This window comes from Haemorhous mexicanus, chromosome 19 (assembly GCF_027477595.1).
Source record: "Haemorhous mexicanus isolate bHaeMex1 chromosome 19, bHaeMex1.pri, whole genome shotgun sequence".
In the NCBI taxonomy this organism is placed as follows: domain Eukaryota; kingdom Metazoa; phylum Chordata; class Aves; order Passeriformes; family Fringillidae; genus Haemorhous; species Haemorhous mexicanus.
In genome coordinates this window covers 2,309,803-2,550,809 of record NC_082359.1, presented here as the reverse complement: position 1 = coordinate 2,550,809, position 241,007 = coordinate 2,309,803, and the positions used below count along the sequence as shown (strand labels likewise).

Genomic DNA, 241,007 nt, shown 5'->3' with positions numbered 1-241,007 from the left:
TAACTCAGTGCAGTGCATTTTCCACTTTAACCAGCACCTCTAGACAGACCAGTGATGCCCTGTGTCATACCAAGATGTAGGGTTATTTTTGTTATTTAGATGAAACCTTATGTAGCCTCTTTAATAGTGAAAAAAGAATTAATCATTCTTTGTCTAGCTCCTTTTCCTATGTGTACCACTAGAGGGTATTACTCACTGTTACAAATAACCAACCTGAGAGGCTAATTCTTAGATTACAGAGGAGAATAGAAGACATTCATGAGTAATTAATGAGCCAAAGAAACATCCTGAGAAAACTTTGGGGGGGAGAGGGTTTCCACCTTCTACCCTGTCACTCCTTCTGTGTGTGAATACTGATTTCTAGAGAGCCCATCCATTATTCCATTTATCAGCATATGCTATTTTGTGATTGCATTACTCACTAAATGTTGCAGTTGGATGCTCTGCAAAGCTAATGAATATAGGGCTCAGAATGCAGTTGCAAGGAAAATACTTAAAGCAGATGCTCATCTACCTTAGCACTGCATTATTTTTCTCTTATTTTTACTTACTGGTGTAATAACCCTAAGTTACAGGAACTAACCCTAAGAACAGGTAATATTTGATAAAAACAAAACTTTTTGCTTTCAGGCCCAAAATTTTTTTACATCTGAGCAAAATGTGACTGCTGAAAGTTAAGTATGCACTATCTTACTTGCATGTATTTCATTTAGGTAAAAAACCACAGAGTTTAGCTCAAACTATCCTAATAATTTTTTTAGCAGTAGCTCATTTTAGGCCAGCATGTCTTTTTTTCAAACTCACACACAGGCTAAATAATAATGAAATTGCTTTGCTTTAAAAATGTCAATTTTCTCTTAGTCAGCAGACATAAAGCACTTCTTGTTTACTACCATTACCTATGTAAACAAAATAGGAATGATTTCAGGTTTGATAGCAGGATTTTTCAGGTTTCTGCAGGAAAAATTACAGGTTGGTACAAGAGCTGTAATTATTATTGATTGGTTTTCCTTTCAGGAACTGAACTTTCATGAGCCCACTTAAGCTTTCTGTTACCTCAAGAAATACATGTTCTCATAGGGATTTCCAGCTGATTCTGTATTTTTTTTTTTTTAATTTATAAATTCTCTGGTGTCCTAAATATGTCAATCTTGTATCTGAGTGTAAAAGACTTTTTTTTTTTTTTTTTTTACAGTAAGCTCTCTGAGCCAGTATAAAACAAGACATTGTGGACGGATGGACAATGAGCTAAGAAAGCTTTAAGTCTAAGTTATTTCTGGTCTGTGAGAGAACAATCAAACAGCTCTTCCAGAACTGAGTGATCAAAATACCAACACTTAAACTGCTGATACATTAGGAAGTCCAGAAGAATAGTAATTAGCTTCCTTGATGATCTATTTTCCTATTTCCTGCCAGCACAGAGGTAAAGCTGTACAGGCATATTTGCCAGATTTGTAATTAGTGGACTTGTATCCTGAAGTATTTCAGGCTTCCACATTTGCAGAAGTGATTGTGATTGCTTCAGTTTTGTTTCACAACTGCTTTCACTACTGTATTTCTTCTCCAGCTGTCTACTTCCAAATCCAACACATCCTTTCCCATTTTCCTCCTCGTTTAAATTAGGGTCGTTAATTTTGCATTGGAAGCATACCCAGTACTTGATTTGAAACAAAATAAAGATTCTTGTTCTGTACCCTTGACAGAAATTTACTTCTCCTTACTTAGGGATGAGCCACATGCACAATTTATTTGGCACTCAGCCCAAGTGATGGGATCAAAAGCTTCTGGTGAAAGGAAGAAGGAACAGCTGGGCACAGGGAAAGAGGTACAGGGCCTTCTCAAGGGAATATTCTGCCAACTGAGGTTCATTTCATGGGCAGCTGATGCACTTTTGAGCTCCCCATCTCCCCCACTGCATTAAAGCTGGCCCTACTCAGCTGCCAACAGGTGAAGTCAAAGAGCATAAAGGTATTTGTATGTACTAAAAAGGTAAAGTGGTACCAGACATGCATCCGTTCTTCCTAAACCAAATGCATTTGTAGGGATGTAATACACCTGAGATGACTGGCTGTAGTCTAGGGAGTTGAAGCCCAGAAAATATCAGAAAATATTAATGATGAACAAGTCACCTTTTTCCCATGTGGAAGTAGAATGTGGGATCTCTCACCTAGAATATCTGGTTTAGTTTAACCACAGTTGCTAGAACTGAGGAGGGAATTACTTGAAGGATGCACACAACCTGCATACATAGAAGTTCAGAACATCTAATTTGAAAGTTCCTTCCAACACCTCTCCATGCCTTAGAATCCTCTCTGGATGGGAAGGTGGTAGTGTTGGTTCTCCAGCAGCAGTCCAGCCCCACGCAGTACTGCACAAAAACTGGTTTATAATTAATGCTAGTTATTTCTGACATGTCCCAACTATTTTGAGATTCTAGTATTATCTCTACAAAATGGAGGCAAAATCACTATGTATTTTTGGGTTTTATTTTAACAAAAATTGTAATTCAATCAAATGAAGCAGCAGGAATATTTCTTTCCTTTTTATGTACTATGAGTAATTAAATCTGTTGCTAACTTACAGCTTTTGTAATTATTTTTAAACATTATTTAGCATATTATTGCAAGACAATTGCTATCTTTTAATCTGTATTTTGGCCATGGTCAAACAGAAAGCAAGCCATATCTGTTCAAATGACACAAGAAAACATCATAACCTTCATATTCTATTGTAGCCTGTCTACAGGTGTTTAAAACTGACTTACTGGCAGATACAAGCACTTAAACCAGGAGGAATGGATCGGAGGTATAGCTACTAAGTAGTATTTCCTAGTAATGGATGACATTTTTTGCATAGGTGTGACTTTTCAGATGCAATTATTCATCTCTAGGTCACTGTTGTGCTGTACATGACCAACAGCTGTTGTTTTCCACCCAGGAGATGGCTGTATGTCAGCGCCTGGTAAAATGATACCTGCACATGGATTCAGGGGCTGCTTTAAGATCCTTTCATCTTAATGATGAGACTTTTCCTGGATGGTTTTGTCTAAAACATGACACTGGAGAAGTCTTCCATTTTAGATGATTTGAACTCTGCTAAATGTCTGCAGAGACAGAGCCCATATGTTCCAATGCAGACACCTCAGCTGGCACTGCTTGCCAACGTAGGATGAGGAACAAAGAGGAAAAAAATGACTGTGGAATGACTGAACTTTTGGAAAAGGCAGAGCATGAAAAATAACACTGCACAACAGTCCAGTTAAGAGCTTCAAGACCGACATCTTAAATCTATTTCTCATTTTAACCGGCTTTTTTTTTTTTTTTCCCTTTCAAGTGCTGCTTCATTTCACGTTGCCAGCCCTGAAGCAAAGCGAATACCAAAAGCACAAATTAAACCAAGTCACAAGACTGAGCTAAAATCACACCATTCGCAGAGGTTTCCACACCTCCGGGGAGCAGTGCCGATATTCCGTGGCGCCCTTGCCCACTGCGGCTGGACAGGCCGAGCGGCGCTGCCGGCCCCGGGGCTGAGTCAGAGCCCGGTGCCTGTCCGGGCTCACGGCGCCAACCTCCCTCTCAAATTCAAACAGCTCATCCGCACCATGTGCCAAGCGCTGCCCCCGAGCCCTGCTGAGTCCTTTCCGGGGCTTCCTTCCTCTTCAGCGGCTGCGACACCATCTTCCCTCCCGCCTGGGCCACGCCGGGCTCTGACCCCGTTATCTGGGAACAAGGCTATGAAGAGGCAGGAAACGGCCCCTTAGAGCACGTAGGAAATTATCTCGAGATCAGAGATGATTATCACAGCGGGCCGTTTTGTTCCTTAAAAGAAAATTAATTAACTAGTAAAAACCAGCAAAACCTCAAGGGAGGCGGTGTCTGTCTGCACACCGCCTGGGGTCAGGGTGCTGGCACCCCTCAGCTCCAGGAGCAGGGAGAGCGGCCCGAGGCAGTCCCGGGGCACCGGGGAGCAAACCCGGGGCTGGGCGGCACCGAGCAGGGAGAACGTGCCGAGAGGGATGGGGAGGTGATGGAGGGTTCCCCTCAGATGCCTTAAGGCCAAGGGATTTTCTGGGGGTGACCCGAGTCAAAGCGCGCCTGCTGCATCCCCTCACAAGGGAGGGCTCCCTCAATGCTGCAGGCGCGCGGTCACCCCCGCCTCACTCACCGCACCGACCGCGGGTGCGCCGCGGACGGCCTGCGTGACTCGCGCGGGGAAATGGGGAAGGGGCGGCTCTCCCGCTCCCCTGGACTCCGAGGAGAGGCACCGGAGCACGAACCCCCCGCCCAGCCCCGCCGCCTGCCTCCGCCCGGCCCCTGAGGCGGGCGCGGCCCCGCGCTGCCGCCGCCGCCATGGCGCGTGCGCGGGGCGGTGTCTGGGAGCGTTCGCGCGGCCCGGCGCAGCCGCCATTTTGGAGCTCGGCTCGCGAGGGGAGGAACCCGCGGGAGGACGCGGCGCCCGGCGCTTCTGCCTCCCCGTCCCGCCCCGAGCCGAGCCGGCTCCGCTCGCCGCCTTCTCGGGCCTCCTGGCCGTGTCAGCCGCCGCTGCTCTTCGTCACCCGCCTGGCCGGGCCCGCCGCAGGCCTGAGAGAGGCGGGAAGGATGCCCTGCACACCCCGCCGCTGAGGGAGACTCGGGGGCCCTGCGCGCCGCGTCTGGCCAGCCCCACCCCAGCCGCTCCTCGGCCCTCCGCCTCCGGCGCCGCGGAGCTTCCTTCTCCCTGATCCCCCTTTCCCTGGGTTTCCTTTCTCCTGGACTAGGCACGAGCAGCTTCCCCCTCGCCCCCAGCCCGTTCCACCTCCCAGGCCTCTCTGCCCAGGCCTCCTCCGGGTCTCTTCCTCCGCCTGGGCCTTCGGGCTCCTCACCTTCCTTCCTCCCTTTCCTTCCCCTTCCCCGCCCGGAGCCATGTCCTCCGCCGCTCGTTTCGATTCGTCGGACCGCTCCAGCTGGTACGTGGGCCCGGTGTCCCGGGCGGAGGCGCAGACGCGGCTGCAAGGGCAGCGGCACGGCATGTTCTTGGTGCGGGACTCGTCCACCTGCCCGGGGGACTACGTCCTCTCGGTGTCCGAGAACTCCCGCGTTTCCCACTACATCATCAACTCCCTGCCCAACCGCCGCTTTAAGATCGGCGACCAGGAGTTCGAGCACCTGCCCGCCCTGCTGGAGTTCTATAAGATCCACTACCTGGACACCACCACCCTCATCGAGCCCGCGCCCAGGTGAGTGTCCCCCGCCCCCGCCACACCCACCGCCACCTTTGCCCCGAGTGGCGCCAGGAGGTGCGACCTGGAAAGGTATCATGGTCCAGCCCAGTAGCTCCGGGAGCCTGGCACTGGATGTAGATGCTATGAATAAATACTAATAAATTCGTTTCTAACACCGGGTCTTCTTAACTCTCTGGACCTCGCCGACAATTAAAAGTGTTGCTCTTTCAGTCAAATCATCCACGGGGCCTGTGCTGACCTTGTGTTTGAAGGTACCATGTACCTCTGCCACGGGCTGTAATTGCTTGGAAAGAGGGTGTGGTCGCACGTCACCCTTTTTGTGTTACCCTTTTCTTCTAGCATTGTCTCTGTTCCAAGGATGGTTGAGAAGCTGGTTCGCCAGTCCTCTCCCTGATGGAAGTACAGCCTCTGAGCTTAGTTTGCTGTCTACCCCTGCACCCACAGTGATTACAATAGAGCTGGCTTTTATGTGATTAGACTGCTTCGCCCTGTTAAGTCAGCATTAATACATTCTAGGGCAGCATTTCCCAAACTTCTAGAGTGGCATTTCTGCACCAACAAAAGAAAGTGAAACACTTATTTCTCACAGTTTGCTTATGGCACTGTTCATCTATATCTGCATATACCATACACTTCGCTGAGAAATGCTGTTCTAGGAGGATGGGAAAATGTGACTTGGCCATGAGCTCCTTCTTTGTCCTGGTCCCAGCATGGGACATACCTGCAACATGCATCAGTAAACTGCTTATGAGGAACCCTAGAACATATTCCTTACTTTTAATTAATAAAACCTTTCTCAGTATCCTCAGTATCTTTTGTCAAAACTTTTGGGCTTCCTGGATAGAATGAAATTAAATTAAATAAGAGAAAAGTAGTCACATATTAAAAAAATAAATCCAAATTGGTTCACTTCTGAATTCTGCATTTTAATATCTTACTATGTTTTGCAGATTAGCAAGTTCTTAGGAGGGAAGAATAACTTTGAGGTTTACAATCACAATTGAACCTTGGCATGGACCAGTCCTTAATGACAGTCACTTGTCAAAGATTGACAATAGCTCGTCAGGTTGAAAAACTCAAGTGTTCAAAAGTCATTCTGAAAGCTGTCAAGTGATGGGCAGGATGTGACAGAAAGCACAACCTTCAGGAGCCCTTCAAGCTGCTGGCAGCCTTTTGGTAGTGATTGTGACTAGAGAGATGGGTAGATGAAAAAAAAGATCATTTCCACCATTGCAGGAATGGAGCTGCCCAGTATTACATGCATGCTTAAACTTGTGGAGAGTTGGGAAGGAAAAAAGTCTTAGGCTGAAGCAATCTTCATGCTTATATCTGTTCTTCAGCCTGGACATTCTTGAACCTTTCTGGATGCAAAAATTTGTTCTTAATCATTTATGGCCATGACTGGCTTGGCTTTCTCAAAACACTTGAGAACTTAAGAGCTGATTGCACTTGCACACTTGGTATTTGTGAGGAGTCCTGTGTGAAATGCTCTGTGAACATTTTAGTACCACCTTATTTTCAAGGTTTTGGTTGCATATTGTTCTCTCAGCACAGAGACAAATGGGACCTAACCTGCAGTGAATTGACTTTTTTATAGAGCTACAAATGGGATCAGCTAGGTGTTTTTACTTAGCATGACTTTGAAAAATCAGAAATCTTAGAAAAGTCAGTTATGTGGTTGATGATTTTAAATGCTGTGCAAAGGAGACTTCCTGCTGCAAGAGGGAGGATGAAAGGTAGCATTTGCAGATTTTTGGGTTTTTTATTTTTAATGGACTAGATTTAGAACAGGGGTGTGTGCTTCAGAACTGTTATGCTAATTCTTATTTCGCTGGCATTTTCCTGGGCACAGATGCTTGTGCTTTTGAAAGCTGTTCATTCTTTTGATTTCATGAAGTACAGTCTGAAAGGTGGTTTCTATGTAGAGCTCTTCAGTACTTCTAGATCTTGGAGATGACGTCTCAAACTTTTAAAACAGTTCTAAATGGACCATTTAAAACTTTCTGTTTGTTTTGCATCTCTAGTAGTAAGCTCTGACCATCCTTGCTGATGTTCCTGAGCTCTTCCTTATGCAGAGCAGTGCTCCTGAAGGGTTCCCTCTGTCCCCCTGCTTTGGCTGCAGCAGGGTGTCTGAAAGATGGAATATCTTTATCTTCAGGGCTTCTGGCATATCTTGCAAAAATCACAGGGATTTGACTTCCATCGTATTTTGCAAGTAGCAGAAGAGAATTGAAGTAGGCTAATGACATGCATTCTTGCTCTCATAGCTTAGATAATAAGTGTCTACTGTGGCCTATATCCACTGAGGTTTTTTGACAGCTGCTCTGAATAAAAAGTATAACATTTATGATGAAAATAGTGAAAGCATTCTCATTTGATGGACAGTCATATATTAACACAGACAACAAAGTGACTGTATTTGACAAATGATGGACATAGTAATAAACAATTATGTAAATAAATTATAGATAATATGGTTAACAGGCAAAGGAATATTTATAGAAGGCTTGCTTTCTTTTTTCCCTTGGTTCCTTCCTATCAGTGTATGCAAGTATTTCATAGAGTCTATATGAAGATGTCATACCATCTTACTTTTCTTCCCTTTTTCCTCTGTGGTGCTTCAAGTCTAGCATTTGCTTACTGAATTCTTTAGAAGTGGGTGCTGAAGTTAAAAACCAAATAAAATTATTTGGATGACTTTGGAGGTGGCAGGGGACTCTAGGAGAGATTCACAGCTGCATTTTTATGAATTGCCTTTCCACCTCAATCACCCAACCAGTCTTGATTTGGTTTTCTGTATCATTACTCTCATAACTTAAGCTATAGAATAAATTTGACTCTAAGATCTTCACAACAATCCAGAACAGGTGGATAAAGATTTTGCATTATTTCTCTCAGTTTTCTGCATCCCATGATAGATTATATTGGGCTTCTGGGGAAGCTACTTTGGGTATTTCAGTCATTACTTGAGAAGTGTGAGTTGCTCATTAAACGCCTCACAGTGCTACCCAGCCAATGATTTTGTTACAAATCCAAGTAAGTAACTCTTCTCTAACTGATGATCCTACTGCAGACCTGGTACTTAGCTTTGTTCCTGGAAATGCAAACCAATAGCTGTTCCTTTTACCAAACCTTCAGGTTTCCAAGCCCACCAATGGGATCTGGATCTGCCCCTGCCATGTCCACGGCAGAAGAAAACATGGAGTACGTTCGGACTCTCTATGACTTCCATGGCAACGACGCCGAGGACCTGCCCTTCAAAAAGGGCGAGTTACTGGCAATTGTGGAGAAGCCAGAAGAACAGTGGTGGAGTGCCAGAAACAAGGAGGGTCGGATTGGGATGATTCCTGTTCCTTATGTAGAAAAGCTAGGCAGACCTGCTGTTGGGAAGCATGGAAACAGGAATTCCAACAGTTACGGTATTCCAGAACCTGCCCACGCCTACGCTCAGCCTCAGACGGCCACTCCCCTTCCCTCAGTATCCAGCACACCTGGAGCAGTGATCAATCCTCTGCCATCCACACAGAATGGACCAGTCTATGCCAAAGCTGTCCAAAAGAGAGTTCCCTGTGCTTATGACAAGACTGCGCTGGCATTAGAGGTAAGTTTTTCCTCCAGTCTCTGAGTTTTCAATTGCCTTGTGAAAGAAGAAGCTAAAAATTGTTATGGTGAAGTTGGTGTGGATGACTTCATGTGGAGTCTGCTTATTTATGTCAGGGGACTGAGAAGTTAGGTTACGTTCTGAAGAAACATCCACAAGAATTGCTTCATCTATACCACTTCCTTTGAGAAAAGTGACCTAGTAGATAACTTTGGGAGCTGTATTTTGCCTCCCTGCTTGCTTGTTCAGCTGTGCAGATGTTACAAGGGTAACATGCTGAAGAGTGTACCCCTGCTGAAGAAGTGCTAGTGAGAGAATGGCTTTGCTTCTCCACCTAAGCTTGGGGAAGGGAAGAGATGTTTCCTTAATCATTGTAGAGTTCCAGGCTAAGAACTGACAGTGGCATCCTGCAGAGAAAGGTAAAGGTTGCTGGCTGATACACTTGGTGTTTCTGATCCTCAGCTGTGAGGTGCAATTGAAGATCTTGTGCTGAGAGCTGAAATATGGGCAGAATATATCAGACATATTCTAGTCCCTTTTGCTTTGGTTTTCAAAAGTGGAATTTAAGAAACCTTAACACCTCAGCTGGGGGTGAGGAGTGTAGTGTAACCTCTAAAGGGCTGCAAGGTTTTGTGCTTGCTATTGCATTTTAAATTTTATTTTTATTAGAGATATCTTGTAAAACTTTAGAGTGCTGTTCTGTAAATAGTAAAGAATTTGTATCATACTTCTAGTTTAACTGAAATAAATTATTTTTTGGAAGTTGTTTTTCAAAGCTATATCCAGAATACTGATACTTTGACATTTAGATGATACTGAAGGCTAATTAACCTGTAATTCAAAAATGTCTCACCTGGAAAAAGTGAAATTTAAACATGCTGCAATACTTCCAGGCACAAATGGGAGCAAGCAAGCATAGAAAGCAGCAACATTTTAGCAAGTAAAATAATAATGGTTTTTAAAATACTTTTGAACTTTTCATGTTGTGTTTGCTCAGTTACTTTGCAAGTTAAAGTTGTTACCTATGGCTGCTACTTTTAACTGAAATTTGGAAGGTTATATGTGTGACTTCCCATTATTCAGAGTGCTCACCCCAATGGCTTTACTCCTGTATTTGTAAGACTTCTAAGGTTACTCTTGTGGGGTTAAAAGTTAAATATGAATCACTGGGATTTCTTTGTCTTGTGAAATCTAGCAGCTCGTTATTTGTGAACAGTGTGTGAAAATTATCATAGAACAAAGTGTAAATTCACTGCCAACTGCACTGTACAGAAAATTCCTGCCAAAACTACTCATGCTTCTGAAAGCAAAGCAAGGCAAGAGCTTGATTTTGTTATGCTATCAATGTGTCATGGAATTACTTCAGGGAACTTGCACTGCTGCAGGGAGCAGAACCACTTGGAAGGCTGGACCTTACATACAGCCTTTTCTGACTTGCCCTTTAAGTGACCTAGTTAGCCCCATCAGTTTGGCTCCTCTAAGACACCAGTAGGATTCATTCTCTGGTCAACAAATAGGTTTGACTTGGTTTGAACCTTCAAATTACTGAAGTTTTGTTTGAGAGATTCTTCTGGTGCTCTGATCACTTACTGCCTCATGTTTTTGTGTCTCTGGACACTGGCATGTTTTGTCTTCCCATGCAGTCTGTTTTCTTTGCAAGTGTACCTCATCCACACTGTGGCTTCTCAAGAGGCTCCAGAAGCAGAATTCTGGGAACTGCTCTACATTTTCTGTGAAATCAGTGATTTCAGCTTCTCCATGTCTGTCCATGCACAGGGAACTTCAGCAGCTTCATTACAGCAGTATTTCTTTGTCACACGAGCTATTCTTAAAGAAAAAAAAAAAATTAGCTTCTTTTCATTATTTTCCTTTAGTTTGCCAAACCCTTGCAGGACCCTGATAAAATATTTAATCCCAGCCTTGTGAGGGCTCTACACATTACTAAATAAACTGAACCATTTGAAACTTCTGTTTTTAAGACCACTGAAAGTACTGTTAGACAAAAAACAGGTTATGGGACTGTTTTGGGGAAGAAAGTGAATGGTGTTCTTTCATAAAAATATTATTTGACAGTTCTCCCCCTCAGAATAGGTGTAGCCTAAGTGGCTGTTCAGGTAGAACACCTTGTGAGTGCAATTACATGGTTACTGATTGTGCAACCTCATTTCAACTGCTAAAGCAATGTGAAAGCAAAATATCTGTTTGCTGGCTGTAGCCTTGTGTGGTCAGCACGCAGACAGTACTTAAAAGGAAGAGAATAGCATCTGGAGTAAATAAAGCCATGGCTCAGTAATCTGCTCAGCTTCCTTTTAAGTGGAGCAGTGTCATTCTTCTTGGTTCAGCTTGAAAATGGGACAAGCTCCCTGCCTGCAAGTCCAGTGTTTCCATTGTACACTATTGTTTACAGAAGCTGACAGAATTTTTCTTTAAGGAAAGGTAAGAATTTATAGCCTGTTACAGAGAAGTTTGTTTCGTAAGCAAGTTTTTTTGGGGATTTTTTAAATTTCTTACATGAAAAATGTAAGTGACCAAGTGACTATTCTACAGAAAATCTGAAATGAGATCTGATAGATTGGATAAAGATGAATTCAACTGGTGAATTTAAAAGTGTGACTATTTAAGAGCAACTACAATTTTATTTCTGTAGAATAGTCAATAGGGCATTTATTTTTGCTGGGCTAAGTTTATTTAACAGTATATAGAATCAAAGAGTGGTTTGGGTTGGATGGGACCTTAGAGTTCATTTCATCCACCCCCTGCCATGGGCAGGGACACCTTCCACTCTCCCAGGTGGATCCAAACCCCATCCAAGGTGGCCTTGGGCACTTCCAGGAAGGTTGTTGTCACAGCCTCTCTGGGTAACAATATTGCTGTTGTTGGAGTTACTGTTGCATAAGTGTTGACTCGATCCTATTGTGTTACATCCTCCACTGTTACTCTCCAAAATGAAAATTAAATTGTAATCTGTTGATAGGCTAAAATGGTAGTTGTAAGTATAGACATTATCTCAAAGCTTACAGCTGGTGGTACATGGAATTTTGTGCATCTCCCTGCACCAGGGAGCAGTTAGTAAAGCCTACAATAAATTACATGTATTTCTAAGATTTACACATGCTCTTGTCTGTTAAGTTACTTTGGCAGTTCAGATTTAATGCTTTTAATGAACATTAAATTCTACAGATTGAAGTTTGTAGCTTGTCACTACAACTAACTTTATTACTAATATGTGTAGAATTTGATGGATACTGCATTAAAAACACCCAAACCACTAAACAAGCAAGCTACAAAATAAAAATAGAAACCACCAAACCCAACCCCTAACCGAAAAGCTCAACAGCCAGGAGCCAGGTCTGTTTCTTTACTTGTGTATTTCTGGCCAAGAAGCTATTTCCTTCCTTTCTGGTGCTCTGGAGGAAGGGGTATGATGCACAGGGTTACAGTGTCCTGTGCTTTTTGGAACCAAAACTCTGCACCACGGGGTTATGCATTGCTGTTCTTCCATCCTGCTGATTACTGTGGGAAAACCAGGAGGGCAATCCCATGTTCAAAGGACTTACACTTTAGGAAGGTGATGGATTTGACTCTTTGGCACTGTTACTGTGATACAGAACAGCAAAGTCTACCTGAAAGTTTCCCAGCCTTTAAAAACTTGCAGTAATTCCATAGCCAGCCTATTAGAAATAGTGTGCTAATGAAGCCTTGTTTCAAACTGACAAGCTCTAAGCAGGACATGAACAACACATTCTGTATTCACTTATCAAATGTAATTAAATAGGGTAAGGAGCCAGACAGTGGGAGACCAGCAGCAGCCACCAGGTTTATACCTGTTTTGTTTAGAAAATGATTCTTAAATGCTCTGTTCAGTGTCCTAGTTAATTCTGAAGGCAGCAGCAGTGGTTCTAGAGTTCATCTCCAGACTTAACAGTGTTACTGAATCAAAGATTTATTCTTTTTTTTTAAACAAGAGTTGCACTATATTTTTAAAAGTTTTTATACTAGTGTTGGCACTTCATAGACTTGTGCCAGCCTTCTAGTGTTAAGTAGTTTGCCTTTTTGTGGTGCAGCAATCATACATGTGTATGTTTGCTAGTACAGAGTTAACCTGCCACTGAAATGTTTTGGTGAAATAAATATCCATACACCATAATTATATAACTGACTTACAATATTTCTCCTGAGCTTGTTACAATTAGGTTACAGTTAACTTTTTCCTTTTTCAAAGGAAAGTTGAGACAAGTAGGCCAAAATGTGCTAGCAGTAGAACTTTCTTAATTAGGAAATTAGGCTACTTCTTTCAGTAGACAACAAGCATTGTGTTTTTCTTAAGCCAAGGAAACTGAGCCTTGCTGTGTTAGACATTAAAATGCAGCTAACCCACAAAGTCTGGATTTTAAGCAAAGTATTGATCCTACATTTGGGTAGTGTGAATTGTTGATCAGGGAGCTTTAGTTGCAGTAACTGTTGAACTGTTGAACTGAAAGTGAACTCTCCAAATTCTGTACAGTCACCCCAGTGGCTTCACCTGAAGGAGACAGGCTACTACCACCTGTAATGAACAGCAGCACTTTTTTGATCCTGCAGCCCCTGCTCTGACAATTTTCCTGGCTCTTGGTGAAATGGAAAATTCCTTTGTTTTAACCTGTTGCTAGGTGAGGCCAGATTAATTGCATCCAGCATTTGCACATGTCTCTGTTGCCCTTGAACCTCCTTTCATGCCTCAAGAATGGATGAAGCTTTTCCTCTGAACTGGTTGATTCTCCAGTTTGGGCATCAGCTGTGTTCTGGCCCAGAGCATCAGAAGTGAAGGATAATTAAGTCATTAAGCTGTGGTTTTAGCCTGGTGCTTTCTTGGCTCTCCCAATACAGCAGCAGCTCCTTTTGCCTGCTTGCAGAGTGGCTGAACTCTGCCTCTCTTGTGTACTTCCTCCCTTTGGGGACAATGGGGTGTCAGGTATTTTCTGTGTTGGACCATGTCTGTTCTTCTCCAGACAGACAGCTGGCCTGAGGAACTGTTCTGGTTTTGGTATTAATGTTAGTGTTACCAGAGAAGGTGAGCTGTGACACTAATTAGGATAATGACTGAGATTTAACACCCTGTAGATTCCAGAGAGCAATGTTTTCTGCAGCACTGACCCGGTGGGCTAAAATGATGATTTAGAATTTTAATGCATTTTTATCACCTTAAACTTACACTACAGAACTTTATCAGCCATAGAACTATTAACATAGAATTGTTGGAATATCTGTAAAACTCATTGAATTGGTTGACTAAAATGGCTTGCAGGAAGCTTTTGCAGAGTATGAATCAGCTTCAAATGGAAGGCAGGTATGGAAGAGTCTAGAGGGAGTGAAGTAACCTTTCTGACTGGCATGTTCCACAGCTTGTGTTTCCCCAGGGCTTTGAATTCATGCTCTAACAAGGACATAATGAAAGATGCTATCTAAAACACATTTTGATTTTTATCACTTGGGTGTAACCAAGTGGCTGCATTTCAGATGTATTACTCATTGGAGCAGTGATGCTTTATTCCAGTGATGCTGGTGTGCTTCACAGCTGAATTAACTGATCTGGGAGATGCTGAGTCTAAGGAAGTGTTCTCCTCATCTGTAGAGAAGGGCTGTTAGCTGTCCAGAGTCATACAGGAAGTTTGTGGCAGAGATGAGAATAGAACCAGGTCTCCTGACTCTGTCCTGTGCCTAATCATAAGACAATTCTTCTAACTGGCTTAAAACATTCTCTGAAAAAAAAATAGTGTGTTAAATAATTTAGTGGGAGATTGCACCTCAGCTGACCATGTTAAAGGCATTAACATGCCTTAAAAGGCATTTACAAAATAATGCTTTTACTTGGGGGAAAAATAAAAGGAGGGACTACTTGACCAGATTTATCTAGACATTTTTGAAATTAAGGTCTTTAAGGTAAGATCCATGAGTAAGTCTAGCATGAAATCAAGGTTCCTGTACCAAAAATCTTATTTCAACATGCTGTTTAATTTAGTCTTCTCAGGGAAACTACATTTTAAAAATAATATAGCCCAAGAGGATATTCAGCAGCTGTCATTTAAAAAAAAAAGCCCTCTCAAAAATAGTAGAAAGTTATTGCAAATTAATTTACTATTCCAGTGGCTCTCAGCATATGGGATATGTTTTGAGCAGCTTTTGTCAGCCAGCTCTCTTCAGTGGCAGATGCTTTTGTGCAGCAGCTTTGCCCACCCAGCAGCATGAAGGACATTTTACATCATTAATCTACAGGGCAGGTTGTGCCATGCAAGAGGAGACATGTTTAAATACTCTTTTCACTCAGCTGAAGCAAAGATTTCCAAACCTATTCACACTGTGAAGCCCTTCAGAACCAAGCTGAAGAATATCTGTTCTAGAGCTTCAGACAGAATAATGGATTGATCTCTACAGCACATGAACAGAATTACATTGTCAGACTCTCAGAAAATGCAGCTCCTCATTTCTGTTTCAAAAGATTATTTTTAAGATTAAAGGGTTTGAGGTTGGGTTTGGTTTGTGGTGTAGTGAAAACACAACTCATTAGCTTTAAACTGTTGTGATATTGGCTGTATCTTCCTCAGGCTGGGTCTAGAATTTGGAACTTAGATCTGTCTTCAAGGGTTATTTAAATGTAGCAAATGTAACACTGAGTATTTATAGATCTTATCAGCATTTTCCTAAAGAAACATTTGCTAGGTTCCTGTTTAGGTCATCTTGTTGCTATTTAAAGCTTTCTTGAGTGAGGAGTCTGACAAATTGTGCTTTTTAGCAAATGTACAATCAGAGCATGCTGCAGCAGGCCCTGGAGAGAAGAAAGGCAGCTGGGTGAATTCTGTGTGCACATGCAGTGTTTAACTGCTCAGTTCTGTGTGCTGGCTTCATGTTTGAGTTTAGGAGCAGCATATATAAAAATGTACATTTAAGAAAGTAAAATGGCCTCAGTTACATCCTAAGAACTTAAGGGAGTCCAAAGGGTTTTCTCCTCTCTCAAAAGCACAATATTACAATTGTTCCAAGTGAGTTGGTCTCAGGTATGGGGGCAGACAGGACACAGACAACCAAAGCAGTGGAGAAGAAGTAGGGAAGGCAGAGCAACACACAGAGCTTAAATCTCTGAGAATAGTTTCAAAGTTCAGTGAATTTTATTTTAAGAGACATAACAGTGAGTGACTGCCAATGAGTTTATTATAGTATCTTAAATTTCACTTAAGGGTTCTTGCTTCTGTGTGATCTTCAAAAATACCTGTTAAGGTAATGGTAACTGGGTTGAATGGGCTTCAGATCATCTAGTGACATGCACATTGTTTTGTAAACTCAGGGCTTTTTCATTAACATAAAATACACAGGTCTCACCTGAAAAGTTTAAGGATGTTGGCAAGGGCCTATCTACATCTGGTCTGAACTCCAGTACTATTTAGAAAATGCAGACCAATTGCTTTACATACTGTATCAATGTCTGTGTTTTCCTTAAATAAGATTAAAGTTTGTTTCCTTTGAATTTCACAACAGTAGTTTGATAACTGAGACTCAGTTACAAAGAGCTTGGACCTAGTTTGGGAAAGAAACTTAGCAACTGTTGGGCCTTGGTCATAGGCTGGTTCTACTTTTTGTGAAATTAGTTTCTAGGTGCTAATGTCACTTTTCTAATATTTACTGTAGTTACCACATAGAGTCAAATAAGTAAACAGGAAGGGAGGGGGAGAGTCAGAGAGCTGCTGTAACAGACCACGTGTTCAGGTCTCCAGAAGCATCTCAGAAGAGTGAGGATTTAGCTTATCTTAAATGCTTCTTGTCAGTTTGGATATTTCACCTTGTAAATTGTCCTGATCCAGATTAAATACAGCTGTTAAACAGTAAGAGTATAATTTATCATCATTTGGGCTGTTGTTTCTTGCTTGATCATAGCTTAGACTGCTCTCCTTTTCCACTGCCAGATAGGAAGAGAATAGTTATGGTAGGAAAGGCCTGACATGTCATCATTCCTGCTTCAAATGCTTTGACAGGAGTAGATGTGAAAACCACAAATAAAGTTAGAATCTACACCTACTGCTACTAAAAAAATAAAAAGTTTGAGATTGCTTTTCCCCACCTTGGAAGTGTACCATTATTTCAGAAATTACAGAAGGTTCTTAAGACTGTGGTCATCAGAATTAGAGCTTCAAGTAATGGTTTCTTTGCCTTAGGAACCTTTCTTTGAAAAACTACATTTCTTTTAAGTCGGCTGCTGCTAAAACCAGTCCCAGTACTGTGCTCTTTTGAAAGGATGTTGTGACTCATCGCTGATGGTAGCTTTACTGATGTGAATTTATATCTAAGCTAAAGATACTGTTGCACGAAGCTGTAAGCTCTCCTATAAAAAGAGGTGTAGTTCAGTAATCTTTATAAATACACATGTAATTAAGAGTCTCAGAAAGAGCACAGACAACATTATTATGTGTAGCAACAAAGTGTTGGTATTGTAATCCAGTAAAAGTAACTTTTCAGTTGATCCTCCTGCCAAGAAGAGGGCAAGATGTGTTGTTCTTGGTGTGATTTGTATCAGAGGTGAGAAGCCATGTACCATAGGGGTGTTTTTGTTTCTGATTCTGCAGGTTGGAGACATTGTGAAGGTGACGAGGATGAACATCAACGGGCAGTGGGAAGGAGAAGTCAACGGGCGGAAAGGGCTCTTCCCCTTCACGCACGTGCAGCTGTTCGACCCTCAGAACCCCGAGGAGAACGAGTGACTCCCCTGCCCACTTACTGCTGCTTCATTCTCCTGGCTACCACGAGCATTGTTTGAGGTGGGATGATGACTTAATGGCACATTGCTAGCATTGCCCATTTTCCAGCTTGCTGCAGTTTGACAGTTCTTTTAATATACATTTGGATTACATACAACTGAAGGCACTGCCTGACCTTCAGATCGTAGTTACATCATCCAGAATTTAGTTTCACTTTTAAAACTTTTTTGGGCCTTAAGCTGGACAAGACTGAACCGGAATATAGCAGAGAGCTATGGGAAGAAAACCTTTCCTGTTGAGACTTCCATGGACTTTCTCTGGTTTGCTCAGTAGGAAGAGCCCTAATCTTAGATCAAACACGCAACTTCGTGCATTACTGTCCAACAAAAAGCAACAACAAAAATGCAATTTTAGAACTGAAGAAGATTTAGTTTTGAAACGACCTGTCCTAAGGTAGTACATATAAAATGATGGTTTCTTTAAAGGACAATAATTGGAGCTTATGTGTTCTAAGCAGTTGTATTAGACACTGCTCTTTTCTGTTAACTCTTAAGCTTGTTGTTGACCTTCCTGAAACAGTGTGTGTTAAATGCAAATAACCGTTGGTTGAGCTGCATTGAAGCGGAGGCATTTATTTATAAGGAAACCTAGGAGGGGGTTGATACTTGGTTTTGACATATTTAATGCATTTCTGTTGCTTTTTGCAAGCACTAACTGTAGAAAGTGAGCTTTAAGGGGAAACACGTTGGCCTGGTCTACGTACAGCTCTTCTGCAGTGTTGAAAGTGTAGTTTTACTAGTACAGAAGTGCTTGTCATCAAGCTGTTACTTGGTAGACAGATCAGATTGCCATGAGGAGAGGTAGGAGTGGGACAGAAGAACTTCTTATTAGGACAGAAATCCTCTTATTTAAACATTTAAAAACCTTTTATATCCATTTCTCTGCAGGCTCCCTGCTCTCTCCAAAGTTTCCTAGCTATACCAGCCCCAGCTCATCAAAAGCTCCTTTTCCAACACAGTACGTTTTTTACCAGGGTGTCTGTGTTGCTGTGCTTCTCTTCCAGAGCTGCTTTCATCTTCTTTTTCCCCTTCCTTCTTTTTCCTTGCTTGTATCCCAGCTCTTCTGCATGCTGACATCTTTCTTTTACCCTCCCTAAGGCATTGGCTCTGTTTTATCTATGACCCAGGTCCCTCTCCCTCCCTGCATCCTCTAGAAAATGGTCAATTGGAGCCAGCTGCCTGGCTTCTCCATGTGATAGTGCTCGGGCTGGAGGAGGCCACAGAGGTGTCTGTTACTGGTGTAGCTCCTGCCCTCTTCGTGTAGCTTTTCCCCTCCTGAGCTCTCCTGCTGTGATGGTTCTGCAGCTGGGTGCTCAGCCTGAGCCTGTGTGCAGGGTGTGAAAGCGTAGGCACAGGGGAATCCTGTGCCACCTTCCTCAAATGCGTGTTGGAGGTGAACTGGAATGCTCTTTTCAAAATGATGGAACACTGAATTAACAGAATACATGTCTGCAAAGATACAGCTACAAAAGCTCCCTTTTCAGACAGCCTGGTTAAGGCAGATGTCCAGTGTGGAAGCTGGCAGGAAAACAGCAGCTCCCATTTTTCAGCTTTGGTAGGCTGTTTGTAGCAAAATGAGAAACTTCAAACACCTGCAGAATGTCATCAGATCTTACAAATGTCTAATGATATAAACATTGTCTTAAGTTCCAGCATGTTTTCTTGTTGATTTGTGTTGCTTGATCCTAATAAAAGCATGTTGTTGGTAGTTCATGTGGGAGTGCCATGAGATCCTCCGTTGGAAGGCACTGAAGAACTGCAGAAATGGCATTCACAAGCAGACATTCAAAATGCCAGGTTTTAAAGAAGCCTCTCCATTCATCTATTAACTGTTTTCTGTAGTATTGATCATCAAGTGGCTGACAGTCTGGAAGTTCCTGTAGAGCATTTTACTACCAAATTAACTGTGAAGTAGAGTAGCATTGACTGAAGCGTTTGGTGCTGTAATTCTTGACAATAGGCATTGACATTTTGTCTTGCAAAGAAAAGCTATGCAGTTCTCCTAGCTAAAGAAGGTCATGTTTTTCCTGTGCCCCAACAGTACCTGCACGTTTACTACACAGATTGTACTACTGAAAGTCATCTTCTGAATACAAACTGCACTAAACTCAGTCTGCTGCAGAGAAATCTTGTTTCAGGCCTGACCTAGTTACAGGCAGCTCTTCAGAAGACTGATTGTAGAATTCTTCCTTTGCGTGGTAAATAAATACTGTGAGATTTGAGATCTTGAACATAACTTTTAACCTGATTTTTTTTCACTGAAATAAACGTCTTGACTCATCCCCTCACTGAATAAGGTGTAAGTTTTGAACACAAACATTGTTTTAGGTTTAATTATGTTCCAATACTGCAGAAAAGCAAAGTACTTTACCTTCAAAACTATGCAAAATTTGTGTGTAGTGGTATCTGATGCAAAGACAAGAATTCTTGAATTTCTGTGAACCTGGTTTTAGGCCATGAATGAAGAGTGTTTCTCCAAGTAGCAGCGGTGTGGTTCAGGTATGTAAAATGTGGTTTCAATGTAGCATACTGACCAGCCTAAGCTGATTGTAACCTCGCTTCAAAATGTGTCTTGGCTATTTTACAATGAGACAAGTATTTTCATATAAAGACTGCATTGGATCAGTGTGTGTTTCTCTTTGAAGGACTCTGGAATCTCAATTGCTTGTCGCTTGCTTACACATGTGCTGTCATTTTATGAAACCTCTTAAATCTGAGTGATAATCTTATCAGTGTAAATGTTCTTGGGCGTGTAAGGTAACCTTGATATGAAGCATGAAAGCCTACAAGTGATGGCTTCAATCTATGCACCATTAAAGTTGTCCTTGCTTTGGAACTAGGAGCTGGTGTAATGACCTGTTGCCACAGTAGCCAACTAAGGCTTGGCTTCCTCCTGCTGTGTACATGTGTATATAAACATTGAAGCCTCTGACCAGTCTGAAAGTTTAAATGAAAACTGTTTTAATCAGTGTCCGTCACTGGATAAGCGCTTATTTAATTCATGATTGTTTACAAATTGGGAAAGAATAAACAAAAGGGAATATCCTGTTTGGGTTGAGGCTCTGAAGAGCCCGAGCATTATTTTTGTAAAGGGAAAAACAGCATTCTTTGTGCCATTTCATGTGCCTGTAAAGTAATTTTTTATATTGTATTAACATCCTGGGAATGAGTGGGCTGCCTTTGTTTTCTAGTCCAGTTTTCAAGCATTTTCCTCAATACCTGCATTTGAAAGTGAGACCTGCCTAAAAGACTGCCTTTTGGGACCAGTGAAAGCGTTCCTGTATAGTTGTCATTTTCTGTTTATTTGTGTTAAAGTGTATTTTGGGACAAGGATACAATTATTGCAGTGGGAAAGGTGGCCTTGTATTTGAGACAGTCTTCACTGTGTAAACTTTTAAACACAATATGTAATTTAAAGACCATGATCTTCAGGCAATAATATTAAGTGTAAGCTTTTAAATTTTATTTTGGGGATCATAGCTTGTTTTATTTTTTGTGCTACAAGATTAACAGTATTAAATGAATTATATTCTTAGAATATACGGAGTGTCTTTTCTTAAGATTAGTGCCTTTTTAATTTCTTACTCCACTTAATTCATAGAACTGGTCCCAACATCAAGCCACTGTGTTTTTTCCCCAAGGCCCTGTTTGTACAGTCTAAATAAAACTTGCCTCAACTTACAGTATTATTTGTTGTCTTTAGTCTGAAACCCTCGACAGTAACAGCAGAGTGTTGAAGCCCTTACTCTGTCCTCACAGTGCCCTGCTCTGTGGGTGAACAGAGCGTGCCAACTGAAGTTTTCCACAATCAAGAAGAATTAAGCAGGAGAAAATGCTGTTGCCAGGCTGAATGATACTCTCCTGTTCCATCCTCGTGCCTCTTCTCAGACAATACTGCTGGGCTCTGGAGGTTCAGATGAAAAAGCTGCATCTCTGGTGACACAGATTCCCACTACCCCGGCGCCCGACCCGACCCGGCCGTGCTGCTCCTGCTCCTCCACCACTGTATTCATTGTGCTCCTTGGCCCAGGCGTTCCAGGGTCTCTGGAAACCATAACCTTGGTTTACTGTGATGCCCGTGACTGTGCTTGTAAGAATGACTGGTTTATGCAATGGTTTGAATTTCACTTATTATTGGTTGAGTAATTATGGTGTAACCTGTGCAGGCACTGGAGAGTAGGGACTGCAGCTCTGGCCCCTGCCATGAGGTGCTGGTGCAGAACATCAGAACCGTGTTTGGAAGTCAGAACCCACATCCTGGTCATCTACTGCCTTTTCAGTGAATCCAGATCAATAGTAACTAAACTTAAAGGGGTTTTCCAGTTAAATCATTAACAGAGTGTTGATACTTGAGCTGATCCTGTATAGGAGGAAAACTTAAGAAGAACATCAACCACGCAACTGCCGCGAAGGAGAAGCCTACAAAGCTTGTATTGGTTCCCTGGACTCTGTAGGTATGGTGACAGCCTCATGTTTGTCTTCTCTGGAGTACAGATTTCCATGTGATGTTAATAAACATTCATAGCCAACTCTGCATAGTGTCTTATCATCAAATAGTCACATTTGGCAAGTTATGTTTTGGAGAAAATCAGTTGTGTTTTAAAGATAAGAATGGGTCAGATACAGTCAGTGGGCTTGGTAATCCTGTTTCAGGCTAAAAGGCAAAAAGTAAAAGGTAACAGGAAGCAAGCAGTAACTCAGGGTGGGTTTATTTGTCTTACCTGCATTCAGGCTTCCACAAGTGCAAATCTGAAGTAGTTCAGTTACTTCAACAACAGGCAGCAGAAGCCTCCATTTTTTAGTGCAAGCTGGCATCAGCTGGGTTCATCATTTTGTCACTGATTTATTTAAAAGGTTTTATTTCTAAACTGGTATGATGTCAAACACCCTTTTAGACATACCCAGAGGTATCTGTTGGAGCTTACACCAGTAGTAAATACACCTAAATAGACCAAATAAACTGCAGCCACAGCAGAACACAGTTCCATTCCTACATGATTCTCCAGAGTGGAATGTGCACAGATGAAAAGCTCCTGAGGTCCACACTCACCTTAGAGCAGCCGTACTGATTTTTGCCCCCCACATCATCCCCTCTGCCTTGTTTTCTAGAGGACAGGTCAGCTGCTCCTGTAGCAGCTGTTGAACCTCAGCAGGGAAAGGTAAAGCAGTTCTGATTTCTGGAACCCTCCGTCCCCCGAGCTGTAAACCGGCAGTCGCTGTGCGAACGGCTGAGCCCCGCTGCAGCAGGGGGACAGGCCGGCAGCCCGGCTAGAAACCATCCCAGCTGTCCCAGGGTGAGCCTCCTGCTCTGAACTGCAAGCCCTGAGAGCTTGCCGGGAGCCACGGCGGCACCGACTGTTGTGACTCACCGACACCGAGTGCTGTGTGCCCACCCTGAGTCAGGCTATCCACGCACTGCTCCAGCCGGCCGCCCTCCCCGGGAGCAGCCTGGGAGCCCCGCGCCCAGCACCGTGACTCAGCCCATCTGCTTCACGGGGGCTCCTGCTCCAGACTGCCACAACCTTGGGAGCCACAAGCTGAGCTACCCCTGCTCTGCGGTGTGACGGTGCTCGCCGGGGATGGCAGCTCCTCGGTGCAGCTCTCACCTGCGGGAGATCCGTCCCGCTGCTCCCGAGGCAGGCGGGGCAGCCAGAGGGGATGGGGAATTAACGCAGCGCTCCCCTCAGTTAACCTTCCCGGCACCTGCTTGCTTCATTCCAGGCATTTTGTAACCAGAACCCTCCCTGCACGCGTTACTAGTCGAACCCGCCGCTGGCACACCAGACAATTGGGATCAGAGCTAAATCTGGGCTATCCACAGGGAACTGGCTCCTGCTTTGTACGTCCTGGCTGGTCGAACAAGGGCAGCTGAAAGTCAGCGCTGAGAAATCCGTTACCAGCATTTGGTCTAGAAATGAATCACTAAAGCTGCAGTGAAAGCGTGGATCCAAAGGACTGTTAATCCCCCTCCACTGCACTGATTCCCAGTCTGTGCTATCCAGTGAATCCTCTCCAGACCCTCAGGCAGGAGCAGCTCTCGCTGGGCTGTCAGAGGGCAGCAGGGATAGAAGAGCAGTGCTGGACATGCTGCTTTGCCTTCCCCCAGCTGCCCCTGTGCCCAAAATCCAACTGATTTGGGGGGAGTGGCAAGTCCAAGGAGAGGATGCTGTTTTGAACAGACAGAAGGGACTGACATAAGTGAACAACAGGAGTTGGTTTGAAACTCTTGGCACTCGACTCCTGTTCAGCCCACCACCAGTCAGCAGCCAAGCTGGAGACCCCCAGAGATGCTCCTGACAGAAATGACAAACACAGCCAGGCCTTAGAGTGCACTGTTGCTATCCTTGTCATAAAATATACAAAAATCAAACTTGCCCATTTTTCATTACTGGGAAGTGATGACCCCCTGTATTTCTAGACTCGATTTCCACATATTTTAATGTATTCTGTTACTTTACTACTTTGATCTGGATTATGTGGTTCAGGGGCTCTCATGGGGACTTCTAGCTGCTGAATCCATTTCTGTTACGTTAGACCACCTCTTCTTTCCCCCTCTTCTTGTGACCAGTGATACAATTAATCCATAGACCTTGAAGAGAAAGAGCGAAAGAGCTTTTCTCTTTCCAGGTATCACAGCTGGTGCTCTGGCTCCGAGTCTGCAGTGAGGACAGATACACAGCTCAGGGCTGGATTCCTGCTGAGCACCAGCCTCATGCTCTGCAGGGCACAAAGGAAATGTAATTCATCAGGCTTGGCCTCCGTTGTGTGAGGAAGAGCCACATCCCACAAAGATCGAACACCCCCCGCTGTGCCCGACTACCTGGAATGGCTGTGCCTGCTCGGCACTTTGGAGAACTAGATCTAAAATTAACAAAGATCATTTCCCTGCAAGAAATAGCACCTTGGCCTGGACACGAGACACATCAGCAGGAGTCTGAAACAGAAAGGCTAAAATTAACTCAGGTCTGGCATTCTGCTGAATGCGCTAACACAGGTCTGACCACCACATGCAGGATAAGCAGCACCACTGGAAATCTCTGGCCAAAATCATCCCTAACTGCAGGATATACCCCAGCAGTGACAAAAAGGTTACTAAAACTACTCAGTAGCAGCTCCTGCCTGTTTGAGGCTCAGTGACCCACCCTCACCACCATTAGTGACCATCTGATTGAGGCAGAGGGGGGTGATGGCATGGGAATGGCTCTCTCATGGTGCTGGATTTCTAGCAAGGCTTTGTGCTGTACCGCAGCAGAAGCCCTCAGACCTCCACAGGGTGTTTGTGAGATCAACACCAGCAAATTTAAACAGACAAAAATAAAGACACATTGGAGAGCAGCCTAGGAACAGAACGTGTGCACTGTCCCTAACAGGGCAGTAAAGATGTGGGACTTGCATCCATCAGCCGTGCAGGCTCACGCCTGCCTCACTGCAGTGCCCTGATTTCAGCCTGTGCTGCAGCCCTGCAGCCCCAAGGCAGCACTGCATTGGAACAGCTGTGGAACATGGAGGGGGCAGGAGATGATGTACCTGGAGAAGGACTGGCTGATTTAACACCTCTCCCTGCTGCCAAATGCTCTGTGGGCTCTGCAGTCATCACCCAAAATAGAGGCACAGTCTGTGCCTCCTCCAAGAGACAGTCCCTGGAAATATATCAGGGCATTGCTTGGGGCAGTGATTTCCTGCAGGAGCCACCTCGGGAGATGCCAGCACCATGTCCCACTGTACCTGGCTCCTTTCCCTCTCCCCCACTATTCAAGCTGCCTGTTGATGCTTGTAACAGCCTGGAAGCACAAAACACAGGGCTTGACCTAGCAAGGAATGTAGGCAGAAGGAAAGAAAGGTCCTGCATTGACCTCAAAAATCCACCACATGTGGCTATCACCTACTGTTCAAGACACAAGGTGTCCCTTCCTGGCAGAGGAGAGGGGCTCCAAGGCAGCCCCTGTGACAGCCTTGTCTCTCTGGGACCAGACACACTGCCCTGGAGCCACCTGCACTTCTCAAGCAGAGACACATCTTCCCCATGGAGAGCAGCTCGTCCCAGGTAACCACCTTCTCCTCCCCTGGTTTTGCTGCCAGCTCCCTCCTAAAACGTGAGCTGCTTCAGCCCCAACTTGCCCAACACAGGCTCCTGTCAGCACCTGAGCGAATCGTGCAAAGCCCTGGCTCCAGACGCAGCACAACAGCCCCAGAGCTTTACCCTTTGTGCACTGTAACCACAAAGCAACAGCATAGACGGTTTCTTGGCTTTGTGTTCTCCACACTGCTCTGGGATACCCTTGTTGCAGCTTCCAAGCCTCAGCACCGTTGCAGCAACCCCCCTGCAGGCTGCCCCAGCTGTCCCCTCGCAGGTCACACGCAGTCACTGGGTGGCACTGTGCCCCTGCCTGTGCATGCCCGGCTCCAGCCTCCTGCGCTCGGGGGTGCCCGGAGGAGCCCCCGGCTGAGCCAAGGGGCAAAGGCTCTCCTTGCCGAAATGCACCCACGGTGGCACCGACAGAAACCCGGGGACCCCAGGAGCCCACAGCGTTGTGACCCCAACTCCCAGGCCTCCCGCTGCCTCCCTGCCAGGGTCTCTCTCTCCCCACCGTGGTTATATTTTCATTACTGTGGCAAAAGGAGACCAACTGCACCCTTACAATAGGCCCCTCCATAAAACTAATAGGCCAGGCAATTGGGACAGGCCTGTGAAGTACTTTATAGTCTGGATGGAGGAGTTCGTGCCACAGCTCACAAGCTGTCCCAGCCCAGGAATCCCAGCGTTATTTCTCCCTATCACCCCCACTTTCAGCCTGGGAGCAGCATGAGGATGAGCATGGTGCCCCCACACCTGCTTGTCTCCTGCCACCCAGAGCCTCACCTGATTCCAGCAGCACAAGGCTCTTAGGAGCACCCATAAGAATCAGTTTCCTTTTTCCAAGGCACCATGCCACAGTTCTGGCCTGATTCCAGGAGATTTGACACCATCAGCACGTGTCCAGGGTCAGGAGGCTGGACCCAGCACTGGGCCAGGGCAGAGGCCAGGGAGGTCCTTTGTCAATGCTTTGCCATTTGCTTCATTTGCAGTTGAAAGCCAGAGGAGCAGAGAGCCCTTCTAACACTGTGATGGCAAAACCAGCTCAGGTCTGCAGAAGATCCTTCCCTCTACACTGACTGACAGCCCATGTTTGTTTGGGAAGCTGGGTGACACATTTGGTGTGACCCAGAGCCCCATTTCAGAGGGTACCTGATGAGGTTTGAGGGACTGCTTTGCCTTGCTGGGATCTGGCCAGTCTCATTCCTAGAGCAGGGAGCTGGGCTCTGGCTCCAGCAGGGGCTGGCTGGATAACCCTGGGGACAGCAATAACCAAACAGAGCAGCCACTGCCACCTTCCCTCTTCCTGCTGTGTAAAAACCTGCCCGAGAAAAGCCTCCTTTAATCGCTCTCCCTACATTAGACCTTCCAGGGGAAATTAGCACAAATACAACACCAGTGGCACCAAGGGAACAGACCCTGAATGACTTGGAGGGAGGTTAATTAGTTTGTTAAAATCCTTCTCCCTTTAGTTGCCACCTAAAGCTCCAAGCCTTGACAAACTGTTGGGAAAAAGGGTCTCTGCAGAAAATCAATGCTCTTTAGAGGTAAGTTAAAGATCCTCCAAGGAGCATACAGCTGGGAAATAAAGTGGAGAAGAATGTTTCTCCACCATTAGGGTAGAAGATGAATGTTAGATGGGAAAGCAAAATGTTTCCAGGTCTCCATAAAAGTCAGAAGGGAGACAAAGAGCCTGTTTCTTCCCCTGTGGTTTACTGTCTTTAATCTCTTTGCCTTAGTGTCCCCACCTACCCTGCAACAGAAATGCTGAAAAGCTTTAACTGGCTTTTGCAGAACTGATTCAGGATCCCAGATCCTGAGTGCCAGAGATGTGCCAGGTGTTACTGCCTGTCCCTTCAGAGGACAATGCCCTCAGTGCTGGAGCTGCTGGCACATGAGTGTGCTGGGGGCAGGAAGAAAGCCCCACAGCCCCTTGTAGACAGATGCCCCCTTAGATTAATTTAATAGATGACTGCATTGACCCCAAAGAATTTTGTACAGCCCCCAGCCCACCATAGCTGCCCCGAGCATGGTGGTGCCAGGAACCTGTCACAGAGCTGGTGTGTGCCCATGGCAAGACGTGGCCCTGCCAGTGCTTCTGCTACTTCCACTGCCACTGTGGGCTGTGGTGGGATGGCTAAAGCACAATGGTGCAGCTCAGTGACTGCCACAGGCAGCACTTTGGGACTAAAATTTCCTTGAAAATCTGTTTTAAAGACTAACTTCATTCAGTCTCCCCACCAGAGCTCTGTGCTGCCCTGTGGAGGATTGAAGGGCAGACAGTTCGAGCTCCAGAACCAAGTCTTCTTTAATCTAAGGACATGATTTCTTTGCTAGACATGATGAGTTGTGTGCCCTGCCTTCTATTCTGTTCATTGATGTTTGTGTTTCAAAAGCCACTACATCATCTGATTCTGCCCAGCTGTCTAAAAAAACCCCAAAACAGACAACATCCTGTATACCGCTGGGACCTCTTTGTCAGAGGCTGTGAACTCATCTGCATCCAGCACCAGGATGGATTGAACAAACTGAAGCAGTATTTTATTGCTGAAGCATAAAACACGAGAATAAACAAGCACCAAAGTGCTACTGATCATTAAAACCAGATGGGAGCCCATTTACTGCCTCCAGCAGTGAGGTGCCACGGCTGCTCCACTGGGGCCCCCTTGAAATAGGAAACCCAGAGCACCATCTGGGAGGTGCTGGATGGCAGTGGCTACAGCAGCCCCTGCAATTCCAGCCTGGAGTTATCTGCTCTGTGCCCCCACCACCACCTCAGGGATGACCAAGGAGTGTCAGAGCTCTGAGTCCTAGCTCCAGGAATGCAATCACCCCTGTAAGGTTGTGCCGACAGGAAAATGCCCTGGGAGGGACAAGCAGCCCATCCAGGGCCAGTCCCATTGTCCAGGGGGGCGGGATGGAGACAATCACAGGCTGAATTCCCTCACACAGACCAGGGACTGGCAACATTTCAGTAGCATTTGTTCAGATGCACATCAGAGAACCGTCAAGGGTTCTGGTCATTCCTGTGCAACTCAGCTCCCACATGGTGGATAATCCAAGGTAGTCCAGGTCTGACCCTCTTCCTCACCAACCAGTGCTGTCTGGCTTGGGAAGTGAAGTGCTAAGGTTGGAAGAAGCCAGAGGCTATTTCCTCTCCTTCTTGATTAACACACCCACGACAGATAAGGACCCAAAAAGAACACTCCCAGTCTGTCGACTGGAAACTGTCCTCCAGGAACAGCTCCATCCTGAGTACCCCCAGCTGCAAGCTGAGCTCAATCCCCTCCCCAGACTGAAGCTTTGCACCTTTGTCTCCAAGTCCCATCTTCCCGTGGCAGGGAGCCCTCTCAGCAGCCAAAACCGGAGCACGGCATGGGGCCAGGGACGGATTCCTGGGCAGCCCGAGAGGAGATGCAAATGGAGCGGGAGACTGCTCGAGAAGCAGAGACAGACAGATGCTTTTGCACTTCAAAGGGAACAGGGCCCTGTGAGGCTTTCAGGAATACGCACAAATCGATAGACTCCTTTCAAACACCGAGCACATTTGCTCAAGTGTGAGGCAATTATTCCCTGAGGATGGAGGCAGGACAAGGCCATTAACAGCCATACGGGCAGGACGGGGAGCATGCGGAACATGCGGCGGCTCCAGGAGGAGCGCCAGCCCAGCCTGGGGGGCAGAACGCCGCTCTCCTGGCCGAGCTTTCTCATCCAGGATTTACAAAATGCTCTCGTGTCCCCAGGGGCTCTATACGGAGCACATTAGTGTCATTCAACCTATGTCAGTGCAATGCTCAGCACATCCTTTTGGTGAACAGCGGGTTTGATCACATCCCCTCCACTGCTCTAGTTCACTGCCTTTATCCCTGGAGGGCTGACTTTAGCTTACTGAAGCAATTCCCATTTCCCCCTCACCGTATGCTGCTGGGCAGAGCCTGAGTTGCTCTAGAGAGCTCTGTCTCCACTGAGCTCCTTCTAGATGGCAAAGCAGAGCCCAAACCAGATTGTGGGGGAGCAGAGGGCTGGCTGCTCAGCATGGGGACAGACCTCGTGGAGTGACAGGAATCACGCCTGACTCATCCCTGTCTGCTCCACACCAGCACTTCCATGCAGATCACCCTTAATGCACCATCTCCCGACAAGGACCTACAGTTACAGAGACCACAGGTGCCCCTGCTTTGCGACCCCACAGATGGGAGCTGGAGTGACAGTGCCAGCACACAGGAAGTCTCTCCTGTGAACAGCTGCTGTTTTACATGTACAGTCATACTTGTACAACGAGAGGCAGCGATACTGAAAGTGAGCAGTGCTTTATGCCTGGTGCATGACTGATGGGAGTGCCCATCCTGTATCACTGGCTGCCCACTCTGCTTTATGGAGGCACATAATTTACCCTCTTCAGTAAAAATAGAGGAGGAAGAAATAAAAATCTCAGCATGTCCCCAAAGAACTGTAGGAGATGAAAATTAAATCTATCCATTACACTCACCAAGCAGGGCGCTGTCTGGGCAGAAACACTGTAGCTGTACACCTGCATGTTCAAAGAAAAGAAATTGAGTATTAGAGAAGTGTCAGAGGCAATCCAGCATCCCACAGCAAAGTGCTTCAGGTCATAAAACAAACTCACACGACTTGGAAAAACAAAAAAGAAATAACACTAAACTAAGCTGAACAGCAGCACTGCTGAGCACAGCTGCAGCACCTCTTCTCAACCCTGCATCAAAGGTTTGCTTCACCCTCCGTTAAAATTTTGTCTGACACTTCTGCTCAGGCCCAGGTTTCAAGAACGCTTCTGGGTTTGTTCTGGGACGTGCTTATTGTGTGCTGTGGGGGAGAAACACCTTTCCTATTCCCTTCATTGTGTCCTGTAAGCCTCTCCCTGTGTTCCTCCTGTTGTAAAGTCCAGAAAGCACATTTAGCTCTCGCTCACTACAGCTCTGCAAGGCAGGACAGTAAAAAGCATTTTACCTGGAGGAGCAGGGGCCCAGGCCAGCAGCAGAGGGCTGGGAGCAGAGCCCCAGAGGCAGGACAGGCCTCCCTCTCAGCCACTGACACTGCAGCAAGGCCGTGGCTCTGAGAGCGGCTGTGCCCAGAACAGCTGAGGGACACAGAGCAGCCCACCCCCACCAGGATCCACACAAGTGCCTCCATTCCCCAGCCGGCCCTGCACAGTTTTATCCCTCTCTCTTTGCTTTTGGCACTCAGTGAGTACCTGGAGGCCAAGGGCAGGCAGGTACACGAAGCTGCATGGGGGCAGCTCCAGCAGCAGGGATGAGGCCCAGAGCTGCTCCAGCTGCCCACAGCAGGTGACCAGCACCGCTTGTTGCTCCAGCCAAATGCTGCCTCCCCCCTGCATGGATCCCACCCTAGGGCTTGGGAATTAAGTGGATTTTAAGCTCTGCAATAAAAACCCATTTGACTTGAAAGAATGTTGTTATTCCTGGGAGGGGGTTTGTGCTGCTTTGCCTTAAAGTGAGCCGGTGCTTGGGCTACCCAAGGAAATGCGCATGGCAGTCTCCAGGCAAGCTCAAGGAGCACCAGGACAGACAGCCCATCCCGGCACTGGGGTCAGCCCAAAGCAAGCCAGGAATCCTGCCCAGCCTGGCTGCCCAGCACCAGGTGTTCCAAGAGCCCCAGCCCAGCATGGAAATGCTGCTCCCCCTATCTCCTCAGGCCCCTCTGCAGACCGGGAGCCTTCTTGGCCCGCTCGGAGCCGCACGGGCCGGGCAGGCCCTGCCGTGCCCCACACGCGTGAGGGCTCGCCCCCGCCGGGCGCCGGCCCCGGGGCGGAGCTCGGCCAGCGGCACCGTCCCAGAGCTTGGCTCGCACCAAGCACGTCCTTCTCCCTGCAGCACCTGGACATTAGAAAAGCTCTTAGTGAAACCAGCTGGAAGTTGTTTCTGAAGAGCCAGCGCAGGTCCAAGTGCAGAGGCCACCGCCTGCGGGCCGGGCGGCCTCGCCGTGTCCCCACAGGGCTGTGGGCAGAGCTGGGAGCTCGCTGTGCCAGGGAACTGCCGAGCCTGCAGCTGCCTGGTCAAGAACCGCAGCATCGGCAAGAAAGCGTTTTTCTGCCATTCCCATCTGCATTGAAACAGTGTCCGACAAGGCTTAAGGCTGCAAAAACCAGTAGGAGAAACCAAAATAAATCAAGATCTTTATTTTCCCATAGGAAATTTACCTAGATCCCATTTATAGTCCATTTGCCCTCCTCCTTATGTAACTTCTCTGCAGGAGAGGAGCAGAAAACACAGAGAAAATAAACAATTTGCTGCAAAGAACTGGTGCAAGAGCCTGACTCACATCTAGCAGTGTGAGCAGATAACCTGAGGCTCGCTGAACACACTGTGGAGAACAATGAATGCTGAATTCAACAGCGTGTCATGCAAGTACAAACTGGCCCCAGGTAACATGACTAAAGCACAGCACGTTGTGCTTAAGAAAGATGCACAAAACCTACACTTTTGAGTTTATTTTATTAGTCTTAATGGCCTGACTTCCACATGTCTTATTTCCTTTTCAGAGGCATTACATTATCTCACATGCGTGCAAAACCAGCATTTCAGTCGAGCTCATACAGGCTTGAAATGCCACAGCTGAAGAAAACAAGCCAGTGGGAGCTGCACAGGGAGGGGGCGGGAGCAGAGTCCAGAGCACACCTACAGGCAAAATCTCCCAAGGCTTCCCGAACAAGCCGAGCGCAGTCTCTAATCAGAGAGAAAGGATAGGTACTTCTGCAAGCCGGATGATTCACTGGAGAAGGGCGAGCAGTCCTGTTGCAACAGAAGGCTGATGAGTAATTGATGGCTCGTCCTAGGCACAAAGCCGAGTCTTTTACCCCAGCGCAGAGCCGTCTGCCAAACCAGCTCTACCGACAGGCCCAGGGGGCAGCAGCACCTGCACTGCTACTGCAGAGGTTTGAAAGAAACGGCACTGCACTCGTATTTTCACAGGAATTCCCCAGTGCTGCCCAGCTGTCCTCAGTTACTCATGCAAACTGCAGCTTTTCATCCTCATTAGCGCTCTGTGACAGGGAAACACATCCCAGCTACCAAGATAAAGAAACAGATCCAACCAGGTAGCCTGTGGGGGATTCATTCTTTCTCACTCTCTCTCTCTCTCTCCCCCTCTCTCCCGCTCTCTCTCAAGTGGGCATGCTGCTGGCAGCGATCCCATGCACAAAGTACCCCCTCGGTGTCCCTGCACATGGTGCTCAAGGCACTCACTCACCTCCCCGGCCATTCTGTTCCTCTCATTTCCAAGATAGGAAGGACAGTAGCAAAATTAACTACTAATGGCCAGAGACAGCCTTTTACAGCTGACCTGCCTTCACACAGCTGGCATTTGGACAGCAGGAAATCATGATATTTTAGCATTAACAAAGGCCTGCTCCACATTTTGTTTCCCCAGCCGGATTTCTTTTTAAGAGAGTTGCTCACATCCACGTGTGTCACGCACAGCAGGTACAAATCACTACTGGCCAGGGTGCCATCAGAAAGGAGGCTCACAGGGCATTATGTACATGTACTGTGGCAAAGTCTGACCTTTATTTCAATGCTGTACCTCCTCAAATCCTGGGAAGCCCAGGAGAAGTAATCAGCTGCTCTGTACATATCATAATTGTGGTACAAAAGCAGTTTGCAATATACAATTTAAATAAGAAAACAGTCATTGTAGCTGAGCCCACGAATTTACAGGGCTGCTTTTCACAGTAATTTTAACAATAACAACATGGCTCAACATCCCTACGCTATGCAAATGCACAGTGAGGAGCTGGTGCCCCAAAAACCTGGTGCACAGCCTTTCCTAGTGTCCCTGCACAGGTCTGCTCCGAGATAACATCTTGCTACACACACACACTCACCCTCTCACACGTGTGTGCACACAGAGAACCACCTGGCACACAGGCTAAGTGACACACCTCGGTGCCTGCTGACGGCTGCAGGTCACACAGCAGCTATTAGTGTGACAGGAAAACATTCCCTAAATAACACCTAGGAGCATGTCTATCCTCCCTGAGAAGCAATGATTCTGTGTCACCAAGTCCCCAGTGCCAGGGCCATCTGCACTTGGGCAAACAGGGAGGGCCTCCCCCTTCTAAGAGGAAGATGAAAAGGATCCCTGATTGCATGGCAGTGCACAGACTGCTCCTGCCCAGGATGGGACCACAGAGGAGGGAGGTGGAACCACTCTGATAACTCAATATGGACAGATCCCTGCAGACTCCCAAACAGGTGAGATAACTTCACACTCACAGAGCAGTGCAGGAACCACAGCTATAAATGATAATCTCCAGGGGTGGCAGGGAGCGGGAGGAGTAAGTTCACAGTGGAAAATTTCCTTTCCCTCTAAAGGAAGAGGCTGGAGTGACACAGAGCACTGCTGTTCATGGCCCTGCTTCTGACAACCTTGGAAAGCCCCAGAGGAGCCCCCCACATTCCGTGAACCACGTCCCTCCACCTCCACAGAATGAAGAGTGTTTCACTGACCTCGAATCTAGGGCTGGCAGAGGAGGGATGGACACGGGGACAGGAAGACACCACACACAGCCTCGCTGCTACTTCTCCTGCATGGAACAAACTCTCCCCCTGCTGTGCTCCAGATACACCTTGTTGTGCATTTTACTCTCATCTGCTACTGAAAGAAAGGCAAGACTCTAGCTTTACTTTGACTACACTGACTGAGGAAGCTGCTCAGAGTTCACCAGGATTGCTTGCTTTGCTTGCCTTTGCAATGTTTTCTACAGCTTTCTGGCCACGTGGATGGCTTACTGGAATTCCTCAGCCCCTATCTCCTTGTACCAAGTCCCAGGAGGAAGGGATGTTGGAAAACGCCAAATGCAAGGTGCCAACACTGACTGCAAGTTCAGCAGCTCTTTAAATTCTGTTCTTGCAGACCTGTGGTTTCCTGCTCCTGCTGGGAAAAAAACCACTGCACAACACATTGAGCCTGATCCACAATGACATGGCTCTGGCAGCCACCAGTTCAACCACTGCTTGTGAAATATGGTGAGGGTTGTTGTGCAAGGACACAAGGAAGTGAAGGTGTCCCATGCTACTGCTTGCAGCAATACCTCTGCCTAGTGTAGGCAAAGCTTCACAAGTCCAACAGTAAATTCAATCTCATTTACAATTTTCTTTCAGTTTTTTCACTGGGAAGGGTCCTCTCAATTCACCAGCAAGCGTAGGGGAACAGAGGGTACTGGCTCCACTCTGCCATGGTGCCATGGGCATGTCCTGGAGTTCCTTGTGTGTTGTACTCCGTGGAGAAGGCCGAGTAGCTCATTGCCCTGTACTGGCTGTGGGAAGGCACCACCCACTGCCCCAGGCCCTGCTCGGTGCCATAGGGACTGTACATGGGGGCCCGCGCCCCGGCTTTCCCCACAGAGTCCAGAGCCATGTTCACCACTCCTGTGTAGTCCTGGGGAGGAGGCAGAGGTGGGGGCAGTGGGGGCAGGTTGGTGAAGCCCTCTGGGAGCTGTTTGGAGTCGTGCTCAGGCACCATGGCGAGATCCAAGGCGTGGCACCTTGCCCGGAAATCGTTCAAGGTTGCGGTGTCACGGCTGGGAAGCTGCTGGCTGTCCCCAGCTTCGTGGAACCTGGGCCCAAGGGCAGAGAGAAGAGCAAGTCAGACCTACCAGAGTGGAAAACCATGGAAAACCCACAAATATCCTCTGGGGAAAAGCAGGGCAAGCTCTTCCCCTTGCCTATTGCTTCATCTTACTGTTACTGTGGATTTTAGCCCAGGCCTCACTGTCACACAGAAAAATGAAATGCCAGAGAAGGTGAGTCCAGACAACCTTAGTTCAGGCTAAGTTCTAGTCTGGACTCACACCAATTTTGCAATGAGGAAGGAAAAATGACTGGAGTCCTCCAACACTTCCTCCAAAGGACAGGCAAGCTCTGTAGTACTCAGAGCTGGCTGGGAGAGCATTTTGGGACAGAGATGAGCATGCCCAGAACCACTGGGTTTGAACTAGAAGAGAAAGGCTATCTTTGGACCTATGTCCATGCTAATCTCCCATCTCTCAACCACATGTGCTCTCCAACAGAAAGGGATCCTCCCCCTATTCCCAGCTGGCAGTTTTTCTTAGGGAATGCCCAGCAGAAGAAGAGGAATCCCATCAGCTGAAGTGTGGCTTTGGAGCAGAAGGCAGCACTCACCGATATGTGTGGTAGGATGGTGTTGGCACCTGCTGCTCTCTGGCCAGAGCCTCCCTCTGGTCAGCAGGCACTGGCGAGGCTGCAGGGAAGGCCTGGCTGCTGTTCTGCTCCGAGCCCCAGAAGGGATATCCACTGCTCACCACCACAGGGTTACTCTCTTCCTTCACGTCTACATTCTCATCCTTCTCAAAATCTGACTCAAAGCAGGGAAAAGAAAGAATGGGAAAGAATGAGAAAGGGGAAGAGGGAGGCAAAGCTCACAATGGTCTGTTGGCAGTTGCAGTAATCACAGGGTGGTGGAAGGAAACACACAACCACCTGCTGCAGTCCTTCTGCCTTAAGGGAATATCCCCTTCCAGCTCCTTTCTGCCCAGATACTGTGGTGGTCAGTCCTGCCTGCCCTCTCTCCTTAGCTGTGCTACTGCAGCAGCATGAGCTGGAGCAAGGAATGATTTAGCTTGAATAACTTCCTGAATATCATTCTCTGGGTTTGCTGTGATCAATATTACCACGTTCCTCAGCAGCAGGCTCCTTTTCCTCAGGCAGCTTCCTCTTCTGGCTCTTGGCTGGACTGGGCTTCTGGCATTTGGCTCGTCCTTCCCTGGAAAGAAACAAGATGTGGGGGTAGCTTGGATGTAAGCTTTTTGCTTAGATATATAGGCAGGGATGCTATTAGGAGGAGAAAGAAAATCCATAGCATTTTTAGAATTTAAGTAAAAAAGAGTCAGTTTTGGCCTTTTTTCATCAGGAAATTTTTTTTTGAGGAGATTTTTTTTCAGGCATAAAATAACACAAAACAAAATCTCAGATATTTTTGTAACATTTTCTGCTTGAAAAAAAACTCCATTTTTTTCCTTCTCTATTGCCAGTCTGGGGTTGCAATTTAAGCTGGTTTTTTCAACTCATCCACTGGCTGCCCTCAGACCAAGCAGAAGATCTCACTGGTATTGGATCCATCTTCCCTCCTGCAGACAAAATCTCCCCCTGGAAGAGACATTTTTCCACCCACAGGAAAAGGAGTCAAGGGAGCCTCCAAATGTCACAATCAAGCTGATCTCCAAGAGACCAAATGGTCTGCTGTGGACTCCTGTTATCACTGCTATTCACATGTCAGACTCCAGTCTAGCTCCAATGTGCAAGAGAGTGCAGGTCTCAAATTTGTCACACCTCCCACATTTCTGTAGGAATCGTCACCTCCCACTCCCCAAGTCTCTTGAGAAGAGGCTGCACAGAGGGACATCACTCCCAGATACAGGGAAATGCAGTGTGCACAATGCAGCAGGCTCAGCAGAGCCGGCTGGTAGAGTTTTGTTCAAAGACCTTGGGTAAAATTCACAAGTGAACTCCAGCTAGAAACAAACTGAAATGAAAAGACAGTTTACCTTCGAGTGTTCTTCCCATGTTCACGGAAACCTTTAGCAAATGGATTGTTGTCAATCTTGAGCTTTGTAATCTTTAAATGAAAAGAACAAGACTCAACATCACAGTGACTGTTCCAAGACCTTCACCTTTATCACAAGATATTTATCACAAGAGATAAACTGTGTGAGGGTTTTGGACATAGCCTTGCCACAGTATCTCAGCTCTCCCAGCAACTCCCATCATGGATCAGGAACTGACCCACAGAGAGAAGTGACCCTGCCAGGGTCAGCAGGGATTTGGGTGGGATTCATCTGACTAGAGACATATACAGGGTAAGGATCTGTATCTGGACCTGCAGCCATACTTTTTACTGCATTTGGAGTTCTGTGTCACTGACAGTGCAGTCAGTACCATCAAAGTGCATGACTCATCACAGAGGAGATGTTTTCCACAGGAACCACAATGTTCCTATTTCTTCCCACTGTTCACCACAGGTGCCCAGGATGAGCAGACAGGAAGGAGCCACCTTCCTCTACAGGAATTTTACAGCCAGCATTTCACAGCGTGCTCAGAAGCAGAGCCTGCACACCATACCTGCTCATTCTGGTAGGCAGTGACAGAGGTGAAGACAGTCTCAGGGAAGCTGAACACCTGGAAGATGCTCCAGCGGACACTGAAGAGGTCGTCGGCCTGCACGATGTGGAAGCGTGGCTTGTAACGGTGCATGGAGTGCAGGATGATCTAGGACACACAAGGGACAAGGTTTCCATGTGCCACCACTGCAGATCCCCTGTGCAGACTCCCAGGACACCCATTTCCAAGCAGGGACTCCTGCTGGGATTGGTGTCTCCAGCAAGCCCCTGCAGTGGCAGCACAGACCTGTGCCTTCCCTGGCAGGGAGCTAAGGGGGCACAAGGGCTAAGCTGAGGGAGGAAGAGAGGGCACTTGGATACATTGTAACTTCTACATCATCTAATTTCTCGAAAATCCTGCTTTTTCCCACAAAGTTCATCTACAATGAATTCCAAGAGAGCACAGCACAACATACATGCCCATGTTGATCCAGAGTGTTGTTAGTGAGCTTCAGTTTTTGGAAGGAGACAGGTTCTTTCATCCAATGGCTGCCAGGAGCTGGGGAATCTGGGTGGACATAGGTGCGACAAGGGAGCTGGGGCTCTGCTTTTCCAGCAACTTCCCACTGATCTTTATTCCACTGTGAAGGGAAAGACAGAAATCTGGAGCTCAAAACAAATGGTTTCAGTACAGAAAAGGCCCAGCAAGTTTGCTTCACTGTCAATTCAGTGCACTCCTCCGAAGCACAAGTAGCAGACTCTCTCTTATGAGCCATGATCATGTTACCAAATCAGCTCCAAGTTTAGGCCTCATTTTTCCTTCCTTTCTCCCTATGGCTGCCAGAAAAGTCTGACATTAATCATGATTAAAACTGTACTGCTTACAATGAAAATTAGGTACCTTTCCAGCTGCTCCCCAAGCAAAACTGACAAATAACTCCAGAGAGACATAAAATCCATCAATTACTTCTGAACTTTGTCCAAAGAGAATTTATTTATCAGTGTGACAAGTGAAGCATAAAGATTAATCTATTTCAAACAAAGATGAAAGAACAGAATAAATTCTGTTATTTAAAGTACTTACCTTGTACCTGAAGTTATCCATTGGCACAAAATCTACCAGCATGAGGTACTTGGCATACGGGATTAAGCCAGAGACTTTGATTTTGCATTGAGGAAACATTCGTCTGAGAGAGAAATGAAAAATAGAGTATAATGGTTTCTCTGAATAGTGGCTGTTAATGATCAAGAAGCATATCACATTTACTCACTACTGTGCAAAGCCCTGTGAGGAGTATTCCTCCAGCCAGCCACTGACCATTTGTCCATCTCATTGATGGACTCTTTAGTCCTCTGGGTTTAGATGGGATAGACACTAAAAGGGCAGCAGTCACTGAGGGCCTGACACTGTTTCAGCTTTTGTTCTTCCAATTCCTCTAACACACCAGTGGGAAACTTGAAAGGAACTATTTGGAGGCTGTACGTAGTTCCTGGCCTGCTGCAGCCCTCACAGCCCCGGAGGATGGATTAAACCTGAGCGTGGGCAGAAGACGTGCTCTCATCTAAGAGCACACCCAGCTTTCTATTCCCATACTCCCTGCCACTACTTTTAACTTCTGACTCTGCAAAAAGGCTTTGACAGCTACCTCCCTACCCAAAGGGATTATTCTAGCTCACAGCAGCTTTGACACAATACTTTACAGCTTCACAATTCCATCTTCTTTCACTGCAAGCTCCATAATACATGACTCATTTATACTTCAGTGGAGTCTGCACACACAGATCTTTAAGAGTCTGGGCCATATTCTTGTCTGCAAACACAGACTCAAACCCAAACATTTACTGCTCAACTGCTGCTGCCTGTGACCCAGGCAAAGGGAGCCCAGGGCACTTCCAGAGCAACCTCAAAGTGACAGGAAGAACACCAGTGTTAAGTGGTGAGATAAGGCTACAGGAGTTTTCTCAGCACATCAGCCCCACAAGTGACCTTTTGCACTTCACAGTTTGGACTTCTATGACATCCTGAAAGTGCAATTCTTCTGCCAGGATCAGGAGCATCTGCATTACTGGCTACAAAAGCAGTTTAAGGGCCACCATTCAAAAAACTATCACGATCACCCTGCGACTTTGCCAACAGCTTGGAGGGGTGTGGTGTGTGTGGTCAGCTGTCTTGTGCCCCTTACCTGCCAGATTTGGTGATGATCATCTCAGTTCCTATCTGGTGAAACTTCATCCAGAGCCCCATGTCCTCGAGGGTGACCACGATGGAGCTCTGCGGGAAGGGCTCCAGGCTGGGGGAAGGAAGGGCCTCACACGGCGCTTTCACGTCTGGAGGGAGAAAAGAGACAGTGATTGCAGACAGACAGGAGGGGAACTGACCCTGCTCTGGGCAGTCTGTGCCACTACAAACCTCCTAAAAACTGTTCCTTTCCTTCAAAGGATTTCTGTTACTTAGTAGGCTCAGAGGTAGGGAGCCTTTCCCAACAGGTTTGGTTTTAGCTGGTAGGTCCTTTTGTAAGATCTATGTGTTGTACCAAACCAGCCTAAATTCCAGTGTTACAAAACCCATGCTGGCAGGGAGCCACAATCCCCTGTGCTGGTATGATCAGGGTTACACAAAACACTTCATCAAGAGAATACAGTGAAAGCTGAAAGGACTGGAAGGATTTTAAGTGCACCAGTGGCTAATAGGGCAAAATGACAAGGAGATGGTAGCAGAGGTGAAAAATGCCCCCAGAAGACAAAGATGAGACAGACAGGAGCCCTAAATGTAAGTGAAGGCAAGAAAAGGAGGTGACAGGGAAAGAAAGACCATGAACAGACTATATTCTGAGAGGAGAATGGCTGCTCTGAACTGGAAGTGGAGCTGGGCACCACTGAGGAGCCTCTGAGAGGGGTGGAAGGTTTTCTTCAGTAACACACCATGGCAGTGCTGCAATCTGCCTGCTCTTCCTCTTGGAGGCACTGGACCAACTGTGGGCCTGGGGAAGAGGAAAGGGAAACCATTCTGCAGGAACTGCCTCTGGTGTCAATGGCACCAATCACCTCTGCACAGCTATTTGGATTAAAAACCTCCTTAAAACCCCCAGCAGGAGCTCTCAGCAATATTGTAAGGCAGGCAAGATTGCTGCTGCCCTGCTGAAAAGCCCGGTTCCATTTTAGGTCAGAATGCGACCCAGTACAGCTCTGGTGGGCTGAGCTCAGACCCAGCAGGGTTTAAGGACACTGCCCTGAGGAGGGGTGAGGAGCCTGCTCAGCAGGGCAGCACAGGAGCTGGGCTGTCCCCTCTGAGTGGTGCATTAGCAGCCAGGCACAGCTATTTGTTTAAAGAGCAGATTTTTCTGCCTCTCAGCCTGATCAGATCTTATTTAGAGCATAGCAGAAAAAAAGGAATTTTTACCTTGTTACAGCTTTCCTGAGTAATGCATTCAAAAGAGTATTCACAAAAAGTAGACAACTATTTTCAGAGAAATTAGCTTTTTTCACAAAGGGACATCTTTCCACCAAAACAACCCAATACTACTCTAAGTAGTTCTTCCCTCAGGATTAAGAAGTAGAAAACATTAAAATGTAATTTTGTCTGTTTGTAGAGGTCTTTAGGCATTTAAAAAAAAAATCCTCTACTCTTTTTTCTGCTTTGATCCAACATTAATGAACTGGCCAAGAAGTGACACCTAGTTTGCTCACCAAGATTAGCCTGTTAACATCTTCTTACGAAAGCTTCCCCCATATCCTCTTGCAAAGACATGAAAGCTGCCATGAGACGATGCATTTGGTAGCTCAGTGCAGCACATGTATCAAAAGGAGTTACAATAAAATTGGGCTGATTTCCCACAGGAGCCATCCAGTCACAAATAAATGCAAACAGGTTTTGATTAGCTAGACAGATGCTCACTCCTTCCCCAAATGAATTTTCAAATTAACATTTCTTTAAGCAAATTCCAGTGCCATTAAAAGAGACTACAAGAAAGCAGATCTCAGGAGTCTTTAGTGAGGGGAGATTTCCAATGAAGTCGAGAGGAACTGAAGTGAAAGGAGTTCAACACTGAATTAAAAATCAAAGGCGGATGTTCTAATCTGGTTTTTACCATGAGTCCACAATGCACCTGTAGGAGCACAATGCTGCAGGAGACAGGGACAATAAATGCTGCAGCTGAGGTTTGAAAATGCAGTTAATGCCTTTCACCGTGCAGGTTTGTGTGCACAGGCTGAGGCTGAAAAGCAGGACAGGATCAGTCTGCATGAGGACTGGAGCCCAGCAATGGTGTGAGCTGGGGAATGGATCCACTCAGCTGCTGTCAGCTTGGGCAGGACCCTGCAGTGATGGGTCTGTTTGTAGGATTCTGCTTGGATTTTTGTTCCCCTCCTAGTTTGTGCCTGTGTAACTGATGGCAGGGCTCATGCACTCACCCTCCCACAAAAATGCCTGAGTGTTGGAACTATGGCACAGAGAGGTTGGGGCAGAGTGTCCAAGCACTGAGTGGAACTTGTGAGAGCTGGACTTCTATGGTTTCCTCTTCTGTGCAACTTGGTTTTCAAACCATTATTATCTGAAAGAGATTTAAACCTTTTCCAGCAGTTCTAGTTTTACTTTTTAAAAAATATTCCTACTATCTTTGTGTTGCTAACAGCATATGTTGCCTGTTCAAAAACATGTTCTTTATGTCCAGATGAGGTTGAAAGGGAGGAAGCTGCTATGGTGAAGGAACTGAAAATAAAGAGATCTCTAATCTATTCTGTGCTTGATTTCAAGGTCCTTATACCAATAGGAGTAGCTTGTGCTACAGTTTCTGTATCTAGAATGAGCAGTACGTATCTTTTTGTCATCTTGGGGACAGAAAGGAAAGAAGGAGAAATGTGAGACAATTTAGTAGTTTTAGGAGGAAGATCTCTGGATAGAAGATGCTGGAGTGCAATTGCTTCACCTAAAGCAGTTCCTCAGTTAACTTTCCCTTTCTGAGACAATGTTAAAATGTCAGAAAATTTGTTGCAGCCTTCCCAAAAATGTATAGGATAGGGTTTGCAATACTGGGAAAACTCCAATAAGGGAAAAAGCTACACTAAAATCAGTTATTACATTTGTTGCTGTTACCTTCCAAGTGAAGCCCAACACTCTCAGCTATCCAGCCTCCACCAGGGAGGGACACACATCAATATACAAAGCTTTCTAATAAATTCATCTTGCAAACAAGCAAAAAAACCCTCCCATGTTCTCTGATCTTCTCAATGTCAGCAGAAACACCCCAACCCTCTGGAGGGAGCCTCATTTCTCAGACCCCGAGAGTTTTTTAGCAATAACAAAAGTATGATGTTTTACAAATGCAACAGCTTCATCTCCCAGATGCATCCAGTCCTCACCTGGAACATTTCTGCGGTAGGGGGTCATACACAGAAGCAACCCAGTAAGAAAATGAGCTGAATACTGCAATATTTGGGATCTTTGACATGAAAAATCCATAATTCAGTCTGCTTATCTTTTCATTGCTGTTCTTTTGTTTTTCAGCTTAAAATTCAAGTGGCAGAAATCATGATGAATCAGATCAACACAGCAGGGACTGAAAAAACCCCAAACAGCAGCAAAGGTGGAAATCATCTAAATCACTGCACATGTATTTTGCTCATGAATGAGACAACATCTTGCAGGGGAAGAACAAGGAAGCTGAGATTGCACAGTCACTTCTGATGTGCCTCTGATAAACTGGGCCAGGTTTTCTTTCTGATGTAGAGTAAAACCCCAGAGTAAATGTAGGGTTCAGCTGCACTGATAAATACAGCACCTCTTGGCTGGCCCTTAGTGTCCCAAGGCGTCTCTGTCCTTGTGCGCAATCCAATCGTGCTCCACTGAGGAGAGATTAACAGCATGCTAAGAGATGGACTGAAGGAAAACATAATGAAACCCCAAGGAAATCACAAAAATCCTGTGCTGGGCGTGAACCTGGAATGAGTCAGCTATGCCTGCTTGGGGTTCATGCTTTCAAAGGACACAGGAAATTGGAAAAAAAAACCCAAAACCAGAGAGTTTGTATCAGAATTGTTATTAAAAATATTACAAGTATTTCCAAACTTTCTGAGGCCTTCAAACTGAAGAACCCAGTGCTTTGCAGACAATACACAAACACCTCCAGCCTTCAGCTGAAGGGTCACACTGCACAGGGTGATGTGGGTAAAGGAATTTTGGGGACAATTGTGAGCAAACCCTTTAAAAAGATCTTCTAAGGCTCTCAAAAAAACACTCAAATGCACAATTTTCCATCTACTCCCATGAAAAAAACCCAGTTTTTAAATCCTCTCCAGCCCTGTGCACTCTTCTAAGACGCTGGTAAGGCCTTCAGGAGCACTTGCTCCCTTTCTGGCCTGAGTCTAGGATCTTTCCATGCAGTAGAAAGGGAAGGAGTCCTGCACTTACCTGGTAAAGCTTGCATTTTTCCATGTACTGTGATGTCGAGGAGCTTGCAGGGCCAAGAGAGCCACCAGAGTTCTTACAAGGGGAGCCAAAATAGTCCAGTTCCAAAGCAGGTCTGATTTCCTGAAGCAAGCACAAGCCCTTCCTTCCGAGATCCAGTGTCAAGAGTGAGCGGGGTGAGGATGGGACTCCAAACACAGCTAGCCAAGGTGAGTTCCTGTTTTATGGAGGCTAATGAGCAGGGAGGAGCTTCCCGCCAGGGTTGTCCCCTTGCGAGCCTTTGATGTCCAAAGGGACAAAGAGAGGAAGGATCTGCAGCAATGGCTGGGGCTAGGGGAAGAAAATCAAAGAGAATTAACATGGCTTTGACATACAGGAAACCCTACAGGGGAAATGCACCTTGATTTACTGCTAACGCACTTTTAAACAAATAGAGACAAGACTGAAAACATCAGTTCAGGACTTGGCTACAAAATATAAAAACAAATCCCTTAAACAGCAAGCAGGGATAATTTCTCTTTGGCTATTCCATGGGCTTGTGATGATTCTCATCTTCAGCACACAGAATCATTCTACTCCTGATTTCTGGTATCAGAATCAGGGTGGCATCCAGCTCCTTCCTTCCCAAGGGGGTGATTACCAGTCTGTGTAAAGTTTGCTCTCCCCACTGGAATGCTGCAGCAACACATCCCTTCAGCCACTGATCCCTTCTCCAACAACGTGAATGTGAACAGCAATGAACACATTCGATGGTATAACCTCACTCATCTGCCCAGTTTCTGCATTCCCAGCCTTCAGCTGCACTTCCTTTCCAGGAGGATCAGGCACTGAGGTTATGCCTTGCTCAAGGCACTGCTCTTACCCAGGGAAGGCTGAGCAGAAATCGAAGGGCTTGAGCATTTTCCCTTAATTAGTTTATTCTGCAAGTGTGACCATTAGCTTTTGTGCTTATAAGTGCTTACAAGTGCTAAGAGACAGCAATCAAGGCTCAAGCTCCAGGGCCCAAGACAGGCACTGCACCTCCTGAGGAAGGGGGTTCTGTGCACTCACACACACAAATGGCTGTACTAACATTTACAGGACTAACACGGTCAAAAAGTGGAGGTCAAAAGCAGGATATCACTCTGAACAGGCCAGGGCTGGGTCCTGCACAGCAAATTTAAGAGCTCTGTTCATTACAAAGAACTTGCTATAAGGCTGCATCTCTTTCACTGCCTAGACTTATTCCAAATAAAACAAATGTTTTTTTTGTATTTTGTCAGTGATGTTACTGGGACATTTGATCTGACATACAAAAAACAAATTTTGAATTTATCTAGTGAGTTTCGACACCCAAACAACAAGCCTTCAGTTCTGTTTTTACTGCCTTTTGGAGCAGGCAATGCAAGGCCATGCCGAGAGGACAAAAGAGCTTAATCAGAGCAGGGACTGACTCTCTTCCAGGGGTATACTGAATTTTAGGCATCCCAGTGCTAGCCAGGGAAAAAAAAAGCCATTGCTTAGTGTGGCAAGGAAGAATGTTTTAAAGAAAATGGTTGGAGAATTTGGGAAGTCCTCAGGAGGATTTTATAGCAGGAGATGGTGGCTCCTGGCACCTCTGCAGAACCACATCCAGCCTTGCTGGCATCCCTTTTAAACCACTGGCTAACACAGAAGACTACAGGCCTTTCTCCCTCAGGGGACCTGGAGACATCCAGAGCTGTGGAGTCTCAGCATACTGAGGAGAGGAATACCATGTGGTAGAGAAATGTCAACTTGTGGCTCAAATGGAAATTATTTATTAAATATGGGGAGGAATAAATCAGAAGGGAAAAGGTCAGCTGAAATGGTATGAAGGTCAGATCTCTGCTTGGGCTTGCACAGCCACTACCAGACACAAACAAAATAGGATGCAGAAATGCTTTTTTGTTCTGCTACAGAAGGAAAGCCAGCATTGCATCTGCTCCCCCCTCCATGTCCTGCTTTCCTAATGCTAGTATTTTAATTGTAGAAAGCGGAAAAAGACAACCATAATCAGAATCTGAAAAGGAAAAATAGAACAAAAATTGGGTCAGATTCAAGCTAGCAGCGAGATGAATCAACATCCCACACAGTCAGAAACTGCACAACAGCAGCAGCAGCTCTGGGAATTTCAGACTTCACCTGACAGGAGCGTGGGATGTGTATCATGACTTACTGCTGCTTCCACAAAGGCTAGGAGCTGGTCTCCTGCTGCCACTTCATTTGCACACTGTGTATCAGCATGTCTGGGGAACGGCACATTTGCTGCAAGCACTCAAATCCTTTTGGCTTCTCCCAGCTGATTGATGGGGAAGGTGGAGCCATTAATTACCCATGACTAGTTAACAATCAGCTTTCTCCCAGCCATTCTGGTTGCACTGGAAATGTTTTAAAAGTGAAAAAAAAAAAGTGAGTTTGTTACTATTGCTGGAAAGCATGGCTAATAGGAGCAATCCCCAGGAAATTCATCCGTAGCAAAGGGGGAATTTAGCACATTACCCTCATCTGTCCATCCATGGAGAGCCCTCAGGCAGTTTGATGGGAAGTCGGAGGTGACTGTGCTGGTGCCTAACAATTCACCGGCAAATTGAAGGCTGAGGGTATGGAAAGGGATGGGAGAGAGTGGATGTGACACGTGTCAGTGACATACAGGGCTCTGCTCTGAGCCCATTTCAGCAGCTGAGCCCAGCTCTAACAGCAGGCTCTGCCCAGTGCTGAAGGGATGAGCTAGGGCAGAGGGAGGGCATGTGTGATGACAAAAGCACAGGCCAGGAGTTTTGCTTTGCATCTCTTTGAGAAGCTGATTAGAAAGAAACATTCCCCTCTGGCTTTTGTAGTAAGGCAAATGTTTTCTGGCATTTCTCCCACCTTCGGTGAAGGTTTAACCCTTCGTGCTCAGCAGGACCCTGCAGGGAGCTGCTTTGTACACAAGCTCTCCAGCACAGTGATATCCTGCCACTGCAGCCTGGGGCTCCCAGGCTGCTGGAGAACAGAGAAGGGGTGAGGCTTTGGCTAAGGGGGCTGGAGTGGCACTGCCACTTCTGCCCAGGCAGAGTTCCCAAGGGAGTATTCTGCCCTGAGAGCAAGCTCCAAGTTACTGCCTGGGAGCCAGCTGAAATGTAAAAGCCATCTTCCAAAAGAACCTGCCTTGGATTATTGCTCGTGGCTGCAGTAGGCAGTAGCCAGCCCCCAGCTATCCCTCTGTGAGGAAGTGCTGCCATGTCAGCTTGAACAAACTGGGCTAGAGCAAGGCTGCCTTGTCTGCCTGGACCTGCACAAGCAGGGAAGGACAACATGCAGCAGTACAAGCTGCATCTAAGAGATCCTTCCCTCTGAAGGGTGAGGAAAGCCTTCCTGCCATTTAAATGGGACTCACTCAGCCCATTCCCACCTGGCACTCAGAGGCTACAGCCCCAGAGCATCTTGGCAACTCTTTGTGAAGGATCCTGTGCCATCTGCATGGAATGAGTACTGGAAAGTGAAAAGACAGCATGTCATCAACAGGGCTCAAAATAAAACAGATAGCTCTACACTGATACCTACTTACTTTCATGCTTCATTAAAAACATGAAGTGGTCTCTGATTCTCCAGAATCCACAAACTCCCTCCTTAAATCCAGGCTCAGCTCACTATGAAGCAAATGCAGCCTGATTTATGTACACGGAGCCATGGGGAAAAGCTGAGTTTTTCCAGAGAAAAAGCCTGATGAAACTCTTGCTCCTACAGCTGTGCCAGCATGTGACTCCTTGTCCTTGTTAGTGCCTGACACCTCACCCAGAAAATAGGAAATACAAATGCAGAGCTGGCCAGGACAGAGCTGCTGAGCTCTGGCAGCACAAGCACAGCCTGAACTTGGGCAGCTCTCTGAGCAAGTCTCTGTGGGCGGCTACAGGAATGGTAAAAGCCTGCAGAGTGTTTTGAGAGCCTCTGAAGAAGTGGTACATATCTCCTATCATGCTGCAGCACAAGAAACAGTTCCTACCCAGCTCCTTACAGCAGCTGACATAGCACAGCATTTTCTTCTGATGCAGGGAAATGGCACCTTTTCCCCTTCTTTTTATGGTTTTGATTATTTTTTCCCTGACAAAAGCTATCTGGTGTCCTCAGGTACATTACAGGTGTCATGCAGACCTTCCTACCCAGGGACAATGCAGGGCACCCCACAGAAGGCAGATCTCTGTGGGGCTGCAAACCCCATACTGAGCCCCAAACTGCACCACCCCCAGATTCTCCCCGTGCTCTCAAGAGTGCAAAAATGACATTTGGCAAAGCAAAGCAGATGGGTTTGGAGAGGGCCTGTTGGTAACATCTCCACGCTAATTCACCACAGGCTCCCAGGACAGAGGCTCGGAGAGCTGTGGGGACGGGTCACAGGCCACAGGGCAGCTGTGACACGATCTTCTCTGGAGGGGAACCTGGGAAAGCAGCTCAGGTAGACAAAAAGTCGTACATTACAAGCTTGAAAGAAGACTTTTCCTTTTGCGGTTTGTGGATTGAGGTTCTCGGGCCGCAGAGCTGAAGCGGCTCCCTCCCTCACACGCCGGGCCCGCTCCCAGCGCCCCCTCAGCGCGGCACCAGAAGGGAAACGCTTAGCGGCCACTTAACACTGCGGCCCGGGGCTGGCCTCAAAGGCCGCACTCCAGAGTCAAATGCAAAATATGTCTGTCTAGAGCCCTTTCAAGTTCTCACAGAGCCCTGATGTCGGGTGCACTGTTTTCCTGTCAGCCCATTGTGTGTCCCAGACAGAGCTCAGCGCTCTGTCCCGCTCAAATCCACAAAAAGAACCCGCAGAAAGGAGCCGCAGGCGCAGGAGAGCTCTGCGGGCAGCTCGGCAAAGGGAGCGAGCACACGGGCAAGCACTGCCCTGACAGCCAGCCCTGCACCCTTCACACCCCACCTGCCCTCACAGCCAGCCCTGCACCCTTCAGCCCACACCTGCCCTCACAGCCAGCCCTGCACCCTTCACCCCACACCTGCCCTCACTGCTGCCTCCATCCTTCTCCCCACATCTGCCCTCACAGCCCTGCATCCTTCCCTCCACACTCCCAGCCCTGCCTGCACACGGGCAAGCACTGCCCTCACAGCCCTGCATCCTTCCTCCTACACCTGCACTCCCAGCACTGCCCCCCCCCCATCCCTGCATCCTTTTAAACAAATAGAGACAAGACTGAAAACATCAGTTCAGGACTTGGCTACAAAATATAAAAACAAATCCCTTAAACAGCAAGCAGGGATAATTTCTCTTTGGCTATTCCATGGGCTTGTGATGATTCTCATCTTCAGCACACAGAATCATTCTACTCCTGATTTCTGGTATCAGAATCAGGGTGGCATCCAGCTCCTTCCTTCCCAAGGGGGTGATTACCAGTCTGTGTAAAGTTTGCTCTCCCCACTGGAATGCTGCAGCAACACATCCCTTCAGCCACTGATCCCTTCTCCAACAACGTGAATGTGAACAGCAATGAACACATTCGATGGTATAACCTCACTCATCTGCCCAGTTTCTGCATTCCCAGCCTTCAGCTGCACTTCCTTTCCAGGAGGATCAGGCATTGCTCTTACCCAGGGAAGGCTGAGCAGAAATCGAAGGGCTTGAGCATTTTCCCTTAATTAGTTTATTTTAATAATGCACTGCATGCATTATTAGAATGAACTAATTAAGGGAAGATTACTGCCCTCCCAGCCCTGCATCCTTCTCCCCACACCTGCCCTCCCAGCCCTGCTCTCAGCCACAAGGAGCAGCCTGACTAAACAGGCAGCAAGTAACTCCAGCTTAACAGCCATCTATGAACACTTCTATGTTTGCACACATGTGCACACACTCATATGCAAAGAGAAGCATCATGCAGACCTTAAAAACTGCTGGCAGTTGAATTGAGACCAGACAAAAGCCCTGAGCAGAATGGACTCTGCTGAGCAGAAGCCCAGCAGGCAGCTCTGCAGCAATCTGTTAAAAAGCTGATGTTTCCAGAAAAAAAAGCAGCAGCTCAAACCCAGAAGATTTTATCTAAACTTCATGGATTTTCAAGACTACCTTGGTTTCCACAAAAGATTATTTTTGTTGTGATCAGGCATTGGTAAAGCCATGAAACCAACAGGTAAAAAAACCAGACTTCAGTCATGCACGTTACTTTGTTGGGCAAAGACAGGTCTCTTCTGTCATGTGGAAGTTTCCACAAACTGTTCGTCACAGTCAGGTTCTAATCAAACCAGGAATCAACAAACATGTATAATTCCTCATCAGAGGATCTACCTTAAGAGCAAATTAATATTGTTAAGATTGAAAGTGTTTGGAATTTAAAAAGAAAAACTGCAGTGAGCTCTACAGAGCTGTGTAGAGCTCAGTTCCTCCAACATCACTACTGACTCTAAAGAACTTTCTGGGGAAGTTAATTATCATTACCAGAAATCATGACAAGAGAACAATTAAACCATACACAGCAGATTTTGATTCAGAGCAATTACAATAAATCACATTTCATTTTACTCAGATTTTATTACTGCGTATTTATTTTCCTTTTGTAGTATTAGTTATAATTTCTTCAAAAAAGAACTATAAACACTTATACAGCCATAGGATACATACAACTGCACATCCAGCAGCAAGGGAACTAAGACACAGGATGTCTAACTGACCTGTAGAGTCTGAGCTGAGCTTTACAGGACCTCCCAAAAATAAAATGAACAGACAGACTCATGCAGCACATGCTGCAAGATGCTTCTGAAAACTGATATAGGGCATTATGGTGGGACATACATCATCTGCAGCCAGGTCTGAAGTCAGTAACAAAGAGCTGAAAATACACATGGATTTTAAGCAGAAAGCCCTTGGATAAACTCTGAGCTGTACTTTTTCTCACCCAACTTGTTCTTCACCTCACAGAAAAATGATATTTGGGTCCATAATAACAATACTCAGGTAAGACCCCTTCAACACCACTGATATAGAAAAAAGCACCTGTCAGATTTCATGGATTCCTCAAGTCAGCACTGGGATGTGGCTGCCATAGGTGGACATGAACTGACACAATCAAACACAGCTGCCACCTCTCCTTGCACTCCCTCATCTCTCCAGATTTTTTTCCTTCATTCTTCCCATGGTGAAATTCCTCATGCTCACTCTTTGTGGCAGGCAGGGGCTGGGTACAGACTGCGGGCAGATCACAGCCCAGCTCCCTCCCCCTCCCCAGCAGATTGTGAAGTGTTTATGGCCTGGCTCTTATGGCTCTAGAGGTGCTGAATGGCCTTTTCCCCCCTCGAGTCTCAGCTCCTGATGGGCAGCTACAGACCAACTTTTAGCGGGTTTGGTCCGTAGTTGTGGATTTTATTGCCCAGTTTGTCTCTTCAGCTCACATTTGTAAGCTCCAGAGTAGATTTTTCCCTGGGTAACACTCTGCAGCTCAAAGAACTCCTCTTGTTTTTATTACATCCTTAGTGATTAAAGGGATATTTAAACCTCACAATGTTCCCTGCTGTGAATATAAAAGCCTAGCATCATTTCAGATAGATGTGCTTAGAAAAATAAATTAAAAATTAGCCCTACTATATGGAACAAATGCTTCTAAGTGGTTAAGAACATCAGACACCTGAATGGTTTAAATATATGGGATGCAATTCCTTGAGAATCCAAGGGATGACACATGGCTTTGTCCTGTCAGAACAGTTACACAGAGAAGCTTTCCTTGGAAGCAGGATAACAGAGGTGAGCAATGAGTGTGAGTGAGGTGTGCAATGAGTGCATTAGGCTGAAAATACTGGATTTTATCTACTTAGGCATAAATGACTTAGATTTCTTCTCCTCTCTAACCCTGCAAACATCAATACATTTAATAGGTGCCACTCTTAAAAACACAAACTTTGCATTTGGGAGGCAAAACTGTTTTTAAATGGCTGCCACTTCACAGCCTGGCCTGTGCCTGCCAACCAAACAGATACAAACAATGCAATGTAAATTCAACAGAAATATTTATAAATTCTGCTCAGAAAAGTGCTGGGGAGCGTGCAGGAGGAAATCAAAGTCAGGTTTGGGAGCAAGCATTCCTGTGAGCACAGATCAGATGGTTATCAATACTGAGGTCACTGCTTCTGCCACCCTCCAATACTGGAGTTACTGCTTTAAGTTTTAAGCTACTGCTGGGCTCAGGCTTGGTGAGCTGAGCCTGCCTGAGATGGAGATTTGGATTCACCACCAAGGGCCTTCAATTCCAAATAACTGCTGACAGTGTAGAGAGAACTTACCAGACTTGGAGGGTTTGTGCTCTGCAGGACAGGAGTTACAAGTCACAGCAGCAGTCAGGGAGGCCTGGCTTAGATTATCAGAAACCTGAAGCAAATATTTGAAATCCAAGTCCATACATGGTCCCCCAGAATGTCTTTCTGACTTTTTTGCCTTGTATTTCCTCTCCAAGATGGGGCTACTCCTTCTCTTCCCTTTGCACCCTACTCTGAAGAAGCTGTCCAAAGGAGGAATTGCTGTTCTGGAATTCCTCACCCGAGTCCCAGATTTTCCCTCAAGAGAAGATCACTTAACCTCCTGTTTGAACAGCCATGTTCAGCCATACCCACCAATAAAGACATGGTAATACTAAGGAGGTTCCATTACAGAGGTAATTTCTGGGGTTTTCTGCACTAGGTGTGATTTCATTTCCTTGCTGAAAATGAAACCACAAATATAACCAGAGGATACAAATGTGAAAATAGCATATAGCTGAGCAGGAAAAGTGGCAAGGCCTCTTTCTGTGAGCCTGCTGTCAAACAAACTGGCAAAACCACATGTAACTCTTATCACCTCATTATCAAAGCTACTGGGAACTGGAGGGAGACTGGATGAGGTGAACACCAGAAAAGATTAGAAGAGTTGAAGGAAAGCTTCCATGATTGATGGCCCTGTTCACAAGGAAGAAATGAACATGTCTGCAGGGTGTAAACATACAGATGACAGAGGAATTAATATTCTACAAAGGGATATAATTATCTTCATTAGTTGGGATGAAAATGAGAGAGAAGCAATTTGACTATCCAGGGAAAAGCACTGTGGCTGTGCAAGGGCAGCCTGTTTGCAGAGGAACAGACAAAGTCCTTCCTGTGTCAGGCTTTTAAAGGCTTTTTGCACACACCAGTGGCATTGCAGAGAGCAGTCCTGCCTTCATGTGAGCAGCAAAGGAGGCTCTGATGAATCTGCTCCTCTCTTATTCCTGTCATTCCTCAAATGAATCCAGGGGCCACATGGAAGAGTGGATGTTCTGCTGGCACATGACCAGGCTGCTTCCCAGTGGGATGGGACCTGGCTCACTGCCACACTGTGGTCACAGCACTGCACATGTCCTGTGGTTCTGCACACCATAATTCACAACAGGCCAGCCATGGACTCCCAAAGGAGGTGAGACTGCAACAAACACCACTGCCCTGGGAGGGCACTCCTCTTTGCACTCCAGGGCTTAGGGCAGAGTGAGGGGACAGGTGACAGCTTATTGAGCCACTGGTTACATCTCCCACAAAGTGCCTTGGGGTGACAGTGGAGATACACTAAAGCCACCAGCCATTGTGTTAGAGCTGGCAAAAGATTGATCCACTGATGAGAGAAGCATTTTCTCTGCAATTCTGAAGCACAACATTTATGAGCTGTTCTCTGGGCTTTCAGAGGGCCCTCAGGGGAGAGAAAAGAACTTCAGGTTACACAACCGTGCCCACTCTGTGCACTGAACTCCTGCACAGCAGTCATGGTTCACCAGGTCATTTTTGTGTGCTAACAAACTCCTGCCACAGGCAGCTCCTCCCCTTTTCCATCACAACTTTCTTTTCCATCCCTTGATAACCAAGAGCGGGCCATAAACAGAACATTCCCTGTGCTGAGAAGTCCTTTCCTTTGAGGAATCCAACCTAGGGCTGTTCTTGGAACAGACTGGGATGGACAATGCCTCCCTCTCCTCTGTCTCAGCCCTAATGCTCAGAGTGTCAGATGCAGCTCTGCAAACTGAAGTCCTTTTAACCAGAATTGAAATAATTCTGGTTGAGGCAGTGGGTATTTCTCATGGATTCTGGAGAGGAATATGCCCATCTTTGTCCAGTAAGGTCAGCCTTGAGACTGACTCCCCACCCTTCAATACCTGGGTTATGGTGTCTGATGAGTAGAAATACAGCAAACCCAACTCATTGTTTAAAGATGGCTTTAACCTTGCAGAGAAGTAAAACTCTCTGCCAACTAAAAGAAAGTTTTACTTTACTCTGCCAAGTAAAACTCTCAAGCCATCTTCACTGACTCTGTGACCCAGGGAGGCCCAAACTGCTTCTGTGCCACATCCCCCCATTAGTCAGCCCTGTCTTGCAGTAGGTGAGACAGTGCCAACAAATCTGCAGTGGGATTAGCACCATGAAAAGGTTTTCTAACAAGCCTGGCCTTACAACTTGTTTGCCATCCCCAAAGTTAAAACTGAAGCATGCATCTTATTCAGCAACACACCAAGGACATTCAAGACTCAGTCTGCTCCTGTTTGCAGAGACAAAAATTATGTCAATGGATGGAGATAGTGTGGGAGACAGTTATTCTTGAGCAACCTCTGCCCAAGCTGAAGGATCCTGGGTTTCCTGACAGCATTCTGCCCCAGCTCTTCCAGAAGGTTTCCTTCAGAAATGGAATTAGGCCCTTAAGAGAGCCAAAATGCTCTTTTAATTTAAATGAATTTACCAATCAGAGTTAATCTTAAATAAACCTCAATGTACTTATGCCAAACACTGTAAGATATTTTCTTCAGCAAACAAACCAGAATTCAGCAAAAATAAAAGCAGCAGAATCACTGCTCCCCACTCCAACATCATTCTCATCATAGCAGGCAAAATGCTAAATCTACATCAGTGTTTTGGCAGTGAGGAAATATTCTCTAAACAACAGTATCACAGCAGTAATGTCTTCTGCTTTGGAAATGTGTTACCTTGATGTTTATACAGCCACAGGAGCCCATTCAACAATGGCAATGTGTTAATTCCATTGACATTATCGCTCAAATTCAGTCACAGGGGCTGGAGAATTCTTTTTTTTACATGGCTCTTTCATCTAAAAGAGAATAAAGCAGGACATAATGGATGGTTAGTAACATATTGTTAAATGGTTACAAGACACAGGAAATTTCAGCCAGGGAATGGGAAAAACTGAAAAATCCAAGTAAGTCCTAATTAGAGCAGAGCCTTGGTTTTGCTACACTGCACTATGCCAATTTCTCAGCATTCAGAGCTAAGGACTCTCCAAAAAACTGAGCATGTTCTACTCTTACATGAGCAGACACTTTTTAGTCCTCTCCAGAACTCTGCTCATGGGAAGCTCTGAGTTATTTGGAGTTATTCACCATCACAAAAACTCAGTAACTTTGTGTTGCTCTCATTTAACTTAATTATGGGAGTGGTTCCTAGTGGATACTCATATTCAATCACTCAAGATTAAAAACCCCAGAGTTTTACCCTAAATTGGCTAGAAGATAAAATTATAAACAATTTATGACATATAAAAATGACCTAGATGTGAATTCATTTAGGGGAGGGGGACAGTTTTGGACAAGTATTTGATGGAGACAGAAAATGGAAGATAAACTGAAATCTCACCAGCCAGTGGGAAAGTTTTAAGGCAAAACTGAGTTCTTTTGACTCATGATTTAACCAATAAATCAATGGTGTTACCATAAATAGAAGCAGAAAGTGAATACTGACAAAACTCAGATACAGAACCCAGGAAGGATGAGCCAGCTTCAAGTCCATCTAATTCCAAACCTGTCTCCAGTTCTGCTGCTGCTGTTCTGAAAGCCACCAGGATCTCCTTGCTGGAGCAGTATCAGCCACTGGGGGATGATGGAGGAGAAAAGCTGTTAAAGAACATTATATTCCTAATAAACACTGCCTCAGGGATCACATGAAGGCAGGTGTCACTGAACAGAACTTCCACTAGTTGTTCTGCAGAGTTCCTCTATAGGCCATAGCCACCCTAATTTCAGAGAGAAGTAATTAGGGCTGAATTTTCTACCAGCAGAGATATTTCCACCTGTCCTCGGCCTTTTGCATTTTTCAGTGGTTAACTGTGAACTTTTGAGTTTGCATGAATTAAGGAAGTTAAGTCTATTTATTTTAAAGCAGCTATTTTCCATGGAAATTTTAGTTGTAGAAATACTTCATATCATTGAAGAAACTGTACCCATCAAAGGCCTGGGGTGACACAACCTGAGGCTGCCCTTTGCTGTCTCCACAGAAGTCAAGAGGAGCTGTTTATGTTTTGGTACCTTGTTGAATCAGGCACATCTTTAAGAGGAATCATTGTCCTCCTCCTCTCTCTCTTCCCAGGGGACATTCTGCACTTGGAAATAATATTTCTGTATTTTCATATTCTTTCCAGATGCTTTTCCACACGTGTTGCTAGTAGTGTTGTGTCTGTGCCTGAGCTGTAACTGGAACATGACCACACACCCAGCCTGGCCATTACCACTCTGTGTATTTCTGAGTTTCACTGACATTGCACCAAGCTCACCTTATTCAAAAGTAAAATGCAGCAGGAGTGCATTTAAGCACAGACTATTTATTCTCACACTTTGATGGAATTCTCAGTTACCTGAAGGTGAGCTCCCCAGTTTGAGGGTGACACCTTCAGACAGCAGCTGAGTTTTGCCCAGGGGTTGAGGCCCTGGTGTCTGGCTCTCAGCAGCTGCCCATGCACCTCCAGGGGCCCGGCCAGGCAGCTGCACAGGGACACCTCTGTGCCAAGGGGGGGGGCAGTGCAGCACATCCAGCATTCAAACAACTCCCACCCTGGCTTTCCAGCAGTCCTGCACTGCTTTCTCATCTTCCTTGCACTGAGAAAACCAGCTCTATTAACAACTTCCAAGGGAAAGTACAGGCCTGGCAAAATGTGCCATTGTGGGAGGCTCCTTGTGCAGTTCACTGGAATGCCCATTTCGAGGCAGGGCAAAGCCTCCCGTGCAGGCAGGCATGCAGCAGGAAATGCACCTGGCTTGTCTGGCTCCTGCAGATCCCCACTGTCTGCCCAGCACACTGCAACAGGAGCTGACAGCTCTGCCTGGCCACCAGCAGCTGCTTCTGGCTGCATCCAAAGGCTTCCTCAGCTTGCAGAGCAATGGGATCACAGACCAGGAATCCTCCCAGTTCTCTTTGCAGAAATGTTTCACAATGTGCAGTCCCAAGCTGTTATTACATTCCAAGCAAGCCAAACTGAAAAATCACCTTGTGCCACGGATGCTTGCTGGGAGGGAACACTCAGCTCTTTGTTTTGCTCCCAGGAAAGCCCATTTACTTATTAAGTGTAGGAAGCACTTCCAGCAGGGCGTCTATTGGGAGAGCCATGGCAGAAGTTATTTGTTGGGACTTGGGCTGCTGACTTGAGGGCACAGCATTGCAAATTGATGTTGTAAGCTCAGAACTTCCACTAGAGATTTCTAAAGTTTAATTTTTTTCCCCCTAACCCACTCAAACCTAATGGAGATCAAAATTACAGCCAACATATTCCTAAGTGACAAGCTTCTATATTCAAACTGCTTCCTGACATCCACACAGCATGGTGAGTTCCTTGGTGAGTGTATGTTGGCTCAATTAACAAGTTAAGCAATTCTTTGAGCATCTAGTGCCATCTCTTAAAGGGAAAATTATCACTGCAATCTTACTGAAAGAGTTGCATTTTATATATATATCCATGCATTTAGAAGAGAAAATGTGACTGTTCATACACATTAGGGTGTAATTTAAGGAAATGAAATCTCTGGTGTGACTTAAATTACAAGGAATCAAAGAACACTTCTGAGTATGAAGCTTTTCAGCTCATACAACATCCTTTACTAATTATTACTGAACAGTATGTGTTCAGTGCTATATTAGATCATAGTTCATGCAATGCATATTGCAGATAACACTCAGTTGCATATTATTCCTTGTGAACAGCCCTCTGTATCTGTCAGACACCTCAGAGGAGAAAATGAGAGGAATGTGTCTATAGAGGCTAACTGTGGATATCTCTAATAAATGTGATAATTCAGCATTCTCACAGGAAGCACTGCTTCTGAAATACCTTTGCCCTGCTACATGGCCTTTCACTTGTAGTTATTATATCACTCAACTAAAATTAAATTAATACCATTCCAGTGTGGTTCTCATATGCTTATACCATATATGAACTTTGTTTATATTCCATTTATGCTGGAATTCACTGTTGTTTGCAAGGTCTCTGAAAGAGATGGGAAAGAAAAAAAATAGGCTGAGAAATAAAACTCGAGAGGGGGATATCTGTGTCTAATCTGAGAGCAAAAACCACTTTTTACCATATATGTTGACTTGGCTTCAGATAGGCAGTTTCCCTCAGTAAGACAATGCACTCAGAGAGACATTGCAGAGTTCCTCCCACTGGGATTATATAATGGCATGTTTTTCTACCAGCTACAGACACAACCATTTAATTGTGCAGATAAATCTTACACGCAGGCAGAAGTGTGATTTCACTCTTCCTCTTGGTAGAAGTGATTTGGGTTTTGATTCTGCAGTCAGTGGCCTCAGCTCCACATCCCTGCTCACTTTCCTGGGCTGCCAGATGGCTGCAGGACCTGATCTCACCTCGGGGCAGCTCCACATAACACAGACTGCCTGACAAGATTTTATCCAGGCTTGAACACCACATCTTTCTTCCATCATTCTCAAACACATTTTCATCCCTGATTAGAATCTGACTTGAACAGAACTACCTCAAAGCCCTGCTCAGATCCACGAGTTGCAGGTTTGTCACTGACTCCTGGGCTCAGTTGTGCTGGCACAAGCCCCACACCACTGCCATGAACCAGGCTTGAACTAATCAGGATTCCCCCTGACGAGGCTGAACACATTATTTGAGCCATTTCACACAAGACTGACTGGCAGGAGATTCCCATGACACTCCAGTGTAACACACTGCACATGATGAAAATGGAAACACCCAGGGGGCTTCTTATGGGGGCACTGAGGAGAAAAAAGGGGAAAAACAGTCATGGGGCAGATTTTGTATGAAAAGCAAGTATATGGTGGATCTGTTTTCCTGCCAGTGTCAATATTAATGGTGACAAAGCAAGCTCTTGTTTTTTGTTGCCATGGCCAGGGACACAATCCTGTGAGCAGCCTGTGAGGATTCTCATCCCCTCTGCCTTCACCCAGAGCATACATTATGCAAAGGACATATGGCACAGCAGCAGAAAGCCCTCAGAACTCAACGGGGGCAAACCCAGCAGTGCACTGCAGTCTCAGTAGTTTCAAGATAGGTCTTGGACATCCATTTGGGGTGGGGGTTGGTCCCCCTCCCCTTTTTCCCCTCCCTCCCCTGCTCTGTCCTAGGGCCCCCTCTAGTGCTCCCGGAGCAGGCAGTGACACTCCAGGTGACACGGGGAGCCCTGGGCAGGCTGGAGCTGCAGCCACAGCCTGCAGCCACCTGCACAAGGCTGCTCCAGAGGCCAGGGAGCTCAAAGGCAGCTTTGAGGGCTGCACCAGACCTCTGGAGTTGGCTAAACAAGCACTTGCTGATGGGTGTCATCATTACAGATGAAGGAAACAACAGCAGGAACAGAAATGTCAGTGCAGGGAGATGCACCTTTTGATCTCTGCTGAGATTTGCCTGGGGTTCTGTGGGTACCAAAGTGAAAGAGCCATTTCAGTGAAGGCAAGTCCTCCTCCAGAAGCCAACAAACCCAGATGCTGGTGCTGTCCTCTGCAATCCTACCTGTGCCACCATGCCCTGCAAGGACCCCTGACAGTCCCACAAAGGCATGACTTGGGCTAGCACAGCCTGTGGCACAGCACCCAAAATCCATAAATAACACCACAGCTAAGCATTACTGAATCCCTGGTCATTAACTGGAAGGGAAAGATGGTAATTACACTCAGCCTACAGTGAACCTCCTACCATCATCTTCAAATGGAAGCACAAAGCCTCTTCATCCCAGCTTTCCATGACTAAGAGGCCACAAAAGTGATGTCTGCTGTGCTTTTTTTGTTATCTCATTCACCTGCCACTCAGTCCCCTAAAATATTCAAGCACCTGCAGGAGCAGAAATGAGCTGTGCTCAGTGTGTAACTACACACAGGCTACTCCACAGAGGTTTCAGCCTCACTGGAATTTCCAGTTCAAAACTGTGCTTTTCACAGTGGTGTTAACAGTGCTGTGATCCCACCCTCAATGGCAGGACTCTCACCTGGCCCCTCTGCTTCCTTCAGTCCATTTTGTCTCCTTTCAGCCTCAGCTGCTGCTGTGCCTTCCTCATCTTTTCCTGGTCCCTTTCTCCCTGACCATATGCTGTTTATTTTGGCTGCAAAAGACATTAATTTCATTATTCATGAGAAATCTCACTCCAATTAAGGAAAAAAAAGCAAAAAACCAAACCAAGAGACAACAACTGACAAACCCTAGCACATAATAAAATTAAGGAGGTACTTGGTATCTTCCTTGATCTGCTATTTTGGTTGTGGAAGGGAACATTATTAGCTTTTGAAAAAAATGCTACAGCATTTGTCAGACAGTGGGCAGAAGCCACTAATGACAGCTGTGCTCAACAAAATTAATTCTTAGTAAAACACTAGTCCTTGCCTAGAAATTCTCAATGGTCTTAACTACACATGGATTATATAATCCCTGTGCCAGGAAGTGAAACTCCAAACAGCCAAACCCCAATAAGAAATATCCTAACAATACTTTCACCTTAACAGTGAAAGATACCTGTGTGCAAGAGCCCAGCAGCAGCACAGCAAGGATATCAACTCTCCACAAATTACTCTCCACAGCCAATCCAAAATAATTCCTTTTTCCATCTCCTTTGGAACAAAAATGGTTTTGCTATTTGCCTGGAAGTCTTAAGAGTTTGGCTTTTCAGTATCCAAAAAGAATTTGGTTTTTAATCAATTACTGTCAAGGAAAAATGATTAAAGAGAGAGAAAGCCCCACCCCACTTGGTCACAGACCTCACCCTAAAGTTTGCTTTAGGCACCAGACATTCCTGTCCCTACAGCTTCCCAGGGAAAACCCACACCAGAACCATACCAGCACCACACCTCAGCAGCTGCCATTTCTTTGTCTGGCACATCAGAAAGGCATCTGGGAACAGAGATTTCAGAAGCAATGGGTACCCAGTAAATCCTGCAGGCAGATGCAGTGTTCACACCTGATCTGTGACTTGCTAAGCTGGATCTTGCCTAGGCTTGAATTTCAAGCTCTTACCACCAGGACTGGACCTAAATAAAGGAATCTGCTCCAAGCCATGGCTAACTGCAGTTTGACTGCAATACTTTGCAATACTTTCTCTTGCTAATTCCACAAGCTTCACAAGGTGCATTCACTACTCAGTGAGTACCTCTGTCTGTGAGGATTTGAAGCTGTTGCTCTGAGCACCTTTAGGGATGGTTCTTCAGACAAACATCCTTATCTCAGTGCATCCAGGGACCGTGGCTCCTTCCTTGACCTGAAGAACTCCATCAGCTGTACTTACAGAGAGGAGGTTTCACACATGGAGAAGAACAAAGGCTCCTTCAGTGAGCAGGAACACCCTTGTGGGAAAAGGGCCACAGCTGAGAAACATTTAGTCAACAGCAGAAGGGCAGGATTGGAGGGAGGTGGCTGTATAGTTCAGTCTCAGTAATTTCTTGAGCTTGAGAAAAAGTCCTTGAGCTACTCAAGAGCATAATGGGAATAAAAAAAAAATTAAAAAAAAAAAGGAAAACCAAGTAAGAGAATTCAGTATAGGATAAAACAAGTTGCACAGCTGAGAAGTTTGAAGGTTAAAATGAGCTTAGAGCAGTCCAGCAAATGAAGCTCTCGTTGCTGGCAGGAACAGTTACACTTACTGTTCTAGCTTTCCCAAACCAGCAAAATTTTAAATCCTTCTCAAAAAGCAGGACTAGAATTCAAAAGAGAGCTCAAGACCAGCATTTTAGGAAGTCTGGAGGAAAAGACCCAGAAAGCCTAATGCCAAGGAATCCTTAAGAATAATAAAGGAAAACCAACAATTTTCAGTGGTCACATGCAATTAGAAAATCAAATGCTTTATACATCAAACCCAAGCTCAAGTGTGGACCTAAAAATTAAAATGTGATCTTTAAGTTGGCAATACGTTTAAGAATACACATTAGCCACACAGTCTGTGCAGCCTATTCCATCTGGGTGAAAAAGCCCTACTGAGAACTCCACCCTCCCCTTTCAATTTCTCACAGGCAGCTGATTTATTTCATTCTGTGCTTTCTTCTAAAAAACCTAAACATCATCCTTATCTGAAACTTCCTCAGCCTTTTACCCGGCAGTGACTACACAGCATGCCATACACTGCATTTATATTAACCTACAGCAAATCAGAGTGAACACTGACAACATTTGACTGAAAACACTTGTTTGATTTGCCATCATTTCCCTCATCTTTTCTGTATCAACTGCACTCACTTCACCTATCACTTGTAGTAAGTGAACAAGTTACACCAATAGTTGCTAACACATCCAAAATGGACATGCTCACTGCCTTGTAAACCACATTTTCTCCAAAACAAAACCCCCAGAATTTGAGAATAACCTTTCAATACAAAGTTTGCTGCGGCTTCTTTGTTATCCACAGTCCATTTATCATTCTTATCAGTGAGATCAATCAATTAATAATGGATCAAGTGCAAACTTGTGCAGCCAATATTCTGTGTGACCCTGTTCCCATGTGGTGTCCTCCTCCTTGTGTTGCTCAGCAGCTTTCAAAGACACCAAGATGGGTGAAAAAGAATTCACATCTCAGTGGGGAACTGAACCCACTGCAGCAACCTTGGCAACACTGGGTTCAGGGTCACACACACCAAACCCACCCCAAGAGCTCTGGCAGTCTTCTGAAAATAAAGGGGCTCCCGTCAAGTCCCCCCAGCCCCTTTTTTGTTACCCAAAAACCAAAAGGAAAGAGGAGCAGTGCTCTTCCAGAACCACAGCACCTTGTGCCCTCTCAAACAAACAGAGACAACAGTGCATTTCAACTTTATTAGAAAAGAAACCCAAAAGTTTATACAAAGCTCTGCATTTTACAGAAAACCAACCCCCCAAACACAAAGAAACCCGACATTGCAAGCTGTATGCAGTTGCTGTTTTCATGTACAGACATATATATATGTACATACACATATATATATGTGTGTGGGAGCACGCAGTGTATATATAGTGTGTGACGTCTTTTTTTTGCATGGTTTGCATTCATTATTTTACAAAGTTAACATTCAGTAGAAAAAAAAAAAAAAGGATTTTTGTTACCATTATTTTCTCATATAAATAACTGTGAGCAGTCCCTCTGCAGATAGATAAAAAACACCTTTTCGTGTCATTCTGTAAAAAACAGACATTACTGAAATGGTACTGAAATCTTTCAAGTTTTTTTTTTTTCAATACCACCATAAAAATATCATCTAGCCCCCAATTCAAAATGCTTGTCCAAGGCATTAGAAGAGAAAGGACTGTAAGACAATTCTGGAAAGATCAGTTCTTTAAGCCAACATTCAGGTAGATAAATTTTGCTGGACCTCATACATTGGTGTGAAATGAGCACAAACAGGAGACCACCCTCTCTGTCTGCCTGGAAAATCTGGCTCTTTTGTCTATTTGAAAGAGTCAAGTTCCAGCCAAGCCCCCAGCAGTGTGAAGGAGCTGACAGACCCTCAGCTCACCCTCCTTGCCCTATAACAAAGCCACAGATTTTCTAGATGCAATTAAAATCTCTACCAGCTCAGCAAATTTTTCCTACTCCATTCACCTTAGAAGGAGCTGTTGGATTAATCATGGCATGGTTAGACAGACATCAGGTTGCTGAATTACTGGGAGAAAAACTTAGCTAGAGGGGGAAGATACAAGACAACTAAAAGGAGGAACACACTGAAGGAAAGAGCTACTGGAGCAACTCCCAAGGCTCTGGTTTGGAGAAGCAGGAACAGTAGAGAGAGAAGAACTGCAGCTCAAAACATCCTTGTGTTTACTGAAGTTCCTGGTGAGAGTGTGATCCAGATTTACCAACTGCCTGGTGAACAACCAATCATTCTTTCTGTCAAGCACCATGATGGGGAGAATGGCCAAGAGTCTGAAGGCAATACAAGTGGCTGTGGTGATAACAAAGGGAATGAAAGTGAAGAACACAATGATGCCAATTAAATGGAGAGTAATGCCAATGAAGATGTTTCAACTTCCAGAGATGCTGGCAACAAGAAGAATGGTTATGTGGTTGGTGTTGATGATGGCCAGAATTCATTCATATGTCCATGTAGTCATCATCTTCATCAGTATCACTTTCCAGTGAGGACTCCTGGCTTGAGGTCTCTAAGATTTCCAAAGCTGGCTGACAAAGGCTCTCCTTCTTTACATTCGCTGCAGACTGAGCAGACAAAATAGCAGACTGATCCCAAAAAGAGAGAGAGAGAATATATTGCTAAATAGTCAGGATAAACCCATGATCACAGGGACAAAAGCCCACTGGTTGCTATTCCTTCACATTCAATAACTGCCTTGTGTTGATAAAAGATGTCAAACCACATAACATTTACCAGCAGGCTTCCCCACAATTAAAGTTCTGGCAGCTTCCACTCATCTAAGAACTGCAATGGCTGCACCAGGTCACTCAGCCATTCTGTAATTTTTTTCCCAAATCCCTCAGAAAAGGGACAGGGACTAGAATAGCTCTCATTTCACCCAGAGCCAGTACTTCAGCAGTCCTTTAAGAACTGGCTCCTGCTGGTAAGAGCTAGCACCTCCTTCCACTACTTATCTACCTCTGGTTATGAACTGGGGACATGAACTGTTGCTTCTTTCATACAAGTATTTTATTGAGGGGAGAATTAAGATAAAAACAATAATCTAAAAAAATTACTGTTTCCCTTTTATTACCTTTAATTTTTGCTTGGTCTCTTCTGAAATGCTGCCCTTTGGAGAAAGGAGGGTGGGAGTGGGTGGAGTGACAGTGATCTCAGGTGGAAATTTGGTGACAGATGAAGGTATGAAAAGCTTTGGCATGTTGGGCAGAATGCGAGTTTTTACTCGGGTGCCATCTGTCTTGTTCTGCTGACTTCCCAAAGTCTGTGAACTGGAGCTGAGTTCAGGCTTGGAACTGGAGGCTAAACAGAAAACAGCAAGGAAAAAATATGTTAGGAAGTTATCTAGGATTTCAGATGTCAAAGAAGAGGGAAGAGTTCACTGTTAGATGTAAGGCTGGCTCAAAAGGCCTTTCTTCAAGCCTTGCAATAACCAAAGCTTAGAACCAGAAAAAAGATTGTACAATGACAACTGGAAACCAATAGCAATTAAGAAATATCTTCCTGCATGTCAGAAACTCAACCTGCCTGAGCACAACAAATGGTAGTGCAGCACTGGCCATCTACATCCACTGCAAACACCATCTTCCCACTGGGTCAGATGCAATCAGCTCCTGTCTCTCCATCCTGCAATGCAACAAACAAAGCTCTCCAGCTTTACTCAGGAGTCCTCATTTCCTCCACCACAGCACTGTCTCTTCAATTACTGAGAGAGCACCTCTTCAACAATTAGAGAAAAATCTATGGTAGCACTTGTCAAAATTTCCCCATTACAATTCCTGCCATAATCCTGCCTCCTTGGTGTGCTCATGCACTGGCTCCCACACTGGTGAGCATCATTCCCACATCCCTCCCCAGTGCCTCAGCTTGGGGTCTCTACAGTGCAAGCTTTCTCAGTGTTTATTGAGTACATCTCACCAGAAGGATCCAGCCCTTCCCCAAGCACTACCACATTACAAAATTATCTGTACACAACAATAACCAGTAGATGACAATGCTGCAATGTTATAAACTGAGAATTTGTTCAAAGAGATTTCTTACTAATAATGCTGCTTCACATGGAGTCCAAATTATTTTTTAGAAACTATATAAATGGAAAGACCAGAGCCTTTCTCAGTCTGGTAATAATGACAGATGCTCATATACATTTTTTCAGATCCAGTACTGTCAAATCCATCTCTGGCAGATACTGGGAGTGGACATGGCCACTTACAGCAAAATGAAAAGCCAATTTCCTAATGCTAGCCTAGAAACAGGCAGCAGCAGAGCAAACTACTAAGGGATGTAAAATTGAATTGCATGTTCTCAACAGCACACAGGAATGTAAGAGCTGCCACAACAGGAGAGGCATGGCTTTCCATCAAGGTCAGTGACCCATCTCCATGGGCAGCCAATCTTTGCAGACAGTAATCAGACACAGGATAATCTGCTCTCACAAATAAGGAAAAACAAGATACCCCAAACATGAAAATCTAGATTATGCTTGCCTGAAATACCAGGTTTTAAATTTTTTTCAATTAAAACACCAACTTCTTCTCTTGGGAAGAGGGCAGAGGAGGGATAGAACACACTAACTGCTGTAATGCTGGTTTTTATGTTTACTTAGACTGAGTCAGTTTTGTGAAAAACCATTTCCTGCTGCTAAATATCCCAATAGTGCAATCCAAGCTGTTATCATACTGCCCCATATAAGACTGCAATTAAAAGAAAAATTCTGCTTTAAAGGATGCACAAACTATATTGCAGAAAGCTGGTACTGGAGGTTTTGTATTTGGCTTTGCTGCCACGGTATTTAGCATGCCAGACATGCAGCAAGCAGAATCCCCTCCAAGGGATGAGAGGGCTCCTGCCCAGGAGGCTCAGGCCCTGCCAGGAATGCAGCATCCAAACTCTGCCGTACTTGACTGCAAGGCAGGCAGGGAAACTGAGGCATGCCAATCCCAGCTGTCCAACCAATCAGTGCCTAGAGATGCTGCACAGCTCACCACCCCATTTCAGAATTGCCTGAGGCACAGGAAGCTCCTACCTGGGGTACAAACATGTCCTGAATTAGTGCTGGGCACGGGCTCCACGTGCCAGCACACAGGCTCTGGCGGTGGCGCGACCGTTGCCATTTTCATCTGCTGACAGAGCCGGGACTCCTGCTGCTGAAATCCAAGCCCCTCCAAAGGCACTTCAAGCTCTTCTTCCTCTTTAGTAATGAAATATAATTCACAGATTAAGAGACATCCTGATCTCTCTCCTAAGCCTCAATCCTTTGCTGTCTAACCAACAGGTAGAAAAATCCTTTTAACCCTTGCTCTGTTTCTAAACCATAACATGATTGAGTGAAATTAAATATTGGCAAGTTAAGATGGCAAAGGCAACTTTTCCATATTAGAGCCATCAATTCAAACTCTTAAAAAAAGGTAAACGTCATTTAAAAAGCGAAGGAAAAAAAATTTTGAGGTTGACATTTTGTCATCTCTGCACATCTGCAGAAACACAGAGAGCTGAGCAGGAGCTGAGCTGAGCTTTCTTTGGAGCTGGGAGGGCTGGGGGGAAGAGCTGCCACGTGCAGAGCAAAATCCATCACCCTTCATGAAGGAGCAGCTGTGATCAATGGGGCCCTCTCTGATCTCCAGCCACAGGTACCTGCTACACTGATGAGCACAGCTCAGTGCTAAGGAAGGCTCCTTACTGTGAGCATCCACTGCCAGGGCCAAACCCATTCCTCATGAAACCAATACCCAGTGATCCTGAGTGCCCACTCTTCACTGATCCATCCACTGGACCTCTAGAAATACATCAGCCCAAAATTGCCACCTTCAGCTATTCTAGAACCTGGGATGTTTGCAGCTCAGACTCCATGTGTGTGTACAGCCCTGTTGTTATGTACCAGCTGTAGCTGCTTTTAAATGAGTGCAGTGTCAAACCAGCTTTCTGACCCACTGGGCTGCACCTTGAACATAGCAGGGCTCATTTTCACTGAACTGCTGAGACCTGCCAGTGCCCTTGTGGGGCAGGGCAGTGACCACTTCAAGGCTATGGACACAAAACAAGCTCTTATTCTCTCTCAAAAATGAAGACATTCCTCAAAAACAAAGGGCTGCCTAGTCTAATTTGAGTCACCTCCTGCTTCCACAGGCTAAGGCTGCACAGGCAGCTTTCATGGACCAGCACATGCAGTGGATAATCACAGTCTCACTTGCTCTAAAATTCTTTGTATGGCAATGCTCTAAATTAATTTGGGATTTTGACCATGCAACGTCTTAAAAAGGAATACATATTTTAACTTTTCTTCATTGGAAAACTGCTCCCACCCCCTCAAGTGTTGAAAACACTTCTCCATCTCTACCAATATAGAGAAGATCTCGGAATTTACCATGGTAATATTCTCCTGTACAAGAGTTCCCCTTGCAGAAACTGCTTCAGAAAACATCACAGCTTAACAGTCTGATCTATGCAGTTTGAAAGATGCAACTTTTTAAAAGAGTTATCATTTCTATGGTTCTTGAAAAACCTGTATGAAAAAAAGCTCAGGAAAGCAGGCTGTTCTTTCACCCACTGATTTTCATAGGTAAAGAAAAAGCCCCATCATCTAGACTTGTAGCTGAAAGCTCACGTAACCCTTAAGATAAATGAGATTGCTTGTAGAGAAGTGTCCAATAGCTCCCAAAAAGGAAAGGTCACCCACTACAGCACAGTTCACAGGCAGCTCCTGTTGTGAGATGTTCCACTCACTATCCAGCACAAAATGGAACAGTCTAATGCAGATGAATGTGCTTCTCATTCTCAGCACTCTCCTGCACATTCCTCTCTGGATACTTCAAAATACAGCACTGGAAGTAGGAAAATAATCCTTGCATCTGTACATGTATTAATAGACCAAATCAGCTGAGAACAAGGCAGAAGGAAGTGCTTAACTGTAGGAAGCTCGAGTAGGAAAATCCCAAAGCATTGTTTCCCTTCTGAAGAAGCAGAGGCCAGCTGAAGGATCCCTGGGTCTTGCCTGCCCTTTCCAGCAGCACACAGGGATTTAATCCCATGCTGCCAAAGGAGCAGCCCCAGGCCAGCACATACACATCCCACCCCAGGGATCCCATCCCCAGTGCTGACCACAGGCTGCAGTCTGAACCCAGAGCACTCCCACACTGACATGGCTACAACAACATCTGAAGAAAAGCAGGATGAAAATGATGATGATTTCAGATTACTCCACAACACAGAGGAGAAGTCAACTCATTCTTAACTTACTGCAGCCCTCCAGAATCACCATCTTAAGTGGGGTAAGTACTAACAGAATCTTTCTTATCCACTTATTAACCCAGAATACAAACCAGTAATTAACTTAGCAGGTACAGAAATACACAAACAAACTGCAAATCCTACAGCCTCAACTCTACTGCTAACTGAGAGCAGTTTTCTATCTACTCTACTACTTAACTACATTAGGGACTTATTAGTTCACAATACAGAGTAAGAGCTCTGATTTGCATTATTATTTAATGACAAAACTCTACTTCTTCTGCTGATTACAATATTTGTTTGATTATAAGATATATCATTGCTTAAACTGATTTGCTGTGCTTTATTTTAACTAAATTATGGCCCACTGACAAAAGCTCTTTTGAGCAGTCTAATTCTAGGAAGATGCTACTAGACTGGTATCAGTCTGTGCTCTCTCAAGAGCTAGCAGCATCATCATACACATCTCCATCTTCCAGAATATATTTTTCAAGTTTTGAAGATGCAGTTCTACAGTGCAGTAAAATTAGAGTTATATTTGAATAAAATATCTGGCAGCGATTTTTAATGTAGAAGTGAATGGAAATGAAAGGGCAGGAGTCCAGCACACTGTGCATTTCTATCACTGCACTTCTGGAAACAATATTTGTTAATATTCTATTAGAATGTGCCTCTCAGTACAATAGAAATCAAGAAGCACTGTTAATCAATCCCTTGCTGTCAGAGACGTCCAATACAGTCACAGAATTCTATTCCCTGGCTGGGTCATACACTTTATTCTTTCAGGACCGTGAAATTTTAGGGTTTTTTTTTTTTGTTTAAATAGAAACAATGCCATTCAAGTTAAAAATAAAGTTAATAAACAAAATATTTCTTATACTTCTTGAAAATCGCAAGAATTGGTTGTTTTGGTGTGCATATTATAATTTATACTTTAATATATTGCATAGATATTTGTTCTTTTTTCATTATAGACAAGAAGGACAGTCAAGAACATACAGCTGGATCTCCTCATTATTTGTCTAAAACAGGTTTCTGAAGAGAATATTTTAATATTTGTTTTGAGGAAGATGCTGTTAAAGCCCTGAACATAATGTCCTAGTTCTTCTAATAAAAACTTTCCCCAGGGAGGTAAAGACTCCACTAACTCGTGAGCCACAATATTCTGCACAAGTGTGAGAACGCCAGAATACAAGTGCAGCACATTCTGAGGGTATTCAGAAGCTCAGATTTAATATCAGTTAATAAATCTTTTGGTATTACCCTGTACTTGCACTGTCTTGGCAGGTTTTCAAACGTTAGCTCTACAAACCCAGTTTAAAATCAAACCAGTTTCTGAAGATATAATATGCAAGAGACACTCGTCCCCAGGCTGAGGATGGGGCAGGTGCTGTACTCTGGAGACCCATTTAGCACTCTCACAACACAAGACACAGAAATTAAGCACACAGAGAAAAGCACAGATTTGCAATGCACGTCACTATTGATACTGAAAAGTTCCTCTCCAATCGAGCTGCATTACAAGAATTTTTTTTTTAGCCTTCCCTTTCCCAACAACTGCCTAAATCCATATAAAATAGTACACGACATAGAAAGAGGGACATCATACCTTTCAACATCTCCCTGCTTTAGTGAGGAAGAAACAATTCAATGCAACAACCTACTCCAGCTTTCCTCTCCAACCTCTTCCCACTTGTTGCCAGGGTAACCAGTGTTTGCAGATGCCTATAGCGGGCGCCTGGGTTCATGACTTCATCACAGTTAATATCCTCTCCCAGCTCCTCACCACAGAATGCACACATGCATTCATCCACACACTATCAACACACTGATTACACAACCCTGCCACTGCTCCTGTACCCACACCGCTCACTCTGCTATTCTGCTGCACAGAGAAATCAAAAATAACGCCGGCAAAAATAATCCCTTGGCAATTTGAAGATGTGCAGAAAGTTTAAAAGCAGCACTAGTGTAAGCAGTAAGCAGCTGCTCTGGTCCCTCTGCACTGAACACTGATTCCATGGCATCGTGCTGTCAGCTATGAGGCATGAACATCAGTGTTATAAAACATTTTGTATGGAGTTTGAAAAAATTCTTTAGTCATGCACTAAACCTCTAACATTACAACTGGAAGACGAGCCCAGAAAATGTGACTAGCACCTGGAAAAAACATTTTCCAGTTTCTAACAGCAGCAGTTTGAAGTATTACAGCACAGGTATGTTAAAGAATACAGGCAACACAGAGTCCATGCACAAAGCACCATTTCATTATAGAAAAGAAGAAGGAGCTGAGCTTTGAACTCCAGGACAAAATATTAACATCATTTCAAAAGAAAATACAGGAGAAGTGAACAGAAAACGACCTCAAGTGCTTAAATAAAGCACTTGCACCACTTGCCTTCATCCCGCTGCAAAACCCCTTCCCCAGCAGCTCCCTGTGTCAAGACAAAAACCTGGAAACATGTCAGTAGGACTGAGCTGGTTTGTACTACCTTGCCTTCCAACTGCTTCAAAAGAGTAAGGACTGAATTCTGTGTGCCTCCAGACTCCAGGAAACACTTGCCTTCCTAGTCCCAGTAACAACTGGTTTACTCTGCACTGGGGGCCACCCACAGCACACACACTCCCTGCTGCACAAGGGAGGGAATATTTTATTTTTTTTTCCCTCTGATGGAAACACGTCTGATCCTTTGCTCCCTGACATAGTGGAGGAAGTATCTTACCACATTTCCAAGGAATAATACTAATGTGAAAACAATTCACTTTCTCTACTCCATCTGCCTTGCTCTCCAGTGTGCTGGGAATTAATACAGCTTTTTTCCCCACACAGCAGTTGCAAAGGCCATGGAAAGCCTGAATTTGAAGGAGCTCAGAGTTTCCTTATGAGCTGTGCTACTAAGTCAGCAGAAAGACTGCACTGGAACAGGGGTTGGCTCAGCTGAACACAGCTAGGATGCAGAAACACAGAAACAACAGAGCCTTTAGCCATGAGGTACCAGAGCACAGCAGACAGCCAGGCTACCTAGCTCAGCACAGCATGTGGCAGGTCCACTTGGTAGCCTTGCTTTCTCTAAATTCATTCCAAATATCCTGCTATTAAATTTATTTCTAAGAAAGCACTGCCAAGTGCCTTTAGTGCATGTAGCTGTAGAAAGAAGTATTTGACTTGAAATGCCAAATGCAGGAAATTACATTCAAAGCTGACACACAAAGTCGTATGTTAAAAATTAAGCATTGGAGTAATTTTGGAGGCAAAAAGCTGCAGAACACAAGTTCTATTGGCCCTGAAAGAAAAGAAATTCAAGCAGTCTGGTGAACAGAAGTTTGCAGTGCAATAGCACAGCACAGGGCTATATTTATCACTAGGTCCTGAGCAGGGAGAATGCACTGCACAATCAAATGAGACATACCCCAAAACTCTTCCTAATGCTGAGGTCAGCTGTCACAGACCATTAACAGACTAAAATTTAAAATGGGTGGCTGCTTTGAAAGTGCTTCCTGGAAACAGTCCCTGGCCCATGCTAACTCCCAGATCCCTCTGACAGCCATGCAGGGCCAGTGTGACAGCAGAGACAGCAGAATTCCTCTGTCCAAAACCATTTCCTGCCCCCACCAGCTCTCCTAGAGCTGCAGAAACCTGCCATGCATGTAGGTAAAGAAAAACCCTGAAGTTCAATCCTTTATCTTTTTTTTTTTTTAAACAAAACTCCAATTTAAAAGAGCAAACAACGGGCCTAGATCAAAAAGACAATTTGATATTCAACTACATGAGCATTGGAATGGCTTTATCAAAACACAGCTAATTGATATTTGTTTAATATCTGGCTCAGCAAGGGCACATCATCTGGAGAGCATCACAGCAGCACCTGTGGACAGGAACAGTCATTTGCAGTCTCCTGCTTCTGGAATTTCTCTGAGTTGCCTAACAAAAGCTGTAAGAGCTTCCCCTTACCACCAGGATTTCACCCTCCTCTGCCCTGACAGCCAGCTAAGCACAAGGAAATTAGCAAAAGCAGCTGGCAGAAAAATCTCTGAAGTGAATGTAATGACACCCCACAATTTTCAAAGTACTTTGTAAGCAACACAATACCTGTGCAGAGGACTTGTAACTACATCTCTCTTCAGTCTGCCTTTGTGCAGGAATAGATGTAAATTTTATGCTGCTGACAGCAATCTAAAACTAGTGAAACTGAACCATATTGCAACCATAAAGCATTGCTACCAGGCTCCTTTACAAAAATCTCCCAAAAATGTGTTCCAGTAGTGCAAGACATCCACAGGGCAGTGGCTCTCCAGGATTTTCAGGGAGATTTAAGAGTGCACAGGGCTACAGAGGCTCCTGGAGCACAGACCTGCCCTGAGTGCTAAACCCTGCCTTCCAACCATCACCTCACCTGCCTCTGCTGGCCCCTGCCCTATTTGTTCTTACTGATCCAACATAGGCACAGAAAAATTATGACAGTTTTAATGTCAAAAGATTTTCTGCACTACCCTGGATTGAGTAAATAAAACTTCAGGAATCTGAAGTGTAGATATCAGAAATAGACATTAAGTGCACTGAAAAATTCCTGTGGAGTGAGTTTGTTTCAACAGGAGGTAAATCAGCACACTTTTCCAAAGGGAAGAGGAAGAGCCATGACTGCCTGGTACTGTCTGAGCACTGCAAAAAGGAATTAAGAAGTCATTCACAAACAGGAAACCCCTGCTGACATTCAGCAGTCAAGTTGTTTTCAGAGTGCACCCATTGTGAAAAATAAAAAGCTTCACAAAAAGCATGGATGAGACAAGGGGAAGTGAGAATACCAGAGCCAAGGAGGCTGAAGCAGCAAGAGATCAGAGAGTGGTGCAGAGCTCACTGGGGGAAGCCTGGCTGATTCCCACTGCTGACTCCTCAGTCACTCACAAGTGGGCAGGAGCTTCTACCCCAGCATTTAAAGAAGAGCTTTTGAAGCCTAGGAGAAATCCAGCCTTGGGAACTGAGGAAGAGAGCTGTCAAAAACCAGAACAAGTCAACAAGTCAACACTCTCCTCAAGAAAGAGGAGAAAGTAGTGAAAGTAAGATGCACACAAGTGCCACAAGAGAACAGAGTAGAACACATGCATTTAAGAGAGAAGCTCCATGCCAGGTAATGCAATCTGAAGGTAGCTCACATGAGGCCACAGGTCCTTGGCCTGCCTAACTTTTTTCTGTTTCATCTTTTTTTGAGTCATTTGTTGAGAAAACTCTGTGCTCTACAGCACAATTTTGAATTCAACAGAAAAAACAAGGTAAGACACTGACTGCAATTAAGAGGGTTGAATGTTACTACTTCCAGTCATTTAAAAAGTACCTGAAAATCTGAACTGAAATGCATAGTTAAAATAAGGTATGGACAAATACTTTTGTGTAAGAGGAAAAGTTGTCAAAACACTGAACTACAGGCTCCTAAAATCTGTTTGTCTTTGGAAATCCATGATAAGCAAACTCAGGAGCCACGGAGACCAGCATGAGGTTCAGCTCAGCTTCTGATGGCAAAGTGCAAGCTCCACTATTTCACCCAGGAACAGGAATTCTTCCACCATCATTTCACCCAGGAACAGGAATTCTTCCACCATTATTTCACCCAGGAACAGGAATTCTTCCACCATCATTTCACCCAGGAACAGGAATTCTTTCACCATCATTTCACCCAGGAACAGGAATTTTTCCACCATTATTTCACCCAGGAACAGGAATTCTTTCACCATCATTTCACCCAGGAACAGGAATTCTTCCACCATCATTTCACCCAGGAACAGGAATTGTGGATGTCCACTGATGTCTGGTATCCAGAAACTGTAAGGAATTGAGGTGTTCCCTTGTGCCATGCACTGTTTTAATACAAGAGATGCTGCCAGTGCAGAATGTGCCTTACATTCTCTGCAGTGATGCCTTAGGAAAACATTCCATCTCCTCAGTCTTCTGAGAACCTAAAGTCATGCCTCAGTTGCTAAAATAAACTAAGTTGCAGAGTTCAGGAAAAAGATGCTCCTTTCACCTCAAAGCTCTCCTGTGACTCCAGCCCCCAGTTATCCTACAGGGTGAAATGTCACATCCCAACACTACTGAGTGTTATTGAATTCTTAGGGTTTCCCACTTCAAATCCCTCTTTACTTGGAACCTTTCAAGGATTCTGCAGCTACCTGCACATACTAAAACAATTTAACTTCATTGCTCTCTGTGCAAGAGTCTGCTCATCTTTCCATGCAACTGTCCTCTCTTGTATTTATTTCTTGTGCTTCTGAACTTTTAAGGTTCTACAGGCTGAACTATTTTTACACCTCTGCTTCCCCTGTTGTGCCCATTTCACAAACATCTGAAATTACAGCAGGATATTCCCATGGCTTATGGAGTGCCACCTCCCTGCACAACACAAAGAATTGTCTTCCCCAGCTGTGAGTTTGTACCTTTGCACAGCTTTATCACAACCTTGCTTTCATATTGAACTGCTTAGGCCTTAAATGGACAAAAAATTAATACTGGGAAGTTTTCTACTTGGATTTTATATTCCAACTTGGCAAATAGCTGGCTTTAAGCAAAACACAGAACTTTAAATAATTCCAGGTATAAAAACCTTCTCTTGGTATTCAGAACTCAAATGTGAATGTCTTCCTGCTCATTCCTCATAAAAATCATTATTGCAATAAGGACAGCCAAGAAGAAAATGTCAAGATTTTTCAGCAATTTAGAACCATGTAATACTGGAACAGTGTGACAGGGTGCAGGGAGCTTACCTTAATTGTCCTGTTTTAGCTTCCCCAGAGAAATGTTAGGCTGAGCTAGGAAGGCTCAGAGTCCCAAGCACATTTTTACCCAAATGCAGGAAGGTGTTTTGCTGAAACTGCCACCATCACCCCTCTGCTGCTGGAGTCCATCATCTGTGCTCTGCACCATTAGCCATGCACCAGACAGAGTCTCAGGAAAACATTTACATCAGAAATGAGTGGCACAGCATCAACAATGCTTGGAAAAACAACTCCTTTTCCTGGGTGAAATCAGGGAAAACGAGAGCAGCTAATACCCTCTGATGTGTGATACTTCCACATAAATAAGTAGGTACAGGTAGAGGTTATGAGACAAAAAAGCTGGAAACAGTTTACTCTAAAAATGGGAGGAGTTTTTACCCAAACAGAACTAGAGGAAGGCAGGTGAAAAAGGGTTGTAACATAATTATAACTAGTTCTTTTTAGAGCAGGTGGATGCAAAGGTAGGAGAATTAAAAAGAAAAGAGGAAGAAAGTAATTGGTGTCTCTCTCAGCTAGAGAAATGACCCGTCAGGTAGGGCTGAGAGCCAGATACAACTCATGCATTCAGCACTGAGCTTTGGAGACAGAGCCTCTTGATGTTCAGTTTCAGGGGTGTAATTCTGGCAGCTAACCCTTCCATCTCCCTCCACCAAAATGATGTATAGAAAACATCAAAGAAGAATGAACAATATCTAACTCTGCAACCTTAACAAAGCCCAGAAAGTCAAAAGATTACAATAAATGTTCCAATCACTGCAAGGTGGCCTGGGGAGTTGCAGAGAGGAAAGCACATCAGAAATGCTCCTGAGTTCTGTTTGAAAAGCAGAAGAAAGCAAGAGTTCTTACCAGCATTGTCATTCCTACACCAAGCTCCTTAGCAAGTCCATAACAGCTTCACAGAGGATTCAGTTTTTCCTCCCCTGTTGTCTAGGCACAAACCCAAATTACTCCCTGCTGAGCAAGCCAGACAAGACATCTTATGACACCAGGCAACTCCATTCCTTTGCTTCCCAAGGACAGTAACAGATGTAATTTACACACAGACTAAGCCATTCCTTCCTCATCACTCCCCTTTTCTCTTTTCCTTTCCTGAGACAATCTCTCCCTGGAACTGTGAAATAGGAAAATTAGACAATACAACTGCTGATACTAGATATTAAATTTCAGTTTTGTTCTGTACTCAGAGATTAGCAAGTTGGGAAAACCTGTTTCTCCCTAACTTGCTTTTCACTGCTGATGAATTCAGGCTATGTGCATTCAAGTAACAAGGCTGCTTACATAAGGAAAGAAATGACATACCAGGAGTGTAAAGACAAAAACTTGACAAAGTCACAATTCCAAACTAAGAAACCAGCCTGTCTCACAAATCTGGACACTAGCTCCACTGGCTCTTCATGCATCATTTTCCACAATACCTGTTCTATGTGTGGCTCATTCATAACTTTATCTGGGCTCCCCTGACTTGTCTAAGGCATTTTGTGAGTAGTGCTGGGCCCAGGTTTGTAAACAGATGGAGTGAGCACAGGCAGCAGCAGATGCTTTTTCAGACAGTGCTTCTGCTAGAGCTGCAATAAAATACAGCCCATGGCAGGTGCTGTGCCACCTTACCATGCACAGGGTCCCACAAATATTGTCAACCACCTCTTTGGGCACCCAACAAAGTCTGAAATTGGATCTAATCTTACTTCACTCCCCACAGTGGATCAGTAGTGCCCAGCACAGAGATTCTTTTGTCTGCTGACGAGCCAGCCTGCCATGACAGCACTAAAGCAAGTGACAGCATTCTCATTTATTCTTTCCTCATCTAGAAAACTGTATAGGACCAATTACATAATACAGTCATCAACAAATCACACAATCATGCTATAGAATAAATAACATTTGTTTGGCTTCTTCAATCCTTTCCTGTGCTCTAACCTGGCACATAACCACACCAGGGCTATAAATAACATATTCCAACATTCTGGTCCTGTCAGATGCTTTTTTTCTGCAATGTGAAACATAATAGTGATGATAAGCTAACTTTCTAGACCATGCAGAATCTTTTCATCAGTGTTATGTATCTCCACACTCACATATGCTGGGCAGTAAGAGCTGCACAGCTAATTATGTTAATCAAGCACTTCTAAGACAGATTTAGGCTGCTCACCAGTTTATTTTAATTGTAATCATTTTACCTTAAATCTTTTTAAACGTTAAAAGAAATGGATCCTCAACTCATTGAAGAAAGCAAAATAATTTTCATTTTAATGCTGCTAGAGGCTTCAATTCTCTAAAAAGAGATGACTATTTTCAGGCTGCTATTTCATTTCACACACAAGTTACATGGAGTGGTCACTCTTTTAATCTATCCCAGAAATTCAAGTGTGTATTGATGATACAGATCCACTTCAGACCGTGACAAAAAGCTGAGTAGCCTTTTGAACGTGGTGTAGTGATGAGAAAAGGGGACAGACTCACAAGTCAGGCACTACCTCAGCACGTGGGATCTGAGCAGAGGGGGCCAGAAGGAGCTCCCTGGCTGAGACTTACCAGGAGCAGCATCCCCCATGCTGGGGGCAGCCTCTGTGCCCTGGCCCCGGGGCTGCTCCGGCTCCCGCTGCGGCTCCGGCGCGGGCGGCACCGAGCTCGCCGAGGACGAGGAGGATGAAGAGGAAGAGGCTGGCTTGGATTTGGAATGCAGGTCGTTCAGTCTCAGGAGGTTTTCAGGAGTCACAGTGTCTGGATTCACTGGGGTGGGATGCAGTGTGGCTGGGGCTACTGGGAAGAAGCTCTCTCGGGTGTCCTTCGGGTGCTTTGGGGTTGTGGGTGCTTCTCCTGGGGCCTGCACAGAAAAGGCAGCAGTGAGAAAAAGCCTGCAGGTCACCGACTGTGCTACCTGCAGGCAGCACATTTTATGGACAGAAAACACTCTCCTTAAAGTGAATATAACAGAACAATGACTCAATCCCTATTCTAAAGAAATCTTTTCTCCTTTATGGATTATTTTTCTGTTCTTTATGGTCTGTTTATCAAACTAGCACTTGAACACTTATTCACATTTACAAAGTTTAATTTAACACATCCCTCACAACATAACATACTTCCCTGAACTCTGTAATTAGGCATGAGTTACAATCTCCTGTAAACAGAAACATATTTCTTTCATTTAAAAATACATTGACAAGTGCTTGACCTGAAAAAACAGATCTGCACTGCTCTAAGAGACTTTGCAAATTATCACAAGAAATAATTCTTAGTGAATGATGTGAGAAGAAATGGAGAAAATAGAAAAACGCATTCGCTTGTGAAATAGGAGATGAGCATAACTCCAAATCATGAATTCCTGACAAGTGCAGAACTGATAACACTGAGGCCCAGCTGAAGCAGGCTCAGGAAGGTCTGCTGCCTGTGCACAGTAAGAGAGGCACCAAGAGCAGTGCTCTTCTCCAAAGCCAGTGCTAAAAATTGAATGCAGTGTCATTTGTTATACAGACAGAAGGTAGAAGTGGGACATAAATTCACCAAAGAAGGGAATAGAAGTACCCATAAAATGAATATCTTCTCTGTAACTTTTATCAGTAATCAAATAAAGTATTCTTGCTTGTGAGGCCACAGAAAGCATTTATTTTACACTCTCTACAGCCTTCATTTAATGGAGATTTATTGGACCATAAAAGATGCAGTCAGATAGAATTCTCAGATGTTTAATTGTTTGCCTCATACCTCTACCAAGAAAAAACCCCTCATTTTAACCATGGTGATAAGAGTAAGAATGTCTGAAACAGAAGCAGGATTCAGCTGTCAAATGTAAAATCAAACTGGACCCTAATGTCCTAGGTGACCAAAGATTTATTACAAAGCCAGAAAAGTCAGTAGAATTTCACTGAGAGAACAGAGGAGCTTTCAGGCAGAGAAAATGCATACTTAAAATTCAAAGGTAGAGAGCACACAAGTACATTTAAAAAAAAATAATTGGCAGAATGTATTTTTGAAGTTCCTGAACTTGATTAATCAATCTCTAAAAAGCATACAATTAAAACCTGCCAGATTCTATGTGTACACAAAAAAAAAGCCCCAAAAACAAACCCACAAAAAAACCCAGCAGCTATATTCACAACAATTACCACACTGGATCAAAAAAAGGTCTGTTCTGCTCTGAAAGCAGCAAGTTTCTGATGCTTAAAGCATCAGTTCCAAAACTAAAGGTCTCAACACACAAATGGGATCACACAAACCTGAGGGAAATGAAAGTGCAGAAGCAAGCCTTAAGCTAGAAGTGAGATCACTCGAGGAAATGTTTTCAGCTGTGATTTAAAGGGAAAGCCCTTCACACCCATGCACTTCATTAACTTGCACAATGGGTGATGTAGAACCTGACATTTCTGGGCTTGTATTGTATCCAGATTTTTTTCTGAGAAACACAGGAAGGTACTACACTTAGGTACAGAGATGTTAAAAAGGGATCTGCACCTCAGATTTCTACAGAAATGCACTGCTATTTGCAGAGCCAGGAAAAGGACATTTGGAAAGTAACTCAGCAGTACTGGATGGTATTCAGATGAAAAATTATTAGAGAGAGTGCAGCCCCTGCAACAACTGCTGCTGGAAGGGACTCTGGAGGTCTCCAGTCCAACTTCCCAGTTCCATCAGCTTAGGGGCCAGGGCCAGCCCAGCCCAGCCACTGCCAAGGAAGGAGACTGAACAGCCTCTCCAGGCCCCTTGCTAGTGTTTTACCACCTTCCCAGTGAACATTTGTTTCCAATCATTTCATCCAAATTTCTCTTGCTGCAACTTTAAATGGTGCCTCTTGTCTGGTTCCTTCCTTTCTGCTAAAGACCACAATTCCATAACCTTATCCTCCAGTATTCTTCTCCTCACCAGGATGAAGCATCCCAGGTCTTCTTCCAGAGAACTGAAACATTTTATTTACAAAAAAAATAATAAAAGTGAAACAAATGTGATGTTTCTGATTCAGGAAAACCATGACCAAAAATTCTAAAGTGTAGTCAAAAAGTGCAGCCTTATACAAAAGAAAGCAACACCAAAATTATTGTGTTTATACTTTAAAGGGAATTTTCCAGATGTGACCTGGTGAAGAGTAGTGTCAGGCTGCTGTGAACAGACAGGTTCTTTTCAACCCAATGAAACAATGACTTTGGGAGGAAAAACAAAAAAAAAAATCTCACACTGATTTTTTTTTTTCTCCAAAAAGGGGGTGGGAGTGGAAGAAAAAGGAGAAACCTCTCTTTAAAATCAGAGCAAAGCACTAAAAACCCCATTGTTGGTTACTGTGCACTCTGCAACTCACAGAGCCTTAAGAAAAGGGATTTAAACCTGCTTTGTGTGTCTTTACTGCACTCAGGAACTGAAGACCATCCAAAAGCTGGAAGCACAAAGCCCAGATGAGCACCACAGTGAGGCACATGTTCTTTAAAAGATTTTGGGTTTAGTGCAGGGGCAAGAATCCCAGCACCTCTGCTAGCAGCTGATGCTACTCACAGCAGGCAGCTCAGGGAATGTCACCAACTACACTGCTCAGGACTTAAGGGGCCACATTTCATCACCCTGCAGAGCTCCAGCAAAACAGGACCTCATAACACCCAGCTAAGGAATAAACCCAGAAAAACTCACCACAGCAGCCCTGGATTTACCAGAAGCCTTTTGTTCATCTGTCTCTACTGCTAACCCCCAGTAAGGCACAATAAAGATTATTTTCCACAGACAGACAGAAGGAAATGGAGAGGCAGTGACAAACCCTACCAGTGTTTTATGTGGTTTCTCATCAGAAGATTATTGTTTAGTTCTTACTTTGCTGTGGTACTAAGCAAAATTCTCAGTCAGTTGTGACTCAGAACTTCTCCTTTTCCCCTCTCCACTCCATGTCACCACACTCAGTGCCTCTGCTACCACCACTAGTACAGAGTGCCTTTAGTCACCAAGAAGAAATGAATATTTTCTAATTTTAGTGCTACTTACAGAACAAATGAATATAACTGAATTAAGATAAAAACTCTTATCTGATTTCTTCCTGTCTTTCATTGTAATTTCAGGTTCCTCTAGTCAAGACTGGACTTCCTTCTGAATTTTTTAAAGAACATGAGGTACTGAAGGGTGTGCAGCACTACTTGTGTATTGACTACTATATCAAAGTGGATAGAAGAAATATTTAAGGCTTATTATGAATATCCAAATGAGGTGTCATGGATGATCCACTGCTGCCATGAAGAGCCCACTATCTTCATTCTCTTTAAAAAACCCAGCAAAAACTGTTTTCATTTTGAAGAATGCAGAAAGCAGAAATGTAAATGAGTAACTAGGATGGATGCCTGGGTGAATATTGTGACTATTTCTGACTTAGGTTACAAAATCAGTCTCTTTATTTATTAGAGCCTTGACTATTTCAGCACACTCCTCAAAGAGTTCATTCAGCTTCACAGAGGTGGTGGACAAACCCTTCCCATGTCGAAAGCTGATGTAAAAACAAGTAAGGAAAATGCTGGAAATCCAGCACTGGGACAGCCTTGCACCAATAAAATTATCAGCAAAAGTGCAGAATTTTTTCACAGATGTTACTGGAAAAAATAGCTCCCTACATTTTCCCAGAGAGGCACTTCAGCAGCAGCTAAAAGAAATCCAGCATTAAGATAAAACATGAGAAAAAATTTACTTTGTAGCCTGTGAAGTCATAAACCAGAGAACCTGAACAAGGGTCTGTTTTCACCATACTTACTGTTTTTAAAAAACACATTTTGAAAAACAAAGAAATCCTCCAGCAACCTTCCCACTCTGCTTTTGGGAGAGCTCACTGCTCTGTGGCTGTGGGAAAAATTAACAAGCAAATGTTCCAGAAAGGGAAAGTGACAGCTTTCCCAACAAAAGTTTCCTAATGAAAGATGCTGGAACTGCAACTGTTACATAACATTTTCTTGTGATTTCTTTCTTCCAATTACTCCCATACCTGAGTTTAGCACTCTGGTGGGACTGAAGTCAGAACCCACCTCACACAAAGGTGTTTCTTTTTAAAAGGACACCAGAACATCCCCTGCACACAAACTGCCTGAACAATATGCTGGCCACATCCCACAGTGTTACCACTCCAACTCCTGCTCAATATTGTGTTTTAATTAAATTATGCCTGTCCATTCTTTTTTTTTTTTTCCCCTCAATCTCTCTACAGCAGCATTTGAAAGAAATAACATTTGGAAGTTTTCTTCCAGCTGCATCACAACTACCAGCACTATCCATGATCAGGATTCTGTAGAACCTTGTATTTCCCAAGACCACTTTACAGACAGAAAATAACAAAGGTTTACACACATGAGATTGAACTCTGGCCTAATTAAACCCCCCATTAACACCAATGCAAGCAGGGGCTCAATGTCCTGCTCTGCACAGGCAGCCATATTACAGCAACACTTCCACACACAAAACCATCATGACTGGACCAAGAGAGACCAGGTAGCAGGATGAAAAACATTAATACACAAAGTAAAAGATAAAAAGTGTCTTTTCTTTCCTTCATGTTCACTTAATGATTGCTTTCTGCAGGAGACAGAAGGAGGAGAGCTGTTAATTATATCAAGAATACACCTCCAGGATAGAGTGAGAGGGGGATGCCATGGCAACTGGCAAATGCAACAGTGAGCAAAATGGTCACCCTTTGGTAGGAGACCATGAAAGAGCTCGTCCTTTTGTCCCCCCCATCCCCACCTCCTCCTTCCCCCTCCTTTCTTGTCATCTTTGCTGCATTAATAAAGCATACAGACAACTCAGGAAAAACAACTTTTTCTGTAAGCAGTCTCTGACGTCTTGATGTGCAGGGAGAAAAGATGAAAATTAGCAGCATGTGGGTGGAACAAAAAGGGGGAGAAAACACATGAGGTAGAAGATGATTATTTTCTAATTATTTAATATTCTCCTAATCTCCTCCCATCCCCAGCAAAGTGCCTTTACAGAAGGCTTTTAGCTGTTTCCTGAAGAGAGCAGCTTGGTGGTTTGTTCCTTTGTGAGTTTTTTTTTAACGTGAGAATTTGAGAAGAAAACGCTCTAGACACCCAAGGCAGTTCAAAGAAGTCACTCTCAAGTTTTCTCCTTGAAGAAAAATGCCTGAGAGCCCATGTCACTGCAGTGCTGACTGCATTCCACAGCAGAAGGGGAAAAATCCATGGGAGTGCCCTCTAGCTTCACTCACAGCAGAAAATGCTTTCCTGTTCCAAGTGAAATATCACATTCCCTGTAAGGTCCCATCACCAGACCCAAGCTCCAGAGTCCATCTGAGCTTCTTGGGTGTGGGTTCAGCACAGCCCTCACAGATCAAACCCACCAAGGAGCCCAGAACATTCTTCAGTATGAGGCTGTGGATTCAGACTACTGATCACCAGCCCTGGGAAGGGGCAAACACGGGTGGAAAGAGAAAACAAGACCTGTTCTGGATCTAGAGAAGGGCAGGAAGAGCACTAAACCAGCACCTTTCTATTACAACACTTCTACACAAAACAACACTTTGCTATTACAGCAGCAGCAAAACTTGCTAAAATCAGGGATCACCCTGGCAGCCTGCCAGGAGCCTGAAAGGCTCATTTGCATAACCTGATTGTGTTTGTAATAAAAGTCATTGTTTTGATTCTGGTGGTAGCTTCATGAAGCATCACTTTTAATTAGAGCTGACACTGAAATCTGCTGCTGTGTTTTGACTGTAGGTTGAGAGAGGGAAATGGGGAAAGCACCTGGAGTTTGGCAGCAGCCAGGGGGGGAAGGTGGCCCTGGTTGTGCTCCTGAGGAGGAGGTGAGGGAAGCAAAAGGTGAAAGGCAGGATTTGGGCAGCCAGAACCAAGCAGGGAGAGCTCGAGGCCTGGCAGATGGAGCAGGAAAGAGCAGTTGAAAATTTCCTTTCTCTCCCTGACGCTTCAGGGATGGAGCTGGTCCCAGAGCAAGGATTTTTTGGCTAAGGCAGCAGTGAGTCTTAAATAACTCAGCAATGTTGAAATAGCCCCTTCTCATGACATTTGGATGATATACTATACCTTGAAGAGCCAATAGAAATTTCAGCTCCTACCACACTACCCATTACCAGGGCTTTCTACACTGAGTCCCAAATTCTCAGGGGTCACAACCCAGGGCCAGAGACTCAGTGGCATTTTGGAACTTTGCCTCTGAACACTCTTGTATTTTTAGAGATGTTAAATCCAGCCCTGTGTGCAATGTTGATTTTTACCGTGTTTTAAAGTATTTGTTTTATCTAAATTCAGTTCTCAGGATTAGTGATACATTAGATCCCAACACACAACCACAGAGTTTTAACTGCCTTGACTTTCAGCACTGGTGAAAGGTGTACTTTTAGTATTAGGGAATTTAATATCAAGTCCACAGTAATAAAAATACCTTTTCAGATTGCAGGAAAAGAGAAGACAGATGGGTTCTTAAATTAAAGTATCTCCACATGCATTAGAGAATATTCTGTGCAATACAAAGCTTCATCCTTAGCTGGTACTGCAATAACTTTCCCATGTCAGTATGTCCTTAACAGCATAAAATGAAGAATTTCCCAAGAGCAATTTCAGGCAGTCAATGGAAAGGCTAATTAGGAATTCTCTAATTATCTGGAATCCTCAGCACTGCTTTCTGCCAGCATGTCCCCCTCCTTGGTCCTCAGGAGCAGATATTAAGTACAATGCTACTTCAAAATCAAACCTGTCTGCCTCAATCTTTCCTCCTCCCTCAACAAGGACTCCATTTCCAGGGACCATTAATTTCATATGAAAATCACAGTTGGCAAGACTAAAAATATAACTCAGAGCAACTGAGATGACTGCATTCAGGATCCCTGCAAATCTTTTAGATAACATTCTCAGACAGAAAAATCAAAGAAAAGAACAAGAAACCTTCAAAATGCTGCTTGCTCAGAAGGTCAGTTAATCTCCAGGGTAACTTTAGTTACTTGATTGCTAAAGATCCAGCCACCACCACTGGATTTCAGCCCATTTGAGAGGTGTATATCAGAAGTCTTACTCACACTTAAGAATTTAAAGGGAAAAGGACAAAACCTGGAGGAATTCCTTTTGGCCACACCTTTCTCCACAACTGCCTTAATATCAGCACTTAAAAATTTTGCATCACCACTCTGTAAATTGTGAACCAAAATGTGCTAGGGTTGATTAATATATCACTAAAAAAAAATATTAATACTGAATACTGAAAGAAATGTCCCAGCAACACAGAACACAATTTTATATCAATTTCTGGAATCTCCCAATGGAAAACACTCAAATTTCTCCAGTCCTCCAGGAGCACTGGAACTTATCATGGCAAGGTTCTGTACCACTGACTTCTTCTGCCTTCTTCAAAGGTTCTTCCTCAGCCACTTGCCATGTTTTCAGCTGACTGTGCAGGTGATGTGACCCTCACAGGCTCAAAACACTCATAAGAACTGGAGAGGATTTCTGAAAGCAAGTCAAAGGGTCACAGCCTTGCCAAGCCATTAAAAAGATTAGATCTGCTCACAGAAGTGTAAGGACCCACTTTGTCCAGCTCCTCTCATGGCTGCTCTGTTGTTTCCTGCTTGTGCCTGGAGAGGCAGAGAAGGAGCTTTGAACACAGTTGTTAAATATTTAGGTTAGAAACTCTGACTGGTCTGGAAGAAAGTTGAAAAGCCAGAATTTAAGTAATGCCTAATTTTAGTAGCAAGTGAAAACTTCCATAAAGAAACCATATTACCCCAGCAACTTTAAAATACAACAGCCAGCTGAGAAAGACATATACCAAGGTGGATTTTGTGCTTTTTTTTTTTAATTTTCACTGTCAATTTCTTGGGCTAAGTGACTGAAGAACCACAGGCCCTGTAAACCCACTCAAACCATCCAGGAACAAAGCATTTCCCCCTGCTGCAGCAGCTCTGTACATGACATCATTTGCTTATAGAAGGCAAATACTTGCCAATTTTAAATAAAACAGGATTCAGTCTGCTGAAAACAGACAGATGTCTACAAGAGTGGCTATTCCTGTGTCTCCACACTAATTCACAGTGCTGTAGGAGCAGCTTCACACAGCTTGCAGGATCCTGCTAGAAGCAGAGCAAAATGAGAGTGCAGGATGTAATAACCTCGTTAGCTGGGACTGCTTCCTAAAAGGGAAAGCTTCCAAGTGCAGCATGTGAAGGGGCATGTTTTATTTCAAGTGACTTAACAGGAAATCTTATTGCTTCCAGTGCTGTTAAATACTAGCTCACCTATTGTGTCTACTCTCAGGATGAGTTTGTGTGCAGGTTTTTCACCATTCTCATGTTTTGCACATGCCTGAGTACCTGGTGACTCTGCTGGAAGAACTGGAATGGCAGTGACATTCCCAGAACCTTCAAGAAAGCCCAGCAAGGAATGGGGTTGATGAAAGGGGAATTTGGTGAGTGTTTTTTAAAAAGGTGAACACATCCAAAAAAGCAACAGTGACATTACTTTTTAAAGAAGATTTCTAGCAAATTCTTTTTATTTTGAAGTCATAAATCACAGTGTGATGATGTCTATTTTTTCCCCAAAATAAACTGAAAAATGCTTACCATGCTGAGCTAACATTTATTTATTTAAAAAATTTAAAACCTGAAATACCAGACTACAAGCAAGCCAACACTTCTACTAAATACCTCTCTTGACATTGCTGTTCATTTCTATAATTCAATGGAACAATGTTACTGACTTCCTGAGGGGCACAAATTGGAGAAAGTTACTTCCATGAAAACCTAATAAAGAAAAAAACCTGCCTTTCCTCTTACATCCTCTCCTACTCCTCTGCTAAGAGATGCACTACACAAAAGCACACTTTAACTGAACAAAAATTATGGAAAATACAAATCTAGTAAACACTTTGGGGCTGCAAAATGAACACCAATAAATATATCCATTCATCCAGTTTTCTTCATGGCTTTGATTTCACATCAAGAACTGAGAAATAATGATCCATTTAAAGCTCTTAATTGTTTGCTGGGTAAACCCCAGAAACTACAAGCTAAAAACAAACTGAGTAACAATTTGTTTTTAACAGAGTTAAAGAAAATCTTTTATCTCTGGAGCAGAGTGCAGTGCCAGCAAGGCAAGAGCTGATGAGGCTGGAGCCCTTAGGGAGCAGAGAGAAGTAATTACCATCCATGAAATGCTGGGCTATGATGTGGACATTAGGGAAATTGTAGTATGCCATAAATATTTCAATTTGAAGATTGTCTGGGGTTTCCCCAAAAGCTTTTGGGCAAGCCTGCCATAAACAGCAGCACTGACACTAATACAGAGGGTGATCTTTCTACTAATGTGGCACCAACACAAGGCAAGGAGGCATTTCTAGGTGCTGCAGACACTCAGCAACAGATTTGCCTGGTACAGACTCATAAAAGCAGCACTCAAAGGCTTCAGAGCTTACCTGTTTCTGTGCTGATGCTCCCATATGCACCTGGCAAAACTTGACTGCCTGTTCAAGTGCTGCTTCTTCATCCACCTGAACACAGAACCACAACTAATGAAGTCATAATTACTTAGCTCATCTATAAATCTAATTAAATTGAGATGAAATGGGGATGTAGAGCATGGAAGCAGCAGTTCTACAGCAAAATGCTGATCTTAAATTATTCAGGAGCACATCCCCAAAGATAAATACTCAGCTCTCTCAATTCAAACTAACATTTAGCTGAACAAACACCATGTAAGTGGTACTACAGCTCTTAACTCATTTCAGAAATTTAGTTTCAAAACATGGAGAATCCCCAGCAATGGCCTTGTCAGGAGAATGGTTCTTTGGGAGGTGTTTATCTCTCCAGGTTTCAAACAGATATAGGGCTAGTTTAGCAATTCCTGTTAGATCCTAAAACCATGTCTGAGGCCACAAGGAGAAATGACAATTAATCATACAATACCTGTTTAATCAGCATGTATGTTTCAGACATGATCTTCTCGATTTTGCCCAGGTCATAGGCCATGACCTTCTGGCCTTGCTGCCACACTCGATAAGCATCGAGCAGAAGTGTTTTTCCAGACTCCACATCCTCAAGTAATTTCCTCTTCCTGCTTGACCTCTGGACAGGTTCTTCTGTAGGTGCTGCCTGAACTGTTCCTTTAGCTGCCTGCTGCTGGTGTTTTGAGCTGATGCTGAGCTCCTCCAAGGAAAGTTCTGGAGTCCTGCTCTCGGGAGCCCTGTCCTTGGAGCTCCTGCCGGGCTGCAGCCGCTCCGGCTCACCGCGCTTACAGGAAGAATCAATTTTTTCAGGGTCATTGGAAAAGCCATCAAGATCCATAGGCTCAGCTGAACCAGGGCCAGGAAGCTCTTTAATCTCCTTGGCACTCCTGTCCTCTTGTTCCAATATGTCCATGGCATTGGGGATTTGTCCCTGGGTCGCTTCCTTCACTCCGTTCTCAGTACCATGCACTGCTCCATCTGACAGAACTGCCTTCTTGGGAAGCACATCCTTCCCCTCTTCAGCACTACTTTTATTGGACACGTCTGTTGTCATCCTTCCTGAAGCAAGGCTAGAAGACTTGGAACCCTGATCTTCTGAAACCTTAATAAAAGAAATCATTCTTCTCTGTTATCATTAAAATCAAAAAGCATTTGAGCACAGCTGTGACTATCATGAATATTGACCAGTACCTTTTATTTCTGCTTCTGCTGAAGAAAATGCATTTCTTCTATGTTAATTCTTTTTTGTTCCTCAATATCAATTAATCCAGGCCACAAATCTTATAATTAGAAGTATTTTAATAAGTGAAAACACCACAGAGAAGTGTCAACAGCTCAGGCTGAACCAAAGGCACGTTTATTTTCCCTCACTACTTCAGTCCATGCTAAGGGATCCAACTAAATGAAATCCAAGATATTAACTGCACAAATTTTTCTTCTAACATATTGAAATCAAAACCAAATCTGTTTCTTTTGGCAGCTGCAGATCAAGCTCAAGTTTAAGACTCTTTCCTTTTGTTGTTCTTACACAACCTCCTTGTTAATAGATCAAGAAGCAGGCAAAACCCTGCTGGAGTATTTTACTTTTTGTACCTTTACTTTGGGGGTGTTCCAAAGGTAGAAAACCTCAGTACATCATCCTTTCTTTCAAAAATTTATAATGAGACAACTCTTACAACCAGATTTATGAACAAACTATTTAATATACAGAGTTCCAGTGTTCTTGACAATGTTTTCATTTAGTTGGTTAAACCTATAGTCTGTTAACTTAGAAAACCCCAAGGAACAAGTTCTTCCTTGAATGTATTTACCAGGTAAAGTTCCAAAATCCAGAACCCTTAACCTGGGAACTGCTTGGCTTCTGTATCACTTTTAAAAACTAAATCTACATTACAATTATATGTAATAATAAGCGTGGTGCTGTCAAGGACTAGCAGTGAAAAGTGTCTAGGCATGTAGACTGTCCAAGCTGTCTGGGTTTGTTTTGCAAGAGGAATCTTAGTTCATTTTCTTATAGACCCCACCTGAAAATGGAGAGCATGAACACTACATGTATCTACCATTATTTGATGTTTAAGGGACAGTCAGACCAAACTTACTGCAATCTTGCAATCCTTACTGCAAACTGTATTTGTTATTGAAATTCAAAAGCAAAAACTCAACAATGTTGGAAGAAAATTTTCTGAGTAGTGGCATATAAACAAAAGGTACTGGGAGCAAATGCTTATAAATGCAGCCCTTTAATGTCAGGAGATCTAGGGAATGACTGAACACTGCAAAAGCTAATTACTAAACGAGAGCCAGGGAGTGCCCTGCTGCCTCACCTGTGTGAGATCGTTGAGAGTGTCCTCCAGCACCTTCACTGTGAGCACAAAGGCTTGCTGGGCCAGCACCTGGCGATCGGCATCACGCAGGTACTTCCTGTCCCCAGCAAGAGAGAGAAATGAAGTTAGCTGCCAAAAGCTCACAGCACTCCAAAGGCAAGAACCAGGAATGGCTTAGGTTGCAAGATTTAGCTGGGGTGTGTGGTCTATTGCCATCTGACAGAGCTGGGCAGTTCTCTGCTGTTCATGGGGCAGTTTGCTTTATCTCCCCCAGACCAATCCTCCCTCCAGGAGATCTCTGCTGTTCCTGGGCCATTAATTATTAATTATCTTCTGTCCATGGCCAGTGAGTGTCCCTGCATGGCTGATCCAATCCCACCATCCCATGGGGAGATGCTCTGCCCAGGGGAGGAGCCAAGCATTCCTACCTGGATCCAATCTGACCTGGGAACAGCACAGCAGCCTTTGCCCACTGCATTCCCAGAGGAGCAGCTTTCTCCTGCCCTGCATTCCCAGAGGGAGAGCAGGCCCATCTCCAGCAGCCCTGGAGCTCCAGAGGAAAACTCCTGCCTTGTGCAGGATCCCTGCTCCAGCAGAACCACAGCTGGCACTGCAGGAGGGCTGAGCACCCCTGGGATGGGACTGTGCCACCACCCTGAGCCCCCCTGGGATGGGACTGTGCCACCACCCTGAGCCCCCTGGGATGGGACTGTGCCACCACCCTGACACACAGCGGGGCAGGGACTGTTCTCACTGTCAATGTTTTTTTTGTTTGTACTATTGCATTTGAATTTTTAATTTTCCTAGTAAAGACCCTACTCCCATACCTTTGCCTGAGATCCCCTTAATTTCAAAATTCTACTAACTCAGAGGGAGGGGGTTTGTATTTTCCATTTCAGGGGACGCTCCTGCCTTCCTTAACAGACACCTGGCTTTTAAACCAAGACACAGGACATTGAAAGAAAAACAAGAAAAAGCCAACACAACTTTAAAACATAAGAAACAAACAAAAATCTACAGGGCATACTGAAATAAAACAATATTGGGATTTAACCCTTTAGCTCTGTTTCCCTCCACTGCTCCCCTCCCCACAAGATCAGAGATGACACAAATGAAGCAGAAGACAGCTCTGCCTGCAGCCAGAGGAAAGGGGAGAAATGGGAAAACTCCAAGCAACCAAACCCAGAGCAAACCAGACAACCAGATTTACAGTTGTCTTGTATCAAGCCTTCTGTGCCCCTCAAATACCAGCTTTTTATTCAATTCTTTTTTTGAAAAAGAGTCTTACAGTTACACAAAGCTATGTTGAACTCTCAGGTGATTTTCATGCTCTGGATAAAGCATGCATGTGAGATTAAGGACATCAGCAAATCCTCTCTCTTTGATCATATCAGTTGCTTTTGAACCCAAGATCTTTAGAGCTAAAAATCCTGGGTTCATGGGTGTGCTACTACCTTCTCTCCTGGTTAGTATTACAAAAAAATAATATTGCATGTGTAAAACATTCACTCTATAGCTTCATTTAATTTACTAGAGCACTGTAATTTCAGTGTATTTGGACACAATGTTTTAGTCTTCTTTCAAGCAAAAACACTTCCAGCTGTCAATCCCACCTAATCACATTAAATGGAAAACTTAATTTCTATTTCAGAATTAGCTGGTTTGAATGAGAGGCCTAGAAATCAAGTAAATAACTCTGAAGGGTACTATTTCAGTCAAAAGGCCAACATTTCAAATACACGTATTTCCTCTCTATGATTTTAGGTTAAATTGGCAATTTTGCTCTCTTTTCTCTGAAAAGCAAACCATAAACATCTGACTCCTCATTAGCTCAGTAATAACTACAACCACCCTATTTTTAAAAATAGGGTTGTTCCAGGCATATACCAGGCACACCCAGAATTATCTGTATTTCTAAGTTCCTCTAACAACTGCACCTCACCATGGCTGGCACTGGCTGATCTGACATGTCAAATTATTTGTTTTTTGAATTCAGTCTAGACTTACAAATAACATTATATTTTTAGTACAGCTATGGGTTTGCTTAGGACAGAAATTGAAACCTTCTATGGTTCAGTCCTTCTGATATGTATTTTTGGCTTCAAGTTTGCTGAACAAGTGGTGACATATTCCCAGACACACTACAATGCACTGACACTCAAAAACACATGAAGAAACCTTCAATGCCTCCAACTTATTGCCATCAATCATTCATGTTTCATTTCTTAAACATCTGCCAGAGCCCAATTTCAACATTTCCCACAGGACAACCTACTAGAATTTTACCTCAGTGTTTTCCTTGGATGTTTATTTTGGTCTTCCCATTGATACGAGTCCATATATAGCTCACACTAAGAGCTTCTTTTTTCTTAAATAAGGTTAATGCAATTAAAATTAGATCACCCCTGAACAGGATAAGCTTTTTAAATAGCATCAGCTGCCAAGAGGCACAGAGGCATTGTTCAGGCCATCAAGGATTACAGGAAGGCAGGATGCTGGGCCCTGACCTTACGCAAGGGCCAGCACAGGGTGCCCCAGTCACGCTCTGCTCCTCCAGAGAATCCCTCCACGTGACACAGCACCTCTGTAAGGCTGCCAGGCACCCCCATGGCTGCTCTGAGTCTCGGCAGAAACGCAGAGAAACTCCAGGCTACTTTACAGAATCCTAACCCTGAGAAAAATTACCCATCGTTCCATGTGGGAAATGGATTTGTTGATAGAAAGCTCACATAGTCTTACACATCTGCATGTAAACACTGAGATAAAGTGTGCTGACCTATTATAGCAAGAGATGACATTGTTAACAGAGAGAGACTGAACTAAAACCAAGTTTTAATTCGTTTTAAAATATGGTTTTGTAAAAAGACTAGATATTTTAGGGAATTAGAACTGTGAAAGATCCATTGTAGTAGAACTACGTAGGGAAAAAATAAAGGTAATTAGGATTAAAGTAATAATAGTAATAGAAGTAATAATAGTATTGTGTAGTAGAAGTTAATAAGGTGAAAAACATTTATAAGGTATTGTAACTAAGAAATAAGTTAATTTTTGATAAAAAGTGTTGAGTTTTATATCTTTTGTGTAGCACTATTCATTGAGACAGATAATAGAATAAAATCTTTTAAAATGCCTCTCAGTTACCCCATCTCTGTAAAACCCAAGAAAACCAACAATTCCACACTATTCCCAAGGGAACCTGTCTAAAGACTTTTTTCCCTAAACAAAGAACAGCTTTAAATAAAACAGTCCTACAGCGAACAAAACACACTGGAAAGCTTTACAAACAAAAGGGCTTCAAATGAAATCAATGTCTCGTACTTTCCCTGATCAGGGGTCCTCTGCAGCATGGATGAGACCTTGAGCAGGGTGCTGTAATCCCTCAGCTGCGAGAGCACGTTGAGCAGCAGCACGATGGAGCGGTTCATATGAGACGCGAAACTGCCCGGCCGGTCAATCTCATCCACGGGGATGCGCCAGATGCCCTGCAGGGGGAAAGGGAAACTTCAAATGGGGATCCAGCTGGAAAAAACACAGCCAGATTCCCTGCAGGGGGAAAGGGAAACTTCAAATGGGGATCCAGCTGGAAAAAACACAGCCAGATTCCCTGCAGGGGGAAAGGGAAACTTCAAATGGGGATCCAGCTGGAAACACAGCCAGAGCGGGAAAGGAAACCTTTACATGGGGATTCAGGTAAAAAAAACAGCCAGAGAGGGAAAGGGAAACTTCAAATGGGGATCCAGCTGGAAAAAACACAGCCAGATTCCCTGCAGGGGGAAGGGGAAACTTCAAATGGGGATCCAGCTGAAAAAAACACAGCCAGATTCCCTGCAGGGGGAAGGGGAAACTTCAGGTGGGGATCCAGCTGAAAAAAACACAGCCAGATTCCATGCAGGGGGAAGGGGAAACTTCAGGTGGGGATCCAGCTGGAAAAAACACAGCCAGATTCCCTGCAGGGGGAAGGAGAAACTTCAAATGGGGATCCAGCTGGAAAAAACACAGCCAGATTCCCTGCAGGGGGAAAGGGAAACTTCAAATGGGGATCCAGCTGGAAAAAACACAGCCAGATTCCCTGCAGGGGGAAGGGGAAACTTCAAATGGGGATCCAGCTGGAAAAAACACAGCCAGATGCCCTGCAGGGGGAAAGGGAAACTTCAAATGGGGATCCAGCTGGAAAAAACACAGCCAGATTCCCTGCAGGGGGAAAGGGAAACTTCAAATGGGGATCCAGCTGGAAAAAACACAGCCAGATTCCCTGCAGGGGGAAAGGGAAACTTCAAATGGGGATCCAGCTGGAAAAAACACAGCCAGATTCCCTGCAGGGGGAAAGGGAAACTTCAAATGGGGATCCAGCTGGAAAAAACACAGCCAGATTCCCTGCAGGGGGAAAGGGAAACTTCAAATGGGGATCCAGCTGGAAAAAACACAGCCAGATTCCCTGCAGGGGGAAGGGGAAACTTCAAATGGGGATCCAGCTGGAAAAAACACAGCCAGATTCCCTGCAGGGGAAAGGGAAACTTCAAATGGGGATCCAGCTGGAAAAAACACAGCCAGATTCCCTGCAGGGGAAAGGGGAAACTTCAAATGGGGATCCAGCTGGAAAAAACACAGCCAGATTCCCTGCAGGGGGAAAGGGAAACTTCAAATGGGGATCCAGCTGGAAAAAACACAGCCAGATTCCCTGCAGGGGGAAAGGGAAACTTCAAATGGGGATCCAGCTGGAAAAAACACAGCCAGATTCCCTGCAAGGGGAAGGGGAAACTTCAAATGGGGATCCAGCTGGAAAAAACACAGCCAGATTCCCTGCAGGGGGAAGGGGAAACTTCAAATGGGGATCCAGCTGGAAAAAACACAGCCAGATTCCCTGCAGGGGGAAGGGGAAACTTCAAATGGGGATCCAGCTGGAAAAAACACAGCCAGATTCCCTGCAGGGGGAAAGGGAAACTTCAAATGGGGATCCAGCTGGAAAAAACACAGCCAGATTCCCTGCAGGGGGAAGGGGAAACTTCAAATGGGGATCCAGCTGGAAAAAACACAGCCAGATTCCCTGCAGGGGGAAGGGGAAACTTCAAATGGGGATCCAGCTGGAAAAAACACAGCCAGATTCCCTGCAGGGGGAAGGGGAAACTTCAAATGGGGATCCAGCTGGAAAAAACACAGCCAGATGCCCTGCAGGGGGAAAGGGAAACTTCAAATGGGGATCCAGCTGGAAAAAACACAGCCAGATTCCCTGCAGGGGGAAAGGGAAACTTCAAATGGGGATCCAGCTGGAAAAAACACAGCCAGATTCCCTGCAGGGGGAAGGGGAAACTTCAAATGGGGATCCAGCTGGAAAAAACACAGCCAGATTCCCTGCAGGGGGAAGGGGAAACTTCAAATGGGGATCCAGCTGGAAAAAACACAGCCAGATTCCCTGCAGGGGGAAGGGGAAACTTCAAATGGGGATCCAGCTGGAAACACAGCCAGAGCGGGAAAGGAAACCTTTACATAGGGATTCAGGTAAAAAAAACAGCCAGAGGGGGAAAAGGAAACTTCAAATGGGGATCCAGCTGGAAACACAGCCAGAGCGGGAAAGGGAAACTTCAAATGGGGATCCAGCTGAAAAAAAAACACAGCCAGAGAGCAAAAGGAAACCTTCAGATGGGGATCCAGCTGAAAAAAACACAACCACAGGGAGAAAGAAACCTTCAGAAGGGGATCCAGCTGAAAGAAACACAGCCAGAGGGGGAAAGGGAAACTTCAAATGGGGATCCAGCTGAAAAAAACACAGCCAGAAGGGGAAAGGAAACCCTCATACAGAGATCCAACTGAAAAGGACACAACCAGATTCCCTGCAGAGGGAAAAAAAGGAAACCTTCAAATGGGGATCCAGCTGAAAAGGATACAGCCAGAGGGGGAAAGGAAATCTTCAAATGGGGATCCAGCTGAAAAGAACACAATCAGATTCCCTGCAGAGGGGAAAAAAGGAAACCTTCACACAGGGATCCAGCTGAAAAGAACACAACCACAGGGGGAAAGGAAACCTTCACACAGGGATCCAACTGAAAAAACTACAACCAGATTCCCTACAGAGGGGGAAAAGGAAACCTTCAAATGGGGATCCAGCTGAAAAAAACACAGCCAGATTCCCTGCAGAGGGGAAAAAAGGGAAACCTTCACACAGGGATCCAACTGAAAAAAACACAATCAGATTCCCTGTAGAGGGGGGACAAGGAAACCTTCAAATGGGGATCCAGCTGAAAAAAACCACAACCAGATTCCCTGCAGAGGGGAAGAAAGGGAAACCTTCACACAGGGATCCAGCTGAAAAGGACACAACTGGCAAAATAAGAGGCAGATTTTGCAGCCTGTGGAATTTCACAGAGGGACAGGGGAATGGGGGACAGATAAAAGCTGAGCTCTCCCAGACAGTGAGATATGGATTTGAAGTCAATTGATTCCTGCCAGTAGCAAGGCTCACAGAGGCCACAGCACACCTTCTAAATGTGCTTCTGAACTGTTCCAAGAAAAAGCAAGCAAAGCCCAAATTATACTGTGCATTTTTCTTCAATGTCAATGAACACACCTTACTAGGTCAAAGCTCAACTAACCATAAAAAATAAGGAGTAACTTGAAGTAAGTTTTCCTGGCCTGAAAGCTGTTAATATGCAGTCACAGCAAGTTTCTACCTTCAAACAATCTGTGATTAAACGTCTTAGGACCTTGGTTAGAGCCTTGATATCATCAGTGCTCACTGTGGACTAACCAGGCCAATAGGAAGAATTAGATTCCTCAGCAGAATCCATTTTCTAGTGGCAGATTCAAATACTTGGCCATCCATCCTGATCCTTCTAATTAAATTTCTGGGACAAGGGAATCTTTGGGGAGCAAGGCTGGAGGCTGATAGCAAATATAATTTAATTAGGGTTAGTTAGCTCAGCTTTTGCCATGTCTAATACATCTCATGAGATTGTTTTCAGGTGTTTATTGTGGATGCTGTCAGCACCCTGGTTGACCACGCCTAAAAAAATGAACTGCACATAATACCATGCTTGCATGTTAGGATGGGACTTTGTAATGATCATTCACAAAAACTGCTGCTGCATCACTGCAAACCCTCCCCTCATGCTTTATTTGGTTCTGAAGCTTTTCCTGTAGCAGCTTTCTAAAATCCTCTGATCATGTAAACAATTCTGTGACAAGGCAGGAAAGAATAGTCTCATTGATAGGAGTACCTGACTGAAAAAGAGTTTGGCTTTCCAAACCTGTTCAGAGAGCAGGATATACAAATATTTGCTCCTTTATCTTTGTTTAAAGGTCTTGTTTCGATTCGTTTAGCTTTACTTTCAGTGTGATCAAAACTCTTCAGAACTTAATACAAAGTGGAAGCAAGGAAAATGATTACTGCAATCATAAACAACATTTGACCAGAAAGGCAAAACCATAACCTCCTGTGTAAAATGGACCTTCCCCTTGCATGTCTGCAGAAAATCTCCAGTTCCACTCCGTAAGATGTATAGGAACTTAGGAAAAAACAACACAGAAACATCAGAGGTTTAATATCAGTGTTTTTACATGGAGAACAGTGACTTCAGCTGGATATAATGCACAGACTAATCTGCCAAATTTTCTTGCTCTTGCTTTTCCTCATGCTCTTACTCCCTAGTGATCACAATAAAGCTGTTCTTCCTCTTTGCTCCCTGAAGCTTTCTTCCAAGCTCTTTTTTGTAGCTTCCCTTTTCCAGACTGTACCTAAAACAGCACCATGCCCAAGCCCCAGGCACAGCCACTGCCTCCTCCCCTTCCCAGCAAAGTCCACAAACACCTCCCATGGCCTGGTGGCCAAGAGCTCACCTGCTCAGGGAGCTCAGCAGCCCACAGGCACACACAGATCCTGCAGGTGACAGCTCTGTAAACCAGCACATACTTCTATTTCAACAGAGATGCTTTTTCTTCCTCCAAACCATACAATGGCTCTCCTTTCAGCCTACAGATGAAACACACATTCTGGAGCTGCTATTTTTTGCTTCTCTGCACGTATGTAAACTGGGTTCCTGCCAAATCCCAAAACAAGTGAATGCCTCATAATGGCACCACATTGCAACAACCTACTTAGCCAATTTAACTACACAAAACAATTTATGGTCAACTCCAGCACACTGTAGGAGTGGAACACTGCCAATGTGTAGGTAGGTTCCTGGTCTTTTTCAGCATTATCTCATCCTTCATTGGAATCAGGAGGATCACTTGGATCAAATACCTTATCTGGAATTAGCTGGAAATAATTTTGCAGCTCCTTCTCATAGATCCCATGTATCCATTCTAATGCTAGCCTGGAAATCACAACAATTCAGTATTAGAGCCATTTTTAATGACAGAATATACAAACTGCACCCAGAAAAAGCCCCTCAGATAGAAACCAAGTTGTGTATTTTGGAGACTGCTGCTGTCTTCCAGGGCACATTAGAAGAGGTTGAATTAAAACTCACATTAGGGGTGTCAGGTTTCCCACTGCAATTACAAAAGCAGGGCTGATTTTAAAAGGAAAGTCACTGACTTTTCATGTGTTGACTTGCAGCTTCATAAATGCAAAAGAGCAGCAGGTAGGGGTCCAATGTTCCAGAGCTGCCTGTTCCAAAGGCAGCCTGGAGGCAAAAGCAGAAAGAAACCTGCCACCAGAGCAATCTTCATTCCATCACTGAGATTGTGTTAAGCAATATGCAAAACACTGATGGTAAAGTGAGTTTATCAGAGCTCATTTCATGAGTCATATGGAACTTTTAAGACTGTGATTTCAGTCAGAAACTACAGAATGTCTTGTTTAAATCTCTTCCAAAGAGAAGTTTAATAAAGCCCATCAGGTATTAATTTTTCTTTCCTAAATATCAATAAACTTCAGGAAGAATACTTCCAAATTCAGATCACACACTGCAACTTCTTTTAAGAAGCTCAACGTTAGGTTATTATTACTTTTAACAAAGCTTAAGAAATGTACAAATGCAAAGTCTGTAAAGGGGGAGAAGACTAGTTAAACTGAATAATAGCTCCTGAAGTTTTTATATCATCACTTGAAAATTGAGATTTGTTGGCAAAGTACCTCTCTTGAAAGTACACTCACAGAGGAGTGCAGATCCTTGTGCCAACAATTCCCAGTTCTTTGAAAGGTTTTTTAGCTGGTTATGGCCATTCAGGGTACCTGACAAAATGTCTCCAGCTCTGGCCACAGAAAGGATTTTACATCCAACGCCCGCTCCTGTTTGCTGGCCACCATTGCCACTGCTGAAAGGTTCTCCTCCCTGCTGCCACAGAGAGCAGAGCTGTTTACACCAAACCAGAGGAAGGAGTGAGACACTTCCAACAAGTCCAAAATGCCTCTCAGGATCCAAAACATCAGGCTGCTCTCCATGCCTTCCTGGCAAAACAAACACGCTGCAACAGTGGGGGCGGGGGAAGCCTGACACACACTGCTAGGAAAAAATAAATCTGGGAGTAGTGAAAACCCTGCAGAGAACTTAATACTGAACATGACATTAAATATAAAACTGAGTAATGAAGCCAGGCTGCCATAGTCCTGGTGACACTTCTGCAATTCTTTTTCAGCCTGGGATTGGGGCTGTGCCTCCCCTGCAGAGCTGCAGGCTCGGGAGGAGGGCGAGCTGAGAGCAGAGCTGCAGCACTCTGGGACTTTCTAGTTCAGGCACTGAAAATAGCAAGGAAGGAAGTGCTTATTATTCCTCCATGCTGCTTACTCCAGAGCTTTAGGGGAGGGGATTCCCTGGGGTTTAGGAATGCCTCTCTGAGGAGGAGAGGCTGACAGATCCCAACAAAGCCCAAAGTTCCCTGGGGATGGCTGCTGCTGCCACGGCACAGCTCCAGGGTGAGCCATTTTCTAAGCACTGATCAAACTTTACTCTCTCCTTGCTCCATGGAAATGGAGAAATGCAAGTCATGCTTCACATGATCCAATTCACATACAACAAGCAAACACATAAACCCCACACTAATACAAATAAAGACTTCCCATTACTTAATCCCTCTTTTTCATCCCTTTTTTTTTTTTTCCAAGGGGTCCTGGAAGTTCAAGTTGCACTACATGCAACAAACTGGATTGCAAGTGCCCAAACCAAAACCAAACATTTCCTCATTTGTCAGTCTCAGTAATGTCCTGCTAAGAGCCTTTAGTAAAAATACTTTAAATATTATTTCAAGATTCTAGAAAGTATGTCAAAACTAGCAAAACAACTAATTAAGTGGTTCAGGGAAGGCAACAATTAATAATGTAACAATCTACATGGTATTTCAAAATCATGAAGTTGAACTAAGCACAGCTGTAAAATCCCTGGAAAGCTCTCACTTTCCTGAAGCCCCTGCTTTTACACAGGGTTAAGCACAACATAGTGAAATACTACCAGTTTTATTCATGTCCTGTCTTCTTAGTTACTTATTTAATTTTATTGTCTCGCTCTGGGTGCCTGCAGAGGAAAGGAATATGCTTCAAGCTGAACAGATTCAACACACAGGGTTTGAGACCACTCTATCTGAAGTCAGGAAGGTCCAGCACAAACCACTGAATATCTCCACCCTCCTCTGCCAGCATGGCTTTATTTAGTGCTCCCCTCACAACTTCCTGCTACCTCAGAGCACAGCCATTAAAACCACTGCCCCCTCCCCCACATAGCAAATTTCTAAACCACCTTTCCTCATCCAACCTTTACATGCTCCCATATCTCTTATTATTTTACTCTGTCACCTGATTTTGACTTTTTCTTCTTTTCTGCAGATAATTCTATTCTTTTCCTTCCTCAATTCCTTCACTGCATCCCCACTGCTATTCAGCCTGCAATGGAACAATTCTGCCTCTGGGAACAGGAATGCAAGTGGGCACAGAAGTATTAAGAAAGGAAAGCAGAACATTCAGAGTATTAAAACTGTTATCTGCAGGGCCTGTGTCATCAGGCAACCCTGGCTCACTGTAACTGAGCTGATTTCAGGAAAATCCTACCAACTCTTCCAGACTATAGTTATTACATAGAACAGTAACAGAATGTATTAAAAAATATGATAATATATAAATTACATTTTATCAGCCTGGAAAAGGAAACAGAAATAAAGGCAAAACTGCAGCAACCTCCTTTCAGTAAGTCAAGAACAAGAAGGATTACAATTCCTAGTCTATAAGGCAAATATTGTCATTTTCTTATCTTTTAAGTACACACACACTTGGAAATGAATAAACAGCATGTATGCATTTTGGAAGAACTGTGGAATTCTGTAACTGTATTTTAGCACGACAGCAGCATGAAAAAATATTGACAAATGGAAGTGCTCCACATGTTCCAATCTTCATATGCTGATAAAGAAACATAATGGACAATTTTCACCTCTTATTTCTCTCTTCAATATACAATGGATTTGTAGGGTCTTGAATTTTAGACTTCTCAATTTCCAGAACAATCATTTTACAGTTGATTTGACTTTAAATTGGTTTTAACCCTATGAAAATAACAAGCCACAGCCACTTTGGGAGATGTGAGCACGAGGCAGGGACATCCCCACAGGAGGCAGGGAAAGGGAATCATTTCCTTGCTGCATAAGCAATTAAATAAAACCAGATGAGTTACAAGTTCAGGTGGAATTAATGAAACAGAAACTGAGGCCTAGAGATGGCCTTTGCAGAGCTCTGGGTTTGGCCACTTGCCAGGCAGAATCTGGAGGTTTATGTTCACCCAGTCAGGAGGCTTGAGGAGCTTTTACTCTGATGGTTCCCATGTACCATGTGATTTCACAACCATGTCAACAGAAAGTCACATCACTTTTTTTTTTTTAAAGGGAAATAGCTAACTAGACTGTAAGAAAAGGAAATAAAACTATTCCACTGCATGACTATGACAGAAAGAAAGCAAGGAAAAGCAACAGAGCAATCTCCTGAAACCTGCTTTGAGGGTGCAATTGTGCTCTAACAATAACACAGCTGCATTCCCTCTGCAGCAGGCAGCACCCACAGGAAAATGCAGCAAACACAGGAGGTGTGTGCACAATGCACCATGCTCTGGGTGAAGGGGGCTGCTCCCTGCACTGCTTCTCCAGATTAACACCAACAGGCTGCTGGACCTTTCAGCATCTTTCTCCAGGGCACTCCAAGAATTTCCTCTTCTTCAGTCCCTCACTCCTCTAACCTGCAAATCTGGGGTGCTAAAGCAAAAGTGGATTTGAAGATAAAGCTGTGGAACACTGACTTTTTTTCCCCTCTTTTCTGTTGCCAACATTAACAAAGATTCCCTTCTGGACAGCTGGACAACCTCTCAAGCTGGAAGGTCAGTTACTGATAAAAAGACTTTGGAACAAATTACTCAAGTACATTTATCATCTTTCCTCTATAAGTTGCTCCCTTTTACCAACTGTATTATAGGAGAGAGGAAAAAAAGGGACTGGTTAGGAATTAAATTACCAACAGTTAAGTTTCATTCACTGGGTCCTGCAGACAATTCAAGGTTGCCAAACAGATGCAGAAGAGCAGAAGTCATCCACAGACTTAGTCAGGCTCTTCCATCTACTCAACAGAAAGCACTGAGGAGTTTCTCCTCACCCACGCTGGAATTTCAGATTCTGCCTTTGTTATTTCAGTACCCTTTTCTGAGGTACATTTTAGTTTCATGTCATGTCCCTGTCTGAAAGAGCTTAGAATTTTTTCTTTGGGAGGATATAAAGCACAGAAATCCAGAGAACACAGACTGCTTCTAAATCTTCTAACACACAAATAACTTGATGCAGAAATCTAATGAAAGAATATGAAAACTTTGATGGGAAAAATGCTTTACCAGAATTTTGAATTTCTTTAGTAATTTTCTGGAGTTAGATGTGAGAAGACTTTTATACCACTAAAATAAATGGAGAGCAGGGCACATCTAGACAGTGACAGGGTTCTGGTTTCACCTAACAGACAGCCTTTCCTTGAATTAGGAAGATTTTCCTGCTAAAAACTTTTCAGTGTATCTGCTACAAGCAGACTGCCTGGCATCAGATGCAAATGGCACTAAAAGGCAATGAAAGAAGCTTGGTACATCCATGGGCAGGCTTCTGCATCAGCCCCCTGAGGACATCAGCAAACTTTTTTTTGATAACACATGGCATTAATTTATACTCTAACTCCACACATCTCTAATACAGACACACACATTTAATGGTACCACCAGAAACATTTCACAGAGGGGAAAAGGCATTTAGGGGATGTGGCTCACCTGAGCTATTACAGGTCAGGATGAGAGGAATTACAAGCTAGAAATTACTATTGCCCTTCAACACAAAGGATGATGGCTAAGTCATAGAAGATGGCAAATGTTAGGGGACATAAATGACAACCAGAAACTTTGCAAGGTGGTTCTGGTCTCTGTCAGTGGCAAACCAAGGCTGAGCCCCAGTTTTACTCCCAAAGGAGGTGCTGCAGAACCAGGGAACTGGGGTTAACCCAGAGCTGGGAGCAGCTGTTGGCTCCCAGGGAAGGGCAAGTTTAAGGATTATGAGATATTTTTAGTTTTCACCCAGACCCCACCACCTCTGTCTGCACAGTGACTGTCCCAGTATCCCCAGGGGTGACAAAGCAGACAGCCAGCAGTGTCCAGGCACTGTAACTGGGGTTCTTTGGGGGAAGGAAGGGTTCCTGGGGATCCCAGCTGGACTCATGTGTCCAGCCCCAAGGTCCTCAGCACAGCAAAGACCTGGACCCACTGCAGGGGTGCAGAGGAGGCCACAGAGGTGATCAGAGGGCTGGAGCAGCTCTGCTGGGAGCAAAGGCTGAGAGAGCTGGGGCTGTTCAGACTCTGGGAAGGCCTCAGGGTGGCCTTTCAATACTTAAAGCAGACCTAAGAAAAATGGGGACACAATTTCAGCAGGGCCTGTCACGATAGGACAAGGAGTAATGGTTTTGAATTAAAGAAGGGTTGATCTAGGCAGGATATAATGAAAAACTTATTTCACAATGAGGGTGGCACAACACTGGCCCAGACTGCCCAGAGCAGTGGTGGGTGCCCCAGCTCTGGAAACATTCATGGTCAGATTGTACAGGGCTTGGAACATCCTCATCTGGTTGAAGATGTCCCTGTTCCTGGGAGGAGATTTGGACTAGGTGACCTTTAAAGGTCTCTCACAACCCAAACTATTCTGTGATTCTACAATTCTATGATTGTACCTCAGCCTAATTTTAAGAAAATTGAAAATTGCTTCAGAAGACAGAACTATCAGCTACCATTTCTGAGTACCATTTGTAGCACCCAAAAATAGAGAGCCTGGCACAGAGCATTGCTGAGGTTATTCTGACAACACTCCTGCCTTACAAAACTGCTTGGGCACCACAGCATAACAAAGCCTCCACCCTCCAGTGCAGCATATACAGTTCCAGAAAGGAAAGGAGGACAAGAACTTTGTAACATTAAGTGCTGTGCTAATTGCTGAGATTCAGCACATTGTTAAGGTAGAATTAACATTCTGAATTAACATGAAGAGCTGTTCAGACATTCCTCATGCTGTAACACTGCAGTAAGGGTCTCCTGCTTTTACAGGATGTCACTTCTACTGTTTCAGCCTGAAACTCTTCAGGCTTGAAGGATTTGAAGGAATGCATCTTCATCTACTTAAATACCAAGTTTTAGATGTAAATTACTGATTATCCAATACATAAAGACTCGTTGGTTTTGAGTATTTTAAACTAGGCTGTCAGAGTGCTAAAAAGTTATTTTACCAAAATACTCCAGTTTTTATGCCAACACAAACTGGTCTTCCATCCTACATCCCTTGCTTTTCAACAAACAAAATGCTTAACTGCCCACTCCCACCCAACAGCTGACATCCAGCATCCCTGCACTGACAGCACAGACTTTCAGCTTTTACTCTCCTCTACATAATGAAACACAGAGTAAAATATCAAGATGAGAGTCCATAAAATGCCAGTGTTTGCAAAATATTTCGGCATGTTCATAAAATGCTTAGGAAAAGTGACATATGCACCTTTCCATTTTACATCTATATCACCGTGTTAGACTCCAAGTCTCAGAAAATATCAAAAGCTACAGGGTTAGATCAGCAGCACAGGGAAAATGCTATCATTTCAGAAAACAATACTGATCAAGCAGGCAGTGTTCTTTCTTGTCAGTACCAAATCACTAGAATACATGGCATTAGGAGATCCTGCTGAGATCTTTGAGCCTGAAGAAATATAAATCAAAAGCTCCAGAAAATGCTTGCTACTAATTTGCATCACCATTTTTGAAAACAGAAAACCCTCTACAGCAGCCTCAGATGACAGCTCATAAAATACAATCAAGAGATGGCCCTGGTAGAGAAAAGACTTCACTTTAATTTTATCTTGATAAAAAATTACATCTTCATAAAAATTACCCAGAAACATCCTCCTTCAAATGCCTGCTGGCTAAAATGCATCTTTCAGACAACACTTTCACCTCAGAGTACTGTGAGTGACCACACAGCCACATCACCTGACTTTGGGGGTCACTTAGGGACTTCTCAAAAGAGAACATTTTTCCTCAGTGACCTGTTGGGTAGCTTTTCTCAACTGACCCTGGTAAGTAAGAAAAAGTAAAGCAGGTTCAAGGTGACACAAGAGAAAATCAGGTTTGGGCAGAGCAGATACTGAAACCTGGTCAGGAAAGGGCCACGTCATTGCTCAGAAGTGACAAACCCATATGTGACAACTGCTCTGGCTGGGGACTGGCAATTTTCTTTAAAGCTATTATGACCTAACACTCATAGTTTAAAAGTTTAGTTTTTAGTTTATAAGCCACAGACTTCAGAACACACATAGGTAGGGGGTTTTGCAGCTTATTTAACAACAAATCAAGATTATGAAAGAAGCTAGTAAACCTCACTGAATAGATTGTGAAGTTATTTATAAAAATTAAGAGAGGTCCATACTGGAACTTAATGAAGAACTATCAGTACTTTGAGCAGCACTAACATAAACAAACACTACCAACCAAGGTGAAATATAAAATGCAATACATACCAGGCATAGTACTTAAAAAATATACTCAACTGTTCACTATTGGAAAACACTTTTGGAAAGTGACAAGAATGGCATGTTCTATGACAGGCTGGTATTCTGGTATGTGCACACAATCTGGAAGCACGCAGAAATACTCAAATCTTTCGCCAATGTTGAGAAGAAAAATAGCAATGGAAAGCAGAAGGGAACAAACATTTAAACTCCTCCAGTGTTCTGACAGAGGTAAAGTGACAGCAGGAGCTAGCAGAAAAGCCTTTCAAACCAGAATTCTGTAAGATCTGACTTGGGTTCCCTGCTCCTTTTTCCAAGGGCAGTTCTAGAAAGACTTGTGTTTGTAAACACATGACAATTCATATTTGAAGGTCCCAGCTCTGCCTGAGGTTTCCTACTGGCTTAGGAATGACAGAAATACACATCCTGGATTTCAAACAGTTTGTCAGCTGAAGTTGAGGGCAGGAAGCAGCTTATTTGAAAGAGGTAGTGAGAAATAAATACCCCATAATAGAGGTTATGAACCAGAAAAAGTGGGTAAAGCCTTGGGGAAGACATATTCCTCTCCAAGAACTGCAGCTCTACATGAGTTTGCACATTTCATCCTCAACAATTAAGAGCCTCCAATTAAGCCATTAGGAGCTGACAAGTAATTAATTTCATTATCTCATTTCCCCCACTACAGCAGCATCCACGGAACACTTCCCTTCTCTGTCCAGCAAGTGGAGGCCCTGAAGGAATCCTGACGGCTATAAAAGGTAAAAAAATCTCTTTCTGTTATGCACTCCACAGCTAATCTCAAGTTATCTTTTCTCCTCTGATACAGGAATTCACGCAACAAAAAAGAATTTCAGTAACTCTGTTTCTCATGTATTTTACCTTTTTTTTGTGGGGGAGGACACATATATGTGCTAACAGCTTATGCTGTCTTGCTTTCAGACACTGCCTGGACTTCCTCAGAAAAACAAAAGCAGCTCTTTATCCAGTTGTAAGAGTTAGTGGAAATGCCCCATTCAAGTAAACAGCAGCATGCCTAGCACCCCAACTAAAGTTGACTGATCTTTGGTAACACCAGAGGAACAAGACATTGCAGGGAAGCAATAATTTAATTACCCTATTTACAGTAACATAAATCACAGTATACACAGGGGGGCTTCACTGCTCAGCCAGCAGCAATACTACAAGAGCTCAGTCTGACACAAGGCACGGCAGTATCAGCTCAGAAGACAGGGTACAGTGTTTGATTTCAGTGATACTGTGAGACAGAAATTATTTGAGAACAACCAGAGTAATTATTGAGGGGGAGGAGGAGTTAGGAAGGCCTCAACATTTAGAGTATTTCAGATTCCAGTAGAGATGCTAAAAACACACAACAGTGCTATTACTGAAAACAGTATCTGGGTATTCAAGATGTCAACCTGAATATGCTCCAATAGAAGGGACACAACTTGCAGCTCCCTGGGTAATAAAAACCTCTACAGCATATGCTTTAATTCTTAGATCTGCTTCGTGCAAAATGCCCCCTGCACACACAAAAATCTGCCATTGCACAATAAACAGAGGCTGCAGTAAATTAAAAAGCCAGAATCGTGGAGCTGCCACAGCCAATGCCGCAAACAGCATGTGGCACTTGCTTTATGCACAACACCAGAATTTACTGCAATTAAGACATACGTTCTAAAATTATAAACATGTGACCAGACAAAGCTGACTGGTTTTAACAAACTGCTAATTAAATTGGAATCCTCTTATCCTCTCTCTCTCCCTTTAGCTGAATGAAGCAGCAACTGTTACAGCATCGTGGCTCATGCAAAACAGACACTGAACAACAGGCTTTCCTGTTAGGTCACCGCTAAGCAGGGGAATCTCCCGTGTGCGCCCGGCTCTCGCAGCAGCGCAGGGAGCGCACGGCAGAGAGCACGGCTGGGCTGCTCTGTGCTCTGTGCCACCCCGGGCTCCTGCGCACCGGCCGAAAAGCCCCTCGCAAGATTCAGGGCTGGATTGAGAACGAGGGTGCTAAGTAATTCATCCCACCCAGGGAGCGGAGGAAGGAGAAATCCCAAACAATACAGAGCGAATCAAACAAAAATCCCTCACCCTTTCGTCCCCCCTTCCAAACTTCTCTCGACTCCTCCGTTTCCCATCGCCCTCAGGATTTTCCCGTGCAGCAAAGCAGCTCTGTTCAGCCTCTAACCGCAGGCGAACCGAACTAATGAAATAAGTATTTCCCAACCACGACGGCAAATGTCATCAGATCTCATCTCCCTCCCTCCAGCTCGGATGAGCCCAGCGGCGCCCGCAGCCCGCCCAGCACCGGAGAAGGGATTCCCCGCAGGTCACGGCCAGCCGCCCGGGAGGCTCTGAGAGCCCGCGGGCAAGCGGAACGGGAAAGGGCAAAGGCACGGCCCGCCGAGGAACGCCCTGCAGGGCGGGGGAGCCGGCAGCTGTTCGTGCTGCTGCTGCGGGCGCAGAGACCGAACTTCCTCCAGCACCGCATCTGTCCCCGCCGGAGCCCCCGGCCTCCCCGCGGGGCACGGCCCGCCCGCCCCGGGCTCCCCGCGTGTGCGCGGGGGAAGTTCCCCGAGCCGCCCCCCGCACTCACCATCACCGAGGCGCGGGCTGGCTCCGCCGGAGTTCCCCGGCGGCCGCGGAGCCGGAGCGCGCCCGCCCCCGCCCGGGCCCCGCGCCGCCCCCGCGCCCCCACCTGACCGCCCCCGCCCGGCTCACACTTCCTCTCGCACCGGAGTTGCCCGAGCCCTGGAAGCCGCATACCTCGGATTTCCTGCCGCCGCGGACAGTTATTTATTTTATTCCTGCCTCTGCCTTCGCCGCCGGGAGGCTGCGGGCCGGGGCCGGCCGTGCCTGACAAGAGGATGTCGGTGCCGGTTACCGCCGAGCCCGGCTCGCAGCCATCCCGCTGAGGGCAACGGAGCCAACAGCTGCCGCTGTCTGTTCGCGAGCATTAATAAAAACCAGTTATCTGCTCCCACCTGTCCGCCAAACCTTCCCGAAATATTCCCTGACCCAGTTTAACCCCACGGGTGCCGCTTCACCGCCCTTCACCTCGCCGCCACCGAAGGCCCGTCCGTGACCTATTTTTCCCCGGCGCGGCCGGCTCGCTGCTGCGCCCGCAGCGCCGAGGCGGCGGGGCCCGCCGGGATGCTCGGAGCGAAGCCGAGCCCGCCACCGGCCGCCTCCCCGCCGCAGCTGCCGCCATGGCCGGGCGCGGGGCCGCCCCCGCAGCGGCACAGCCCGCACCGCTGGGCGCTCGCCCCCGCGGGGCCACCCCGCGGCTCCCCCCGCACGGCACCGACACGCGGCGCCGCGGCCCCGGACAGCATCCCCGGGCCGGCGCTGTCACATCGTCCCCTCCCCGGCTCCTGCGGTACCGGGGGTGCTGCTGGCAGCGCTCTCGCTCCAGCCCTTTGTCACTTCTTTCCTTACATCCTTCTGCCTTCCTCAAACTGTTAGAGGGGAAAAACAAAAGATCTCCCCTCGTCTTTTCCCCTGGACTTCTCTCTCCCTGCTTGTGATGATTTCGGTCAATCCCCCATTAAGAGACCCCAAATGTGTGCCAGCCCGCTGCCAACCTCAGCCCATGTAATCCTGCCTCACAAACTCACTGACACATCTTTCTCCATCTCAGCTCAGCACAGCTAAACTCATCTTCTTTTCCCAGCCACTGATCCAGGCTCTGCTCCAGATTACCTTCATCTCAGAGGTTTAAACATTTTATCTTTACTTGCTCCTTTCTCTCACTTCTGCAGGCAGGGCAATTGCTTTGACCTCTTCCTTGCCTTTCCAAGCATTGCAAGCATTGGTTTGGTTTTCTCCCTCTCCCACTTACCAGGATTATTCTGAGGTGCTCAAAATCCATCCTGTTTACTAACACCTCAGGTTTAATACCTTGCTTCTCAACCACGACAGTCCCCACTGCAGGTAAAAATCAGGTGCTAACATTATCTTCCTTTCCCATCATTTTAGCCACTTTCTACCCATCTTTTCCTCATGTTCCTATTTTCTTAGCAGAGCAATTCAAGGGCTCTCACACTGAAAGCCCTATACACCTTGCCACTTCCTACTTATTTGCATAAATCATACACATATTTCAATGCTTAAAAGCATCTTGAAAAAATAGCTAAAGAATAATTCAGCTGCCCTATTTACCTTCTATAAAATTATATTAATCCACAATACCCTGTGTCTCCACTTAAACTGTAAGAGGGTTAAAGTCTTTTGTTTTAAAGATCTCACTATGGGCATTGCCACTCTCTAAAATAACCCATGTCTTCACTGCCTCTCACATCTTTCCAAAGGCAATAACAAATTCTATATTGATTAACAACACAGTTTTGACACTACCACTTCAAAAATCCATTAACCTTTACTCTTTTGACTGCATAGCACAGATTTACATTTTAAATACAGAACTGAAATGAATACTTACTTTCTATGTATTCATGCAAATAAGCTTCCTTCTGACCTGCCCTTTTTCATCTGCTCCTTTAGTCACAGTAGAGCTCCTATCTCCTCTATTACACTGGGGCTTTTGCCTATGTATTGTCATTTTTTATGCAAATTAAGTAGTTGCTGTACCTGGAATTAAATACACTGTTGGCGTTCACTCATTTGAAATTGTCTCTTTATCTTTAAAGTTTAAAAGGATATGTTTTTCACTATGTATTATCTTTGATTCTGTCCAATTCCAAAGGTTTCTTATCAACTTTTTGTCTCTCTGAGTGGCATTTTCATTAATCACCATGGTATTTCCCATGTTTGCACTGCAGACTCCTACAGCATACATTAGTCAGTTGTCTGAACCCTCACAAGCAGAAGGAATTTTGCAATATTTGCATGTGCAGGTGTACATAACTTACAATGCTACTGAGCAGAATAATTCCAAATTAGTTACCTAAGGTAAAAAATACATCTGCTAGGTGAAGGGTAGGTGGCATCCCCTGCACCTGTGGGAACAACCCCACACCACAGGATCTGCACATTCTGCATATGAGACAGAGATGCTCCAAATTGAGGAGGGTTGTGAAGAACAAGTGGATAAAACCACCTGGTGCTCATAGGAAGGGACTAAAGCTTTGGTGCTCGTGTCAGAAATGTCCCTGAGTTATTCTCAGGCACCCACCCACACCCCTGGGAGCTGCAGCCCTGTGCAGGCACTGCTGCTCCAGGCTCCTGCAGAGGGTGGCTGGCACCATCCTGCTGGTGCTCTTGGGTCAGACCCAACACCACCTAAAATCAAAGGCCTTTTCACTCATCACTTTTATACAAAGCAGGATTTGGGAAACAATATTTAAGTTTTCTGGCTGGTTAAGGGTAAAAGAGGATACACTGTTTTCTTGTTTTATTAGCTGGAGACACTGTGCAAATGAGGGCAGTAGAAACAGCTAACATCTACTGCTTTTTAAGTTTAATTTAGGTGATATAGGACCAAAACAACGTGGCTTTATGTACTTTGGCAAGAAAGGATGGATGGGAAAAGGACTGACAGAGCAATTACAGGGAACTTGAAACATGCCCAGAGTCAACAAGACGACCTAACATTTGTCCTTTTAAAAATAAATACTCAGAATGAATAGTTTCAGCTCACCAAAATATCTCTGAGAAAGGAAAACAATCATCCTAGGTGCAACTGGTAATCCTCAAAGACCATGTCCTACACTTGTCCTCCAATTAGGGGAAAGACCATGAAAACCATTAAAGACCATTAAAACTGACAAGTTTGTACTGCACTCCGTGTTTCCTACTTTCAACCTCATCTAAATTTTTTTTGTTTTAAAATTTCTGGTTCTTCAAATCAGTAACAATCAGGAAAAGTCTGATGAACACCTCAGCCACAATCAGCTATGGCACATGAGCTCCAGTGTGTGCTCTCCAGTGCCACAGGACTAGGAGCCAGATGGAAATGATTTTACACTTCTGCACTCTGGGATTTCTCCATGAAATGTTCCAGGGTGAATAATGAATGTTCACAAAGATTGCAGGCCTCTCTGCACTGCTGAGATAAGGGTGCCAGCTTTCCTTGCAAACACAGCATATGAGTTTGTTAAGGTCATTTGAAATTCTGTTCCATTTTCAAATGGTTTTTTTCAGTTTGAAGGATATGCACTGTAAATCCTAGCATGAACTCTATTTCCACTTAGCAGAGGTAGATTTCACCTCTTGTTTTTAAGGAAGTAGGACATTGTTTTCACTTATAGATGACTTCATTTTCCTTGCAGAGATAAGAGTAATCTGAAGTTTCCAGTTCAGTGCAAGTCCTACAGGAACTAGAAAGTATCTTTCCTCCAGCAGCAGTATTGCCTCCTTTAACTCAAGTACTTTCTTGAGTTATTTCTTGGTTTTTTTCTTGCAAACAGTAAGATAACAATAGGTACCAAATTGAAATATTTGCCTAGAAACCCCTGTTTAATCCAGACTGGCAAATTTTGTGGTCTTATAAGTATTTTCCAGGAAAATTTCTCTTTTCCATCAGTGCTAGAACTGAATTTGATGTAATTTTATACCTCAAAAACTTACTCAAGAACAGCAATTTCTACAGATAAAGCTATTATTTTGGGAATTTCAGATGGACCATATGCTGTCTGTCTAGAGACAAACAAGTATAAAATCATATCAAATGATTTGCCTACACAAGACATCTGAACTGTTGCTCTCAAAAGGGCAAATGGAAGAAGAAAGAACAAGTGCAAGTGGAAAAATGGGAGAGGAGGATGTCAAAAGGCAGCAATAGGAAGAAATGAAGCTGAAAGGAGACTTGGAACAGAAATCTGCAGTTCATTGTCTTACTGTCTTCACCTTGCTGCCCACATACTTAAAAGACTTCAGCTTCAGCTTCATCTCCTGGTGGGCCTTTCATTTTGTCAGCCCCAGTCTGCTGCTGGAGACAGCTCTCAGACAGAAGTTTGCAGGAAGGAAGACACTTTGCTTTGCTTTACCTTATTGATTTGAGGACATACTGAGGCAGGAAATCTTACTCTGGCTCAATTATTCACAAAGAGCATGCAGAGACTTGTCAGATTCTGAAGAGAGGGAAGTGACATATTGAGAAGACAGTGACAAAATAACCCAGAAAATGGACCTACATGGGAATGGTTTACCTGCCTAGCCTGTCACCCTGATGCTCAGCCCAAAACCAGAGGCTGTGACTTCCAGCAGTGATTTCAGAGAGAGAGCAATACTCACTGACTGCTAATTCACAAAGTGGGGACCCACCCTTCTGCTTAAAATTATTTCTGCCACACTTTGTCAGCAGGGTCACACTGACTGATTGTCTCAGTGCTGGGCTGAGAACTCCCTGGGCAGGAAATGTGTAAGGCACTTAAATCCTGTCTGTGTCTCCTCTTTTCTTCCCTAATTCAAATCCTTTTGCTTTCGACGTGCCTGGGTGACCAGGGGCACAACTTGGAATAATAACTTGTGGCACAGCAGTGGATATTTCTGCATGTCAGCAAGGGCAACTGACTATTCTGGAATGTCACATCAAGACACTGATGATCTCCAAAGCAATCAACACTGGGATTTTTGGTAAAATCCTACACTTGAAATTCTGTAACACAACCTAGCAGTGCTGAGAGCCCAGGTCTGTTTCCTGACCAAAACTCCCTCCAGCTGGAACACACTCACTGCTGTTAATTTAAATTTCAGTCAGTTGCTAATACTTTTATAGCTTAGTGTTCTGTTTACAAACTATATAGAGTATTGCTTATTTGCTCGTGCAATTTAAATATTGAAAAGAAGGTTTAAAAAAAAAAAATTAGTAAAAGCCTAAGCTTCCAAAAACTCTTTGTTTGAAATAAGCTTGACTTTCAGAAAATGTCTGTGTACATAGTTGCATGTTTTATTTGAAACACTAGAAAATGTGAAGTATTATTTTTGTTGGTCCTAGAAGTAATGTTCTCTTTAGTATAAATAATTCAGAAAAATACTTTTGCTTTCTTATTAATTGGAAAAAAAATTACAATGAAAATACCCTGACCTGAAACCTGCTGGGAAGTAAGTAATTTTCAGTAAGACCTTTAGTACAGAGCTGTCAGTCTAAGGGCAAACAAAGCCATATGTTTTTCTTTCAAGCCTGTTGAAAAAACTACTGTGCTACAGGCATGAAAACAGCACCTTTATGTTTCACTAAATGCAATTTTTAAGGATTAAGTTTATCCCATTGTCAGTGTTTCAGCTTACAAAGTATTTGGAATGTGCATTTCATTTCAACACTTCCACTCCCTTCACCAGGATTTTCCCTTTTGCTACCAAGAAAATACCTTTGAAATCATTGCACTGCATTCACCTCAGAAATCCCCTCTTCATTATACAACAACACAGGCCTGCAAGCCCTCCTTCTCTTTAAAATCTGATTTATGACTCTATTTCAGCTTTTTTTTCAACACTGAATCTGCCACGAGCTGTGACACACATGGGTTACAAACATAAAATATGCACTCTACACCAAGCAGATCAGCCACGACAGAAGGCAGTGCTGAGGTGTCACTGAGTTTGGGATGGCTGCACACAAACTTCTCCATGGATGAGCTACATGGACATAAAAGCCTGGCCTATCGTCAGGTTTGTCCAGATTTTTGGAAATATTTTAGTCACTTCAGTATCACTGGAATAACTGGAGCCTGGTGATTCTGAAATGCTGCAGTTGATAGCTGTACTATTATTTAAGGAAAAAATGAGCAACAAACCCCAACACATACTTTAAAACCTGTAGTGTAGTCTGTCAGGAGGAATAAACCAGGAATATGGGAACAGAAATAATTTTAGCTGTTACACCAAGCTCATTAAATGATCTCAAACATCTGAATACTTAAGAAAATGCCACTGCATTAATGACTCCCACCAGTTTCAGTCTGCTAAACAGGAGATCATAGTCTAAGTGCTAATTCACTTTGAATATACACACAGGGAGCAGCTGAAGAGATAAAGATTTAAATAGAAAATGACCTGCTAGGAGTTTCCAGTTCTGATTTTTACTGTGTCAGCAAATCAAATAGCCAGCAAAATTCATAATTCATTCTGAGTAACTGTTAGAAGTGCTTCAAGTGAAAAGCTTGTGGTGGCTTTTTTTCTGGTTTTCCTTCCTCTAACCTATAGAAAAATTAAACAACTCCAAAAAAGCCAAATTTGTGAAACTTTATTGACAGGAGGTGAGTAAGCAAACTGGAGGAGATGGAGTGGAGGCAACAGAAATGAACAAAGGCCATAAAGCTCCTGGAAAAAAGCCATTTGTCACTCCAGCTCTTACAGAAATTCCTTTGTCGGATCAGAGTAATACATCTGAGAGTTCAGAGGAGCATGCTGAAATACTGACCACTATGGGCTTCATTACTTTCACTCACCCACTCAATCCTATTTTGCTTTAATTCCTTTCAGGAGGCTGAGAAAGTCACCTTGTCTAAGTGGTCACCCCTGCTGTTTCCACAGCAGCCACCACGCAAACTCCAGCAGTGTTCACATTGTGCCAGGAAATCCTACCTCCTCCACAGGAGCCACAGAGTCTGCAACAATAACACACTATACAATATTCAACATTTTTACTCCTCTAACTTCAGGAATTTTGCCAAAAGATGGAGTGCTATTACTCAGAGAACTCCCACTTCAATGTCCACATTTCAGCTTCACACAGTGACATTGCAAACTGGTCAGCCTACACAGCAGCAAAGATGCTCTTACCTACCATCATCTGCCATCTTCTCCATCCTGACCCTTTGAACTTGGCCAATTATATTTTGCTGTAGCCATTAAGTTAAAAATATTTATCTACAAATGCTGCTTGCTTGCACAGGTACACACAGGCTTGCATCATGCTGCTCTCATCCCACATTCTTCTGTTTTCATTTTTGCACTAAGGCAGTGTTTATCCATGACAAATACATACATCCTTCTCCAGAGAACTGAAATTCCTGGAATATTTCTCATTAAATATACTTCTTTAATAAAATAAAGCTAATTTCACTATTAATGCTCTTCTTTCTACAAGGATGGAAGTTATTATAAATTACCATAATTCCAGGTAAATTAAAACCATCACTGGTGCAGAAGGAAATTCTCACAGGGTTCCAGGAAGGCAGGATGAGCAGTTTGATGGAAGTGGTTTTGTGTTTCCTTACTGCCATTTGGGGTCTTTCAGAGTGAGACTGGTATTTTCACCAAGACAAGATACAGGAATGAAAAAAACCTGCCATACCTGGAATATGGAACAGACAAGAGCTGAGCAAGAGATCTGATATCTCCCCAAAAGCAGTCGTGGAAATATCTACAAAATTCAATGTACAGAAGAAGAAACTGCCTTGGTTAAAATCACAGAATTCTCTGCATGTACAGCTGGAGGAAACAGCTCATCAAAAAGCACTGTTCACCCTGGCTTCAGCACACACAGCTTCACCTAAGGAGGAAACATTGAAGAAAACTCCTGAGTGTGGCTTGATTCTGGCTCCACATTCATTACATAAATGCTCCTCAGAGTGATGCCACCACTTTTAGAACAAAAGAAGGGAGTATTTAAAGACAGAAGGTACAACTTTACCACTTCAGACACATGGACATTACTGGCCTGCTCAACACTCCTGTGTGAACTCCACACATGGATATTGATAGGAATTCTGTGTCAAAGCTTTCAGAGAGAGACTATGGAATCTGTAGGAGACAGGAAAGCTAATGGCAGCTAATAAAGATTCCATTTTATGTCTTAGATATTTCTTCAATGGTTCCAGATTTAGTCTTTTCTGGATTTGTTTGCTTTGTTTTGTTTATGCAGCAGTCTACACTGATCTAACTGTTCTTGCCATTTATTTCCATGATAAAACTGGGAGAAATAACTCATAGTAAGAACCTGCAAAAACTAGTCTGATAAATAGACATATAATACACATAGAATATAAAAATATGTATTTTAAAGACATTTTATAGATCACCACCTTTAAAACTCTGTTCTCCTACTGTATTTAAAAATTTTAAGTTAGTTTAAAAATCTAATTTTTTTTTAAGAGGAAAGAAGCCAATCCAAGAGTAAAAGTAATCCCATTAAGTGCCTAAAGGTAGCTCTCCCACCGTATCTGATACACAGCTAGCAGATGGAAAAATCAAATAATGGATTTATTCATTACACATCTGTAAAAGGACACTGATCACACAGTATTCCAGCAAGCCTCCACCTTTCAAACACTGTTTAGAGTGGGTGGAATGGTTGCTGTTAGACTTTTAAGATCCAGGTTTAAAACAAAGTGCTTTATGTCCTCTAACACTACAATCTCCATGACAATCTCTCTTCCCCAAAGCAATAGCTTCATTTATTTCAGGGTCATCTCCTCCCTTGCTTACCTTGCCTAGAAATTCATCTACTCAACAAAAGAAGAAACTTTTCCTAGGGAAACAGAATGGAAAATAAAAAATAGCTGTTTAATATCCACTGGCACAAATGACAGTTCCAAAGCCCATGCTGTATCTCCAGGGATTTAGATTTATTGGCATCTTTACTAGCTGGGCCTTGGAAGGCTGCAGAGTTGGCCAGGAAGAACAGTGTGTATACACTGAGACAGAAAACTCTGTGAACGACGGACATTTTTCACTGATGAGTTCTGTTTTTCCAAGAGGATGGAGTGAAGAACTGTAAATAACATGTTGGGCAGAGGTTGAAAAAGTTATCTAGCTTTTTATAGGCAACTTTAAGACTTCATTGCTTGCTGGGTTTCTGGGCCCAAGCCAATCACTATGAAAGTTTCACTTGCACAGTTAACTCCTTGCTTCCCTTTGGTCCCAGAGCTGTACTGAAGTTGCACAAGAGAGTGAGCACACAAGTGACAGAGAATGAGAGGTGCAACTCTTCTCTACCTGCTAAAAGCATTCTTTTAACTAAAATGTTTGAAAATCAGTGGGCAGGGAATGGATGAATAGAATGAAATTAACTTTACAGATGGAATAACAAGGGACAAAGATGGAAAATGGCTTTTTACTGACAAAAGAACTATCAAGGGTAAAGTCAGAAAAGAAATTATTTAATTTTAATTCTGACTGTAGGGACAACTTGTATCATACTTTCCTGCTTCCCCTTTCCCCAGTGGAGGCCATTTCCCATGCTAGATGAGAAAAACAATGGACATATAACATATAACAATCACATTAATGATTACTTGAATAAAATATGTGGATTTTTGAAAAGCTACTTTTTTCCACACAGAAACAGTTGTCCTCAGTAAATTCAACAGAGTCACAGTCACTAATCTTTCATGCATTCAGTTTCATAAAATTAACTTTCTGTCATGAGAAAAGGGCTGGGCTATCACCTTGCTATGCATCTTAATGAATCAGCTTGTCCAAAATTTAAGTACTCATTAAAAACAAACAAACAAAAAAAACCACCTTCAGTTTCCACATTCCATGCAAAAATAATCCTGTAAATAAGAATTATAGGTAACCAATGCAAATATGCTTTCCTGAGTCTGCAGGCAGGTATGACAATGATTTTTTTCAGTAGGAGTTCCTTTATCCTGTGGTTCAAGGAACATTCAAGGATGAGTGCCAGAAGCATCACACCTGTAACATTATTTTGCTCTGCAGAAGAGACAGTGAAGGGTAATGGAGAAAATTAGCAAAGACCAAAAAGGAAGAAAACCAAGGAAAAGAGAATGGGAAAACACTGATTTGTTTGCATTTTTCAGTCTTCCAAACTTTAGCTTGTTCTGTAACTAGAAAATATCTGCCATTTATACAGCTGACTGTATTTACAAGTTAAGGCATATGATCATAGAATCATTTGGCTCAGGAGGGACTCCTGGAGGGTTTTTCATTTATTCCCAGCAGTTTTCCACACAAAAATCTCTTCCCCACACCAGAAATGGTTTCCTCACCCAGATGAGGAACAATAGGTCTATAATGTCATTACTGGGGAACGTGGGGAAAGCTGTGAAATCCTTGTTAAAATTCCTGGGGCAGCAGGCCAGGCAGGCAGTGTGGCAGCTCCAGCCCACGTGGGGCAGAGCACAAGGTCTGTGCTGTCTGTGCCCCAGGAGAGGCTCAGCTCCCCCAGCCCCTGTGCAGCACAGGCAGCACTGCAGGAGCCTCTGAGCACAGCCCAGCCCTGCTGCCAGCAGCAGCAGCTCCCAAAGTGCCACATCTCTGCACGGAGCAGCCTCCTCCTCCTAGCACAAGGAGAAAATCTGCAGCACAGAGATGTCTCCTGCTGAACATCTGAACACTTCCCAGGTGGTGGGAGCTGGCAGGAGGAGCTGCATTACTTGCACAAAGCAGAGCACTGGGCCTGCTCCTGCCCAGGGAAAACCCTGACATTTCATGGCTACAACATGGCCATGTCCTGGAGAGATTAAAGACAAGTCTATCTTCTAAAGTAGGTAGGAATTTAACCATCTCCTAACCAGATGTCCCTATCCCTAGGGACCCCACTTAGCCTAAGCACAAAAAAGAAAAATAAGTAGTAGAAAAAAAAAATAGACTTTTATTATATGTTGTCATTGTGGTATTGTTACTGTTTTGTTTAGTGCAACTACACAGTGTCAGTGGTGGAGGTCACCTCTTCTAGACACTTGTTTTTGCATATTAAATGGTACAAAGTCTAATAACTTGCTTCAAGCATTATCTAGCTGCTGGAATCAAAGTGGGTTTTGGTTTTTTTTTGTAATGATTCCTTTAAGGTTTCTGTTCCCTTGTGGCTGCATAAAATTGGCATCCAAAACCCTCAGAAGTAAGAACAGCAAAATGGAATAACTAAACCCTTGTGATTTCTGGGATGTCCCTTAGGATTTCTTTCCTTTTTTTTTTTTTTTTTTTGAGTTGGCAACCCCTTGTACTCATTTTCAAATAAAGCATTAGGAGCACTAAAAAGGCCAACATTTTTTCAGAACCAATCATGATCAAACTAAAACATAATCATTAATTTTCTCAGAGCCTCCACACACGATTAAACTGCACCTCTCACCACGCTGAGGGCACAATCTCAACCCAATGGATGCACAGTAAGTTTCTTCCAGTTCTTTCCACTTCCCTCCAGTCTGATTTAAATGGCAGTAGTTTGGTGGGAAGGCTCATGTTCCCATAGCAGATGTCTAGGTGCTGGAAGCACATTTGCCAACCAAAAAGAGACACATCAACTATGAGCAGGAGGAGAGTAACTCAGATCTCTCACCAGCCAAGGACAGGAAGGAAAGCAGAGTGGTGAGATTGCTACAAAAGTGGTTTTAGTCTGCTGTTCCTCCAGTTTCAAGTTTTTGAGTACATGGCAGGAAATACTGAACCTTTCAGTGAGGTTGTCTCAAGCAGCCTTGAAGAGCTGCCCCTTGGCACTGTGTGCTGCTTGGGGGTTCTTCAAGCCAACACTGGCAGCAAACTCAGACTGGGCAGAACACACACCTAAAATAGGTTCAGAACACTGCTAATGAATTTCCTTCTTCCTTCTTTCCTTCTAAGATAGCCAGCTGTCTCTAGCAGAGACATTAAATTCTGTAACAATTTTTTCATTTTCATCAAAGGTATGAGAATCATTAATGCTGAGGTTACACTTCAGGAAATGGGAGAGAACCAAACAAACAGCTGGACTGGATCAAAAGAAAATCCCATAAATTCACTCAATGCCATATTTTTGACAGTGACCATTAATGCATTTCTATGGGAATGTAAAAAACAATTGAGGCATAAAATGAAATCTTGACAGAGCTGCCCAACTGCCAAGAGAGCTGAGGCACATTGCCTGTTTGTCCCCTATATTGGGGACTGCATAAGAGCCTTCTTTTCTGCATCTCAAATCTCAAATTCACCTGTATGGCTCTGGTCACACAGAACCCCAAACCAGCACCCTGCTCTCCTTTTCAGAACCAACTTAGCTCTTAAGAGAGGCAGCTGTAACTCTCAGCCTGGAACACAACTAAGGCAAGAAGCTGCTACACAGAGAAAGCTCCCACTGGGTAACACCATGCTGTGTAACAAGAACTACCTTTAGAAACACCAGCTTTAGCCTTCAACTGCTCCGTGTCCAGAGCTTGCCCTGCTCAGCAGAGTCTCCTGCCAGTGCCCAGTCACACTTGGCATGAACAAAGAGAAAATAAAGGGAACTTGCTGCTGTCTGCAGCTTCAGGCACTCAGTGGATGCCCCCACCTTGCTTTGACCCTGAATGAAGGGCTTTATGCACACACAGCAGAGAATAAACACACTGCATTGCTTTTGGAATTCAAACCAGAACAATCATCCACAACAGTTTGCAGCAAGACTTCATGCACACCAGTGTCAACACTGTAGTATATGGTGTGCATGCACAGCTTTTGTCTGTGGGGAACAGTTACCAAAGATGGACATGAAGATCTTTAGTACAACAGATTATTATTACCACAGAAGATGTGCCAGAAAAATACAAACAGTGTCTATTAAACCATATGGAGAACTTGCTGGTACATGGAGCTCAACCACCAAAGTGCTTCTTCCACAATCCCCACCTACCCACAGCCTGATCAATGCCCATCATCTGTGCACAAAGTTTGTTTTATTAATAGTACCACAAAATCTGGATATATAAGAAAGTGCCCTACTATATAAAGCAATATATTGGGATTTTTTTTCTCCTGCTGAAATAATTTCTAATTTAGTTACTATAGAAACCATCCTGCAGCCATCCTAAAAAAAAGTATCTCTGTATATATTTACACTCACACTGAGAAGAAGAGGATAAAAGCTGGAATGTACCTGTACATGGAAGAGACAAATGGCCAAAACCACCAGATTTGACAGTAATTGATAGGAACACAGCTGAAACTCCTTAAAATCTAAGAGCAATATTCATTCACATGATTGCCATCACTAACAAAGCCATGAACATGCAAAAACCTCTGCTTACAGAAAAGCAGGGCCTTTGCTGCTCAGGAAACAAACAGGGACAATAATGCAGTAACAACATTTTTTCTCAGAACTGAAAAAGTGAAGTTCTGAGCATCCTGACATTATTCTATTATGTCAGATGAGAAGAAGTCAGGGCTAGCTGAACATGCCTTTTTTGCTCATTTAAGTTGTAGATGAGTGACAGCTAACAAATTATACAACAGTCCATGACACACAGATCCAGACCAGCAGTTCTGCAGTAAAATTTAACAAGAGACAGCTTTACCTAGGTTTATTTCTTTTCATACAGTGCTGTCATAAACATTTCATAAATAATTCTACTAGGAGTATGCATGATTTATAAAATGTCTGGGAGGAGCTGCTAGCTTTCTCTCTTGCACTCTGTTGTTTGTACTTGTAAAATTGAGTCAGCTGTAATTTCAACAACCCTAAATCTTCTCTACAAGAGATTAAAAACACCAATGCTACTTGCTGCAGTAGAAAAAGGTATTCCAGTAGAAAAGTATCTACAGAAAGCCACTGAGACAATAATTTAACTATTTTGTATCATGAAGGCTGAAGAGTTCTCAGAAGAGAAAACCAAAGGCATTTAATGGAAGCAAATAAACACTTTGGGTAAAAGGTTTCTATTGGAAATAACCCTAGGGGACATTAATAGCCTTAGAAAATTTTAAGGTTGGCCATTTAATTTCTAAGATTAGATGAGACTAGTTTTGTAGAGGGCTAGAATCTGTGTTTTATCACCCAAGTCTGGATGTGAAGACAGGAGCTGGGACAGTGGGCTGCAGCACCATCTGCACAGGGGATGACACACCAGAGCTCTGACCCAGATGGTGCAGCTCAGCCTCTTCCCCACTGCCTGCCTGGGAGCCCTGCATGGGAACAGAATAGCTGTGCCTTAACCCAGGCAAGGTCAATGCAGAGCTGAGAGGTTTCTTTCCAAGTTGTTCACAGATTTAGGTTTGTCCAATTCTGGAATGTCAGCTGACACCACCAGCTTTTTGTCATGGGCACTTGTGGCCCTTTCCCTCTCAGATCTGGATTTTCTCACTGTGCTATGTCTGTGTCATCTGTTCTGGATTAATGCCACATGCTTCACACAATGTTACTTGAAGAGGATTTTGAAAATATTGCTGGGTAGAAAATGAGACCACCAAAATATTTCATCATGCTAAACTCTTGCCTGTTCCCAGGAAGACAAACCTACATGCATGCAGAGTAAGTCAGGATGTCCCCACAGCTGAGACACTGGAGCTCATCCCCAAACAAAAACTCTGGAAGCCTGGAGACAGTGATCTACATGGAGGACTCCAGACTAACACTACCTTTGTATGTTGGCAGACCCAAGTTCAAACTGAGAATATCATTTACAAATACCTTCTATCTTTTCTACCACTATTCCAATATATTGCACAGGGTCAGCATATACCTTTTGTTGAAGGTTGTCTATTTTTTCATTGTGTATCTAATTTCTGATTAAAGAAATCAATAATGGGAATTAAGTTTTTGTTGATTTACAAAATAACATTATTATATTGCTGTCAAGTATCTATGCTAGTACTTTGCATCCTTCAGAGTATAAAAATATCGGTATGCAGAATGAGAAATAATTACTTCCTGAAATAATGCTAGAAAATTCCACCTAGGAATATAGTGGAATCTCTTTAAATTAAATTAGCTAGCATTAGCATTCAAAAACTAGACATGATTTAGGTCAACCACTGATCTCTCCTAATGTGGTAATTCACATTTTCAAGCAGAAACACTCCCTTATACACACCTCTCAGTCCCCTACTGCTCATCTTCCTCATACATTAAAACAGAATACTTCTGACACTTAACCCTGCAGTGATGAACAAGTCAGCCTTGATCATGCAAAGTTCACACTCGGCTTGAAGCATGTTGAGTAATTCCATGAATTTCCACAAGAAGACTTTGCACTATGTGACTCTGAGTCCAAGCATTCAGCAGGGCCAGGGGCTAATCACAGCAGGATTTTTGTAGGGAAAACTGGCAGCCAGTGCAGGGAAGCCAGCACAAAGCTGTGCAGCCATCAGTGAGGTGCCACTGCTTAGTCTGCCCCATCAGCTGTGCCCTGGCTCCAGCTGGGATAGGGTTAATTCTATTCCTAGTGGCTGGCACAGCACTGGTTTGGATTCAGTGTGAGAATCATGTTGATAACACACTGATGTTGCAGTTGTTGCTAAGCAGTGCTTACTCTAAAGCAGTTTCCCAGGCTCTGCCAGTGAGGAAGTGCACAAGGAGCTGGGAGGGAGCATGGCCAGGAAAGCTGACTGGAACTGGCCAGAGGGTAGAAGAGAGGTATGTACATAAACCAGTAGGGAAACTGGGGGGCTGATGGCTGCTGGGGAGCTGCTACATCAGTCAGCAGGTACTGAGCAGCTGGACTGAGCATCACTTGCTTTTCTTGGGTTTTATTCCTCTCTATTTCTTATCTCTCTTTCATTACTATTATTATAATATTTTTTATTTCAGTTTTTTAACTGATCTTCATCCAGGGGCTTTACCTTTTCTGTGATTCTCCTCCCCATGCCATGGAGGGTATGGGAGGGGAGTGAGCAGATGGGTGCATGGTATTTAGTGCTGGCTGAGAGCACTTGTTAATCAAAACTTCTCTCCAGAAAGATGCAATGATATAGAAGCCCTTTTGCAGACTGATCCATGAATCAATGTTGAACCATTGTCAATATTCCTAAGCTGTTTAACCCATCTGAGGGACGATAATCAGAGATGAGCACTTACCTTGTACTTAAAAGAGGTTTGCAGAGAGGTGCTAATTAACACAACATACAGCAAAAATGAAGATGGGTGTAAACAGATATAAAGCAGAAATAAATGTCACAATTCCAATATTAAAACAGAAGCACTGGATGGGAAAGCAGAGACACCAAATTTTGTCACTGCCATCACAAGCAACCACATAACAGATTTGGATTGTACTCAGCCCAGAATGACAGAGCATCTCCAGGCTCCCAGCACACACTGCAAACCAGAACTGCTAAAGAACTCTATCACAAAAGAAGAAAAGGCAAAACCCCTGGGACATAGCACAGAAAAGCCAAAGACACCAGAGACAACAGCAGGGTGTGAGTGGCAATCCCAGAGGGAACTGAGGGATAAATGCCCATTGATCTCAGGAGAATTCTGTGTCCGTGTCAGGGAGAGGCACAGGCAGCCTGTGCAGGTGATCACAGACACAGGGACAGTCCTGAGGAGGTGATCACAGGGACAGTCCTGTGCAGGTGATCACAGACACAGGGACAGTCCTGTGGAAGTGATCACAGACACAGGGACAGTCCTGAGCAGGTGATCACAGGGACAGGGACAGTCCTGTGCAGGTGATCACAGGGACAGGGACAGTCCTGAGGAGGTGATCACAGGGACAGTCCTGTGCAGGTGATCACAGGGACAGGGACAGTCCTGAGGAGGTGATCACAGGGACAGTCCTGTGCAGGTGATCACAGGGACAGGGACAGTCCTGAGGAGGTGATCACAGACACAGGGACAGTCCTGTGCAGGTGATCACAGACACAGGGACAGTCCTGTGCAGGTGATCACAGGGACAGTCCTGTGCAGGTGATCACAGGGACAGGGACAGTCCTGAGGAGGTGATCACAGACACAGGGACAGTCCTGTGCAGGTGATCACAGACACAGGGACAGTCCTGTGCAGGTGATCACAGACACAGGGACAGTCCTGTGCAGGTGATCACAGACACAGGGACAGTCCTGTGCAGGTGATCACAGGGACAGTCCTGTGCAGGTGATCACAGGGACAGGGACAGTCCTGTGCAGGTGATCACAGACACAGGGACAGTCCTGAGGAGGTGATCACAGGGACAGTCCTGTGCAGGTGATCACAGGGACAGTCCTGAGGAGGTGATCACAGACACAGGGACAGTCCTGTGCAGGTGATCACAGACACAGGGACAGTCCTGTGCAGGTGATCACAGACACAGGGACAGTCCTGAGGAGGTGATCACAGACACAGGGACAGTCCTGTGCAGGTGATCACAGAAACAGGGACAGTCCTGTGCAGGTGATCACAGGGACAGTCCTGTGGAGGTGATCACAGACACAGGGACAGTCCTGTGCAGGTGATCACAGACACAGGGACAGTCCTGAGGAAGTGATCACAGACACAGGGACAGTCCCTATGACAGTGCTGCTGCCTCACTCTGGGGCTGGGAGGCTCCTTCTGCTGAGCCATGCTACAGAGAGCAGAGCACAAGAAAGCTCCTTCCAACTCAGCAGAGCTCTTAGAGCAAATAGCAAATTTTTCATCTTGAGAACTGCAGGTTGAGTTGAGAAACAATAAACAAAAGGATAATTAAGATGAACAAAATTAGAATTTTTAAAGAGGGCTCAGCCATCAAGTATATGATAAATGATGCATAACTGAAAAAATGTTGGTGCTTCTCTCCCCATGTTTTCAAGCTCACCAGAAATAACCCTTCAAGAGAGATATTCACCCAGTAAATATCTCTGTAATTCTCCTTTCCTTTACCAGCTCATGGCTTGTTTAACGTGCCTGTGTGGAATTTCACATCCCATCCCTTTGCAGACCTTTCCAATGAGAAACAGGTGTCTCAGGGCTGGCTGAGAACACAAGTGCACTGTGTTTATCAGCTGTGTAAACTTACATTGAAGAAGTTGGTCTTGTTCCTCTCACAGAAGAGGCCCTGTGCAGGCATGTGCTTCAGCTGCTGCCAGGGCACCCCGCTGCCCAGCAACACGTCCCGGGCCCACTGCAGGTTCTGTGGACAACAACAGCCAGGTCAGATGGAGGCAGGGTCTGAAAAATCCTCTTTGCCCAGGATTTTCTCCTGGGAAGCTGAGAAGCTTCAGAGAAAAATGAAAACAATATTATCTGATTGCTGCTCCTGTATTTGGCTGCTTTGGAATGTGGTTTGGACACTGTTTATCCAACTGGTCATTGTTTGATTGTTTCATGTGAATTGTTTTAACTTAATGACCAATCACAGCCAGGCTGTGTTAGGACTCTGGAAGGAGTCATGAGTTTTCATTATCATCCTTGTAGCCTTCTGTCTGTATCCTTTCTCTATTCTTTAGTATAGTTTTAGTATAGCACTATTTAATATAATATAATGTCATAAAATAATAACTTAGCCTTCTAAGAACATGGAGTCAGATTCATCATTTCCTCTTTCATCCTGGGGACCCAGCAAATACCACACAGGGGATGCAGAAGCCACCACAGGTAAAAGTACAAAACAAAATACATTTTTATTTATTAACCTGCAGTGTCTGTCTTTTCTCGTTTTTGTCATTCTTGCTGTTCTATTCTCTCCACACACTCTCTGGAAGCACTCCCAGCTCTTCCCTTGGGCCAGGCACCTGCAGGGAATACCTGCCAGAGCTGAGGCCTCGACCCTCAGGCTCAAACTGCAGCCTTGTTTTAGTGGGGAGGTGAATTCAGAGCTTTTGGGCCCACCCAGCCACTGCCCTCCATGTAAGTTCACTTCAACTCCCTGGAAATCCCACAACTGTCATCAAACTTGGTTAACAGTGCTCAGTGAATTAACAAGAAATCATCTGTAGGGGACCAAATGATAGATGACAACCAAAGATTGATAAAAGCACTATCCCTCTAAAATTTCAATGCATGAAGCACTCTTTTGTAGCTGAGAACTAGGGACAGCTGTTGGCTCCAGGCAGAATGTTACCAACAGATGGGACAATTATTAATTGTGAGATTTCACTGATGGAAGCTTTGCTTTACTTCATTTTTTATTTCAGGCTTCAAAAGTGGCATTTGAGTTGCATTTGACCAGCTTTTGTACAGAAAACTCCACAAGAGAGGACATGAAAGAAAGAGGAAGATGTTTGGTTCACAGAGACAAATAAGAATGTTGCACTCTGGCTTGTGTTCTGTGCTCTGGAAATACAATTCTGTGAGTCACAAATGTGATTAAATCATGTCCATCCAAGAAGCACATTCCAGCTGTAATATTCTTTCTTTTGTGTACAGGTTTCTGTGTTGGGGTGGGGGGGTTATTAGAAAAGTTCTTCTCCTGTGTTCCAGAGTATTTTTATTTCTAAGACTCTGGTGAAACAGTAAAAGCTCTGCTCAATCACCAGTGCCTTTGTGCTAATGACAATAATCATGCAGAAATCTCCAATGTCTCCCCAGAACTGCAGCATCCCCTCTAGCAAAATGCTGATTATGGATTCATGTGCAGGAGAGCTGAACACTGGCAATAATAACCAGACATTTATGGGTGTCAAAAATCCCTCATTCCAAGAGCTCACAGAGGTACTTACACAGGGCATTCATGATTATAGTGCAGCACAATCAATGGGATTTGGACAGCTTTGTTTTGCTATGGAACAAAGACATATTCACTCACAAACATCACAAGGTACTTTCTGGCTGGTCATGGATATCAGTAAATTTAATTATTATCACTGAGTGTCAAATTTAATTAAGACTGAAGAAAGCAGAAGGTGTAAACTCAGCTGCATACTAACTTTCTTGTACATAACTTCTTTTGTAATATGTATTTCTGTAATCCTGTTAACCTAATCCTGAAAAACGCTTGGAAATACATACAGAAGAAAATACAACACAAGAGAAGCTACAAAAATCTGGTCTTCCATGAAAGCCATCCTGTTTTGAATAAAATCAGAATCCAACAAAAATAAGCCTATTGGATCATCCAAGATCCAGGCAGAGAAAATGCTTTCTTTTGTGCTAATCATAGTCATCAGAAGTGTAAGTTAATTCCAAGTGTGAAAATGAAGTAAGACTTGCTTAATGTGTGGTAATCTGAATCTTAGAGTTAAAACTATCACATAAAAATTCAAGGAAAACAAAATCCTTAAGAAAGTTACCATCCCACCACAAAGCTCAAATCTAAAATCCCATCTCAAGAAATGTTAGCTATGGATGTATTCTGAAATGGAAAGTGTACAAGGAAAAGGTTAAGAGATCATGAATTGTACATCATGCTCTGGTGCTGGGATGTGCTGTGCACATTACACTGACCATCCACAGGCATGTGTTTGGTGCACATAATTCACAGGCTTTTATTGAACAAGATGATGGCAGCAACCCAGCCAGGAGGAGAAAAGATCATTCAGACAAATGGGGCAATTACACGGTAACTTCACACAATCAAAGCTAATAGGAATAAAAGACATAGTTACAGATTTTCCACTACCCTTCTCCTTAAATCAGCATGATCACTTATTCCCAGTAAATATGCCTGAGCAGGTCTCAACTCATTAGATTTCACAGAGTCTGCTCTGCTTGGTTTTCAGCTGATGAAGTTATTAGGAGTGGGTGAAGGGATCCAGGACACAGCAAAAAGGATTTATTCTTCCTGGCACACTGCTTGCCAGCCTCAAATGCTGGATTTGGCTGTCTGACTCAGGGCAATTATGAAATACTCTTTCCAGTTCAGCTGTTGCCTCCCACATCTTTATCACCCCAAGATTCAAAGACAAGATGACTGACAGGGTACAGTAACTTGCAAAAAAGCTGAAGTAGAAAAGGAAAATCTTTTAGGGTCAAACCAAGTGGAACTGAGTCACCTGGGATGGACACCCCTTAACTCAATGGTGTCAGAAACACCTTCACCTAAACTGGAAACTCCACCAAGTGTTTCTGGGAGGTGAACAAAACACTCCACTATACTTTAATCCTTCCCTCTGATTTCATTTACAGTCCTTTAGAAGGCTTTGTCTCAAAAACCTCCTCCTTCTCCTCCATCAAACAAAAGCAAAATAAAAAGACTACTGATTTGAAGGGTGGCCTTTTAAATGAACTGTTATTATCAAACTGTTTCTACTTGAAGTGGTTGCATCTATTATGCTTCCAGATTATGTCTGTTCTCTAAGTACATATTAAGCCTACAAACATATAATCTTGTAATTTTTACATGCATGCATTATGCCTGGTTTGACCAACCTGTCACATCACTGACTTCATGTCTCACCCAACATTTATCTCCCCATTAAGGGCTCAGCTAAAAACAGACATTACAGAACATTTAAACTTAAAACTTCACACAGTCTTTGTGAGCAGATTCTTCCAGGATTTACAGAGCACCTTTTATTTTGAGATTAAAAAAAAAGCATGTAAGTAAATATTTTTCTTTCCTGACAACCTGCTGGTTACAGATGATCAGACCAGTTCCAAATCCTGATCCACAAGGACCATAAGGTGAATACTTTTCACAAAGTTACACTGACAAATAGTGTCTTGCCAAGCCCTCACTTTTCCTTCCAAACTGTGCCCACATTCATTTTTGGAGGCAAAAGTCACAAAGGATGAAGACTTTACTTCAGGACAATATTAATAGGAAATTGAAACTACTGCCCAAACTGGCAATGAAGCAACTTCTGAAAATTAATCCCTATTTCCCTGCACATTTACTCCAACTAAAGACAGCTATGTATAAATTTATTCTGATAACAGACTAAAACAAAGAAAAATAGACTCCAAATATTAAGCTGGATTTTGCAGGGGAAAAAAAAACCAACAGAACATGTAGCCAAACAAAATGTTCATAGAGTTTGAAAAGATGTTTAAAAAAGCACTCAACTATCTTCACTAATCTCACAACAGCAAAACCAGGAAAGCTGTGAAATGGGAGAAAACAGATTGCATATGGAAAACTTGTTTTTCTGAGCACTATGGAGACCTGCCAATCCTCTGCTCTTCCCAGCCAACCATGAATTTTGGCCATCAGTCTAAATTCTTCATGCAAATTCCTGGCGCTGGAATGTAAATGCTGAATTTTCCAAGCTGGTTATACACACTTAAAAATTAATCTCAGTTTTCTAAAATTTACCACTCTGCCCCTCAACAACACAAACTGATGTAATTTATCTCATTTTTTTAAATCAGGCTTATCATGAGTAAATGTAAGCATAATTCTTACTGCAGTTCTGCTGACAATGATCCATTTTGTGTTTTAATTTTCTGCAGGAGTGTAACTTCCACTAAAGACACAGTCATGTGCCATTAAAGCACAGACATTGGACACTGCTCTACAAAAGAACCTGGATGAGTCACTGAAGAAAGAACAAGTAAAACCCATGTGAAAATATGCAGTGCACATATAGCAAGAAGATTTTTTTGGGTTTTGCCAGGTTAAGTGTTCATTATGCATTCTGCAGAAGTAATAGAAGGGACAGAAACACCCAGAAATGCTCAGTGAAGCCAGCCTGGAAACTACTAGGCTCAAACAGGCAGGATTCAGTTTTTCTGAGTTCCAAGAGGAAACAGATTTAGACAACAATGTGTATTTCACATGGAAATCCATCACTGAGTTGATATTTGTATAAGGAGGGAGATATAAGGAGCAAAAGAGAAAGCTTCATCAGGGAAAAATAATGGAAGAAAATATTTTGCCAGTAGTTTCTCAGGCAAGGCCATGAGATTTGAACCAATAAATTGAAAACAGGCAGCTTTTTTTGTTTAATGTTGATACAAAATCATGTCAGCAACAGTAATGACAGATTGCAGGAATCTATGGCTCCTATTCATGATTAGCTCCATGGAAAAATTAACAACTGTTACATACAAACAGCCTAAGAATGTTTTCAAAACAAGCTCTCTATAAAAAAGGGTGATATTTTTCTGGATAACCACTCTACAGACACATGGAATATTCATCACCTTCCAGCAGGTTGGCAGGACTTGCCTGTGCTCCCTTTGCAGTGACCCTGGGGATGTTTGCTGCTCCAGGCCAGGGGACAATTCATTTCCCCTCCCTGCTGCTCACATAAGCTTCAGTACTGGAGGGGAAGAAAACTCAGGAAGCCTTGCAAAGCAGTGTATGATCTAATTCAAGACTTCCAAGTTTAAAATCTGTGACTTCAGACCTTGATTATGACAAACAGTAAAATACCTCTGATCATTTCAATGTACTGTTCCTACACACTTTACCAACAAAGACCCAGGGTACCCAGGAAGTTTATCTTTGTCACATGATGTGTTTACACAATACTGATAAATTTCTGCTTCCAAGTCACTTTTCAGTCCACTTATTCTGTAAAATAAATAATTGCTGTACTTTTCATGAGAACATCTTAATTTATGTGACATATCTAAAATGTAATTCTCTGCTGAATGACAGAAAATTACTTAGTTCAGTAATAAAAAAAGAAATTTTCTCCTTAACTGACCTCACACACAAATCAGACAATCTAGGAGCTGAAGACTTCCCCAAGTGCAGCTTCATTCCAAACTGCACTGAACAAGCTGTGTTTTAGCACTGAGACTTCTGCACCAGTGCCAGTGGCAGCACAGTTGGTTTGCTGGGGTGTTGGACAATACTCTTTTCCTGACCCAGAGATGGGGCAACTGAGAGGTGTTTTAAAAACTTTTATTCCATGTTCAGTCTCATGAGGAGGGTGAGACAACACAGATGTTATAATTCACACCATCCCAATCAGAAGCTGACTGTTTTCTAATGATGATACACTGTGTTTCTTGGCCTGTCAGCTTTTTGCCACACTGTGCTGTAGATGCCCTAAAGCCAATCATGTAAAATTACCCCTTGTGGGTCCTCCTACAATGCATCTTCCATAGTTCTACTTCTCCAAGGATCTAGTCTTATTTGTGAGGCCATCCTTTGAAACCTTTTTCTAGTTCAATTTCTCTCTCAACAAGAGCTGAGACAGAAAGCTGATAAAGCTGATAGAGCTGAGAGAGCCTGTCCTATTCCATGGCATTCCCAACTCAGCATTTCTTATCTCGAGGTTTGCACACAGATGCACACTGAGAACTCCCTGCAGATCCAACCCCCCCTGGGGCTCAGAGCTCACCTTGTGTGTTTTGCTGTAGGTGTAGAGGTAGGCCAGCCTGTAGAGGCTCTTGTAGTGCTGGGGGAAGCGGCTGAGGCACAGGCAGAAGGAGGAGATGCACTGCTCCGTCAGGAACTTGCGCTGCTCCTCCAGGTCTGCAGGGAGACCCTGGGGAAACTCACAGGCATCCTCTCCACCAGGCTCAGCCTTCTTCTTGCAGTCCCACTGTGAGCCTGGGACCACGGCAGCTCTGAGGGCATTGCCAGAAGCACACTGAGGATCCAGCAGCAGTTTCTGGGCTGTAGGCTCAGTAGGATCGTAAGATACTGAGATCTCCAGCAGCTCCTCTGACTTTCCTGCAGCTGGAACAGTAAGAGGAAAGTGACAGTGAAATTGCCATTTCCAAATGGCAAATGACATACAGAAAATGACAAAAATACAGTGTGACAAAAGGTAATCCTTTTCTTCATTAAAGCATATACAGAAATATTGAAAACAATCTTTGACTATTTGTGATGCTCATTGAACAAGTGATCTGCAACTCATTGACAGAGCCACACAGTGGTGTCATCATTGTCTTCATCTGGGTTTTATCCTGGTATCTCCACTGTCTTCATCTGGGTTTTATCCTGGTATCTCCACTGTCTTCATCTGGGTTTTATCCTGGTATCTCCACTGTCTTCATCTGAGTTTTATCCTGGTATCTCCACTGTCTTCATCTGGGTTCTATCCTGGTATCTCCACTGTCTTCATCTGAGTTTTATCCTGGTATCTCCATTGTCTTCATCTGGGTTTTATCCTGGTATCTCCACTGTCTTCATCTGGGTTTTATCCTGGTATCCCCATTGTCTTCATTTGAGTTCTATCCTGGTACCTCCATTGTCTTCATTTGGGTTTTACCCTGAACAATAGTATGAATTCAGCACACCTTACACAATGCAGGGTTTTACATACTCTTGTAAGATTGAGGAGGAGGGGGGAAAAAAAACCGAAATAAAAGAGTAAATTCAGGAACATTTTATTGCAAAGAAAAGAAGAAAGAAAAGAAAATTAATGCCACCCTCCCAAGTGAAATTTATTATTTCTAATAGTCTGCCTAGAACACAATCCCAGAACACAAAACGGACTCAGACAGAAGGATCAGCAGCAGCTCACCTGGTCTTCTGCATAATGTAGGACCCACAGTTCCATGTAAATATTTTTGTAATTAACTTGGTAACTTATAATTCAATTGGCCCATCTTTTGTTGAAGGATACCAAATCTTACTTCAGAAATCATCTTGTTACAGTGACAGCTTCCACACTTCCTGTTAGCTAACCACAGCTGCTGGAAACACACATGCTACATGCAGATTAATTTCTTTAACTTTGATCTTTAGTCATGGCAGTTTATCATGTCTTTGTCTTTGCTAGGATAAAGAGCCTCTTACATTAGATCTTATCTCCCAGCAGAGAGTGTAGATATACACTAAAATGTACTTCATCCTCAAATATACAGCTGCTCCATAACTTCTTCTCTCATAAGGCTGAATTTTGGAGTCAAATATGTTTTATAGAACACACATTTTTCAAAATGTGCTTGCCTGATGTCTATATCCAAAATAATTTTACTGTACAGGTAGCTTTATGGGAAACAACATCTGTTCTAATAAACACCAATAATTTAAGAATGCATTTGATGGTTTTTCTGACAGACAAATGATGACAATAACACAGCTCACTGCAAGCCTGAAAAAGAGCCATAATTTTAGTCTAGTAGCCAAAAGACTACTGGATTTAGTGATTATGGAGTAGTATTTCACAAAATTGGAACTGGAACCCATTTCAGCATGTTAATGCAAGCACCACCACAGCCTTCCCTAGCTTAGGCACAACTGCAGTCAAATATTTTTAAAAACAAGAAACCAAGGTAATCCAGGTCTGCAAACAAAGAGATAACTGCTTGGCACTTGTTCCCAGTGAGATCAGGGAAGTGATTCAGGACTCTCCACACAGCATGATCTCTGGATCTCTGGATCTGGGAAAGTGTGAGCTGGCAAAGAAGACTTAACATCCACAAAAAGCCACAGCCTGGAAAGGTGGACAAAAATTTACACATTGGTTTTGTTTGTCTTTCCCTGTTGAAGTCCAGCCTCTTTATCTACTGCCACATCCAACTGTACAAACATCAGCCAAAGGGAAATTCCAGCTACTGGATTTTGAAACCATTTTTCCAGTGGAATACAGAACACTTAGTACTATTATATATGGAAAAATCTGGTAGAGAGCAATTCTAGTTCTCCACTGGAATGAAGTATACAATGGAATAAAACATCTAAATTCTACTATTTAAGCTCTTCTCTGTACTGAATATTAAGCTGCTACTGGGACAGAACAAACAGGGCATCTATTCCAGGGAAAAGTAAAAAAGTCTTGTTTGAGACTATATTCAGTTGACTACTCTTTAAATTATTTAAAAATATGAAACACTGAAGAAAAAGCAAATAATAACCTAAAAAAAGGCAAGCCAGTCAAAGGGCCAGCAGACAGCAGTTTAGTTTTTCTTTGTAAGATTTAACAGATAGAACAAATTGGCCTGGTGGCCACATAAGTGAGGCACAGTTCCAAATTTAAGCTACACACATAAAGACAGCAATGATACCTAGTTAAAATCCTTAGGCACAGGGCAGCATGTTTCAGTGCATCTGCAAGCCAAAGAAACATTTTAATGAGACTATTGCAGCTGCCAGTATCTATTAAATCAGGCATACCCTTTTCCTCTGCAGCTCCCAGGGTCTCTTTGCTGAGCACCAGTGTATCAGCACAGGCAGCAGAAATCCTCTTCTCTGTGTAAGTCTTCTTCAGGCTGTCCTGAGAACTGGCAGGCTCATTGAACATATCCTGTGTGGAGCTGGAGTCAGAGAGCACTGCTCCAGTGCTATCCTGACTCCTCTCTGCAAAAGAGATAAAGAAGGAATGCACCACTTCATACTCCTCAGGCTGCTCCTGTCTCTTGGTAACAGCAACACAAAGCTCTGCAAACTCTTACAACTGCCACACAGGATCCCTAAGCACCACCAAGAAAAGGTATTTCATTCTCACCACATTTCTTCCTAGAATATAATCCTGGAATTTGATTCAAAAGCAATAAAGCTCAACTTTGAAGAGCAGTTAGACTGGGACAGTATTTCAGGCAGTATGGCCCTGTAAAACCTCCCAGGTTTACTGGACCATTTGCCTTGGAAAGCACCCAGTGTAATTTTGAACCTGACACAAGCAAAGTTCAGTTGACAAGAGAAAACCATAAAGAACAATTCTGGTAAAAATTACTCATGAAGGAAAGAAAAATCAGTAAAATTAGAAGGCAAACACTTACAGGAGTGATCTCTGATGCCAACTATCCTGCAGGTGTAAGATGGTACTCAACAAACACTCTGAAAGGTGATTTGATATGGCAAATTCACAACACATCAAAGAACTAGGATTAACACAGACAGGGAAACTGGACTTCAAGGCAGCCACAGAAGCAAAGGAGAAGTGACTTTACCTTGGCAGAGTGGAGCAGTGGCTGCTGGCTACAGTACAGTCACAACTAAGCTGTTCATCTGCACAGAACAGGCACTGTGACTTTATCAGGGGGCATAAAACACACCTCAGAACAGGCAAGTGAAAACCTCCCACTCATGTCTGAAACCTGCCAGATGTAACCCAAGTTCTTTACATCAAGGGTTATCAGAGGCAGCCCTGCATGACTAAAGAACCCAGCTGAGTGTCTCTGACAGAAAGAGGCCTGCACATTCCCACTGAGATGGGAAACTGGCATTTTTCCATATTGTGCCAACACAATTCAGTGTTCAACATAAAATTCCAATACTAGCAATTCCCTTTAAATCTGGAGTCCACAAGAATTACTTCCAATTTCTTCTGAAGACTCTGATACTTGATTCTGTGATCTAGTAAAAGGTGTCCCTGCTCATTGCAGGGGTGTGGGACTAGATGATCTTTAAAGGTCCATTCCAACCCAAACCATTTTATGATTCTATACAGAAATGGCATAACTAGAAGGGGGTTACATCCATTGTCTAGGCAGTTCCACTGCATTCTGATACATTAATTTTATTGATAAGATCAAGAAAGAAAATTAACAAAGCAAAAGCTCTTGCTTTGAGATGAGCGGATAATTTAATTAAATTTCTTCTGTTCCATCTGAATTGTACTTGTTCAGGAGAGAGCTAAGGGCCTCCTATGAATTTATTTTACCAAGATAAATCCCTCTGCAAACCTTCAGCTTGCAGATCAGGTTCTGCTTATTAGGATTCCAATGAATTTAAACCAAATTTGATGCACTCTGTAGGTTTTTCACTACCACACAAAGAAAACCTTCCCTTTCAGTGAGCAGATCTTAATAAAACTCTGTCTTGGAAAAGAATGGGGGAACAGTATTTGCTTCCTAATTGGAAGCTATATAAGCTGGTTAATGATGACAAGTTTTATACAGAAAGAATATAATTACAAAGAATGGGAAGAGAAGGATTCTGAAGAGAGGTCAGTCAAGCTTTAAATGACTCATTTATAAAGCTTTAATAACTTTCTGTGGTACAAATCAATACTATTGAACTCCCAGTTGACATCAGGAAAATCATTTACAGTAGCTCCCTTGGTATTTTTTTAAAAGAAGTTTCTGTATCTGTGACAAAGAGGCTGAGTTACTCATCTAGGGGGAAAAAAAAAAATTGCAAATTTCCAGATGTTGCCACAAGCCTGCAGGTCAGTTCTGATGTGTGGTTTTGACAGATGAAGCATTAGAATGTAAATCTAGAAATGCCAGAGCAATATGCCTGGGTGAGACCAGATCACTGGGAAATTACAACAGCTTTTCATCATGCAAAGACAGACAATGATTCAACACATTAAATTTCAAATGTATGCATGAGCTTTTCCTTATGGGAACAAATGTAAACACCTCCTCACAATTAGCTAGCTAATTTAATTTGAAATTTCTGCTTAAATGAGTGTGGGTCTAGGTAGGGATGTTTATTCTCCTTTTCTTACAATACATTAACCCTGTTTAAAAAATGATATTAACATTGGGCTCCTTAATCACTGGAAACCAGAAGAAGGTGACTATTGAGACAACTTTTTTATTATATTAGATATTCCTTGAATGCAGCAGATACTTTCCAACTAAGTGAGCCAGATGGAAAACCCTGGAGTATTCCAGAAATTAGCAGCAGCCACCAATTATTAGTATTAATTTCTCAGAAATCACAGAGGATGGGTAAAGTCCCAGGGAATGTAAAACAAAGTGGAGCACTTATCTTTACAAAGGATGAAAGGTCAAAGCTGTGAGCCAGCCTCCTTCATCTTCCACAGAATTATTTGAGCATAAGTAAATAAATAAATCTTTCTCTAAGCACCTAAAAGGTAACAGGACCAGGAGTAGAAAATGTGTGAGTGGAGCCCAGCACACACATTCACCTGTGAATTTGTGATGAATTTGTGATTCTCAAACCAGAACTGGCCAAAATGTCAGGCTACTCCAAACACACCTCAGCAAAGCAGCACTCTTGAATGTGTAATCAGCAACTTCACAGAAAAAATATGTAAGAGTCTTCCTGTTCTACTGAGCACTAATGAAAATTAAACTTAATTACGGTGTCTGTATTTGGGACCCACATTTTAGAAAAGACACTGAAATAGGGAAAATTAATTCAGAGGAGAGGATAAAAATGAGAGATTAATGAGATGACATATGAAAATTACCAGGAGAATTGGACTTATCTTAAAAAAGATGAGGGAGAATTTCCAAATACATATGATTAACCAAAATAAAAATACAATAATTGCTGCTCATATTCATTAGGTACAGTGCAAAAAGCAATGGGTTTAAATTGCAACAAGAAAATTGACTTTTTTTTGCCCTCATCTCTATCTTAACTGCTACATACAGTTAGAAAATAGCACAGTGAGCCAACCTACAGAGTCACTGTGGGCTTTCAAAGACAGGCAGACAAATAGCCATCATTTGTTAGGTTATCCAAGATATTCCTTAATATAATAAAAAGCTCTGACAATATCTAAACACTGCAGTATGCAGTGCAGAACTTCTGGCAACTGCACCAATTCACATCCTAACTGGGGTTTTCGAAAAGGAAAAAAAAGGCATATTTTGTATACATGGAAGTACAATTCTTTTCTAGCCTAGCTGCCAAATACAGCTATAAATATAAATATAAATATAAAATATAGATATGCTGATGGACACAGAGCAGATATTTTACATTTGTTGTGCTATGAAGCTGTTCCTTGCTCTGGTAAGAGCTGAGTGCAGTTGAGACAGTCATTAGTGCTGCTTAACCTGTGTGCCAAGGACTGCAGTGTGTGAGGCAGAGAATGAATTCCAAATTCCCAACTGCTCTCAACACCTGCCCTTCTGAATGACACAAACCCATGGAGAACATCAGTGCTTTTTAATAATTCCTGCCATAATTAGAGACAATTTAATGCAACCCAGTGTGATTTAAGAGTTAAAAATGTATTTTTATCTATATTTTTATACTTCAATTTTAAAAAATTTCTATTTCTATATTTTGTTTACCTATTTTCTTAGTTTCCCCACCCAACAATAGCAGTAAGGCAAGGTTTTCCAAAAAGCTGGGGTAGTCCCTTGTTGTAAGAGATTGGTAAATCAAGGACTAAATATTCTTTTGAGATCTCTCCCTGTAAAGTTTCCTATTACTTCAAAAGCTAAGATAAAAATACAGCTGGGTATTAATGTCCCAAAATGATTATCTGCAGCAGAAATGAAGAGTCTAGGGAGAAAGTTCTACTAAATTGTGCATAGGTATCTGCAACTATATTCCTAGGAAAAATATGATCTGATAGTAGATCTTTCTCCTTAGTATTATTATATTTTGTTTCATTACTTCATTTGCATCATTTCTAAGTTTTAGGAAGATTTCAAACAACCTGATGAGCTGAGATCTCAATTTGATGTAAAGTTAAATATTTCATGTTTATCTCTAAAAAATTCAGAAAATGGCACTTGAAAGCAAGTTTTTTTTACCTCGTTTCTCATAATGTCCTCAACTTGTGACATTTCATTTCAGATCTATGTCAGATTACATCCCCTACTCTGTCAAAAGATGAAAAAGAGCAGTTTTGGACAGGAGGTTTAAAAAGGTCAAAAGGAGAATCTTGTTAACTTTCAAAGACATTAGTAAAAAAATACTAATTATTATCAGAAAGATGTCATTGGGAAGAAAGAACTTGTATATTCCTCTGTACTGCCAAGACCTTGATTGCATCACACTGAGGTCCTGTCAGTCACATGGATGATTAAATCACTGCCATTACTGAACCACATCTGTCACAGATGTTAAAAAATACCTGAAGTCTGTTTGCCTTAATCCCATGCTTAAGAGCATTTTAACATTAATCTTATCCTAAATGAAATAGGTTTACTGGCTCGACTTCAAAAATCCCTGTTCCCACTATTGCTCCACAGGCAGACACAGCCAGCAGCAAGTCACTGTCACTGTCACTGCTCCCTGAGCCTTTGGGCACAGCCCCTGCAGGCCAGCCACCACCAGGACAGAGCTGTGGCAAACTCTGGAGGGCATAAATGGCCTTAAAATGGCTTCATTTTAAAATGCAGCAGGAAACAGGGCTCAGAACTGCAGCAGGGACTGCCCTGTGCCAGCACCCTCCCACAGGAGCCCTGTGCACCCTCCATGAGCCTTGGTACCCAAACTGAGCCCCCTCAGCACTGGGACAGGGACAAGGACAGTGATGTGTCACAGTGTGAGTGACCCAGCACTGGGACAGGGACAAGGACAGTGATGTGTCACAGTGAGTGACCCAACTGAGCCCCCAGCACTGGGACAGGGACAGGGAGAGTGATGTGTCACAGTGTGAGTGACCCAAATGAGCCCCCTCAGCACTGGGACAGGGACAAGGACAGTGGTGTGTCACAGTGAGTGACCCAACTGAGCCCCCTCAGCACTGGGACAGGGACAAGGACAGTGATGTGTCACAGTGTGAGTGACCCAGCACTGGGACAGGGACAAGGACAGTGATGTGTCACAGTGTGAGTGACCTGGAGCAGCTCAGCCAATGCCAGTGGCAGAGCTCTCACTGCCAAGCATGATGAGCAGGTACAGAACTGATGCTCAGGGAGCTGAAGCCCAGCTCCATGGTGCCAATGGCAATGAGGTGTTCTGCCTTGGACAATTATTTACTATGCAGCTCAGTAATCCTCTTTTGAATCTTTCTGGAAGTTAAAAGGAAGATGGAGAAGACCTCTGAAACATCTGCATACAGGACTAAGTAAAAGGCACAGAAAGCCAAGAGGGTACAAGTCACTTCTGAATGACATCTTTGTCTGTCTTAAACATCTGAAGGAAAATGTGCATCCAGTTCCTGTGAGAAGGTGTCTGAATCATGATAAGCAATCAGTTACAAGTCAAAAAGTCAGAAATGAGTGGCCCAGAAAGCTTTTCTACACATATGCTAACTCAATTTGCAGAAAAGAAACATCCTGCTGCACAGCTCAGAGCTTATGAGTAAGCAACTAAATATAACTGAAAAAAAAAAAATCTTGTCTCATGCAATAAAGGTGGGCTGTTCACAGGCTGTGAAGGTACAAACTCTTTGTCCTGCCTGGCACCATCTCTCCCCTCACCATTTGAACCTATGAGCATTTTTCTTCACTGGTCTGCAGTCAGAAACATGATGTATCACAGAATTCTCATTCTGCAAACAGACTCCACCCATAACAGAAGACAACATTTAGCTCTGCATCAAAAGGCACTTGCACATCATTAAAAAACAAAAGAACTGCAAAGATTTGCATGGGAGTAGGTTAATTTGAGGACAGCAATTTAAAGGGAGTTCTCTTTTAACATGAGTCAAAGATGTTTTGTCTGGCTGTACCGAACACAGAATGTGTTTCCATAACTTACAATCCTATATTGCTGTTCTGTCTTCAAGAGCAGAGCACCAGAGTATCTCACCCACGTCCCAGCTCTTTGGACAAATGCTTTTTACATCAGCTCACACCACATCTCAGTGTGACACTTGTACTAATCAGAGAGAGGTTAAACTGGGGAAAGGCAAAACTGGAGCACACTGCAATAAACTGGGTGTGATTCATTATTCATGGAGTCCAGTGTGCAGTCCCCAGGGACACCCAGCACCACGTGCCACAACAGCACATGCACTGCAGACCCAAGGATTGCATTTCTAACTGCTGAAGAGAGAGAATTTTAAGGGCAAGATGTTAATGTTCCAAAATGCAAAGTGGACCTTCTTTTTCTGCACAGAAACATCCACTCCATCCCAGAAGCTGATTTAGCTTAGCATGAGTGACAACCTGGTGCCAGAAGTTGCTCAGAGATCACCTTTGTCTCATCAGGATGTTAAGAACCCCCATTTACAAAAAGTGTGCATCTTCATCCCCTTTGCAGAATTACAGACCGACAAACTACGGGTGAGACTTCTCCCACAGCACGAAGCAAGGAGCCTTTCCTGGGAGTTTATCATGCAGGTTCTGCCAATTATTAAAAGCAAGCCAGGACAGGTAAAAGCAGGAAGAGAATGCCTGGGGAACAGAGATTTGTGTAAAGGTTAGAGGCAGCACGGGCAATATTGGTTGCAAAAGCAATCAGGCAAAGACAAACACAAAAAAGGACAATTAAGTCTAACTACACACGACACACTACATGACATGGATGAAGACTTAAACAACACAACATTTTCACACTGCAATAGCCATGGATACATCATCTGCATACCACCACAGGAACATGGAACTGAGTATCAACACAACAAAGGCATATTACAGTAAAAAAGACCTCCTAAACAATCTCCCAGTCTACTTTTTGGGAAACAAATACCTTATTCACATTTTTAAAATTTTATTTTACTACTTTTCCTGCTTTCTGAACTAACTCTATTGCTTATACTGTAAATGGTTTTTACTGACTACCTACATCCAGCCTGTATGGAGGAGGACACAGAGCATATCTGTTTTGCTATGTAACCTTTTTAGCTGTGTTTAGCACAGGTAATGAAAGTCTGAGTGGCTGGCAAGTTCCTGAGTGCTCCTGTTTCCTACATTGCTCTTAGAAAAGAAGAGTCTGAACCTATGCTTCAGACTTCAAATGTGAGTTTTCACTTTGGAGGGTTATAAAATAGCAATAGGAAGGGGTGATGCCAGGAAAGCCAGGATTAACAGAAGGAAAGAAAAGATGTTGCCAAATGGAAGGACAAGAAAAGAGAAAGGAAGCTGCCCATTTTACACACATGACAGCAGCAAGTCAGCCAGCAAGTAACAGCTGCCACTCAGCAATACTTTTGTCTCCTTGAAGGAGATATGTGCTAGCAGCTGCCACGAGGAAAAGGAAGTTTAGTTACTTTACTAGCTGTATTCACTGGTTCCTTTCTCCTGTTTTCATTAAATACATGACTTGAAACTAGTATCACCAGCACTCACTGGATCTGGAGCCTCTCAATGCTCTCAACTTTAACACTGATTTCTGCATATCCCAGCCATCATCTTCCACCAGCAAAACATCCTAGAGAGCTACAGAACTATAGTGGCATTTAAACAGAATGTATTTAAAGTGAGTCTGCCCTCACAGCTACACCTGTTTACAGATAAATGTTTGAAGATCAGAACCCTGGGATTTTCAAGAAAAGATGTTTGGCTGTACAGCAGTTCTCTCCAGCTTGTAAGGAGATAATTCACTGCTCTACAAGGCACCAAACTAACAACCCCACCAAAACTCAAACCCACAAAACCCATCAAATTAATAGAATAAGTAGAGTTCAGAAGGAACTGCAAGTGTTCATCTAGTCCATTCCTTTTTCATCAGGATAAATTGTATCTCCATCATGCCTGGCAGACAGCTGCAGTGCCACTTTCTAATGACTTCCAGGGCTAAAATATTGCAGCGTTATACAAAACCAGAATTTCCTAAGACTACTCTAACACAGTTTTCTAATGTTCAGAATGAAAATGCAATTTAAGTGCAATATCATCTGTTCTGTCTTCCATGAACACAGCTATCCTGGGGTTTTGCCTCTAACTCTTTGTACAGCTTCCAACACTATCTAGGTTACTCTGCTGTCATGTCTCCCCTCAGTCCTCTCCTCTGCAGACAAACCCTCCCAACTCCTTCTCTCTTTCCTCACAGGTCATGTTTTCTCAAAGCACAGAACACAGAAATGGTCAAAAAAGGTCTCTGAGGTCAGTAATGATCTCAAATAGCATCTTGCTTGTGGTAATGTGAAAAGTGTGTAAAACTGTACAATACCCTTACTTTACTTCTGCCATCTGATCAACAATATCAGTGCAAGAGTAAATAACAGTATTGTCAAGCCTCAGAAAGAATAAATACCTAGGCTGAATTTTGGTCAATTTATTTGTTCCTGAACAACAGTATAGACTGCTTCATTTCTGTCAGAATGGGTAAAAAATAATCTAAAGAGTAGTCAAATGATGAGTATTTTCTTGCTATTTTTAGGAATGGTACAATGGAAATGTTGGCGCCAGCTTTCTTCAGTGATGTGATTATGTGTAAGATGTCAAGAGCATTTTACTTCAAAAGTCTGTATTTTAATACAAGTAAAATGCAAATGCATGCAGAAGAGCACAGTATATGTAATAATATAAAAGTGGAAGACTTCTGAGCCTGTTAGCTCAGCCTGTTAGCTCTTCCATCTGTAACAGCCCCAAGGCAAATATTTCAGTTTCCTGGGGTTCTTCAATATGCTGTATCCAGGGTTTAGTTGTGCCAGCAACTCACCAAACATTATGAATGATGCAGAACTCTGCAATTCTCCTTGTCACGGTTACACACAGCCTTCCTGAAGATCACCCAAACTCTGCCTCTTCCAGCAGCTGACATTTGGAATTGCTTTGACAGCACAAAGCTCAGTCCCAGCTAGGCTCAGCTTGCAGATCCAGGCACTGCTCCCCCAGCCCTGGCAGAGGCAGATGTTGCTGCACTGGCACCTTCAGGCTTGGCTCAGCAGCCGCCTGTGCTCCCACGGGGCCCAGGCTGCCACAGCCAGAATGTCTCACTGCAGAGGAGGCACCAAGCACACACACTGGGTATTTATCTAGCTTATGGCTCTCCTGGGAGCCTGAGACACTCCTCAGGACCAAACAGATGTAGTCCTAGGCAGAAATGCTCCCCACAGGGAATATTACTTAAGAAATATTTAAATATTTGCTGCCTTCTATGCTGTTGTGTCAAAAGACATCAAAAAGCCAATAAAAGAGCCTGATCACTACATAACCCATTGACACCTCCACACTACAAATGATCTCAAAACAGTCTAATGAATTACTCCCAAGTGAAATGCAAGCAGTAACAAAACAAACATTTCTCTGTTCAATATAATGAGAGAAATAAAAGAGCTTCTGTCAGTTGCACCAAGAATTGTTGAGGAAAAGAAATAAATTTACCCTGAAAAAATTTCAGGCATATGAACATTTGTTCCAAAACCGTGTCAACAAAGTGATTTACAATTTCCACTCTTCAGAAAATGACAATAGGAAGCAGCCCACCCTCCAGAAATAAATTCATATCAAGCAGAGCATCTCTGTGGGGCCTGGCACGTTCTACCAACACCAAGCTGAACACTGTAGGTATTTTACTCCTTGAGTGCTGATACTCATAGATCCAGATAGATAAACAAATGGCTGGAAGAGTAGAATCAGAATCAAATTCCTAGCCAAATAATAAACTCAGGTTACTTAAATTGTAACTTAATTTCTATTATGTATGCAATTGCAAAATCTTCATTAACGCTATGACACCACCCCCCTTCTTACATTTATAAGCCAATTACTTATTCTACCACTTTATATTCTACAAAGATGAGCTGCTAACCAGTCATTGTAAATGATAAAGAAAAATTAAAAGATGAAATCTACTGGACTGTCATGCAAATCACTTCGTGCTGAATCACAATATATTCAAAATAGTTGCCACCTGCCTCCTTCAAGAAACTGTAATACAGTAAGAAATTGTAACACAACAAGCAAGAAATTGTAACACAACAGGCTTGTGTTGCCTTTTTACCAATTTGTCTTGTTCGAACCAGTCTGAATTTTCACATTCATTTCACACAGGCCGAAACAGTGTCCAGTCTTCTAAAGACTGAACCCACATCCTTCCTAAAGAGCTCTGAAGAAGAAAAATCACTGAACATTCAGGGAGCTCATACTCCTCCTACCAACACTACTGCTTTGACTAAGCGACAGGTACCAGCGGTGGCAGGTGACAACTTTGAGTTTGGCATTTAAAGCTCTGACTGTACATTGATTCTATTGAAGGCACTGAATATATCAAAAAATAATGAGCTTCAATATTGCCCGTGATACCCCAGACCCCTCACCCTCCTTGAGCAGCTGGCTGGAGCTGCTCAAGCCCCCCATGCAGAGCTCAGAGCACCTCCCTGCTGCAGAACTGAGAACAGGACTGTACCGTCCGGCGGTGCCTGCTGACGGGGTTTTTTACATTTGACGTAATCGTGGTCAACTGGAGTGGCTGTGTAAGGTGGGGATGTCAGACCTGGACCCGAGGAGGAGGGGAGGGAAGTCCCAGGGCCTGGCACTGTTCCAGCTGAGGAGTGAGAGTCTTCATCTATCAAGCAAGGCTTTTCTCTGGGAGGGCGACAAGAAAGGGCAAGTGTTACTGGGATATTTTATGAAAAATCCCTTCACCAGGATTTTTTTCTCCTGGGAAGCTCCAGCTTCTCCCTGGTTTGCTGCTTTGGAATGTGACTGAGAGAATTGTTTCTTCTAGTATGTGAATTGTTTTTATTTAATGACTAATCCTAGTCTAGCTGTGTTGGACTTTCTGGGCAGTCACGGGTTTTTATTATTTATTCTTTTCTAGCTTTCTATAGCCTTTTGCTATAGTTTAGTATAGTTTTAGTATAGCATCTCTATAATGTAATGTAATGTAATGTAATGTAATATAATACTTTACTATACTATAATATACAATAATATAATATACTATAATATACTATAATATAATATACTATAATATACTATAATATAATATACTATAATATACTATACTATACTATAATATACTATACTATACCATAATATAATATACAATAATATACAATAATATACAATAATATAATATACAATAATATAATATAATATACTATAATATACTATAATATACTATAATATACTATAATATACTATACTATACTATACTATACTATACTATAATATAATATAATATAATATAATATAATATAATATAATATAATATAATATAATATAATATAAATCAGCCTTCTGAGAACTTTAGAGTCAATTCTCATCTCTCACTTCATCCTGGGGACCACAACACCATGTTTATATACAAGATCTTACAGCATTTCCAGTACAGCAATCAAATCTCACTGACAAATTGTAAATAAAGGATTTTTAGTCCATGTTATTTTCCTCCCTGTAGTGGTTTTGGTTTGTTAATTTAAGATTTTTTTAACCAATGTATTGATGAGTGTGGTGGGTTTTAGTGTTGGTGAATCACTTATGTATTTACTTCTTTTTCTGAGGTAGGAAGACAGGATTAGGAGAAAGGGAAAGTAGGTTTAAAACTTTAAAACTTTTAAACCTACTTTTAAACCTTAAAGTAGGTTTAAAATTTTAAAAGGGTATAAAGAAAATTTTATTAACAGTAATTAAAAGAAAAAAGTAGTAAGAATTAAATTTTTAGAACACTTTAATAACTTTTTTTTCTTATTGACAATGTAAAGAAATAAAATTGAAAATTTTTAGCTAGTTTATTACTTTTGAAATAGTTTTTTTAGTTAATTTAGGGAGAGAAGTTTTTTGTTAATGTTATGGAGATTTTGTTTATAAGAGGAAAAATATTTTTTTGTGGTTCTCAATTTTTCTGACTAACAGCTGCATGGGGAAATTTGTAATTATGAAGTTTCCCCACCATGACACTCCCTTATCACTGGTCAATAGCAAACTCTTCTTTATTTTGTAGTTGTTAATGAGAAAAATTGTAACAATTAAAATCTCTCATCCTATAAGTGACCATCATTTGAATTTGCATTTTTTAACTGCTGATTTTAAAAATCAGATTTATGAATAAATAAAAACAGTGGCTTCAAAATGGATCACATGATCAGAATTGTTCTGTTTTCTTCACCTCCCATTTCCTCTGTGCCACTTATTGAGATCTCAGGGTAGCATGTAATCTTATTCATGGTACCTGAATACTGCATTAATGTACATTTTGTTCACTTTGTTTATATTTTATTCAGCTTCATTTTAATAGTTTATTGTACAGTAGTTCATCAGCATTCATTCAGAGGATGCTGCTGGAAACTAGCACTCACTTTTCTGCAACTTTTGGGGTGTTCTTCTCCTCACCCCTGGCAAAGGGTCCCTCAGAAGCTTCTTTCATGAAACTAACAAGTACCTCTGCATCTACTCCAGAGTCTGGTTTCCCCACAAGTTTCAAAATAGAAGCATGAAGTCGAAAATATACCTAAAAAACACCAAAGCCCACTTGGTCAGTAAAGAATCTGTAGCTCTGTAATCTATCACAAACAGTCTTTTCTCTGAAGAATCTGCAGGAGTTAGCAAAGACAGCTGTCACCTAAACTTCCCTGAAATGAACTTTTCCTGCCTTTGAAAGTTACTCCTAAAGTACAAAATCTGAACACTGCAAATTTTATAACCCTGATCTGTGGATCACAACAAAGAAAGGAGAACTGGCCTTGTTGAGAGCAAGTGACCCCTAGGTATGTTCTAGAGTTTTACCAGACAACACAGTGAAAGCAAAGGTCCCAGCTCATGCATGAACCTGTGCTTCCAGAGGTATGAGATGCCTGTGAACCCTATCAATGCTTGATTTTTATAAAAACCAATGAACTCAGAATTGCTACCCACCTGCCCAAACTGCCTTTGAAATGAAACCAGCCTGAATAACAGGCTCCATTTCACTCTTTAAGTGTGTCCTGCAAACATTCCACAACTCAGAGCACCATCTCCATGTGCCTAACAACCTGTAGAGATCATGATATAGGGGTCTCCTCGAGCCAGGTCTTATGAGCTCTTGGAGATCTATACCACACCCAAGATAGCTCAGCTACCTCAGATGGCATAAAATCAGCAGGATGGCTTCTGTGGTAGTGCTGGAAACAGAAAAGTTTTAATAAAAGGCAAAATAACAAAGCTCTTTACAGAGAAAAACTGGAGACAGGGGCAAGAAGCTCTTACTCCTGGTAAAGCACCTCACAAAAGTGATTATTTCCTTTGCTCTTTTTCTAGTGAAATGCTTAGGCTGGACTTTTTGGCTCCTGTCTGATTGGCTATCCTTAAGTTTGAGCGGAAGTCCCCAAGGTCCTAGGAGATGTCTTTTTACCTAATTGAGGATAGAAACTTCTGGGCTTTTTTTCCTTTTTAAGGAGACAAAGGATAATTTTGTCACTCCATCAACAGGGGGCACATTCCTACAAGAACAAAACTTCCAGCTATACATTCAACATTCCTTTACCTCCAAGGCTTCCAGCCTACACATTCCTTTACCTCCAAGGTTTCCAGCTACAAATTCAACATTCCTTTACCTCCAAGGTTTCCAGCTACACATTCAACATTCCTTTACCTCCAAGGCTTCCAGCTACACATTCAACATTCCTTTACCTCCAAGGCTTCCAGCTACACATTCAACATTCCTTTACCTCCAAGGCTTCCAGCCTACACATTCCTTTACCTCCAAGGTTTCCAGCTACACACTCAACATTCCTTTACCTCCAAGGCTTCCAGCTACACACTCAACATTCCTTTACCTCCAAGGCTTCCATGGCCAGTTCTGGTGGGTTGTGGTAGTGAATCTTCTTTGGGTAGCGAGCAGCCTCCTCGTGCAGGTAGTGCCCTGCCTGTTTGTAGTGCAGCAGGTACACCACAGGAGGCTGCTTCTGCTTCTCAGCTATCTTGCCCAGCATGTAGTGGATGAGCCACTCCTCCTCGTCGCCGTCGCCCTCGCAGCGTGCCGCGGAGGTGAAGCACAGCTTGGCTGTCTCCAGCATGCTGTCCCTGCGCTCCTCCATCTGCACAGGGCACAACACAGCACACAGCTCACTGCAGCTCCCCTGGCAAAGCCCAAAACCACCCTGCTGCCCCTGCAAAAGCACGGTACAGCTTGTAAACGCTTTCAATATAAATGATGGAGAAGGGATCACGTCCATCCCAAGCGGTGAAACGCAGCCCAGCCGCCCACAAAATGGGTTTGTGGATAGGTTTTTGTTCACTCCAGTGACTGCTGGCACAAGCAACAGCAAGACAGAAAAAATATTTATATTGATATAAATATAAATCTGAAAAATAATAACCCAATATTCATGTCTACAGAAATTCTACCACTTTTTCACAGTGGTAGAATTTTTTTTGGTAATTTTTTAGTGGTATTTTTTTTTAATTATCTTAACTCTTCAAAGAAAAAAATTATTTGCTTTGTTCTGCAACTGAAGTCTGCTAAAGCCACTATGGACCACTCTCATTTGTGAAGAAAAGTATTTCATCTTGCTTGCAATGTATCTAATTGTGAGATGAATATTCTCCCCACCCCACCCCGTCAAAAAAAAAAATTAAAACCAGCAGCATAAATTAAAGCTAAATGCCAATAAATTCATGTAAAAAAAAACTAGGTCAAAAGATGCATTAATGTAATTTTCTCTCTTTGAAAATGAAGTTTATAAATTTAAGCTGTGTGCCTATAACAAGAATAAAACATAACCTTTCCTTTCCTAAACATTCTGTAAGAAGAAGAAAATAATAAGGTTTTTGTGTATGAGAAACACATTCTTGAAGAGATATATCTGTGGAAGTGAGATGAAATTGTTTCAATTTATCTTTTATTATAATAATCTTTTCTTACTAAATTATGCATTTTTAATATATTCACTGGAAAAAAAATGAAGACTTAAATAGTCCTAAATAAACATTCTCATTTAATCCTCAATTTCAGATGGCTGCTCTGTATTGTTCCTTTTATCTGATACTATGAAGTCACTCCAGCACTATCCCTGGAATTCTTCAACAATTCCCTCATTGCCAAGGGGCTGCAAGACCATAAGACCAAACTTCTGATAGGGCAAAGCCACAAAATGTAGTAACTTCATTTTCTGAGTTCATTTCAGAGCTGTTGGATGCAATAACCCTCCAGAAGAAAACTCTGTTGTTGACTGTCATTTCAAACATCCTCTTTAATAAACTATTTGTTCCCTTTTAATACAGGCTGAGATCAGCTTTGTCCTCAGGCAAGAAAGTGCCAGTGGGAAATGCAGAGTGCAGTGCTGAGGCAGCTCTGAGTGACACTCACCACCTCCTGCAAATACTCCTCCCAGAAGCAAAGGGTGCTCCCAGCACTGACCTCTGTAGCTCAAACACTCAAAGTTTTACAAATTACAGCACCAGGAGCAGCACTTCCTTTTTTTTCACTGTGCTTCCAGCTGCAGACTAGGGAACATTTGGAAGTCAGAACAGCTAAATCAGAAATGGAATTCACTGGTTCAAAAAGACAAAACATTTTTCCAAGCAAGTCTTATCACTGTCAGAGTATATTTAGAATTGTTCATTTTGGTTTAGCAATAAACTTCTTAATAATATCTTTCACCTCCCTTATGCAGAAAGAGATAATGAATTCATAACAATGTTTTCAATGGAAATTCTACCAATCTTTTCACTCTGATCTTTTGTTTAGGTAAATGGCCCAAAACCACAGAAAAGGGGGAGGATTCTTTAGATATAAGGGATGACATGTGGACACAGATACCAGAGTAATTTCTGATCTCTTCACTATTTCAATATGTATGCATTTCACCTTTTCCTGGAAACATTGCATGACATTTACAGAAAGGAAAGGTAAATATAATTCCCCTGTCCAGAAGGTTACAATAATTTTGTGTCACCTTCAAAAGATAATTCAAAGATTAAGCTCAAACTGATTTTACACAAGAAAAAGAAAGGAAAAAACCCACTTTCAAATGCTGATTGACACTACTAGATTTGGAATGAATATTGGAATTTCCAACATTACTAAATAACCATACAGTCTCATATGTAGAATATAGCATGTAAATACTTAATTTAAAAATTTACTATTTTAGAAAACTGTCCCAGATTACAAGGCAAGATGGATTCTATTTGCCATCTGGTAGAGGTGTGGCACTTATCTTCTGTTAATTGGGCAGTTTTCCTTATCTCTTCCACACCCAGTCCTCCCTCTGGGCAGACACCTGCTGATAAGAGGCTATTGAATGTCACTGCAGGGCTGATAAGAACTACAGCATCCCACTGGGAGACGTGAGCCCAGAGGGAGGAGCCAGGCATTCCTGCCTGGATATAGTCTGAGACCTTGGGACACCAGAACAGCATCTCCACTGGATTTCCCAGAGGAACAGCAGCTGCCTCTTCCACTGGATCTTCAGAGGAAGGCTGCACCTTTCTCCAGGATCCCTGCTCCAGCAGAACCACCCCTGGCACTGCAGGAGGGCTGCAGCCACAATTCCAATGGGACTGCTGCCAACACCCTGACCCACAGGGTGTCAGATTCTATTCTGACTCTGTCAGTGTTGTTTTAGTTCACTGCATTGTTTATTTTATATTTTTATTTTTTTTCCCTAATAAAGAACTGTTGTTCCTTCTCCCATATTTTTGTCTGAGAGCCCCTTAATTTCAAATTTATAACAATTCAGAGGGAGGGGGTTTAAATTTTTCCATTTCAGGGGAGGCTCCTGCCTCCCTTAGCAGACACCTGTCTTTCGAAACCAAGACAAAAAACTAATTTTAAATATTTAAAATTGTACACTCTGCTAGATCCCACCTGCTTCACCACTTCAGGGGGAAGTTCCGTTTTCCACTGCTTGAGCTGCCGGGATGCAAAGGAATGCAGGGCATAGGAAATGGTGCCGTACTCGATCCAGAGGGAGAGGTTGGAGCTGTCGATCTCCAGGGCCCGTTTGAAGCAGTTCAGGACAGGGGTGGAGTGCTTCCAGATGGGGCCATCACTCTTCAGCTCGTTGGAGTTCAGCTTGTCCTGAATGCGGCTCGCTCGAGCCAGAGCCATCCCAGCCCAGGAGTCAAACCTGTGCAGGCAGGAACAGAACCCATTGTTGGAAAAGATGAACGTTTGACAAGAAAGCTTCACAGATATGTATGCTTGGCAAAAAGCTCTCTGAGTGTAGAACCTGAGAATGGAATAGAGATGGAAGCAAGTTTTGATTCAGAAGAACAATAGATGTCTAAATTGAGAATTGCTGAGCCAGTCATTGGTGGACAGCTAAGAAAGCAAAGGTTAAGTCGAGTTGGAAGGAGGTTTTATGACTTGAGCAAAGGATATGTTGACCACAAACAAAAAGATGCTTTTACCAAGCAGAAGTAGGTCTTTGGAAAAGCAGAAGATACCACAGGCAAACAAACATGCCGATGTGGCAAGTAGAGAAAAGGTCTAAGAATTTTCCACTGCAAGAAAACTGAAAAACAACTTTAAGCTTAAACTGTAACACACTAACTCAGGTGATTGGATAGCAATGACCATAATATGGTAATGATAGTAGTTATGACAGGCTGTAGGTAATAGTAAAGGTATTGGATATGATGCTGATGTGTCGTTATGTATTAAGATGCTCAGCAAAGAAAAATATATAATGCATGGTAACCAGAACTAAAGGGGTTTCAGGCTTGCCTAGAGCTGTAGGTGTGGCTCTGTTACCCACAACTGCTGTAAAACAGCTTCTTTACAATGAACAGCATTTTGAAGAGCTGCCTGGAGTCCCACATCTCTCATCTCAGGCTCTTAAACCCATGAACAAACTCCCCCCTGAATATTACACTACACACAGACAAGATTTGTCTTCTTGTATCTACAACTTTTTCCTCTTTCCATCACACAAAACAGATTTCTGCACTTCCTCCTTTCCTCAGAGTGGAACACAAGCTGTACAGCCTAAATCACAATGATTTTCTTAAAGTGGTTTCCTAAAAAAGCACTGCCCCCAGTAACTATCACACATGGAACACAGATGAAAAATCCAGGTTTATTTGCCATGCAAAGCCAGTACATCTTTATTTCTAATGTCAGCACTCCCACTGTTTTTTTCTCAGTAACCACACAGCCCTGTCAAAATGTTGTCACCCTGCAGGCCAGCAGACACTGTGACACCTTGTGCTGTTGGACTCAACTGAGAATAATCATCATCATTTCCCAGCATAAAAATCATAAAGCCAAAATTGCATTCAAGTAGGAAAATCCTGATGAACTAAAACTGTAATTTCTGCCTGAAGGACTGTTGAGGGTCCAGCCCTGGGTTTGCTGACAACACAGTCTGAAGGGTGGTTTCCATAGGCCACAATCTCACTTTAACACCAAGCTTCCTCTTCTCTGAGCTTCTTCAATTTTACCATGATTTTAACACCAAGGCAACCATAACATTCTCATATTTTTGCCTGCAATTTCTTCTGATTCCAACTGAAAATCCATTTCTAGGCCAAGTGACCTCAATAATCAGATTCCTGAGGGGAATGGAACAGGAACTGTAGTGCAGACAAGTACCAACTATTTTGACTGGGGCAAAAATACCATGCTACCACATAAGGCATCTTCTGGGCAAAAAAAAATGCCACACAATAAAGTAAAAATGCATTCCATTCATTTATTTTTGATTTAAAGTTTTAGAACATCAAAACTGCAGAAAAAAGGGTAGGGGTGATAATGGCAATGTCTTTATCTGCCTTTAAACAAAAGTTTTAACCATTTGCTAGTCACAAGTCCCAGACTAGAAGATGCAATAACATTAAACTACAGCTATTTCCTCTGAAGATTTCACATCTAAAATTGCTCTGTGCCTTCACCTTCCCTTTTGTCTCCGTTACGTGACTGGATTTAGAAACAATTTTCTTGTCTCCAATCTATCAAATTAGGGTTTTTGTCACTGACCCTGGTCTATCAGCTTCAAGGAGAATTAAAATGATAACACCTAATATGCAAACTCTATATTTAATCAGTAAATTTAAAGGCTATTCAGTTTAATTTAGAAGACTGATATTCAGAAGATGCTTTGTTTTTAAGATGAGAGAGCTTAATCTCAATGGTATTTCAGTGAGTTGTAAATTATCAAGAAAATAGGGTGGTTTTGTTTAAATATCACTTAAACACTTTACTTGTATTCTCTGTGCAGTTCTCTAGCAGCAAAATCAACACTTTTAGGAAGAGGTCAGCCTAAGCAATTAATGCACTAAAGGATGCCATTTGTGCTATAGCTACCTATCAAATGAGGATATTTTTCACTGCTTATCATGCATGAACATGCCAAAGCAAAGAACAAAAGGTACAAACAGTTCATTCTTCACAGTTATTCTTCATTTCAATTTAGCTTTCACCCTCCTTTCATTTTTTGGTTTTGATTTCAAAGCAATCAAATATTTAACCCTACGATGTGGGTTTTGTTTTCTCTGTTGGGTTGTTTTAGAGATGCCCTTAATTATACAATGGACATGTGATAATGGATTGCAGGTGGGAGTTTTGGCTGTTTGGGATTTTTTTTTTTCATTCCTGAAACCAGTTGTCTGCTTTTTAGTGCTGAAAGAAGTGAGAAGAATGAAGGACATGCAGCAGGATTCCAAAATACTGACCTGTTTGGACAAATACAAATGTCGTGCATGTAAAATTTAATGGCCTTGGACTGCTCTTTGTTCTTGAAATGATAATCTGCCAGGAGATAATACAGCTCAGTCACCACTGGTGGAGAATAGTCTGCACCCTCGGGGAGAGATGGTGCCTGAAAATCAAAAAGGCAAAGGTTCATATTAAATGAGCATTTGCTTCTCCCTTGTAGAGGAAGCAGCCTTTTCATCACACAATATGAAGATTTTGAATATGAAGACACTGAAAGCATTTCAGAGATAGAGCACTTACAAACACTAATGAACATCTCATCCTGACTATATTTTACCATTCAAAGACTAAAAGCTTTGGTGGGATCATTTTTAATTTATTTAAATGCAATTACCCAAGAAAACCCAAACTTATGGAATAAATCATCCCACTAATAATCTCAAAGTCAACATAAAAACTGCAACACTATTTTTACTCCCTTCAATTTAAATTTTTTAAAAAAACAATTAATTATACCTTGCTGCATGTTCCTTCAATATAGGCAGACACAGCCTCCAGGCTCAGCATAGGCTTGTCAGTTCGAGGAACAATTGTGGCAGTTTTCTTCAGAAGGTTGGCCAAATCAGCAGACACTGTACTGGTTTTGTAACTATCAAATTCTGGAAGAGTTTTAGGCTTAAAATACTCAAACATGAACAAAGCATCTTCCCATGTCAGATCAACCTGAAGAGGGAGGTAGATGAGAGGAGAAAAAAATACTTCAAATTCTAAAATTCAAGTCTACTAATGATGGTTTTCTATTTCCTTTCTAGTTCAGAGGAGTGTACACATTACTCTAGCAGGAACCAAACTAAACCTCCCAAGAACAGAGCTAAAGGTGCTGTTAATTTATGCTGCTCACAAATACAACACACTGCTCACTGATTTAACAGACAAAGACAGTGCTGTAACTTAGTGTAGGTCACTAAAGTCAAAATAAAGTAAAAATCATTCTACTGGCTTGGAAGACTTGCTCAAAAAATTGTTTCTAAGCAAGGATCAATTGTAAACATTCTGAGTGACACTGAGATCATGGGTAAGATATGGAGTAGAACTCTGCCCCTTCCATTTCAGAGCCAAGTAAGAAGAGTTCATGAAATGGGAACCAGACAAAATTCTGAGCCCCAAAAATCTTTGAATTCTCTACAGAAAGTTACTTCAGAATTTTCTCTTTACTTTTCTTTCTTGAAAGCAGTAACAATACCCAAAATCATCAACAGTTCTCTTCTGCTAGACTAAGTTTTTTCTCCTTTTATTGCTCACTTTACCCTTATAGTAAATTTTGCTCTGCATTGAAATGCAAGGAAGTTGCAGAGGGCAATCTCCTTATAGTTCCCTTTTTCTTATTTATCCCCTTTCTCTCACTATCTTCACTCTCTAAGATGTACATATAACATACAAAATTTCCAAATATTCAATGAACAGTAATGTAAGAATATTTGTGTATTTTAAAAGGTTTGTTCAACAGAGCCAGACAATCATCTTGCTTGTAAGAAAATGGTTTTGATTGATAATTCTATGATCACTTGCATTTGGTAAGTGCAAAACAGTCTGGGTTTCTTGAACAAAACCAGTGATGTTTCTCAAGGCAGGACATTGTACTGCTGCCCTGTATTTTTCTCTTCCTCCCTTAATATTACAACCCTCTTCCAGAGGCACTCTGTAGTTGCCCTTCTCCCAAATTCAACTGAATTTCACATTTCTCATAAACAGCTACCAGGTATTTACCATTAGAGATGTCAAAATAAGTGGTAACATAATGTACTTGCAAACTTTTAACTGTGACATTTTTCACTTTCATAAACTGCAAGGCTGGCCGCTAAAACTTTCTTCTCTCAAGCTGACTTTTCCTCTCTAAATTTTCCTCAACCTTGAACTTCTTCTCAGCTGAAAATAGGAAAGTGATAGCTTAATAAAATCAATTTATCAATACTTTCAGGATGGCAGACTACTATGGATAAGACTAGCATTTAAAATAATTTACTTCTTATATTTATAATTTTTAAAAATATTAAGATTTTTATTTTATTCTCTAGAATGTGTAAAATACATAAAATTTACAAGGAAATAAAAGTAGTCTTTCTCCAAAATATATCAAAGTTATTAGAACAAAACAAGAATGCATCTTACATCAGTTCAGGATATTCCACTGACATTGGATAAGACAAGACATAACTTACCTGCTGTACTGAATGTTCTTCTAGGTACCTTGCTTTGCTCTTTTTGCTAGGGAAACCATATAAACAATAAAAACATTGTTCCAAGGCTGTTTCCAGCTCTTCTTTGTAAGGATGAGTATCTTCAGAAGTGGAAGCTGCAAGTTCTTTCTGTAGTACCTGAACCTACAAGCCAAGCACCAAGGACAAGGTCACCTGCAGATCACAGTGAGCTGCCCAGCTGGCTGTGATGAAAACAACTTTAAGGGATTTTAGGGGATTTTTACATGGATTTTTCCCCAATAACAACCCAATATTACTCATGAATTTCTGTAAACTGGTCTCACACAAGTCACTCCGATGGCACTGCAGCAGCATTGAAGTGCTTTTATTTTTCTTCCTGTGTTAATTCACAAACATTTTTAATCAGTGAGGTTAAATATCAGCTTCATGTTTCAGACTTAGAATCATTCAAAGTTCTCCCCTACACATCAAGCTGCTTCTGTGAATAGAACTGTCAACTACAGTTCATCAATGCTGTGAATAAGGAAAAGGTACAGAAGAATTTCTGCCCTAACTCACAACCAGCAATTTCCTCTGCATGAAAAAAGCAGGATGGAAAGGACTTGGCAGCAAAAGAAGAGAGAGAGTTAATGAAAATCTGGCTGAAAGGACTATAGAATTGAACAGTATGAACAGTATTACACAGATGGCTACACACCAAGGAAAGTGGCTGGACTCATCCCAAATTACTAAACACTGTAGCAAGTTGCTATCTTTACCTTCAACACTACAAGAGAAAGCACCCATCAGTAGAGTATTTTGGAAGATGCTGATAGTTTAAGACATTCATTATAAAAACTGCAGCTGAATGCCAAAAGAAGAAAGGTAACTCTTTGAAAATTCTCACTAAGCTTCCATAAAAAAACAAACCAAAAAGGAACACATTCCAAGAAGACACTTCAAGGTCAATAAAAATATGCTCACCAAGAATAACCTGTGAAGGGGTATTCTGGATATTTATTTTGTAACCAAAACAAGACCCACACAACCACTGAGGTTTAAGATTCAATTTCAGTGTGTTCCACTCTAGAATTTCAATTTAAAAAAGAAATGTTTATTTGTGGATATTTCTCATTTTTCAACATCTAGGATTGCAAACTGAATTACTTATGCATGATCCTACAAGAAGTTTCTCATCATGATGGGCTTTCCTGTCAATACAAACATGCATGACAAGGCAAAAGTCTGACTTTCTACATGTAAGAAGCTCATTTATAAGAGCTGGAATTGAATAGAAGATGCTGATTCTCTTCTGATGAAAATATCTGTGCTAAGATCAAGGTACTGTTTATTAAGAGCCAAACCCCTGAAAAAGAAAGGCAGACAATTCTTAGAAAGCATTTCAATGACATCTGGAGTCACAGCAGACTCATTCACACTGAGTCCCTGCAGACACCTTATTGCCAGCACTCTCCCTGTATGAATTTGTGAACACTTGAAATTTACAGAAAGGGTAGCTAAATAAGCTGAAGAAAAACACTGAGCATCAGAGGATACTGTAACAAAAGCCTTATATTTCCTACTTCTACAAACAAAAGCACATCCAACAGCAGTAACAGAATTCTCACTTGAACAGCATTCAAAACAATCTCCTTTGTTATTATTCAACTTTCAAGTTCTTGGCAGAAATCCAGAATTGTTCCTAATAATTCAGACTATTGTTAAAGACCTTAATTAATATGAACACCTTCTCTTGCACAAGCAGTATAAGGTCCTCGAGCAGACAGTTCACCTACAGAAGGTGACCATTTGACACTAACCTATGAAACACACTGTTCACATTCTTGAAGCTTCCTTCCTCTTCAAATAACTCATCCCATTTTACCTTTGTCTTTCCCTATCCTTCCAACACCCTCTTGTCTCTGAAAACTCTGAAAACTAAATTCTTGTTTTTAATAATATATTTTAGTGTAAGGAGCTGGCAATTCTGTCAGTGAAAATGGAACATTTTGTTTAAAGCAGCTGATGACATTTGCAAAGATCTCACTGCAAATACACTGCCAGCTCTCAGTGTATTTGTACTTTGCTCAGGTTCCCAGCCCATCCTCTGCCACTCCCCAGGCTGTGGGTACAGCACATTTTTCAGGCACAATTCAGACTCATCACTTCAGGGCACATCTGTGGGCAGGCTCGAGCCTGGGAACAGCCCATCTATTTCCATGAAGCACAGGGCCCGAGCTAACAAACCCTCTGGAGTCCCTGCAGGGCCAGCTCAGGTGCATCAGCATTATGCTCCTACACCAGGGAGGCTGAGGAGAGCAGGACATAGAGATAATCTGATAGTTCTAGCCTGAATCAGCCTCAGTTCAAACACTGCTCATTCACTGCAGCCCTGCCAGGGTGAGCTGACTCCTGCAGAACCCCTCAGGCTCTCTGTGCCATCCTTCCCAGCTGTCTAAATTACTGTCCTGGACATGCCACTGCTCAAATGCAGAGGTAGATGGGGTCTGGCACTGAGCTGTGGCTAATAAGCTCCAGGGAGTGCTGAGAGGGGAAATTAGGAGATTCCTGAGTAGCTCTATGCAGAACTAATCATGATTTTCTCTTGGTTGAAGGTAATAAACCTCAGTGAAGTCAAGCTGAATCTGCAAAGTGCCACTGAAATGTCCCTGTAGAGCAGAGCCCAGTGGATGCCATGGCATCACATTATCTGGGATCTGCCAGCAGCCAGGCTGTCCCAGGCTGTCAGTGCTCTGCTCAGGGAAACATTGGCTTTCTGAGCTAAGAGAAAACAAGCAAACAAATGGAAATACTCTACTTAACCAAGGGAAATTTATTTTCTGGTGTAACAATGAGACCTCAAGGAATAATCTTAAAAAGGTCAAGTCCTTTCATCTAATAATGCTATAGTATTAGTGCCCAGACACCCATTCCTGGAGCACAGGAGATGAGATGTAACACACCCATCTAAACAACAGAGCAAAGAACAGCCTTAAGACACAGGGAAATGGAGGGCTAAAGTAATTCTTCATTCTCATCACTGTTCAACAGATTAACTTTGTATGTGTATTTTAAATAATATTTAGTTAATAACATGAAAACAATAGAGTTGCTATTTTTTTCAGACTGTGGTATAAAATAAAGGTAGGTACAATCAAAAAAGGCAAATTTATCAATTGCAGAACAATTAAATGCATCACAGCTTCAGAGCAAATCCAGGTAACACCACAGGATATGGGAGCAATCAGGAGCATTCCAGTTGTGTGGATAGATGATGGCTGCAAATCTTTACTCTTATGATTTGGAAGAAACAAACAATCAAGCGGTTCCAAACTGAATTTTCTTGGCTGAAAGTTTAAATATGTTCTTTTTATGTGATAAACAGTATTTATGTACACTGAAATGTGCAAACCCTACCTAACACTTGACAAATTCAGTTCTGTGAAGTGAGCAACTTATTTAGAACCACTGAGACAAGATGAATATGGAATCCCACTGTGTTATTTTAGCAGCAATTTTAAAGATTAACACAACAGGTTTTTTTAGCTCCTGAATGATGTACAGTACTATCCAACTGCTTGGTTATTCCTACTTCCCTTTCAAATCCCATGAACAAAATAAAATACAAGTGCAAGAAGCAAAACAAAGGAAAAAAGAGAATAAAACAATTTTTCTTCTCAGTGAGGCAAGTCCAGAGAACAATGGGGAGCATGACAGAAGCAGACCAATAGAAAAGGATCTGGAATAACAAGCCTTTGCTATTCAGATTAAACTGACTGAAACTTTCATATGTTTGTCTGGGAGAAGCTGGAAAGTGGATTTAAAAGTGTATATTTAATATGAAGATAAGGCAATAAACAATCTAACTTTGAACTTTGTTTCCTGCTTTGGGATGTGGCTTGGCCAGATGATTTGCAGAGATCAATCAGAATCAATCTCAGTCATTCCACGATGCCAATACTTACATAGAACTTGAGCAGAGCACCATCTGAATTGCAACACCAGGATCTTCTTCCCAAATATTCATGAGCTGTGTTCAACAGCATAAGTGAAGAAGGCAACATAGGGGTATCAGGACTCACTGGAAGAAAGAAATTGGTAAATATTAAAGTAGCACAGAACTGAGTTAAATCTGAGTCAATGCTTCAACTGGCAAACAGCTTCCTCTCTGCTGGAAAGTGGTGCTTGCATAGCCCTCTACTCCCTTCAGGAGGAAGGTAAGGCAACAAACAAGTATTTTATTACTTATATTCCTGAGCTGGATGGTAAAGAGCTCAGGTCCAATACATAAAAGTGAAGAAATAATCCACCTTCTTCTCCCTGGTTCTGCTGCTGCTGGCAGCAAAGGGATCGAAAAGCATCTTCCTCATGCTGGATGATCCTGTGCAGGATAATCCATGGAAGCACTGAGGACACATAGGGCTCTTTTGGTTCTTCCTGGACAGCCATGCTGCAGTCTATGATCTAATAGAGAAACAGACATTATACAGACAAAGTAATGTAAACACAGGCCGGGTGTGAATCCTTCCCAAACAACCCAAAGTTAGCAACACTTTTTACCCCAAGGAAATAATTGAAAGTTGAGCCTCAGCTTCTCACAAGTGGCTGTAAAAATGCTAGAGGCAAATCAATCAGTAGGGGAAGGGGAGTAGATTATTTGCCCTACTGTGACATTCCTCTTGCATCCCCATTTTCCACCTAGATGTGTCTCTGTTAATAAGCTATATGAGCAATTCATAGTAAGCAAATACACAGCATCAATTCCTAGCATCACTAGGCCTCATTATTGCACAAGAAACTTCCCTACAACCCAGATGAAGAGGAACTTACAAAAATTCCTGACTTCTAGAACAGGCCTTACAACAACTGGTTAAGACCAACTAGAATCATTAAAGATGCTACATAAATGATGTGCCTGAACACTCTGTTCTCCAGAATTCCATTACATGCCATAAAACATACAACTCTACAAAAGAAGAGCATGATTTTCTAAGTTGTGAAAGGTCTTTGGCTTTTACAGAAGTAGATGGAGATTTAAGATTTGCAAGCACATTGAATTTTGACATCAACTAGACCTGCTTCTTAATAGAACTGCCATTTGTAAGTTTGCCATTTGTTACCTGGACTGAAAATGCTCGTTCAATTTTAAGGTTTGAAAGCACCTTCTATAAAAGGCTAAAATTAGCTGTATTCATAATTCTAGAAGCAGTTCACATTTCACTTTTCCCCTGCCCTGTTCAGATCACCCTCTCTGTTTTTGCCAGAAAAACACTTACTTTGGCCAGCACTTGCAAGCAATTCTACCATGCCTGTAAGGCTTATGGGACCTGGCCCTCCAGCCTGAGGCACATTCAGGCAAGATCAGAGCCAGAACTCACAAGCTACACCCAGGCAGCTCAATCAATCTTCACATTATCACCATGTCAAACAGCCTAAAACCCCAGTGCTGGTTATCTTACCACCATATTTTGATTGGTTTAGGCAGCTTGGTAGTGGATCTAGCTGCTGGTAGTGGATCTAGCACAGGTGTGTGCTCAGTGCAGCTCTATCACGCTGCAGACTATGACAATGCTCACACAATATGGTAATACCCAGCTTCCCAAAACTGTAACCAAAGCCATCACTAGAGTGGGTGGGCATTCACCCAGCAGCTGCAGCATGCCCTGAGTCCTGCAGCACTCAGCACATCTCCCTGGTGCCAGGCCATGGCTTACCTGGATCAGGTTGTTTGTTAAGCGAACCAGGCTTGGTGTGACAGAGGAGTCTTTCAGGATGCTGCTAACTGAGGATAATGAAGTATCTATTCCTGTGAGCAGCTGTGTTACCGTAGCAACCCACTCCTCTTTAGCAGAGGCTGCTGTCATATTAATCATCTGCTGAATTGCTTCATTCAAGGCAACATCTGAGCATTCAAAGCATTGCTTGTAGTCTTTCAGTTTGAGCAGGGAGTCCTAGGGAATGTAAATATGAAAAAGATCTATTATAACAACGAGGAGTTTATTTTAAACATGAATGCACAGCAGGGCAAAGCAAAACACTATACTCAGTTAATGTGATTACTTCAATGAAACGAAGCAACAACTTTAAATGCAACATTAAAAGGTCAATAGGAGGTGCATGGATCCTGGATGACAAATACACAAGTAGGATCTAAATACAAAAAAAGCATCACATCTTTCTGCTTTAATAAAAGATGCAAGGAGAGAAAAAAGGAAAGGGATGGCTGTAGGTCTCTAATGATCTACAGCTGAATAAAGCCCTTACAAGAAACAGGGCTTGGATCTTTATCATCTTATGATACCATTTTATTACTTCATAAATAACAATGTAGCAACTCTAAGGCCAGTGTAATAGCAACTTCTGCTTCTTCCTACTCTGAAGAGGTCGGGTCACCAGATAGCATGGAAAATGTAGGACTGGGTTCTGTGCAGTTAAAAACCCATCAGTCTTTTTTTGTGCAAACTTTTTTCCCCCAACTAACCTAATATACTCAGCTGAGCTGAACTCATTAATACACTTATTATACACTTATTTTTACAGTGTCAAATGGACTAACTCTACAACAATTATACTGCATGTAGCAACAGTTTCTCATTCAGGCAGGAGAGGGTCTTTACAGCATAAAAATAATTCATATGCTAGATAACCAAGTTTCAGAATGGTTCTAAGTCACCATATAGTCAACAGCAGCATGAATTCATCCATAAAATAACTCAGGAAACTCAAGTTTCTGTTCATTCCATGGAGGCCTCAACATGTTGCATCTTTAGCCACATTCTCAGTCAGCAAAAGCTGGCACATTGCTAATGATGTCGACAAAGCTGTGATCTCCAGAGCATTTACAGATTTGGTCCCATGTTTTGCTTTGTAAATAAGACTCATAACTGTTAACACCCACTCCAGAAATCCCTCCATCCTGCTTTCAGGAATGAGTCCTAATTCCTTACTAGAACAGATTTTGTAAGAAACAAAGCAAACCTGGAGGAGAAGCAGCTGAGCTGGTCTCTCAGGTATGGATGTGACAAACTCCAGGTGTTTGGCTCTGCCATAACCATTGAAGCACAAGGTTGGCCTGAGCAGATGCACCACTGCATTATAGTCCCCTGCCTCATACAGTCGCTGGATCTCTTCCAAAGACTGGCATCTCTCCAGAGATTTCAGGTTCTTCTCAATCTGCAAACATCACAGATGACATAACCTTAACTTTTGTTTTCACATATATTTGACTACTGACACTTCTCCCAGCTCTTAATGTTTCAGAAAAGGAAAGAAAAACATTGATTCAATAATCTACTGCTGATTTAATGCATGCAGCTGCTTTAATATTTTTATTTTGCATAACAGCACTCTAAAGATGTACAGGACCAACAGATACAAAAACTGTAGTTTTTTAAATAGACAGGTTAGTCTTGACATAACATTCAAACTACCAACCCCTCATTCTGACATACAGCAAACTTCTATCACAAAAGAACTAATTCATAGGTGACATGTGAAACTGGGAGAGATGGAGTGTGAGGGATGGAAGAGGGAACACACACGTGGAAATGAGCTCTCACCTCTTCTAAAGAGACCACAGAATCCACGTGCAGGTTAGGCAAGCGTATCACAATGTTACCCTCACTGCCAGCCTTAGCCTGTGTGCTGCTGGAGCTCTGCAGCATCTCAGTGCAGATATCATAGTTTTCAAGGGCCTGTTCCATGTCTCCCTATAGAAACAGTACACAGGAAAGCAATCAACCAAAAAATCCTGCAGAAAGGGTCTCCAAAACTTGTAGAAAATGTTTAAATTTAATGCAGGCACTGCCAGAGTGATTACTGCATGTCCTCAAAAACTAAAAAACAAATTCAACTGAATAGCTCAAATTAAAGCAAAAATATTTTAAAATATCTTACCAGTTATTTCAATAGTGGATAAAAGAAATCAGAAAAATGGAATTCAGCCTGCATAAATTTGTAAGATTGGTCTGGAGTCTAAAACCCCTTTCCTTTAAAAAGGCAGAAGAGTAAACCAGCAGAAATAACTCCTCCATTTGTGCAAATTAAAACACTGAGTAAAGAAACATTTGTATATTCTGCAAAGTGAACGAATTCTACTTGCTCTGTGCAAAGTAGTTACTGAAATTGAGATGTCAGGAAGGCATGCACAGGCAAAATACAACTCTGCATATCCCAAGGAAAAAGTGCCAGTGGTTGTATAGGAACTCTCATTTTTCCTAAGTAACTTTATTGGAAAGGAATCCTTAGATGCAGGAAAAAATAAAAGGGGAAGGAACAAGTTAGTTCACACTTATGAAACTGACTCACATAAGTAGTTGACAACAGATTTAAACATAATTATTGCATTTAAAAACCCTCTTTGATGTCCTAGGGAAGCAACACTTAGAGGGGAAGAAAAAGACTGGGATCAAATAACATTTCTTTCAAATTATTCCCTTAGTGATAGATTTAAAACCCTCTGCTTCAAAATTTGCATATTAAATTCAAAATCTTCAAAAGCAGAACCATGCCACCTTGAAAAAGCAGTGGGAACAGTAATGAAAACAGAGTTCTGCCTCAGTTCAAATCTGAATTTTGGACTTCCTGAGACTTTGATAGGGTCCACAAATCCAGGCCCCCAAAAATCTTATGTTCTGCAGCTCCACAACACTATTCCAAGTAACTTTAGTACAAATATTATTTTTTTTAAGCTGAGTACAAGTTCATTTAAACAGAGACATCTATTAAACATATCTGAATATTTGCTGAGCATGTGAAACCTCCTACTTCATTTCCACCTCAACCCTCAGGGGAAGTGAATTATATTTAGAAGCAAAATGAAATCACTATATTTTAAGCTGATTTTATCCACATGCTTAAAAGAGTTGAGATTCCTGAATCAGCTGCATCTGAACAATACATGTAGGGGGACAGAATAAAAGAAAATAAAGATAGTGTAGAAGGTAATCTTACTCTAAGGAGTTACAGCTGGGCCAATTGTCAAAGATTAGGAACAGGCCTGACTTTACCAGGCCACAGCTGTAAGCAATGAGAAGAAGAGTGCTATAAAAGAGTGGGGTGGCTGCTTGGTGAAGGGAACTAGAATCAGTTGGCTGCTTTGTAAAAAAGAAAGAGTCAGTGCTCTGAGAAGCTGCCCACGAGAAACACCAAGAAGGTGTGAAACTTTTGAGATAATGAGACAACAGTATGGAACCCTGCAATAAGATGAAAACATATTAACTTGAATTTGGGACAAGCTGTGTTTGCTAAACCAAAAGTGAAGCCCACCTGCAGTGCCAGGAACCGAGCCTTGAGCCAATAGACCCGAGTGACAAACTCCATCCAGCCTTCCTCAAACAAATCTCGCTGCGAGGACGCGAACGACAGCTGCAGCAGGTCTCCCAAAAAATGGGTTCCTGGGAAGTCAGGGCCAAACTTGCCATTCACAGATGCAGCAGGACAATTTCGTGGAGAAACTGCAAGTCAATTAATTACATTTTATCATGAAGTTACTGGCATCCCATGGAAAGAGTCCCATGTAACAGAACTTCAAAGGTCTGATCTACCTGAAGGCAAACACTTGGTAGAACAATAAAACACAGATCTGGAAGATATTAAGAAAAAAGAGCTCCAAAATCCAGTGAATTCCTGGAAGCATTTCTTCATACACCCCCAGTGTTTTCAGAGTCTGAAGAAAATGACATCAAGTTCTCACCTGTAGAACTCTTCCCTTTTGTCAGTAGCCACTGATCTAATTGCAGCTCCATGCAAGAAAGGCTCATTAACATCATATCCTTCAGAAAAAGTAAGGAGATATCAAAAGAGTATTCACAGAAAGAAATACATTAAAAGAAGCATAAATTTAAAAAAAAAAAAAAATCACTAAATTTGCAATTTACTTCAAAGAAAGCCTTCATCTTGTCCTCTTGGGATTTCTATTCCCAAGCTGTAACTACTTCTTCTGCCTGAAAGGTGTACAGTAACTGACAAATCAACAGGTACAAAGCCAAACAATACTCAGAACCAATAAAAAAGAAAAATCTCAGTTCATGGAAGAAGGTCAGAACAGCACTGCCTGATGTTGGAAAAAACTGTCATCCTTACTTTTTAATTTGGCTGAAATAAAACTAATTAAATTGCCAAATCACACCAAAAGCACAATTCCAGAACACAGCAGTAGCACTGACATTTGAAAAATGAGACAAAATTTTAGAAAAGTAAGCAGTTATGCAGTAATAATGAGAACCAAGGGAATACATTTATAAATATATTTACATTTGTTTAAAAAAGTGCACGTATATGTGAAATATATACACAAGTCACAGGATGTATAAAAATTTAACATGTGCTACATAGAGGCACTTTTGTTTGTTTTGTAAATGACATCAGTAGACCACAGCAATTTTCATAATTAATATTTCATTTGCAAAGAAGTAAAAACACTTGGTCTGAAAAATTATTTGCAACTGAAGTCATACCAAAGGCAAATAACTTTCCAAATGAATACAGACTGCTAACATTAAAAAGATAACATAGGCTGGCTCAGTGGCCAAGAAGTATCAGAACTGGTTTTATAATTCAAGAAATATCTTCAATCATTAAGGTGGTTTACCAGTAATGTAAAGAACTCATTATATTTTCTACTTGCTTTCAGGAAATTCCAGATTTATAAAGGTAATAAAATGGTGATGCTGAGGAGGTGGTACTGGTTTGGTTTTGTTGTTGTTTGGTTTTTTGGCTGTAAATTTCAGGTTATTTTAAAACTAGAGTATTTACTCTATTTAAAGCAGCAATGCGCTGACCCTCAATCAGCCAGTGAGAACAGAGCAGCCTCTGTACTGACCTGATGACAGAACAAAACTCTGTCATATCAGAAGAAACGGGAGGGGGGGAAGAAAAAAGAGCCACAACAGAATAAAGGGGTAAAATATATCTGTGTCCATTACATCTCTCTGGGTGTATGTGTGCATTACATACAGGTCAGAGTTGCATGTAGCATCAGCCAGGTCTGCTCAGCTCAGGAACAGCTCCAGGAGCTGCAGTGCACCCAAGCTTAGGACAGTTAGCACAGCTGGGACAAGCAGAGCTGAGCCAAACCTGTGTGTGCTGGATTTCTGCTGGATACTTTGGGCACACTGACACCAGGACAACAGCAAATATGGAATAAGGAAAGGGGTGGCATTACCTTGATGTGTTGATTACTTGAGTCCCTCAGGAGCGGGTTGGGAAGGCTACTGCTGTGCTTCCTCCAGCTGTTATAGATACTGAGGACCACCTCACACAAGCCAGGAGGCCACTTCACCAGGAACTTTTGGCTGATGACTTTCAGATATCTCATCATCAGCTCCAAGATCCCTCCATTGTTCAGGTTATCCAGCAGGAATTCATGAACATCCTGTTTTTCTACACAGCAGATAAACACAGAGGCCTACATGTGTAAGGCTGAGGCAGATCATAACTTGGAACAATTAAGTTTCAGCAGTGTTTTGTGCACTTCTGTCACAGCAGTTCTCCTGCACTGCACATGTGCAGAATTCAGTTACTGTATTCCAATCTGTTTAAATGGAAATTCCACACAACAGGGCTCCTGCACACAGTGACTGAACAGGTCCCCAAGACTTAAAATATTAGTACCAACTGAGACACTTCTATACTATAAAATTATATTTTTAAAAATAGCATTAACTTCTGTATCTTCTAGGTATGACAGGAAAATACGAGAAAATAAAGCACACAATATGGCAAAACCAACAAAGAATGAACAGGGGTTATAAGGCAATCCCTACCAGACTCCATAAATGTTGTAGAATCAAATGACATTCTGTGTGGTCCAACATGCTGAAAATTCTCCTCTTTGATCTCTGACTGCACCTCATAGTTATTGAAAGGGTCCTCCTCCTCCTCAGGGTCTAATTTCCTCAATCTGTGTGAAAGGGGGGCAAGAACCACAATATCAACAAACTCCTCATTCTTTCTTTCATTACTAGATGAAATCTAACTATGAAACACTGCAAATTTTAACAGTGAGAATATATTACTGAAACAAATTCAGAGATTTGCATCCACTTCCTTTCACCCAAATCAAGATTACTTTATCTTACCTATTCTGATATGAGCATTGTCCACTAATTCACTTAAACAGTAGCAAAAGCTGTTTTATTTTTAAATTTTTATTCAGCAATTTTTACTAAAAGCAATATATTATTACATTTATCAGAAGATAATGCACTACATCTGTTTCAAAACAAAAAACCAACCATGAGACTGGTAGTTTTAAGGCTGGGGGGATATCAATCAAACAAAATCCCAAACAGCTTCCTCTCTGTGATCATCTCATAATGAAAGTTGTTGCTGTACAGTACCTGGAAGGAAGGAACTTCACCAACAGCTCTTGAAAGTCAACCTTCTCCTCTTTTTTACACTTGGTGTTCCGAACTCTAGCAGATCTCCTTTTGGCTGTTTCTCCACTATCTTCTGTAATTCTTCTTCGCTTCACTCCTTTCTTAGATTTATCACCTGCAGATATGTCACCTAAAACATAATGAAAAAATCCCCAAAACCTGACAGGTTAAATTGACAAATAAAAAGTGAGTAATCTTTTTTATTTTTAAAAACATAATTACACAGCAACACTTGAGATTCATTGGTTGCCTTCTGAAGACAGTGCCAAAAAAATCTTGTACAGATTTCAAATAAATATAGCTGGCAGCTTGGTCTTCTCAGCATCTTAAAGTGACACATGAGCAGAAAAATAACACAGTCATCTTTTTGTAAAACAGCTCATTCTTCTAAGGAGCTCAAGGCCCTTCCCAGCATTAAAAGTTTGATATGAATCACTGCTGGAATGGAGTCACAACTTTTCTCATCCTAAAAAATTGCAGTGTGGGGTAACAGCACAAAACCAGAAAAAGTCAGATACTCCTTCACTTGCTCTATCAGATGTTACACATTTCCTGAAAAGGTTCTGACTTCACCAACATGCAGGTGAAAGACAGCATGTCCCAAAGAATTCTGAAGTGGTTTTTTATACCCAGGTAGGTAGGAAAGGTATCTTGAATCTTAGATTGAAGTACCTTGCTCACCTACAGTAGCTCCTGGTTCCAGTGAACTCTGGCTGTGACTTGGGAAGTTGGGTGTGGTTGGAGTGTAAGGTAACACAGGATCTGGCATTGTCACCACTGGATTAGTGCTGACAGGAGTTGGCTGAATAACACTGACAGGAGTAGAGGTGGGAGAAAGCATCAAATGTTGAACTGGGTCTCTGTACTCTGAGAGATCAATTCTCTTTCCCAGACTGGGTCGAGGAGGCTCACATGTTGTGAGGTGCTGATACATGGCAAGCAAGGCTTCTCCTAAACACTTCCACCTGCAAGGGAAACACAACAGCATCACAATGTCTTCAGTTCTTGTCACACTATTTTCTATATTATGTTTATAAACCTAACAGCACTCAACATTGTTTTTCTCTATCAGCTTAGAGATAGCAAGAGCAGCTTCTCAGTGGGACAGCTATACACACCTGAGTGTCAAAAACCTGTCCCATCACTCAAAAAATGTCTCTAAAAACACAAGGTCCATGCAGTAGTTGCTGAGGAAATTAACCCATACCAAAAGCTAAAAAAAGCAGTGTCAAAGAAAATGTTCAGGTTCTGCATTCAATCAGCAACACTAAAAGAACTCACCCCTATTCACAAGTAGAAACAATTTCTCAGCAATATGAACTACATGCAGAGTCCATGAATATTCCAGAAAAATGTGTAATACAAAAACCAAACCCCAATCATTTATGCCTTAATAAAGACACACATAACAACTTACTAGCATCCTTATATCTTCCTGCAAATAAAGAACTACAATTTTTTTTCTGAGTTTTCATTATTCCAACAGGAAAAACAATTTTTAAAAGCTAATCTTGCTTTGAAATTCACATACAGACTAGTCATATATGAAAAATCCAGTAATATGTTGGAATAGCTGCCAAATCATTCTCAGATACCAGATTTGTTTTTTACATCACTGATTTAAAATCAAAAGTTGAAAACTAATAGCTGTGGGGTTTATGCTAAAACCATAAGCACACCAAACCAACCTGTAAGCTAGTAAGAAAACACTGGGGGAGTTGGTTTGTTTTTACAAGGGAAAAAAAGGTGTTTTGAAGAAGTCTGAAGCACAATTGTCAGAATATGTGCTTCAGAGGATCTTTTTGAAAAGAGAAAACACAAAGACGTACGTGAGAAAGGGAATTGGCTGCACCAGTCTGAGGTCTGGCTCTCTGTCACGCACCAGCAGCGCTTGTCTCTTCTTACGGAGCTCCAGGGCTTCATTTATGATTCTTCCTGTCTCAGCTGCACTCACATTCACATTATGGATAGACATGTCACTAAGAAATAATACAAAGTGGAGATAAGTGAAAGTTTTTATTTGCTGGGTTGTTTTTTTTATTAAAGCCTAGAGGAGATTCATTTAATACCATCATATAATGTAACAAAACAGCGTTAAAAGAAGCATTCACATAACATCATGTTACCAACTTTATGGCACACATATAGATGTGTCAACCATCAGAAATCTTTGTTCTGAATGATCAGTTAACTTAGAACCTGTAAATTTTATGGGTCTCTATTTTCCCACTTTCCTTCTACCCACTCCTACTATAAAATCCATACAGAAAGAAAAGGGGAGTTTTTGGTGAGGTTTTGTTGGGGGGTGAGAGTTGTTTTGGTTGTTATTGGTTTGTCTTAATTAGGAAAACTGAGGATAATGCTGCAGGGATCAGGAACTAATTAGTAAAACAAAGGCAGATGATTACAAGAGATCTAGCTATGAAAATAAATGAGCAGCAACAAATGGATTCTTTTCCTCTTTCAACCTCCCTCCAAAAGGAATTCCTGAAGAACATTCTGTCAGCAGCATCAACAAGTAATATTATCATTCAGAAAAAAGGTCAGCAAGGTATTCCTACCACTTAAAGCACAAGATCTCAGCAGGTTTTTTGAGCAACCCCAAACACAAAATTTACACTCTAAAGGCAGTATATACTCTAAGACAACATTCACCATTTGAGGAACATCCGTAAGGAATCTTTCCGGAGGCAAGGCTGCTCCTCAAAGATCTTCTCCTTCAGAACCAATCCTTTGCTATACAGACAATCTTTTTCCAGAGCTTTGCAGATGAAGTACAAACATGCTGACAGAGAAATAAAAATTGAATGGTCAATGGCTGCTTTGGTTCATTCAAAGCTCCCATTTCTGGGCCTCACATACACCACTGAATTCCACCCAAATGTGACATTTACATAAATTAGTCCAATTGCTTTGTGAGGTGTCAAATAACTACACACATAGAGTTAAAGTAGCCTATTGTGCCTTCCTAGGTACTGTATCCAGAAAAAGACTGCAATGAATTTTGTTTAAACAATGATTGCAGTACATCTTTCACTTACTTTCAAGCCTGTTCTGGCACAGAAATTAGAACCATAAAACAGAAACACAATTATTCACCATTCTTATGTTATCAAGTGTCTTAACTGCAGATTCCATTAGTGAAGCAAGAAGTGTATCCACTGCTGTAACTACAATTAATCCTTCCAGGCTATGAATGAGACTGTAGATTTATACCCAAATCCTAGAGCTGTGCAGCAGGAAATTACTAGAAAGCCAAAACCAACATATGTGGAAAGGCAGAGGAACAGTGTACAGGGAAATTTCCTGCAGAGGTCCTGATCTGTGAGACCACAGACATTTATTTTTAGGGCAACCAAAACTTATCTAAACCATCATGCTTTATAATTCAGTAAAATCTCTATCATGAAGCAGCAGTCTCTATCAAACCCTGCTGCATTGCTTAAGCAAGATACACTTCAACCGATATGATTTGTTACAATTTTTCTGGGAATGTGAAATTACACACATACTGAGATGCTTTTCATGCATTGTACTCACTCGTGTAGTCACTGAGTGTATACAAAATTGTGATAAGGTTATCCAAACAAGGCCAGTGATCAGGATTGCACCTGAGCCCTTCTTCAAAAGCATGACGAGCCAAGGGCAGGCGGATCAGCTTTATTGCCACACGACCAATTTTATACCAGAGGTTGACATCAGTGGAGTCCAGCATTACAGCCTGGAAAGCACAACAAACAATATCATCCACATGTCAGACGTGCATACCCACCTTGCTGCAGGGACTTGCACTGCTTTAGTTTTCAGCAGGACCACAACTGCTTTGGGGGCTGAATGGTGGACCAATTTTATCCTATACAGCATCAGAAAGAACACAGTATTCAACTATACTGACATGATGCATGCTGGATGTGTCTGTCTGTATTTTAGGAAGTTTTTACAAACATTAAGGCCCCAGTGTCTAATTTCAACTGCGCTGTACCTCCAGATAGAACTCCATGGCTGTCTCTAAGTCATCCCGCTGTGCTGCCAGTTGTGCTAGGTTTTTGTAGGTGGAATATTTTAACATCAAACCCGGGTGTTTCAGCCCTTCTTTCTCATCACCAGAAAGAACTGCCTAGAAATTATAAAATAAATGCAATGTGGGCATTAGGAATCAGACAAGTAACAAGCACTGACATTTCTACTTAGCCAGCTAGAACTGAAGTAAGACAAAACACAGCAAACATTTTCCAGAGTGCCATTCTCCCAAGGTCACTGACCTCCCGCAGAAGACGAATCTCAAGTAGCTCATGATAAGCTTTAGCAGACTCTTCAAATCTGTCATGTTTCTGAAGGTCCAGAGCTTTGTGGTACAAAGCAAAAGCTTCTGCTTCCTGTGATTGAAATAATTAGAATGTATTTATTAAGACAACTTTATTAAATACACCTACATTTATTATGTATTTCAGTGGTTTCACACTTTCAATACTTTCTGCTATACTCAGAACATTGGTGCTACTGTCCTAAAATAACTCATCTGAGTGAAGTTTAAGTTTGCTAAAGGAGGGCTCAAGAGAAAGAATAACTAAATTTCTATAAGAACAAAATATCATGGTTGAACAAATCCCTACAACTAGAGGACAAAACTCCCATCAAGACAAAACTTCATTAAGACAACTGTGGGATGACTTACCTGAGCTTCCTTTGTCTGTGTCTTATGGCTTTTGAAGGTCCCTTCATAGTCATCCTCAACCGTGGAGCTCGCGTTCAGCGCTGCAATGCGAATCTGGAATGACAATTGCGACACCACAAGAAATGTGACACCTACAGATGTCCCAGTGTCCTTAGAATACTGGATTTTTCTCTTTTTTCTAATTAACTGGTACATGAACAATACTGAGAGATCTCTACATAAAGTTACAAGAGCTGTCATTACTTTAATAATCCTTAATTGCAAATAAACAAATATCAAAACCATTTCACATCCAAAATCAGCTGGAAAAAACAAACTTCAAATGTCTTGCAAGTAATATCTTTCCTAGAATAGACATATGCATTACAGTGATTTTTTTCCAAATTCTTAAGTTTACCAATAATACAATCACTCCAAAACCAACATTCTCATTATGGCAATTTATTCTTAGTCCCAGAGAAAGAGGAAAATTCTCAATTTTATTTCCACCAAAACACCTCAAAAGCCATCTCAAAAAACCCTTACCATGTTCACAACTATTCACAATGTCTGTCTCCAGAAATAGAAGGAGGGGTCTACCACAAAGAGGCCTGGAAAGCAAACAGGATTAGATCATTTATTCTGTTCACAAAGAAAACATTCAGAAGTAAAAGATAAGCTCTGAATACTCTACAAGCATACTTTAATAACCAATTAACCACCATCCCATGCCAAGAGATAGACAGCCCAACAACTGAGGAACAATGATTCCACTGAGGAATAATTTTCCTTACTGCCACCCCTGCTAGGACAGTACCAGTGTTTGTCCCACAGCTGTTCTGAGTACACTGACCAACCTCTACAGACCAGCCCCAATGCAAAAACAAGGTATAGCTACTGCAGACACACTTAGATCGACTAGATGGGTGCAAACAAAAGAAATGGAACTTTTACTAACTAGCATTTCTTCTTTCTGAAAAAGGATGCTCATATTTCCAATCCTTTTTGCCACTGATAAAAAGTTTGAAGGGGTAAATACACCTTTATAACCTGTAAGTAATTTTTCCTCATAAGCAAGGCCATAATTTATATTCAATTTACTGCTTGAAACATCATGTTAGTAAAGGCAAAAATATATGAAAGAGCTCTGTGCTGCTTTTATAGAAAACCCTCACTGCTATATGATAAAACCTTCCCATCAACTCAAATAAGAAGGTGACATATGCAAGACAGGCTAAAAACAGTCTTTAATATGGGAGACTGCATTAATAGAAGAGTAAGGCCAGAATTAACCACAGCAGGAAGCAGTGGGAGTTTGGAACTATAAGCTGAATGAACTCATACATCCTCACGATGAGTTCTGCATGTAGAGAAAATAATGCCTTGACAGGAATCCCACTCACTCAGCAGTGAGCATCTGCTGGCCTGTGCACCACTGGCTCTCCCTGCCTGTACTTCAGTCAGACTGACAACTGCACAGCCAGGAAGCATTCTTCCCTTGAAAGTCACCAGAGAAACATTTGATAAAACCTCAAATCTGCTTCAGGACAGACTCCCTGTCTACTTTTCACATGAAGAAAACACATACACAGATATTAAAGGTTACCTCTTTCAGACAGACTGAATGTTAATTTGGACAGGGGGTAGATGCTTATGGCATTTAAGTAAGTCAGTCTGTATGATCCCAAATCAATTATACATTTAGGTTGATGGGGTTTAAATCCACTTACAAAAATGCCTATATTCAGTAATATGCCCAAGTCTTTTGCTGAATCCAAATAATCTTGCTCAAGGTGGCAGAGGAAGTCAACAGCAGAGACTACAGTCAAGACTTTACATCCGAGGCTGGACTCTTGGGGAAACTGCAACTGCAGAAAAGGTGGGAAAACTATTTCAGTTCCACTTATTTTTTATACTGGAAGTTTGTAACAGGCAGGAACATAGCAACAACCACTTAGCATCTCTCAGCCTGGTGTTCACAGGCTGAAAAAGCACAGAACCAAACAGGACTGAGGTGCTGCTGGAAAACAGGGGCAGGGTGTTACTTCATTCTGGTTTAAACCAGGCACTGCACCAGGCTGCAAAACTACCCTGACTCTGGAGGGAGTTACAGCAGTGCCACAGCACTTCTGAACTGAGTGTGTCACTACAAGCACTTCCAGAGGAACACAGCTACATGAGACAAGCAGGCAAAAAATAATTCCTCTTTCATATTAAGTACTACAAACCAGTTTGAATTTTTTTCAGATACAAGAATGTCTCAGCTATAAATCTGTGGCTACAATAGGTGTGCACATCCTGAAAGGCAGCAAGTCTTTTGCCTTCAAAGCCTTCTCTCCTTTAATCTTAGTTGTTTAAAATTTAAGTAAATATTTCCAATGTCAGCTCTTGCTCCCAGAACTTGCGCTCTCAACTTCTAAGTAAGAAACAACGGGAGTGACTTGGGCTTTCCCAGCTTTTGTTGTTCCTGCTACACTTGGGATCCATACATTTCATATAGACGTTTAAATAACACTTGATTTTTGTTCTAGATTTTTTTTTTTAACGTTGCAAAGATCCGCCTCGCTTCAGCACAAGCCGTTCTGACGGAAACACGATCACTTTCTGCACGGAGGCCAGGGACGCTGCTCACGCCGCTGGCCCGGAGAGCGGCACACAGGGCCGGGAGGAGGCGGGAGCCCACGTTCGCCTCCGACCGCGGCTCCGCGGAGGGAGGGGCGCGGGCGAGGCCGCCCAGGCCGGGCTCTCGCCACCCTCACGGGGCAGGGCCCGAACGCCGGCTGCCCCTCGGCGGGGCCGGGCGGACGGGACACTCACCTCGCGGGGCCGCCCCTGGCATGCCGGCGCTGCTCCCGGGGAGTTCCCGGGGCGCTCCCGCGGTTTCCCGGCGCGGGTCCCTCAGGCTCCCGCCGCTCCCCCGGGAGCCGCGCACCGGCGGTTTCCACCGCAACCGCCTCCGGAGCCGCGCGCCAACAACGCAGCGCCTCATTGGCCGAGCAGCCCTGCCGCAGCCAGCCAATGGGAGCGCCGCGCACTGGGAGGCGGGAAGGCGGGAGCGGCGGCTGAGGGCGCCCGGCGGTGCCCGAGGGAGCCCCGGGCTCGGCTCGGCTGGGAAAGCTCCGGGCTCGGGGTCTCGGCTGGGAAGCGACACCCCCGTGCCGGCCAGACCACGTCCAGTCTTTCTTTAAACACTTCCAGGGACGGTGACTCCACCACCTCCCTGGGCAGTGTTAAAAATAGGTTAGAAACTGTTGTAGAATAGTTGATAATTGTTAAGCATGTACAAGGGGTTAAAAGGGCAGTTATAAGAAATGCGGTACTGAACGTACCGTATTACACCTAAGTGAAGTGCACCGCCCCCAAGCGAAACGAGCCAGCCGGGACAGAACTGTAATGGACCAATCGAGCGCCTTAAACCTTCGTGCAAATGAAGGATCCAAAAATAAACCAATCCAAAGGGACAAAAAAACAGGATAGAGAGGGACTTCTGACCAGTGAATCCGTGCCGCTCCACCTGGGACATCGGAGCCATCGCTGCTGAGCAGCCCCAGCGCCGGCGTGCAGCATCCTCGAGGGAGCGCTCCTGCTCGGCCCGCGCCCCCTGCTTTAGGCCTTTCTTTTTCTTATAACAAATGCTGAAACTACTTTTAGTACCGGGAGTCTGGTCCCGTTTTTAACAGGCAGCACAGTCTAATGTCTGAATCAGTTTTTCTGTGTAGAAATTTCTCCCAATATCCAATATAAACCTCCCCTGGCACAGCTTAAGACTCATTTCATCAGCACCAAAAGTACCAGGACAGAAAAGTGCTGCTGGCCTTCACCTCCCCTGGGCAGCCTGCTATCTGCCCCTGAAACACTGGGGCCTGCTGTTTTCTTTCCTATGGAAAAGCATCACCATTCCCTCTCAGGGATCCACCACTGAAATTTGGATATCACCTCCAAGAATTAATACGTTCAGGGATTGATCCCACTCAAAAGCTGTCAGGACAGAAAGGTGTTTCCTGTGCCCCTGGACAGTCTTCTCTGACCCATGAACACTGGGACCACGAGCATTCCTTGCCAAGAAAAGGTCCTGTCACTGTCTTTCAGCAGCCCAACTCCAAAATGTGGAGCTGATCTTCCAAACTGAATATGTCTGGGGATTTCTCACAGAAAAATGGTGCAAGGACAGAAAGGATTGCATTTTCAACCCTCCAACACCCTAACAACTGCACAAACAATGCTGGGCAGAGCTGCTTTCCTTCACAAAGTAAAGCCCTGTCACCCTCTTTTTGCAGCCCATCTGCAAAATTCGGATTCCAGCTTCAGAAATTAAGAGGTCTAAAGACTGCTCCTACTCAACAGGTGACAGAGGTTATTCTGCCCCAGGAGCTTCAGGTGCAGCTTGTGTGGGGTGTGTGGGCAAAACCCTGAATGTGTGTGGATCCCCTGCCCAGCAGGCTGGAAATCAGCCCAAGGCCACTGAGTTTCCCTAAAGCTTGCCATGGAGCCAGCTGGAGATGGGAACACACTTTGTGCCCCTGGGATCTGGGGGAAGTGAAGCTCAGCAGCACTGAGACAGCTCTGTGTGGAAATGGCTTTATCTCTAAGGTGTAAGGTGGTCAGACAGCAGTGCCAAAGAGCAGATGTGCCATCCTCAGCCCCACAGAGACCTCAGCACAGCACAGACAGGCTGGAAAGGCCCCAGCTGTGGGACAGAACCTCACCTTTAAATACTCCTGTTGCTACAACACATCACACACACTGATGAAGGTAAGCTGGTGCTCAAGCACTGCACTGAACAGCACTTAGCACTATGAGGAAAAGCCCTCTTCTCCTCAAATGTAGCAGTTGTGTAATGCCCTTCTTTCCAGCATGACACACCAAGCACAGGGCTGCTGTGAGCAGCAGCATCCCACTGCTGTGTTTGCAGAGTAACTTACAAAGCTCTCACAACCCTGCAGGACTTTCCTGTCCGTGGTGCCCTGCATCATCCTCAGGGCCTCGCTGCTCCTCTCGAGTGTAAATACACAGAAAGATTATCCAAAGTCCAAAGGTTTGGGGCTAGGAAATGGTTACTCAGTGTTCAAAACCAGGGCATTGCCTTTCAGTTTGAACATATGCCTATACAGCATTGTCAAACAACAGAGGCCACTTTGGGGAGCAGAAATATTTGTTAACCTTAGGAGGTTGAGCCTGGGAAGTTACAACAGTAAAAGATCAACCATAGCTGGGAGCTACCAACTCCAGATGTCAGGCAGGCTCCAGCCCATGGAACAGGGACCTGCATGCAAGGGAAAGGGATTTTATGATGTCATTGCTGTGCCATAGATAAGGGTGGTGGATCTGATTTTCTCAACCTGAGGAGTGAAAAACGTTTCCTGCTTTTCTGGTTGATGTGTTCATGCCCAAGGCAGTTCCAAAGGCCTGCATAACCCCTTTGCAGGGGGTTTATCCTTCTCAAGTCCCAAAATACTGTCAAACCTACTCCAACATTAGCTCAGTGAAGTAAAAAATAGGCCATTTCTTCAGACAACATGAACTTCCTTACATCCTCGTGCTCAGCTCTGCAATCTTGGGGAAGTTGTTCCCAGGCAGAAACCCACACTGGGAGCAGCCAAGGGTGAGGAAAGCACAGAGTCTGCAGAAGTCCCCAGGGTGGACAAAATGGCCCAAAACCAAGAGAGCTGGGGCCCAGGGCTGAGCAAGGCTTCTCTGAAGGAAACAGAGGCTTTGGCAAGGGTCTGTGGTTGTTACTTCAGGAGGCAGAAGGACCTCCAGGAAATGAACCGTCTGCAGATCAGAATTAAAGTGAGAATATTTTCTGCATTTTGGAATATTCACCTCAAGGTGGTGCAAAGCCAGGGCTGTGCACCCCCTTCTCTGCAACACAGTACTGCTGAGTCAGTGCTCTCAGACTCAGGTCACCTACCTGGTTGATGCCTGAGTTTCAACAACTTTAGACTGAAAGACCTCCTGGGAAAGTGGAGAGACCTGGGCAGCCACAATGTCAGTCTCCAAGCACTAAGACCTACAAACCCCCATGCTGTGAGCCAGCAAACTGACACTTATCAAAAGAAGTTTTGTGACAGTTTATTAACCAGATAAGGTGTAGCCCCCAGCCTGATACACAAATTTGTGTTTGGTATTGCATTCCTGTCAGATTTGTCAAACATAGAAGTTATTTATGGTGTGTAGGGAACAAACAATTTTAAAATGGTAATGATACCTCAAGCCATAAACAAATAAAACCCCATTTAGAATGATAAAGGAGCACAGAAGGCCCCTTCAGCTTCCTATTCTCATGCACCCCCATGTCCCAGGGATGTGCCCTGAACTCCCTGACCTCCCCCTGACCAAGTCACAAAGTGAAAGGGAACTGATAAATTATTTTATTAGCAGCAGAAGGCAGAGGCAACATTGTACACAAAAAGTACCCTGCTTTTGTTATAAGGAAATGCCCTGGGTATTCTAGTTATAAAGTGAGGGAGTATATGGGTCCTAAAAGCCCAAAACACTTCTCTACAGGGACACTGAGCCAGAAACATCAGCCACAGATCACAGTGAGATGCTGTATCATCCCAAAACTCCCCATAACAGCAAGGGAAAGGACTCTGGACAAACAGTGAATAACAGGAATTAAAGCTGGCAGTAGCAGAAACATCAAAATATTTTCTGGTGGCACAGTGCAGGTCTTCAGAAGTGACTCTCTCCTCCATCATCTCTGCCATCAGCAGACAGACACTGAGCCCTGGAAACCTTGTGGACAAGTAACACTTTGTAGGAGCAGTCACAGGAGGTGGCAAGGGCAGAACACAGAGCACAAGATCTGACATGAGCCCTCAATGCCTAAACTTCTCTCCCAATAATCCCCTCTCTTTCCAGAAAGGGCTTTCAGGGGAGCCTGAAAAATAAAAGAATTTGACTTCCACGTCATCTTCACTGGCCTTCTGCTGCCGCAGAGAAACAGAAAAAAGGATTTTTTCTGCCTTGCAAACTATGAGAAAAACTAGATAAACCTCAGAACCTCTCTGGTCCTCAGTAAAGCCATGTGTTCTAGAATTAAACGTTTTACTGCTACAAGCAGCTTTGTCTAGGCCTGAGCTTGAGACAAAGACTTTGAACTATTTCAGTAAAATCAGTTGATTGCCTCACTCTTGAGTTTTGTGTGTACAGGATGCAAAGACAAAAGTGAATCGAGCTACACAGATTGGATCACAAGAGGAAACAAGCAGACAGACAGAGCTGATCATCTCTGGGTTGCCTTCATCATGGCCTTGTTCCAGCAGCTGCTCCAAGGATCACAGGAATGTCATCACTGTCCTGTTCTTGCCAATCTGCCAGGGCTCCAGAGGGTAAAAGCGGATGACAATCCTTTTGGGTAAAAGAGCAAAAATGTGGACAGGAAACATTATTTTACAATTAAACATTATTGCTGCCCAGTTTGCAACATAGTAGAAAATCTGCACTAGGGTCTCACTGTCTTACACTTCAGGGTGTTCATTCAACAGAAGGAAACATAAGCTGGGTATGGGCCAGGGTACAGACTTCACCTCCACAAACAAAAGCAGTCTATATTTCAGCACTTTAAATGTGATACTTGTCCATTTTAGAAGGAGTCACACAGTGCATAATCTTGCCAGGGATTTATCCTGACAGCACCCAAGAGGCAGGGAAGTACTATTATCACTCTCCTTTGGGGAGATGGGTAAGACAAGCAGAGATGGACATGGCTGACCTTCAGGAACAGCCTTGTTCCAGCATTTGGCAGGAGACACCCTGGCAGGGTGAAGCTCTACCAGTCCCGGTGGGGTTTTGCACCAATTTCACCAACTGTGACTACTGATCTTCAGAGAACAGTAGTGCCCAGACTGTTCAACAAGTGCATACCAGTCTATGGTTTTATCTGGCTCCAAAGCACGCCTGGGATTCAGCATCCACGAACACTTCGTGTTAGCAATCTTGTCTTGGATCTGTATCACAACTTAGTCTCCTGGAGGACACGGGAACTGCCACTATCTCCACTGCTCTGAACATCCCCTCGGCACTTGTTTGTCGTGTTCCATGTCCGTGGAGCACACAGACCTGCAGGCCCGACGGGAGGACGCTCTCGCTGCCCTTGGGCTGAGCACGGTGTCCCGGGCCGAGCCCCGCCGGGCCGCACTCACCGATCGGGGCCGAGGCCCAGCTGCGCCGTCAGCACGTCGAAGAAGCGGGCGCTGTGCGCCTTGTTCTGCTCCGCCGTGCCCACCACGCCGATGGACGAGACCGCCAGCTGCGCGCAGGGCTCGGCAGAGCCCGACAGCACCATGGGCAGCCCGCTCCGCACCGTCACGTTCACCCGCTGCCGGGAAAGCCACGGTTAGTTAGCCACGGTCAGCCCCGCCGCCCCCGGTCCCTGCCCCGCCGGCCCGGCCCGCTCACCTCCGCCGGTTTGCCCAGGATGTCGGCGGTGGCGGCGCACAGGGTCTGCGCCAGCCCCGGCGGCAGCCGCTCGGCCGGCAGGCTGGTGTCCAGCTCCACGAACGGCATGGCGCTGCTGCTGCTGCTGCCCGCGGCCTGCACCGCCTCTGCCCCCGGCCCCGGGCCTGCCCCTCTCCCGGAGCCGCGGCGGGGGCGGGCTCAGCCCCGGCACCGCCCGCAGCAGCGGAGCGCGTCCGGCCCTGCCGCTGCCCCTCGCTCCGTGCCAGCCCCGGGCGGGTTGCTCCGCTTCAGCCCAGCTGCACCAGCTGGCTGCCCAGCCTTTGAGACCCACCGTGGGCATTGCTGGGGTGTGCCTTGGAGGCTGTGCGGCCAAATGTAGCCACGTTTCTGTTCACAGAGAAAAGCAAGGCACAACTTCCCAACAATATTTTGGGGATTCACATTCTCTGAGCCTCAGAGAAAGGAAAAACAATTCTTATCTCATTTATTGCACCCGTGTTTGTGCAGAAGTAGAATGCAATATGGAGATTGTTTACCCACAGTGATGGTGTTTTGTTTCCTTGGCCTGTGTGTGTGTCAGGACTGATTCTGTGCAGTGGAGTACTTGGCAGATTCGGTTTAGATGTAATGTAATATAGTGTAATATAGAATAGAATTATATAGTACAATGAATTAGCCTTCTGATAAGCTGGAGTCACATGCCTCCTTTCTCCCTGAGCATCGGGGTTGCCTCACTTTACTGTAACAAAAACCATCACATCTCACAGATGGGTAGAATGAGTTTTGTGATGGCCCTTACTGAGAGTGGAAGAACATTTCAGGTCACTACAACAGACACCTCTGTGCAGGGAGGGCTGAGAATGGGAGTGCAGTAATTTCTCTTAACAACCAACACAAGAAATTAAAAAGCAAGCAGAGAGGTTTACTGCTTTATCTAATGTGTATTAATTACAAGGACTTTGAGCAATCAGGACTTTGAACTCTCAAGCTGGTAAGTGACCTCAGCACGCTGGCTCACAGGGACAGTCTAACCTACAGACCACAGGTGTCTAAACTAGAGATCAGAGGCTTCTCAGAGGCTGAGCTACTGTCCAGTGAGGTTCCATGAGCTCGTTATGAACCAGCTATACTAAAAGTTCATCATTTAAGGCACAAAACTGCTGGGAAAATTTGCCTTGTGTAATGTGCCATCTTGGTTTTCTACACAAAGCTAATGAAAACTGATGAAATTGCTAATTTTTTTTTGCTTAGGGAATTGCTTGGCCTTCACTGCTGCTAGTGAAGACAATACTGGCACAAAGAGTTATGTGCAAAAAACAGCCAGGAAAAAGGTTGGGCAAAGATTTCTAGGACAGAGTAGTATCTAGAACTGAAATCTTGGTGAAAATCACCATGAGAAAACAACAGGTATTTTAGAACTTGCCAGCCAAAAACGTCACTAGCCAAGACATGATAGCACTAGAGGGGAAAAAAATCCAGTTATTTGATTAGTGAAAGAAGCAATTCCTGAATTCCATTACTCATTTTGTTTTAATCTTTACAGAAAGAAATTTTTGGCAAGGATTTTAGGGTAAAGGCAACAACTGCTTATGAATGAAAATACAGAGATATATATTCCACCAATTTCTGCATACTTTACAATTTGTTATTTTCAACTGAAGAAACTGGAAATGATTGGATTTGCTCAGTTTTATCTCATAAATTGTGCTGCAATACAAAAGGATTTTGTGTTTGAGCAGAAAAAAACAACCAAGTAAAAGAGCCCAAAAGCTCCAAAACAACTCTTTGCCCTTTTATTGTGATGCATGTGTTGCTCAATGCCACAAAATCTCTGTTATTACTTCAGCTGCACTGGGTGACTTGGTGAACTTCCATCCAAAACAGTCTCAGAAGAGCCTGTCTGCATTTATTCCCTCTCTGCATTTCCTAGGAGAAATGTGCTATTACAGTATTACCACAGAAAAAAACCCAATTTGTGTACTGTCATATTCTCTTTCATGGAAACACTGAGAATGGATTCTTTCAGGGTACTCCCTATATCATATCAACATGGGGTTTAGGCAGGCAGTTATTCCAGCAGCAGGAATCTCCAAGAACAGCTGCTGCCACACATGTACTGGTAGACAGAGCACCAACAGAAGCCTGGCTTTCAGAAATCCAAAGCAGCAGTTGAACAGAAGAATTATAAAGATTCACCATTGTAGAAATACAAAGAAACTTCTCAAAGGAACTTCAAGGGAAAAAGAAGTGTGGAATGTACATGGACAGCCAAGCAAGATGCCTCAACAATAAGAAACCTTTAAATTTTATTTTTTTTTCCTTTTTGTGAAGTACTCTACTTGTGCTCTACTTGCCTGTGCAGACACATGCTGGGAAGATGAGGATCAGGCACACTTTGCAGTACAAATGTTAAAATTGGAAACAATGATCCTCATCCAATTCACTTCTTTAACATTCCCAGTTTGTAGGCTGGCTTCAATTCTGTCAGGAAATACCATTCTTGTCTCTACCATCTCTGAGAAGACTGACACTGAAATAAAATCCAGAGGCACTTTAAGTGACCTGTAGGGCCTCAGCCTTCTGTATAAATTTAATGTTTTAGGTCTTAAACATTCCCCACCTTCCACCCCCATAGATACAAGAGAGACCTGGCCCACTCTGCAATTTCTGTGTTAGAATTACAGTGCTCTTTCCAGTTACATGGAGAACTGGATGTCAGAGAAAAGTTAAAAAGGAAAAAAAAAAAAAAGGCAGGAAAAATGCTAAGATAGGTTAATTCATTTCAACATCTTCATCAACACAGGTGCCAGTTGCTCTTTCAGCTGTGGATCAATTTGAATGTTGCTCAGTTCTTTGATATTGAGGATCATCTCATGGGCTTGGAAAAAAAGCTCTTTCCCCACAGCATCCTCCACCCGCCTGCGCCACTCCCTCAGCCTGGGTCTGTCTTCAAAGATGTCACAACCAACTCCAACAGGCTGCAGAAAGGGGAGAGAGCAACAGTGAGGCTTGGGGCAGTCACTTCTGAACTGAGACAACAGGCACTAAAAGGGTACTTGCAGGTAAAGGGGAAAAAAAGGAAGAGCTCCTGGAGGAACAGGAGGAAGGAGGGAAATCTCTGGTCAGTGTACCTGTCTGGGGGACACAAAAGCTAAGCTGTATTTTAAAGGACATTTACAACTCAGTTCCTGGGTGCTGGAATAGCTGTTTAGGGCAGCACAGATGAGCACAATCTGTGGGTGATTTTCAGCCACAACACTGAAGATGTTGGCTGGCAGTTCCAGGAACCACTGCCCAGTTTGCAGTACAGAGTGCTGGATTATACAGCAGCACCCAGCACAAAATGTGTCTAACTGAACCAGTGTCCTAAGCACCACAATCCACCCCCTTTCTGCTTTCTGCCTGTGCCACTCTCTGGGACACACAGGAGAGAAGCAGAACTGCTGTTTTTCAGTCCCTTGGACACTGAGCTGGGAGAAAGAAATCACTGCTGGGCTGCAGGATCCAGGCCCTGGTGGCCTGGCAGGGAAAAATCAGTCTGTAACAAACTTAATTTGATTGCCTCTGAGATTAATTATTTCATCTTCCAGACATGGCATGGGCAAGTGTTATATTCTTGACTGATAGAAATATTCCTATATGGTTGTCTCATTTCATCAGACGTGTCTGCTATTGCTTCTCATTTATATATATTACCTCCTTCTCTGGAGGTTAAAAATAAAGTCATGATAAAAAATGAAGAAAAGGTTATGGCTACAGATGAGAAACAAAAGAGATCTGTTGCAGCCAGCTTTTTTTGATTTTCATTGCTGCTCTGAACCCACTCCCACATTCTCCCCACTGTCTTAGGCCAGTTCTGCCAAAATATGCCCTCACTTCTCCTGCTAGTGAAGAGTTCCCACATGCTGCCCCTTCCCTGCTCAGCAGCATCTGTTTCCCTTGTACTGAGCTTCCTCACCATGCTCCAGGCACTCACTTGCATCAGTTCCACAATGGCCACAAGATCTGCCAGGGAAATCTCACTCCCAATGATAAAAGCCTTGTCCTGCAGAAACCTCTCCTCAAATTGCTTCAGGGATGTGGAGAGCCCCTCCATAACCTCCTGGAGCTTCTCTGAGGGCAGAGGCTGCCCTGTGAAGAGGGGAATCAACACCTGAGGAGAGAAGGGACATAACAGCACACATGAGCATCTTCTCTGATAGTAGCAACTGAAGTTACACCCCATGATCATCAGTGCCCTGCAATAAAGCCACAGAAAGGATGGCAGAGCTTCATGGGCTGTGGCAGCTCCACAGAGCTCCTGGACAGGGAGCACACCAGCAGCCCTAAGTGTGAGCTGCCACAGCAGTGACCTCAGCTAACCAGCAGCAACGTGAGGAACAAAATCAAGGATCCTCACTTCATTTTGTGCCTGGCAGCTGTGCCCTCCCACTCCACCCTGCTGGGCTACAAAAGAAAAATAGGCAACAGTTCCAGGGAAGACAAATCTCTGGCACAGTCAGCCCTGCTACATGGTCTGTGTCACCAGCAGCCACCCCTGCCACCCACCCTGCTGTGGAACGGGGTGCTGCAGGCAGCTGCCTGTCCTGCAGGGTGATGGAGAGGAGGGAATGGTGGTGCCTGTGGCAGGAGCATTGGAAGGACTAGAATTCATCAACACTGGCTGGAAAGACAGAAATGGCTTCCTCTGTGTGACACCAGCCAGCAAGGCTGGAAGTGGTCAACACCACTTCTACACAAACCTTTCAGTGGCTTAAAACATCTCTCTTTAAACCACTAGAAATTTTGCTGGAGCAATCACAGAAGTGCAGTCCTTGTGTCTGCACAGTCCTGCTGGCACAGGGGGTAGTTGCCTTTCCACAATATTTTTCACCAGTCCCAGAGGTGTATGCACCGCTGGAGCTCCCAGGGTTTCACAGCTGTGCTGCCTTCACCTTCCACAGCTAAAGAAGTACAGTTTGTTTAGAGAATCAAAATTATAAACACAAACTTCAATCAGTGCAAGAGAACTGAATTTCTGCTTACTGCTAGTATATTCAACAATTCAAGTTGGGATTGCTTAATCCAAGCCAGGATTTTGGCCAAATACATGTGGAATCCATTTCATCAGAAAATTTGTGGCCTGTTCCCTTCCTAAGTGATTCCAATAATGCATGTTGGAATTTTTGGGTAAAATTGCTTGAAACAGCATCTTCTTCCTTTTCCTTATCTCAGGGCTCTCTATCTTCTCCCATTTCTAGCTTCTCTTACAAGGTGCCTTTATATGTTCTCATATTTACAGTTATTCTGAAGACCTTTTCTGCATCTGGGCTATCTAATCACCATCAGCAGCAATTAGTTGGATTTCTTTCCCTTGGAGCACTGCACTGACAGCTGCAGAGGCTGGAAGAAACTGCTTCTTGTATGAATCTGCCTCATAATTAAATTGCTTCTCTGTACTCTATAGCCAAAAAATCAAATAGCAATAAATTCAAGAAGATAAATGAGTCCTGATATGCTTTGTTAGGCACAAACAAGGGCAAATTTACAAGGGAGTAGTGAAGTTCCTGTTTACTAGCAATTCTGATTTCATCTGAAATTCCATACCAGCTGTCCTTGCAGAACTATACTTGCACCTAGGTCTCTCTAGGGATAGTTGCATTAACTGCCTGATGAGTTAATGGAAATAGGTGTCCAGCAAAATCATCTGATGCTAAATGATTGTCTGGCTCAGGATGAATCAGGTAATTTTGCCTAAATGTAAATTGGCCTGAGTACACCGAGTAAAAAAAATGTACCTCTCAGTGTCTCTCTGCTCTCTGTCCCTGACCTTATTTCAGAGAAGCACATAAGTGTGCTGGAAGCAGAAGACTCCTTCTGGATTTCCACCCTCAGGAGGCTGCAGGAACTTGTATGAAGAATGTAAATCTTTCTGCTTCCAGCAACAAAACACATGTTCACCAAAGCCAAACTCTGCCTATGTGCACACACAGCTGTGCAGGGAGGGGGAGGCCCTTGGAAGCAACACTAACTCTGTTACATATTCACTCACAAATCCAGGCAGTGAAAGTCTGTTGGGTTTGAGACCTTCTGTACCAGACCTTCTTTCAGGGAAAAACCAAAATGGCCAAATCTGCTTTTGCCAGATCCTGATAATGATCAGTTTGGAGCAGCTCCTTTCTGTTTATTGCACTAAATGTTATTTAGTTATTTGCACTGGGTGTTTGGTAATTTGCACTGTTCACATCGTTTGTATCCTATCACCACATGGTGTTCCCCTTTCCCCCCTGTCAGTGGTGGTGCTCTGTTCCTGGTGTACCCCCACCTCGCCCCTCCTCACTTGTACCCCATTGGCTGTTGACCCCTTCCTCTGCCCCCCTTCCCCTCTGCTCAAAATCCCCCTGGGAGAAGGCAACACCCTCTTTTCCATCTGGGGGGGGTCACCTGGATGATCTGGTGTCTCTTATCAAGGAAATAAATTTACAGAATCACAGAATAATGAGGTTGGAAGAGACCTCTAAGATCATCGAGTCCAACCTATGCCCTAACACCTCAACTAGACTATAGCACCCAGTGCCATGTCCAGTCTTTTTTTAAACACATCCAGAGATGGTGATTCTACCACTTCCCTGGGAAGGGCATTCCAGTACTTTCAGTGAAAAATTTCTTCCTAATATCCAACCTGCACCTTCCCTGCCGTAGCTGGAGACTGTGTCCTATGGTTCTCTCAGTGCTGCCTGGTGGGAGAGAGAGACCCCACCTGTCTGCAACCTCCCTTCAGGAAGCTGTAGAGAGAAATAAGGTCACCTCTGAGCCTCCTCTTCTCCAGGCTAAACAGCCCCAGCTCCTTCAAACATTCCTCACAGAGCTTGTGTTCCCCACGTGGAGAAGAACAATCCTTGTCCATGTAAGATCGTGTGGTCCATAGCTGGCTGGATTGGACCTGAGCAGCCCAGGCACGGATTCTTACACCTACCAGCTAGGAATGGCCCAGGTTTGTTGTTTCATCACAACAGTCTCTGAACTGGGGCTGTTAAGATGCTCGGTTCTCTCACAGACCAACCTCACTTCACTCATGTTTTTGCATTCAATCTCCTCACCTTGATCCACATGGTTTTAGGAGCACTGGCCCGGATGTTGGCATGGTGCCAGGACAGGTACTCATCCACACGGGCCCTCTGCTGGATGTCTGAGGGGTACCAGTGGTCAGGAGTGTTGTACTTGCGGCTCAGGTACAGCAGGATGGCAGTGCTGCTCACGCCAGCAGGAGACAAGAGAGGGTCAGGCAGTTACCATGCACAATGCTCTTGCCTAAGCTCCCTCTCAACTTGTTGCTTCCACTAAGAAACATTCAGATCAGGATTTCCAGAGGAGTCTAGGGACCATATAAAAGCATCTAATTCATGTTGACATCAGTGGTCCTTCATCACCTCAGCTTCCATGAAAACTTTACCCTGCTGGAAAATCACAGCACTGTTTTTATAGTGCTGCTGGACAGTACTGGGGGTAAACAAACAATAAACCTCCATGATCATCTATCAGTGATGGTAACTCCACTTGCTCCTTGCCTGTTCTGACCCATCTCTCTGAGACCTGTGCACTAAATGAAACTCTCTGACGGGTTATTGCTGCCTTTCCATCAGGTCTGTCTCCAGCATGCAGCTTCCACTGAAGTCAGTGGAAGTCTCAGCAAGGAAACCCTACAGAATCATTTTGTGTTTGTCCAGATGTTTATACTTTCACTAACTGGCAGAAGTCAGATGGAAAAATATCTTAGTCATCTGCAACAATACATAGGCTATTACTACAAAAAAATAGCCACAGAAAATGTGCTGACAAAATGGAAGAAAATGCAGACACCCCTGCCATGCTGATACTGCTATAGTTCAATTGTTTCAGTATTATGACATCATTACCAGTCTCCATATTAATCTTTTAATGTAAAGCCTAAATTTTGTCTGTGTAGATATTCTCTCAGCCTTTATGATGAATTCAGATAAACAGAATTCTTTCCTAGAATAAAAGGGATTTCTTTTCCCAGGGTGAAAGGGATTTTTATAAGCTTTAAACATCTCCCAGAAATGTTTATAATCCCATTTTGAGGTAAGTGCATTTAGGGTGAGATGAAGAAGCTAAGTCAGCTGAGTTGTTTACATTCTGAAAGATAATTCAAACGGAAAATGGAGAGAGATCAAATGAGGTTATACTATTAAAAATAACCAGCATGTTCATATATTCTGTGATCCTTAATTATTCCATGGGAATGACATCTTCTGAATGCAGCACAGATTGCTGGTACCCAAGGAAGTCTAAGGACTGAGCTCTTACCATTCTGCAAGGGTGAAGTCTCCATCCTTCAGTGCTGGTACTTTCTTCAAGAGGCTGACTTTGCCTGCACCTTCACTGTTTGATGGCCCTAGGAACATGAACAGACAAACCTGAGGTTAGCAGTGTATCTGCTAGTGCATGATAAATGAAATACCTGCAGCCAGCTGGATGATCAGTGAACTGTGTGAGGTTTTCCCAATAGGGTCATAGCTCACAAGTGAAAGGTAATGAACTGGCAGAGTCAGTGTAAGAGCTGTCTGCAGAGGCAGCAGGCTCAGGCTGGCCACGTGGCATGGAGCAGTTGATATTTTTATATTTCTAACAGCAGTTCTCTCTCTCAGGTACCAGGATGCTTGCAGAACTTACTGACAGAGTGGACATTGGCTGGGGCAGGGAAGCTCAAACACTCAACCCTGCACTACTCCTAACTCTGTGTTACCCCTGGCTCTGCACATCAACCTACTTCTAACAGGAAAACACAGGAGGAAGAACCATTCCATAAGAATTTAAACTCCACAGTCCCCTGGAGGAATTAACAGCTGACTATCTAATCAGGCTTTCAGCTTCCCACTGCTGGCACCAGACTTGCCAGTCTGCAGTTAAATGCCAGGGAATTGCACAACAGCCCAGGAACACCTGAGTAAGAAAAGCTGTGAGGAATTTGTTTGCTTTGCTTGTTTGGAGTTCTCCTGAGGAGACATGACAATTAAAGTGCAAATCCTGATCAAATCAGCATGACCAGCAGGCGGTCTTGTACAAAACTCCCTTTGTTCAAAAAAACACAAGAAAAAGGATCATTAACTTATAGTGACCTCCATCTCTAAGAACTATTTGTATCCATTGAGGAAGCAGTGGCAGTGTCTACATTACTGGACAAATGTGCAGTAGGAAATAAAACCAGCCTCTGGACAAACAAGTTTATTTGCAGCTGGTTTGGGAAGGGCTGGGAGAAGGCAGGTTGCTGCATTACTGCTTTCCTTTATATTGATCTCACATAATGAGTTAAGTCAAGCAGAGCATACATTACCACTTGTTCTCCTTTCCAGCTGACTAGCCTCTACCTTGTTTCTTCTTTGAGAAGTGGGGTTTTTTTAAATTCCAGTGTAAGTAGCTTCATCAGAGACTGAGGTTTACACTCATCTGCTATTTGAAGGGATTCAAACCCACATTTTCCCTTTCATTAGGAAAAGTCTCTGGCTTCCTGCTGTGAATATGGCTTCCAGCTTAGCTGGGTAAGAGGTTCCATCTGCACAGCAGAGCCAGGCAACACTGTCAAGAGAGGTAGGAAACCCTAGGTAGGGCTTCTTAAAAATAATAGCCTGACAGAAACCTCAATTTAAGCCTAATAACTGAGAAAATTGAGTATAAAAATAAAAAATATCCAAAAGTGGGCAAAGTACAGGATGTCTCACCCCCATGATTTGTATCACAGAAACAGTGAGGCAAATGCTTGCAAACCTACTGTCATGCAAGGAGTTGCTCAGGGAAGATGCTTTGTTTTGTGCTTTCAGAATGGCCCCAAAGGCCAGTGGTCACCACACACCCAGCTCTGGTGGGATCTCTAGTGTTCACCTGATCTTTGGAAAAATGCAGTAGAAAGTTGCAATCAGTAATGCTTACAGCTAACGAGCAGTCCCTGTCAGACCCAGCTGTTTGGTTGTCCTGCTGTCTGTGTTTATTATCCAGGGCAGCAGGGAACTAAGAAACAAGGACATGAGAAGTAAGCAGTGGGTGAGGGCAGCCTGAATCAGATTTCAGAGAGCTTTCATCATACAGCAGTTCTAGCAGGAATACTGAGCATATTTGTTCCCTGACAGGGCTACCACGTCATTACAGCAGGTTGGACAGTAGGTCACTGTCTGTGACACAGCCTGCACCACAGCCTGGGGAGGGAATCAGCTACTTTGGTTTGTAGATATAAAAGACCTGTGCTGAGACTCTGACTGAGCTGTGAACTGCTAAATGCATTGGTGTGAACACTAACTCCAGGCTGCTTCATTGGGACCCACTGCTTATTGTATGAAAATAGAGACCAATATTTGTATTTGCAGTTTAGCAGAATTTAAGCTTGTGCTGCTCTTCCAGCCAGCAGAGCCAGCCTTTTTGTTAAGTGGTATTGGGTGGTCCATCTTTATCAATCCTGTGATGTTGGCTTGACTTACAGTTCTGTTTAAAATCAGTTGTATCTGGAGTGATCAGTCCTTGATGACTCCCAAGGGTGGATGGAGGTACAGGTATATAGATGGAGATACACACACAGTGTGTATTGTTGGGCTTTGAGGTGTAACTTTAACAAGCAGAGCATCCACAGTCCAAAAGCAGGGCAGGCTGCCCACATGAGGAAATCTTAAGCCTAAGCCACAGTGCAGAGGAGGTTTATTGGTGGGTGAAAAGAGCAGTGGAGAAGATTTTATGGAAACAGAAGGGGGAAATCCCACTCTATTTGCCAATCACATACCTGCCTAATCATCTAATCCTCAACCAAGGATTTCAAAGTAACATGATTTGCCTTAGGCACAAAAGTAACAATTTACAGGAAAACTCAACACTTAACTGGCCAACAGTCATACAGCTGCAGGAGCCTGAGCAGTGTTGCCGCAAACTACAGCACTCCCAGAGCACTCCTCGGCTGTCAGTGTGACTAATTTGCTAGAAATGGCTAGAGGAACATTCCTTGGAGAGCCACAAAAATAGATGCAGCAGAGCAACGAACTGGAGCCGCACGGTCAAACCACCGTCCAACGCCCCTGGGCAGCACAGGGATTCAGCATCCCCCGGATGACCCGAGGAGCTCGTCCTTCCCTCGCACCGGGTGAGGGACGCGCTGCAGCTCCTGTGCCGGGAGACCAAGGGGTTCCCGCGGGGTCCGTGAGAGCAAAGCCCCGCCAGGCCCGGGGCCGCAGCGGCGGCGGGCTCAGCGCGGCCCCCGCCCGGGATCGCCTTACAGTGCCGGGCGCCGGCGGAGCCCGTCCGCTCCCTCCCCGGCCTGCGGGGACCCTCCCGTCCCTGCCCTGGCCTCACCTGCGCGGGGCTGCTCCGCGCCGCTCCCCGCCGCCGGCTTCTTCCCCAGCACCGAGTCTGCCAAGAGCCAAGAGAGGGGCTGAGCCCGCGCCCCGCCGGCCGCGCCCGCCCCGGCCCCGCCGCCTCGGGGCCGCGCCCGTCCCACCTTTGAACAGCTCCACGTGCTTGAACTCGAAGGGGATGTTGTTGCTCCGGGCGAAGATGTAGATGGAGCGGCAGGGCTGCGAGAGCAGGTCCAGGTACAGCTCCAGCCCCATCCCGACCCGGCCCGCCCTGCGGGGAGCTGCCGCGGCTCTGCCGCCGGCCGCCCGGAGCCGCCCCGCAGGGGCCGGCGGGGGCCGAGCCGCGCCGGGCGGGAGGTGCCCTCCGTCCCTCCCTCCTTCCCTCCCTCCTTCCCTCCCCCGGGCCGCGCCGCCGGCCCTGAGGGGCGGGGGCAGAGGGAGCGGGGTCTGTGCCGGGGGGGGACCGCGGAACGCCGCTTTCCTCCGGGGCGAGCACTGGAGAGTGCCGCAGGACCCCGGGAGAGCCGCCTCAGCCGGGGCAGGGAGCACGGCCCGAGCTGGGACACGCTTACAGAGTTCCCCGTCCCACAGCGTCAGGCGGCTCCGGCCCGCTGTGGCTGGCATCGCGTTCGTTCATTTTCCTTCGGGAAGGGAAGGGGAATAGTGACACGAGCAGTGGTCAATTAGCACCCTCAAAGGTTGGTACTAAGCAGTAACAGAGAGGGGGCTGTCACTCCCCTTCGCAGCTTTGGCTGGAACCGCAGGGTCTCAGGAGCTACTCACCCTCAGCATCCCACTACGACTTTCACAAGGTAAATGCTGAGTTTTGTAACACAGCTCTGCACGGTTGTGCCACACTGCAGGCAGGGCCTTGGCACAGTGTCCTCTAAGGCAGTGTTGATCAAGCACCGCCAGATCACTGTAGGGCTTTCTGTCCAGAATATAATTCTTTGGTCACATAGTCTCTGCTGCAAGGTGACATCTGAATGGCAGTGAAGTGTGGAGGACTTCTCTGTGGACATTACATCTGCATACTCGCTCAAAGTGACTTTCCTCTCCCTGTATTTGTCACTTGCAGTGAGCCCACAGCGCTTCACAGCTGTGTGATTCAGGAAGGTGACGTGCTGGCTGAGTGCAGGGACTCTGGGAGCTGTGAGATAGAGCAGCTGAACCACTCCGGGCAAAGTCACCCCCAATCAAACCCACCTCAGCTGTGCTGACACCTCGCTATCAGTGCTGTGCCAGAGAGCTTGTATGGCACACACAGATCTTTGGGAAGAGCCATGGGAATCTCAGGGAGAGGGAACCGGAGGATCAGTTGCTCTTTTTCTTGTGAAAAGGCTTGGGTACTGAGCTGGAGCTTGTGGACTAGACAAATTACAAGCTGGAACATTTCCAGGGGTTTAGGACTTTGAGATTTAGAAGAGCACTGTAAAGATTTTTCAGTTTCTCAGCCAGAGCAGGGAGAGGGGCTGTGCACCCCCTTCACTTCCCCTGCAGCACAGCTCAGGCTCTGGAGCACCTGCACCCAGCACTGATATGCTGCAGATCATGGCTCACAGAGCCTTGTGGCAGCTGCTTGAGTTCAAACTCCTTCAGTGCAAAGGAATCTGAAATGTTAAGGGAGTGGGGCAAAGGAGCATGAAAGTGGCTCTGCACAGGTAAATAGTCAGAGAAGTCTTTGAGCTTCAAAGTGCTCCCATGCCCATACTCTGAGAGATCACTGAGAAGAGTGTTGATCTCAGCAGTGTGCAGCAACATTAGCAGCGTGGGTTCACTTTGCTGCTTTATTCATGGTTCAGTTGATCCATTAGTCCTATCTGAACTTCAAAGATCTTTTCATGTGCCTCCTGGAAATGTTCCTTCCTTAAGTTTTTCTCCAATTTGCTGACTGCACTGCACAGCCCACATAACCAAAGAGGTATTTTTATCTGGTTGTGTTATAGGGCATTTGATTGATTATTCCTGGCTCCAGGCTAGTGCTTCTAGCACCGTATTTTCATTTGACTCCATCACCTCAAAGACCATTTTTCCTGCCCTTATTTTTTCTCTGTCAGCATTTTGGAAACAGGACCAAGACAGAAAAAAATGCTTTAAGTTTTGCAGTTTAGTTCTTAATAATTTAGAAGAAATCTCAGCATGTCTTTCTGTTTTTTAAACATTCCTCCTATTTTGTGTGTTACAGCTTCATTTTATTCCAGAAATCAAGGGTTCTCACTTATTTCCAAATAGCCCTGGCAAGAGCTGAGGAAGTTGAATGGAACACGTTCGATTAAGCTGACAGTGGAGGTGTAATCCCTCTCCCTTTTCAGGGTGAAAGGGGAGTAGACACTCAACAGACCTTGTACCAAAGCAAGCAAAACTCTTGCACAACCTGTTGGGTTTTGGGAGGCAGCTCCCAGGGCTTTCCATCTAGGAACTGGAACCAGACAAGATCCAATGACACAAAGGAACAAAATACAGAGGTAGAGGGATAGCAGAAGGCAAAGTACAAGGATGAGCAGCCTTATCTCCACAATTTAGAGCAAAGAATGAGGCAGATTTATCTGTTTTATACCTCTGTGGCCATCCAAGGAGTTACTCTAGGGAGGTGCTTTGTCCTGTGGGAATTGTAGGGCTCAAAATGCCACTGGTCACTGCATACATGCCAGGCAGAAACTATGGGAAAACAATTTAAAATCCCTTTCTGTCATCACGACCAGGCTGGAGTGAGGCAAGTGTATTTATCCTTTGTGAAACAGCAGTGGAGGAGCACCAGAGAGCCAGCTCTGAACGTAGCTCCAGCTTGGTTTTGAAGGCAGCCTTCCTTGCAGGGTGCACAATGGGTGACATTTAAGGAACTTGTGCCTCATTCCATCAAGCAGAAAATTGGCTCAGGGCTCTTACGTGGAGTTTTTGTGCTACAAGTATAGTAAATAAAATTTTTTAAAAAGACATTTTATTTGCCTTGGCTTGTGCAATGCTTTGCATGCAGAGCAGCCCTGTCTGGAGATTCTGCAGGGACACCTGTGTCACAAAAGGCTCTGCTCTTATGCCCATTTTGAGATCTGTCAAGATTAACACCCACAAAATAGACTCTTGGTTTTGATTGTTTCTCTGCTCTGCTTATACTTGAACACAAAGTGTGAGAAATATTTATGATGCTGGTAGAAGTTTGCTCCGTCCAAGAAAGGGAAAAGCTGAAAGTCAGGGGAGGTACAAAGGTGTGAGCAGCAGAGTGCAGTGAGGCTGGGCAGCCTCGGTAAGGCAGCAAAGGCACCTCCTCCATGGCAGGGGTGCAGAGCAGCCCAGCTGGGAGCCTGGTGAAGCTGCAGTTAGAGGAAGGAAGGAAGTGGTACAACGTAAACACCTCCTGGGGCTCAGCACTCTGGCAGCTGCAGCAGGGCAGGCTCTCAGGCACTGCTGCTCAGCACCAGGGGTGCAAGCACTCCTAGGGCCAGCAGAGAGCTGCTGCCATTGGCTTTGCTCACTGACATGCAACAGGTCCTTCTCAACAAATGTACCAACAAAACATCAGGTAAGAGTTCAAATATCCCTGCATGCATCAGCATGGAAAGGGAGAGAGTTTGAGGGCAAATGTGCCTTTTCATCACTGAGATTGAGGATTTCCTGCAGGTTGGAAGGATGGAAAGTAAAGGCACCAGCCTGCTCCTATAGCTCAGCCTGCAGGCATGTGCAATGCAGACTGTGGTTCATGTGGCCCTTTGAACTAAAGGGCAGATTTACTCAGAAAACAAACAGAAAAGCCAGCTGGCTCATTCCCCAAAAACAGCAGAACCAACTGAAAAAATGTGTGAGACTTTGAGCAGCTAAATTCACCATTTCTGGGCACTGCAATAACTTGACTTGCTGACATCTCACACCCAGCTCAGTGTGCAGCCTTCCCCATGGATGGTGTAACCAGCAGCAGAGACAAACAGACTTCCAGGTACCAACACAGCTTAACAAGGAGGGGAGAAAAACAATTCTGCAAACTGGAACCCTCCTCATGGAGGTCTGCACCTGGAAATGGAAGGTCACAGGGACAGGAGAACAGGAAAGCAGGACTGGCACAAAGGGACACAGGCTGTGGCTGTGAAGGGTGCTGCACAGGTGTGGATGATGATGTGATGTCCACTTCCTTCCAAATCCTGACTACAAATCCAAACAGAGCAACAACCCCTGGCAAATGCAGCCATTGGCTTTATGGAGGATCTGAGGAGGCTGAAGAGCAGTGGAGCATGAACCACGTGTGGGACACTCTCCAGCTCATGTACCAAGCTCCCTGCTCACACGGGGCTGGCCAGCACAGCTCCCTGTGCCACCAGGGCTAGCCCAGCCACAGCAGCACTCCGTGCCAACAGCCTGGCCAAAATGGTTTCTGCCATGCTGACAAACCCCTCTGGGAGAGGGACAGAGCACGATGTGGTTTGCAGAGGGAGCCGTGTGGTTTGCAGCAGCTTGACCAAGAAAAGCAGCTTTTTTCAGTGTGCAGGATGTTCTTTGTAGAGTGCAGCACGAGTCTCTGGGCGAGGAGCTTTATTGGCTCTGTCCTTGCCAGAAGCTGGAGGCATCCCTTGGGCACCAGCACAGCTCCCTGCTCCTGTGTCCCCTTGCTCTCACAGGGGATGCAGCAGCATCTAGTGGCCAGGTGTTCCAAGGGCCCTAGCAGGGTTCCCACCTGGGGCTGGGTCCTGACCCGTCCCTTTCCTAAAGAGCAAACATCTTCCAGCAGACTGTTTCCACTCGGCAAAGTGAAAACCATCTGCTACAATGTTTTTCCTTGTTTCAGGCACCCCTGTTCTGCCATACCCTCAAGAAACTTTTGCTCTGGCCTGGAAAACTCAGAGCAGAGGTGGGAGGGCAGCTCTGGCTGCCCCTGTTCCCACACAGACTGAACCACCTCAGCCCTGAAACCCACCCAGTGGTGCTGCAGCATGAAAGAAAAGCCTACAGGGCTGCACTTAACATGCTGCAGTGGACAAGAGGGAAAAGCTGCTCATGGCAGTTTAAGATGTGTTTTTCTTCCCTTCTAAGTTGCAGAAAGGCTGTGAATGAAGGGAAGTGCATTTTGTGGAATGGTGTTTATGATTTTTAGAAGAAATGCTGAAAGACTACAATAAGCCTTCAGAAAAATAATCCATTTTATTAGAGCACAACCCTCTAATTCTGCTTTAGGAGGTGCTGCTTGAAATTCTCCAGCAACTCCGGTGCAAACTGGTCAACAGTCAAGTTCTTAATGTTCATGATCTCCTGGTGGGCTTCCAGGAAGAGCTGCTTCCCCACAGCCTCTTCCACCCGCCTGCGCCACTCTGCCAGCTTGGGCCTCTCCTCAAACAGGTCATAGCCAGCACACACGGGCTGCAGAGACACACAGAGCACACAGCCAGAGTGAGGACAACAGGCCATCTGCCAGGGATGCACCCGTGAGAATGGATGTGCTTCTGGCTCAAGGGGCACACAGTCATGACACCAGGTGGAGCTCATCTCTGGCTCTTGGGCCATAGGAGGCAAGGGGTGACACCCTCAGCAGCTGCTGTGCCTTGGGACCTGCAGCAAAGGGCTAACCCCAGAAGGGTCCAATGCACAACATGGAAGTCCATGGACACCAACACAGCTCTTCCAAATATCTGTACTGTCCTGTCTAGTTTGTAATTTATCTTGCTTTCCTGATGAATTCTGTCCATATTTCTATAGAAAGAGCTGTTTCATCCAAGTAGGTTTTCCCCAGTAAAATTCATTGTGATGGAAGTAGAAAAGGAGCAAGGCTTTAACCCCAGGGAAGATCTGCCATTACGGAGGTGGGGGTGCAGCAGCCCCCCTGGCCTGGCCTGCCCACAGCCCCACTCACACTCCAGCAGTGCTGGGGTTGATGCTCACCTGCATGAGCTCCACCAGTGCCACGAGGTCTGCCAGGGAGACCTCGCTGCCTGCAATGAAGGGCTTGTCCTGCAAGAACTTCTCCTCAAACTGCTTCAGGGCAATGTTCAGCTCCTCAGTGGCAAACTCCAGTTTCTCTGGAGGAAGTGGCTGGCCTGTGATGAGAGGCAGCAGCACCTGGCAGGGAGAAGAAACAACTTGCTTTTTATGTGCTTCCTTCCAAATCTACTCATGACACTCTCAATGCCACCTTCTGAGGATCCCTCACCAGCCATGCATGGGAATAACCAGAGCAGCTCATCAACCTTGCCAGGTCAACATTAAAGTCAGTCCTTACTTCCTGCCTCTCCTGGTCTGCTGCCTAGGAATCTGAAAATTCAACCACAAGAGTCTCCTCTCAAAGTGATGCCTTGAGAAAGCTGACCTAGAACAGAGACTAGACAGAGCTAAAGAATAAAGCAGGGATTTGTTAAAAGGCCTCAATGAATACAACTTGGGCAGCACAAGAGCCCAGCCAGGGCTACACCCAAGATGAACCAAAATGGTCACAAAATGGACAGCTGGTCACAGGGTCTCACACTTTTATAAGTTCTACTCCATTTGCATATTGGAGTTCATTGTCCAATTCCAGCTTTAGCCCATGCAGTCCCATCCTTGTTTTCTCTCTCCAGCCCACGGTGTTTATGCTCTTGGGCCTGAGATTTGGATCATTTGTCCTTGGTCCCCAGCTGGAGCAGGAATTGTTTTGTCTCCCTGCTCTGTGCAGAGAGTTTACCATCCCCTAACATGAAACCCAGACCCTCACACTAAAGCAGCACAGAATCTGGAAAATATAAATGCTACAACCTGAGGCATCAGAGGGAAGACTGTATCATCTGCCAGCACCTGCATTTTGTTTTGCAGAGGGAGATTGATTCCTTCCATGAAGCCAGGCAGCCAGCACTGAGCTGTGTCTGGGGGAGCTGCTCACCCACTGTGTGGATTTACCTCTGGCTGCAGCATGAAGGATCCAGCCTACTTCAGTTAGGCTCAGCAGTCAGTTTTATTCCTGTCTCTCACTTGCTTTGTTCATTTGCTGAGAAAGGCCCTGCAGACAGGCAGGCCATTTCACTTACAGCCCTTAGCACCTCATTTTTGGTGTATAATGGTTTTACCTTGCTTAAGAACAACTTGCTCCCCTTTGCACGGATGTTGATGTGCTGCCAGGACAGGTACTCATCAACCCTCGCCCTTTTTTGCAGGTCAGCTGGGTACCAGTGATCAGGAGTCTTGAATTTCTGGACCAGGTACAGGAGGATTGCAATACTGCCCAGAGAGCAAGACAGACTGGTGAGCTGATCATCTCAGATTAAAGCACCTCATCCCTTCTTTTCCCCCCAAATTTTGCACTGCTGGACTGCAGCCACACAAACCTGATGGGAGTCAGGTAGAAGTGCAGCAGGGCACAGCACAGGAGAGAGTTTGTGCTGCTGCCTGTGGACCACAATCTAATACAAGTAATTGCCCAGCAAGACAGGAGTGGTCTGCTGGTGCAGTTTTGAGCAAATAGAAGCTGCAGAAGGAGTTTATCCCAAATCTGAGCTTCTCGTTGCCAGGCCATCCAGCAGTGGGTGCTTTATGGCAGATTTCCAGCACTGGCCTACAGCCTCCAGCTGCAGGCAGAGAGCAGGACAGCTGGACAGGTATTGAAGCTCAGAAACAGTGCCTACAAAGCAGCAAAGTAGCTCCAAGCAGCAGCTTTTTCTACTATTAATGCTGTTCCAGTTGCTTACGTAGCATAGCTTCTCTTGAAACACAGGATTGTTATGGAACAAAGGAGAGGAAGGAGACAAAAACCTGCCTGGACTGGAGTGCCAGCAGTACCCTGGCAGAATCCAAGCACTGGGATAAACAACACTGCAGTGAGGGGTTGAGCTTATTTGAGCCTCACCTCTCTGCTAAGGTGAAGGAACCATCCCTCAGGGCAGGCACCTTCATCAGGACATTCACCTGCCGGAACTCCTCTGTCTTGTGCTGCCCTGGGGAGGGAAAGGAGAAGTTTTACTTGGCAGGGATACTCAGGACCTGTTTGTAAACACCTGAGGAGGTGGTGGGGACTGTCCAGCTTCAAGTTCCTGTTTTTGATTGAACAAATTGAGTCTTGTATTGAGTTTCTAAGCAATGAATAAGTGCTGCAGGGTCAGTAGGGGGCTAGCCCTGTGGTACCAGCTTTCCTGCTGATTGTTGCCTGCATACCTGACCCACCTAGGGACCAAGGGCAGGATGGTTAGGAGTTCCTTCATACCAACAGCACTTGACAGCTTGGGGCTCTATCCACTCCAAGTTTGTGCCTGGAGGTTCCTGTCCAATACAAACCCAAAGGGGGCACCAAACACCTTGGAGGAAAGGGATCTCACTAACCCTTTCCTCCAAGGAAGGGAGGACAGTGAGAAAGCAGAAAAGTCCACGGATGAAAATAAATTCCTGTGATTCCATGTAAAGCCATGGGTACTTCATTAAAGATGAAGTTTCAATTAGCTCCTGTGCATTCTTTTGCAAGACCAAATATGGATTTGAGGTTGCTTTTAAGCTATCTTGTAGGTCCTCCCCAAAAGGTAGGCAGAGTGAACCTGACAGGAGAAGGTGCTTTGCTCATCTGAGGTCTCAGTGTGCTCCATTCTGTCTGAAACCAGTCTCAGAAGCCTTGTTCTATGTGACTTGTTCGTGACAGCCTTTTCCACCCACTCACTTCAGCCACACGTGGCTGCCTGGGTATTCAAGCCTCTCTAATGTGTAACTAACCTTGTGCCCCATCCTGCTGTGTGAGCCATCTGAGAATCTGTGTGCCAGAGGAGATGCTCTGGAAGCAAATTTAGCTTTTCTGTACTTGGCAAACTTGATTTGTGACTATTCCCCTGTCACACAGGGGAGCACTCCTCCCCTCCCCCTCTCAGAAAGATGAAGTGTGCAGATTCCAGGTCCTCAGGTGTCTTGAATGCCTGGTGCTCCCTACCCATTCTCACTCCTTCTACCCCTTTCACTGACACCTGCCCTACTGGGGGCTGAGAGCTTTTCTGGGGCATCACACTGAGGCCACCAGCTCAATTCTGAGTCTCAGCTCCCTCACCTTGTCCTTACAAACTGTGCAGTGTCAGGTGCCAGGGCAGTGATCCTCCCCCACTGTGGCACCCAGTGCAGGCACCTGGAGAGCTTCCCCATGGCGTGGGAGGAGCACCCAAACCACCCATCTCAAATCCACAGGCCAAAAGCAAATTCCCAAGGGGCAAAGAGCATTGGGAATCTGTGATTTAATTCCCTTTCCTTCACTTCCCCTATCCTTGCATTTCAGTTGTTCCTTTTTCTTTGGTGCTCTCATTCCTTGCCAGTTTCCTCTCTTTTGCTCCAGTGTCTCACCACAATTAATTTATTGGGAAAGAAGGGGAAGGACACAAGATGAGCCAGCCCCCAGGTAGAAAGAATTGCAAAAGTTTTTGCTGCAAGACAAGTGGGAGGAAAGGCACAGTAAGGTACAACCAACACACAGCTCAGGTGCAGGGGCACACCCAAAGGCTCAACCACAACATGTCTGAGGGTTCTCTCAAGTTGGAGTCTCTTTTGTTCCTTCCTCAATTTCAGCTCCAGGAGCCTTCTCATCTTTCATTGTTTTTAAGCATTACTTACTGAGGCCTTTTTATACCCAATGCATTGCCTTAATTTCAAATCCATCAGATATCTGGAGAGGTTGAAGGATAGGTTTTACCAGCTTCAATTACAAAGAAAGAAGATACAGATCTTTGGACCTCCTTTGGTGAAAAGACACCTTTGGACAGGCTCCTAGCAGTTATCAGTTGGTCTGAACCCAACTAAACCACCTCCCTTCACTTCTCAGTGCTCAGATTACTGCCAGCTGCACTGTCTTGCTCCACAGCTTCTCAAGCTGGTCCTCAGCCCTCCCAAAATAACCAGACCACAAACCACTGGAGCCAGTGGAACCCCCAGAGGGGCAGCTCTAACCCTGCCCCTCCTACCCATGGGGACAGCTCGGCCAACTGGTGCATGACAGCCTCGAGGGGGGTTAACCCCTGCCAGAGGAGAAGGGCTGCTCTCAGCAAGTGCTGCTGCTCACCAGAGCACACGTTTTTCTAAGTTGAATTCCTGAACAAGAACCACACACCTCGGCTGTCCTCACCCTTACACCAATGTCCCATCTCTTCAGCTTCTTGTTTCCCATCTGAATGGGGAATGCCCCAGACCTGGCACATCCTGAGCGCTTGTCAGAAAAGCATCTCTGTTTTTTAGAGACCCATTTTCTGCTGAGTGGGGCTGATTTCAAAGATATCACATGCCTTGGCGGAGTCCTGTTTGCTGCAGAGGAGCACAGGCACTGAAATCAGTCCTTAAACTACAGGATTGCAGAATTAGATTTTTGTGTCGGCACCAGGAGCCCTCTGCAGCAGGAGGACCACCCCACCCTCTCCCAGCATCTCACACTGGTGGGGACGGTGAGGAACCGCCCGTGGGCTGGAATCCAGCATCCCCCGGGAGTGGCCGAGGGAGCAGCGGGACACCCGCAAACCCGGGGCTGGGACTGCCTGGGACACCCCCAAAGCCGGGCTGGGACCGCCTGGGACACCCCCAAAGGCGGGCTGGGAGCGAGCAGCGGGACACCCCCAAAGCCGGGCTGGGAGCGAGCAGCGGGACACCCCCAAAGCCGGCCTGGGAGCGAGCAGCGGGACACCCCCAAAGCCGGGCTGGGAGCGAGCAGCGGGACACCCCCAAAGCCGGGCTGGGACCGAGCAGCGGGACACCCCCAAAGCCGGCCTGGGACCGCCTGGGACACCCACTAAGCCGGCCTGGGAGCGCCCGGGACCCAGCGGTGCCCCCCGCCCCCGTCCCGCTCACCCTTGGCCAGCTGCACCCGCTTGAACTCGAAGGGGATGTTGTTGCTCCGGGCGAAGATGTAGAGCGCCCGGCAGGGCTGCGAGAGCAGGTCCAGGTACAGCTCCAGCCCCATCCTGTCGCAGTCGCTGTCGCTGCCGCCCGGTCCCGTTAACCCCGTCCCGCCGCCACCGGGCCCGCCCCGGGCGGGCGGGGCGGCCGCGCCCAGCGCTCCCCAGCGGGGGCGGTGCCCGACCGGCGGGACAGGGCCCGGGGCACCGCGGGGCGAAGTCTCAGCTGGGCTCTGCCACCCCACAGCCCGTGGCATAGCGGCTGGTCCCGATAAGTGATAATGATAAAGAAAGCACAGCCCGGCTGAGGGGACGTGAGAGGCACATCCTGGTTCTGCCCGGGGAGCTCACAGCCCTCGCACAGGAGGACTTTCCCTTCCTGTGGCCCCAGCAGCAGCCCAGACACCCGTGCTACGGAAAAACAACTGGAGAGCAAGCACTCACAGCAGGAGAACACACACTGCTATGAAACAACCTCGCTCCTTTCTTCACAAGATTCAAGCACCATTCCCAAACCCCATTTCTTCAAGATCCCTAGCTTTCAATCATTTACTGCTAATGCTGGTGTATGCTGATTTTGCTTTGCAAAACAATAAGCCAGAGCTGGAGCCATTCCTGCTGAAGGAAAGGCACCCCTTGGAGAGTAGTTGCAGGCCACAGCTACATGGCAGCTCTAAGCCTTCTTCCAGGACAGCTAAAAATACCATGGCATGTGTCAAATACAGACTTATGGCTTGCAGTGACACCAGCTGGCTCCAGGACATTCCTAGCAGCCGTCAGACATTTCAGTCTGCATCACCATCAATCTACACTTAATAATACCTGCTGTTACCTCTGGTATAGAACATTGGAGGGAAACAACACAGGCAAGAAAAGGACAAGGCACAGGGCTGGAACAGTGAGAAGTCCTTTAAGCTATATCTCCATCCCTAATCATAAAATACTCTGAGTTGGAAGGGACCCACAAAGATCATAAAGTCCAGGAATCTTTATTAGACACTGTTTTAAAAATATATATATATAACATTTATTTAATATTTACTTAAAAGTTGGAGTCACTGTGCCTAGAGCAGCTTTTTAAACACATTTCTGCCTTAGGCACTGCACAGGTGTTTATGCATCTGCAGCCACACAGAACCATTGGCCCAGGGCAGGAGTGAGGGCACAGCCATCACCACTGGAGCACAGCAGCTCCATCACGCCACGCTCAGGCTGGTGGCAATTCCACACATGCCAGCAGGATATGATGCAAAGTCCTCTTCAAGACAACCTGTATCTCAAATTTTATCTTTTCTTCTTTTTTTTAAACCAGCAGCTGAACTCTGTTCGCAGTGACCTTGAAAGAGGAATAAGGCCTGCAATAGCTGCCTTGAGATATGATAAGGTTGAGGAACTGAGGAGCCATGACTCAGTGCTGCTGGGCTGGGGAGCAGCCCATGGCCTGTCCCACGCAGCAGCTTCAGTGCCAGCTCAGCCAGCTCAGCTTCCACTCCTCAGGCTCGCCTCTGTGCTCGCTCATTCTGTTCAAAATTAAAGTTGAGAAGGTGACTGAAGATGCCCCTGTCCCAGAGTCACACAGAAGGGACTTCAGGGAGGAAGAGGACAGTTTAATAAACCCTTCTATCCCAGTTCTCAAAGGTTCCTGGTCTACAACTCAAAATCATCATTTTTCAGGGCCAGGTATTTATGAGTTCTCAGATTAGAGAGCAGAACACTTGCCCAAATCATGCAGCACAAAGGCTATTAAGGATCCCTAGTCCACCCATCTGGCAAGGTAAATGCTACCCTGCTTTTGTCTCAAAGTTCTCAACTTCACTCTGCTGTATAAAAAAGGGCCTGCAAATAGCTGTACATTACAGTCTTGAACTCTGTAATGACAGAAGGTTCAATCTCTGCATTTTGCTTGAAGTCTGGGTAGCTGAATCACAGAATAATGAGGTTGGAAGAGACCTCTAAGATCAAAAATCCCAGCTACAAAATCCCAGCTGTCAAAATCCCAGCGACAGAGGTAAAGAGAAGAGCAGAATAGAAAAAAAACACCAAAAATGAGATAATTTTTGAAAAAGGCCTTTAAGACCATGGAATCCAAGCATTTACCTGGCACTGCCAAGCCTAGCACTAAATCACATCCCCAAGTACCACACCTACACACCTTTTAAACCCCTCCAGGAGTGCTGCCTAACTTTGACAGAAAACCTTTCTCCCCTCCCCACCCTTTCTGAGTATTCCATAACAATGCACCCACCAGTGCTGCCTTCACCAGTGCTGAACTGGTACTATCCCAGATGGAGGAAAGGATCCTGGACTCTAACACTTGTGCTAAGCATGAATTGCAATTAAAAAAAAAAAAATCAAACTGCAACTTGCACATCTTGTTTTTTTCCCCATTTCAATTACCTTGACTGTCTTCTCGAGCTTACACAGAGCTCCCTCATACTGCTGCAGCAGTGGCTTCAGGGAGTTGCCCTTCACTGGGTGTTTCTGGATATCCTGGATGCCAGCATCCCTGAGCATCCGCAGGAACCGCCGCTCCTGCACGAGACAGCACCGGAGATGAGACACCCCCTGCCCAGCAGCTACAAAATCAGCACATTTGGGAACATGCTGCTTACTCAGGAAATAACTGAAGCTTCCAAGCACAAAGCTCAGCTGACTGGAAAAGGTGGGTAGCAGCAGGAACTTTATGATCCTTATGCCCCTGCGTGCATCCTTACCAAATGAATCCCACTCCAAAGACATACCTGAATTCTAAGGACCAAGCTGAAAGCCACACCTGCTTCTCCTGCACGAGCTGTTCTTCCAACCCTGGAAACAAAGAAAGTAGCTTCAAGTCAGTTTAGGCCCACAGTCACTGCCATTATCAACTCCAAGATTTTGATGCTGAAATTCTCCAGTTTTAAGAAACTCTGACTCCAAGCAATGCTAGGCTTAATTTTTGCTAGAAAGCTATTTGCATATTAAAGTAAAAAGAAAAGCTAAAAGCCCTTTTAAGTGCATGTCACCTTTGTTAAATATTTCAAAATAAACCAAGCTCAGAATCTTCTCTTGTTCCCGTTGTCTTACCGGTGAACGTAGGTCCTGATGAACTGGGGTGCATCATAGTTTACCACATAATTCACTCCTCTCACATCAATCCCTCGGGCTGTGGCATCCGTGCTGATCAACCTGTTTGAAATGTACGTACAGCCATTTTCAGGTGACATCTCAGGCACCACACCCACAGATGAAACACCAGTGAACACAGCACAACTCTTGCTGATGTCTGTCCAAACTGGACAGTCAGCCTCTGCCCCTAAGGCTGGCAGCAGCACTGCAAGTCACCCCTTACTGCCACTGCCCAGGCCTGTCACCCTCTGCTGAGCATGAAAAGTTACTGGGTGTTTCCAGGTTCTCCAAGCGTGCCAGACAACCTCCCAGCTCATACAAATCTCTGAGGAATCTGAACATTCCACACAAGCACAGAAAACACAAACAGTGAGGTGAGAAATTCCAGTAGTCAAGGAGGAATTCATACACCAGGTTTGGATAAAAAGAACACCCAAAAAATAAGTTTTTACCTTTTCCTCAGAGACACTGCACAGATACAATCTCACATAGCTACCAAAACCACAATGCAAATGACACCCATGGGTAGAAGTAGACCTGTATGCCAGTCTGAGCAGGGATTGCTTTGGTAGGAAGCTCTAACACTAAATACAGTTCAAGCACCAACATCCATTTCCACCCTACAAGCACCAGATGCCCAACACAAACATTAAACACCAGATTTGCAAACCTGTGTGTTTTGGGCAACTCCATGAACACAAATTTATATTTATTGCTTGTTATAAAACAACAGTAGAAATTCAGACTGCAGCTAGATTAGAACAGGCTGAGTTACACGAAGGATAAACAATTCAAAGTCACAAATCCATGTCTCACATCCCTTCTGCAACAGACTCCTGCAAGTTTTAGAAGACCTCAAGTGTCCCAACTGTCCCACCCTGGACACAACTGTGTCCCTTGTTCTGTTTAGCTTTTTACACTGCAAACAGCCTGTGCTGGAAAACATACAGAAAACCAGTTTAAGATGCTCACAGTTGTATTTTTCCTTGTTCAAACTCCTTCATGGTTCTCCTTCTCTCATTTGGAGTTAACCGAGAAGAAAACTCTGCCACGGTGACTCCACCAAAGGCTTGAACCAGCAGGAACAACCTGCAGGCAAATGAGAGAGAAGCTGTCACTTCTTTATCTCTGAAAGATCCCTTGACAGACACCCACCAGGGTGATCTCATCCATGCTTACCTGTGAGAGGCTTCCCTGGAGTTGGTGAAGCACAACACGCGGGTGAATCTCATTTTCAGCATGAAATACAAGAGGAGCAAGGGCTTGGAATTCAGGTCACAGGGCACGTAACATTGCTGCAGCCAACAGGGAAGGAGTTCAGAGAGAAAAATCACCTCTTGCCAAGACTACCCTGAAACCCACTGCCTGTCCATGTTTTATAGCTGACTAACAGCAGCAAACCAGAGCCCATAATGCAATCCCCTTTAGAATAAACGGGCTGGCAGGATACAACACGAGTGGAGACAGGAGACCTGAGTTGTTCTAATGCTCTTACATCTCCACAGCAAGTAACAACATGCACTGCCCTCCTGCCCACAGGCTGGCCTGTGCATACATGTCTTGAGATGAATGTCAGACATATGGACAATTGATAGGGGCTACTACATTATTATGACTTCCTAGTTACACTCTCCATTGGTGCTAAATTTAATTCTACATTAAGACAGATTAATTTAAAAAATAATCAAGTCTTAACCAAATGAATATTAAGTAGTGAGAAAACAAACATGCACAGGTACAGCTCTCTGGGTCATATATACTCCCAGAGCCACTTTTGCAAGGAAACACAGGGAAGACACACTTGTTTTAGGGTAAAGCCACAATTAGTCCAGAACTAAACAATTTTTCAAGTATAACTTATTCAAAAGAATTCACATCATACCGACAGCCTCTCTGGGAGTGTGTATTTGTTACAGGTATTTTGTTCAGTTTCTGTTCCATCTCTGTTGTTCTCAGAATACACAGATGTGAAGAGACGAGGCTGGAATAAATCCAGCTGCTGCAATTTCTCTGGGTCCTGGGTCAGTGTGGCTGAAAACAGCAGTTTCTGTAAGGGTATCTGAGGAGAGCAGGAACTGAAAGAAACAGCACAGAGCAACTGGGCTTTGAGGATGGGGCAAAGGAGCTTCACCCCAAGTGCCCTCACATGATGTAAGGGAAGCAATCAATGCTCTTTGATGCTCTTTTCCTGCCCTGGGCCTTTCCTCTAGGTTCTTTTCCACTTGTTTTATGGTGGAGTTCACAGACAGAACTGATGACCATTCTCAGACAAGTGCACAACCCCAATCCATTACTGCTGCACATGACCCTGCACCCTGGTTACCATGTTCTCATTCTAGTCATGTCCTTCCTTGGCCATTCACCTCAGTTTCTGACTCATCTCTGCCAGCAGCTGCAGATGGTTAATTGCAGGAGTTCTCCTCCAAATCCCTTACTCAGCTTTGCCAGAAGGCATTACTATAGCTACTGTGCAAATGGATCACAGATTTGCAATATTTGTGCTTTCTTTTGATGCTCCTTTAGTCTACATAAGGAAAGGCTGGAGAACACAATTCTTAGTCTAAAGGACATCTCTGGCATCAGCTGTTCACTGCCTTATTTTGGCAGACATTTCTCAGAGGAAGGAAGCTCTGAGGCTCAGTGTGGCAGTGTACAGTGGAGCAGGGCAGTGACATCCAAGGGTTGGTGTCCGTACTATCAGTTCAAAGAAATGCACTCTGCAACTTACCTGGCTGCTGTTAGAGGCCCTGGCTTGGTCCTCTGAAAAAGCATGCTGGAGCCAGAGTGATTTTCTCCTTGGAATGCAGCTTTGACAATTTGGTTCAGACAGTTCTGGTGCATGTCATCAATCATACGGTCAGCTTCATCCACGATCTGAGTTCACAAGGATGAAAACCACCACCTGTTAAATACTGGCAGCTTTTATTTCCTTTGTATCTGTAACCAGTGAGCCAGAAGGTAAGATAATGGAAGCTTCTAGTCAACAGAATTGTTTTCCTTGCCCATCCTTACTCCAGGATTGCAAGAGCCTAAGAGAGAAGGGGATGGATGCTTGGGTGTCACGAGTTGGAATCAAACATCTCATCTTGTGACTGCTCCCTCCACAATCTGGAGTGCAGACAGGCCCACACAACAGCTCCAACAGAGAGGTATTTATGTTGCACACAAGAAGCAAGCAGGAATCACTGCTGCAGCAGCCACTGCTCTCAGCTGGGAGAGCTGTGGTGACTCACCAGGAAGCGAAGCTGTGCCAGGCTGAAGCCTGGGGTCTGGTTAATGTGATCCGTGAGCCTCCCTGGCGTGGCCACCACAATGTCAGCCAGGCTGCAGTACCCTGTCACTCTGAAAGGACAAGCAGCCCATCAGTAAGTCTCTTTCCTCACAATAAGGCTTTATTGTAGCAGAGACCTCAATAAGCAGAACTTAAGGTTTTCCTACCACTCAATTAACTGAGGAATAACAAAAATCACAAATGGAGTTGACATGGAGAGCATGCAGGGGCAGTGGTGAACACCAAATCCAGTCTCTACTGTGCTATTTTAAATAGAAAGTGTCACTCTTCATTGCTCTTCAAAAGAGTTTAATTGCAGATAACCCCCACAGAGTCATATGTACCCGTGGGCACAGGGTAAACATTTGCATTCTGAGCGTTTGCTGGTGAAGAGCCCCAAAAATCCAGTGAAACATTACAATCACAAAAGGGTAGTAACAAGCACTGTGACAAAGACAGAACCACCAGAGTCCAGCATATAAACCTATTACCCAAAACCATGATAAAAGCCTGATACTGTGCTGTAATAGTCCATATCTTGACCCCACCTTAATGACATTAACTAGCATGCAATCTTCATAAACCTTGTCAAAATACCTTTTCACCTACTTTTTCTGGACAAGCATCTCCTGCTCCTTTGCAAAAGATTTCTGGCCAGTAATCAAAACGACCTTCAGACCTGTTCCATCAGTGTAAACGTTGAACACTTTACTCACCTGCAAAGAGGTCAAGAGGCTTGGTCAGCTGCCACAGCATCAGCTGCAGGAAGTACTTCCCATTCCATGAACAGCACCAAACCCTCTGGCAGGTCTTCAGCCCGCTCCACAGAACAGCCAAAGGACTGGCTGCACGGCCTGCCCCTCAGCCCAGCTCTGCTCAGACACAGTGAGGAGCCACATACCTGCTGTGCCAGCTCTTTGGTGGGCAGAACAGCCAGAGCTCGGACGTGGCAAACCACCCGATCTAACAGAACCTGCCAAAACAGAGGCCAAGTGAGTCCCTGACAGCACAGGGCACAACAGGGCTCTTGGGCTAACCTAGTGAGAGAAGATGGCAAAAACCATACAAGTCTTCCAGTTTTATGTTTCCATTTTTTCTCTCTCCACCCTCCCAACTCCTCATGCTGTGCCTGCTGTCTGAGAAAAGGAGTGGGAAGCTGACAAGAAGCTCCCTCAGACAGCTCTGAGCTGCCAATCTGCCGCCTTATGCCCACAAATCCCTTGGCTTTCCCACCTGCTTTGAAGTTCAGGTTTTGCCTGAACGAAAGCAATGCCAGCAGCATTTCCTCAGAGCTACCTCCCTGAGGATGAACTCACCTGCACGATGGGGATGACAAAGGACAGGGTTTTGCCACTGCCTGTGGGGGCTGAGACACAGATGTCCCTGGGGCGGTACCCGGCCCGGCCCAGCAGGTACCCATGGGCTGCACTCTGCAGAATGGCAGGAATCACCTCTGCCTGGACTGAGCAAAACCAGAAATAAACACACACTGTATGCTTCACCAACTCACCAAGAGCTGGAAATGTCATATGAAAGCATTGCTGGAATGAGAAAATGTGTGCTGGCTTCCCAGCATGACCCTGACAGGCCTCAGACACAGCCTAAGTCTCCAGGACTGAGGTCACCCTCTGTCCTTGTCCTTGCATCCAGCTGTGCTTTCTTCTTGTTTAAGAACCAGCATTTATTGTATCTGTTTGCAAAACTGGCAAAATAACAGAAAACAAACAGCTTTCTCTTTTTGATTGGATATCTTTGCAGTGCTTTAATGAGCTGAATGAGTTCCCAGAAAGCTCTGATCAGCAGCAGTGGAAAGGAAGGAGCTAAAGCACAAGCTTCCACAAGGAGGAAAACTGTGAGGACACGAGTAAGACTTCCCTCTTTGGGCAGCTCTGAGCCATCACTCCAAGCTGTATTTATGAGCAGGTAACAGACTTTTACTCAGCCCAGACAAAACTCAGAGAAAGAAGAGTTAAATCTCCTACAATCACTTCCATGCACTACATTTTGTCCTGCATTTTACTTCACTGCCTACACACACTATACAGCACCAGACTGCAGGAACTCTTTAAGTCTCTTTAGAAAGAAACAAAAGCACCATCAGGGCACCTGGAAAAAAGGAGTCTATTCCATTCATCTGCAGCTTTCTCAGCAGCCTGGGGTGGATTCCTGGCACGTCCCTGACTGGACACAGATTATCCCTGATGCGCTTCTGCACCCGCCGGGGCTCAGCAAGCCACTGAGGCAAGAAGGGCTGCACCTGAGGGGAGGGGAAGGACAATACAGCATACCATGTCTAAAATCAACTTGTAAGAAGCCTTCTATTCCTAATCATGATCAAAACCAAGCAAGCTGCTTACCTTCTGCACTGGCTTTGCTTCGTAGTCTCCGAGAATCATCATACTGGAGGGTGCACAATTGGCCCCTTCCTCTGAGGCTACTGAGGGCACCTCCTCCTCTGTAGTTTTACCTCCTTCAGCTTTTTCACAGCTCTCTTTCTCTGTTTCATCTCCTTGTGTTTCCTCGTCTGTCTTCCTCCTCTTATTAGACTTCTTTTCAAAGTTGTTTCTGTTGTCCTGTTGTTTGATGTCCCCCTCAGAATCTGGAATTTGGGTGACAGCAATACAAAGCTACAAGTTAGAGCACACCACAGAAAAGGGATTTGGCAATGTTACAACACAGAACTTGAGCAACAACTTGCAAGCTCTTTTCTCCTAAAGCCAAGTGCAGAAATCAAACATTTATTTGTCGGTAAAGACACAACAAGACTGAGGTGATGTGACGTGCTTCCCTCCTGCCCTTACACTAAAGTGACCCTCAAAGTTCACAGCACAGGGCCTTCCCTTGAAAAAAAGAAAGAGATGAAAACAAAACCAGGTAAACTGGGCAAGGTACTCAAAGAGCAACTCGTGTCCACTTTTCCGTGGAAACTGCCAACCACAATGAACTGAAATCCTACAGCCTCACTTTATCCTCACCTGCTTCAGTCCCCTCTTGCTGCACTTTCGATTTTCTTCTACTTGCTTTCTTCTTCTTTGTGGAGTTGCTGCCATCTGCTGCCTCCTCAGTACCAGCCCTTTCTTCCGAAGAGCTGCGGGGCTGTTTTGTCTTTAGCTTCTTCTGCCTATGGGCGCTGGGCTGCTCCTCACTCTCCCTTTTCCTCTTCCCCTTTCCTTCTCCGGGCTCCCCCTCCGGGCTCAGGCCGGGCTCCCCCGGCCCTTCCCTTCCCTGGGCCGGCGCCTCTCGCTGCTTCTTCTGCTGCCGGGCCCTCGCCTGGTGCTGCAGCCGCTCGAGCAGGACCCGCGCCCGGCTCTCCGCCTCCGCCTCCTCCTTGTGCTCGTCCTCCTCGCCGTACCTGCAAGAGCCCGCACACAAACCCCCTCAGGCACCGCCCGCCCGCACAGAGCTCCGGACACGCACCCCCGGCCCGAGCCCGCGACTGAGGCAGCGCCCGGGGCAGGGTGTAGGAGGAGAGCGGGAGCGGAGCGAAGAGCAGGGAGCGGAGCGGGGAGCGGAGCGAAGAGCAGAGAGCGGAGCGGGGCCGTGCCCGCCGTACCTGCGGATGCAGAACAGCGCCATGGCCACGCCGCGCCGCGCCGGCGCACACGGATGACGTCATCGCGCCCCGCGAGGGAACCTCCAGCAGGTGCGGGGCGAGCGCGCCCCCTGCCGGCCGGGGGGGGGGGGGGACCGCGCGTGCGCACAGAGGGGCCCTGAGGGGAGGGCGGGACAGCGCTGAGGGGAAGGACGGGAGCGGCGCCGCCGGGAGCATCGGGGCGGGACACGGCACAGCGCAAATCTGTGAGGGACGGGCTGGGACAGCACAGCATCTGTGAGGGACACAGCTGAGGACCTGAGGGATAGGCTGGCACAGCACAGCAGCAGCGAGGAATGGGCACAGCATCAGTGCAGGACAGAGCTCAGCACCTGTGAGGGACACAGCAGCCGTATGGGACAGAGCACAGCACCAGCGAGACACAGGCTGGCCGAGCACACTGAACGAAGCTCCCCACAGTGCTGCAGGCCCCTGCAGAGCTCCCTCGGCACTGAGGGCCATCCCCGCTGCCTGGAGCGGGCAGTGTAGCAATGTGGGTGACTGCATTTCCCCTCAGCCAGCAAAAGCACTCCTTCGGTGCTCCTCTGGCCACTCACAGGTGGCACATCTTCAGAGGAAAGCTGCCCTGAAGCAGCAGGCACAGGGCTGGTTCAAGGACTGCAGAAACAGCAGACACAATCCAAAAACAAACCTCGAGCAACAAGCAGCCCTGGACACACCTGCAGCAAGGTAAAAATCACTGGAGTGCTGTCAGGAACCAGCCCCAGGCACCACCACCACAGTGTGAAATACTGTGTCTAAGAAACACGGGCAAACCCAAAACATTCCTTTTGTTTGCTTTAGGATCAGAGTGGAACAGATATGTTAGCAATTGCCCAACTCCATCCCCAGCCTGCCAAAGCCTACACCACACAGCTTACTTCTAAATCTTTATTTGTTTTCTACACAGAGAAAACAGAGGAATGTTGAAGCAGCAATATTTAAACACACTAGCAAGGAGCCATCAATCTGTGAGAGCGCACAAAGTGCAACACGGGGCCATTTGTGCTGTGGTCTCTGCTACGGGGCAGGGTGAGGGGAGGTCCAGGAACAGCCTCTTCAGACAGACAGGAGAGCTCTATGCAAAGGTGGAGCCGTTCCAGCCCACGTTGGCAGCGTTCATGTCAAAGTAGTTGATGTAGACCCTGCAGAAGAGGTACAGGAGGAAATAACAACGACCTTATTAACTCATTTATATAAGCTGGGACAACACAACAAGGGACAGTGCTTCCCATTATCCTGCTTGAAAAATCATCAAGCTTCATCTTTACCAAAAATCTGGTGCAGTCTCTGAACAGTCAATATTTCTCAGTCCTCAAATTTGTACTACTTTCTCTCTTTTTTTTAAATACAAATTATTCTGCAGTCAGGGACTGTCCAGACACCAGATGGATTTCGTTCAGCAGCCTGTCAAGAATTTCTGGAGATCAGCCCCTTTTTGTTTCTGAGGCAGCAGTCCCTCACAGTGTCACACAGACTGGCAGCCTCGGGGAGTTAAGCAAGCCCTCAGGCCTGGCTCTGTGTGTCTCCCTTCAACCCTGATGGCACCGGGTTCTTCCCATCCTTCACAGCTTCACACCGACACTGCTGAACTCTGCAGCCTGCAGGGGAGCTGCTCACAGCCTGCTGCCTTCTACTCCTGTCTCTCAGCTCCGGGCTGCTACTACTCCTTGCTCGTGCTTTCAGCCTTGCTTCCCCAGAGGACATCACACCTCAGAGGCAGAAAACACACTGGGCAACTTGTCAGTGCTCTAGTGTTTATCCCTACTCTCAGAGCAGAAAGCCATTGAATAGAGGACTCTCCAGGGAAAGAGGCAGGCACCGAATTCTTACATGGACATAAAAGTGCTGCAAGCAATCACTTGGTATTTTCCAAAACACATGGACTTATTCCTGACACTTTAAATTTTTAAACAGACTTTTCAAAGCACTTTCAGAAAGCCAGGTAATATGGTTAAGCCTTGTCCCAGCCTTACCTGTCTGCAGATACGTGCAAGTGCTTTGAGATCAGATCACAGAGCATCTTGGTGTAAGTCTTGTTCTGCTGCCCTCCTATTTTGCCGATGCTGTAGAGGCTGCAGAGCGCGCAGGGATCAGTGGAGCCCCCGAAAGACATCATCTGGTCAGGTATGATGTGCACAGCTATGTACTGCGGGAGGGAGGGAGGGAGGAAAACGCTCCGTTACAGGCTGTCTGAACTGCCCTCTGCCGACGAAAATCTGCTTTAGGTACCAACTCTAAACAGAGCAGTTGTACCGAGGTCAGGCAGCTCTTCAGTGCTGCCCCCTGCGCACCTCCCAGGCCCAGGGGAGTCTCAGGCCCAGCAGCCCCCACCGGGGCACGGCCCTGGGGGCTGCGGGGACCCTCGGCCCGGCTCTCAGCTTTAGGAACGCCGTTATGTGTGCACAAAGCCGCCGGCGAGGCGGGCACTCCTGCCCGCCACAGTCGCGCCACCATGCGGGGCGGAGCGAGATAAAGGCCCAAAACCTGTGCCTGCGTGCCAGGGCTCACATCCCCAAATCACAGACCGGCACCGATTCGGTCTTATCGGGCTCCTGGGGCTGCTGCGGTCTGGCCCAGGAGGGGCCGTGTCGGATGGCTGAGCCGGCGGGAGCTGTCCGCAGCGCTCGGTCTATCCGAGCCTCTGGCCGGCTGCGTCCGCGCCACTGCGCAGCTCCGCCGCTCGAATCGCGACCGCCAGCACAGGCGCAGCACATCCCCGGCTACGTGAGCACGGCGCTCCTGCAGGCCCGGCTGCTGCTCCAGCCACGGGCCGGCCATCGGGAGACTTAGCGCCGCGGGGCGGAATGGGCACCAGCTCCTTCCTCCGGGGCAGCGGGGCCGCCGCCGCGCTGTGCAGCAGCTGCTCCTCGGCGGCCGCGGCCCGCCCGCCCCAGGCCCCGAGGGAGCGGAGGTGCCCCCGGGCTGCTCCGCCGCCGCCGCCCCTCCCGCCGGGCCCGCCGCGCACGTGCTCGCCCCGCTCCCCGCGCCGGCCGGCCCCGCCGGCCGCCCTCACCTGCGCGGGCTTGCCAGTGGCCTTGGCCAGCTGCTGGGTGAGGTCGCCCAACAGGCTGTCGGGCACGGCGTCCTTGCAGACATTGGTGTAGATGGCGAACATGGGCATGGTGGCGGCGGTGGGGGCGGCGGGGCCGGCGACAGGAACCTAATCGAGAGGCGAGACCAGCACAGTGGAGCGAGGAGGCGTCAGCGGCGCTTTTAGTGCGCGGGGCCGCCCCGGACGTGAAGCGGCCCCGCCCGGCAGGGAGGGGAGGGAGCGGGGCGGGGACACACGCTCACACCGGCTCCGCGGCCCGCGGCACCCGCTGCGGCGTGCTGACCCCTCCCGCGGCCGGGTCCCGACTGGAGGTCTCCCCCACTGAACATTTTTTGAGGGTTTGTTGCAGGCTCCTTTCTGGAACGGGGTTCGGGCGTTCTGGGCAGCTCATACATAACCTGGTGTCAGCGCACGTGATGGTACCGCTGTGGCACGGCCGCTGGTTTCTGCGGGATCGCGGCCAGAGAGGGGTATAGGCCCCAGCTTGGCTGTTGCAAAAAGGAGTACTTGCCCTGACTCCGAAAAGTTTTTTCTTTTGCAAAATAAAATAACGGTGTCTACAACTTTTGCTCGGTGTAAGCAGAAACGTCTGCCTTGCTGCCATATAAATTATTTTCTAATGTATTTCAGTCAAATTAAAAATTACCTATTGCTCCTCAGCCTCCCCATTTTCACATCATACTTTTATACTGGAAAGAGGCAGAAGTGAGTTTTGTTTTGCTTAGGAATGAGCTGGTGCGTGTCTGTTGGAGGTGAGAGGCGGCAGAGCCGAGCCGTATGCTGCGCTGTGTGATGCGATGCACGTAGGCTGCCAGGGCACGGCTCCCCACCCTGGCTCTTGCCTGCCCCGACGGCGGCAGCGCTGCTCTGCTCACGACATGACTCACAGGAAGGCTCAAGAGGATCAGGCCCGGAGCCCTCTCTGCCCAGACATTGCACACACAGCAATCGTGCGTTGCTGCTGCTACAAAGTTTGCCCCCACGTACGGATGTGAGCGCTCGTAGCCCTGAATGAGGAGTAAGGGATGGTGTCATACGTTGGATGGGAATGCACTGGAGTGACACAGGTTATAATGCTGAGAACTGCAGCACTTCCTTTCCTAGCGATTAACAGTGCTTAAGAACAGCCACTAAGAGCTGATTAAGTTTCCTCCCTTTGATATCCTCAGCTCCCTGCCATTGCATAGTCCCACTTATTCCTCTCACCTTCCTGTCTCCTAGGTTTGTTGCATGGAGGTGGGGTGGGGATTCTACCTGTGCAGGGAGAAAAGCTTGAGAGCAATGTCACCGCTGGCACACCTGTGGCCTGCCAGGCCCAGAGTGGCAGCCCCTGGCTGTGCAGCTGCTCAAAGGAAAGACATCTGCAATTTCATTCTCTTTCGCCTCCCTGACTAAGAAAGAAGCTTTCACCAAAGCAGCTGCCATTTGTTATCCCAACAAAGCATTTTTGTTGTTTGAGGTGCAGGTCTGTATTTAAAGTCCATGGCTGCGAAGCAAAGCTGTGGTAGGGACACAATGGGATGTTCACAACAGAGTTCAGAACGGGGGTGTGATAAGGTTTGCTCTTCCAGAAAAAACTCACAATACACTTAACTATAGAATTTAAGGGAACCTCTCTACTCAATCTTTTATTTTACTTTGGAAGCAAATGATCTTATCTAACCAAGGGCTTAAATAATAAATATTTGTATGCAAATCTTCCTTTCATAATTAATTCACTACTTCAGTCCCTAGGAATTACTGTGGCTTGCTGTGCCTCTGCCTCTTTCTGAGCTGTGCTCTAATCTTTGCTGTCACTACAAATTGTTCAGTGGATGAAAAGGGGAGGGCACAGCAGTGAACAGTGGTTTTTTCCACTCACTCCCTCTGCCTGTGCTGAGGCCTGGAAGACTCCCAGCACAATTTTTTCTGTTACTCAGCTAGATAGCCCTGTAGTGTTAGGCCTAAAGAGGACCTGGACTGCAATCCATCCCTTTTAAATAAGAGGTAATCATGTCTTTGCTCCTTTTGAAGGGAGGTCCATGTGCAACATTTGCGCATCTATTAACTTAAATGTATCTTGAAACCAGGTCAAGATATATTTATCTCTTCTTGAAATTTGGCTCTTGAGGACAGGGCAAAGGCAAAAGAAGTGTTCATCTTCATATATGACTAAACCTTTTTTTGAAAGAAAAGCTTCTCTTGAGAGTATTTTGAGAAGGCACCCTCCATCTCAACTACAGGTCTTCCCAGCGTAGCAAGAAGGTCTCAGACACAAGGTTTCTGCTGCATTTTTATTGAAGCAGCAGGCAAGATAAACAGCAGTGGGTAGCAGCAACTAAGTTACCAGTCAGTGCCTTTTGCATCTGGCAGATGCCAGAAGGTGACTGGAACTGCAGTTCTCAACCATGGTGAGGGTTCAGGAATAAGCTGTGATCACCCCAGGGCACCTCAAGCAAAGGTGATGTTATCCCAGCCCACATTGCCAGGACTGATGTCAAAGAAGCTGATGTAGATTCTGGAAGGGAAGACAGGCCCTGTTACCAGCTGAGAGCAGAGTGCTGCAGGCTGGTCAGGCTGCAGATCTCCCCTGGGGCTTAATCCTTCCCAGGCCTTACACTCCCTTCCTCCTGCCCCTTTTAATGCCCCTTCTACTTGCATTCTGGAGTTCCTAGTGATCAAGTTCTTGTGTCTGTACTGGGTGATATCTGTGGGTACATACAGCGCCTACATCATTTTAACCAAGGAATTCTGAAGCTTCTGGGCATCAGCATTGCAGCTCCTGCAATGGCTCTTTTCTTTTTAGCTGGGGAGTTGCCCAGTTGACCTGGCATTTGATGTCTTCAATCAGCACATTAATAGAGAACACCAAAGGACCAGCCTGGGATGAATAGTTTTAACAATCTGTGGAAAGTCATGTCAGACAAGTTGCTGTATGAGTTCACCTGTCGGATGGTATTTTCAGCTGTTTGCTCATGAGGTCACAAAGCAATTTGGAGTAGACCTTGTTCTCCTTCTCCCCCATCTTTCCAATGCTGTACAGAAAGCACATGGCACAAGGGTCTGTGGAGCCACCAAAGGACATCACCTGATCAGGAGAGATCTGTATTGCTAGATACTGTTAGAAAAAAAAAAGAATGTTATTTTCTTTGCCATATTAATAAAATTTTGAAAATCCAGGAAGGCACCTATGTACCCAAACTGCAGTGAAAATAAGTGCATGTTTTTGATATCCAAGGCTTTCATTTGTTGACATCTTACTGGCTAGATTTGTATTCTGCTCCAAGGTCCTCACTCCTGTGTCAAAGACCAGTACAAAGACTCCACAGTTTTTAGGCTTCCTAGTCCAGGTGCTCCAGGAGCTCAGTGACCTGTCATATCTGCAGCACCTCGTCTGAGCCACCAGGCTCTCCCTGCCCGTGTGGGAAGGTCAGGGACAAGGGGGGAGTGCAATGGTCCTGCTGCCCCATTGCGTTCCAGAGAGATTTTGCACCTCACTGGCTCCTGCTGCAGTCTTCCCTGCTGAGGGAAATGTGAACTGACACAGCAGAGGCCTAAATCAACATGCACCTCATTAAACAAAATACAGCCTAATCCTGCTTTTGTTCTTGATACCAGGAAAAACAGAAGAAAGTATCTATGTTAATATTAATGACCAGCCCTCGATTTTCTCTGCTGCTAATACACAGTGTCAGATCCACACCCTGGGGAATGTGGGGATCAGTTCCTCTGGCACTCATCTGCCTTCTGTGCGGTTCTTACCCACGTTTGTTAGCAGCGCACCGTTGGAACTGAGCAGCAATTCACCCTCTTGGTAAAACAAGCTAGCCTGAGTACCAGGACTTGTCTGGGTAATTAGTCTTGGCCCTCATTTACAGTTTGTTTGGGTGTGAGGTGCATCAGACCACAGCAGTACAGGATAAGCCAAGGAGATCCTGCTGAGGTACCACTTGCTTGGCCCTGTTCTCCCCTGCCTGGACACCATGTGCTCTTGACTTTATGCCAAATGTAGGTACATCCATGCCTTTAACTCCTACCCAGGAAGCAGGTTATCACTATTAAAAGAAAAATCAAGTTGAGGCATTAATCAGCATTATTTTCTTCTTAGAGCAGTTTGAAAATATTTGGAACTGTTCTTCCAGTAGGAAAAAACCCTATTTGATTAAAAATCCATATTTTCCCCAAATGGCACAATTTCCTGTGAGAGGAAAGCTCTGCATTCCAGCCCACCCTAATCCTTTCCTTCTTTCTGTGTTATAACTAAGAGACTCTCCCTTTCCTATTGCCTCCTTTGTCACGAAGAGCTTGTATGTCCTCTTCAGAAAAATCTCTTTGTTATTCCCTGTATATTTCTGAGTCCCATTAGCCCTTCCACACAGCTGCACAAACCTGTTCCAGCTGCATCCCAGCCCTGGCCTCTAGCTTTATATTCAGAAGCTGTTATGCAAGACACACCCCTTGCCCCCCCAACAGCAAGTACTTGTTTGCTAGACTGATAAAAGTTGGCTTTTTTAAAGAGGGATAAAACACATGCGTTTTACATAAGAATTTAATGTGTTCAGGTATCCCAGTGCATAGAGAAAGGTTTGCTGGGGAGCCCTCAGAGCCCTTTCTGTAGGCACCAGAACTTCGTTCTTTCCACAGTTTCAAAGCATCACTCCCCAAGCAAAGCAAACATGTTCTGAAAATGGGCAGTGAATATGCACAAAGGGTGCTTAAACAAGCAGCTACAGATCTATAGCCAGTTCACTAAAGTTACTGCTGCCACAGCAGCTGAGGTACAGCTCATGTTAGGAAGGTTACAGCTCTGTAGAGAAGTTTTCTTTTGGTTTTTCGTATTCTACAACCTTCAGTAAGCAACTGATACAGTGACCAGTGACCAGTCAGCATTAAGAAAATACCAGCCTTATAAATCCTTATAAGACCCTCAATACAGTATTTCAGGATTTCACCTCAGTAGCATACTGTATATATTTTGCTATATGTTTTGGCAGGTAAAACCCCTCCAGTCTGGTAGTGAAACCAGCAGGCAGCTTTTACTCTGCTATTTTGACTACAAATAGCAGGATGCCACACAGATATTTTTGCCAGATGTCCAAGCAAGCTGAATAAATAATTTTTGTACTCCAACAGTAACCACTAGGCTACAGGAAGTTTGGTGAATAACAGGCACTTATTCAACAGGACTCAGCAAGGAAGTAGAGGCTGAGCTTTGCTTTCCAGTCAGCCAGGTTCTTGAGAGGCATTCACAGGTACCTGTGGACACATCCCCACATACCTGTCTGTCTTCATATACAGATAACTACATGCAATACCATCCCACACAAAGCTAGTTTGAATACTCCAGGGTTTTGAGACCTCAACAAAACTAAGTTACAGTGAACAAGTATTTGATATTCTCCCAGAGAGAAGACTGCAAATACTGGTGAGTCATTAGCTATATTAGTTTATCAAGGCTATCACTCAGAAACACCTCATTGCATAGGCACAGCTGGCTAAAGAGGGAAAACATTTCAGCAAGTGGACTTACCTGTGCTGGTTTGCCCAATGCTTTTGATAAGTGTTGGGTGAGCTCCCTTGCAAATGATTCTGGAACTTTAGCTTTGCTTATATTTGTGTTAACAATGAATTTAGGCATCTTTGGACTCCGAGCAGGTTTTTTTACAGCCCCCCTTGTTCTCAGCTTTATTTCTAACTCACCCACAAGCTGGCCCAGCCCACTGTGCCAGTAAGCACCTCAGGAGCCTCTAAACAGTCAGTGATACCTTCAGCAGGTGCATTGAGAGGGGTGGGGGTGTCTCAGGAGGGTGAGGCTGAATGTGCCATCTGCAGGCTGCTAACACACCCAGCCAGTGCACTGGCCTGGGAGGGAACCCAGCTTTGCACTCTGGAAACCAAAGCTTCCAAAATGAGCCCTCGTGTTTGGATACAGCCCAGTCTTTAAACCAGTAGAAAAGCAAGTGTTTCAGAGACTGAGTGCAGGCCTCTTTAGGCAAGCCTAGGAATTGTTTTTTAAAAAATTGGACTAATAATTCAATTGTGAGGTCTGAAACTCACTCTGTGGAATAGACCATAACAAAAACCCCCAGTGACACATGTTGTGCAGACCTTTCCTGAACCATGACTTAGTCACCACAAAGATGCCTTAAAATCAGAGCCTTGATTTTCCACTGTGCTGATGCATTCTACATGCTCAGAGAAGGCTTGTTTTCAACTTGCTCCTTTGTTGTGCAAATAGTTCCATAACAGTCATAGCTCCTGAGAGATAGGAAATCCACAGGCTTTCTGACCTGAGCTGCTTTTATCCAGACTGGAGGAGTGCATGGCAAGCCTGGGATCAGTTCTCACTGCTGCCTGGAAGAGCCTTACGTGAGAGAAGTGATTCAGAGGGATCATATGGCATTTGGTAGGGGGTGTTCACAGGGAGATGTGTGGGGAGAGCAGCTTGAAAATGCTGATGGGGATAAAATAAATGGTTTGACCATCTCTCCATGTTAAAAGTGATGGCTGTCTTTGTGCCCAGTTGTTTCTGAGTTGTGAGCTTTTCTACTCACTCCATTTTCTCCAGGCTTTCTATAGCTTGCACTAAATGCTTGTATTGAATGGTGTAATTGCAGTAAACACTTTTTAATTGTAAAAACTTCTGCAGGAACGTGCTGAAGCTGATTGTGTTCAAGGTCAGGTTGACTGGGCCTGAACAACCTGACCTAAATGGTGGCATCCCTGCCCATGGCAGGGGGGTGGAACTAGGTGATTTCTAAGGTCCCTTCCAACCCAATCCATTCTATGATTGTGTGGTCTATGTTGATTTCGAGTTAGTTCCTTCACTGTAGCACCCTTGCTGTAAAAAGTCAGCAAATAAAAAGTCAGGAGATGAAATGTCAGTGTTCATTTACAGCCCACGTTTGTGGACTGTGTTTCCTGAATGCATTCTGAAAATAATGAAAACCCTAAAAAAGCCCAGGAATAAAACCTAGTTTACAAAAAGCTTTTTCAGGGTATATTTCCTAAGCCAAAGTGTTAAAAACAAACACAAGTGACACCTCCATCTGTAAGAAGAGGAGCTGTAGTTTGTAATATTGATTCACTTTTTCTTCAGTGGTTAGAGGAAAGCAGGTGGCATGACCCAAGGTGTTTAGTTACAAGCCATCCTACACTTGTTATTGGTCACTTGGAAAAACTTAGACTATTTCCAGTGAACTTCACAACCTATTTTTACTGCTGGGTACAATAATCAGTCCTTATTCCCAGCTTGCTTACATAGCAAGAAAAACATTTCCAAAACAAACTCTTTCTTCTGTGAAAACATCTGATGTAATTCCCAGAAGCTGGTGCTCCAGTTCCTTAGATACCAGAGATGCTCTCCAGAGTCTGCTTTCTTTTATAGCAGCCATTTTACTTCTTTTGCATACAAGAATATCTCAGTTTAGCAGGTCCTTCTTCCTGCCTAGAGTTACCAGGATGTTTTCCACTGAGATTTCCATTACATCTCCAGGACTGTTGCTCAGCAAATATCACTTTCAATGCTTTTCTCTGATGTCATGCTGAAACCTGAATTTGAGGTGTTAATTTTTAGTCTGTATCATCTTGGGTCACCCTAAACCATGTATTTAGCTTTCTCTCTGCTGCCTGTCAGCCACACTTTAGAATTCTGTGTTTCCCCAGCCTCATGACTGTTGGTCATTGAGCCTTCTTAATAATTCTTTACCTTGGTTCATCTGAAAATATTTCACTTGTTCTTTTGTATTTCTGATACTCTGAGCTGTTTGCCAGCAGGTTCCTGCTTATGAGGTACTTAGTGTTACTCTAGAATAATGAGTTTCATCTCTATCTTCAAAAAGAAAAAACAAATGAGACAGAAGCTTGCAGTCTGTTTTTAATGTTTCCTTTTTAGTTCTATTGCAACATTATTTCCTGTCTTTTCTAAGAGATGCAAATTTCTTCTCTGAACATTCAGAGCTTGGTGCAATACAACTGTTCCTTAGGAAAGTTATTTTCAATGACAGAGATTTCTTTTTTCCCAAAGTTCAGCTTGTTGAATTCTGCTTTTATTTCCATGATTGATTTTCCCTTGGTCTCAGGAAGATACAGGTAGATGAAAATTGCTGATAAAACAAGGATTCCCAAAAAGATAAGGAAGCAGAGAGGTCCAAGGTTATCCTGCAGGCAGAAATGCAAGACAATGTAAGGAAAATAAGAAAGTCTTTTCTATTTCCCTGACCTTTAGTGCAAGCCTGTGTCTTAGAAGTTCAAATTCAAAGGTGTGCTCAATGCACAGTCCAGGACAGGTACCAACCCAGGAGTTCCCACTGGCCATGTTGGACCTGAGTCCAAGTGCTGCTCCTTGACAAGCCTGGGGAGTTTCTGAGCAGGTTTGCTGTTTGGACTGAGTGCTAAGCTTTGCATGTCATTGCAATTTATTGCTCCTATTTTTCCCCTTGTTGGCATTCAGAAACAGATTAGCCTGGAAAGAGGGATCCTCTGGGAGTCACTTACAACAATTACTGGAAAAATCATCCCAAGCACAAAGAGTCCCATCCAGTTGATGCAGCCAACAATCAGAAAGGCTGATGGTCTGTATGACTGGCTGAAGATTTCAACCATCACAGATATGGTGGCTCCAGCTGAAAAAGCAAAGCCAAACACACACCAGGTTTATTTGTTTCCTTGCTTCTGCTGAAGCTCCTCCCAATGGCAGTGGCAGAGAGGACAGACAGGCAGAATAGGTCACCTGTTGGTAGGTGGCCTCTGCTATGAGGGTGAAAGGCCTTGATTCCAGAAATGGAACCCAGCAGTTAATTCAGGCTCCTCTTGTATGTACTGGAGTCGTTTTTCTGGTACCAGTGGATCTGTGCAGCTCCATATTGCACTGGTAGGTGTTACTGATGCAGGTTTTATAAAACCAGCCTCTCTTTTGGCTCCTGTGGCCACTTCCACCTGGAGCATGTTGGTAGGCACAAGCTTGACTTGTTGAGTTATTGAAGATGATTACTTTAACATACCTGGCAATGCCTAGAATCCTGTTTTTAGCTGATTAATTTAGAAGTTGTTTTGAAATTGCTATCTCACGCCCCCTGGAGAAGATGACACTGTTTTAAATTAGATCATGTGATCAGCAATAAAATTTGAGGTGTCTGCATCCTTTTCCTGTCTCCCACTTGTATGCGTCTGCCCTTCCCTCCTCAATTTCCAGAACTTTTTAGCAGGGCACTAGCCAGTTCTTCCTTTGCCAACCAATTCAACACCAAATTTCCTCCCAGCAGAACCACTGATGTACTCACATGGTCCAATTCCAAAGAAGACAACGAACAGGAAGATCAAGATAACACTGAAGTAATGCATCCAGAAAAACTTATGCTAAAAAGTGAGAAACCAGTGATAGCAAACCATTAGACACAGGACAGAATAGCAGAGCTCTGTACTTCCTGCCACTGGCTGAAGATTTTATACATCTCCTGCAAGTTAGGAGCAGAAAGGGGGGCTGGGGCTGGGGCAGTGGCCAGGAGGCTGCTGCCTCTTTACCTGCAGTGACAGGGTCATGGTGAGCAGTGCCAGCACAGAGCACATCAGCAAGTATCCACCCCAGAGCAGCACCTTCCGCCCAAAGCGGTCTATGAGGGTGCTCTGCAAAGCAGAAAACACAGCTCACAAACCCCAGGCCTCAAAGGAAATCATTCCTCCTCTCTCCATGCATTCTGTGCAGAAGACTTGTCTAAATAATAGCCATAAATCAGTGTCATTTGAGAGTCTCTTAGTTCCTAATGAATTTGATTTGTTTTTTTTAAAAGAATTCATTATTAATTAAGCTGTGTTTATTAGTCAGCCCTAAGCTGTTATTAGACAATTCCCTCTTTTGCATGCTGGCATATGTCAAATTGTCCACACATATGTACACACATCTAATCCAGAACATCAGAAGATTATTATTTTGCAGAAAAAAAGTGAGTCTAAAGACACACACTCATGCAAATAATTTAGGGAAAAAACTTCTTTGCATCCTGCCTGTGGTTTTGCAGAAGCAGGAAGATGTGGCTTTGGTTATGCAAAATTTCCTTGACCCCAGTTATAAGAAAGGAAAGGCACAGTTGTTGACCACATTAAATTTTTCCTTCAAAAGTCAAATCTGAAAAGACTTACACACAGTATGGAGGACAAGCACTCACACAACCCAACTCCCAGGGACACGTATGGGATAAGGTATTCTTCAAACTTGGCTGTGTGGAATACTTCAAAAGAATAGAAGTAGATCTGAAAAATGCAAAGAGGAAATAAACCTATGAAAAAAGGTGTTGCATTTGAGATAGAATTCTAAGCTGGTTTAATAACACTGACTTTGAGAGGTTTGTAATGCTGCCTCTCTTGTCCTGGGTATGAAGAGAGCACTCAACTGCATTTATCCCACAGAGCTGCAGCGTGGTCATGACAATGACCAGAACGTAGAGCTGCCAGCGCAAGGATCGCTCCTTTATGACTTCAAGGACACGCACGGTTTTGGTGCTCGCCATTGCACCCTTCTCCTTCATAATGTCATCCATTTCTGCTTGGTGGTCTCCTTCCCCCCAGAGCTTCCTGATGGCTGTAGGGGAGAAAGAGGGAGGTGGATTATCCTACCAGGGGAGCTCCATCAGGAGTGTTTACATTTGTGGGGGTTTCAGTCACTGGTTTTGCTGAGTCTGGATTGAAGGCCCTTGAGATGGTCGTTCATGTTTGGACTCAGGTGTTTATTATTTCTTATCAGCAACACAGTCTCACTACTGAGTTCAGCAGCTTTTCATTAGAAGGCACAAAATGGTCAGCAATCTCTTGTTACAAGGTCTTTTAAGACTAAACTGTCCAATTAAGAGCTGACACCCGGATTATTTTCCCTTTTAACCCAATAACTGATCCCAAAGAGCTGCAATGGGGACTTTACTGCCCAATTACAAAATGCCACCCAAACCCAAGAAGAAGAAGGAAGAAGAAGCATGAAGAAGAAACCCAGGACAACACCCTGTGCCCTCCACCTTGCTTCCATCCACAACACAATAAAAATCCCAAAACCTAAATTTCTCACCAAGTGATACACCTACACTGCTCTCTGTAATCTGTTTCACACTTTTGTGGATTCCAGTCTCTCTTGAAGTCTGGGAAACTTTCTCCATGGATGAGGGTCAAAATCAGTGCTGCCCTGGGGGTCAGGGCACCCCAGAGCAGACAGAAATATTCCCAGTGCCCTGGGTTTCCACATACATTAAACCCTTTAGGCTGCCTGTCCATTGGAGTAGGTGCTGGTGCTGCCTCTGCCATCTGGTTGCTGCAGGGGCAGTGAGCAATTTACAGGATTTTGTCTGTCTGGTTGTCAGTATAGCACAGCTTTCTAATGTGGAGTTTACTTAACTGCAAACAAAGTAAACCTTTGAGTACTTTTTATTTAACAATACAAAAAGGGTAAGCTGCCTGAACCATTTCCTTTAAAGAAATAGCAGCGCCCACCAAGGTGGGAAATGTTAGATGTGCTGATATACATCTGTGTTTCTTGTCTTCATGGACTGAGTGAGGCTGAGAGAGGCCCAGGTCAGCACAGACATTGCCAGGGGTACCTCAGATGTTGGCTGTGGTTGGCTGTGGCTGAAACTGCCTGTTCTCCATGGCACTGCACTGTGCAGCACAGCTCTGCCCTGCCTCCTCTGCTGCAGAGGCTCTCCCTGTGACACAGCAGATGAAGGGAAGTAAGTGAGGAAAGCAGACACTCTACCTTTCCTGCAGGCTTCCTCATTACCCTTCTGTATCAGGAGGTAGGATGGTGAATCAGGGAAAAATGGGAGGGTAACCAGTTGAACCAATGCTGAAAGTCCACTAGATGCTAACAACCATGGCCACAAAGCTTCGCTTCCTAAAATCTCCCTGGAAAGTGTATGTGAAACAAAATTATGCTGAAATAATGGAATGAATGTTCAGGAAGTTTTTCTGAGTGACAAAGATTGCTCAGATTCCATTCAAGGGTTCAGTGGAGTTAACCTCTGAATTTTAATTTGGCAGATCTCACATTTTGGGCTATTTTTGTTTCTGACAATTTATTTTAAAGGAATTATCTGATATTTTGAAAATCTTTCTGAATATTATCAGAACCCAGTATAATGTCTAGAGTGCTGATGAGATTCATTTGATCACTGCTTGGCCACAAGAGCCAAACATTTCCTAAGACTTTTAATGTAAGTACAATGAATTTTGAAGGGGAAGTCTCCTAGTAGAAAGAGTGTGGAAATAAGAAATCAGATTATGAGTAAATAATTTTCTGCCTTCTATATTTAAAACTATATTTCCCTTAAATACAATCAATAATTTTCTTCTGGCATAAGCTAAGGCATGTTTTGGGGAGGAGGAGAGTGTTTCTCAGTCACTGACTAGGTGAGAGGATAAAGTTAGAGAAACATTTCTACTTTTAGTGCAATCTGATAGAAAACTTGGAGAATTTACCGTAGTCCAACAACCTGTCCTGTGAGTTTTCCCAGGGTCAGAAAAACAGCAACAGTGGCATTGGTAAACCCACGCAACTTCTTGGGTGAAATCTCTCCTACATACTGAGGGTGTATATTGAGAGAAAAACCTTGAACATACAAGAGGATAAATAACAGTTTAAATATTTAGAAAATGCTAACTTTTTCACCATCCTCTCTAATATTGTTTGCAGTCACTCTGCTATTTAAATTACAATCTCTTGCAAAAGAGATGATACTTTCACTTTTCTTGAGTGCCTGGTTTTATTTGCTTTAAAAACCATTCTTAAAGGATGGCTGTAGAGACAAGCCCAGGAGAGCAGGGCAGAGCCTGCAGCCTTGCAGGCCATGCTGACATACCTGCACCAATGCCATAGAGAAAGCGCCCAGCCAGAACCATCTCGAAGGATTTGGCTGTTTTACTGAGGGCCATGAAAAGTGCAGCTACCAACATGATCAGGTTGGTGAACACTTGGCACTTTTTCCTGTAAACAAAAAAGAAAAAAAGACCTTGAGAATTTAGTGTGAGATTTAGTGAGAACCTCTTGTACTCTTTTGACTAATCTTGCTGTGGCAGGAAGCATGGTACAGCCATTCCTACTGTTTTGAGGAATGGCTGAAATAATTTCAACTTAGGATAGTCAAAATGGTTCTTTAAAACTTTAGGATCTTTTAGATTTCAATTAATCCATCCACAGTTTGTCAGTATTTCCACAGTACAAGTAGGGAAAAAGATGGAAGGAGTGGCCCAGTTTGTCACCAAGATTTTTAAATGGCTATAAGTCTTCATAAAATGTCAGGTTGTTCCCCAGAAATGGTCTGAGTCCACAGGTCCCATTCTAGAATGGCTCATACTAATGACATCCTTGGCTAAATGGGTGCTCTGAGATGGCAGACAGAGTTTTCTAGAGGCATATTTCATTTCAAAAGTCACCCTGTGAGAATCACAGGCTGGTGTGTTCACCACCCTGGTGTCTCAGGCTCCAAGTCTTTTGCACTCAGAAGTTTTGCTGTGACACTTGCTAGACAAGAGCCCCCTTGCACACACTGAGGATCACAGAGACTCTGTGTTTAGGCTGTGACTCAGCAATTGGGCCAGCACGTGTTAAATAACCCATGGGAGAGGTGCAGCATCCTGTTTCCAGCCTTGGGAGACTCTCAGCGTGTGGGATGAGGCAGTGTCCCACAAGAAATTTCTTGGGGGCACTTACCTGTGAGGAAAGAACACAATTGCAGGCAGGTTAAGATGGTTTGTTGAGACCCAAATGAGGGGCCCCTGGATCAGTGTGTTGTGGAGCAGATCTTTAAGTGGGTCACACCAAGAAGATATGTTTGCCAATTTCTCTGCAAATGAAATTAGTGGTGTTACACACAAGGCACCGAGAACAGACCAGACTGGTGAGGAATCCTTCCTTTGTCCAGGGGCAAAGATAGTTTGGAGCTAGCTTTCAGTAAAATGGATTGTCAAGAACAGAGATGTCTCCTGGACATTTGTTTTGGTGCTGATTATATCTTTACAGTGAAATTATAAGCGATTTTTTTTCTCCTCTCTCCTTATTTTCACTAGAGTAGATCTGAATATTTAACGTAATGTCACCACCCCACAATGAGTGCATTTAAATGGAAATCTGACTCTTCCTTGTCACATAAGGATATTTTCCAGGTGTTTGAGTAACTGCCTATAGTGTGTTACAACCCAAGGCACACAGCTCCTCCATTGGAGTTTGTAAAGCTTGGGAGATCTTTATCAGAATGATAGGGGACCTTGGAGAGAATGTGTCCCTATGCCACTACTCCCAGAGGCACTGATCTGGTGATGTGATGATGACTGCAGCCCTCACAGAACACAGTTCCTTGGGGAGGGCAGATAAATCGGACATAGCTGCTTGGAAAAAGTGGATGTGCCAGGACACCAAATCAATTGTCTTCAACAGGGCTGCTTCAACCAAAAAGAAGGGATTTATTTGTCCCCTTGGTATTTCCCTGTACTTTCTGACTGCTGAGCTGTTACAAGCAGCACTTACTTCCTGTATTTTGTAGTCAGGTAGCCACAGCAGAGGCTGCCCAGGAATCCTCCTATCCCATAAACAGACACAATGAAGGACCAGAGCAGCATGATTGTCTCGGGGTGGAGGGGAGAGCCGTGTCGGTCTATCCAGGTTTCATTAATAAACTTCCTGATGTGCTGAAAAAGAAAACGAGATTTGCCTGGATAATGGGTATGAGATCCCTTCACATCTGGTTGTTGTACTTCAGATCAGGCCTGTGGCTCTCATATTAGACTTGAGACTTTTTTTAGTAAAACAAATTGATTGAGATCACACTGCAAATTCTTCTAGTCTGTATCAGTTGGGAAGCTTCCTGGTGAGCATGCTGAGAGCTCATTGTGTGCCCTCCTTTGGAGGCTTGTACACTACATGGCAAGAGCTTATTTCAAACAGGAAATGCTATCCAGTTCTTTTAAGGAGGAAAAGTTCTCTGCAGGGGATGTTTCTGTCAGCCAAAGAAAAGGCCTAGACTTATCAGCTGAGTGCTCAGTAAATTTGGGATTTATGGGAGAACAGAGGCTCTCACCTTTGTGTTTCAGCCTCAGAGACATGGCTACTTACCACAGAAGGATAGTTGATGACAGAAATATGGAATCCATATGGGAAACTGCCCCCAATTCCCAGCACTAAGATCATTTGAAGTAGGCCCCGGAACTGAACCTGCAAAACAAAAATAAAATCTCCATCAGCTTCTCACTACTCTAGTTTTGTGCAGGGCCAGAGACTTTGTAGCCACACTTCCTCTTTGTCCACTTCAGATCCTTTTGAATTCAAACATTTTTCAAAATCCCTCTAATCTGCTGCCAAAGCACAACCATCAGCCACAGTGCCAGAGCAAATGGGTGTAAGGTGATAATCCATCACTCTGCTTGCAAGAAGGAAAAGGAGTTTGAAAAGGTCTTCCTGATAGTACAACCCTCACTGTATGCCTGCAACAGCTGACAGCTTGGCTGGATAAAGGTGTCAGACCTGGGCATGGAGAAGAGGGAATCATTTTCCCTGTGTGCCATGGACAGCAACCAATGTACACCAAACCATAATGTTTGATGATACATATCACTTCTTCCCTTTTAAAGATGATGGAAACTCCTCATGGATTATATTAATCATTTTTTGATGAAGTGAAGAAAGAAATTTGTTTAAAAGTTTATGTCATGATTTCTTAGCCTTTTGCTGTACCATTACTAAATTCATTATTTTGGGAAGTAATCAGAGTGCTTAATATTTAGTATTGTTTTCAGTTATTTAGAAGACAAAGTATCATAGTCAGTACTGCAAGAGCCAGAGCTGTTGTTAAATTTTCATTTAATTTCATTTGAATTTCTTTTCAATTTTGTTTTATCTTGTTACATAGAAAGACAATGCAACAGAATCTTCATGGCCCTTAGCCCCATTGCTCTTTGTGATGTTCAAACACAGAAAGGAAACATGGTCTCTGTCACAAAGGAATTTAAAATCTTTAAAGAACCTGAATCTCTAGTATTATGTTATCTTTGTCTTTTGTAAGCCAGAGGCCAGAGGAGCTGTGAGGAGGTACTCACCAGGTTGGAGAGGAAGGCAGCCATCTCCTGTGAATGAGCCAGTGCCTTCTGCTCACTGCTGGTACCTGCCAAAGGAGCCAAATGCCCACATGACCCAGCAGCAGTGTCACTGAACTAGTCCCATGTTACAGAAGTTAAATTTTACTTCAGAGGGTTTGGAGTTAATTGCACATATTCCAGCTGTCGTACAAAGTTTAGGATTGCTGGATTAAATATTTCAACCAATGCTTATGTGTAGCCCAAGTAAACAGTACGGTGTCCCTTGCAGGACCTGGGTACTTCATGAACTCTGTCTTCTGCTAGGGGGACAGGGGACTGAGAAAACAATCTTCAACAGGATTCCCATCATCATCACCTGCTCAGTTTTCAACACAAGTGAGACACTTAGAGACAGAGTTCTCTGCTGGGAATCCTAGATGGGGCTAAGCAGTGAACTCCAGGACTTTGGTGTGTCACAGGAAAGAGCTGTCCTCTCTCCAGGTGACAGCAACTGGAGCACATCGTGACTTAATCATTACTGGAAGGAACTGAACTACTCCATGATTTTGAAATGGGGTGCAAACTTAACAATTCTACACTGGTACACCAGGCTTGACCAGCCAAATATTTAGTAGATGATTTTTCTTTGCTAGTAGAGAGAAAGATTCATCATGCACAGTTTTGTCTGGCATTTCCACTAGCCAGTGTATTATTTCTGTGTCTGCCATGAAAAATAAGGTTGTTTTGAGGCTGCTTTGTGACCTCCACAGCTGGATTGATGTCTGTTTCTTCTGAAAAAGAAAGAGAAAATTCTCAGGCTTTAACTTCAGTTATTTCACAATTCAGAGGGTCTTGAATGTATTCAGTTGGTACATGGCTTAGTACTTGCCATTTACACTTCAGTTGAAGGAGAGGATGAAATCATAAAGAGCTTAGTTGATGCCAGCAGTCATAGTTACTAGAAAATATTTCATATGCAAAGCATGTTCCTGGATTCCCTGGCTGAGGTTGGAAATGTAGTGCATGGCACCACCCAGCCATCTCTCCTGCCACTCTCAGGCCTCATCATGGCCTTGACTTTGCTGTTGATTTGTGCTGAGAGTTCATAGAGGGATTTTTTTTCAGTTGAGGTTCTCTAGCAGAGAAGCTGTTGTTAGAGTGCAAATGAGACTGTCCCCTTGATGCTAAGAATGAATTTCCTTTTCTGTAAAATTACACAAAGTTGAAACCGCATGCTGTGCATCTGACTAAGGGACAAAATTCCATGTTAGCTGCTGCTATCTGCCTTGCTCAGATGGTGTTGGGGGGACACACAAACAGGCAGGAACATGTAGATTTCAGCATGGGGCACTCCTCAAATGCAGCCTGTTGCCTCTATTTTCTAATGTTTTACTTCACCCACTTCTACCTTGTGTATTTATACATGTTGGAACTTACCCTTTTGCTCTCGGACTTTAACTTAGAATTCCAACTTTGGGTAGGTTGAATCTTCCTCTCATAACTCTCTTCCTGTGTAATGTCTTTTGCATTTATGGTGATTAGTGACTACTTCTTGTGTGCTGTTACTGCTTAGACTGGTCTCCCTTTATTAGATGTGCAGTTCCATAACATCTTACAGATATCCTTTAATCAGATTTGTGCTCAGGACAGTGAATCTCACAGCATCAGGTCATTTAGCCATTTATCTTGCAGTTTTACAGCCATGTGGGACACACATACCCAGAGCTGTGCTAAGCCTTCCTTAGTACAGAGCCATATTTTTTGTGTCCAGCTGACTGAAGTTCACAGATACATTTTTTAATTGCCTCCATTAGTATTTGAGACATATCTCACCTTTCAGCTGATGTCTCTGTGCATGCAGTGTTCCTGAATTACTGTCCCCTTTGTCCCTGTGCCCTCCCACGTATATTTGAGCCATCCCTTGTGCTGTTTCATCCCTTGACCTCCCTGTCCCCCTCACTGTGTCCCCCAGGACACAGCTCCTGCTCCACTGAGCACAGGCCAAGGCTGACCTGTGCTTCACATGACTGTTCCACTTCATGGTCACAGCAATGTTCCATAGGGCATGGCTGGCTTCCTGGGGAGCATCCTGGGGGGAAGGCTTTCCTAAATGGCACCTAATGAATAACTGAGACAGAGAAGTGACTCACTGGGGAGTCTGTCAGCAGTGCCACACTGTGCCACTCTGCTCTTCTTTCCACAGATTTCAGGGATTTGTAATGGAATGGTGTTTCCAGAATGACTGGTAGAGAAGAAGGAATTCTGTTTTGCAAAAAGTTGATATTTCTTATCTGTATTGGTAGCTGTGTCCAGGTGACTGGTAGCTTTTAATCATATTACATGTACATGGAACACTACAAAGTGTTTGAGTTTTCTGACTTTAGGACACTTCATGTTTTGTAGATACCCAGTTCTATTGATGTAGTTATATTTAATGAGATGTCTGAAGTGTCACTCAGTACTAAAGACAGGAATCATGGAAAACCCCAATCATGGAAGGTTATGCACACCAACAACTTCTTCCAGTCAGCTCCCCCTGAGGAGATCATGATGTGGGGAAAGAAATGTTTGTGGAGGCCAGAAGTTTTGTTACAAGGCAATCTGCCATTTTTATTATGGTTACCATTTGCAATTAAAAATAAGCAGCAGTTAAGATGAACAATTGAATTCTTAATTTGAATAACCTTTTTTGAGTTGGAGTAAATATGCCAGTCAAAGCAACAGCAGAGGTAAACCCACTTATTTACTGTGCAAATCTAGAGTTTGGACTTTAAATTGTACTAAGGCTTCACAGGAAGGCTTAGCTTTGTTCATGTTTTTCCTCATAGTATTGCTTTGCTCCTACAACCATGTGAGGCTCTCATTAACAGAGAGAAACACACAGAATGTTGGACACCTTCTAAAGAAAAGAAAAGAAAATACACATGGGCCTGTGTATTTTAAAAAAAAGTTTCTGATTCAATCCATTCCAGTCTGAGGAGGTTCTTCTGGAGTAAACAGGTTCCAGGTAGGCAAAAGTCACAGGAAGAAAATAGCAGTTCAGCTGCTGTGGGATTCACAGCCCTTGAGATATCTGTGGGAATTCTGCTCCTGGAGGAGCTGCAGACTTGGGATGACAGCAGTGATGGGCAGGAGAGCACAGAGTATCTAAAATGACTGTGGGTGCTGGGGGTTTGTGGAGGCTGGACTCTCTCCATCAGTCCTTTTAGCTCTGTTGCTGCTGAAAGGCAATCTGACAAGGTTGAAGCCTGTCAAACAAGACACCACACAAGGACAACATGGCACTGTGCATGGGAACCTGGCAAGGTTTGGTTATTCAGTTGAATCTAGAGAAACAAAGAATTTATCTCCTATTCCACTACATTTTTTCTTTAATCTGTTATGGATTGAATACTAGCCAGAGATAGCAAGCCAAGAACTTCACTGTTCCCATTTCAGCACTGTAAAAACATACTCAGAAATCATAGAGAGAGGATCCCAGGTCTTTCCTTTCTCTGTGGTCAGCAGAGTGTTTATCAATTCTACATGTGTAGTCTCAGTGTGTATTGGTTGCTCTGTTAAGAAGAGATTTACACATCAGCACGTTAAACCAAAATGCTCATGATTCACACAAGCCTGTCCTGTTAATATCAGCCCTTATCACTTTTCAGAGCTGCCCAGAGTGGAGTGCTTGAGAAAGAATCTGGTTTGGCAAAATGGGAACCTTGTAAGTGACAGATAGGAAAGCTGACAGTCTGTTTGGAGCAACTTATTAGTCAGAAAATGGCAAATGTCTTTTTTTTTTCCTACTTTTTTACAAAAACCTGATTCCCCCTCATGGTCAGTCAAAGCCTGGTGCAGAAGGTATAATCCTCTGTGACATGATTTGGAGTTGCTGGAATGTGCTTGTTTTTAAAATTTAGCTTATTGAATTCTTCTGTGATTTCCATGATTGATTTCCCTTTTGTTTCTGGAAGGAACAGGTGGATAATCATCCCTGAAGTGAAAAGTACCACCATAAAGATGAGGAAGCAGAAGTGCTTCAGTCTTTCCTGCGGGGAAGAACAAAGTGAGAAAGAAAGCAGGATTAGCATATCTTTGCTTTAGTCACTTTCTTGGCACGTTTTTTGTGTTTGGGTGCCACCATGCCTTCAGTTTTAGCTGTTACTCATTTCAGATCCTGACTGCATTAGTGCAGAACTCTGAACTGATACACAGTGTGAGTTTGCTCTCCTCACATTTTGGGCAGACAGAACAATCCTTCCAGGCCTGAGAGCCAAGGTCACCAACACAGCCTCAGGCCCCAAAAGTGTCAACAAAAGGGAATGGGGCAGAGGAACCCGAGGGAATGTGACTTCATTGCCTGAAGCTGTAACTGGACAATTCACCTCTGATATGCAGATAGACTGGCACTGTGATAGTTCTGAAAAATCCTCCTTGCCCAGGATTTTCTCCTGGGAAGCTGAGAAGCCTCAGAGAGGAATGAAAACAATAATTATCTGATTGCTGCTCCTGTGTTTGCTGCTTTGGAGTGTGGCTTGGACATTGCTTACCAACAGGTGAATGTTTGATTGGTTCCATGTGAATTGTTTTAACTCAATGGCCAATCACAGCCAGCTGTGTCAGACTGAGTCAGTCACGGGTTTTTATTATTCATTCTTGTTAAGCCTTCTGATCTAGCCTTTCTCTTTCTTTAGTATAGTTTTAGTATAGCATTCTTTAATATCATAAAATAATAAATCAGCCTTCTGAGAACTTGGAGTCAGATTCTCATCTCTAACCTCGTCCTGGGGACTCTCACAAAGCCCACAATGGACCAAACTTAAATCAGTCTGAGAAACTTGTGACCATTGTCCACCTTGGGTGTAGCCTCTGTGAGACTTTTGCACTGCCCAAGCTGTATCCTTTGAAGGCCCTTAAGAAATACCTACTTTATTCTTTTAGCTCTGTCTAGCCTCTGCTCCAGGTAGCCTCTCGAGGCATCCCCCAAAATATTTTGAATTTGATAAGGAATTCTTTCCATTGACAAATATTTCAGTCTGAATTAGTATCTTGGGCAAATCAGGGCCCTTTGGTTGCAGAAGTGGGCATGGGAGATGGGAAAAATGCCTATTTTATGATTTTTTTTTGCAAATATTAAAATGAATATTATATGTGCTATGTTAGAAAGTTATGCTGTGTTAGTTTTCTTAAGAAGTGTGTTAAATATAGTTTAGGTTATAACATAATGTTAAAATAGAAACTATGCTATGTAAGATGCTTTTTTTAAGAGGACTCACACTGAGACAGCAGCCACAGGACACCTCACTCTTTCAGAGAAAGAGAATTTATTGCTCTCTTATCGAGTTCTTCCCGCCTCACTCCGCCCTGAAGAGCCGTCAGGATTCAGAGGAAGAAGCTGACACTGCCCAGACAGAATCCTGGGTTTGAATGGAATTTCTGCATCATGGATGAGGTGTATGAATATGCAACAGGCTGATGCTTTTAAGGGTTAATCCTCTGTTAATGTGGGTTCTTTTTCGGGCTTATTTTGCCCAGAAAGAGGTACCCGAACTGTCTGTAACTCTTTGTTTTTATTGTCTCCTGTTGTCCTAAATCCTAATTGTCCAAATTTTTATTCCTCTAATCATATTACTATTTTTCTAACTATTATTTTACTATTAAACGTGTAAATTTTTAAAAGCAAGTGACTGGCGTGTTTCCCAGGGGCGCTGCAGGCTGAGCGGGCGCTGCCGCCCTGCCGGAGCTGCGGCACTCACCACGATGAACGGGAACGTGGTGCCGATCACAAACACCCCCAGCCAGTTCAGAACCGAGCTGATCACGAAGGCAGGGGGTCTGCAGGACAGCTTGAAAATTTCAACCCTGGTGGAAACCGTGGCACCGCCTGGAAGGAAAGAAGAACGAGGATTGTTTCTTGTTTGATGCGTTTGGATTGGGTGCTACAGTTACACAGTCAGCTAATAGATGCTGCTATAATGGACTGCCATGGGGGCCAGAATTGTACAGTGGCATTGAGTATGCTGCTCTTTGTTGCAAAAGAAAACGTTTGTGGCATCTAATAAACTGCTAGGTATCAGTTTATGAAAGTGGTAAAATAAATAAATTTAATAAACTGCTAGGCATCAGTTTATGAAAGTGGTAAAATACTCAAATAAATTTAATAAACTGCTAGGCATCAGTTTATGAAAGTGGTAAAATACTCAAATAAATTTAATAAACTGCTAGGCATCAGTT

General features: G+C 44.2%; 11 protein-coding genes and 1 long non-coding RNA gene across 16 annotated transcripts in view; 1 reads left to right on the top strand and 11 right to left on the bottom strand.

The window, feature by feature from the left end:
• Positions 1 to 2,470: 2,470 nt before the first annotated feature.
• On the bottom strand, positions 2,471 to 5,001 carry LOC132336374 (uncharacterized). The gene is made up of 2 exons (XR_009488862.1): positions 4,862 to 5,001; positions 2,471 to 3,818 (listed from the first exon to the last, which is right to left on the bottom strand). It is a non-coding gene; the product is annotated as an uncharacterized LOC132336374 (long non-coding RNA).
• On the top strand, positions 4,398 to 22,133 carry CRKL (CRK like proto-oncogene, adaptor protein). The gene is made up of 3 exons (XM_059863791.1): positions 4,398 to 5,215; positions 8,360 to 8,822; positions 17,414 to 22,133. The coding sequence occupies exons 1-3, from the start codon at positions 4,902 to 4,904 to the stop codon at positions 17,546 to 17,548; spliced, it is 912 nt and encodes a 303-aa protein (XP_059719774.1). The 5' UTR covers positions 4,398 to 4,901; the 3' UTR covers positions 17,549 to 22,133.
• Positions 22,134 to 31,820: 9,687 nt separating this feature from the next.
• On the bottom strand, positions 31,821 to 55,687 carry LOC132336290 (T-box-containing protein TBX6L). Its single transcript, XM_059863624.1, has 10 exons — positions 55,104 to 55,687; positions 44,179 to 44,505; positions 39,956 to 40,100; positions 38,857 to 38,959; positions 38,249 to 38,413; positions 37,795 to 37,941; positions 37,221 to 37,291; positions 36,348 to 36,439; positions 35,839 to 36,031; positions 31,821 to 35,273 (listed from the first exon to the last, which is right to left on the bottom strand). Exons 2-10 carry the CDS (start codon positions 44,192 to 44,194, stop codon positions 34,847 to 34,849), a joined length of 1,359 nt encoding a protein of 452 aa, XP_059719607.1. The 5' UTR covers positions 44,195 to 44,505; positions 55,104 to 55,687; the 3' UTR covers positions 31,821 to 34,846.
• A 7,468-nt stretch (positions 55,688 to 63,155) lies between these two features.
• CABIN1 (calcineurin binding protein 1) lies at positions 63,156 to 178,186 on the bottom strand. 4 transcript variants are annotated; one of them, XM_059863754.1, is made up of 38 exons: positions 178,043 to 178,186; positions 176,956 to 177,093; positions 175,772 to 175,836; positions 175,247 to 175,339; positions 174,834 to 174,947; positions 174,554 to 174,688; positions 174,112 to 174,292; positions 173,227 to 173,356; positions 172,401 to 172,550; positions 171,244 to 171,536; positions 170,533 to 170,701; positions 169,957 to 170,093; positions 169,356 to 169,573; positions 167,886 to 167,964; positions 167,459 to 167,646; positions 165,751 to 165,900; positions 165,170 to 165,364; positions 163,906 to 164,142; positions 162,502 to 162,655; positions 162,157 to 162,272; positions 158,213 to 158,374; positions 156,510 to 156,716; positions 156,011 to 156,156; positions 153,204 to 153,465; positions 150,169 to 150,429; positions 148,714 to 148,865; positions 146,820 to 146,998; positions 136,092 to 136,274; positions 133,363 to 133,703; positions 127,206 to 127,319; positions 94,023 to 94,186; positions 90,705 to 90,801; positions 88,841 to 89,482; positions 88,351 to 88,425; positions 78,502 to 78,793; positions 67,004 to 67,168; positions 65,054 to 65,280; positions 63,156 to 64,565 (listed from the first exon to the last, which is right to left on the bottom strand). In XM_059863754.1, exons 3-38 carry the CDS (start codon positions 175,772 to 175,774, stop codon positions 64,422 to 64,424), a joined length of 6,555 nt encoding a protein of 2,184 aa, XP_059719737.1. In that variant the 5' UTR covers positions 175,775 to 175,836; positions 176,956 to 177,093; positions 178,043 to 178,186; the 3' UTR covers positions 63,156 to 64,421. The 4 variants fall into 4 exon arrangements, with proteins under 4 accessions (XP_059719737.1, XP_059719739.1, XP_059719741.1 ...); XM_059863756.1 differs by having other exon boundaries at positions 171,253 to 171,536; XM_059863758.1 differs by lacking the exon at positions 67,004 to 67,168.
• Positions 178,187 to 182,331: 4,145 nt separating this feature from the next.
• DDT (D-dopachrome tautomerase) lies at positions 182,332 to 183,791 on the bottom strand. Its single transcript, XM_059863937.1, has 3 exons — positions 183,629 to 183,791; positions 183,373 to 183,548; positions 182,332 to 182,578 (listed from the first exon to the last, which is right to left on the bottom strand). The coding sequence occupies exons 1-3, from the start codon at positions 183,734 to 183,736 to the stop codon at positions 182,506 to 182,508; spliced, it is 357 nt and encodes a 118-aa protein (XP_059719920.1). The 5' UTR covers positions 183,737 to 183,791; the 3' UTR covers positions 182,332 to 182,505.
• A 1,348-nt stretch (positions 183,792 to 185,139) lies between these two features.
• LOC132336448 (glutathione S-transferase theta-1) lies at positions 185,140 to 195,290 on the bottom strand. Of its 2 annotated transcripts, XM_059863935.1 has the most exons (6): positions 195,102 to 195,290; positions 194,957 to 195,013; positions 191,936 to 192,023; positions 190,708 to 190,858; positions 187,605 to 187,781; positions 185,140 to 186,606 (listed from the first exon to the last, which is right to left on the bottom strand). In XM_059863935.1, the coding sequence occupies exons 1-6, from the start codon at positions 195,211 to 195,213 to the stop codon at positions 186,406 to 186,408; spliced, it is 786 nt and encodes a 261-aa protein (XP_059719918.1). In that variant the 5' UTR covers positions 195,214 to 195,290; the 3' UTR covers positions 185,140 to 186,405. The 2 variants fall into 2 exon arrangements, with proteins under 2 accessions (XP_059719918.1, XP_059719919.1); XM_059863936.1 differs by lacking the exon at positions 194,957 to 195,013.
• A 4,773-nt stretch (positions 195,291 to 200,063) lies between these two features.
• On the bottom strand, positions 200,064 to 205,872 carry LOC132336161 (glutathione S-transferase theta-1-like). The gene is made up of 5 exons (XM_059863367.1): positions 205,699 to 205,872; positions 202,748 to 202,835; positions 201,972 to 202,122; positions 200,818 to 200,994; positions 200,064 to 200,298 (listed from the first exon to the last, which is right to left on the bottom strand). Exons 1-5 carry the CDS (start codon positions 205,808 to 205,810, stop codon positions 200,101 to 200,103), a joined length of 726 nt encoding a protein of 241 aa, XP_059719350.1. The 5' UTR covers positions 205,811 to 205,872; the 3' UTR covers positions 200,064 to 200,100.
• An 846-nt stretch (positions 205,873 to 206,718) lies between these two features.
• DDX51 (DEAD-box helicase 51) lies at positions 206,719 to 215,748 on the bottom strand. The gene is made up of 16 exons (XM_059863366.1): positions 215,675 to 215,748; positions 215,097 to 215,473; positions 214,479 to 214,720; positions 214,228 to 214,378; positions 213,438 to 213,583; positions 213,023 to 213,094; positions 212,731 to 212,837; positions 212,084 to 212,192; positions 211,579 to 211,724; positions 210,733 to 210,925; positions 210,030 to 210,145; positions 209,823 to 209,939; positions 208,809 to 208,910; positions 208,487 to 208,550; positions 208,143 to 208,277; positions 206,719 to 207,265 (listed from the first exon to the last, which is right to left on the bottom strand). Exons 1-16 carry the CDS (start codon positions 215,695 to 215,697, stop codon positions 207,239 to 207,241), a joined length of 2,127 nt encoding a protein of 708 aa, XP_059719349.1. The 5' UTR covers positions 215,698 to 215,748; the 3' UTR covers positions 206,719 to 207,238.
• Positions 215,749 to 216,590: 842 nt separating this feature from the next.
• LOC132336264 (macrophage migration inhibitory factor) lies at positions 216,591 to 218,955 on the bottom strand. Its single transcript, XM_059863583.1, has 3 exons — positions 218,730 to 218,955; positions 217,690 to 217,862; positions 216,591 to 216,858 (listed from the first exon to the last, which is right to left on the bottom strand). The coding sequence occupies exons 1-3, from the start codon at positions 218,835 to 218,837 to the stop codon at positions 216,792 to 216,794; spliced, it is 348 nt and encodes a 115-aa protein (XP_059719566.1). The 5' UTR covers positions 218,838 to 218,955; the 3' UTR covers positions 216,591 to 216,791.
• A 2,243-nt stretch (positions 218,956 to 221,198) lies between these two features.
• Positions 221,199 to 224,385, bottom strand: LOC132336345 (macrophage migration inhibitory factor-like). The gene is made up of 3 exons (XM_059863749.1): positions 224,278 to 224,385; positions 221,693 to 221,865; positions 221,199 to 221,265 (listed from the first exon to the last, which is right to left on the bottom strand). The coding sequence occupies exons 1-3, from the start codon at positions 224,383 to 224,385 to the stop codon at positions 221,199 to 221,201; spliced, it is 348 nt and encodes a 115-aa protein (XP_059719732.1).
• Positions 224,386 to 226,700: 2,315 nt separating this feature from the next.
• On the bottom strand, positions 226,701 to 234,836 carry LOC132336293 (solute carrier family 2, facilitated glucose transporter member 11-like). The gene is made up of 12 exons (XM_059863628.1): positions 234,813 to 234,836; positions 233,833 to 233,931; positions 233,248 to 233,408; positions 231,584 to 231,708; positions 231,204 to 231,333; positions 230,482 to 230,630; positions 229,136 to 229,323; positions 228,885 to 228,995; positions 228,270 to 228,371; positions 228,029 to 228,104; positions 227,244 to 227,371; positions 226,701 to 226,907 (listed from the first exon to the last, which is right to left on the bottom strand). Exons 1-12 carry the CDS (start codon positions 234,834 to 234,836, stop codon positions 226,701 to 226,703), a joined length of 1,500 nt encoding a protein of 499 aa, XP_059719611.1.
• Positions 234,837 to 238,615: 3,779 nt separating this feature from the next.
• Positions 238,616 to 241,007, bottom strand: part of LOC132336294 (solute carrier family 2, facilitated glucose transporter member 11-like) — an 11,087-nt gene continuing 8,695 nt past the window's right edge. Inside the window, exons 11-12 of the mRNA XM_059863629.1 lie at positions 240,530 to 240,657; positions 238,616 to 238,822 (exon numbers count right to left, since the gene is read on the bottom strand). Of these exons, the coding sequence (XP_059719612.1) occupies positions 238,616 to 238,822; positions 240,530 to 240,657 (335 nt within the window). The remainder of the gene's footprint in view (positions 238,823 to 240,529; positions 240,658 to 241,007) is intronic.

Coding starts and splice junctions, on each gene's coding strand:
- LOC132336345 (XM_059863749.1), bottom strand. CDS start 224,385: ATGCCTAAATTCATTGTTAACACAAATATAAGCAAAGCTAAAGTTCCA. Junction 221,866..224,277: donor CATTGGGCAAACCAGCACAG/GTAAGTCCACTT, acceptor TTTTTCTAACAG/TATCTAGCAATACAGATCTC. Junction 221,266..221,692: donor CTGAAAATACCATCCGACAG/GTGAACTCATAC, acceptor CTTCCCTTCCAG/AATCTACATCAGCTTCTTTG.
- CRKL (XM_059863791.1), top strand. CDS start 4,902: ATGTCCTCCGCCGCTCGTTTCGATTCGTCGGACCGCTCCAGCTGGTAC. Junction 5,216..8,359: donor CTCATCGAGCCCGCGCCCAG/GTGAGTGTCCCC, acceptor CCAAACCTTCAG/GTTTCCAAGCCCACCAATGG. Junction 8,823..17,413: donor AGACTGCGCTGGCATTAGAG/GTAAGTTTTTCC, acceptor CTGATTCTGCAG/GTTGGAGACATTGTGAAGGT.
- LOC132336290 (XM_059863624.1), bottom strand. Junction 37,292..37,794: donor CTGCCTACCAGAATGAGCAG/GTATGGTGTGCA, acceptor TTTCATTTAAAG/ATTACAAAGCTCAAGATTGA. Junction 36,440..37,220: donor CATGGGAAGAACACTCGAAG/GTAAACTGTCTT, acceptor GTTTCTTTCCAG/GGAAGGACGAGCCAAATGCC.
- LOC132336161 (XM_059863367.1), bottom strand. CDS start 205,810: ATGGGGCTGGAGCTGTACCTGGACCTGCTCTCGCAGCCCTGCCGGGCG. Junction 202,123..202,747: donor TCCTTCACCTTAGCAGAGAG/GTGAGGCTCAAA, acceptor CTCTCTGGGCAG/TATTGCAATCCTCCTGTACC. Junction 200,299..200,817: donor CACTGGTGGAGCTCATGCAG/GTGAGCATCAAC, acceptor GTGTCTCTGCAG/CCCGTGTGTGCTGGCTATGA.
- LOC132336293 (XM_059863628.1), bottom strand. CDS start 234,836: ATGGCTGCCTTCCTCTCCAACCTG. Junction 229,324..230,481: donor TGAGGAAGCCTGCAGGAAAG/GTAGAGTGTCTG, acceptor TCTCCCCTACAG/CCATCAGGAAGCTCTGGGGG. Junction 228,996..229,135: donor AGCTCTGTGGGATAAATGCA/GTTGAGTGCTCT, acceptor TGCATTTTTCAG/ATCTACTTCTATTCTTTTGA.
- DDX51 (XM_059863366.1), bottom strand. CDS start 215,697: ATGGCGCTGTTCTGCATCCGCAG. Junction 213,584..214,227: donor AATAGACTCCTTTTTTCCAG/GTGCCCTGATGG, acceptor GGTTTTGCTCAG/TCCAGGCAGAGGTGATTCCT. Junction 212,838..213,022: donor CCAAAGAGCTGGCACAGCAG/GTATGTGGCTCC, acceptor ACCTCTTTGCAG/GTGAGTAAAGTGTTCAACGT.
- LOC132336448 (XM_059863935.1), bottom strand. CDS start 195,213: ATGGGGCTGGAGCTGTACCTGGACCTGCTCTCGCAGCCCTGCCGCTCC. Junction 187,782..190,707: donor CTAAAACCATGTGGATCAAG/GTGAGGAGATTG, acceptor TTCTCTCCTCAG/GTGTTGATTCCCCTCTTCAC. Junction 186,607..187,604: donor CCATTGTGGAACTGATGCAA/GTGAGTGCCTGG, acceptor CCCTTTCTGCAG/CCTGTTGGAGTTGGTTGTGA.
- LOC132336264 (XM_059863583.1), bottom strand. CDS start 218,837: ATGCCCATGTTCGCCATCTACACCAATGTCTGCAAGGACGCCGTGCCC. Junction 217,863..218,729: donor CCACTGGCAAGCCCGCGCAG/GTGAGGGCGGCC, acceptor TCCCTCCCGCAG/TACATAGCTGTGCACATCAT. Junction 216,859..217,689: donor TTGCACGTATCTGCAGACAG/GTAAGGCTGGGA, acceptor CCTCTTCTGCAG/GGTCTACATCAACTACTTTG.
- DDT (XM_059863937.1), bottom strand. CDS start 183,736: ATGCCGTTCGTGGAGCTGGACACCAGCCTGCCGGCCGAGCGGCTGCCG. Junction 183,549..183,628: donor TCCTGGGCAAACCGGCGGAG/GTGAGCGGGCCG, acceptor CTTTCCCGGCAG/CGGGTGAACGTGACGGTGCG. Junction 182,579..183,372: donor CTGGGCCTCGGCCCCGATCG/GTGAGTGCGGCC, acceptor TTTACCCAAAAG/GATTGTCATCCGCTTTTACC.
- CABIN1 (XM_059863754.1), bottom strand. Junction 153,466..156,010: donor ATTTGTATTTGTCCAAACAG/GTCAGTATTTTG, acceptor CTGCCTGCACAG/GTTTGACTCCTGGGCTGGGA. Junction 136,275..146,819: donor TCAGCAGGCACCGCCGGACG/GTACAGTCCTGT, acceptor TCTCTTTTGCAG/AGAGGAGTCAGGATAGCACT.